The sequence below is a fragment of the Pieris napi genome, chromosome 9 (genome assembly GCF_905475465.1).
Source record: "Pieris napi chromosome 9, ilPieNapi1.2, whole genome shotgun sequence".
NCBI classification, from domain to species: Eukaryota; Metazoa; Arthropoda; class Insecta; order Lepidoptera; family Pieridae; genus Pieris; species Pieris napi.
In genome coordinates, this window is record NC_062242.1 from 12,466,868 (window position 1) to 12,702,808 (window position 235,941).

Genomic DNA, 235,941 nt, shown 5'->3' on the forward strand with positions numbered 1-235,941 from the left:
GCTTAAATACAGGAACTGGTTGGTGTGGCCCTCAGTTCGATTGAGCGGTCTAACTAAGCAGAAGCCTTTAAACAGTAGACTCTCAATGTCGATATTAAATGGCTGATGCCAACAAACCAATCTATAACAATAAGGATAAGTATTTGTATAATATAAATAGTCGAATAGTGAGGATTCATAACAAAAGCTTTTTTTAAATTCGATGAATACTTAAATGATCCCTAATCTTTGCGATTGATTTGCTCCAGTTCAAACAATTTGTATGACTCAAAAGTTTCCTGCCAGTTCTTCTTGCCCGCTCTACGCCCTTCACTTGCGAACTTAACTTCTTTTTTGACGTTCATAAGTGTACTTGTTTACCTATGAATAAAGATATTTTGAGTTGAGTTAGATAAAAATAAATAATATAGGCTTTTATTTCCAAAAATGTTTCAATGTAATAACTCTAACTCAAATTCTTAACTTTAGTTTTCAAGTACAGGAATTAGCCCATAATAAGCCTTCTCCAACCCTTTCCAAAGTTCCCTTTATTGGGCTTGGCGGGTCCATGTGACCCGGGTCCGGGCAGCTGCACCGGGTCATAGGACCACTCCGCTGCGTTCCTCCTCGTTTATTTACAAGCATCTAAGTTATTTATTAGCCTTATTATCAAACACATCGTTCATGATTGGGTATAAAGGTAAGTAAACCTTCAAAAACGTTTTAAGGTGTCTTCCCACTATCCCGTAGCATACCATGACCGTACTAGGACCGTTTCAGACAAAAAACTATTCTTTGTATTGAGAAGTATGAGACTATGCCCACTAGACCGTTCCGTCACCGGCCGACACCGTAGCGTGCCATGCACGGGCCGTCAACTATTCGTCGGAGGGAGTATTTTGCCGGACACGCTACGTGCATGGCACGCGACGTTGCCAGACCACTGCGCGCAGGCGGCTAAACGGTGACTGAGCGGGGAGTATGACCGTTACAAACCCGTTTTAACTAAATGCCTGAATAATGTCCAATATTCTCCTTCCGTTTTGCGTTTTTTAATAGAATTGTGAATCCAGTAGCGTCGAGTGTTTTTTAAGCATTCCTCTTCCTCTTCATCCAAAATGATAGCAATCATTGCCAGTTGTTCAATCGTTAGTTTCTTTATAGCCATAAGTAACTACATATTTCGATATTTACACCACATTAACGCGTCTTCGCAACACTGATATTTGTACGAGAATGAACCGATGCCTTACGAGTGTATTGAAAAGATTTCTGCCGTGTCACATACGGGCATCATACAGATTAAATACGGGTTACATACGGGTTGTAAACGGGTTCAGAACGCTGTCGGCCCGCTTCAGTGGGCGAAATAGAGCGTACCGGATTGCTTTCCGTGCTGGATACGTTCCTAGCACGGTCATGGTATGCTACGGGATAGTAGGCAGACACCTTTAAACATACGGGATTCATAGTTCACACTAAGCTCAACTTATGGTAAGTTTCAGAGTCGAACTAATCATGACTTCCATATCTAAAAAAAATCTAAAAGGAAATAGGTGTTTTCTTCCTCTAACCTGTGGATGTGGAGTCGTGGCTGATGTCCAGCTCTTGCTTGTATGTATACCTATTCAGCACATAGAAATACTTCGATAGTGCGATTCAGGATTACTACTACGATATCCTACTAGTTGCGGCAACAGATTTTATATGACGCTTCAATGGCATTGAATTGAACATACGGGAGTTATACTTAAAGGTATAATGTTATTAGCGATATTAAGTCTCGGGTCTGAATCTTACCCTAAGAAATCTTACAGATGTTTTTCTGTATGGTACAACTCATACACAGTATACGAAATATCCTCTAAATCGAACGCTTGACCTCAAGGTAAAGAAGGGCTATCACGCTAATATTAATACCATTATAAAACTCCAATAGATTTACAAATTAGAAATTTATACCTTCCAATATTCCGCTGGGGTCTTATTACTTGCAAATTAACAACTTAAAGGTTCGCGTTTGATTTTAAATGGATATTATTACCAAATTATGTTAAGTATTATTAAGGGAAGGTTATTAACGATATTAACATTTTATAATTAAGATAGAAAACGTTCTGTATAATTTTTCTCATATATTATACCATACTAGTAATTTTATTTCTATTATTTAAATATTAAAGGATCCAGTGCTTGAGTGGGACACACCACGGTTGATCGTGAATATGTGGTCTTCCCTTGGTATGTATTTTACGAAGGGAAAGGAGCATACTTAACGTGACCAGGCGTCCGGTTTAGAACGGGACTGTCCCATTTTTCAATTACGAGTCCCGGTGTCCCCAAAATGAACTGTGGGACGCAAAATGCTCCTGTTTTCGGAAACCGCGCGAAAATTTATGCAGCAAAATTTAAAAAAAGTGCCATGAGCTTCATTCTTATTTGAAATCGTCACCAGCTGTATTAAAATTTAAAACAAATTTGTTCTTCTGATAAATATAACTAAACATTTTGAGTACCTATATTTTGTGATTCGTAACTTTTTCAAAATAAATAACTTTAAAAAAGAATTTTTTTTCATTGACAACTTATTATTTGACCTAAATTAAACCAATGTCCCGTTTTGAGTCAAAGAATAAATGGTCACTTTAAGCATACTGGATATAGCTTCCGGATACCCAGTCCGATACAATTAGTGTTTATATTTTAGGACGAGAAAATAATATCATTGTAGGTGAGCAAATCGATTAATAATAAGTATTTATAACATTATTAATATCTACGGTAAGCCCAACGCAGGCTCCATTGCCGCCAGAAAAAGATAACTTTTTGCTCATAGACAAAAAGGGAATACTGCTATATCCTAATATCTACAATATATGTACAGATTGTAAAAAAAATAATAGTCATTTATTACAATTATTGAACAATAACATTAATTACATCGCTCATGATACATACATGATAATTCAGAAATAATAATTCCATACACAGGACAAAGACGAAATCTCCGAAAGCCCGTCCAAAGAAAAGCAAACCTTATTTTAATATTTTATCCAGATAAATATTGGCGCAAATGCCAATAGATACAATACGCGGAAAATGAGAGAACAGATAAAAACAAAAAATAAAAGCAAGCATCATAAATAAATAGAGGAAAGAAATAAAGTAATTTGTCGATGCCCGTTCCGATGTGGAACTCGAAGCATTTTAACTAGGATCTTTTTGATAGAATAATATTGTCTTTATGATGTATTCTTTATGATATACAAACATTCTTTATCTGTTTATAATACTGTATTGTAATGTTTTGTGTAGTCGAAGACTTTGTTGTTAAAAGGCTGTGTTTTTCTCATCGCATGTTATCTCTGAAAATAATGTCTAAATTTAGTAATAATAGTTTGTAAAACGTATTTTCTATCATGATTTATTAGGTAGGTATTATAAATATACTATCTACGTAACATTTGTAGTAACATTGCTTTGTATATTTTTGTCGAAATGAACAACGAAAACCAAAACCTCTACAGACATACATAACATTTATTGCTAACGAAACACACACACAGAAACACACAAAATAATAATAATAATAAAAAAAGAAAAATATTAGGAAAAAAGAGGTTGTGGTTGTAACTGGCCCTGGCTCAGCATTATGCTGTGGACCAGACGTGTTACACAGCGCTGGTTATTCTGCCAGAGACCACAACAGTTAGTTTGCAAGTATATATCTTTTATATTTTTAATATATATCTTGCTGACATCGGCGTAAAAATACAAGTAACAATCGTTTGAAAGTTTAACCCAAGTCTGTACTTATCGCAGCCGTCACCGGTAACAAATGATTTCTCAGCAGTATTGTGAAGATATTAATTAATTCCTATCGAAAATATTCCGTATAAACCGAAGGGCTCTTATCAAATGAACACAAAGCTTTAATTTCTGCAAGACGTCAATATTACTTTCAAAATAACAATAGGTAAAACCAACTTAATAAATTTAATTGTTTTTTGTCACTTTTATTTTATTTTTACAATTTTCTTAACATAGTAATAATAAAAATATTAAAAAATTAATAAAAAGAAATGTGTACCTTTAATACTGGCAGCATTTCCTCGCTGTATTGCGATACTTATTCGTTGAGCGAGGAAAGCAGATCTGAGGTCACCGGTACTATCTACCAGGCGCCAACATAAGTATTTATTTAGCGCCTGTGCACTTGAACCCCACGGTCCAAGAGTTTCTACTCCAAAGGCAACCAAATCGAAGTTGGAAGAAAGACTTATATTTAATTACTAGGACCTGCGAAAAAGCAAAACGATTCAATTAAGTATAATCCAGATGTATGTTTGTGCAAATCACTTTGAATGATTGTTATATTTATTTAAATGTCAATCTAAATCAGCTTAAATTAACAATGTTAGTTAATTTGCGGTGAGGCTAATGGCGGAGACAATGCCTAATTTACTGCTAACCGTAATTTTGATCTGCTCCCCTGACATCCTATATTCTAATTAAAATGTAATCTGTGGTTTCTGACATCCACTGTCTATTGAGAGCCATAGGCAAAAAATTGTTTGACATGTAAATTTAATTGCTATATGATATATACTTAGTCTGGCCATGAATACTGTTACAATTAAAAATAAACAAAATATTACATTTGAATTTGGAATTTGTCATTTTTATATGATGAGAATGAGAAAAACCAATGAGTTTTTCTCATTTTGGAGCCAATAAATTGTACAATATTTTGCACAATATATTGGGGCCAAATTATAAAATGGAGTGTGGTGATAAAGAGAACGAATCGCTGTGATTACATTAAACAAAGTAGGTATGGAGTCAAATGTAATTTTTAAAACTCTCCATACGCTTGGTATTAGTAAAATATTTGTGTACCAGGCAGGCCATCCTCTGTTTGTGACAGAAAAAGATCTGGCCGTCCACGTAGTGTTCGTACGAAAAAGCTGGTCAAAGCAGTAAGGGAAATAATTCGAAGAAATCCTGTCCGAAAGCAAAAGATTTTATTTAGGGAGATGAAGATAGCACCTAGAACCATGTGGCGTATTTTAAAAGATGACTTAGGACTTGTAGCCTATAAGAGACGTGCTGGTCATATCTTAACTGATAATTTAAAAATAATAGGGTGGTGAAATCTAAAAAACTAACTGAAGCAGTACGCAAAGGAAAAACACACAGAAATTTTTTGTTAACGGATGAGATTTTTTTTACAATTGAGTAACATTTTAACAAACAAAATACCGTAACCGTAACCGTAACCGTATTTATGCTCAAAGCTCTAAGGAAGCTTCCCAATTAGTCGACAGAGTGCAACGTGGGCACTATCCGACTTCAGTGATGGTTTGTTTGGGGTATTAGCTATGAAGGAGTGACTGAGCCATACGTTTGTGAAAAATGTATCAAAACACCGGCACAAGTGTATCAAGATACCATTCTGGAGAAGATAGTGAAGCCCCTTAATAACACCATGTTCAATAACCAAGAATGGTCCTTCCAGCAAGACTCAGCACCGGGTCATAAAGCTCGATCTACGCAGCGTTTCGTTTTTCTTTGTTTCAGTATTTATGGCAAGACCAGGTATTTTATTATCTGTAGAACAATTTAAGGACACTTCTATAATTATAACTTGTATATATTTATTTTTACATATTTTATTTAACGTTTATGTCATTGTTATACACAAGTACACCAACACTATTTTTGAATAGTTTTTCGTCTTAAAAATGGGTCATTATTTGCCTTTGTATTTACCAATAATAATTATAGAAAGTAAATAAGTCATGTCTTAGTTATTTAATTTGACACAGTGTTAGGAATTTTAACAATAATATGTCGTATAATTTACAACAACAATTTAAACTGTACTTTAAATTACTTGGCGCTACAAAGTATATAATTTTCAAAAAGATTTCTTTCACGAAGTTTCGCGTTTTTTTCAAGTTACCGACGTAGCCAATCTTAATAGCTTTTGTAACAATATTATTTTCTTACATATTCTTAAATATTAAATATAGTTATAAGTTAATTATTATATTTATTGGTTATTTACTAAAATTACTGTGATGTTATGACATATTTGCTGCGTCATTCGCTTATTTTGGCAGAAGTTAGTTTCCGGCAATAGTTCCAACGATTTATAATTAGTCTTCGTATGCGGTAGTAGAAAGACTAAAGATTCGTAGCTAAACATAAGCGACTTGTGTCTAAATGATTGGTTTCTTAATCACAAGAATCTTCCAACCGTCGCTCCATGAAACACATTTTAATTAATAGGGAATAATTAATTTAAAATCCAAAATACTCGAAAGCTGTTCTTCGGTAAGACAAGTATATAATAGAGATCGGCAATAAGTCCCCAAACGTCGAAGTTACGTACAGCTGTCACGCATGTATAATTTGGGCTCATTTGAAAACTTTTGATTTTTCGCCAAAGTTACCGAAACCTCGGAGAATGTGCAAAGAATACTTAAAATCGAAAGTGTGAATCGTACTTACTATAACTACTTACGTCCACGACTGCTTAAAATAAGGATAGAAGTCGCTTTCTTCTTTTCATTATGGCTAGTTATTGTCTAACGCAAGAAGAGTTAACTCTGTAGACCAGTGTTTCTCAACGTTATTTGGGCCATGTCCCACCGTACCCTTTCTAAAATTCTTATGCTTCCCTATGTATCAAACATAAATAAATAAATCAGTTGCGCTACAACTTTCGGTCTGGGCCTCAGATTTCTGGATCTGTTTCATGATCATTTTTCAATCTAATAGGCATGTTTGTACTCAGCCGCCACGCCGTCAAATTTTTGGGTCTAAGACATGTCGGTTTCCTCACGATGTTTTCTTTCACCGTTCGAGCGAATGTTAAATGCGCACATAGAAAGAAAGTCTATTGGTGCACAGCCGGGAATCGAACCTACGACTTCATGGATGAGCGTCGCACGCTGAAGCCACTAGGCCAGCACTGCTCCATGTATCTAACATAGTTTTTAATATTAAAATATATAGTTATTCAACTTAAGTAACTTTTTTAACTTTAAATGATAGGTTTTAGAAAGAAATCACTAGGAAATTGCTAACGAAACACTGAGCAAACTTTCAAGACATATAATGAAAAACTGAAATTCAGTGAGATCCTTGCGCTTGATGCTGGCTGCACATAGATTTTATATTAGGTTGTGTTATATCCAGCTGATTTCGATTGACCCCACGTTGGGAAAACTGACATAAGTGACTAATTATTTTACAGATATTTTTTATTTATCTCATTCACTATGCTTGAATACAATTCGTGTTTTTTTAATGTAATGTTAGTTCACGGATTCATAGAACTATTACGTAATAACATCGCCCATGGGTCAGATAGATTTAATTTGGTGGTGAAAAGAGAAAAATCGCAAGTGCAGTAAATTTATTACCTACCTATTTTGGTTATAGACCAGTGCCGATAATTTTTGAAACCAAATAAAATTACAGTAGGATGAAACCCATTAGAAAAGGAGGGGAATATGATCAAAATGAAAGGAAAAATAAATTACGGTCGATCTGAGGTCGGGAAGGGGTGGGGGGGGGAGTTTTAAGGGTAAAAAACGGTTTATCTCGATTTCCGGCAAAACTAAAAGTCCTATCGAAGAAAGTTAAATGGCAAAGTTTGAGGTAATAAAAAGATCTAGAACTTTTGTATTCACACATTTTTCACATAACCTCAAAATTTATGTGAAAAATTCAAAAAACCAAGTTTTTGGTTTTTTATTTTTATCTTTAACAAAAATATTTTTTTTTTAACGAAATTTGGTGAAAACTTACCTTTCTATGTCCCAAATACACTGTAATTTATTTGATTAAAAATATTTATTTGTTCACCTTATTTTTAATTAATATCGAAAAAACATCCTAATTTTCAATCGAAAATTCTGACGTCAAAATTTCAGCTTTTTTCAAAAAGTTGGTGTGCTTTCAGTTCGTTGAAATCTCTACTTTCCTATGGTAAAAAAATATATATATATTACCATAGTAAATCTTCTCAGAAAACGCAAAAAATCGTATGCAGTAACGCCCAGACCTGTCATCCCCTTCCTTACTTCTCTATGAAATACGAAAATTTTAGCCCATCTAAAGGTTAAATTTTTTTTTTAGGTCACTCAGGTACATATATATAAGTTATCTTAAAATAGTAATAAATAGGCATCTGATTATAATTTAAAAAAGATTCATAGAGAAGTAGGGAAGGGGATGACGGGTCTGGGCGTTACTGCATACGATTTTTTGCGTTTTATGAGAAGATTTACTATGGTAATATATATATATTTTTTTACCATAGGAAAGTAGAGATTTCAACGAACTGAAAGCACACCAACTTTTTGAAAAAAGCTGAAATTTTGACGTCAGAATTTTCGATTGAAAATTAGGATGTTTTTTCGATATTAATTCAAAATAAGGTGAACAAATAAATATTTTTAATCAAATAAATTACAGTGTATTTGGGAGATAGAAAGGTAAGTTTTCACCAAATTTTGTTTAAAAAAAAATATTTTTGTTAAAGATAAAAATAAAAAACCAAAAACTTGGTTTTTTGAATTTTTCACATAAATTTTGAGGTTATGTGAAAAATGTGTGAATACAAAAGTTCTAGATCTTTTTATTACCTCAAACTTTGCCATTTAACTTTCTTCGATAGGACTTTTAGTTTTGCCGGAAATCAAGATAAACCGTTTTTTACCCTTAAAACTCCCCCCCCACCCCTTCCCGACCTCAGATCGACCGTAATTTATTTTTCCTTTCATTTTGATCATATTCCCCTCCTTTTCTAATGGGTTTCATCCTACTGTGATTTTTTTCACTTTTTATTTATTTTAAAGGCTATCTGCACTGGTCTATTAGTTATTTCCTAGCTTTTGAGTGTTACATGTTTCACTTATCTAGATTTAAAAAAAAATTCAAGAGATTAACACATAAACAATAAAATAAAGTTAACTAAAGCTACAAGGTACAATAAAGGTACATCTTAAGTTTTCTAAAATGAAGTGAATTCAGTATTTTCAAAGACTCAAAGACAATCACAGAGCGGGCTGATTGCCTGCCAGTAACGAATTTAAAAATAGAAAAGTAAAAACAAGACAGCCTGATTGTGGCCAGTAAAAAAAACTTTGTGAAGAACGATTTGTTTATGCGAGAAGTTGACAAATGTTACCATTTTAACGAAGAGAATAATCAAGTCAATTGCTTTTTGTGGATTTGTGATTTTGTAAGCGCCTTGTTGGTTTTAAACTTAACTTAATATAAAAAAAGGTAAAACAGTAAGGGTTGATACATAATGTACAGTAAAATTCCGGTATATATTTAGTTACTTATTCTACTTAGGAGTTTAATTTATAATTTTGTAATTACGAAATTGCGGATTTAACAGATACGAGAAATATGCGTACATGAACTAACTTGTTCAGATCTTCTCGAACTCAACATTCAATGTTCCTGCCTCGCCTCTACGCTCGCATAGAACCTTTAACCTTCCGACTCCCAGAACCAACATTGGGTTCCGCGAGCCTCTTCACAAAATGTGTTCTACTTTGGATTCTGCCACGAATATCTACCTTTTTTTCGCTCTCCTCTACTGCTTCATTTAAGAATAACTTAAAACAAGTAAGGCTTGTATCTTTCTTCTTTATTATAGGTACTAATATGTTTGTCCTTCTCCTGATTTATAAATTTTGTGTCGTATTGACTACTTGGACGTTTTATTTTGCTTTGTATCTTTTTATCAGTGAAACTTTTTATGGATATATTCAATGTGTTAATTTTATGTTTTATTTTTTACTTTTTCTCTGTTTTTATCCTAAATAAATAAACCCAGGCTTGAGATTGCTTTCTCGCGTCAACTCAAATCAGCTGGGATGATCCTCAAATCTGAATACCAAAACTTATTATGTCACACTTCAATAACAGCCCGCACAAGGTTGGTGGTTGTAGGGTCTAGGGAAGTCGGTCATTGGCTTAATGCTTATCCTACGCCAAACACTGGCACCCTTTTGGACCCTGAATCACTTCGCAATGCCATCAGCCTCCACTTAGGAGTGCCCATATGTACTCCAATTTTAATTTGTTCCCTTTAGAGACTCTTGGGCCGTGGGGTTCAAGCGCACAGGCGCTAATTAAAGATTTAAGTTAGCGCCTGGTAGATAGTACCGGTGACTAGAGCTGGTGCTTTCCTCGCTAAACGAATAAGTACCGCAATAGAGCGAGGAAATGCTGCCAGTGTTAAATATACACATTTCTTTTTATAATTTTTAAATTATTTTTATTGTTACTATGGTTAAATACTGTATGTTTGTTTTGATTACTAATAAATAAATGTATTTATCACACACATTTCAACTGGAAATATGTTTTGTATTAACCCAACTCAAAGTTCACTGAACCAGCGAAGCTTATGATACAGAATATATATTAAAAACCCAAAGCCTTCTAAAAGATTTAAAACCCTATACGAAATAATTTTTCTCAAAGCTAGTTATTAAAATGTAAATTAGACCGGTTCTAATTTGAATTTTAAAATACATTTACATAAGGGATTTGTCATTTTTTTCGGTTTACGATAAAAAATATTGGGTATATTTCAACACAAATCATTAGAAGCGCATGTTCTAGGTTCAAAATGGTTGGAAATTCAACTATTTTGTTTGAGGTCTAAATTAATTTTATTATCATTTAAACATTGTATCGTTATTATGGGTGGCATTAATATCGTGGGCATGGAACAGACGCTGGTTCAGTTACATTAAAATATTTACTGCAAATAGCAGCCTTTCCGGGTCAGAAACAATTATTGTTTCCGTAGGGAAGTGGACTTTTGCGTATAAGCCACTTAGCCATACTAGGTAGTACAATGGTTGTTTTTTTTATACAGGCATTTTTTTTATTATTTTTTTATGTTACAGGAGGCAGACGTGCAGGAGGCTCACCTGATGTTAAGTGATGCCGCCGCCCATGGACACTCGCACTGCCAGAAGGCTCGCAAGCACGCTGCCGACATTTTAAGAATTGGTACGCTCTTTTTTTGAAGGACCATAAGTCGAATTGGTTCGGAAATACTTCAGAGGGCTGGTTCCACATAGTGGAGGTGCGCGGCAGAAATTGCCTTAAGAATCGCTCAGTTGTGGAACGATGGACGTCAAGGTGATACGGATGGTATTTTGTATTCTGCCTTGACGTCCAATGATGAAACTCAGCTGCAGGTATTAGTCCGAACAACTCCTCTGTACACTCTCCATGGTAAATGCGGTAGAAGATGCAGAGAGATCCCATATCTTTACGCAACGCCAAAACTAGCAAATTAATAATCCTATTGGAAGGCACGCCTATCCAGGAGATACCTGTTTAACCGCCGCTTAAATGAACCCAAATTAAACCGTCTAGGGATGATGGTAAGGCGCATGAAGTTCCACTCCTTTGCTGTTTTTCCAAAAAGCAATCCAAATAGTGCAGTAGGGCTACTGGGGATGTCAACGAAGTGGTATCCAGGTAACACCAGGAGTTATACCTACATTATTAGATATATAGAAGATCTGTCTTTTAATTTTAGATGTTTCATTAATTGTAATTATATTTCGATCGGAAGATTACTGTGTTGCCATTTCGAGGAAACACTCTCAGAACATGTTTGCTATTGCACTAACAAGTTTATCCTGAGTTCGATATTGATTTTGTGGTTAATTAGTTATTTATATACAATAAATAAATGCAACGAGGACGTTATAAAGCACTTTCAACGTGTTGTACTGGGAAAAATGTATAATATGCATATTTATTATGCGTATATATTAAAAGTTCAGTTCTTTCATATCAATTATAGTTTCTATCGTAATAGCTTATGCTATTTACTAGAACTAAACAGCATTTAAAATGTAGAGTATTTAGCACAACCCGTTCGGACTTGCAGTTGAGTTTCATCATCAGACGTCGAAATTCCACCCGTATCACCACGATATCCGTCTTTCCACAACTAAGCGTTGTTTAAGGCAGTTGTAGCCGCGCACCACCACTATGTGGAACCAGCTACCGACTGAGGTATTTTCAAACCAATTCGACTTCAAGAAAAGAGCGTACCAATTCTTATCAGATGAGCTCCTGATAAAAAAAAATAACATCAAGCCATTTTATAGCTTTTACCGAAGTTGAAGTATGCGAAATCCTCCGAATTCTTTAAAAATTACACTGTTCAATTCTCGAACTACGTATTCAGCATAAATCGGATATAAATCGAATCGAGCGATTATATATCACAGAAGTGAGAGGTGAATATGACTTTATTTGTGCAGATATCGGGGGATTACTACAAATATATCGGCTTACGTACACTGGTAAATCGTATCGTTACCACTAGTAATGCAATTCGATTGATAACGTATGACAAATGGTTATATATTAATCTATTCATTCACCAAGGGATATAAGAAAATGTCGCCGGTACAATCATTGTTATTTTTTAAATCCTTTCTGGCAACTTTGATGGATGTTTAAAAAACAGCTATTAAGCTTCTGCTGGCTAACATTTCTACAATAACTAAATTCTGAATTTGGCATAGTTTTCTTGTTCTATAGCAAAACCTGGTCTCTTAGTTTCAAGCTTTGATGTCAGCGATAGTCTTTACAAAGTGTCAATTTGAACCATGTATTATGCCCAGTCTTCTCGTTATATTATTTATAGTTCAAATCTTCAAACAACAAAAGAAACAAAATGGGAGTTATTAAATTATTGAGTACTTAATTAATTAATATTAAAAAATGTGTATTCGTGTACCGTATTACATTACCGCATTACCGTATAATATAATCCGTATTACATTAAATCCATGTTGTCCATGTTAATTAAATAAAATTAGTTCAATCATCAATTAAATAAATTAGTGAATGCCTCTCATTTCTTTCAATTGTCTCTTTTTTTCCTCCCACTTGGCCATTTCAAGTAAGAGTCTTTCATCACAAACACGAGCAATGCATCGGGCCCATTTGCCCTTTAACTTCTTTTAATTTGTTACGTCTGTTATGTTTGTAAGGCTTCGTATTAAAGAAGATTATTTAGATTTACAGTTCCATTCGATCGTAAAATTGTTTCGCAGTAGGGGTAACGTACAAACGCCACTGGCCATAACTCAACGCTTCAAAACTGCCGGATCGCTGTCAAGATGATAAAACTGCGCTATCGGTTCTAAGTGAAACCGTTTGCGCTGCGCCGGATTGTTGACGTATCGCTTTTTGACGCCAACTTAAAGTTTATATGAAATTTCTTTGAGTTTTCTACAACTGCGAACTAATATTGGAACGTGTTCTGCGCTAATCCACTTGTGTGTTAGTACTTTATTATTAAATACAGTTATATTGAGGCGGTATCCATTTATAATTATTAATTAGATTAATTCTTAAGTATGTTCATTATGGAATATACGATACAGGTATCACTTATTCCACGACATTAAATTTGTGTCGGTAGACATCCCTACATATCGGCAAAGAAGATAAAGGGTCTATGTAGGTCGAGAGGAAAAGCCGGCGTAAAGAACTCTCAGTATTCTTTTAAAATATCAAATCATCACACAAAATGACTATGGCAAAGAGATAGAAGAAACCAGAAGGAGAGCGATACGGTCCGCTCTTTATTTGTATTAAATTACAAAACTGATTGGAAACCTTGCAGTCCAGTTTCCGAAAGCGGCACCTGTTCACAAGCATGACGTGTGGCCAGCCATCGTTTTACTTAACCATATTTGAGGGAATTGAATGATCCGTCACACTATGATTGTATCTTTGAGACTCTTGAGCTGTAGAGTTCAAGTACACAGGCGCTAATTAAATATTTAACTTGATGCCTGGAAGATAGTACCGGTGACCTCAACGAATAAGTATCGCATTACAGCGAGGAAATGCCAGCATTAAAGCTACACTGCCATACGAGCCTAACTATTTAAATTTCTTTTAATTTTCTATTTATCAATTTTTTATTATTACTATTACTACGTAAGTTATTGTAAATACTGAATATTTCGTCATAGTCGTAGAATAGTGACGGATCTGACAAATAGTAAACATTACAGGGCAGCCATTTCAAAATAATATAATCATGTTAGTTTTTGTCTATTATTATAATTATATTATATATATTAAAATATATATTTTAATTCATATTCTGTTATTATGAATATTGGCATACACGCAAACAAAAGGGTTTGTTTTGAAACAAATTAAAAATAATAACGTTAAATTACACAGTTTTCTAGTCTTCACATGCTTCTATCAAATCCGTCAGTTTACCGACTGATTAATGTGAAATTTAAAACACATGGATTTTTTTTAATGTAGCCGTAATATTTAGGCAATGTAGTATAAAAAGTAGATTTTGGATTTTTTTCAAATCCGACATTGTTCTATGATCATGACGATTTGCAAAAAATGATGTTATTTTGACGCGACAGGATATTGAGTGTTGACGTGATGGACGTGTGATACATCATCTTTTATTATTTATTTCCTAAATTACATACCCTTCTGATCATCAAGAATAGAAAATAGAATCTCATTAAAAAATATTTAGCACTTTAAAATCGAAATCCTAATTATAAACTAGACTGTTTGATTCGCGTTTTAGTACACCTTATAAATTCAGGCATTAAAAATGTAATAAAATTAACAACCAATCGTATTTTATTGTTCTCGTACTCTGGAGACATTCTCGTTTTGCTATTTCCACTTCGGTTTCACCTTTATTGTTGATGACAAAGAGTTTTCTCCTGAGGATTCTGCGTTTTACTATGAACTTTAGTTACATTGTACAACAATGATTTATAAAGATTGACACGTTAATAAGTATTTGAGAAAAGCAACTCTTGAACGTTATATTATCTAAATTTAATCATCTGATGTTAAGGACTCCAAACTCCAAAAAAGTACATTTTTCGCCATCGTTTCTTGAAGTAGGGCGAATGGAAAAAATATGTGGTAGAGTTGAGTAGTTTATGTATCCATTTTGAAAGATCGTTACACGATTTAAATAACTTCGCTCGATAAAAAATTTCGAACATAGCCAATTTTTGACACTTAGAACACATTTTTTGACGTTGATTTTATGACGAAAATGTATATAGAACATGATTTTGAAATTTACACGATATATTTTATCGCAAGCCAAGTAATCAATTTCAGAAAAAAATTGATTACATTAATTTAATGTTTTACCTAACTAATTGTTATTACGGGCCGGCGTGCCTCAGTGCTCCATCTCTCCACTGCGCCTCGCAGTCCACCCCGAGACACTGACACAGCAATTCGTGTTGGGATAGGGCCTTAAGTGACTTCACCGTCCATGGACACTCTCAGTGCCAGAAGGCTCTTGCGTTGCCGGCCTTGTACGAATGGGTACGCTCTTTTCTTGAAGTACTCTAAGTTGAATTGTTTCGGAAATACTTCAGTGGGTTGTGGTGCGCGGCAACTGCCTTCAAAACGCTCAGTTGTGACGGACGTCGTAGGGGTGGAATTTCGTATTCCGTCTTGACGTTACGTGATGAAACTATAATATAAACACGTCGATCTAAATGAAGCATCCTCGATCTGTCTAACCACTGACTGACTGGACGGCTAAGGTCAAGAAGTTGTTTATTTGAATCTTTATTACCCCCAAAAACAATAGACTATAAAATAAAACTCGTGCAACAGTCCGTAATTGTATGCTATTGACATTAATTTCCATGCAAGATATAGTGATGATAACCTCATCATCACCACATCATTCTAACCTTAGTACGATAATAGCATTTTGTAAATTTAAATTTTCTATATTTGTTTAATAAACCCTTAAGTTTCTTATGAATTTCTTTCTCTGTAACTAGTCTTTAATTATTTCTAGGTAACACGTTTCAAACAAAAATCAGTATTATGATTTGTTAACCGTAATATCATGACAGATGTCTCAGGACGTACTTCCGTCGCTGTGAACGCAAAATCTCCACTAAGATAAAATAAACAAGAAATGTATATAAATTAACACGTAAAGTTTATTTCTCGTTTTCAAAGAGAAAAAGTATTCTTCAAATCAGAATACAAACGATGATCTAGAGATTATGGAAATGACTTTTAAACAGGTTAAAAAACTGTGGCACAAAACCCCCTGGCAGAGCGACGCAAAGTGAGCTTCAGGCTAAAGCTCACTTTGCGTCGCTCTGCCAGGGGGCGTTACAGCACCCAAATTCCAACATGGGTCTTAGATTTCTGCATCTGCTTCTTGATTATAATTTTCTTTGAATGCAAGTATCAAACCATGTTCAATTAATTTAATTATTTTTAGGACGAAAGAGGTTGCATATTTTTTAATGTAAAGATGAGAAGTATGTTTATCCATACAAGTATTAAGAGGCTTTTTACTCCAACTTTTTGTTCCCTTTGGAGTAACGACTCTTCAAGCCGTGGGGTTCAAGTGGTCAGGCGATAATTAAAGATTTAAGTTGACGCCTGATAGAGAGTACCGGTCACCCCAGAGCTGGTGCTTTCCTTGCTCAACGAATAAGTATTATAATAAAGCGAGGAAATGCTGCCAGCAATAAGGGTACACTGCCACTCACCTAACTTTTCTATTTATACATTTTTAATGATTTTTATTATTATTAAAAATACATAGTATTTTTTAAATTATTAACTTCTCAATAACCTGACTTAACGTATATTAATTTTTAAGCCTTTGTTAAGACCATCTAGCAATTTAATTCCGTATTCTTACGTAAAAAGGTGTCTATGTCAGTTCGCTGCGCCGTCTGCCGCTGCGTTTCAGTGAAGCGCCCATTGTACGGACAGACAAATAGCTTTTTATAGTTTTTCCAGAAAAAAATATATTGTGTCAACGTCAAGATTGTTTGTAACAGGTTCATAATTGTTTGCTATTTTGAAAAATGAACTTGACCTTTTAGATTTACAATAGGTATTGTTTTAATGTATAAATATGTCGGAATTATATTTTAAAACGTGGTATTGTGAGTTAAAATGCTTATTCTTTAAGAGTTTAAAATATGAATTCGAAAACGGTTCTGGTATTTCATATCTATGGCTAAAGGTCCCATGGTCATCGCTATTTCTGATCTTACATATTATACAATGATACTGTCTTAGGGTCCTTCAAGAAAAGAGCGTACCTGCCTTTCTTGCGAGCCTTTTGGCAATGTGAGTGTATAGATACCGCCGCCCCTATGGGCAATCAATTAACATCAGGTGACCCTCCTGCCCATTTGCCTCCTATTACATAAAAAAAGTTTAATATGGTTTTCTCTAAAGTCGGTTTACTGAAGAGAGTTTAACGTGACAACGTCATTACAAAACATTGATGAAATGATTGCATACTTTTATGAATAAAATTGAATCATTTTATCGCTGTTTTGTATGGATTCAAAGAAGTGAATCCACGGACATATAGACGAAACGAGAGGAAGAGAGATAGATGCGGCGCAATCGTACAATGAGCGTAATGGGACAATGAGTCATTATTTTCGGTGTGTGCAGCAGGCGTTCATCGAGCTATTAGACGTGGTCACGTCAAAAAACAGACAACTCCTTAGGTGAAATTTTAGGTCATACACAATTCTGCCTGTTGTTCTTGGCCCAATATTGTGAATAATTTTTAATACGAAATGGTACGTGGGTTGGCCGTATGGGTTGGGCGTATGGGCGTATGGGTTGGCCATTGTACAGTATATGCCAACTCAGCCATAAAGTGTGAAAATTAATGTAATTTTTATGTTGGCCGTACATCTAATAATTTGTACCAAGCGAGGCGTCACTTTTAATCTCAATATTGAGATCAGTACAATACGAAACTGCTTCTGGTCGTCCTTCTCGCACTCGGAAATACAGATATTTCTGTCTCAGCTCTTGATGGTACTTATTTGGCAAGGTGACTCAAATTAGATTTTTTTCACATGTCTTTGTTCATGAAGCCTGATATTATTTTGCTTTGAAATACTTGTTCCTATTTATCGAGCTTCATGAAGAACAAAGTAATAATAATAAAGACCGTTTATTTCCAATATTTACAAATGTTTTGTTTTAGACATTTTATTTTCATATTATTCTTATATCCTAACTTCCTTCAGTACCATTGACCGGAACACCTTCACGGGTAAAAGCCTCCTCCAGCTTTTTCCAACTGACTCTGTCTATGGCTTTCTTTCTCCATTAGCTTTCTGCTAGCGTTTCTATTTCTTCTATCCACCTTTTTTTAGGCCGTCCTCTTCTTCTTCTTCCCCTTGGTCCTTTCCATATAGTTGGCTTTAAAGTCCACCTTTTATCTGTGTATCTTGCTATATGCCCCGCCCATTGCCACTTCTGTTTAAAGGCATAATGTAAGGCATCTAAAACTATTGTTTCGTCATTTTTTACATTAATATTAAGAGTAAAATTGTTGTAGGTTTTTATACAGTTTACTAGCTCCAGTTCTCGACGTCTTAGTTAGCGTTAGAGTTTATTTTAAAGTTGTCATTTCAAATACTACCTCATCACCTTATACATGTAGCAAAATTTGTCAAATTCGATTCAAAACTGAGAGAAATGGGTAAAAGTTTGTGGAAACGATTTCATCGTTGCACGAAAATTTACCCATTTATATTTATTATTTATCCAATTTACCCTTTAGTCATTTTGACCAATAAATAAATAATAAAAAAATCATTGGCGCTACAACCTTTTTTAGGTCTGGATCGCAGATTTTTGTTTCATGATCATTTGTCAATCTAATATACAAGTAGGTGATCAGCCTCCTGTGCCCGACACACACTGGTGACTAAGGCAAGCCAGTTTCCTCACGATGTTTTGCTTCACCGTTCACAAGTTAAATACGCACCTAGAAAGAAAAAAAAAGAATTGGTGCTCAGCCGGGCTCAACTTACGACCTAAGGGATGAAAGGAGAGTTGCAGGCTGAAGCCACTAGGCCAATTCTGCTCATTTTGATTAGCATTAGATTGATAATTTTAATATTTATATCTGCGAACAAGTATTACTTACTTTATTGTATAATAAAAACCGCACACTCATTTAAATTAAAGCCTTTTCGCTTATCTGTTAGTTATTTTAATTAGCAGTGATATGGACACTCAATGCCAGAGTTAATCTTAAAAGACCAGCTCGCGTTTGGCGGTCTTTTAAGAATTGGTACACTCTTTTCTTGAAGGACCATAAGTCGAATTGGTTCGGAAATACTTCAGTGGGCAGCTGGTTCCATGGCTAAAACTGCCCAAGCTTACGAGATTATTAAATATTTAAATAAAACTTTAATAATAGAGATAGTTTATATACTTTTTTGATGTATAATTTTTAGCTCGGCTGATCGTCATATTTGATTTCACATTCTCTTTGGCTTTGTAGTTACGCTTGGTTAGACGCACTTCGTAATTGTTCCGATATTTGCCAATTTTATTTTTATTGTTAATACTAATGCCCTCAATATATTATTTTTTGTTTTGTGTGTATTGAAAAGCAGAGATAAGATTCTCATTGTTCCTGTGTTATTTGTTCTCTCCCGTTCCTTCTACGACTAAAAGGTGTATGCATTTTTTCGTCAAATGGAGTTGAATAAAGTATAAATTGAAGTGTGTATTGTGTGTATCTTATACTTTACCTATATGATTGGAGATTCTATAACCAGACTTGCGATTCTGTAACTTACTTTTTGAACTCTCACAGCGGTTTTCGCGCTCAAATCAGTCGTGAAGGAGTCATTTTACGATTTGGAATCCTGATAAACAATAAACTATAAGCTTGACACTTGACAAGCGGAGGGACGCTTGTCAAGACGTAATGTGAAATTGCTTAACAGAATACCATGAGATTCCAAAAATGACGTGAGTGTTGTTAGTGCGTGGTGAACTCACAAATTAACATAATCGCACGGCAGCATTTACAGATTTAACTATCTATCTATGGATTCAAATAAATTTCCGTGTCCAATTCAGTCCTTTGATTTTAGATAATTTTTTAAACTGATAAACTGAAAATTCGAAACAATTTTCGAAAATGAGTTCCTACGTATATACCGCTGTGCAAACAACACAAAACATGAACGACGTGTACGAGCCTAGCTCTACTTGCATAAACATGGTGCATTATTGGTGTCATCGTTCAATCTGGTAACTTTAAGTTGAAGAATAAGTACTCTGTCGGTTTATAATCGACTCGACTGGAATCGATTGTCGACAACATCGTTTTGAAGGCGATAGTGGAAGCGGATCGTACTCAATCTACGGCTGAGCTTGCTGCGGGCCTTGGAGTTAGTGTCAGAATAACATTAAAGCACTTGCGTCTGCACGAAACAAGGGGATTCTAAATCGAATTGTTGCCTGCGATGAAAACTTGATCCTGTAAGATAAGTAAGTGTTCGCCGTAAGGGTGAAAGCAATGAAAATGAACATGGTGACTGTGTGGTGGACCGTTGCCGGATTTGTACATCTTACCGAACGGCCGAATAGTGTCGTCATATCTATTGCCAATATTGCAAACAATGATGGAGATCCCCACAATTCATCAAGCAAGAGTAAACCGCTCTTACCCGTTGCTTCTCCATGAAAACGCCCGAGCTTATACTTCGCCACAAACTGTGTCAAAACTACAAGAGTCATCTCGAAGCTCTCTGTCACCCACCGTACACACTAAACCTGCCAAATAATGACTCTATCGTATGAATGGCCTAAGCATTAGCCAGTCAGTTTATTAAATGTTGTAACAAACGCTACGGTTGAATATCTTTCAGGCCGCTAGTTAAACGGCGCCGTTTAGTTAAAAGGCTAGGCTGTTAATTGAACGGCTAACTAAGCTAGTTGGCTGCGACATACTACATACACGATGGTTATACTTACATATTATAGTACCTACGATGCGAGTGGGCTTCCTTATGTTGTCTAGGGTACGGGGCAGATTATATCCGATAATATTTGCTAATAGCATGTGATTAGTCTCCATAGCTTAATGTAGTAAATGGGTGTAGGACTTGGGTTCGAACCGGCAAAATGATTAGCTATTGCATATATTATAAGTCTGTTTCGTAAATAATATGATTATATAAATAGATGCAGAAATTGTTGAATTTTTTATTATTATATTTCTAAATTATCAATTTTGAAATATAAAAGAACACACATATCGTTATAATATAACTGAGATGATACCAATTATATCTTTTTTAACATATTAAATAAATGTATCTTAATTATAGTTAGATAAGTATCTTACCTTTAAAATATACAAACTCAAATGGGGTTATACTTCTAAGTCTCAAAGCAATTATGGCAAGTAGACAGACTGACAGAATTCCAGGAATCTTAGTTAATACCCACACAGAATTCATGTTATGTCCCCTACAGCCATTTCTCACTAAAATTCACGTTTGATATGTTGTTAAGGATGTGAAAAGGCTCTTTTTGTGATTCTAAGTAAATAAGGTTATATAAGCAAGCGATTTAATTGATTTTAATAGTTTTTGGATAATATAATATCCGTAATCAAAGTAGGTACATATAATAATGTAAAATAAATCATAATTTAACAACAAAAAGTGAATTGTCTGGTTTTTGTATGATTGCTACAACATTATAAATAAACGAATATACAAAACCTCCAAAAACACTTAGCGCTTGGTGCTTCAGTATAAGTTCCCGTACTTAGAAACTAAAGAGTTCAGAGTAAAAATAAAAATATATAATCAATACAAAAAGAAAAAAAACAAAGGCAATTTTTTTATACTATATATATAAAACATCTCTTTTAAATTTATGGAGCCAAGTAGTACCAACTTTGTAAATTACAATCAAGTATTTACAATTTTCTTAACCTACAAAGTAATACTAATTAAAAATTATCATTTTCGGCCAAATAAATATTCATAAAAGAAGACGCAGAAAAGTTGTTTAAAGGTTTACTGTTTTTGTTGCTGTTGTATTTTTCAGAAATTCACAGGGTCACGACTGGAAAGGATTGCCCGGTCCATTAGACTAACTTGAAAAACAGGTCTAATTGAATAATTAACTTAATAGACTTTTGACACGCAATAAAACACATTAATAATTTTGGTAAATTAAAATAACTTATGCGGAAAATAATAAACGGCTCAAATATTCTAGTCATTCCTCCAACTTCGATTTTGTTCTCTTTTGAGTAGAGACTCTTGGGTCGTGGGATTCCAGTGCACAGGCGCTAATTATAGATTTAAATTGGTGCCTGGTAGATGGTACCGGTGACCCCAGAGCTGGTGCTTTCCTCGTTCAACGAATAAGTATCGTAATACAGCGAGGAAATGCTGCCAGCGTTAAAGGTACAATGCCACAGGGACAAACCTTTTTAAACTTGACTTTTTATTATTATTTTTATTAATATGTAGGTAAAGAAAATTGTAAATATTGTTAGTTAGGTATAATTTTAATAAAATGTGTGTTTTAAAAGACAAACACCTTATGGCATTTTAATCTACAATTTTCTTGCTTTCTTCAACTAGCTACACCAAAGAATCGTTTCTAATTACCCAACTACAAAATGGAAGCGCTTTATAAATCAATTATTAGGTGGGCTGTAAAGGTCTTAGGTTAACATAGAAAAAAAAAACTTTTATTTATAGAATCAGATTTGATTATTGAACATTGCCTTCGATAGCGATACAACGATTATATCGGTAATACAATTTTTATAGTACGATTTGTCTTTTGCCTCAAAATATTCTTCACTTTCGGCAATTACCTCTTCATCAGCGCAAAATTTCTGTCCAGCGAGTATTCTCTTGAGATCTGAGAATATGAAAGTGGCTGAAGGCCATTCCTGGAGATTACTGTGGATGCGGAAGCAATTCGTTATATATTAATATAATACTTACCTTAAACTACAAACTAATTTTCAAACATAAAGCGTTCGTTTCAGCCTGTTGACATCCACAGTCTACTAAATTTCTAGTACGACCGCTCAATCCCGCGCTCTTACCTCCGCCCGCCCAGATCTTCTGCCCACCTAGTAAGAGGCCGTCCTACGTTTTGCGCTTATATATGTTAAAGTTCTAATTAAAGTATAAAAGTATACTATTTTTAATAGGATTATATGATGATACAAGTGTATAAATTGTACTTATCACTCGTTATCTATCTATCCTTGATCCAATCCTCTCCAGGACAATACGCTTTGTTATTTAGAGGGATGCTATGTTATCGATATTTTAACTGTTAATAAAATGACAAGTACGAAAATATTTTAATTACGCATTATTTTTGGAGTAGTGTTGGCCTAATGGCTTCAGCGTGCGACTCTCATCCCTGAGGTCGTACGTTCAGTCCCGGTCTGTGCACCAATATTCGCTGTTACGAGTCGATGGCGTGTGTCAGACACAGGAGGCTGATCACCTACTTGCCTACTAGATTCACAAATTATGATTAAACAGATACAGAAATCTGGAACCAGACCTAAAAACTTTGTAGCGCCAATGATTTATTTATTTTATTAATTTTAAAATATGATTTAGCATGCACGCCAGTTCTAGCTTGTACTGTATCACCGATACGTAGGCGTCCCGTAGCAGCAGCGTAGCATCGTAGCAATTTAACCGCTACACAGTATTACGGAGCGAATTTAGTTCTTAATTGCCATTTATGATGCCTGTTTTAGTTATTTAAATGTGATTGCTTTTAGATATCCTATAATTGTATTTAACATACATTTTTATATATTAATAGTTTTAAAAATATTATTGGATCTTTTAATATTATTGAATTTTATTTCCGGGCAAACTATTTTATTTAATCAACTAGTTGCAAGTTATTTTATATAATTGGAACAAGAACTTTATTATTAACGTATTCAACGTTTTGGTGTTGTGTCCGTAGATATTTAAATAGTAAAAAAAAAATAATGTTTTGAACAATATTTCATAGTTTTTAATACTGTTCTATATAATTAAATACTACGGTCACCCTCCACAATTCCACATGTTGCTTTAAAAAATGTTATTTTCTTTTCAAATATTACTCGCCCTTGTTTGATTGTAACCCGAGGTGGGTTTGTTCAGCGTTTTTAATGGCAGAGCGGTAAATTTACATTTTATCTTAAACAAAACGTAAATTGTACGTTATTTCAGGTGAGAATTTGTTTTATCAATGTACAGATTATATAAACCGACTAACTTAATACTAGGCTTTAAATTCAAGAGTCAAAGCAAATATATTAATATTAATTAGTATATTAGTATCGATTAGTATAACGATAAAATTAATTTAGATTTTTAACAAATACTTTATTGTTAAAAGAGATGTCAATTAAGCGTCTAAATTCAAACATTATACACTAAACAAAATTTTCTATTTACTAATCAACAACATTTATTAATAATTAATTACAAAAGGGTGGAGATATTTATTATTCTTTAAAAATCCCTACCCGATTGACCGTAAAAAGTTCGGGAAAATATTGTTAAAATTTCGTCTCGTAAAAACTTGAAAACAATATTTACAAATGTTTGGTAAACAGTTATTTACTTGGTATTTACGCCCATAGCTTGCGAGAAGAGCCTCCGTAATGATGCCGGATGTTTCGCCGTATCCGCTCCTTCCCTCGCCCTTCTCGCAAGTGCGAGCCTGGATTCGCCAAATATCCATAGAACTCCAACATCACCGATGGTCACGAAGCGCGGACTCTAGACAGTCCAAAATGGCACATCCAGCAGTTGACCCGCTAGTGCCAAAGCAACTTCTAAACCTCAGCATAACAAATCTCAAAACAATGATTGGGACAATTACGGGCCTTGTGCAGAGGCTGTTTCACCGCATAGGAAGTCACCGACGTAGTCCTGGAATGCGTGGCTGTGGCTTCACGTACCAGTACCTCAGTACCTCAGTTAGCCAGGACTTTACGTACAACGGACCGAATGTGCGTCTAAGTGCGGAGAATGAATCCGCCAACAATAGTCATTTACGTCACTACAAATATCTACAAAATCTATACAAGATCCCATATAAAATATAACGTTGAGTTGCACATCACTAAATCTAGCACAATGACATCGTAGAAAGAAAAGCTCAACAATAAAGTACGGGGTTAAGTCACCGATGTAGAATACTGTATAACCAATTGTTGTCTTTACATTGTAAAATTCACAAAGATGTATACAAAACAATGCGTTTGTACGTCTTTTGTTTGATCTCTGAAATTTGACAACGTTTTTCACATGAGAAGACTTCACTTCGTGAAACTGGACTTTTGTAAACAGTAATTAAATTTTGGAAGTTGGAGCGGTGCTCTGAATTTCAGGTGCTTTGTGCTAAAAATAGGCTTGAATATGTGTTGCAATGTAGCGTGAACCTAATGTTGGTACTTCTGTGCGAGATCACAGGAAGTCTCAATAAATAAAATATTTAATAAGTTAATGTTAAATTTGATAGCATCTTTTGTGGCGTCTTTTGTACCAAAAGTGCGGTATCATTTGTGGTTTATATATATGCTCCTTTGTTCATACCTATTTTCTAATATCACAATATAGGAACGGCGAATAATCACAAATATAATAAAACTCTATTTGTGAGAGAAATTTGGTTGAGGCAAAACTGATGTAACGTTAGTTGACAAGAGCCCATGTGTTGTGGTTAACTAGATTACAATTATTCCGTGGTGCGTGTTTAATTTTTTTAAGAAAAAGTAGTTAGTGTTACATCTAATCAAACAAAATTCGTATAAGACCTTAAGTATGTGTAAATGTGTGAGTATGTGAATGTTTACGGTAGGAAGGTGAAATTCGTTTTAGTGGTTAGGGCACCATACGGACTGACACGCACACTTCCCGCGTCACTTTTAAATCGTTGCCCCAGCGTGGGGGTCAGTAAATTAATTTCCTAATAATAATAAAAAGAAGGAAGGTTTAATAGGAAGTTGTTTTGCCAAATTGCTTTTCGTCATAAAAGTAAAACTGATCCAACATTATTTTCATACGTAAGACGTCCAAACATGTTAACCATAAGACAACTTATATTTCTTGTAATTTTATTTTATGAAATATCAGCTATCATCAGGCATGCAATATACCTTTTTCTGTGAAAACAATAATATCGCTACATCGCGGAACTAGGAAACATCGAAAATTCTACGCATGGGCGGTTTCAATCTAAATGTAATGCCGACAATATACGAATATAGAAAAGAGAATTTTAATCTTGTCAAACACATATAAAATTTGATCCTTGTGAAATGTATAGAATTGATTTTATTTAAAGTCAAAGAAGAGAAAGATCATCGGAACGGTATCCCAAAATGGACTTTGTATATTTATATATGTGTTTATTTAAGTAGTCTTGTAGTAAATAATAAAGACTGTTATTTATAAAATGGAAAACATGAAATATCCTATTATTAACGAGTTCCACCGTGGCACCATTAATAATAATAATAATAATAAATCCTTTATTTGCCATGATAGTGGTACAAAATAAAATAAAAACAACAACAAGAAAACTCCGCACAATCAGCCATACAATAACAGGCATGCAAATGTCTATATGTCAAAATGTAATAAGTCATTTATGAGTAATTGTTAAACTTATGTTCTAAATACTCGGTCACCGCAGAAACGACTCGAAGGATTAATTATGTGTATGTGACACAGTGCGTTCTTGGTTCCAACGTTATCGTTCTAGAAATTTCGACTAGCAGAACAAGCCCCGTGGACGGTCGGAGACCAAAGTTGATAACAGAGAATTGTAGGCTATTGTGGAAGCGTATCCATCGCAAACTACATTAATACTAATTAATGTTCGGTTTGAAGATCTCTATTATTTGTGTACGTTTTCAATCACGAAGTAATTGTTTCTTGCACGTTTAGTCAAAGCTCCATTGCTTCGTAGTTATAAGCTATATTGCGATGTAACGCTGTAATTGTGAAGAGTGATAGTTTCCTGAAAAATTGGAAGTTTCGATGTTTCACTGGAGATTGCAATCCTTCGATTGGGATTATTCAAACGTGAACCTTTGTGGTTTGGATAGCTTCGATATTCTTTTTGTACACGTATTGTTAAAAGCGTAGCTTATAAATGCGAACTATTTTGTGTAGATAAATCGAAGTGGATTCTTATACGTAGATAATTAAATTATTAATTACGCTTGATGTGCAGTTTGGTGCCTATAGGCGTCGCAATCAGCCTCATTCCAGCGGCTTTTCGACTCAGCTTAATATACCGCAAGGACACATAGGAAGACAGAAGTTATTAGTGAAAAGTTTGTGTTCGCATCGTAAAATTGAGAGTAAATCACTGAGATTTTCATTCTGATATGGTAATTGTAGTATGCTACGTACTACGCAACGCGTTCTTAACAAAAAAAATTGTCCAGACTGAAATCTATTACAAAGAAATATATATATATACGTTATAAAACATATAAACAATAAAATAAATCAGTCGGTTTCCTCACGATGTTTCCCTTCACCGTTCGAGCGAATGTTAAATGCGCGCATAGAAAGAAAGTCCATTGGTGCATAGCCGGGGATCGAACCTACGACCTCAGGGATGAGAATCGTACGCTGTAGCCACTAACACCGCTCTTATAAAACATATGGTAAGTTAAAAATAAAGTGCAAAGTCAAAATCAAAAATCATTTATTCCTATAGGTATCACAATGTACACTTATGAATGTCAAAAATATACATGCTTCTAATATTACATTTACTGCCAGTTCTCAAATCAAAGGCGTAGAACGGAAGAGAAGAACTGGCAATAAACTCTCCGCCACTCTTTTTAATCGCACTAACCACCACAGTAGGATTACGTGTGTCGTCGGTACCAATCTCTTAACATATAAACTATTTTATGTATTTGACCTAATAATTTCTATATAACACTGACAATTTTATGATTTAACTTCGTTTCTTTGGAAATTACTTTCCGTTTCAGCATGAATCCGCTCCACCCCATACCAAGATGCAGTGAGACAATATCGACTGGCATAATGCAGTATACACTATCTTGATTGTATGTAGATCAGAAGACCCAGAAACAGTAAAGTCCCATTTGGCAATTAAAAAAAAAGGGGCACTCGGGGACTGCCACGGTTAAAGCTATTGCATAGAATTTTTATCAACTTATGCAATTATAATTATTTATTTATGCATTATTTTTCTTTGATATTAATTCAATCTACCACTCTACCAGACTCAGAATAACACGCCTATGTATCAGTATCAGTATGCATTCTGTCCCGCTCTAACACACCTGCACTACGTGACCGTTCACGCCAGACCGATGTGAGACGCAGTATGCGTTCTGTCCCGCTCTAGCGCGTATTGGCCGCACCTATATAACGTCATCGTGTGTTAGGTTTTTATTTTCGTTACGGAATTTTTGGATTCGGTCGCCGCGCTCAAAGCCCTAAGCCTAAGCTATGCAATAGCTTAATAAATTATACCTTATGACCTTTAGTTTTGAATAGAATAAACCTCTTGCGTCCCAAAAAAACATTGGATAAATTGTATAAGGAAATGGCGGTTCCTAAGCGGCCGATATTACCCTATCAGTTACTTTAAACAATCTAGATGGCTTATCAGCCGTTAAGGACATCTGTCCCTAATATATCACGCTCGATCGTCTTCCAAATGGATTTAACCGGGCTTTCGATGTAAAACCAGATTTTTGTGATTACGTTTTTACTTAGGGTATGTGATCAATTTACTCTGTAGGTTTTCTGTATTGGTTGGTACAAAGACTGTATCTGTATAAAAAGCCTCATTTGGTAACATAAATAATAGGTTTGTAGCAAAATTTGCGGTATCTTATGACCGAGAATCAATTATTAGTATATTCAGTGTTCTAATTAATGATTAGAACACTGTTCAATAACAAATGTACTCTCTGAAACCTGTATAATAAAACAAAAATAAATCAGTGGCGCTACAACCTTTTTAGGTCTTGGCCTCAGATTTCTGTATCTATATATCAATCGAATTGGCAAGTAGGTGCCTTACACACGCCGTCAACTTTTTGGGTCTAAGGCAAGCTTTTTTTAGTTGATAAAAGGGCCTGGGACAGGCTACTTCTAATTATTTTGAGATATTTGCCTTAAAATAAGTGTTGTTAGGTCATGATCATGTTTTGACGATGAGTAGGGATGTCTATCGATTCAAATTTAATGACGTGGAATAAATGATACCTGTATTTTATGTTCCATAGTAAATATATTTTTTTAAATTTATTTAAGCCGGTTTCCTCACGACGTTTTCCTTCACCGTACGAGTGAATGTTAAATACGCACATACATAAAAAGTCCATTGGGCATGCCAAGCCGGGGATCGCACCTACGACCTACGCTGAAGCCACTACGCCAACACTGCTCCGAAACCTGTATACTATGTAATATTAATAAGTCAACACAATTCTTCTGCGAATAAAGCTTCAATACGTTACAACTGTAAAGCTTACTCAGCAGTACAGATTTCAAAAGACTTCTGAAATCGACGTGGAATTTTTTGGCTTTGACTTCATATCCAATTGACAAGCGAGGCCTACGTAACGAACATACACAGAGCCAAAAATGAAAGTACTGTGTGTTATTCACGGATACGTTAAAATTGTGTCGTTCGTTAGGAATGCGAATATTTCTTATAGTTAGAATAGCAGTAATTTTCATGAAAGAGAACGGTATATCAAAAAAATGAGAGAAAAAAGACGGTGTGAAAGTATAAAGTCATACGTCAGGTAGGACTAATGTCCATTTTATTGGGATATTGGTGTCCGGCGCGTGGCTGCCTCTGGGACGTAGAAATGTGTGGAGCGGTATGTATTATACATTAATACCTGCATACACAATACCATCCGTATCACCTCGATGTCCGTCGTATCACAACTAAGCGTTTCTTAAGGCAGTTATTGCCGCGAACCACCAGTATGCGGAACCTGCCCACTAAGTATTTCCGAACCAATTCTACTTAGTACTTCAAGGAAATAGAGTATCAATTCTTAAAAGGCGGTAACGCACTTGCGAGCTTTCTGGCAATGTGAGTGTCCATGAGCATATTACTTAACATCAGGTGAGCCTCTTGCCCAAATGGGCAGGGCCTACTGTTACATAAAAAAATAATTTAGTTCATATTATGTTTTAATATATAATCTTGTGTTTCTTTTATTTGTTTTCATTGATTAAAGCTTGTCAAAACTCGGCACACTGATTGTAAAAGAACCACAATATACAGTTTAATTTAAGGTAACAAGCACTTATAGGCAAACATGTCATACAGGAAGAGATAAACAAAAATAAAAATAAAAAATATTAAAGAAAGTGAGAGTGAGTATTTTTTTTTTATTATTGCAAGTAGGACTATATAAATCACTTTTACAATGTCTTCCTAAACTAGATGAAGTCGACATTTACTAACTGACTGCCCTGAGAAGAAATGTCGAAACAAACTCGGGGGTCTTAGTCTCTTTTATAGTCCAGATAATACAATAATAAATTAATAAATTGGTGTAAACAAATGCAGAGTATTTACTGGACTGGTCTTTGGAAGAAAGAACCAGATCGATCTGAGCAAGCCTGTGCCAGCAGACGGCTAGCATGCCCCGAATAGCTCATGCAGCTCAACCATTTTTGAGGGAGCTGCACAACCCGGTACACAACAATACCGCCAGTGGCACCATAAAAATATGTGGGGCAACAACTCACTCAGATCGCCAGCCCAAAATAACTATAGACTAAAATGTATCAAATTATAAATCAAGCAAAAGAGTTTATGATATACCTGCATATTTAATATTCACATTAACTTTAAACAATAAACGCGCGTCAAAAACATCTAATTTTAATCAAGGTTTATTAAGATTGGGCTTCCAGAAATTGAAATAATGTTAATACTTAACTTAACTAAAAATAATAACGTCTCCATAGATTTCGTAGGCTCCGTGTGAAGTTAGGTGAACGTAAGTTATTGTCAATAACATAGATCACCTCCCCGGGTCTAACTTAACTATGTCGCACTAGCTTAAACAATACGTATTCTCACTCTTTTACTCTCGTATCAGTTAATATATTTGTCCCTTTTCGCTATATTTTACGTAATTAAGATGTATTCTTAGGTTAGGGCATGTGATTTAGGGTTCTAGTTTCGTTGATTAGGTTTAGGGTAAAAATTACGACAAAAGCGAAATAAATGATAAAAATGCCTATTTGATTAATAATATGAATGAAATTCGATTGATATGTAAAACGATTTGGAACACAAATATAGTATACACAATATTCTAAACCTACATATTAATAATAATTAAAACTTGATAAATGGAAAACTAAAACTAATTTAAAAATTGCGACACTAGTAGTGTACTTACCAGCAGGAGATACGTTGTTGTATGGATTGATATATTATCTAAATACATATTAGGTCCTTACATATAAAATTGGCATTTTGTATGGTATGTGGTATGTATGTAAAGTATGTACCATTGCTATCTATGCACTTTTGCCATCTTATAGGCAGTTCATTGATATGATCCCTTTACTAAAAAAAAACCATTGGAGGCGGTTTCGCCTGCCCCATCAGAGTTAAAATTTTTACTTTGCCAGAAGTTAACCAGATTTCGTCAAAAATGGTAATCAGATTGAGCAAGGTCCGGAAAGTACAGTGGATGTCTTAGACATTCCAGACATTCCATTGAAAGTCCTCTAGTCCTTTGGTAGCAGTCTGTTGTGCAGTGCAGTGCAATAATTTTCGATATAGGCTTAATACTTCCCTTATTGTTATTATAATTAATATTTTTTTACGAATTGCTATACCTAGTGTATACCGCTTTCTTTCACGGTGAGTTACCCAGCTGACACAAATTTGTGAGGATGATTGGGAGAAAAATGCAAAAGATAGAGAGAGATGGATTCAGTTGGATGCCTATACTCTATTAAGAGGGTTTTCAATAAATTTAAGTGTGTATCTTTTGTAAATGTGGATGAACGTTTCAATGAATTAATGAGGCTTAATTATAATTATTATTATCGAGTACAAGTTAATTAATGGTTGTCTTTCTGACATCTTGCATGCTAATTAATGAAATACTGTGATTGTACTGTTCCTTGAAATTCTTTTACCGTCATAAGTATCGCTTTCACGGCAAATAAATACTAATATATTATTATATTATTATTAAAAAAAAGTAAAAAAAAATATTGGAGATGTAAGCATGAGCATGTTGGCCTAGTGAATACAGGGTGTGACTTTCATCCCTGAGTTCGTATGTTCGATACCCGCCTGAGCACCAATGGAATTTCTGTCTATGTACATATGCTCAAACGGTGAAGGAAACCGGCTTGCCTTAGACCCAAAAAGTCGACGGCGTGAGTCATGCACAGGAGGCTGTTTACTTGCCTATTAGATTGACAAATGATCATGAAATATATACAGAAATTTGAATCCCTGACAGAAAACGGTTGTTGCGCCACTGATTTATTTATCTTTATTGTACAATTTACTTGATAACATTTTGCCACAACAAAATATTTTATCTCGGAAACTTAAGATTAAATTAACTATATTTCTTAAAATATCATTACAAATAAACAGTACAGTACAAGTAACTTAGTTACTTGCCTTATATCAGAATAATATAAATCTGAGGGCCAGACCTAAAAGGGTTGTTGCGCCACTTTTTTCTGTTTGTTATATAGTGAAAGCAGTAAAAAATGGCTACATATATCCACATCTTAAATTAACTTTTAAACCACTGTTTTTAAAGATTGGTTTCATCGAAAAGTTGGCAAGAATATATTATTTGCATCTAAGTTTTATACTTTATAATGTAAATTCTAGGAGAGAACAAATTTGCAACAGTTAATATGGTAATTTTGTGAAGTTACTTTGCGCTCGAGAAATAGTATATTTAGCTGCAAGTTTGCTATAATTTATATGTTGACGTGTTCCGAATTTTGTATATTTTTTGAATTGGATCAGTGAAGCTATAATACGTGCTAAGGGCGGGCGGAAATTAATTCTTAGAGTAAACCAATTATTACTGTGCCTTCCTATTAATAATAATAAAAGTCTTTAATTTCAGATACTTCACATTTCAATAGATTTATATCATCTCTTACTTTCTAGATATCTGTCTCTCCTTTTTGGCAAAGTCCTTCTCCAAATCCCGCCATTTCTGTCTGCACTGTGCCACTCTCTACCCTCCTCCTGCTGCCTCAATACGGTCTACCCACCTTCGAAATTGTCTTTCTCTTTTGTAATTGTATTATTGTCGTTGTGCATTGGGTACCAGTTTAATACTTTCTTGCTCCACTTTTCTGTTCATTTTGCCATGTTTTATTGTAAATTCCGCTACGTTAGTTCTTCTTCTTAATGATGTATTCTTCGTTTTATATTTTCTTTTAGTACCTATCATACATCGATATTTGACACATCTGTAACTTTGTATGCGCGCTTTAGTGGGCGCCCAAGTTTGAGATCCATATTTGAGTACAGCTAGTACACAATCCTTAAGTCCTTATTATTATATGCTTTTAAAACTTGATCGCTGTAGACGGGGGTGTCTCCAATTCATAACAAAGATCTGTAGGAAGTAGGACCGTCATGGACGTATCCGAGGTAATCACCTAGTTCAGGGCATTAAAAGCTTTTGTGTTAAAAATTGCATTATATATATAATATATATATTTAAATTTAAAATAAAAATGTATTTGACTAAAGTCTAGTTACTAGACAATCATTAGTTCATTAATTTATATTGTCCTTAATCTAAACCGGGATCCACGGGAACCAATGAGGTTAAGAGGAAGTTGATCTTGTCTTTGATTATAAACTTGGCATAGAGAATTTTATTGAACGTTAACAAAAAAAAGGCGCCAATACCACAAAGAGCGTCCATAACCAAGAATGACCGTGCCTAGGACATTAATAAATCTAGCCAAGTAAAGTCAAGTGCAGATTCTAGTCGTTGAAATAAATGTATTCACTTAATCTTCTTTTGATGTCGCCAGCCATGATATATGATTTAGTCTCAGCTTACAGTGCTCACGCCAACAATAGTAGGATTTTTTAAGAAAATATTGTTGAAAGTCTTTTTAACATATTCTACTAGATTAAATAGTTTCTTTGTCAATTAAAAATTATAAGATATATTTTGCTTCAAACAAAAATATTTTTAATAATCTACGTAACTAGTAAGAGGAGTGTTGACCTAGCGGTTTGAGCTTGGAACTCTCATCCCTGAGGTCGCTTAGCTTTGAGCTTAGCGCTGAGCTTTGAGTCTCAGCTATACATCAATAGCTCTTCGTGAGTATGTAACAGTCGTACAGTAAAAATAAAACACAGTGAGACAACCGGCTTTAGACCCGGAAAATCGACAGGCGCAAAAGACTGACCAACAACATATAAAAAAAACAAATACAGAAATGTAAGACCAAGGGCGCTGCTGTCTTTAAGTAAATTTTTAAGCTTTTTGATACTCGCTAAACGACGAAAGTTCTTGTTCATTCGTTCCAAATACGGCCACGGAGCGTTGTTAACGTTTTCATACTAAAATATTATGTCGTTGCAATACTAATACATAAATAAATTGATTTTATTAAATATTTGCAATAACGTATATGAAAACTTGAAAAGCTTTTTAAGATAAATTTTGTCACGAGATTCTCCATAAACCTAATATTGGATTTAGGTCAGAACTTAAATATTACACAAGTTTACGACGTCCCTACCAAAGGACTGAATCATTCACGAATTCTATCTACAATAAAGAGTACTGTAAAAACATTAGGTAGAGCGCTATTTTAATAAAACCCATTACCTTTGACATCAAATTTTCATGGCTTGCGTTTTACTACCCAATTCTGTGTTTGGATGGCTTGCTCCTTTCTTTATACGCGTATAAATGTGAACGCATCATCGTCTTTAGTTAGACCAAGAGCTAAGCTTGCTCTGTAACTTCTAGCAATAGAGATAGCGACATCATTGTATAGGAAAACAAATTATTCATTATAAGTAAGATGTGCATTAATGTGTAAGATTTGGGAAGGTTTTTAAGTAAAAATTACCTGTGTCAGGGTTCACAGCTCTTTCATAAAAAATTAATACTTAATTTCCTCACATTAAAAACTATTTGAATTTTTTTAAAACTGTTTACAACTTCTTATTAATAACTAGCGGCCCGTCCCGGCTTCGCAAGGGTGGACTTTTGTTTATTAACATTTTGGTATAAACGTACAGTACATACCTAAATAATAATGTATTTAGTAATAGTGTATCGCTTACCTTTGGCTACGGGACTTGATGATTGAAAACTGATATCGATGAAGTTCTCCTAATATGACGGAAGTACGGAGAAACGCCGTCTCTGGTTTGATAAACCTTGCATACCGTCTGTATGTGAATGTAGACGTATAATATAAATAATATTTATATAACAATTGAAAAATTCGAAGCAAAAGATTATAAATTATGATTATAAATTATGCTCTATGGTGTTTTAACCCGAATTTATAACATTGTATGCATAACTCAATGTCTCTAGCTTTCAGCAAATCTATTAACTGCAGTTATGAAAGTCAATTTCACAAACAACAATTCGATAATTTTGTGGAGCTTCATTCATGAATTCATCATTCATCATAAACGAAAAATAAATATGAAGCAAATTTCTATATAATAGTGATTAGTGATAATGGCATCTCCAAACAGAACATCCAGCTCTTAACCTATATCTTTTATACAGTAATTCCGAAGGTATCCGATATCAACGCTGTCCCAAGAGACATCCAGCTCTCTACCTGTGATTCCACCTACATATTTAATCCCGTACACTTTAAGAATAGCGGAAGTATATTGTATATATACTTATATACTTGATAAAAATTGTATGAATAATGTGGTGTAATAAAAGGAATGAGAAAACAATTTATATTCAGATATTTCTTTCATGATAATACCTATTCCTTTGTATTGTGAGGACTCTTCTTCTTCTACTTTTTGTGCCATAACTGGAGGTTGGCCGTCAGTCTAGTGAAGCGAGTCTTCTCCTTTACCACATTCCGCAGTCTCAAAACCATTCAACTCCCTAACGAACTTATATTCTACTCTGAAGCAACCATCAGAAATCGACATGTCTTTGAACTCAAAAAAGGCTGGTTGTGTCCAGGGTCAGAGGACTGAGTACCTACTTTCTATTAGGAAAATTAATTAATGAAACGCAAAATGTGTTCGTCCCATACCCTGGGACTTATAATAATGTATTCAATAAAAAGCAAACGATAAAGTCAAAATGTCGCAGCAAAAGGCTGGAAAATCTCATATAATTCTGAATTCAATAAAGGCTTTAAAGTCATGATTAAAATGGCGGCTGGATTCGCTCACGTCCATTGTGCACACATTATTTTGGGACCCTCAAAAATTACAAGCTTGGGGGTTAATCAATGTTTTATGTTGGAAATCTTTGTTTACATTGGCATTATATGGTCCAAGGTAAAAGCTGCTAGCAATTATTATTGACATTAACTAATATATACTATGAGAACAAAACTTATATTAGAGTTACAGCAATGCTGGATGACGTTTCACAAGTGTTAATTGTCAAACGTTACCAAAAAGTACAAGAATAAAATAAAAAAAATACGGTAATTTAATTCTATATAGAAGATATTTAAGTTATTAATAGTAAATATATAGAACTTCGAAAAAATAACGAACAAGAAGTAGAGAGAAGAATCAACATCACATGGAAAAAGTTCTGGAGCTTCAAAGAAATACTCAAAAGTAAAATGACTATACGAATGAAAACGAAAGTTATGAACACCTGCCTACTGCCCTCATTAACATACGCCTGCCAAACTTGGAAATTTACTAGAAAAGTAAAAAATAAAATTATATCCAGCCAAAGGAGTATGGAGAGGAGCATTCTGAAATTAAGGAAAATCCAAAAGATCCGCCACACTCATATAAGACAGAAAACTCAAGCCATTGACGCCCTCAACTACTCACAAAAGCTCAAATGGCGATGGGCGGGTCACGTAGCGAGGCTAAGCGATAATAGATGGACAAGAGAGACAACACAATGGACAGGCCCACTAGGACAAAGAAAGAGAGGAAGACCAAATGCACGCTGGGTAGACGACATCACAAAAGTGGCAGGCACTCATTGGTTACGAGCGGCAGAGAACAGAGAATACTGGTCTTCTCTGGAGGAGGCCTTTACCTTTCATGGAGAGGGTTCTTGCAAAAAAAAACATTAAATTAAGTATGTTATGAAATTGTAATACTTATAGAAAGCAAGAAATAAAAGGCTTTTTATTTTATTTATTTATTTATATAGAACTTCGAACTTTTTGCCCTTAGCCATCGGGCCTTCGGGCCCGTGTGATGGTCTGAGCTGTCGAGGTCTAAAGGGAGGATTCCCTTTAGGTTGGAGGAACAGTACACCAGCCTTCTTCCACAGTATATTTATTATTTAAATATTTCTAATGTGAGGCTACTATAACTTAAAATAATACATCTTTACTAAAAGTGCCTCACGGTTATATTAAACAGGCATTTTAATTTAAAACTTAATTGCAGTACAGTCTAAAAAAAAGGCTGTCTCTTTTCATTACAGCGTCATCACTATGACTGAAAGAGACAATTTAAAGTAGATTTTCTTTGGTTATTAATTTTTTGCTTGATAAACTTTTACGTCTGTTAAAGAGTTCGCTTCTGCTCATATCTTTTGCCTATCGGATTTCAAACGATGCATTACTTTAATCTCAGCAAAGCTGATAATATGAGACCTGACCTAACGATCCAGTGGAATGGGCAGCTTCCGGGATTATTTGGGTTCGAGTCGATCACTACTGATCTGGTATTCACTCGTTTAGTATTCACTTTTCTATTATTGTAGTATATAATTAACGTTAAAAGTACTGAGCAGTATACATTTAATAATATGATTACGCAATATTCAGGCAGACAACATCCACAATAAGTTTAGACATAGACATAGACATACTCAAACTCAAACTCAAAATATCTTTATTCAAGTGGGTAACCAAGTACACTTTTGAATCGTCAAGTTAAATTAATCGTAAATTTACATTTACTACCAGTTCGCAAGTCCAGGGCGTAGAGCGGGTAAGAAGAACTGGCAAGAAACTTTCCGCCACTCTTTTTAATCGCCCGGTATTGTCATACATATTGTTTGAACTGGAGCAATTCAATCCCAAGGATTAGGATCATTTAAGTAGTCCTCAAATTTATAAAAAGCTTTGTTGATTAGTTTCCGTTTAACGAGGGCTTTGAATTTATTTAGTGATAATACTCTAATTTCGCTTGGGAGTTTGTTGTAAAAACGAATACAATTTCCATATAAGGAGTGGTTTATCTTTTGGAGCCTGGTTGGTCGTACACTCAAATTAGTTCTATTTCGCGTATTATACTGGTGAAACTCACCATTTGTTTTAAAATCGTTTATATTTTTTTGGACATACAACAAGGCTTCAAGAATATATTGACCAGATAGTGTCATAATATTTAATTCCTTAAACTTATTCCGTACCGACTCCCTCGGAGAAACACAACAAATACCCCGAACAGCCCGCTTCTGCAGCACAAATATGGATTGAACCTCTGCAGCAGCACCCCACAGTAGAATACCGTACGACATTACGCTGTGAAAGTAGCTATGGTAAACAATTTTTGCCGTGTCCTTATCAGTAAACTGTCGGATTTTCTTTACTGCATATGCTGCAGAGCTGAGCCTATTCGAAAGAGTATCTATGTGCGGGCCCCATTGGAGTTTACTATCTATTGTTATGCCTAGAAAAACATAGACATAGACATAGACATAGACATAGATATAGACATAGACATAGACATAGACATAGACATAGACATAGACATAGACATAGACATAGACATAGACATAGACATAGACATAGACATAGACATAGACATAGACATAGACATAGACATAGACATAGACATAGACATAGACATAGACATATCAATTATTACAAACAAAAACACACACACATAAACACACAAAATAACAATAATCAATAATAAAGAAGATTTTTTTTATTTTCCCATTCGGTTCGTTTAACATTATTCAGGCAGACTTCATCTACAATAAGTTTAATAGACGGCTTAATATATTGACGCTCACCGTCTACAATTTAAAAAAAAACGCTTAAAGGACTGGCTTCAGAACACACCTTACGCAGAGTTAAATAAGCTACCCAAAGTAAACGATCAAATTTGCTTGACAAACTTGTTTGTCAAACTTCACGTTTTCATCAAACAATAGCTTAGACGATCAAACCAAATATCAAACAAATTTGTTAAATTTCTAGTAGATTCTGGTTTCTCCTTTCGTGACGTGACGTCGCCGTGCCGAGCGCTTACAATTAGTAATTCAGTTGACACATTTTGGCATTAACTCTAGCACTGTGTATCAAGCCAAAAAAAAGAAGACAAAATTAAGAGATAAATTCTCTTGTTCTTGTCCATATAATCTTTTAATTTTTTTTTCCATAACATCGGCATATCACGATAAAGAGATATGAAATGCAACGTAAATTCTTTGTTCGTAATATTGCCACTCATATCGTCACTGAGCGTAGCGTCCTCCATGATGGCAATACAACGAATGAGATCTTGTTTGTCAAACACCGCCGTACACGTTCAAACCTGTTTGTCAAACTCGACATCAATCCACATTTTCATCAAACACGCCAAACACGTAGATTGTTTGACAAACGCCTCAAACACAGCAGTACACTATCAAATAATTTGACAAACACGTAAAATTTGACAAAAAATTTGATCGTTTAGAGGGCACTTAAAGTGCCCTGTAAACGATCAAATTTGCTTGACAAACTTGTTTGTCAAACTTCACGTTTTCATCAAACAATAGCTTAGACGATCAAACCAAATATCTATCAAATTTGTTAAATTTCTAGTAGATTCTCCTTTCGTGACGTGACGTCGCCGTGCCGAGCGCGAGTAATTCAGATGATGCATTTTTGGACTCTAGCACTGTGTATCAAGACAAAAAAAAGAAGACGATGGAGTCGAGAATGGTTGAAATTAAGAGATAAATACGAGAATTTGCTACGGGAAATATTGCGCACTGAACCTAAAGACTACGCAAACTTCCTGCGCATGGACCATAAAACTTTTGAAGATTTACTGACTATACTCCATCCTCGTATTGAAAAAAAGGACACAGTTATGCGGAAATCTATACCAGCTTCTCAAAGGTTATCAATAACTTTGAGGTATCTGGCTAGCGGCGATGATTTCAAAGACTTAAAATTTCAAGCCTGCGTTGCACCTCGAACATTGAGCAACATTATCATTGAAACTTGTGAAGCAATAAATAAAATAAAAGCCTTTTATTTCTTGCTAAAAGATATACAAAATAACATAGGTTTACTAAAAATAAAAAAAAATCACGATAAACAGATATGAAATGCAACATAAATTCTATGTTAGTAATATTGACACTCATATTGTCACTGAGCGTAGCGACCTCCATGATGTCAATACAACGAGTGAGATCTTGTTTCAAACTCGACATCAATCCAGATTTTCATCAAACACGACAAACACGTAGATTGTTTGACAAACGCGTCAAACACAGCAGTACACTATCAAATAATTTGACAAACACGTAAAATTTGACAAACAATTTGATCGTTTACAGGGCACTTAACATGTAGTAGAATCATATACATTCACACACATGCGACACACTCACGCGTGTTACGCGTCACGTATGCTGTAAAAAATTTGAAGAATTTGTTGTAAACAGTAAAAGAAAGGAATTTCAAAATTGTAATTTGTTTTTAACTTTGTTGTGGAAGAGCTGGGAACTTTTATGCAAGTATTTTTGACTTAAAAGGGTTCCCAAATCTTACACATTGTAATGCATATCTACATATAAAAAATATGTTTCCAGTAGAACGTTTTCTTTGAATCGAAGTAATCTCGAATTGTAATTATTGCATAATGTGGCATGAAATATAAAAACTGTCTAAGTTTGCGTGGCAGGGGAGAGGAAGATTTGTGGTTTGATTTCGATCATTTTTTCTTACTATATGATACTAGCTGACCTGGCAAACGTCATTTTGCCATATATATAATTTATAATAAAAAATAGGGGTTGATCGTAGAGGGGTGAAAATTAGCGGTTGTATGTATTTTTGTATGCTGTATCATAAAAAAAACATATTTTTTTTATCTAAAAATTAAAATTGGACTACCCTTAACATTTAGGGGGATGAAAAATAGATATTGTCCGATTCTCAGACATACCCAATATGCACACAAAATTTCATGAGAATCGGTCGAGCCGTTTCGGAGGAGTTTAACCACAAACACCGCGACACGAGAATTTTATATATTAGATTTTACGCTACTTAAAATTGATCAATATTAACGTAGAAATGTGTTTGGTCCGTGATTTTTTACAGTAAAACATTATTGTAATATATCAGGCCTCTTGAAGTAATTCGAGAAATTTTATAAGATGACGTTCTATATGTATAGAATATCTTTATCCAAAATTAATTAAAACGGTAAGAAGTTAGAATTTATTTTATCCGCATACCGACTAGGTTGAATTAGAGGGCGTAAGTCTACAGTTTTGGCCTTAATCCAAACGTATAGTTGAGTCTGCCCGGTCAAATAGTTACACGTGACTTGCTTCTTAAATATAGTTAAATAGTTAACGACTTCAAAAGGAGCTTCTTAAGCACTGCGTTAAATATATTTTAAATGCTTTGATAGAGATATCTCTTCTAATTTTTATTATCATTATTATTTAGACATTGTCTCTGTCAGAGACCAAGATTCTACGCTATACATAGTTATAATTAAAAGTTGTCAATTTAGCTTAGCACATTTAGTGCGCCTGTTACAAAGTAGTAGTATTAGTAGAAGTAGTAGTGGTTATTAATTATAGTTTTTCTCTTGAAACAGAACTTATTCAGGCTAGATAACTATGGGTATATCTAAGGATATTTCTCTAATGAGACAGAAAGGTTAGCTTTATCATATTATAAGTTGTACTGTCATGGGCAGGCTACAATGGAGGCTCTTGATTAAATACTCAAACAGACTTCTTTTTGACCTTGGTTAATAAAAGTTAAAAGTCAAAAATCATTTATTCATACAGGTAACACAATGCACACTTATGAATGAATTATTCTAATTTTACATTAACTGCCAGTTCTCAAATCAAGGGTGTAGAACGGAAGAGAAGAACTGGCAATAAACTCTCCGCCACTCTTTTTAATCGCCAAGTTTTTTGTTTTACACAACGTTTGTAAGGAGCCGCAAGCATTACTAATGAAATACATTAAAAACAAAGATTTGTCCTCTATCAGCAGGAGCACGAATAAAGACTTGGCACCCACCACGAGATCATTTCTATGCGAAATACATTAACAATATAACATATTCAAACTATCCAAATTATATAGGACACAACTATATAAAATCATATCATAAATTAATTTCAGGCCAATTAAAATATCGTTAGCTAGACAATTTATTTCGAAAAATATTTATTGTGTAAAGCGGCGAGTTAACTAACAGTATTATTTAATTAAAGTACAACAAACATAGCAAAGTTTACGAAGTAAACATTTTTATTCTAACCTTAAACTTAAATTTATAACTTACATTGTTATACTTATAAAACACTAACGCACGTAATATTTACCAAACACGTACCTTTACGAAATCTCGGTTTAGTAAAGTAAGACAAGCTTTTAGCAGTTCGTGACTCCGCCATAACAATAAAAGGAATATTCCGGCAACTACGTAACGTAGCACTGGAACTATCTTTCATTAGGCAACGGATATCAATACTAATTTCTTTCAATATTAATATTGTAAGAAAGTCTAGTATTTAATAGCATTGTGTACGGACGAAGGAAAGAAGGTCGGGAAGGTGTTCTCTTCCTAGAGGGAGGTTCATCAAACAGTTACCACTAACAGGCCGGCTCAAAGGTATAACGCTATCGTACAGATAAAAAAATCACACCATCGAAAAATAAGATTACTGGTCCTGTACTAATACTGAAGTCGTGTGTGTGACCACTGTGTAATGTATAGTTTTCGTTGTTTTTATTATTTGTGTTTTTAAAATATTTAAAACGTCATGATAAAATACGCTCAATAGCGTTGTCTACATTACTGCATAATGTTCGTGAAGTGTGGTGTAAGTTATGAAAAGAAATGTTGAGTTAATATAATCGATTTTACAATAAAAATAAATAAACTTAAGTGGAAATGGGTGGGGCATATGGCAATAGGTACAGCAAAGTGGAGCAAGAGAGTAATTTTATATATAAGTTTACGATATATAATTCCCTCGGCTTTACAGAATTTAATATATAGAAGTAGACCTTTGATTATGTATTATGTAGTTTAATAAATTAACAATATATAAAACTATAATTGAATAAGACCTCCTACGTTTTATACCAAAACCGATAGCAACCAATTATAACCAATGCAACTCGATCGTGGAGCAAATTATAATAATTGTTACACTCTCGATGATTTATTGCTGAATATCAATTCGTTGTACCAGAGGTGCGATAAAATTTAATAATGTATTCATGATTATTATCTATTCATAGAAATAATTTAATGGATTTTGAATTAATTTATTACTGAATTATGTTTAATTAGATCATACGTTTTAAACTGCGTAGTAAAATTACTTTTAACTATAGATTTATATCGCATAGTATTAAAATTGAGATGACTATACACATTTTAATGCGATTTGTGTTCTATTAAATATAGGATACTCACACCTAGCTAGCCTTGCTTTAATCCAGAATTTGTATACTACCGATCATTCATCAGGAATTCATAGAATGTTCCAAACAAAATGTTAATTTTCTAGGCAGTCAAGAATTGCAAAAATCTTTTTTTTCTTATAAACGAGAATGTGAAATGCAACAGAAATACTTTTTAAGTATTTTGGGACCGACACCCAGAGCCTCATATATATTAATCAATATATACATTTAATATCTTACCATTGTTCCTGATTTACTTTTTAATTCAGTTACATGTTGGTTTAAAATTATTTTTCCGATTACTGGGAGAGAAGTCCACAAATACATTTGATAAAAACAAGATGGCGTTTATCGCGGTTCCTGAGCGCGGCTGCGTGATGGATTAGCTTTGTAATTAAGAAAATTTCACTTGAAAAAACTGTGCATCTGTCTTCATTAACTTGCTACACCAGATTCGAAGATAATTACTTCACTTTTATATCTGCATTTTTAATTTTTAAAAATTCAGATTACGTTTTCAACTAAAAAATAAGTATTTTAAAGTCAATGTGCCAAGTCCTGAGTGGTATTTCTGTTGTGACTGCTCTGATATTATAGTCATAGATAGTTGTATATACATATAGGAGTTGTAATTATTATTTAATTTAAGGCCCGAAATCAGCTTCTTGGCAGTAATTCAAGGGATTGAGTGACAAACAACGATTAGGGGTTTATGTGATTTATTTTAGTAGAACAAGTTTTTAAACTTTATGGCCTAATATGCTAGCTAGCTTAGCCTTATATATCACAATAGGTTAGTATGTTCACATAGTGATTTTGAGTGTAAAAAATGGTATGTGTACAGATAAAATTCATTGGTGAATTTCAGAGAGTTCGAACATACGACCACGAGAATCGCAGTAAAAACACAGGCTGACTGAATATAAATTTAGTGAGGTATATCACCGGGTCATTCACAATGTTGGGTCATGAGATGTGCCATCAAAATTGTGCGTCGTAAAAGACCGGAACGACCTCGCATGTCAAATTTAGTCTAAGTTGTGTGTTTCCATTTTACTCTATTGTAAACTGCTAATTACGCAATTGTATCAAACAAAAATATCTTAATTATATCTCTATTCGTCACAGCGTAATTACATTTATGAGCCAATACTGGGCTAGTGGCTTCAGCGTGCGACTCTCATCGTTTTTATTCCTATGTGCCCATTTAACATTCGCTCGAACTGTTAAGGAAAACATCATGAGAAAACCAGCATGCCTTAGACCCAAAAAGACGTCTATTAGATTGAAAAATCATCATGAAATAGCTACTAGCTGAGGCCCAAACTTTGTAAACACAGTGTGAGAGAAAGAGGCGAATATATAAACCAACTAGCAAACTCGGCGAACTCAGTTTCGCCACCAGATGGCTTCGTTTTATGTAACATTTCGTTTGGTGATCCCGCTTTTCTATTGAAATTTTTCCTGAAATTTTTGAAAAATTACTATAAACCTCACAGAGCCCGAGACCTTTCCAACGAATGCAAAACCGTGGAAATCGGTTCGTGCGTTCTGGAGTTATAGCGTCAGGAAGGAAAACCCGACTTATTTTTATATAGTAGATTTCCTAGGATATTTTTAGACTTGTCTTCAAAAACTAAATGACAGGGCGTCTATTTTAGGTTGGATTTGGTTCATTTATTGTACAGTGTAAAGACACTTTATATTAGGGGTCAGCCTGAATTCTTTTTCTCGTAGACTATGGGCGGATCGTGAATTTATTTGGCTCTGGGTTATTACGGGGAAGTCCCCCGTAATTGACGCACACGCGAATAACTACACCGACCGAAAACTAGCTACGGGGAATTCCCCGTTCCATTTGATAGACGTCTTATGATTATTTATTTTCCTTATGATTGTTTTTTTGAGTAGCTAATCAAATTCTACGTGAATTGATCTTGAACATGAACATGAACGATCCAGTTGAGATCTGTTTGGGTACCTTTATTGAATCGTCTTATAATCGTATATATTTCATATAAAAAGGCTATTTCTTTACGTTGTATGGAAACGGTGACCTTGAGAGCACGTCCTCCGAAATAAAAAGGGGCGACAACCGAAGTTTTATGACAGCCTTCACACTTACTATACAATACATTTACATTTTTGTTTCACGTGTCCTTGCCAGGTGAAATATCTCCACCAAATTCTTATGTACCAGAACTTAGTTGTAATACGTTACAATTTTCTCATGAAAATATACTATATATTTATAGTATATTTAACTGTTTAATCTATGGGATATATGACATTTACCCAATCCCAGTTAAAACTGTTAATTATAGATGACATCTTATATTGTGTTAATACTTGTATAATGATCACATAAATTGCCAGAATTAACTATGTAACATAAGTAACCTATGAACTAAATTACTATAAATAATTCACATTTTGTATGCTTTTGTATGCTCTTGCGTTATCTAGAATGTTTCGCGCCGTTTTTCACTTTTATCACCCTGCAACATGTACCAAAATAATTAGGTAACCATGCAGTCTCGCCGCTTAAGCACGGGCTTAAAATTAGCTACAACGTTACGTAAATTACCCCAAATAGCAGAAAAGAGCCCCTTTGAATAGCTGAAATCTGTAAAACGTATTCAAAAAGATTTTAATTCAAGAGAATGCATACTTTTCGCACCGACCTCCGTGGTGTTTATGTTAATACGAGTATCTGGCCGGAAAGGGAATTTCAAATTCAGAATTCCATTTTTAAAACATTATTTTTATAACAAGAACACTCGTTCCCGGCTCCTCGATTTGTAATTCGAATCCGACTCGTCGAATTTCAAACGGATTTTATGACATTTTAAATTCGTATTTCGATGAATTTTAAATCATAATTATTCGCGTCCCGCCTGTTTTTAATTACGTAATAATTGTAAATTAATTAGAGTAAAGAAGTGTTAATTGGGTTTGGGAAATGTTTGTTTTGTAACGCAAAAACGATTGCGGGCTAATGGATTTTCAAAATTAATAATAAGTATTTGTTGTCAGTGATCTTTGTGGAGCCTTTTAGGTCTGGGCCTCAGATTTCTATATCTGATTCATGATCATTTGTCAATCTAATAGTAGGTGATCAGCCTCCTGTGCCTGACGCCGTCGACTGTTTGGGTCTAAAGCAATCAGGGATGTTTTCCTTCAACGTTCGAGCAAATGTAAATACAAAAAGGTAGATAGAATGTCCATTGGTGCACAGTCGAGGATCGAACCTACGACCTCAGTGATGAGAGTCGCACGCTGAAGCCTCTTGGCCAACACTGCTCTTGGCTTGCTCTAGGAAGACTTAATGAAACCATAAACCATTGTGTTGTTTTGAAAAAAGGGATAGCAATGGACAAATAGTTTGACCATTTATAAAAGTGAACGAAAACCGAAGATTTATCAACCAATAAACCATTCACTCGCGACTATACATTACTCCTACGTTGATTTTTTGACTCAGTGATTGAGATTTACAGCTTACAAGCGCTTACAGATTTTATAGCTCAATGACCGAATCGGAATGAACGAACGAATGTATGATTTTTACATGTTCATTGAATAATTTATTGCTGTTCGAAATTCAAAATTTGTGGATTACACTTTTCCAGAGTATGATTTTGTTGGAATGGTTTATTTTATTAAACTGTCTCCTAAAATCTCCTACAAGTTATATACATTTTAAAACTGAAACTTTAGACCAGTGTTTTTCAACGTAGGGCCCACATGGGGGCAATTTGATTGCTTGCCATTCGAAATTTGATTAAAATTATTTGTAATTTGAATTGAAATGAAAATTGTCATAAAGATTTTAGAAAGACTATGGTGGTCCTAGACTCTCGACGAATGTTTATTACTACTACATGACATCGTCTCAAATAAAAGAAATTGCAGCTCACTTCTAGAATAATTGCCCTTCCTTGTTCCTGCCTACCAGACTCGTAATCGTGCTTTGTTTCATGTTCCTCACATTAACACTAACTATGCAAAAAACTCAGTTTTGTATCGCACAGCCCGGACATACAACGAGCACAATTTAAGCCTTGACTTGTTTAAGCTGTCGCGGTATATGCTTAAAGTAGTATTAAGAATATCCATAGCGCTAAATCACCTGCATCATGAGCACACCCCACTCTCCCTCACTTTCACACCATCGCACATCACACCCAAATTAGGTATTACTTTAATATTTTTTGTTGATTTCCTTATGTAAATATCTGAACCTTTTTGTATATACAGTCTCTTTATAACACAAACACAAACTCTTTATAACAATTTTCAATGGACCGAGGATTATAGAGAGTTTCCGTTATACGGAGATAAGAGAAAAAAACCAAATTTAACCAATTACAATAATTTCTAATTTTATTACTATCAATAGGTAAATTATTCTAAATACATATATTCTGTTAACTTTGCCTGACGTGTTTTGCTATGCCAATATTTGTTTTATATTTATTTAAGTATTATTTCTGGCCATCTTAACAGTTTCAAAGTTTGTTTACGAATAATGGCACACATGTTAATGCAATGTAAATACAATAACAAAAGCGAGACGGCTGTTTATGACCTCAGGTGTCTTTCTTAGAAATTTCGGCACCTTCACAGTTTAGTTTTGTAAGCTCATTATAGAAATAATTACACTTAAGTATGTTGTTGTCTGAATATGAAAATATTTATTCGTAATAGAGAAGGGATGTTACGTTATAAAAAGAATTAAAGTATGGGTTTTGTGTTAAACCAATAACTCACTTGTACATTATTCGTTATAACGAATACCGTTATAAAGAGTTTTCACTGTATAATGTATTCCACCTTTGGCTATATAGGTTTAGTTTAATTGTTTTTTGTTGTATATAATTTATGTTGGCTATAAGACATCGTTGACACAATGTATATCATATAGTTTGGTAAAGATACATTGATAATCCCTAAAAGCTACATAATAGGGCAATTTTCGTTTAATTTTCATTTGAATTCCTGCTGGACCCCAAGACAAGTGGCAACTCATTAATCTGCCTGGAGATCTTTAAAAACAGCTGAAGCGCGAAATGTTTGTGGAGTCAATGGTTCTGTAGGAATTTATATATATATTGTTTATTGTTTAGTAGTTTAGTAGAATATATGTAAATATAGAACCAAACATTAAAACTATTGATTTTTTTTTCATAGAACAAAAAAAGAAGCAGGCGCCTCATTTGATGTTAAATTATACCGCCGCCCTTGGACACTCTCAATGCCAGAGGGCTCGCGAGTGCGTTGCCGGCCTTTTTAAAAATGATTTTTTTGAAGGACTCTACGTCGCATCGCGGAAGTCATGCCCTCAGGATCCCGGAGATCTGTGTCCCAATATTAAGTAATTGTATTACATCTCGATAACGCTTAATGGAGTCACATCGTGGCTAGCTGAGGTCCTACGTACTATTCCCAGGGAAACAATTATTCACTTTGACCGTACATAATCACCATAAAAAGTATTAATCTAGACTGCCGCAAGTGGTGCTTAACCATGACGATAGTAAAAACTGCGCTTAGTATTAAACAACTTCCTTCAAAAAAAGGGTACCCTCTTTTTCTTAATAGGCCGGCGACGCATTGGCGAACCTTCTAGCAATGTGAGTAGCACTTAAAAACAGTAAAGTGTTGCAGACTAATATAGGTGGTTCTCATGATAAATTATGATTTACAAAACCATCCATTGAACGACATCATTAAAAAAAAATTTAGAAGGCCGCCAATGCACTAGCGATCCATTTGGCAATGTGAGTATCACTTTAAAAAAGGGAATGTTGCAGACAAATACAGATGGTTCTCGTGATAAAGTTTGATGGAAGGATCGCTGAAAAGGGGTGTGTCAACAGTAAATTGGCTGCGTGTTTTGCGTAAATTCGTTAGACAGCTATATTGTAGACTCGTGACTTGGAAGTCCTATGTTCTATTCCTATGAAAGGAAATAATATTCCTTTATTTGCACTATTCTGTCAGTCACTGACGTACAGATTTCTCTTTGGTAATTCAAACTTTATTATATAATATACCAATGGCGCTACAACCTTTTAGGTCTGGACCTCAGATTTCTGTATCGGTCCGTAATCATTTCTAATAGGCAATAAATCCTTCTGTCCCTGACACACACAGTCGACTTTTTGTGCCTAAAGCAAGCCGGTTTCCTCACGATGTTTTTCTTCACGAAGGTCCATTGGGGGAATCAAACCTACGACCACAAAGATGAGTCGCACGTAGAAACCACTTGGCCAACACTGCTCATTATTACATAATATTATATATTTTATTAATTAATGTTTCATTCAAATAAACATTAAGTATACAAATGAAAAAGATTTAATTAATTTCTAGCTTTTAATGGTTTTGGTGAATTTGGTTAAATGTGACGGTGACTGACGATGTCCCTTCTGGTTTTTATCTATTTATTCCAGGAAAATAAGTCGTAAGATTTCTATTTATTGATATATAAATAACCTAACATCGCTTCCTCTTTTATTCTTGTTCCTACTCATTAATGTAATTGAACGTGAAGTACTCTTGTTTGTAGAAAATATTTTATATGTTTCAATAGCTTATTTATTTTATTATTAAAGTTCACCACATCATACATTATGCTATATCTAAAGTAAATGTTACAAGTTATCTGTTCTGTTCTGTATATCTGACAATGCTGGTAAACATAAATATTACAATAAAACACAATTAAAACATTCCACTTCCAATTATAGATTTTACTAGTAATTTATTGCTTGCGGTTAAGGAAAAAAAACACTAGAAAAACAGCGAATAAGCCATCAGATAAGCACTTAACAATGCTTTTTAAAAGTTGATCAGCCCACTACCGAATATATCAAGCTGGATAAGTAGTGTTTATTCTATTATATTATTATACGTCGTATACGTATCTGTTATATATTATTATTAATTCGATTGAGAAGTGCCTGAAATCTTAGGTTGGTTTTTGCAGACTGATTTTGTAAAATTCTGCTGATCCTAAACCTTGGGAATGAATAAGGGATGACAATGTTAATGTGTTGAGGTTACTGGAACGACAATGTTAATTTTCTGTATTTGACCATTTAACAATTTGTATAAGTACGTTACACAGGCTATCTTCGACAGTAACATCATTTTAAATTTTCCTAAGTAGCTTTAATATTAATTTGAATAAATTTATTTATTTATTACACAAATACATACCTTATAGACTATGCCAATACGTATATAATATTAAACACATAATATACACAATATCCCTACTGTGAATTCTCTCTGCGAACATATTATATGTCGATAGTGTCGGAGAGAGCATTCAATAGGCGCAACGTCTTTGATAATCTGTGCAACAGACTAGTTCTGGCCCTTGGTATAACCTAGGCCTTCGCCGTCGCACATATCCCACAGGTACAAATAATCCCCGTTCTTGAAGTACAATGTACAAAAAGTACAGACCAATAATGTTGGGTACTTTAAAGGATAATTATAATATCGTCATACACTCGCTACATGTCTCGTTTATAAATCACTTACAAAGATTGCCTGTTGGACTTTTCTTAGCAAGGAAATGTTAAATAAATAACAAAAGCCTGTATGGCATAACTCTAGGACAAATAGCCGTAGAGTCAATACAAGTCAGCTAGTTAAGGATTGTATTAGAAAATCTCGTGATACCGAAATCAGCTTATATCGCAAAATTGTCTGAACTCAAATAGATGACATTACAGATACATATTTGGCAGAAAAACGACGAGTGACTTTATTGATTTATTTAAACGGTAATTACCTTAACTGTCATTTAAAAAAAAACTGTTTGATTTAGTTCCCTGTTGAGTAGAGACTCTTGAGCCGTGGGGTTCAAGCGCACAGGCAAGATGGATAGATTCCACGCTCAACGAATTAGTATCGCAATACAGCGAGGAAATGCTGCCAGCGTTAATGGTACACTGTCACAGGGACCAACCTTTGTAAACTTGTTTTAAATCTCTATTTATCAATTTTTAAATTACATGTTATTTAAGCACCACAAAAGTATTACCAGTGAAATCAAAAGAGTACAACAAGAATTCGCCGGCATCCTGAGGCGGTAACTATTATCCTAAAAGAAAGACATGTTTAGCAAGTCATATTTTAAATAAATCAAATAATTCTTCGATATCTTAAAAAATTAGATAATACACTTAAAATCGCGTTCTTGATGCTATTTTTTGTGAAAACACGAACTCAACCAAAAATACTACGCGAAATTGTTCCATCCATTTATTACAATGGAAAAAGAGATTCTTATATATTATATAGATTAAGATAGAAAAAGTATCTTTTATTATTTTATATTAATAAAATAATAATTATTCAATATTGGAATTTGTTAATTTATTCACTTTGACATTACGTTTATTTTGCACCTCTATAAATGGCCAAATAGCAGTGTTAGCCTAGTGGCTTCAGCGTGCGACTTTCATTCCTGAGGTCGTAATTTCGATCCCTGGCTGTGCACCAGTGGAATTTCTTTCTATGTTCGCATTTAACATTCGCTCGAACAGTGAAGGAAACATCGAGAAAAAAGCGGCTTTAGACCCTAAAAGTCGACAGCGTGAATCCGGCATAGAAGGCATACATGCTTATTAGATTGATTAATAAATAATCATGAAACAGGTACAGAAATCTGAGGCCCAGACATAAAAAGGTTGTAAAGGTTGTAGCACCACTGTTTATTTATTTATTGTATTTATAAATGGCCAAATACACATTATATAGTTATTCTTACATACAAATATTTAGCCAAATTCTAGACGTTACCAACACAATATCGTCCCGTATATTTCCCATCAATGACGTATACACGGTTAGCAACCCGTAAATTCGTGCGGCGCTGGGCCGAATGAATTGTAACCGGCAATTTACGAGCAGGTACTGCGTCTGTAAACGTGAGCCCCGATCGCGGTCACGCGTTGTACAAAAGAATGGATAATGCTCACAGTAAATGATTTCCAAAACATAAAATACAACCTCCAAACATTAAAAATAAGACAATACTCTTTCAAAGCCGACACCACACCCACTAACATGAATGTGCCGCTGTAGTTTATGACCTTTTCTTTCTTTTATCTTTTATAGGCTCATTTGCCTGGACTTTACAGATATTTGAAACCAATGATGATAATTGTATGTGATAATTGATTTGTCGAGGCTTACGGGCTAATAACTAACTATGAATTGCATATTCTTCTTCTCTTTTTGGACCTTCATTAAATAATATAAAAGAGTAATTAGTATTCCATAGAAATTAATTACATAAAATCAGTTAACGAGATTCCCAAATAATCTGCGAAGTTTAAACAAACGAAATAAATATTTGTGAGGCTTTCACGGAGATAATTTGGTATCGAGCCTCTCTCCCCGAAACAATGCGCAGTTCTTAGATTAACAACCTTGCTCTCAAAAGACATCTGATTAACTGGACCACGAATATGAGATGTGGCATTTCACAACGAACATTTTTATTTAATAGAATTCATTTTGATTGCCCCATTTTCGACACAACTCTAAGCACAATTTGACAGAAATAGACATAAGATTCCTTTAGTAAAAAATTAGACAGGGTAAGTCTCTAAGTGTATTTTTTCTTCAAATTTTTAAAAGCATGAATAAAAATATATCTCTAATATTATTTGTATAAAATTTACATTCAATTTTAAGAAATAACTGTTTGTAACGATTTCACGCCCCGAGGCATTGTCTGTATATTGTGAAGATGGAAACTTGATAAGAAAGAAGGATTTAACCTTTCAAGGAGGAGGTTTTCAATTAGAAACAAATTTTGTATGTATACCGATTACTCGAAAACATCTCGATTGATTTAAAAAGTTGTATATTTCTTAATGATAAGATTTTAGAGTACAGGTTTTTGATTTTTTAAATTTTGTAGCTGTTTCATGATGTTTTGTCAATATAATAGGCAAGTATGTGATCAGCTTTTTGTGCCTGACACACGCCGTCGACTTTTTGGGTCTAAGGATCCTCACGATATTTTCCTTCACCGTTCGAACGAATGTTTAATATGTACGCACATAGAAAGAAAGACGAATCTACGACATCAGGGAAGAGAGTCGCACGCTGTAGCCACTAACCCAACTTTGCTCCAAGTTCTAATACTACATAAATAACGTATATACATATAATTACCACATCAAAATCACCCACATCCACAACGTTCCATATTTTCGGCCCCATTTAAGACAGTCATTTTCAGGCAATGTTCCGTTTCCTTATTCCATTCACATAAGACCCGGTTTTGTTTGAAATATCCCATTGTTTGCTTTTCCTTATGAACCTCAAGACGGTTTACACACTGTGTGAGATATTTTTTTTGTATGCAGGCTCAAAACTGGCTAGATAAAAAATTGCATCCAGAAAGTGATTTGGATTATATTTTTTTATTGCTTATATAAAATGAATGGCAAAATTACATTAAGCCGTAGGCATGACTAAATAGGAGCACGCACTTTCAATGTAAAGTAGAAAAAAACAGAATTGATTCAGAATAAAAACAACTCTATAAACGCAGAGAGAATAGAATATCTTGGACTTTTTAAGTAGTTCATAGACAAATTGCCACTTTCTTTGGTCACGTATGGCACGTTAAAAGGACTCCATAGAGAGACTGGTGGTGCATGGAAGAGCAGAAGGGACTCTTGTGCCTGACAGAGAGCTCTTGCTCTGTCACCTATAACGAGGACTATTCCAATCAAGAACCTGCAAAACCATCTCTTCCACAAGGCAGCTGTCCGTATCAATTGGCAAAGAGTTGTCAAGAGAATAGTTTTTTCAAGGTGTCAACTACGATTGCACCAAACTTGACAGATCAAGAGGGCACTAATTAAGAAGAAGAATTACCCCCGAGATAAAGAATCGAACACTCCAGTACAGTGCGTAAAACCAAGATCAACATTATTTATGTGTCTATTTAATAGAAAGGGGGTGTTTGAATTTTCTACCATTGTCTCTCCTCCTGCGCCTGGCATGACGAATTAATTTGGTTTTTATCTGATTCTACTTTAATTACTGCTCTTTGGGCCTTTTTGCCAATTAAACAGTGTTAATAATGGACTGTATTTGTCATTTATAAAACGCCATTAAAAGTATATTAAAAGCTTTAAAGCTTCTTTCATTAATAGTAAAAATGTTGAACTCCAAGGTCAATCGTAAATATATTCCTATTTTTTAAGGATCGATATTTGTGATTATGTAAAAGATTTAAAGTTGACTAAGTATTCAGTAGTATTGGCCTAGTGGTTTCAGTATGTGACTCTCATCTCTGAGGTCGTAAGTTCGATTACCAATGGTCTTTCGATGTATGTGCGCATTTAGCACTCGTGAAAACATCGTGAGGAGTGGTAATGATCAAGACGTAACAAGCATTGTGCTTTCGACCCAAAAAAGTTGACAGCGTGTATCAGGCACAGAAGGCTGGTCACCTACTTATCTATTAAGAAAAATAAATGTTTGATGTATAACGATTAGCCTATTAAAGTCGACTCGACGACTCTCAAAGCTGGGGTCGTGCGTTCAAACACGGTCTATTCAAATATACACATAATAACACAAGAAACTATCACGTATAAATAAACCCGAAAATACTCGTAGTCGTGTGTTAGGCACCGAACATCTCCTTAACATCTGAACACAAGAGCTTGTACCGTTACTAATTAATTTGTTTGATTTAATTGGTGATCCTTTGTTAAGACTAATAGTATATACCTAATATAATAGGGATCAAGCTACGTGGTAAGCTTTTAATCTTGTCTCCTTTTACTACGATGGGAAATCCATTTACAGACCCCCACGCCGGGACAAGCAGTGCAGTGACGTGAGCAGGGAGGTCAGGGCCTTGAGTGCAATGACCTCCCTACTTAAATGCATCGTTTCGTGTATCGCTTATGAGGTTTTTTCTGTTGATGCGTTGACTGTATATGATCACATAGACCTCGGTATCTATAAGTGTTCTGTGGGATTAATTTATTAGCAGCAATAGAATTTATCATACTTTATCTAATGTGAAGTATTAAAGAGTTAAACAAGGTTGTAAAAGAAAATTCGATGAAACGCTCTGCAGACTTTTAAATAGATATAAATTGATTATATTTATTGGCTACACTTAAATATGTAGATCTGGAATTCTAGTTAAATACGTCAGTAAGTTTAATAAAAATGGTTTTATGATACGAACATACTACATTAGTATGTTTTAAATAACAGGATATGAAATTGTACTGCCGTTTTAATAATTGGATCCTACACAAGGTCTTTTCTTAGTCTTGCTTTTTAATGGATGCGGTTATAGTATCTTAGTATATATTTATAAGTATATAATATAACGCACAACTAGAATTTGAACTTTACCACAACTGAGCGTTTTTTAAGGCAGTTTTTGCCGCGCACCATCACTATGTGGAACCAGCTTCACGCTGAAGTATTTTCGAACCACTTCGACTAAGGGTCCTTCAAGAAAAGAGCGTACCAATTCTTAAAAGCCCGGCAACGCACTCGCGAGATGTTAAGTAACCCAAAGACACTCTGCCACTGAGTGTCTTTGGGTTACTTAACATCTGGTGAGCCTCCTGCCCGTGTTCTATGGATTGTTTCGTCTTTAAATCAAAACTATTTAAATTCGGTTCGAACATAAAGACACACACAAAAGTAGTAGCATCATCCTATAATTTGTGTACATGAATGATGTATTTAAAATAGGCTTTAATTAAACAATTAAGGTAAATAATGACTGGTCAAACTATAAATTATGATTGTAATGGCTAGGACGTGTGCCAAAATATATTTTTATTGTAAAAGAGGTATTACTTATGAGTTTATTGGTTGTGTAGTGTAGTTATTGGATGTCAAGAATGTAAAAAAATGCTTTATTAGGAAGCCTGGACATAAATGTTTCTACTGCTAACCTTTCTTGGTTATCTATAGCTAATAAAACATCATATGTCTTCATTGCATTTATCAGACCTAACGCAAATCTTTAGACATGAGGGAATACCAAAATTCATATCATTGAATGGGTGCGTGATTGAAATACTCTTATTTGGATGAGATTAGTATTGAATATAATTTATTGATAATTGAAAAATTCAACTCTTTGAGGATCACCGGGATTGTCCAGCATCATAGCATATTTTTAGTATTCAGACAGTATCATTGGTTTCAATGTTTCGTAACTAAAGGGCTTAAAATTTCTTTAGCTTTTTATGTTAGCTGCCATGCCATATTGCATGGTAAACAAATCTTACAACTTATATATTTTTATCGCGAGCCCTCTGGCATTCCGAGTGTCCATGGGCGGCGGAGCGGTATCCCTTAACATCAGTCTCAAGCCGCTGTGAAAACCGCTTTGTGAGTTCGAAAAGTGAGTTACAGAATCGCAAGGCTGTTCTGTGAAAAAACAGATGACATATTGGACTGCCAATATTTGATAAAGCCCACGTCACGTTGATGAAAACTACATTAAAATCCGTTGCGTTTTACAGATTCGATGTTATTTTCTACAATATAAAAATAAAACTACTGTAAAAGAATAAAAACAAAAGTATTTGTCAAAGCACATAAACATGTTACCCAGTACTATAAAAAGGCAGTCCGCTAAAAATAAAACTCAACTTCAAAAGGCCGGATATAATATCTGTGGATTTTCTATCCGGGTAGACCTCTACAGCTGATCCGGTTTCATCCGGTTTTCAGAACCGGTTACGTCGGCTTGCTTTGTGGATGAGATTCAATTGAGCTCAGCTTTAAAATAGATTGATTGTGTGGATTATAGTTCCATGTGGCTGGATTGAATCTAAGATGGGAGACCTAGATAGCCTCGTACATTGACATACTAGTTTCTGCTCGTATCTTTGTCTTTTACTAACTGTGAACTGTGAGTGTGTGGGTAATAGTTTGCGAAAAAGATAAAGATGGAAAGACCGTCGATAATTCCTCTATTTAATTTCATGTTGTAGAAGTTTAATCGTTAAATTACGCTTGAAAGAAATGTACGTATGTTGTACCAGATTTGAATTGGTAAAACACGATGCAGTAAATATGTATATGTATGATGCAGATGTGTTAGAAAAGTTTTTGGGTAAGTCGTTCATAGCAATCCTTTTTAATACATTTGGTTTGTCATTTTTGTGGCTGTTGGCTACCTAATTAAAATATAAAATAAATTGTATTAAAATAAATTAGATAGGATTATGTACTCGTTCATTTTTAAAGTAAATATTGCAGCCCAATGAAGTATTTCCGAACCAATTCGATTTAAGGTCCTTCAAGAAGAGAGTGTACCATTTCTTAAAAGGCATCGCACTCGCGAGCCCTCTGGCATCGAGAGTGTCCGGTTTCCTCACCATGTTCACCTTCACCGATCAAGCGAATGTTAAATGCGCATAGAACGTCCATTGGGATGGCCGGAGATCGAGCCTAAGACCTCAGGGATGAGAGTCGCACGCTGGAGCCACTAGACCAACACTGCCAATAAACTGGTAATAATAATATCTTATATATGAATTAATTTTAATTCTATTATATCCATGAATTAAAATATTTTAAACACGTAATAAACAATGTTTTTGAATAATTTCCAAATTAAATGAACAGTAATTAAAGATGTTCTCAAAACATGCTCAAACTAGATATAACTTATTTGAGAGTTATGAGAAATTATAAGTTAAGAACGCTCGAAAGTTTATGGGCACCGTAAATGTGGGAAATTTGGTTTAGTTTCGAGATTTTCGCTATTAAATATTTATACGTTGTTCGATGAAGTTTGTGAGTTTTTACTGTGTTCTTGACAAAAAGGTTTAACACATTCCATAAATTATATTAACATTTATTATTAATTATAAATAAAGGTATTTAGCAAAATTAACGTGGACTTTAAAGACCACAAAAGGAGAGGAAGAAGGAGAAGAGAGTGCGTTAAACAAAAGGTGGATAGAAGGTATAGAAGCCTTAGCAGTAAACGAATGGAGAAAGAAAGCCAAGTACAGAGATATTTGGAAAAAGCTAGCGAGAGGATAGGGGGTTCCGATCAACGGTACTGAAGGAAGCTAGCATATTAGGATAACAAGAAAAATATATAAAAAACCTAAGCTGTATTTTCTACTTTTGTAATAATTATTGGAAATTAAACGGGCTTTTATTATTGTTATGAATTATAAATTGCTGCTTATTATACGTTTCGGTGGCTCTTATAAGAACAAGGAATCCGAAATGTGAATGGATGACTACAGGGTTGAGAGTGGTAGAGAGACACAACATTTATTTGTAATAAAATGTGTAAATAAATGTTAAATTGTAAGTTCAAACCGACTTCCAGTAATACCTTTAATATGAATGTAATTTTAATCAACGTATTACAGAAAAGCCGTGCATTTAACATACTCTAATTTATAAAGCAAATATTCATCAACTAATTTTTAACTACATTTGTTGTTTGGGAAATGAAAAACATTTTCATTTTTGTTACCCACGGATTGTGCTACTAGTATTAAATAAAAAATTTTTTACCTTCAAAATTCACGTATATAAATTTTATAACTGTCTCAAAAGGAACCTTGGTGACAGCAATGAAAAAAAAAAATTATTGAAGCCAAGGCTTAGCTTGATAAACATTACTCTGCAGTTGTTAATGATTCAAAGACTTCATTTCTCATACAAAAATATTGTCGTATTACTTTTCAAGATACTAAATGTCTATAAGAAACTTAGGTTTTACTCATATACAAGGGTCCAGGGATGTTGCGAGCCCCTTATTGGGATGACTGTATCACAATTGATTTTATTGGTACTAGCTTTGGTTATTAGATAGGTACTCATTTCACTTGTAAATTATAAACACACAAACTTATGTATACGTATAATAAAGGCACGTTTTGTGAGCCCATAACTGAAATTCTAGTTCCGCTCTTGATTATACATATAGTATATAAAATATTAAATGATAAAACTTTGTGTGAAATCGGAAATATCCATTCCTTTTGATATACATACTGACCGTCCGAATCAATATTATAAATACAGTGTACATATGCTTCAGTGGTACTGAATAGGCTTTAGACTAGAAAATCTGCTGAGATGTTTTGTTATAAAACTGTGTGTGTGTGAATATAAATAAAGTGTTTAATTTTATAGCAACTATAAAACACATACACAGATTAACAAATGCTGAATAACAATATTAATTGACGTTATTTTTTAATTTGATTTCATCTTTTTCGATCGCACTCTTCATTTCTGAAGGTATTGTTAGTGGCGCCGCACAACTATCACTCTCCCCTGTCTTCGGCATTCCACTCTTCTCTGCACCTGGGTGATGGTAAGACCCGTAATGGGCTTTACTTGAACGATCCAGCGAGAAGGGGATCATCGGTCTGATGCCCTCCACTCTGCCAGTCACGATGATTTTTTCTAGTCTTTCTGGAGCTCTGCGTGTTATATGTCCAAAATAACTCAGGATGCGTTGGTAACAAAGTGTCGAAAAACTATTTTTTACATATAACCGTCTTAGTATGGACACGTTTTGTTTCTTTAGCTGTCCAGGGAATCGTTAGCATCCACATCCAATTTTATTAGTTGCCATGAAATTAAATAATATGCAAAAGTTTCCATTCAATTTATACAGCCAAACTTTTTAGAATATTCAATCGTAATATAAAAGCTATGTTCCAAAATAAGCTTCGATCTTTGATCCACTGACAGTATATAGTACTATGGCAGTCTGATGTATCTCTTTAATATCCCATTTCATAGATTCTGTGAAACCAATTTTAAATCAACTGAAGTTTCATACTTTTATGAAAAAATGAATATTACTTTTAACATTTTTTAAATTAGTTTTATATAAAAAGTCAGGAATTGTTTTTCGATTTATGACAAAAGGCTGATGTATCCGACATATATTTACAAAGGAAAAAACTGAAAAATTTCAGTTTAGTTCGCTCTTTTCTTGAAGGACCCAAAGTCGAATTGGTCGGATATTGGGTGGTGTCGTGTATATATGAGATATTTGATGGTAGCCTGTCTTGACGAATGTCAAACAACACGAGATCCATAGTTAGTAGAGGCTAATACTACGTTTTAAACAGGGAATGCCACACGTAATTTAAAAAGAAACACGAACCCGAACAAATTACGTAGCTAACGGCGCTGAACGGTATATATTTTATTTTAAATTTAATTTATTTCCACTGCAAATGAGTTTTATAGTATTGCTTATTTTACGTTTGTTTTAATATCCATTCTGCAACGATAACAGCTTTTACTGGTTCTGTCCGTGTATACAATAAAATCAGTTAGAATTACTTTTTTTGTAATAGGAGGCAAACGGGCAGGCTTACCTGTTGTTAAGTGATACCGCCCATGGACACTCACATTGCCAGAAGGCTCTTTTCTTGAAGGATCCTAAGTCGAATTTGGTTCGGAAATGCTTCAGTGGGCAGCTGGTTAGCGGGGGTGAACTAGTCTTGGAGATGGCGGAGTACAAGAAATTAGAAACAAGACGGGACGGTATCTACCTAAATGGATATTAGCGACGGTAAAGGCCGGTTGTTGGCGATACCAAGGGTCAGAAACAGTCTGTTGGACAGATCCCTGTTAACAAAGATGTTACGCTTACTAAATGCTGTCTTCGACAATTTATACACCTTTATATGTTCGCAAAGTGAGTTCACAGTAGCGATATTGTGTATATTATGTATTTAATATTATATATTTTATTCTTTTTATTCTATCGAATTAGTTTTGTACTGTGAGGATAGTGTTTGTACTTTTATAACTAAATATATAAATAATAATCATTTCTGATACCCTATTCTAATTCTTTCTATATCCGTGAGCCCTATCTTTCTGCCCTACTCCGCCAATTCCGCCATTTTAGTCTCTCCTGTCCCACCTGCTGTTTTTAAATCTGATCTATCCACCTCCAATTTTCATTGTTATCCTCTTTTACCTTGGGCACCAGTTAAATACTTTGTAATTCAACTTTTCTGTTCTATACTTAAAACTTAACAAATCAAAACCTGGGTTAATTCAAAGAACTGGAGTTCGATTTTTGGCGATGTTTCTTTGCCCACTATCCACTGCTAGTGGACAAAAATTCACTGAACAAAGAATCGCAATTCGCTGGTTCATCTAAGACATATGAATTTTGTTAGTCTCGTTCCTTGTTCTCAAGTAGAAATAAAGATTTATTTTAAATCCTCAGTATTCAGGTTAAATGGTAATAAAATTAAGATAATAGAAGCCAACTCTATCGAATTAAATAAAGGAAGATAGGTGGCTTGCAGGTGAGAACTAATATCTTATCTCAGTCGATTTTAATTACGACCAATTCAAACAATGGCATATGGCTGCCGTGGAGTAGATTCCGCTATAATTTTTACTTATTTAAATTATTGAGAAATGTATAGTAGACATTTATATAATACAAATATATAATTAATATATGAACACCACGTTGTCACTGTTTGCACAAATGTTCTTTCACGTTACAGTAATAAAGTTCTTAAGTTTTAGTTGTAACAAAACTTAACTTCAAACATAACAATATTTGATAACACTTAGTATGTCAATAAGTAATGAAAAAAAAAATGAATGGCGCTACCTTTTTAGGTCTGGGCCTCAGATTTCTGTATCTGTTTCATGATACTTTGTCAATCTAATAGACAAGTAGGTGATCAGCATCCTCTGCCTGACACACGCAGTCGACTTTTTGGGTCTAAGACATGTCTGTGGCTGTTGGCCTCCTGTTACATAAAAAAAGTCGCCTCTTCTTCATCACATTTTTATTATAATATAAGTCTCTATGCCTTTTCGTATCCACAACCACATATCAAAGTATATAACTCTGAAATTCAGTGGCCACCAATAAACGCCAGTTTTATATTGGCCCGCCGCCAACCATCACAGAGATGTCGCTGGAGTCGCATTGTGTGTGCCTAATGAGTTTTCAACAATGAATATACGTTTTGCTAGTCATGAACGATTATGTACTTAAACCAACGAGGGCAGGTACATATTTGTGTCTGTTTCATGTTCCTCTATAGGTCTATTACCTTTTTATATCCGATGTGGACACCTTTCGGGTATGTGGGATTCACCAGAATATCTGCTATTCAGAGACTGGGTGAGCCATCTATAACCACTACGAGTAGGTTCTACAAAGCGGCAAACAGATGCTCCGGGGTGTCGCATTCTATCGGGGCCTCAACGGCATAACTGTTACATAGGTCTATTACCTAAACGTGTATCAGCATGTCCATTTTCACGATGTAGATTTAGGGAAGTTAATGGGACCAATAAGAAAAATTACTGTTGCACAGCTGGGCTTCAAACACACGATCTCTGGGTTGAGAGACAACCACTTAATTACGTCCTTTATGAACCTGTTTAAGTTATGGAGCATGAATAATTTCGGAATGTGTATGAGAAATGTACCAGTTCTTTGCAGCCACTTGGCCACTTATCAACCTCACTAGGGTGTGTACAATTCTGTAAGTGAATTCGACACATGACAGCTCAGCTATTGGTCAAAGACGAAATCTCAATACGCTGGGTGAAGTTCCCAAATGAATTCGATAATCTCGAGACAGTATACTCCTGGTACGAGATTAATCTTCGAGAATTAACTCAATGTAATCGACAATTGTTTGTGATGAAATGTTCTGTAATCCTTTGATAGTTATTTAAAAATAATTCAATTTGATAAAAAAAAATATTTTCTTCTTGTTGAATATTTAATTTACGTAATATACGTAAAGGCCCCGTATCTAATTCAACTATTGTATAAACAATTGAGTTCTTGAGTGAGACGTTAAAAACCTCTATTCAGTTTATAATAATAATAATAATTTATTTACTAAAGCAGAAAATGATAAGTCCATATGGTTATTTTGGTAGTAACAATATTGTCGTAAATATTATATTTTATAAGCTTTAAGGATATATACAATCATTACCCACCAAAGTAGAGGACATTGTAAAGAAAATACGGCAATTGAAATGGCGCTCTACTGGGCATCGGTTGAAATGGAAAAAAATATTACAGAATGGAAACCACGAGATTCAAAAAGGAAAAGACGAAGACAGAGAAAGAGATAGGAAGATGATATAAAGAGAATAGCAGGCATAACTAGGACAAAAAGAGCTAACATTAAAAAAATAATGAAAGCAGCTGGAAGAGGCCTGTGTTTCACAGGACACGCTGTACACCAAAACCATCAGCTCATCTGCACAGCTAAAACAATGCTTATAATATTACTACTATATTGACACTGGGTGTCAGCAATAAAGGCTTAATAATAATATTCAATCATAAAATAAAAAGGCCACATGCAGTCCTTTCCATCCAGCCTTCCCGCTATTAATTAAAGAGTAGGTTTATAGTGCATAAGTATAAATTAATTAATGATTTAAATATAAAAATGTTGGTGTCAGTTAAAATTTTGATGTAAAATATAGGTTGTTCGATCATGTTTGTGCACGTCATGGCACATAATACGGAAAATATGTAGATCACCTGTTCATTAAAAATGCATTGTTGCCGAACAAACATTTTTTCAATGTTTCCGACGAACATTGTCGATTAAAAATGTTTTTTTCGACCCGTGTCGTGCCACAGGCTTGTTTGTTACAGTTGGTGAATAAACAGACGTTACTTGGCAAAAATATAAGAAGATATATACAAAAATATAAGAACAAAAGCTTGTGCGGCCGCAGAGCAGGCGGAAAATAATAAACGACTCAAATATTGGAGACTTTTTTCCAACTTTGATTGGAGTAGAGTTGTTCCCTTCGGAGTAGAGATTTTTGGGCCGTGGGGATCAAGTGATTGTGGGGTTCTAATTAAAGATTTATGTTGGCGCCTGGTAGATAGTACCGGTGACCTCAGACCTGGTGCTTGTCTCGCTCAACGAAAAAGTATCGCAATACAGCGATGAAATGCTGCCCGCGTTATACGTACACTACCACAGGGACCAAACTTTTTAAATTTTTCCTAGTTGTCTATTTATCCATGTTTAATTATTATTACTACTTTGTAAGTTAAGAATATTGAAAGTAGGTAGTTAAAAAATATTATTCAATAGCTATTTGTGGCATAAAGTACTTATAAATAATGGATTTAATAAATAACTACGAAAATGTGTTTTTATTAAAATAACCGATACAAGGAAATTGGCTATGCCGATAATTTATGGATTACAAAAAAGTGTATAATCTGCTCTTAAAACAAGCAAGTATTAAAATAAAATATATATTAAGTTTTTGAAAAGTAATTATGAAAGCGTTTTTTAAGCATAAACTGTTTTTTTTAATCTTTACCAAACAATACACTAGTGAATTTATTTTATTCCCTGATAGTTGTATGTAAATTTGATTTTCATCTCTTGTTATTATGAATAAATTGAAGTTAGCTCGTAACAATGTGTTTAAACAAATAGTTTTTGACAAAGTTATTAAAGATAACCTTTTCTATCAATTGATAAAGAATTTTCAGATTTTTCATTGTCTGTTTCGCAATTGAGGGCCTGCACTATTGCTTTATCAACTTTTCAGTCGAGATTTATGTCACAGTACAGAGAAAAATAGTTTATAAAATCATTTGTACAAAAAATACAATATTTTGCAATTACACTGTCAAAAAAATACTAATCCCAAAAAAAAATCAAATGAAATAAATAAAAAACCTGGGATGTACGAAATACAATTTAAAAGATTTTTTTACATGTAGCAAAGTTTGAAATAAGGTTTTCTCATGACAAATAATTAAATTTTGTAAACATTAGGAAAGCGTTTGACTTCGAGTAAATAGTGTATCAAACACTCCATGATCATAAATTTTGAATGTGGTTCTGCAAAGTAAAGATATTCACTGAAAATCACCAATAAATAAAAATCAAAAACGTATTGCGGTGATCGGGAGGGTAGTTGCGAGTCTAAATTACCCGCCATTTTGTTGTAAAGAAGCGACAAGCCGGATAAAACCAGTCGTAACTGGGTCAGAATGGCTTTGCAGTCTAGGAGTTGTAAACTAAGTTTTAGTTTAAAATGAAATGGAATTAAATTTATTAAAGTATTATAATTACGACACTTTCCTAACGACTTTCAGCCCACTGCCAAACGAGGTATTTTTAAATGTTTATGACCTGTTCACAGCGTTATATTTTAAATGTCTCGGTCTAGTACAAAATCGTGAAATAAAATTTGCAAAAGATTCTAAAAGTATTCCTTTAATTACAAGAACACTGTAACAGATGCAGCCATTTTAAAGCCAAGAACTGTCGTATTTTATTTGCATTTACATGTAATAATATGAAGACACATATAGTAAGATGCACAGATATAAGGTAGACTTTAAGACAAGATATTGAAAGGACCGAGAGGAAGAAGGACAATAGAGCGTCCTAAAGAAGACGTGCGTTAGCAGGAAGCGAATGGAGAAAGAAAGTCATGGAGATATTTGGAAAGATTCAAAATAAACGGGCTTAATTATTATTATAATTATTAATATGATGACTCTATCGAAAGTGAAAGCCTGAAAAATCTCTCACCATCTCTAAGACTGCACTTCGTCGTACCGAAATATAAATCAGCATACTTTTCTCCCCCCACTCTAATATATTCACAATCGAATGCCGATAAATTCGCTTAAATTAACACCCCAAGTGCAGAGAGATTTAATATAGGGATAATCGAATGTATTACGCCGGAATAAAATTAATGGGAACACTATTCTAAGTATTCCCGAATTCCCTTAAAAGTCATGCCATTAATTTTTCATTTTAGAGCTTGGGACTGGATTAAATTTTAGAAACGCATATTTGCTATTCAGAGACAGAGGATACAGGCGCGGCGCCTACTTTGAGGTTAGCACGTTGTGATCTTTCTCCTTCAATGAGATGACTTTTGGTGCAACCTCCCCATGTTTCATATGTATGAACCTTATATAAGCAACAGACACAGAAAGTCTGTCCCAAGGTATGTTACTTCATACCTCTCTTAAAGACGAATACCAGAACTTTTTGAGCTTTTACTCGACCTAAGTTTAAATAATGAATCAAAACAGTTTCGTGGAATGCATAATTTGTAATAAAATCAGAACAAACGCGAACTATCTCGCTCAACTCAAACAAAAGTATGAATAAGTGCATTTTAAATTTAAATTCTATGAAATATGATAAAATATTATTAAAACTGACTAAATGAGACTGATTCACAGTTTAACTTAACAGTTAGTTAAATTGTTGAGATCTTGAACTTTACGCTTTCATTTTAGCTTTAGCAAAATTTTGTTAAATTAACGAAACAATTTTTATACTTTCTCTGGCTGGATTAATCTGTATAATAATTAATTGTTAAAATTAGTGTTAATTAGGAATAAAGATTTGTATCAAAGGCTTATAAATGATAAAAAAGTAGGATATACGATATGTAAACAACAGCCACAGGGCCCAAACTTTTTAAATATATTTTAGAGTTTTGTTTATCTTCTTAACTCATCATCTTTGGATTTAATTTGCTGAAAAATCTTTGCATAATAAGAACACTAAGCAAAAATATATTCAATACATAAAATGTGTGATTGCGGTCTGTTTATCGCGAATATCGGGACAGCTCAGACCCCTGTCGGACCCCTATATTGTTTCATATAAACTACATGCTGAAGTACGGTGCACAAAATATTCTCTGTTCTCAAGGATCTCTTCCAGGCGTCTGTCAAGTGAGGGAAGAACTTCGTAGAAATATTCCGGATCCTGTTCCTTAAATCTCATTAACATTTTAGCTAGTTTCATTTAATTAGCCTCAATTTTAGTGATATATACATATGTATTACATTGCAAGCTGAAACCATTACACTTCATCTGGACATACCGTGACAGTGCTTGTCATACATCAAACGTCACATAGACATATTGTACCTTTATTGACTTGTATTTTGAGAATTGTTTTAGACCGAGACGGACAAACCTGACGCGTAACATCTCAAGGATATCCCTTTTTATTTTCATCTGTTAGTCATCTACTTATAATGATAATTGCCTCTAGTTTACCATTATCACACTGTATTGACTGCAATGTTAACACATTACGTATTAATTGACCAATAACAAGCCCTGTGTGTTATTTTACTTACGTAGTATGGAAAATAACTTTTTTTGCTGATCATATGAAATATGAAAAATATAAACGATTCCTAGGAATGTGAGTAAATCTAGAGACAAATAGGATTTTCCTAAATGTAATGATAAATAATTGGATTTGTCTGAAATATTGGAATACAAATTATAAAAGTACATGCAAATTTATAGCAAGCTTTTGAAGATATTGTTGCACATTTCAGACAACGACTTTTTATCGTATCGGATAGAAACGCAGACATTGTTTTAAACTGGAATAGAAAAGAACTTGGCGAAAAACAAAAGAGTGGATAGCGCCAGTTCTTCTTGTCTGTTCTCTGCCCTTGATTTGTGATTAAATAATATTTTGATTTTCCTTGGTCATCACCATAGCTATAAAAGTCGAAGTCGCCTATAAAAGGCGCTGAATCGAGCAGTGCGCTGTGACTGTGCTTGGAACTAATTTACAACCGTGTTTGATTGATGATGATTATGAACATTAAATAATAACTATTTGAGGAGTTTTTAGTTAGACTAAATATTACGTACGAAACTACCGTTAACCTTAACTCTATGAAGCGCAAATTAGGCCCCAAATGTTCTCACCTCTGGGCGGGAGGTCCACAGTATCAGGCCCATCCCCTTGACCGTATTCGTAGAGTGATTCGCATCGTCGACGTCCAGTCACTTTCCGAGCGGCTTGATTGCTTGGCGTTGCGTAGAGATGTGGGGTCTCTCTGCATCTTCTACCGCAATTACCACGTAGAGTGTTCGGAGGCGAAATTCCACCCGTATCACCTCAGCGTGCGCCGTTCCACAACTGAGCGTTTTTTAGGGCAGTTTTGGCTGCTGAAGTATTTTCGAACTAATTCGACTTAGGGTCCTTCAAGAAAAGAGCATACCAATTCTTAAAAGGCCGGCAACGCGCTTGCTAGCAATCGCAGTGTCTACGGGCGGCGGTATCACATAACATCAGATGAGCCTCCTGTCCGTTTGCTCTCTGTTATAAAAACAATACATAGTCTACATCACATTTTCCACTGACTCTTATGCTACCCGGTTCCAGTGATGTCCAGCTGTGAGTTTCATGTCGTCGGTCATATCTCAAGAAACTGTCGAAAAGATTACACAAAAATAATAAAAATAAATGGAACTTATTTTTTCGACTCATTTAATCTGTGTTTAAAGAAGTCGAAATTTTACCTGAACAACTTTCACAGACATCAATATTTGACGGATGGGATGGGGCAAGGGGCTTACAAGAATTAGCTCTTAGCAAGTTTTTTCCCAAGAGATTGATTGATGTGGATTCAGATTCTTTAAAAGTTCGCGTATAAACATTTAAGAAAGTACATTTATACGGCTTTTTGTAAAGTTTGTGTATTTGAGAACAAATGGCTGAGTTTACTTTGTTGACAGGCAATGTGTATAGTAACTTATTTTTTGGGTATTAATGATGGGAAATGATGAAAAATTACTAGGAAACGTAGGTAACCTTACGGAGATAATATTAAGAAGAATGTGACTTAGAAAAGATATGAATAATTGAAGATTTGAAATAATATTTTTTATATTTATTTGTTTATTTCACACGGATTTGAACAAATTTACCAAAATAAAACAGGCAATATCGCTTATTATTGGCCGTAGATTCTGTATCTGTTTTATGATATTTTATCCGCACATAGACAGTCCATTGCTGCACATCCGTGAATCCTACGCGGGTACTATCCTGCTTTAGGGTTAAGCTTCATACGCTGAATCCACTCGATGTTAGTATACCGAAGGAATAAAATATAATATAAAAAGTGTATCATTCAGTTAATTTTATTCTTCCCTGAATTAATAATTTTTATTTATATTGTTTCCTGTATTTTCTCTTCTTTCTAGTGCCTTCTGAATGGGCAGGCACGTTACATATTTCATAACAAACTATAATCACAACCCATTTAAATTCTTATATACCTATATTGATATACGTATGTTTGAATGCTTATATTATTGATTTACTAGTGCTGACACCACTCTCCATATCCTAAGTCAGTTAAAAAGCAGTCTCTGGTAGAGCGTCCATTAACATATCAATACGAACTCCTTCTTAAGCAGTAACTGAGGGGATAAGAAAGGAGCAGAAGCGATTTTAAGTTATTTAGGTTACATGTATAGGTTAAATATCTTGGATTTATCTCCGAAAGGAAATATCAAATAGATTAAAGAATGTTATAGTTACTTGATATTTGCTTTACAGGTCGGGTTTAATACGTCGTGCTCAACTCGTGTTTTTATGTCATCTCGAAAGAAGTTCTCGACTAGAAGATATTTACGTTTTCTGTTATTTTTTTGCAGGGTTTAAACATTTCCCTTTCTTCATTTTTGTATGAGTCGAGCATATTAGGTTGAGATACGTTGGATAAGTTCTACCATAGCTAGTTGGCTAGCTGGACAAGCCTAGTAACTAAACCACACAAGAAACTGATAATCTTCTGCTTCGGGGTTTGTAGAACATACACCGAACCCGATCCTAATAATGAAAACTCATCACTATGAGAAGTAGCAGAGAACAGGTATTTTTATTTAATTATTTAAACCCGATCTTAATAATGAGTTTTGTTTCAATCCCAAAGTTGCGACATAAGCACTACAGGTATTATGAGAGCAAAATCAAATTTGCATACAAAATAAACTCGGACTCAATATCGCTGTCGCTATTGGAAGTAAGGTCTTCGGTCTTGACTTTTTATTGCACGATGAAGTATTTGAAACAAAGTATTCTATAAATAAAAATGTTAAACACATTATTATAAAAATGCATTACTATGTTTAAGATTTGGGAAACCTTTTAAGGGTACAGGTAAACCCTTGAGGGTCAGGTTACAAAATTAATAGTTAATTCCATAATAAAGTAGTGTTTTTTGTTTTTTTGTATGTATAACTACATGTTTGGTCTCAGGAGCATCACCAACCCTGCGTAAGATGTGTTCAGAAGCCAGTCCTTTAAAAGTTTTTTTTTATTGTGGGCGAGCGAGTAGATATTGTATCAGCGTTTATATTACAGGTTTATGAAACGTTTATAACTTATGGGTTATGCAAACTACTCAAAACAAGAACACCCATGCCATCGCGTCGTAAAGCAAGCTAAGCCACGCTTAAGCTTATAACTTGTAACATAAACACTAACCTATGGATATCTGCATCTGACGTTAGATCCGTATTTAGCATATTTAGGTCTAGACTCAGATTTTGGACTTGAATATTAATTCAACTTGTCTGTTTGTATAAACCCGATTTACAATGTGCTGAATATACATTGATAAAGTTTTGTTTGGTTTAATGATTTTCTATTTGTGAAATTGATTTGTGTTCATGTGGTAACTCATTGCTGAGTTTCGAACCTTTACTGTGCACCAATAGATTGTTCTTATATGCGAAATTCATTATACTCGTGGGAACTATGATGGAATACATCCTGATGAAACCGATACTCAAATAAATCCCAAAATTTAGTAAACTTTTGCAAATTTGTCATGATAACGGGTTATTGTCTCCTTAATAAACATCTTTTTGTCCTAGGCGCGACAGACAGCCCCATGTGCAGAGGCTGTTCCAGCGGAATCGGTGGCCCACGTAGTCCTGGAACGCGAGACTGGCTAAACAACGTGCATTACTAAGAGCAGTGAGGTCACTCCGTGAAGCCTGCGAAGTGCCCAGGAGACTTCTGTGCTTCTGGAAGGAGCTAGGTTGGCTTAGTTAGCCAGGACTTTACGCACAACGGACCGAGTACAAGTCTAAGTACGGAAACTGAGTCCACGAACCATACCATAACATAAGAGACCGATCGCCCTCTTGCCTCAAAATTATCAATAAAACAGTTGAACGAAGTTTTCTTTCTTTCCTGTATAGTATAGGTACTATTCCCTAGATATATAAGTTTTGACCCACAAACGGCGAATACACAAGTTAAATAGGAAACACTCCTATTATACCGAAGTATGTAATTCTATTCTTACGAAAATGCAAATTTGCAAGCTAATAATTCAGCTCCTTAAGATGTACTCGTATGTTAAAATAGGTCAGGCCATTTTACATAATTAAGCAGCACGGCAGCAACGAAATTTTAAAAGAAATTACTTATTAAGGTGTATTTTATGTGTACAGGTAAGGGTCGTAGGGTTTTGAATGACGCGCGGTTTTTTTACAATACATGACTATTTAATGAACCAAAAACATTGCGTTTATTCGCAGGCCCTGCATTCGATTCTCGCCGAAACTGAAATATTTTGTATTCAGAATTAAAGAAATATTTACACTAATTTTTAAGCATAATTGCAACGTTCATAGCACTTACGCCTTGCCATGCAACTGTCATGTACTTAGTATCAAATAATATCTTAAAACGAGATGTGTGAGTAATAAATCAAATAAATCAACACCGATATAAAAGCCAATCGCCTCCTGCATAAAATGCCTAAAAGTTGCGGAATTTGTCATGAGCTGACAAACAATGAATTTCGTTGGACAAACTTGAAGTGGGACATTTTTAACATTTATATTTCGGATTTTAGTTTGAGAGAGTTTTCACTTTTCACAAGAACTACATGGGATACATTCTGATTAATATTTCTTTTACACATATGTTATAAGAAAAATTCTAGAAGTGTCGGTATTAGTAATTTAATTTCGAAATCTGCGTGTGACGATTTGGTGATTCTAGAGGTTCGAAGAACCTTTTGCCTGTGGCTGAAATTGGTTTTACCGTCACCTTTTTGGTGCGTACAATAAATAATTTTACAATCTACCAACATCTAATAAAAATCCAAGTAAAATGTATTTATTTTTTCCTTGCATTGTTAATTACAATGACAAAGTTTTAATTATCGAACTGTTCTGATTGCTAGGTGTCTTAAAGATATTAATTTAATAGTACCTAAACTCTACAGGTAACAAAAGCTATCATATCAGTTGTTCCTAAGTTTGTCTCACATTTATTTTAGCCTAGAATTGTATTTTCTAGAAATTAGCATACATTGTTTTGTTAAGACATTTCAATAAATTATTAAGTTGCCTGCATGATTTCAAATTATTCCCCTTATAATGGTTAATTTTTATTTAGTGGCAATACTAATTTCCATGAAAGCGACCATTTTACCTGCCAAGAAAAGTATGCGGTACTGTAAGTCAGTAAAAGTATCATTAGGGTCGTTTAAAACGTCAGTTTGTTATCTTCAAATTCATAAATGTTTCGATCTATGTCCATAAGAGCGTAGCAGAATCATTGTGACTTGACCCTAGCACTGCGCAGAATCAACTAATATAATGAAACAGGTATCCTATATCGGGAGTGGAATATGAGAATAATGAAAAGATGTTAATAACATATACTTTTTAATTCAATTGCTGATTACACATGAGCATTACGTAATATCAAAGTCACATCTGGAATTATCGAACAATTTACAACCTTAATTTCATACGATGTGAATATAATTTACAATGAGCGTTTGCGAAATTGATTTTATCAACGTATTTAAAGTAGTTTTATCTGTTAAAAACAAGTAGAATACAGTGTTTTGTAACGTGGTTTTGACCAGATAAAACTATCTTATACACTCAGAGTCGTTCATTACGAATTAACGATTATTTAATCCATTTAGTGACAATTTAAATGAGTGCTAACTGTATCTGAGTTTTTTTTACAAATTTAATTATTAATCTGTGATTATAGGTAAATAAACGACTCTGAGTTCACTATAAATAAATTTTAGTAAAAATAGTTATAATAACATTGATAATAATCAATTATGACTAAATTTAATTACAAAATCATTTTAACATAACGAATGTAAAGTTATTTAACAAAATGATTATTAAAGTTACGTATTTATTTCCCTAACATTTTATTTTAGAAATATTGACAATATGTTTTGAACATTCGATTAATTTAGGTTGCCTAGTGAGTTTGGGTCGTTTTATTTTATATTTACAATTGTTAATGAATAAAACAGAGCAACACAACAGTCGTAAAAGTAATATTATAATAATGAAATAGTTTTTATCTTTGGTGACCGTATTCCTCCAATTTCCTGCGATTGTTATGATATATTAATTAAATATAGCTTTAACATAATATACCATAGTTTAGCCACTTTTATAAGAATTTTAGTATACGTGTTTTATCATTATTTAAATTCGTATTTTCATATAAGAAAATATCCTCTTATCTGGTCTGATTACACCGTTTTTATTAAAGTACTTATTCGTCCCATTCTGCAAATTTTTGTTTAATGTGAGGTAGAGGTAATAATAAAAGTGATACGCTATCAAAACTCACTAGGCATCCGCACTTAGCCTACATGACAAGCTCTTGAAACACACATTTACACATACTCAATGTATGCAAATTAATTTAATGGTTTACACCTAAAAGTATCAAAATCGAATAGGACAAAGATTATCTAGGGATTAAATTAAAAACATAGGCACGGGCTTTCAGTATTTTAATTATTTGCAACTAAACATTTATGTATCGCGAAAATTATATTAAGAGAGATGAACCTGTATTTACACTTAATCATTCAACAAATTTCGTTATAAAATTTAAAAAGTCCAACACAATGTTTTGAAGTTTTTGATCTTTTTCGTGATACATGAAATGTTATTAAAATTGAAAAGCCTTATTCTAAAGAAATATTCGTTTTAATTATAGATTTGGCAATACCTTAAGTTATTTTATTCTCAAAATGGCGTAAAATTATAAGGCACGGTTTGAGTACTTGACTAAATTTTATTTTAATTTAATATAGAAGGACGTATGACGACTACGATGACTAAAGGTTAGCAAATACACGAGATAATCAACAAACTTTGGCACATCACATTTAACTATTCAAGCAGAGTTACACTTGATATGTTCACAATCGGACTCAAAGGAAAAAGGAAAGAAAAATAAAACAAAAGAAAATAATTAGCTCATTTTTATTTAAATCCAAAATGTAACATTAAAGATTTTTGTATATTCGTATTCGTCATTGGATGGATTCCAGATTTTCCAATAACATTACGTTTCACATTTTCGTTTTCGAAATTCTTAATCAAAAGAAAATTAAAACGAAACAAATATAGCTTACAACTTAAACATTAATTATAACTTTGGTATCTGTATTAAAACCGATTAATTTTTGTATTAAAAAAGCTAAAAGAAAATACAATATCGTATTATATTTACAAATAAACGCAAGCGGAGTATAAATTAAAAAAATAAAACTTATTATTATTGTCAGTTCGCGATTGAGTATTATTATTATTTACACGAAATTACAGAGAAGATAACTATTGTATAATATAAAATATACAAAGTGGAGATGTACAAATGAACAGTTGGCGAATTACATTTCTCATTTCTAATTGTTCTTAATAACAATAAATGCAATACAACGCTAAAACGCTAGATCATCGAAACAAACTTCAACTCTGGGAGCAATTTAAAATTTCCCCAATAAATTTTGTTAATACAATCAAAATTAGTAACAATTCTACTCTAAAACTTAAAGAGATCCTTCGAGGGAATCGTTTAAATCGACAAGCGATCTTAGAACTTATTAGATCAAAATTAATTACAATATAACAATCGATTTAAAGACGCCAAATAGCAAGAGACGGTATTTCTAGTTAAACAGAACAATTCCTAAATGAAACGAGATCTCTGTCGCACCCGCTTTTGCTATTTTGCGCCGTTAATGCCATTTGGACGTCCTAATACAATAATAATTGTAATGATAAGTCAGTCAAACGTATGAAGGCTACCACAGTATGACCGTTTGACAAGTTTCGACAGTTGTCAACTGTCATTTTGCAAATCAAAGTAATACATACCGACATCCTTGTAATGTCCAGTTTTGATTTCGACCTATCAGACCCCACGTTAATCGCCTTTGTAAACTAGAAATTACCGTAGAGGTCACGATTTGCCAGGTGAAACTCCGTTGACCTATTTATATTTCCAGTTAAGTCGACCCTCGACCCCACATTAGCTGTACAGTAGCCTCCATAACAAAATTACACCGAAAATCAATTCGGGAGTTCCTATCTAAATACCACGGACACAGTTCTGGTATCACAAATGAATTAATGTCTATCTAAAATTGTAACTAGTCTTTATTTACACTTCACATTAAACGTCACTTCACTTTACACGACGTGCGTTTCACTTCGCTTATTATATGATTCGTCGATGGTGACGTTTTGTTTTTTCTCTTTTTTAATCGTCCCGTACTGAGGGACGTCCGAGGTTAAGTTTTGCACGGTTAGGATTTGGTTTGAGTTCTGTGGCGTGCTGGACGAAATGGGGCTGCCGTAGCCGTATTTGTGTCGAGATGGGTCTTTTAGTATTGATTGTGGCTGCTTCACTGACGGCGTCTGGTTCATTTGTATGTGCTGAAACGGAAATATCTGTTAGAATTGGAATCCTGATTTTTTAAACATAATATTGTTTAAACTATCTAACTAGTGTTGGTAATCCTGCAGACAAGGAATGTACGACTGAAGAAAGTATTGTTTCTTGGGAACGAACCTGCCGAACAAACCCGGAAATCAACTGAGCTGTTATTATATGTACATATGTTATATAGTATTAGAGTATAAAAACTCTTCAAACGAGCGCTCCTTCAATTAAAACGTTATCATGCAAAACAAACACTCAATAAAACATAAATAATCAAAGGTAATATTTTAAATCTCTGTATCAAACAGCGAACAATCCCTAAACACCAATATTCTACGGAAAAATTGTGCTCAAACAAAAAAATTAGGACACGAAAAAAGCATTCACTATTTCCACTTGTATTTTACATAATTTAGTCTGTTTTAGCTTTGCGTATGTTTTTATACTTTTTCTACATAATATACTTATGCAAACGAGTGCGGGGAACTAAAACCGGAATAAATATGTGATATAAAGCCTGCGAGTTTTGTATGAGATATTATAGTCTGTATTGTAACAATTCAAAATAAAAATGCGGTGTAACGTCCTGTTACAAACTGAAAATCTCATTGGAATAGTATTGCTATTTCTATAGCATTTTAATAGAAAATTGTGTATACATTATTAATTACAATTGAATACATCTGTAGCTCTTTTCTAACTTTTATATGTTAGATTAGAGAACATTCTACAGCTTATTCAACTTAAGTAGGTTTAAGAATAAGATAATATGACGATTAAACAACTATGTTAATATCACATGTATTTTAATAAAAAAAAACATTAAATAACTTTCTATCGTAGCTTATCATTTAAACAAATCAAACACCACTACAGTATACTCGTAGAGCGAGTTTGCTTATCTTGCCGAGGCCGCGTACAAATTATTGTAAGAAGTCTATTAAGAATCAGGGAGTGCGATTATTTAATAAATTACCGTCAAAAATTAGCGTGTTTAACCAATTTAAAAGGGCATTAAAGATTCTTATCCGAATGTGCCTAGTAGACTAAAATTAGGACGGCTGTCTGATGGCGACGTGTATCTCGTTCGTAATATATTAAGTTTCTCATGTAAAGAAATAAAACTTTTGTAATAAAAAATAAAGTTAAACATTATAATAAAATTCATAAAGACAACCACTACATAGTAACTGTATATAGTACCATTCAAAATATGTTTAAAATAGTTAACGCTCAATATAAACAATAGTTTAAACATTAAACGGAAGTTAATTGTCCATATTCATAAAGCAAATCCCAACAAAGTACCAGGCGTTCAGAACTAATGAAGGGTTCAATAATTCCACGAGCACGTCTCGTGTCATTGAACTGTTAAAACATTGTTAATTCATAACCGACTCGGCAAAATAATTGGATGACCACTTAACTGTAAAACAAATATTTCCTAGTTTTCCGATGCTTTCATTATCTATAATAATAGTGGAATATTATTTTTCATTGACTTCGTAAGTTTACAATAAAGGAATTGTAATAACACAACAATGCAGTAAGGTTGATAGCATTTCCTTTTCTTTCTTTCCTTCGTTTCCTACTTTAATGATTTTATTATTATCTGCGACTCGAACCTAGAATCTTTGGACGCATCGAACAAGCCAACTGAATAGATTACTTTGAGTTATTATATTTAATAATTTCAGTCTAAATATCTTCCGGATTTTCATTCTTTCGGTGAATAAAAACAAATGATCGTATAAGGGAAAAATCTATCTAAAATAATATCATTAAATGATATTTGCTTTCGTCCAAGAACAGTACACTCAAGAATTATTGATACAAGTTTTCCTCGTAGGAAATGGTTTGCCGGAAAACACAATTGCTGTTACAATATTCTTTGAGTGTTATCTAAACTAGTATCTGGTTGGGTTTTCTTTCAAAATCAATTGGTTAATATTAATAGCTATAGCTAATTTTTAACTGACAATAGACATAGTTTAGGAAAAATTCAAATGAAAATATTATTCATGGTTGAATGAATATCCTGGATGGCGTGATTTTTTTTAGTGAAACTTGCTTCCTAAATTTGTAGATCTGTTTTAGATAAAATATATTCAACTCGATCTGACTTAGACGATAAATAGAAGTGTCTCAAATTCAAATTCAAAAATCATTTATTCACGTAGGTCAATGTACACTTGTGATTCGTCATTAAAGAAATAAATATTAATGCTTCTAATTTTACATTTACTGCCAGTTCTCAAATCAAGGGCGTAGAACGGAAGAGAAGAACTGGCAATAAAATCTCCGCCACTCTTTTTAATCGCCATGTTTTTTTTTTTACACAACGTTTGTAAGGAGCTGCAACCATTACACCATGTTCCACATGACATTTTAAGTAATTAATAATAATAACATAAATAAAAACAAAGACTTGTCCCCTATCAGCAGGAGGCGTGGTGAAATAGGAGCACGCACTTACATTCTCGTGGGAACAACACGCAAACACATAGTCGAAATAATTAACATCACCGCATACACGAATTCAAGTACGACCAGTCACCACAAGTAGCACCCGTTCACGAGTATGACGCATGGCCAGCCATCGGCCCCCTCGCCATATTTTAGGGAGAGAGACAACCCGACGCATGGACGCCGCCACCAGCAATGACATTTAAGCGAGCATGACGATCCTTGAAATGTGGACTTGGCTACATAAGAAAATAATAATAATACTGAAATAATTGGATACCACATGGATCACGGTTTGTTCCCACTTTACATTAAAACAGTCGTGGATGTTGACGATCGCCCCAGAGTCTGGAAATGCAGCCGAGAGATTCAGTCGTGTTACCTATAATATATACTGGAGCAACTCATATCCAAGCACTAGGATCGTTTAAATATTCATTTATATTATAATAAGCCTTAGCAAGTAGTTTTATTTTAATGTACGATTTAAATTTATTTATTGACAACGCTTGTATCTCACTAGGGATTTTGTTGAAAAAACGTATACAATTGCCTTGGAAAGAATTACTCGTTTTATGCAGCCTTCTGGTTGGTGCGCTAATTTTGTCTTTATTACGAGTACTCTAATTATGGAAGCTACTATTCTTTTTAAAGATATCTATATTTTTCCGCACATACAAAATATTCTCATAAATGTATTGACTTGCCAGAGTCAAAATATGTAATTCCTTAAATTTGCTTCGGACCGACTCCCGTGGGGACAACCCACAGATCGCTCTTATAGCCCGCTTTTGCACTACAAATATCGATTTAATGTCAGCTGCCCCACAAAATAACACCATATGACATAATACTATGAAAATAGCTGAAATAAACAAGCTTTGCTGTGTTCTCATCCGTAAGATCGCGTATCTTTTTTACTGCGAACGCTGCGGAACTTAGCCTATTCGAAAGACCTTCTATGTGTCGGCCCCACTGGAGTTTACTATCTAAAGTCATTCCCAAGAACACCGCATTATCAACAAAGTCTATTTCCTCGTCTTTAATTATTATTTGAGAATGACTACTTTTTACATTTGTAGTTACAAATTTAACACATTTTGTCTTCTTTTCGTTTAACTTAAGATTATTTGTATTAAACCAGTGAACTACACTGGAGATGGCACTGTTTACGTTATCAAGTGATGGATTTTGTCGTTTCACTTTAAATAAAAGCGAAGTGTTATCAGCAAACAGTACCATCTCGTGAAGCTCCTTTACAAGAAATGGCAGGTCATTTATATAGACGAGGAATAAGAAGGGACCAAGTATGGAGCCTTGCGGTACTCCCATAGTAACTGAGGATCCCTGTGATATAGCTCTCGAAAATTTATAATACATTTTTGGAAAAAAATGCACACACACAAACTCCAATATTTTCCAATTCAATATCACATACATACATGTCAAACTGAATGCCCCTCCTTTTTGAAACCAGTCAAAAAATTACGTATTAGATATGTAGGCAATGATTTCTTTTTTACCTAAACAGACTGACAACGGAACTTACAGTTCTATATTAAGGATAAATGTCATCATGAAAAAACATATATGTATGTAAAAACGATGCAACTCTAGTAGTATTTCTGTTTTAGATTTATATCTAAAAGTATAGGTTCATAATTTATCACTCTTGAGTACGGCTGCGAGGTTCTTAAAAGTAATTAAGTCCGTATAGAGATAAATTAGTAATTTAAAATTACCTGTGTACAATTTCCAGGGTGTAAAACCGTGACGTCAGGTGGTGGTACGGCCATTTTGTCGAACCTCTGCCGTCTTAGTGTACCGCCCGTTGATTGACGGTCTAGGGCTATAAAAAAATGGATTTAAATCAAAATCTATACAGTTTTTTTACTGTGTATTGCTATGGTTGCCGTGATAACAGACTATCTACAGTCCACGTTTTATAATAAGGCTGTTCCAGTTAGACGTGCAGTTTTAAGATTTTTTCAACCCATAATAATTATTGTTTCTTCTTGGAATCGAACCATCCCTACTAATAACCTAATAGCGATCATGATTTTATTATCTACTATATAAAAATAAGTCGGGTTTTCCTTCCTGACGCTATAACTCCAGAACTCACGAACCGATTTCCACGGTTTTGCATTCGTTGGAAAGGTTTCGGGCTCCGTGAGGTTTATAGCAAAGAAAATTCAGGAAAAATTCAACAGAAAAGCGGGATCACCAAACGAAATGTTACATAAAACGAAGCCATCTGGTGGCGAAACGGAGTTCGCCGAGTTTGCTAGTTTTATATAACATAACATCAGTGGCACTACAGTCTTTTTAGGCCTGGGCCTAAAAAGACTGTAGTGCCTATTCTGAATCTGTTACATTTGTCAATCTAATAGGCAAGTGGTTGATCAGCCTCCTGGGCCAGACACACGCCGTCGACTGTTTGGGTCTAAGGCAAGCCGGTTTCCTCACGATGTTTTCCATCACAGTGAGAGTAAATGTAAATACGCACATAGAAAGAAAATACTTAACCTATACAATTATACATATAATTACCACATCAAAACATCTTTAGTCACTACTCACTAGTGAGTATTTCATTCTTATTTGAGTTAACAATTGAAATCAATTAGAGTTGTATGTGTATATAGATATGATATATGTATATCACTCACCATCAATGCAGTTGAGGGGCGGCGTGGCGAGATGCGAGGGCGAAGGGACGCCGCCGTTGGACAGAGGCTTGTGCGCGTACTGCTGCGGCGGAGTCGGCGTACGACCCGACTGCTGCTGTTATGTTAAAGCTTGCACTTAGTTCTTATATATACTTGTGGCTGGGATCGCCCGCAATATATTTTAGATTATATGAGCTGATAGTGGACATTTAATTTTATACTAGTTCCAATTAAAACAATAATTATTAACAATATTATATTGGCAACAATATTATTTGGATATTCTCGTAGATTTTATTAACGTTTTCCCTACAGTATCGTAAAAACGTGTTATTCGTAGACATAGGACATAACATTTATTACTAACAAACACACACACACACACACATAAACACAAAACAATAATAACAATAATCAAAAAGAAAAAAGAGGAATAAGGTAAATTTTAAGTGTGTAATGTGTGTGTGTGTTGTGGTAGAACTAGCCCTGGCTCAGCATTATACTGTGGAGCAGACGTGTTCCACAGCGCTGGTCAATCTGCTAGAGACTAAAACAGTTAGTTTGCGCCTCAGACGAAAAAAAGAATGTAATAATAATATATACATTCATTCCTCTTATGTATATATATATACAAATACAATTACTATAGAAACAAAACGATTGATTTTATGTCTGTGTCAACAAATGACCTATTTTGTGAACTTTAACGTGTCTTAGATATGATTTTATTGGTAAATAAATTAAAAATGTCTAATTATTACGTTAAATATTTACCTGTTGTAAATATTCTCCAATTAAGGGTGGATACGAGAGGTATCTATCGGATGACATGTTGTAGTAGGACCCGTCCAGCGGGGGCATGGGGCTGGGGGCAGGAACGTAGTTCTGTTTGCCTGTGAAACAAATAACTGAATAGAAACTCTATCAAAGTGGACCCAACAGACGTTGTAATGTACACCCGTCATAAAAAAAGCATCTCATTGTAAATCTTAAGCTACTCGAGTTAAATTAGAATCACATGCACAGTAGATTTGAACATATAGATTATAAGTCAAACGAAATAAAACAATTTTCTCTTTTCTTAATAATAATATCTTAAATCAAAATGGCATTCCACGGGTGCTTAGGAACTTTATGAGCTTATATATTATAGTCAAGGTTATACCGTACAGGTAGAAGATCGTAGCACTTTCTTAAAGGCCGGCTACGCATTTGCAAACTTTATTCTAAGCCTTTGCTTCCTTTCATAAAGCACATAATCGGTGTACATAACATAAATGTTACCTGCACTTCTTCCCAAAGTACTATGCCCACTGATGTCCTTATGCCTGTGGGGGTGCGGCAAGGTCCTCGCGTGGTCCCCTTCGTATACCGCGTAGTTGGGAGGAGGGTAGTCCAGGGGAGGAGGGATCAGACCCTGCTCGTCCATTAGGTAGGCTTCCGTCTGAACAAAGTTGTGTATATTTTCATTATAGTTGATACGGGATGCGTGACAAATCTCATCTGTTTTGGTTAAGACCATAGGAATTTATGAAAATTTGGCTGGCCTGGACTTTTTTTTAAAATTCTCTCTATACTCTTTTAACTAAAGTAATCTTTAATCTCTTTCTGTCAGATTGTATCTATGCTGTGATGAAAAGAGACGGGGATGTGAATGTAGGCCTATTATAAATAACCCAAGTATTCGATTTAGGGTCCTAAGAAAAGATGGTACAAATTCTTGAAAGGCCAGCAACGCAATTGCAAACCCTCTGGCAATGTGAGTGTCCATGGGTGACGTTATCACTTTACATCAGATGAGCCTCCTGCCCATTTGCCTCCTATTACTAAAAAAAAGTTTCTCTAGCAGTTTAAAAGAACAAGTCGATGACAATAACTGTATGATGATGAGAATGCTTACCTGATTCAACATATGCCTATTTGGCATAATGGGCACTTCGGGTATAGGAGGGGGCTGACCATCACCATCTTGGGAATACGTCTCTGACTTCTCCGAGACAGAGCTTAGAGTTTCACCCGTCATCGTGTCGTTGTAGGAGGATGGCGCATACATCTCTATGGTGGCCGACTTTGACGATTGACCAGCTTGTTCTGAAACCGAATCGTCTATGAAATGTATTTTAAGGGGAGATAGAGTTAGATTGTTTCTCAGGGGGCTTAATACGTTCATGTATTTAGTAGTTGACTATCTTTTGTTTCAAGGGTTGTTAGATTTTTAAAGGCACGGTGATTGTATAATGTGAGGGAAGTCGTAGATTATTTATTATGTGTAACGCGTTATTTATTGCTGTTTAAATGAGGTAAATAGTTCTAACAGTAGAAGACGTATCTTTTCGTAGATTCTTATTATTAACGAAGGAAAAATGCAAAATACTAACTACTTTAACGTGCTTGTATTGAAAACATTCAAACTAATCATATAACAGTGATTACGAAACTAAATATATCCATATATATATTTAGCTACATTAAGGCCGATTTACATTATCATTAGTGTTTAGGAGAGTGCTTTAGGATAGTACTTTAGTTGAAACATGTAAACGCTACTTGCTTTAGTAAACGCTACGCTTAAGAACTTGCCTTTCAAGTTGTACTAAAGCACTCTCCTAAACACTAAGATAATGTAAATCGGCCATTATATATGGCATATTTAACCCTATTAAAAAAAATAAGCTCAACTTAAAAACTTACCTTTTAATCGCCTGGATCGGCGCTTAAAAATAAAGCAAGCTACCAAAGCAGCATTTATCAAAACCAAAACTACTCCGGTGATCGAAACATAAACTACTACGGATTTCGACACGTCAGCTGTTTCTACAAACTCAGTGGACACTACGTTCAATTCGCCTACTTCGGACGAAGCTAGAAATAACAAAAAAAAAAAAATTAAAAAGTGCGGTCTGGGTAAGAACAAAGCTGTCATGCTATATTTGTGAATATTCATTATTTAATTTTCGAACTATCACAAATATTAGCTTTTGAATGCCGAACAAACAGCGTTTCCAACGATTTTTCGTCATTCATAAGTTGAGTACATATATCTAAGGGTGTGCTACTAGGACAACAAAAACAACATGAAAGTCATCCAGCGCAAACCTCGTATCCTCTTATTGGTCCGTCTGTGCAGACAGAAGCCAACCAGAAGTACATTCAGCAAAATAAGTGCAGTGCCAACGATTGTACCGGTGATAATAAATACACCTGGCACGTGATATGAGTTGTATTCTTCTGAGCTCGATTGTACCGACGACGGAATTATGTCTATAGATAAATTGTCCATCAATTTTTTTTAAATATATGTGTCCAAGTGGTTATATTTGTTAAATCATATGTAGTTGGACATTTATTTGAAATCTATAAGATTCTAAGGCGTGAAACAAATTTTAAAATTTTAAATGCACATGTGGCAGATCTACACCTGTTACTAAATATTAGTGGATATATTAAAGACAACAGAGCAGTGTTGGCCTAGTGGCTTCAGCGTGCAACTCTCATCCCTGAGGTCATAGGTTCGATCCCCGGCTGTGGATCCATTGGACTTTCTTTCTATAACATTTAACATTCGCTCGAACGGTGAAGGAAAACATCGTGAGGAAACCGACATGTCTTAGACCCAAAAAGTCGACGGCGTGTGTCAGGCACTGGAGGCTGATTGAAAAATGATCATGAAACAGATTCAGAAATCAGAGGCCCAGACCTAGAGGTTGAAACGCCACTGATTATTATAATTATTAAAGACAGCAAGAAACATTAGTAAGCTGTGAAAATCTTGAATTTAAATTGTGAGAAGTACTTACTCAAAGTAGTAGCTTTTGTATCATCAGGCCTGTACTTGCTCTGGCCTATTTTATTAATGGACATCACGGAGAAGACGTAATCGGTGTGTCGTTCGAGGTTGTGAATTGTGAATGAAGTCGCGTTACGTGGCAGCACATCTTCGTATCGATATGTTTCGTCGTAGATTTTTCTGTAAAATGTATTTAATTAAGACATTTAACTATGTATAATGGGAGATACCGCTTGGTACAATGGTTTAAGTGATTTCCCGCCAGTTTGTTTTTCGAAGTGGTCTAGACCCACTACCGTATAATTAATTGCGTATTCTTTTCTCCAACTTGTCTGGTCCATGAGGAAGTTGTTTGGACCTCATACTCCCTAGTAACCCGAGAATTTCACACATTCAATACGGTATAATAAATAAATTATTTTTCGTTACAAGTATCAGACCTATTCAGTTGGATTATCTCCTGTTATCCAATTTAGATTTTAGCTAAAAACTTATGATTATATAGTTTGAACAACAACTTTTAATAGCAATTTAAGTGACAAGTTTTAAAAGCTTAAATATTTCTGCAGGGCTCAAGAATTAAGTTAGTATGCCTCAGGAATAATTTAATGTCAGCCTGTATAAATGGCCAACATAACGCCACCCTGTATACAAAATTAGAGACTTTATTACAGTCATTTGTCATCTGGGTAAAGTAGGTAAATTTGTATTTAAATAAATATGTTTTAGAGCCGTTTAGCAAAATTGCTTTTCTTTTGTTTCGTTACGCTAATATTTCAAAGTTGTTCGCCGTTCTAATTACATCTAAAATTCCTAGACTTATTAGATTTAATAGCGAACTTTTAATTGTATATAACGACAGAACCAACATAATCTAATCTAGATCCGTAGGAAAAAATTACTAGACGGAATTAATGTTTTTGCCATTTCAAGAATATTTTATTAAGATCACTTTTTGGAAATCACAGAATAATTTTTAGGGATTTTAGTGTTAAAGTATATAAATATTAAAGTTTTATTACCGGTATCGAACCCTGTACCACGAGTATAGACCGCCATCAAATCCGGGAACCCACTCGAGAGACACCGAGTTGTGTGTCACATTTGTGACAACCACTGATGTTACAGGATCTGCCAAAATACAATTAAGTCATGCTTTAATTTTTGAATAATAATTTACACCTTCCCTTACCATTCATAGAAAAATACTAGAGGGAATCTCTACCAAGTTACAAGTTTTCATGGTTCGATCTATACTAAAATTTATCACAATCTATTGAGCCTTAAACTAAGAGCTAATCTCAGGAATGCCTAAAACTCTTGTGTTGAGTAGTTCATTTACAAAGACAAGCTGTAGGCTATATAACATCACGCTACATAAACACAGCTTGCAGTTTGATGGGCCGTTCGTCAAAGTTTGTACTAGAACTTTCAAGCACATATTATTTTTACTACACACACACACATCCTTTTGTAAGACATGACTATTATTTATTCGTGTATTAATGTTTCAATAAATAATTAATTTCTCAATATTATGTATTCACTTGCCATCAGACAGGATTATCTAATGTACTATATTCAGACTTTGCATATAGGATGAACTAAGTAACAGATATAATAAAAAACAATAATGTAGTTTTAAATTTAGTTTTCAACAGATGTGAATAAACCTGGTTATTAGTTGAAAACAACAAGTAACACATACCCTAAACCCCCAAAATATATTTAGGTTTAGATCCACACAATTGAAATGATTAACTTACCGGGCGCACTGGTGACATCTAGTTTCACAGATGTAGTACTAAATCCTATATCGTTTCTTGCCCCGCATTCGTATGAACCATAATCGGCCGACGACACATCGTTGATTAACAGCACAGATACATATGTGATGGCATCTATTTTGTGGTATTCGGCAAAGTATTTCGTGGATGTGTTGACTGGCAATTTGTTACCGCTCTTTGACCAAGTGAAGTTAGGCGCGGGTGCACATTTGCATCTAAAACAAGTAAAATATTGTAGCCATTTTCAATGGGGTCATATAATCTTTCCGACCCCAACTCATTTTTTACCCAAACAAACCTTTTTTGCCATTGTTAGTATTTATTTTTAAATTTTCCAATGAAACTTTAAAAGCCTTAAAAAATACCTGCTTACCTACATTTGGTAATTTAAAATTGATCTATAGACACATAAAATTTACCATTAAATAATGAAATTGTTTTATATTGAATTATTAATTAAGCTTAAGCTTAAAACAATTTCAGGCGAAGAACATAGGTTGCGTGTAAAGTACATTATTATTGCGAGGTAAGCCTTCTTGCAAATAAATAATTTTTATTCCATACCCAACGAATAACGCAAATGCGAAACCAATTGACTTCCCAGGATTAAAGATGTACTCACTTGCACGTCAAACGCCCGACTTGTCCAACATTAGTCGCTGATTTGATTAAGCTCGGCGACGTATCCATTTCCGGTTTGAACTTGACAACCAACATCACTTCCTGCCTGTCTTCGCCCCCAATACCATTATCAACGACACATGTGAAAGTGCCGACGTCTTCTCGGCTTGATTTGTCAATGGTAAGGAAGCTCGTTTGATTTCGCGGATCAAAGGTTACGCTGCGAGAGGAGAGGTCGTAGTCCGGACGCTCCCAACGAATGTGATCGGATGCGAGGGGGTTGCCTGTTCAAAAAAGTAAATTGTATCACTAATTAATCGAATTTACAGCGCACTTTTTATTGCCAGTTCTTTTTTGATTTGAGAACTGGCAGTAAATGTAAAATTAGAAGCATTTCATATGTATTTCTTTTTTGACATTCATAAGTGTACATTATGTTACGTTATGAATAAATGATTTTGATTGATTTTGTAACGTAAATATTTTGTCGTGTCTGTCCTCTTTAAAAACTCCTAGACACCACAAAGGTGATGATGAAGACTGAAAAGGCGTTTGGGCTAAAGTAGTTATGCTAAAAGTTGAGTGAACAATATAATGTATAATATATTATACAAACTTTTAGATAGAACGGAGCAGCTATAACTGAGTGATATAAAAATAAACTACAATTTAAATAACACTGTTAAAGCTTCAAATCATTTCTAAAACAACATGTGTTTTAAAGACGAATCAATTTATTTATACGACATATTTTAGTGTTAGAAGCGGGTACGCACTATATTATCCTCGTATGAAAATCAACCATATATATATAATGATAAGGAATAAAGTTCAAACCTGTAGCGGTGCAGGCCAACACGGCGTCTTCGTTAGGGCTCGAAATGGCGTCCTGATAAACGGATTTTATCTCGGCGGCGTCTGCAAGGCAATTGTTTGTTATTTACGTTGTTATGTTGTGTTTGTTATGTACGTAGCTGTGATTTAGTACGCTTCAATCACGCCGCTGCAAGGACTAGTTTATAATACAGAGACATATTCGGAACGCTCAGTAGCTACAATATAGGGATCAGTAAAGTAGTTGCTATATTATAGTTTTAAATTTTTTTAATTATAAAAACGTTGTCATGGTCTCAGGTTTCTTTTGTTTTTGATTTCTTAGAACCACGACTATCTGGCTAATTTACCATTTAATAAATTGCTAATTTTGATCTTTAATATATCTTTTTCATACGACTCGTTTCTGAAGACATAATCTTGCGTATTACAGCTTTTTATCGAAACCTACAAATAACTACTAAATTTGAATGAACTAAAAAATACATTCTGTCTGTCCAACATTTTGATATAATTGTAATTGAAAATCAATTATAATCTAAATAAATTCTTTTTCTTCCACAATATGTAGGTATGTATGTCGTCTAAGAAAATGACTTACAGTGAACGGATACAGTGACATTGATGACGGCAGCGCCTTGCGAGTTAACAGCTTCACACGTGTAAACACCAGCGTCGTGACGGGACAGTCGCGTCATGTTTAAAGTACTGCCTTCTGATATAATTCGATCGTCTGAAAAAGAAATATACATAATAACAATCGCCTCTGCAATCATGGCGATCCCTGACGCAGCAATGTCAAGTTTGTTTTAGTAGACGCAGAAGGCTGATCACCACAGTACCTACAAGATAAATGGTTCATGCAAAAATGTCTCCTACAGACTCCATTGAAAGTGGAAAGATAATCACTTATCCGAAATAAAAATGGTTTCGATTTTTTATAGTTCAGTTTTTTTTATAATTAATCAATCGGAATTGAAAACCAATTTTCCCTGGCGATTTTCACTATCTCATAAATACATAAAGAAATCATACATAAAACCTATATAAGCAAAGTTAATAGATTTTTTTCTTAAAGATTGTTTAAAAATCAATTGTATTCTGCTGTCATATTTTGTGAAATAATAACAATAGCATTACCAATACTTTATCACATGATATTTTAAGGATGTCCTTTAATTAAAATTAAAAGACGTATCAAATTATAGCTACATTCATGAAATTAAGCGTAACAAACAAATAATTCATAGCAGAAATTCTCATTTCCATGAAGCCGCATAATACAAGATCAAAACAGCTATATTAGGAATTCCTTGAAACCATATAAATTATTATTGAAAATCAAATTATTCGGAGCGAATATTAAATGTCGTTATGAGTTAACATCTCTTAGATATTCTCTTTGTGAATAACTTTTGCATTCGTCTATTTAAAATGTTTGAGATATTTATGCGCTTCGAATTTCATAATACATCCTTCGCTACTAAGTGATAATGTAGCATTTTAACGGTGAAATAATTTTATTCGTTACAAACATAGTTCAAGAATACAAAACTTTTCTCTTTATAATAGAAGTATATACAGTGGAATCTCTATAACTCGAATGTCAAGGGAAATGCAAAAAAATCGAGTTAACGAGTTTTCGACTTAACATAAAATTGTTGTATTCCTGTAACCTATGAATGTTTGGGCAGACAGACACATTTCTGTGCTCTTTCGTGACTTACTGTGTCTGACACACGTCAAGTCGTTGGCCTAAGACTTGCTAATTTCCCCATGATACATAGTAAACAAAAGAATAATGACCCACGACCTCAGATTTTAGTACTGCATACTTAATTGATTACGTTGGATATACTAAAAAGCTTTCTGAATTATTCCCTGTTTTCCCTTTTATAAAGAATTGCTCACATTCCGCGTTTTCAGCAGTTGTGTTTGATGTTGGTAAAATAATAATTACTTTGATTTAGAAAGCAAATAACATTTATATAATGAAAGGAGCTAAATTGTGTTTACTTTTCACTATAGCCTTAGAAAGTAAAGCCTACACTTACTGGTTGTGCTATACGAGGAATGCGTGATAGGCAGTCCGTCCTTTGTCCATGTGTACGTGATGTGCGAAGGGTTGCCGTGCGCACGAGCTGATACTATGAGCTGTTCGTGTTCTACGCCCACCGCTGTTGTTTGAGTCGTCTCGTCGAAGATTGGTGCATCTATAGATTTACATTTTTATAGTATTATAAAAGCTATTTATAAAAAAAAAATCTGTAATGTATGTAAGTAAGTTACGGTAAAGACGTAATATTAAATATTTTTTGTAATATTTATAAGAATTTTAAGCTTACTTAATTGTTGATCTGGGAATGGTGTCCAATGTTACTATTTACATATAATGTAGATACCTTAAATATATCTCCAACATATTTAATTATTAAATCCAATTAAACATACAAGTTAAAACTACACTATTGACAATACTATTTTTTTTTTATATCTACGTAACTTAATATTGTAAAATACGTACACAGAACTTTCAAAGTAAGTGCGTCATGCACACTCCTCTGTATCGCCTCGTTCATGGCCTGACAGGTGTATACTGCGCCATTGAGGTCCTTGCTTATGTTCAACTTGAGTTCTATCGTCGATACTGTACCGCCGTGAAGGCCTTTCTTCATTTTCATAGGGAGACCTGAGTAAAACATAGTAAGTCATACATGTTGAAGTCATATAATCTTAAATTAAAATCAATAGTTATACACGTTGAACAAATAAATAGCAGTTGACTCTTTAATATCCTTGATCGTCGTTTCATTATTAAAATAATAATCTAATACATATATATACAATTTTCGTGTCACAATGTTCGTTCCCATACTCCTCCGAAACGGTTCGGCAGATTCTTATGAAATTTTTTATGCATATTCAGTAAATCTGTGAATCGGACAACATTTATTTTTCATCCCCCTAAATGTTAAGGGTGGTCCCACTCGTAAATTTTGTTTTTTTTTCGACAAAACTTTTTGTTTTTATTTTATTATGATACAGCATACAAAAATACATACAACCCTTAATTGTCACCCCTCTACGATCAACCACTATTTTTGTTATAGTAGATTATAGTATAATAGAAGATTTTTATTGAACTAAAAAAAAAATTCCTAGAAATAATAACATGACATATTGTCAACAAAATAATCGTTTTGAAACAAAAAATGTGTTTGTTTGTTAAAAAATTGATTAACATTTAGATTATTTTACAATACTTATCATAAGGAATGTTGTATCAATCTTATTACGGTTTAGTTAAGGTTATAACAGTTTAACAAATGGTTATTTAAGACTCACCTTGCACAGGAATACCATCCCGCCACCATGATAGCGTGGCTGGCGGGTTGCTGCTCGCTGCATCGCAGAATAATGTAGATTCGATGCCTGGTCGGAGTTCCTCTGGGTCAGCTCTTACTTTTACTGCCTCGGGTGCGACTGTAGAAAAAGAAACACTAATATAAACTTTCATTGATTAATAAATTAATTGGATGCTTACTCCGGAATGAATACATTAATATTGAAAACTCTGGTTCCTATGAAGTTATCTCAAACTTGCTAAACTCACGCGTTTAATAATTCAAGATTCATTTAGACGTGTGATCCTTTGCGAATAGCTATCATATCTAAATATGAAATCAGGAAACGTCTTTGTTGATATAGTTTCGTGTAAGGTATGGTAATGAAGATAATGATATGTATTTATTATGTATATTTGCTTATTACCAATGGCGCTACAACCTATTTAGGTCTGAGACTCAGATTTCTGTATCTGTTTCATGATCATTTGTCAACCTAATAGACAAGTAGGTGATCAGCCTCCTGTGCTTGACTTTTTTACGGGTCTAAGGCAAGTCGGTTGCCTCACCATGGTTTCCTTCGCCGTTGAAGTGAATATTAAGTGCACACATAGACAGAAAGTCCATTGGTGCACAGCCGGGGGATAGAACCTACGACTTCAAGGATGAGAGTCGCACGCTGAAGCCACTAGTCCAACACTGCTCTATATTTAATGATTTCCATAACGCAAACGAAGGCATGCTTGTAGTAACTAAGGTATTTGATAAACACATTCTAGCCGTTTAACTATTTATTATTTATAAGCATTGCGCAGAAACAATGTACTTTCCATTCCATAATTCTCATACTCTGATGGAACTAAAGTCTGACACGACCCGAGAATCACTATAGAAGGCATAGCGCAAAACGGATTTGCGAGCCAACTTTCAAATTTTTGAAAATTTTGCTAAGAAATTTAAACATGAGATTTGAACGCGAGACCGCGTGCAATCAAAAACTGCAACTGCTAACTTCTGGAATAATACACGGTAATAAAACTATTGTTATGCTAAAATATAGATATAGCACTTCTTAAAAAAAGGGAAACTTCAACGCAAACAAAGAACAATGCCACTATACATTGTTTTGAGGATCGCTTTCAATGGAAGCTCTCAGGCCGCCTAACACCTTGAACATAACTGGAATTTTCGTTGGACTAGCAAACATTTATGTGAATAAAAATACTGGTTTTATAGTTGTATATAAAACAGTAAATCTAAACACAACACAATTATAAGCCCCGATTAAAATTAGAAATAGCTGGATCGAGATATTTTACTGCAACTGAACTATGTTCTAGACGTTCTCATATTGATTAAACTCAGCCCGTAACTTTAAACTTAGGAATTTAATTTACAAGTCTTTGTAATGTAAGTTAAATCGTTAGTTACCGAGTTTGGCGGCTAATTGATTTATTTTTAAACTACTTATTAAACTAAATGTTTAAAACCGCTTTGTATTGTACTGTATTTGTAACTAAAATGAGAGAATTGTATGGATATTTGTCTCCTATCTCTGTGGTGAAATTTGAATAGTATATTATTGTTAGTAGTATTAACATTATAATGGTTAATTGCGAAATGGCTCTAGTTTAGATAGTGTGTAGTTCCGTGACCTCCTAATAGGACAGGCGCAAGAATATTTCCGCGTCTTTTTCGTAGACAATTTTCTTTTAATAAGCCATCCTTGCGTGCCTAACACAGTTCATCGATTTTTATGTGTAAACAACAAATACAAGCGCTGTTATATGTGTGTACATTTAACACATAAATGACACAGGCCGTCGACTTTTTGGGTCTAAGGCAAGTCGGCTGCCTCACGATGTTTTCCTTCGCCGTTTGAGCGAATGCTAAATGCGCACATAGTCAGAAAGTCCATTGGTGCACAGCCGTGGGATCGAATCTACGACCTCATGGTTGAAAGTCAAATGCACAGGCTAAAACTGCTGGAAGTTTAAGGTAGAGAAGGATGATCCATTAATACTTACAGTGCACGTTCAATGTAACAGTTTCGAAGAGCGGTATCTCCGTCGCACTATTGGTAGCTTCACATCGATATTGCGCCTGATTATCAGTCACATTGGTCAGTATTGATATCTCGGATGACACCATCTTGTCTGTCGACTTTGTTACTGAATGGATCTGTGGAGAGAACTTAATTATAATAATAATAGAACCTTATTAACATGTTAACATGTAGTTTTACAAATAATCAGGCGACTCTGGCCGTATAAAAGTATATCATTTTTATTCAACAATCAAAAAAAATTATATACGTATGCTTATGTGTATTTGTGTGTTTAAGTGGTAGTTAATAATATTACTCCAGGCGTTCAATTATATCTACATTGACAAAAGAGCCCATCCATTTGTTTTAATTTAACTTAGGCATAGGTACGAACAATTAATTTTTATAGTTTTTTTACATAATATAATTATTAATTACCAAAGTATTTTGCATTACTTTATGACATTAACTTGCTGAAGTGGATTTTGAAAATAGAATAAAAAGTCATGGATAAAGTTAAAAATGAATATACGTATGCATTTTAAACTTAATTGCAATATTATTTAGCTTTAAACGAGCAATTTATTCCTTTCATGCAACGTGAAACCTTTTCATGTTTCTTAATAACTCCACTAACAAAGTGTATAAATCTACTACTGTCCACTGTGAGTGTTTATGGAAATGATTCATTTACATTAGACATGGAGTGGAAATAATTATATTACTACGCAGAGGAAATAGGCAAGTAGTCGGGAAATTGTAGAGTATAAGGACATAAAAAAGGTTGACGTTTGTGTATAATATATTCATATAACATTGTTTTAACACTCAGAGATATTGAGGTTTGACGGCTAAACCCATCATGGTTCAGTATTAACTTTATAATAACTATAAAGTCTTATAAAGTTTTGTTTCAATGATTGATTGATAATTTATAATAAATAGCTAATATTATAGTCAGTACAATAAGTGATGTAGATGCCTATTTTTGAGAGTCTTACATAAACATTCAGAGTGGAGACTTAGTTAGGGCTCAGTATGATTTCCGTATCTGGCCAGCATTAACGGCTGTTTGTCGCGTAGGTTCCAGTTAAAATTTTTCAACAAAAAAAAACGTCATTAACGTAATAAATATAACTATTAACTTCAATTAAACAAAAAGTATATTTTTAAGTTCAAGATCTTACCTTCTTATCATTCTTAAACCATGTAAGAGTAGCAAGTGGGTTTCCACCAGTGGAGACGCAGGCCAACTTCTGAACCGTACCAGCGGCTAGTGTGGTTCCAGGGATGTAGCCGGTGATCATAGGCGCTGAGGGAGGATCTGAAACAACAAGTCATATGTTTATATAGTCAATGTTAAAAAGACTTAGAAATTTTATTGGTAAGCTCCAATTCATGACGACGCACGTAAAACAAATAACTTTGAAGAGTTTTAACTTCAAACCTTACTGTAATCTAATTTTAAAGTTATTTTTAAAATACTGTATTCTAAACATTTTTCTTAAACGTACATATTTTAATCCAGTACAGTATTTACGCAAATAAAAAAAAATATTTTTATAATTTAAATTTTTTTCACGTCAAAAGTCTATTACTTGACTCATAAACAAAATATTGTAACTAAATAAAGTTCCGCTCTACATAAGTAATCACAGACGAAATCAAAGATTAATAGCAGCAACATTAGCTAAGATCTTTCAAAGCACTCATGTACGATTTCCAAACCCAGTGTCTTACTAGAGCGTAATTAATTGTTAATTAGAGGATTAACCGATAATTACAACTACACAGCGCGGTATAATATCAATTAGTTGTAAGGCTAATTATACACTAGAGACAGTACGAAAACACATTTGTATTTTTTCTACCATCTCGAGTATTTTAAACCTTTTATAGAAATTAGAACTAATTAGTTCTAATGTAGAATTAGAACGATAACACATCCAGTACTTTTAGACATTAAATAATCAAAGCTAATAATATAATAATGAATATTTAATTATTGCATTAAAAACATTCAATCTAGTTAGGAAATCGAGCGATATTAGCGCAGCAGTTGTAGATGCTACAACAGTTCGTAGCATGCCGTAGCCGATCGTAGCATTATTCGTAAATATACAGCGCGCCTGTAGTGGTGTTTTTGTCTATTTAATTATACGTTGATAAAATCTGCAAGAAATACCTTAATTTGATAAGTTTGAATAAAAGGTCGAATTGGGTGCGACCTGAAATCGTAAAATTACATTCCTTGAAACGTCTGATCGGAACACTACGTAAAATACCAGGCGTTTTATTCTTTCACCGAAATCGTAAATTCAATTTAGATCTGTACAATATTTGCGTTTGACGTTTATTGATATATTTCTTGAAATTTGTATTATACTCTATTCATATAGGTAACCAAGTACACATATAAACGTCAACGCAAAGATGTTAAATTGATTCTAAATAACCTAATTTGTTAATAATAAAAATTAAAAACCAAGAAAATATACCTACTTAATACTTAGATTTATTTTTCTTTTAATTCTGCTTGTGTGTAAAAATGTATATCAATTTATCTTTTTTGATTTATGTTACGTTATAATACTAATAAAAAAAGTTAGAAAAAGGATATATACACGGTTGAAAATCACAATCGAGTAGCCCGCAATATAGCAGCACACAACTCCCGCGGAGACTTTTTGTATGTAAGAAGTCGCTTAGGTCCGCCAAGCATCCGCAAATATACAATGTAAATACATAAATACCAATGAGGTAGACATATGACATAGCAAAAGAAAACAATAATAATAGAAATATATTAATAATGCATGGTTTCTAAAACGTTTTTATCTGATATCGTGTATTTATAGTTTTTGCACTATATAGACGTTTTTCCATAACTGAAATTTCATACATTCTATATTTTATAATCTCATAATTCATATTTACAATCGCCATAAACCAATTTCGAACGGTCGAGGTCGAAAAGATACCAAAATTAGCAACCTAAATAAACAACGTTAAAGATTACGTTCGTGTATCCACCAGCTTTAAGCTTATTTTCATTTTAATACAAACTCAAGAGACAAACTTAATAAAATTATAGTGCTATTATCAAATGAAGTAATAATATGCCCTTGTTTTTAACAAACGAAGCTTTGAAATTGTTCTTAAATGTGAGTTTTACGTGTGTTTGTTTGGAAATTGGTTTTAACATCTTAATATTTTCGTTTCGTTATGTTTGTTTAAGATTTGGTGATCGCACTTTAGAAGTCATTTGGGGCTAATTTGTTTTTAGTTATATTTGATGGTTTAATTAACTTGTAACTTTATTGATCTTTAATCAAGTTGCGAAAATCAATCAATAAATGTAGAGTTGAAAGCAAAAGCTTTATATTCATTTAAAAAACTAAACATTCAATTTTTTCAGAGATAAAATAGTAAATAAGCTAAAACAGTGTAAATTTAAGTACAATTAATAGAACATATTTAGAGTAATTACTAATAGTACCGAATCACACAAATAAAAATTAACGTTTCAAATATTTTTTTGAGATAAATATTCCAAATATATTAAATATATAGGTTCCTACTCGGGACTACTGCGTAACGTCGTTTAATTTGTATTCCATATGGTATATCTATTTTTATTTATATGATTTATTTGATTATTGCCATGTTTAGAGAAATACAATTTATTCTAGGACAAAATGGAGCGATCAAATCATAATAATAATTCTACAAATTACTTCTACTTAATAGAGATTAATAAAGCCAGTTGATTTAAACCGAGCAATCATTTTGCAATCTAACTGTAACATGCATTATGTACGGAAACATTTGAATTAATTGTATGAGCGAGCGGCTTTTTGCAATCATAAGTCTATATGCATTGTCAGATAATGTCTTTGAATATGTGGAATATCTTAGTTTTTGTTGGAATAATTTAGAACTGGATTAAAATGTTCTATATATTAGACCGAAAACAGTTTAAGTCGTTTGCAAAGGGAAGTATTGTGTGTCGTTTTGAGCTACAGTCAGCGTCAATCAGCTTTTATACTCGTAGAAACTTTTATATATATATTTCGTTATATGTCTATTTATGATAACCCATTAAAGCCGTCATTTAGTTGTTTAATGTAAAGTATGTCTGTAATCTGTAATTCTGACTTATAATAATGTTAAAACTATAAACTTAACAAAAAAACAGTTTATTAAATTTGACTAAAATGTGGCTTTATGTTAATAAATTACGAACCAATGAAAAGGATTTATTGAAATTTATACATGTGGAAGCAATCACTGCATATATTAGCAACACACGTTGGTACAACATGTCATTTAGTACATAGACAATAGGGTTGCCACTAATTATTTTAAAATGTTTTACATTACATTGTTCGAATAGATTCATTTATATAAATTAGTTTCGTTAATTAGTATCGTATAAGTTAGTTGTTTTAACATTTACATTAAAAGTCATAGACAGTAGGTTCATCTCATTAAATAGTCTCTGGTTTCCGTGACGTATTGATTGAAAGCGAGGCGTTGTATATTAAATAAATTAACGTTTACACCAAGAAGGTTTATTTTAGGTGATATTCAGTATCGACCGCAACAAGCTTATTACAACGGTCGAATACTATATAAATATAGTTTTATTTCCGTCTAACGACGCCATTTGACAACCCTAGAGCATGTAATGTATGCTCATAAATGGTAAGGTCCCGTAAATTAGGGGCAAACATTAGAGCGGTCAGCATGACGGCCGACTGTAAAGACGTGACGGGAATTTATAGAAAATGGCTGATATCGCTAACCCATTTATCGATATTTCCCTTTACTAAACGAATTTCGTGTAATCAGCGCTAATTTGGATGTGCTCAGTTTGCGTACACGGTTTAATTCTTTATTTGAGGATTACATAAGACCCTACCGTATACCGTCACGTATTCATTTGTAACCAAATCTCCGGGGAAAAAAATAATTTTAGGTTTGAAACATGTAGAATTGGCGAAAAACATGTAGAATTGGCTAAACACATGTAGAACTGGCTAAAACTGACTACAAATGCTTTGTTAGTAGAATTTTATCTTTGTGTCTTAAATGATCATCTAAATTGATAAACAATTTAAGTAGGATGAAAATAAAACTATAATTCCTAAATACACCATAAACACGGGTTTTGGAGCTAAGAAAAAAGTTTTTTTAGTGAAGGTTTACCTCAAACATCGTTGCTCGTTGCTAACTGAAAAAGCTGCTACTCTATATCTTACTGAAAGCTTTATTTTTATAAATCACTTTATTGTAAAGATAAAATAAACAAATATTATATGGAAAATGTAATACGCCTCCCATGAAGCCCAAAGCCTAAATCAGTAATAGGTATCAATTATCATATACGCGCGTACAAATTTACTCAGAGAAGCACCATTTACGCGTGTCTTGCGCACCCTTAATATTATTGCATGTGAGACGGATATATTAAGTTGCACACGGCCTGAATTCACAAAAATTGCATTATTTATAATTAGTAATAAAAAGGGTTTTATATTTTATGTTTTCTTGTTTTGTTTATATTATGTTTTTATATTAATACTAGCTGACCCGGAAAAACGTTGTTTTACCCAATGTATATTATTTCTAGGAAACATTTTTTAGTCCAATAAAAATAACTATCTACTATAATAAAAAAAGGGTTGATCGTAGAGTGGTGAAAACGAACGTTGTGACACGAGAATATCATATAAATAGAAATTTTCTATTGTATTAGTATTAAGTTACTGAAAAAGTAGGAAATACAATATTAACCATCAAAGGCATTTGAAAATATCGCTAACAAACTATTTAATGTGAACTTGTAGTGAGTGTGTGTATCTAGAATATGAAATATCAAACGGTGGAAGCAATTAGGAAATAAAGTGATCAAAAAAGCTTAAAAAAATATAATTTGTCGGACAGTGTGGAGTTGCAGCAATTAATTCCACTCACTCATTACATTAATGAGTGGAACGTGCCAGGGCGGCCGAGCCAGCTCAATCGATACTCACTAACCGGACGCCCGGCGTTGTTTAGGAAATTGTGTAAGTATTTTAGGTTGTTATAAAGACTAAACACATATTTTTGAAGTTATACTTCTTTTGGCGCGTTAGGGAAAAATTATAATAGTATTTTTTTACCAAGCGCGCGCACACCGTCACAAAAATCCGACACTCTGCAGTTAGCATAGTCAACATTTTAAAATAAAAAATGTCTTTCTTTAATTATGTAAAAATATTTTTTGTGATATTTAAATAAAATTTATTTAACTAGATAATGCGTTATAATAAAACTTTCAATGTATTAAATACCTTTTTTCTATTGTTAGTGTAATTTTTTCTACAAACATAGAATAAGGCGAAAGATTTAAAAAGATTTTTATCATGTTACGCCAAAGTATAACTTCTAACATGTACATAAGTACACACACGTTTTTTTAAACCAACTAGAATACAGTAAACTGAACGTTTGTGAACACAATTTACAATCAAATGTAAATCTAATATATAAAATTCTCGTGTCACAATGTTAGTTACCATACTCCTCCGAAACGGCTCGACCGATTCTTATGAATTTTTTTATGGATATTCAGTAAGTCTGAGAATCGGACAACATCTGTTTTTCCTCCCCCTAAATGTTAAGGGTGGTCCCACCCCTAAATATTTGTTTTTATTTTTAGACAAAACTTTTTGTATTTATTTTTATATGATACAGCATACCAAAATACATACGACCCTTAATTGTCACCCCTCTACGATCAACCCCTATTTTTTATTATAGTAGACAGTTATTTTTATTAAACTAAAAAAAAGTTTCCTAGAAATAATATACATGGCAAAACGACGTTTGCCCGGTCAGCTAGTAATGTATAAAATTAGTTTCAAGTAACAATAAAACGCGAAAAACAGATAAATCTGTTCATATATACAAGTCATGTATATTCAAGCCTAGTTTTAAAGACACTCCCACCCCTGGGGAATGACTTAAGAGTGATTTAAGTTAATTGCCCTCCTCTTAAATGCTTAGACAGGTGTACTTAGACGGAATCGTTTTATTTTATGCGTTGAGATCTTTGTTTAGTAAATTGGCTTTAAGAATAGTTTGTAACATTTTGGATTATTTTATTAATCCTACTTTATACACTTCAATAAAAAACTTTGTATTAAGGTGTGAAATGTGATGACGGACATGTGATGAAGGAAAATGGAAAATTGTGGCGAGGATGAGAGACAAGTGGAAGAATTTAGAGGTCGGAGGTCGAGTATTAATGTTAAACATAATGACATGGACTTAATGTAATCTAATGTGGTACTCGAATACATGCTATTTTCATTTTTATATTGGTAGTGTATGCATACATGTAGAAGTACGTCGTGTTCGTTTCCAATACTCCTTCGAAACGGCTCGACCGATTCTTATGAAATTTTTTATTCATATTCAATAAGTCTGAGTATCGAATAACATCTATTTTTGATCCCCCTAAATTTTTATTTATACTTTTTAGACAACATTTTTTGTTTTTATTTTTTTATGATACAGCATCCAAAATTACATACAAACCTTAATTTTCACCCCTCTACGATGGACCCCTATTTTTAATTTGTTAATTAAAAACTTATGACTTGAACTCGGAGGTTTATATAGAGAAAAATACACAGAAAAACCTAAAAAGTTTTGATTCCGAAAAACTGAACTCTGGAGTAGCATAGCAAAATGTTCCATGTTGATATGTACTAAAAAGGTAGGCTAAGTAAAATCACATTAAGGAGAAACGAAGTTCGCGGGGGCAGCTAGTAAATGATAAAAAATTAAACACAGCTAAAACAGTACATCAATTCGAAACAGTATTTCCTGTGATTGGCAAGTGAGACTAGACAAATTCTCCATTTTTAAAGTAAATAATAAATAATTTACTAAGATCTTAACCATGTTAAATCGCGAATGCCTGCGAAATACACCCTTTCAGCTACTTAGGATGCAAGTTTCAAACATTATCAACGATGGGAGTCTTTAAGTAGTTGCAAACTTCCGCAAAATTATAAGAAATAGATAAAATGTAGTACAGTTATGTTAAACGCTATCGCGAAGATCAAAGCCTGGTGTAAGCGTTTACAGCATGGCAAACTTGTTATCTCGAAGTCATTAATCATGCCTCTGTTTTGGTACAAGTTACAAGCTTATAAAAGTATGCGATCGCGCCAGCGTGTAATTAAAATTTGTAACTTTTAAAAAGAGAAAAAAGTGATTGCTTTATTTATCAAAACTTGGATTATTAAAATCTTGGATTTCCTTTATAATAAAATGAATCGTGTTTTTTGAAGTTATACTTCTTTAGGCGCGTTATGAAAAATTGATGAGAGTGAAATTTTACAATGCGCGCGCACCGTGACACAAAATTAACAGAATGAAGTTGCCCACGGAAGATGTTACGGCATTGGATGCCGTTACATCTTCCGTGGGCTTCCGTTATGTAAGAGAATAATAATAAATATTTATTTATTTATTAAATTTTTCAAATGTAAACTGAACTTTATTGACTATAATGACTCCTTTTCCAGACTTTGATTATTTAATTGTAATTAATTATTTGCATGCAATCAAAACTATTTTTAATAATGCCTAAGAAGTATAACTTCTTACGCGCGTACATAAGTACACGGACCCTTTTTTTAGCTTATAAACGATATAAGCTTTTATTTAAATTATGTTAAAAAGGCAATTTGTAACAGTTTAAAAAGCTTGAAAACGCCTTATTTAATTATCTTTGATTTCCCCTTAATATTAGAATCGTGGTTAATTTTTCGCTCACATAATATTTAAATTACATTAAAAAAGCACTGCTAATACTGTTTACAATGAATTTTATGGGCAATTGAGAACATAAAATACGGATAGAACAAAACATTTAGACGAGTTTGAGACCATTAATGAACTTTTACGACGCAATTGAAAATTAAAGATCGTATTGTGGAAACAATAACAAATTATAACTGTCGATTAACCGTAATAGCTATTTCAGTGATTAATTTATATCAATTTTATGAAGATTTTTATTTGAAATGTTTAAAAAATAGGATACAAATTATTACTTTAATTTATTTAAATCAATTATTCGTAACAAAATAACAATAAATGTGTTAATTTATTATAAATAAATATCATATTATTATTTGTACTATATCACAGCGATTAAACAAACCACTAAATATTATATCGCTTAAGCTTCTAAACCACACCAAGCCATTAAAGACGAACAAAAACGTATATTCAGATATGAATGAATAGACTTGGAAAACATTTGTAATGTAACACAACTTTTTGCCGTGGCATCTCGCGCAAAAACTTTTATGGTATTATAACAGTATTTGATAAATGCATCTTCTAGGGAAGATACAACATAATGTTTAATAACAATAAGAATCCAGGGGTATTTCTTAATCCTAAAGGAATTCGATTTCTTGATCTGCTTCATTTATCACATTTTAGTCTGACTTTTTTCCTGAGATGACATCTGTTTTTAAGGTGTAGAGGCACGTCGGCTACATTATAAGAACATGTCTTAGTTTTTTTTTTTATAGAACAAGGGGCAAATGGGCAGGAGGCTCATCTGATGTTAAATAATACTACCCATGGACACTCTCAAAGCCAGATAGCTCGCGAGTGCGTTGCCAGCCTTTTAATAATTTGTCAATCTTTCTTGAAGACCTTAAGTAGAATTAGTTCGGAAATACTTCAGCGGTTATCTGGTTCCACATAGTGGAGGTGCGCGGCAAAAACTACCTTGAAAAACGCTCAGTTGTGGAACGACGGACGTCGAGGTGATACGGATGGTATTTTGTATTCTGCCTCGACTCCTGATGATAAAACTCAGCTGGAGGTATTAATCTGACAAAAGATACACAAGTGCACAACCAGGGTCCGAATCCTAGTGCAGATAATCCACCAAATACCACGAGATTACTTCCTGTGTAAGGCTTTATCAATAACTAATATAAAACCAATCCCGATATTAAATCCTAGATACGAACTTCAATTTAGTCTGAAAGTTAACCTGCGTGTTACGGGTGCCAATATCACAACTCCACGATTGACATAAATATAGGAAAACTTAAATCTTATAACTTTTCAGATTTTAAATTGAGTTACTTAAAATTGATTTTTAACAGGTTATTTTATTAATGTATTAACAACATTATTTGTTTTTTCAAGTAAAAGTCTATATATTCATAAAGACCTGTAAAGCCGTTTTGACACATTATTGAGACTCATTAGTTAAACGGAATAATTAAAAAGTTACAAACAATGTTCTAATTAAGAAAGAGTCGATTTGAATATTATGAAAAAAATTAATCAGTGGCACTACAAACTTCTTAGGTCTGGGCCTCAGAATTCTGTTTCTGTTTCATGATCATTTGTCAATGTAATAGGCAAAAGTAGGTGGGTCTGAGGTTTTGGGTCTGAGGCAAGCCGGTTTCCTCACGATGATTTCCTTCACCGTTCGAGCGAATGTTAAATGCGCACATAAAAAAAAATCCATCCGGGGATCGAACCTACTACTTTAGGGATGAAGGTCGCACTTAGAAGCCACGAAGCCAACAAGGCTTTTGATATAAATAAAAGTATTTCGTTAACAATGTTGAATGTCCAATTCCAGTCATGTAAGTTCTTTAAGATAGTTACTACCTTTAAAAATAATTCAAATCCACCAAAAAATGCTAAAGGCTTTCACGCAAAGTATATACCTCAATACGTTGTATTCAAGCGAGGGGCTGCATTTGAAAACTGAATTTTTTCGTGATTGAATGTTTTTTAGAGCAAAAAAGCTTTCAGGAAAAAGGCTTTGACGCTTGAATATGGGTGTAATGTGGAAAAATGATTTTCAAGAGTAATTGATCACATTTATGTGAAGTTAGGTCATATTTCTGTCTGGTATGTGGTGGTACAGAGATATAGAAATATATTCTCTATTAAAATTAGTAATTCAAGAACTCTACTATTTTGTATATATATTGTCTAGATAAAAGTCAGTATTAATCGTAGCTCATAGCAGTTCCAACTCACGTTTCGAATGCCGCGTCTCGTTCCGGTAACTGAAGCCTTTCTTTAAATAAATATATTGAAAAGTCTTAACATTTAAATTAGATTCAGATAATTTCCTTGTTACTTACATTCTGCTGTATTAAAAAGTAAATTAAGAATCTACGCTAATAAAAAATATATAGTGTCGTAAACAATTGTCAAAAACTTATCACTAGTTTAGTATAGTTACTATATTCATGTATTATATAATAGTTAAATATATTGATATGTCAAAAACTCACATAGCACGTTAATAGTGTGAGAAGCGACGGTTATTTCAGTTAACTGTGAATTGACGCCATGGCACACCACTGTCACGGAACGTCGATTCGGCTCCACCACCGCTGTTATGTTTGATGTTGTTATCCAGCCTCCTGAAAAGAACATCGTATTACATTAATAAAACAGATTGGCAGAAAATAAAAGTTTCAGTTAAAGTTATTATTAGTAGTTAAAGAACTTGTGGACCTAATAGAAAGTTTATCTAGAAATTTCAATGCCTTAATCTTTCGTTCACTGATCGAGATTTAAATTTCATAGCCGAGTTTAATCTTTCTATATAAAAATAAAGATGAATAAATAATGTACATACAGTAAACACTCCTATAACACTGCAGATTGGTTTCGCGTTTTAGGTAACGCGTTGTAGGAGTATTCTCGCATAACGCGCTTATATGACCCCGTATAAGGCCTTATGTATAAATGATTCACGTTTCACTTTTCTCATTAAAGGGGATTTAAATCGATAATTAAGAAAAAAACTGTGTTATGAACGAAATATGTGCGTTCAAATAATTATAAATGTCACAGTACAGAAATAAAACGTGTGAAATCCCCGCGTTATTTGAGGGAATACCCGTGTTTTACGAGGGTCTGGAATCACGTAATATAAAAATGCGTTATAAGAGTACCGTGTTATAAGATTCACTGTTTTGCTGAAAATGTGCAACCTAAGAATAAGGTTTAGTTTTAGGGCTTTTTTGTTTAGCCCCAAGTATTTCTTATTTGTTACGTACCCTCAGGCGATATAACAGTCCGGTTGCTGGCCTCTTTGTGATTTTTCCCGAGCACTAGCCATTTAATCTCCGGAGCAGGGTTCGAAGGAGCCGTGGTACATGTGAGTGGTACTGGATCACCCACGCGTGCTTCCGTAGGTCCAGATATAGTCACATGAGCGGGAGCAACTGCAAAAACATACAAATATTAATACATAATAGAGAATTTTGAAAATTATTAAAATAAATAAATAATAGTCATTGTTAATTTAATTCTAATTATGAAATTTTAATGGTAATATATTATTTAAGAAACAACACACAAGTAGTGTACAGGGGAAATAAATCTATAATCCTTCCATACTCGCCTTTACCTTGCCGCCTCTAAGTGCGCATTGCAATTGGAATTTAGGAGCAAAAATCACTAACAAACTATTACATTAGATTATGTTTATTTATTTATTTAATTATAAGTAATCTTACAGCTAACATACATAATATTACAAAACAAACACTTATACAGTACAAAAAGCCAAAACAGATTACATAGATATACAATATTATATAAGAAAAATGAAACAAATAAGCGCATCAATAGAAAAAATATATACAGAGAACTGAAATTTAATATTTAAAACAAAAAACAATACCAAATACAACCTAAACAAAATTCGAGTCTTCCCGCCCCTTCAAATATTTTCTCACATGTTCCTTGGTGAGGTGGAAAATATCAAATTCCTCATAATTAGTGTTATAGTTAGATAAAACCCGAAACATTGGTGAATTATGCAGGTAATTCGAGTTCGTACGAGGCACATGGAACAATTTTGAGTGTCTTGTCGCATATTGAGAAGGAATTTTAAAAGAAATTAACGACAGCAAATAGGGGCTATCGATCCGCCCATTAAGAATACCATGTAAAAAAAGCAGGTCTTGCTGACTTCGCCGACTTTCTAATGAGTCTAAATTAAAATAATTGCAAGAATGCGCATAACTATCGAAGCATTGGTATTTTTTAAAACTAAGGAATTTTACAAACTTTTTTTGTATATTTTCTATTGCTTTTTTATACTTAGTATAATATGGAGACCACATAACACTCGCATACTCCAGCACGCTTCTAACATAAGCAAAATATAAGCTTTTAATGCAATGTATGTTATTAAATGTCTTGCATGACCGCTTGCATGTTCTCCCACAAATTATCTTTTCATATGTAAGCATGTATTGTCTTATAAATGTTTTTCCTTAGGTAAGTCCACTTCAATAGAATATAAAGTCTGATCCTAGAAGCTAGACTTGTAGCTACAAGGATGTGCCTATTTTTCAGACGCCCAACTTGGCAACTTAAACAATTTATCAAGCTTCAAGTTTCGAAATTTAAAACTAGTTTCACTATTAGTTAAGCGATTTTCGCTATAATTTATTCCGTACCACGTTTTATTTGTATCATGCACCAATTTTAAAGATACTCATCTGTTTTCGAAATGTAATTTAACATTAAACAACCCGGTTCTTCCAAGCAACCAGTAACTGATACCAGTCGTATATGTCTCAATAGTAAATATTAGCTATAAACTGAGCTGTTATTAGTAAAGTTTACGACTTGTAGGAATTAAAACTAGTTAATATTGATAAGAATGGACGACTTTTTTTGGTCAATTACAGCAAAAGAAAAAGTATTTAAGAAACTCAAATCTGCCTGCATTTTTATTTACCCTTTATGAGATTTTAATACAAAAACTTCATCACTTAGGCCAAAATATTTTCGTTATGATTCTGACCACTTGACATATTAAGTTAGCGAATCCCCGGAGGGTAATTTCATAAATCGAGTGTGCTAGCGATACCACCAAAGCAATAGAACAAAATTTAATCAAATATATTGAGTCCCATCTAGGATTTCTTTTCTCTATTTTGTAAGGCGAATTTAATACTAACAGTATCTTGCAATGGGAAATATATAAAATATCAGACTTCACCTGACGGTACAAAATAAAAAACTTTTAAACATTTTTCTTTGCGAATCGCGAGCCGAGTTCGTCAAAGAGCAACACAAACAAAACGGGGAATAATTCCTAAGTTAAACAGAAAAAGGACAAAGTGAAGATCCTAAAGGCCCTTTGACTAGTGAGCCGTAGTTGAAAGTATTTTTTAGGATTCAATGTTATTTACTGACGGAGTTGCGTTAATAAACGATAAGATGGCAGAGTGTGGTACAAGGGAAAGGAATATCACCTAAAAATTAATTATACGGATAATGTCGTGAAAGCCAAGATTAAAAACTCTAGTTAATTAATTATAACTTCAGGCTATGCAGGATATAAAAATGAGTGTGAAACATAATTATGAGCGACTACCGTCTGACGAAGGAGGTCAACAAACTTTGTTTTTTTAATTCAAATTCAAAATCATTTATACATATAGGTTACATAAATGTACACGTATAAACGCCGAATAAGAAATACATATTCAAGGTTTCCAATTTTACATTTACGGCCAGTTCTTCAATCGCCAAAATTTTTGTTTTATAAAATGTTTTTAAGAAATTGCAACCATTAACACAATGTTCCACATTACACCTTAAGTAATTAATGGTTAATTAATAATAAAAAACAATGATTTGCAGTAGTTGAAAACCCTATCAGCAGTAGGCATGGTGAAATAGGGGCAAGCTTACATTCTCGTGGAAACAGCACGCAAATACATAGTCGAAAAACTAACATCACCGCATACACGAATTCAAGTCCGACCAGTCACCACAAGTAGCACCCGTTCACGAATATGACGAGCCATCGTTCTTTTAATACTTTTTAAAACATGTAATTCTAAGTAAAGTTACGTCATAGCACTAAACTCTTATTCATAAGTAAAGATGTATGTGTATAACTTGTACCATGGCACATAGAAATCACTTCACATTTGACTACACTTGAGTCTGATAGGGTTATTTTGTCAAAGGATTACGAAATTCTGTAGATAACGCGATGTCGTCTACATATATCACTTTAATTTAAAATAAATATCATTAATAGCACTTAAACGTAATTTACTCCCACGTCTTGAAATAAACCTTTTAATGCTTCCACTCTACTTTTAGTTAACTAATAGTTCAGATCCCACCTAAAAATAATAATAGACAAGTTTGAAAATATAAATAATAAAGTTACTTCTTAACAAGTTTTCTAAATATAACTTTAATAATTAATCGTTTGATCGAAAAATAATTTGATAGTTTTTAAAACCTTCACGTAGTAAAATACTATCTTAGTTTTCCTTTTTAAAATCCTGAATAATTTCGAAAAAAAAAACATACCTACCAAACTGACTAGATTTACCAAAACATATTCATAATTTCATACATATACGCAACCCATTTTAAATATTACATCACATCACATTTTTTAATAAGCAAGTAGGATTTCTACTTGTTCACGATGTTTACCTTTTCCTATAAAATAAATCCATTAAATATTTGAGAGACAAGTATGTCTCGACTCAAGTGTTAATTGCGCACATAAAAGAGCCGGCCTATAACAACTGCCATTTTCTTTGAAATATTAGTCTCTATACTTACATAGTACAGTGAGATCGATTTCAGCCTTCAACGTGTTGCTGATCATAATGTTCTTAGCTTCACACGTATACCGAGCCTTATTGTCCGAAGCGTCAGCCTTAAATGATAGGACGTTCTCCGACATACGACCGCTCGTTCTGAAAATTAAATCAATTCATTAATAATAAAAACTTTATCAATGACAGAAATAGGTTGCAAAAAAATCATCTATCGCTTGTCCCTACACTGGAGTCTCTGTGTTGTGGGTAACTAGATAATAATATTCCGTGGTACATGGTACATGTTTTTTTAGAAAGACAAATTAGTTTTAGTGTTACAACTAATCAAACACAAGTCGAATAAAACATTGAGTATGCATGAATGCGTGTTTGGGTGAATGCATTAGAAAGTGTAGCTGAGATTTGTTATAAGCGTGATGTGTTATAATAAAACATCTACTTAAAAAGAACATTTATTGATTTCCTGTTAGGCTATAAGACCTAAACTTAAATTAATATTTAACTTGACTATTTAAAACATTTCCAAAGCTTGCAGAATCTCTACAACAAACTAGAGGGCTACACGCGATATCGTCGTCTCCCTCTAACTCAATTACATCCAGCTCAGGTGGGCCTCGGCCCATCTAAAGTTAACCAACTTAATAATTTCGAGTGAGCTCCCACAAATACTAACCTAACGATATCAAATATCAAACTATCTCGGATGGTGCGGTTTTGCGGTGTGTACCTTTGTCATAGTAAAAATTTATAGCGTATCCAGAATTGGGGTCAAATATGCGTTATTAATAGCATATTTGCGTTTATTTTTAGCTACTATTATTCTGACTTTAAATTTATTTCGCTAGTCGGAGATAGGTGATACTTTGACAAACTTTTGTATTATGCTATTAAATTATCGGTTAAAAAATAAATAAAAGTCGGTAAATCGTCTGAGAAAGCAACTATTTTTACATTGTCTTTTATTAAGCGAATGCGCATTTTAAATACTTACGAATTTCTAAAAGAAAATCGGTAACTATCTATAAATCACATAAAATCTAGAAGCAGTTTATTATTATATTAAATTGAAAAAATAAAATTTGTAGACATGTTAATTTGGTAAAGTTTTCTTTAAAAAGACGATTTTATAATTAAACTCTTTTACAAAAGTAGTCTTCAGGAATATCAGACAAGGTTACGTTTTACGTCATAATTTTAATCCGAGTTACGTACTTAAACGCCGCGTTTAAGTGGACTTTAATAAAATATCCCGAGCTTAAGCTAGCTTTAATAGTTTAAAATTTTTCATCATTACAACCGACAAACAAAAACTATCGCAAAAAACTTGTAATCCAGGAAAAAGTTAGAACTTTTAAAGCGGTATGAATGTAAAATTGTTTTCAAGAATTTTTACTGCATCTATTCTCTTAAAAACTAACTTTGTCTGCGGTGTTGCTTGCAATTAATGCGAAAACACTTACAAAGGGAGCTTTAATCCTGTATTTAATTTTTAATACTTACATTATGCGTTATTTTAAGGGTCTTTTGAGCTCTCTCTTTTTCACACAGCCTAAATATGATTTATTAAAAACAGACACATGTTTCGCAGACCTATTGCCAGTTTAGTTGGGCTTAAGGTAGTTTTATAAGTAGATTAGGTTGTTAACATTGTGCTGTGATTACTGTATACCGATGTTAGGCAAAAAAAAAATACATACTTTAGTATTTTTAGTAAGATACTGTTTTTTACTTTCTGTGGTTGGCTACCGCGTAGACTACCTCACAGAAATTTCTCTTAAACCCTTAGTGAAGAAGCAGACATATATTACTACTTGCTTTAGTGGTTATGTTTTATGTAAAACATAAAGATCAGCGGACTAATTAGGTAAACAAATTATTGTGCACAAGTGTATGCGCAGAGATAGCAGCCCTTGTTGTTGTATTTTCACAAAGAAATATCAAAATAAGGCGAAAACCGAAAGCACATCTCATGGTTTTTGTAATACCGCCAAATTTCTAGAGTTTTTTTTTAAATCACAATATTTTTAATTCGGTATTTGAACCGCAGACTTACGATCAGCAATTAAACATGGTAGGTAACTAGCAGATTAATGTTACAGGCATCAGGTTAAAATTCGAATGAGACGAGGTCTCACTAATAGGTAAACTAAGCCTAAGACGCTACCAATAATGATCAGCCCAACGTATTGGCAGTTATTAGGTCAATTAATTGCAGTACATGTGTCAGTGCTTAGTGTTGCCAGCCGTAATAGAGTCCTACCGGACGTTGGCAACACTGGAACATGTGTTAATTGTGGTCACACTGTTAGTATATACTAGATATATGAGGGTGATCATTTTCGATTACATTTTGTGGTATATTTATTGGTTAATACTGGGACGTTTAGTACCCCATGTTGCATAGGCCTAGACTTTGGAGCATCGTAGAGAATTAGTTGATATATCGTTTGTGTTTAAGATATTTATGAATCAGGTTGATTGCCCCAACCTATTAACTAATTTAAAATTCGTGTACCCTCTGGATACTCTAGACATCCCATCATCCCATTTGTCTCTCCTTTCAGAAGATACTGTTTGGCTAAAACTCACCGATATCCAGATTGAGCATTCTGATAAAAGAGCTAGGTCTGGATATTAATTGCTCTCCCTCACTTTGAAATCAATTTTCGTTTAGTTTTTATAATTTATGAAACGATGTATTTTGCTCTTCATGTTTGCCTATAAGTGCTTGTCAAATTTCATCTTTTATTTCTCATGTACCAATGTATCAGTGTGCCGAGCGTTGCTAAGCTTTTGTAAATAAATAAATTTAGTATTTCTAGTAATAAAAAAAACGCAAACAAAAAATCATCCATATATTAATAATTATTATTCGGAATAAGATTAGCTTAATCATAGCTAAGATGATAATAGGGAAATGTGCAAATATTCTTCTATCTAGGTCAAAAACCCACCAATTTAAACCCGGGTTTTATTTTAACACACAAGGCATCGCTCGTACATTTTCTGTGGAGACGATGTCAAATGCACTTTGCATAGACTAGTCGTACCGATTCTCAATAGTAACGCATAGTTAAACTATAACCAGTAGTTATATTGGAATGGAACGATGTGTGCGAATATAAAACGTGTGGTTAAATAATAATTGACCTTTTACGGATATCCAAGAAAAAGTTACAGTATGTCATTAGTCATACAATTGCACTACACTTATAAGCTTAGGTCATGCGAAGTTAACAATGCAGAAAAATAGTGCTTTCAACGATACTAAGTGACCATTATTCTAAATTTCCCAGGTTAATTTTTAAAGTGGCATTTAATGCAACGTTTGTTTCCCTTACTTTTCTAGAACGTAGTGTATTAACTAACTTTATTAACATATGATTAATTTGATCAATATATTTATTTTGCCTCATTTGAATACGAAGTCGTCTCAGGTGCGTCGTTTGCACAGACAAAGCCGCAGGCACCAGCTTGTTTTATTCGTTATTTGCACACAATAAATATGATTGGTTTTAAGTGTACTTAATCTAGAATTTAAATAAAACATTTAATTCGCGATCACAGAATAGATAAACACAGATCTCGAGTCACGTGATTAGACAATTATACCTACTATATATTTTACCTATCAAATGAGAGATGACTGGTCCAAGTATAAAATGGTTGTTTGACTAAATTCATACTTGCACGATCACTTTGCTTAAATGTAAGCATAAATGCCTCGTTACATAAGAAAATTTAAGAATATAATACACTATGCCATAGTTAAAAGCGGGCAAAAATAATAGAACAAACATTAATGTCCAGCACACTGTAAACATCTTAGTACGGAAAGAGTTATCACATTTTTAAATAAAAGATGTTTTAAAAGTGTCTTTTTATTTTGCCACTAATAGTCGTAGAGGGTTATAAATATGTACGATGACCATGTTTCTTTCGAGATGAGGATATTATTAATAATATTAAACGAGGCTTTCTTGCCTTAAATCTATTTTAATATTATTACCTACCTCCTTAATATTGTTAGCACAAGTACTTTTTAAATGCAATATATTATTTGGATGAGGACTTTTTGCATTATTATTTTAGGACTCTTGCTGAAAACTAAGGAATAATTTCGCGTTGAGATCGATTAATAGTATTTTTTTAAACAAATATAAGTAATAGTATATATATATACATATTATATATATATAGTTCTTCTTTGACAGTGTATTAAAAACATTATCATTTTAACTAATTTTACAGTAAAGGTTATTGAAGATTTCATTAATTGTAATTAATAAGGTTTTAAGGTAAGTATTAAGGTTTATTTAAAAAAAAATCCCACATTTTCCCAAGCCAAAGCCACCCTACCGAGTGGACGGTTGCAAGAGCTACACGATAGAAGCATTACTGCAAGACTAGAGAATTCATTTAAAAATGTCTCATATAAGACCAAGTTGTTTGAACTATTTCTCTTTATTCGAGCTGTCTCCGTCCAGTTTAATCATTTGAATGGCTATTGTTTTCTACATAGCAAATATCGTGAAACATTCTGTCCTAGACAGTGTGAATGTGTGAATATAAATGTGGCGATGATGTTTGCTATAAACAAACGCAAATTTGCTTAAAGCAAACAAATCTCGCAAACCTTGGCATTGCCCGTGACCTTACTCGAATACGTATAAATATAATAATATATGTATATATTATTTGTGTTATTGGCTAATCATTAAGTTTATAATTGCGTAAAAGCCTCTGTTATACAGCAATTGTTATTTTTTAGATTTATTAACTCTTGATTATATTGTGAAGGCTAAAGTCGTGAGAAAACCGGTTGTATTTTCTCTTTAAAGAGAAATGGTCAAAAATTGGAATCGTGTTTCGCATACCTTCTCAAGCTATTATTATTACAAGTCTACTTCTAAATACATAAAATATCCTCTACAGAGATACCATACGACACCCGCTTCCGCTCGTTTCTCGGTCCTCATCATTATAAATTTCCTCTTAAATTTTCCGGCGCGTTATTTATTACTTAATCTCGACGCCTCGCGAATGTTTTTAAGAGTTAACCGGCGAGATATAATTCCGTGAAGAATTGCCACGTCCTCCCGTTTCATATTAACTTGCTATTGTCTCTTCAATTTCGGGAACATCTGTTCGAATGACTACTACGCTAGGTAATAATTTTAACAGTAAAGCGATGAGATACTATTCCACTATATAGTGGATTTCCACTTATACGTATATATAGTGGAAGTACCTATATAGGTATATGTATAAACTACAGTCTGTTATATAAGGAAACTAGCAAACGTTGTTTTGCCATGTATATTATTTCTAGGAAACATTTTTTTTAGTTCAATAAAAATAAGTATCTACTATAATAAAAAATAGGGGTCAATAAAGAAAAATATAAATATAGAAACATAACTATAAAGTAGAAAATCTTTTGTTATCAGCAATTTCTAACACAACAGTTTCTACTCCACTCTTGTTTATCCACATCTAACAATACATAAATCAAACAAATCGTAAAGTAATCTTAGCCGTGAAATCTATAGGAATACGAAGCGGAAATTAATTGAATGAAATAAAAAGAAGCCATTCAACTAATTGGAGTGAACTTTGAAAAGTTCAAAGCCCGGTCTCAAACCGACTCTTTCGTTCGTTTGACGATTCGCTCAATTTCGTTCGCGTGTAGATTTACAAGGAAAATATTTCTCCCTTTTACTTTATATTGCGTTAAGCCGGTCTAAGGTATAATAGGCGATCCGAGCGACTTTATGTCATAAATAACACTGCAAAAGGCACATAATTGATTTTGATAAATTTATATAATTATCTTATTGCTTCTATGTACGTTCTGTGTATTATGTTGTAAGTCTCATAGTCTTATTATGCGCGGGAAATCAACTGATCATACCAATTTGAAACGATTATTATTTCGCCTGAAAGCAAACACGGATCTTGCCGCAGCAGCAAACATGTATTGTGTAAAAAAATACTTATTTATAATACTTATTCATATTTTTTCGAAATATATGTATCGTGCATAAATAAAGCATAGTAACATAAAACGAAAAGCCAATTAAATATATATATATATAATTAAATTGTTTGGGCCGTCAGACTTCTTTGACAAGTCAATCGAAGTGTGTAAATCCGATCTCGGAGTTGTTCCGTATAATTACAAATTTGTATGTATTTATTTAATTTATAGGACACATTTTGAGCAGTTGTCATTCAAAAAATTGACAAAGTCGCTTTAAAAAGTGTAAGATGTCTGTCAAATCGTCTCTCCCATAACTTGGACTACATATAATCCCAGCGCTTGTGTCTGAAAGTGGATCGTCGCGTATCGTTTTGATATGAATTAAAGATATAGTAACGCAATCTGGCTTACGAAAAGCTTTAGATTATCCAAATAACAAAAATACGTCAGACAAAAACCATAATATTTCCTTTTTGTTACGGGTCTTCATACAGTTTTCATCAACATATATAAAAGCTTATATATGTTGATGTAAACACATAGCACATATTTTTAAATGGTTTAAGAATAATAACAAACATATGCGATTTGGCCTCTGTTTCAATCTGTTATATTGATATTTATAATATGCAGTTTTGTAATCAGCCTCCTTTACCTGACACATGTCGTCGCTTTTTCGACACGTGTCAGTCACCTGGCGATGTTTATCTTCAACGTACCAGCAAATATTATTTACACACATAGATATAAAAGTTAAAAAGTCCATTAATCCACACATCATTGGACTATATATAAACTACTTTTATATATAGTCTACTTAACTCTGTTATATATTATATAACATACAGTATATATATAGGTATATATTGGATGTTAGTCAAAGCTGTTAAGTTAGTGCAATAAAGACATAACTTTTTGAATCCATCAAAAACCATCTTTATAAATTTAAAATCGTAATATAAAATACGTCAAAAGCAAAATCCACCTCGCCACTTTTTACATCGTAAATCGTCGCATAAAAAGCCGTGACATAGTGATTAATGATGTCAGGATTAGGGGGCGCGAGGGTCGTCGGTTCGATTCCGGGGTTAAGCTGACTGAGACCGTAAACGTCTTATACGTGATAAGACGTGTGAACTATTTTCCCTTTCTACGTTTAAATATAGTGTGAGAGATTTTATATTGTATCGTTGAAATTTGTTGAAGGCTTTGAAGGAGTTATAATGCCTTCTACCTGGCATGATGAGGGCAATCATGTGCGGGTATTCCAACGAATTTTGACTTTTTTGATACACTTTCCCACTTAAGACACGTATTTGAATCGTATACAAATTTTACAGTATTCTCTCGGAAATCAACACGATGTAGATGAACAGGCATTAGATTAGAACTCTTTTATTTCCAGTTCATTTTCATTAACTACGGTTCGCGATGGCATTCACTGAGGGACAGCCTGTATAAAGTCCTTAAGGGTTAAGTAATTAAGATTTAATCGTCATACCCTCAAACAAAGCGGAAACGCTTTGAATAAAACTTGTTCAAACGTTGAATGCCTTATGAGCGTGTGTGCTTGTAAACTACGCTGTGGAAATTCTAATAGCGATTATATTTACTATTAAAAAAACTGATGCAAGGTGATGAATGTAACCTGCAACGTTGGAAGGGATTCAGGTGTGTTGCCAGCCTTTAAGGGTGGTAAGATCTTTTCTTGTAGGGGCTCTAAGTCGTATCTGAATATAAAGAACTGCGATAAAAATGTGCCTTAAGGAATTTTCCGAGTAAATACGAAACAATAGCAAATAAATAGATAAAAATGTGTTCATTATAATGTGTGAGATTTGGAAACCCTTTTAAGTAAAAAATACCAGTGTCAGGATTCCCAGCTCTTCCAAAACTAATAATTATGTTCAACAAAATGCATACGCGTAAAAAGACCATGAAAAGTGTTGCTTTGTTATCCACTAGTTTATTTAGCAAAGGAAAAGGAATTATCGGAAATAATGAAAAAAAAAACATCATTATTGTGAAAAATAAATAGATATATTTTTGTGGTTATATACAAAGACACAATGCAATCACCAAATTGCAATACACTACAGAAATTGAAAAATCTTTTGCCGGTAGTTAAAACTATCCCAAATAAACGTTGCTTTGGCTTTGATAAAATTGTCCGCCAGAATACATAACTAGTGCCATATCGATTATCGATATCGACAATGGACCGACGACATTTTTACGAGCTTCCTGTCGAACATTTAACACTATATTTGAATTTTCTTTTAAGGATATGAATTTTAAGATGAAAAGATATCGTTAACTTGGTCTCACACTTAGACATTGACTTACTAAAATCTACAAACTTTCTATATTAATATATAAGTTAAGACTGGGTAGTGACCGTAAAATTAATATTGCTACTAGGTCCTTCAATTTCTTAATAACAAAAAAATAATGAACAGTGAATATATGTTTAAAAAATGGCAAATGCCCAGTAAGGTGTTAAGGTTACGGAGATATAAGCTACATAAGACCCTTACTATCTACTATACAAGACTACTACGCCCTTATCTAAGGCGTGAATTAAACTTAGTACCTTTATACCATGGTTACGATCTTATAACCATACTAGCGGATCCGACAGACGTCCTTTACACACGTCTTAAATACAAAAAAAAATATCTAATAGTACATCAATCTCGACTCCACTTGAACACACAAACATTTTCTTCAAAATCTCCAGCCGTTTACGAGTTTACTTACAAATACATGCACAGAGGATTTATATTTATCTATGCCAGCTGTTTATTTGCTGTATAGATAAATAACTTTGATACCGACTGCAGCGCCATCTGCCGGGCTTATTTGTGAATAAACATCTACGGCGACACCTAAACGCATACAAAAAATTTCATTCAAATCGGTCCAGCCGTTTACGAGGAGTTCAGTGACATACACACGTACAGTAGAATTATATATATGAAAAGAAAGCAATAATATCTCGAATCCGCTATAATCTATAATAAGGCCGCTCATCTTTACAGTGAATTTCCCAAGTTTAGAGAGACACAAAAGTTTCCGTTAGTATCTTATATCACATTTAATAGGGTTGACCCGTGGAAATCGACAACCATAAACATCTTGTTAAAAGGAAAAATCACGAAAACACCATCAATATCCGCGCGAACGAGAAATTTATTATGCAATAAAAGTAATTTATAAAAAACGTAATAAAACCGAGTTATATAGTACGAGATCAGACATCGTTGATTTTAATCAAAATGCAATTTATCAATATTTTTATAGAGTCATGAGAGTAAACATACGTGTACGTATAGAGAACGAGTGAAGTTTTAATAAGCTCACCAAAGTCCAGTGCTTCTTTAAAACAGTCATAATTTTCATTATACATGTTTAATTAATCCACCAGGCTTTTTACTCCTTGGATAAGTTAGTCTGTAGGCTTTATATGTATATTATAAAAATTTAACTAACTTTCTCCATAGTATCATATCATTTAAGCAAATAATAAAAATATAGCTATAGAAAAAAAAGAACGGTCCGATGTCGACGTGCAATTTAATTGCGTGTTGTTCCTACGAGAATGTAAGTGCGTGCTCTTATTTCACCATGCATCCTACTGATTGATGGCAAATCTATGTTATTATTATGTGTAAACAAAAAAACTTGGCTATTAAAAAGAGTGGCGGAGAGTTTATTGCCAGTTCTCTAAGAACTGACAGTAAATGTAAAATTAGAAGCATTTTATATGTATTTCATATTTTGACGTTCATTAGTGTACATTGTGTTACCAATATGAATAAATGATTTGATTGAATTCTTAACTTAATTTAGTTCTCATATTAAAAAATATTTTTGTTCTTTAAACATTACGTTAACATAATATTAATTTGTATTTTCATGCAAATGATTATCGATGTAAAATCTTTTAGAGCTATTACAGTTTTCATATTTAATTAATTTCATTTGTTTTAAGTGCTTTCTTCTTTCTTCGGAATACAATTAAAACAAATCGTAAAAATATAAACGTATATTGAAATATTGGAAGTCAGACTGTGGGATCTTAGACTAATACGAAAAGTAATAAAAGTCGCTCTCCGCCGAATAAATTTTCCTACGGGTCATTCTAATTTCCTCGGTTCGATATCTTTATAATATTCTTTCGTTTTTCACCGACTGACAGATAATGGGAATTATGGATGATCCTTTTCTTACAGAACCAAAAACAATCCATTCATTAAATAGGTTCACAAAAAAAGTCGTCATATTGGTGTCTCTGGATAAGTGGTTACCTAACGTACTTTCCAACTGCAAAGTTCTGTGTTGGATTAACGTCAACAAAAATAAGAATATTAAAATTCAAAATGTACAATTTGAGTAACGCTTCTTCGCGCTTATAATCTTTAATTACCCGGATATAAGTAGGTACATTTAATTCAATTAATTTAAAATTAGTAAAGTATATTAATGATCAGTCATATAGGGTCACTTAAATTAGGAAATTCGAAACATATTAATTCGCATAGTTAATAATTGGGGTCGGAAATGAACGGTTGCCGGGGTATCGAGACTCCAAAACTTTGGCTAAGTAACCTAAAATACGAAATGATGAAGTAATAATGTACTAATTTGTAAGCTAAGTACTTGTTTAATATATTTAGATATAATACAAAGTACAGTATCTCTCAGAAGGTCTCTTAAAGCTGGGACACGCGTTGCGCCATGACCGCTACCACCTCCTTCAATGAATTATAATAAATTCAGGGAAACACACAGCACAGAAGACACGCTTCACGAGACTGAAGGCCCATCCTCCAGTAATGGAGAGGCACCAAAAAAAACACATGGTACAGGTCGTAGTTTTAAGGATATTTATATGACATGATATAAAAATATGATGAGCGGAATAAGAAAACAATAACGTAATATAAAATAATAACGTATATAGTTCGTAAAATAACACCTTTAATTAACGTCCAGTATATTACTATAATTATTACGAGTCGTTCAAGTATTGTAACGACTCGTAATAATTACGAATGGTAAAAGAGAAAAAACGCCACGTCCCACCCGTTTACAGCGCACATGACGGCTGTCATTCAGTGTCACGGTCCCGAATAACGTTATTATTGGTTCGGATTTGCGAAAGTTTTCCCTTTGCGTCGAAGAGCATTATTTATCCCTTTAACCCAATATTGGGATCGGCAATCCCTCTGTCTAGATTTATGCCGAAATCTATTTTCTCTATGATGACATTTATTTGAGCCTTTATCAGCTGACAATACAAACGAGCTGTTTTTCTGCGAAACAGGCATAGCTCCACCCATTCACACATATTCACGACATGGCAACTATTTCTGGAAATTTAGTTTTTGTTAAGTGTAAAAAACTTTATAAATTATTATATTACTAGTTTTTGACCTCTTTTTCGTCCAAGTGGATTTCGAACTATGGCAAGTTTTTTTCGATATAACTAAATATAATTGTGCACCTACTCTCTCCCTTAGGAACACACTTGGCGTTCATACGGATAGACGCGACCGGGAACTAATTGTATTATATGTATCACTATACTTATAATTTTTTTTATAGAATATGGACAAACAAGCCGGACGACCAAAAAGGTCATCGCAGCCTATGACACCTACAAAAGAAATTGTGGACTGTGGAAGACTTCCAGCCATCAAAAGGTGATGCTGATGAAATTTTGAATAGATACGGCTCGTACGGTGTTGAAACGAGGCAGGAGGGATCAACCCATACTCTTCAGAACACTCTCCATAGTACACTTTGTAGAATACGCATAAAGATGTAATGTCACTGCGTAGAGAAAAGAAGCTGGTATTTGGGAGCACCGGCTCAGAGACGTGACCAGTATATGAGGTCGTACTTGAGCCTTAATTCAAAAGAATTCGTCGTCCGTTTAAAACCATAGAGAAGAGAAGAAAAATAGAGAAATGCCATTTACGACTTTGTTCGAATAAATCAACTAGTTACAATGAAAAGTTCAACAACCTGCAATATATCTCCGTAAATCAAATTCTTCCTCCGAATACCAATTCTATCCTTTGTTTTTTATCATAACTTATAACGAAAGCAGGTGAACAATATAATATTATTGTTACCATTCCCCGTCTAGTGTTGTACTATCGCTTATCGATTATCGATTAAACTATTCCGGACGCAATCGACTCGTTATTGTACGCTCGATTTGTTTGAAATTCGACTTGAAAGGGGTTGAAGAAATTGTTTGAGTTCGCTATTTGAATTGCGATCGCTGGTAATGATATGATTTAAGATGGAGGGGTGAATGGCTTGCTTTATTTTTAATTAGGGTCCAGCTTTCCGTATAATGATCGCGTTAATTAGCTAAATGCAAAGTTTTTATACACTCCTAGATTTTTTAAGTGCCTCGTATTGTAAATTGGGTCTATTAATAATTTATTTTAAATTTGAATACAAGCATTACAAAGAATGCCGCTATAATAACACGGTACTCTTATATGGCATTTTCATATTACGCGATTCTAGTCCCACATATAACGCGGGGCTTTCGCGAAGATTTGTACGCACAATATGTGCGTAAGTACAAATCTTCGCGGTCTGTCTTTCATAACATAGTTTTTTCTTAATACTCGATTTTAATCCCCTTTAACTAGAAAAGTTAAACGTGAATCATTTGTACATAACGCGTTGTATAATCAATTGTTTTAATTATTTACGAAGTGTAGTTGGTGCTTATTATTCACAATATATTTGTAGCGGGTATTTTTAACAAATAGTACGTATGAAACAAAAACTATGATATTAATGAATTCAAATTTAATATTTTTAATAAAACATAAGATTTATACATCACTATCCGATATGCATTTATCGCATAAATCAGCTTCCGGTGCCGTTATGCAGATCTTAATACAATTTCATAAGTGATGTCCATAAACAAATTTTTATCGATAGTCATGTCACCCTTATCGATAATTATTGCCTTTTGTAAAAATCCGAAAACAAAATCTTAATAATAATTATATAAGATATTGATGATAAAAATCTATTTAATTATTAATGAATATTATCTTCATAACTGCCGTGTGTACGAATACCATAAACTATTGAATCACACTATGTAGTGTAGTGTAAATATAATAAAATATTACGATTATTGCTGAAGTGGTCGCAAAGAATCTCGCCAAATACACGAAATACACGCGCAAAAAGAAATTCTGCTCGCAGCTTCTATATGGTTTGTAGGTTACCACCGACACGTAAATTTTAAACTTGGAATTTTGTTCCACGAGACAATTTCATACCTGAGACGTTCTTGTCGCTAGATATAATAATAATGGGTTTTGTTATGATGACCAATTGTTGTGAATCTTTGTAATCACTATTAAAGTAACGCTACTGATTAACAAATATTTTAAGCAATAACATAATAATAAAACAATTATATTAAATTATCTAAAGACAGTTTAGTCCTAAATAATTATTCTCATTTCATTTGCCAAAACGAAATTGAAATAAGCAAAATTTTTCAATTAAGCAAACGTCAAGAAAATATAAACATAATTGTGCCCAATTATCATAAGCCTAGCGTTGATTTAGAAATTTAATATAAAATACTGCTTCTAGTGATATTTTATTAAAACATATTAATTAATAGACGGTTAATGACCGGTGTAACTTTCATTAATTAAGGTCGTTAGAGACTAATAATAGTTAATTAAACTATATTAGTTTTAATATGTGATACCTTTCTCACTCCAAATTAAATTTTGCTGAATTTTCATGATAATTTAAGGTGGTATTCAGAGTTGTCGAGTAAGAATGAGATGATTACTTACATTAAATAAGTCTATTATCGGAAACTTAAGAAACATATTAGCCTTAACAAAAAAAAACAATTATTGACAGCCACTGAAGTATGATAAGTTAAATTAAAAGTGTATAAAGTTAAGTTTTTGTTTAACTTCTTAAATCAGTCGTTAACTAATCATGCGTCATATTCCGTAACTTAATTAACTGTTCTTAAGTATTCTTATATATTGATAGTTCGTTTTAATTCAAAAAATATAATACACCAGATTTTTATATAGTATCCCATAATTTAAGTCTTTATCCTTTAGATCTTAACAAATACCAGCAATGAAAATAATATTTTACTTGAAAGATAGATATGAGTAAATTTGGTAGAATTTAAATATGTAATAACTTTCAGAAGTCAACAAGGACATCGACAACCACAGCACATCATTATTCCTACTACATAAATCATGGAGACATACGCCCTATCTGTTCTCAGCTTAATACGATCCCCGAAACGTCTGGGAGGGGTTAGGGGGTTAAGAGGGGTACAACGGGGGTTTTTATTCGTTATAAGCAAAAACGGAGAAGTTTTGATGGGGTATTCCGCCGCGATAGATCTGTTTTTGACTTTTAATTTGAGTTTTTGTAATTGCGGTTCGATTCGTATTTTAATTGACGCTGCATCGGTTTATCTTTTTACGTTAGTTTTGCTGGAGATATTCGAATATGAAAATGTATATAACATTTATTTCAATGGGTGTAATTGGTAAGATAGCACTAAAAGTGTGGTCAGACCAAAATGAAGGTAGGTAGGTAGGTTGAGGACTTGATATAAAGAGCGAAAAATACTGGAAGAGATAGGGACATGTGGAAAGTTTTGGAGGCTTTACTTTAAGAGGGGCCCATATCCACAGGTGACTTACTACTACTACTAACATTTACCTATAACTAAATACTAACAACATTTGAAATGGCAATAAAAAGGCTTTTTTATTATATAATTCACGTACATACTCCCACTTTTACGCAACACAGCCAAATTATGTATTACTTAGTTAAATGTATTGAATAATTTTTATTGTTTTTTCACTTTTTAAATGTTTGAACCTTTTTGTAAGAATTGTTATTACATCTTTGGCTATATTTTCTGTGTAATTGATTGTCATTATATATATAATTTATGTTAGCTGTAGGATTACGAAATATATAATTGGTATATACCAATTAACGTATGCCTAATTAAAAGTAATATTATAACAATTTATTTTTTGGTATATCTATAGTTCTGAGTATATTTTTTAATTTCGTTTATGTCGAATATATAAATAAGCTAGTAAATTAATTCACCAATTGCATCTCCTCTACTATCATTTTAAGTATTAACAGTTGCGTCAAACGCTTATGTTTCGTAAAAATATCCTATAATTTTAGGGTTTTCCTTTCTGATGTTTAGAAATATTTATCTATATATAAAGTAACTAGTACATTATACATATCATTAAAACATTAAACCTACCTGTAAGCCATTCTGATTTGTTCGCCATTTTTATACCAGATGAGCTGAGCTGGTGGGTTACCGCCTCGACTTCTGCAGACCAGCTCTAGGCTTTGTCCACGTCTCACGGTCTCGCCTTCCGCGTAGCCTTCTATGTAGGGGGCGCCAGGAGGATCTGGAAAAATCATAGGTTTATTTATTTAATCATACTTATTGACAGATAATAACAATTTACATACTATGAAAAATATATAGTTCAACGGGCGGTTTTATCGCTATACAGCCAGCACTTACAAGCAACACTAAAGCACTTATTTGTTACTATCTTCATGAAGTTTACTCGACATTGCCTTTAACTTTTAATGAGTTAGTAAAAATCTCCAATGTTTAATTTTAGAGTTTATGACAAACACCCGTCTTTGATGGAACGCTGAACACTTACTTTAAGGGCAAGAAGGATCAGAAGGGCTAATTAAGTGAGGGCCAGCGATGAATCCAAAAGAAACAAAATGTATTTAAATTGCTTTAATTCATTACTAATTAATACAATAATTGAGACTTAACTAAATATCGGCCAATCGGTCCAATGTGAGGTATACGATAAAAAGCTGCTGGTCTCTGTTGTCCATTTCCTTATATAACGGTGATGCGTCAGAGGGGTACAGGTATTGGTTATGCGGGGCAAAGGGAGTGCAATGAAAATGTAACAGGCTTGTAAATAATTATGTTATTAAATAAAGTGTATAGCTTTTGCTTTTAAGCCAATATTATAGTGATTCACATTAATTCAATGTGTTTACTATTTTTAAAGCGGGTTTAACGCTCAAAGTTAAAGAATCCAAAAATCCCTCAAGATTTAACATATTATCTCTAAATACAATTCGAAGGGAAAGAATGGAAAAATATCAAAAACTCATTAGAATGAAGCCTCAGAGGTTAAACAAATCTTTCCTTTGAGCATCAAAGGGACATTGTAAATACTGGAAACGGCTAAGCGTGAACTGAAAAAACGAAAGGATTTTTGTCGGTTTTGTAGAGGACAACTTGCAATTTCGAGAAACTTGGAAAATGTACTGGGCATTGAAATAAATGTCCTTCTATACTTGTATTATTACTATTACTTTTAATTGTTCAGTTGGGTATTTAAAACAAATTTAAAGAAAAAATATTTATTTCCTATAATAGATCTGAATTACTACACTACACCTACTTTAAATATTAGGGTAGAAAATGTTTATAGATTATTATAAACCTTAAACTTTTATTTATGTATTCATTAACTATTTGTTGCATACAGAAATAAAATACAATTGACATAATTAAATGAAAAGGAGGGCAACTACTATGAGAAAAAAAATTAAATTAGATAAGGTAAGCAAGAAGTGCAAAAAACATAAGATATACTCGTAGTTATTAAGACAAAACTAATTGAACAAAACAAAGCAATTAAAACATAGAAACAGTGATGATGACAACATTTAAACAAAAGGGCTCATGAAAAATAAAAAGTGCATCTGAATCACGATAATTTTAGATCAGTTAGTACGAAAGTGAGGGATACGGTATGGACAGGAAAAGTTTGTACAGTAGAGATTTAGTTAATATTTTTTAATTTTTGTCTAGTATTGATTTTGTTCATATTATATATTGAAGAAATCTAACTTCTTGATACAACAGGAACAAGACGCCTAAAAAGAACTAAACCTAGTGTAGTGAATATAAGTGCAAGTGCGGTATCTCGGACACACAAACATAGTGACATTATAGGACACTAGATTAGATGCAAATTAGCTAGATTGTAATTCATGTAAAGTCTCACTCTCTTCTGCGAACTTTATTGAAGGAAAAAAATGTTTACGCTTTGATTATATGTCCCCTCTAAAACACTTTTTAGGCATATATATTTCTACTTAGTCTATCTTTCTTTGTACCATATAGTAAAGGCGAAGAACCGGCCGTACTGGAAAATTTGAGGGAGACGCCTATGTCCAGCAGTGGACGTTAACAGGCTCGACGCTAACGAATAAACTATTGTATAATGTGTCCGTTTTGTTTCCATATACATTCGCGACATGTATAATGTATATGTCCAGGTCTCATAAGCATCAGACATTTTCTTCGTATAATTTTAAGAATATTTATTTCTCATACATAGGTCTATACAATTATTATACCGAGTTATTAACATATTGTTTTTGTATATTCAGTCAAAGTAAGCAGAGACAAGCTAGAGTAGGTACTAAGTCTTAAGACCTGCGCTTTTTCAACAAATACCTAAGCACTTTCTTAAACAAGTAGAAGTTATTAATACCCGTTCTCGGCGCTCCTCTGATCTCATTTCTCACTGAACCCTTAACTGGAGGGTTTAATTTTTCAAATTGCGTATTTAATTTAAAAGGTCGACTCATTTTTCTCAAAGAAAAACCTTATTTACAGCGATGTCACAACACTTTTCCACGCGAATGTACAAGACGATGGCCATTTAGATGTTAATAGATTCTAAATAGACTGTTTAAGAATATTAAAATAGTTTTCTTTAGGGCTAGAGATTATTAAAAACTCGAACAGCTTCTGCTATCTTTAAGATATATATTCTGAGGGTCTCAAACATGTCTTTGTAGATTAGTCGATAATGCAAAAGAACAACGAAAAGTTGCGTAAAGGCCACGTGTAGCGGCATGACCGCTACCAGCTTCTTCAATTAATTATAATGGGAAACATCCTGGGTAAACGGTGTGTTGGTAGAAGGAAAAAATAATGGCTTCGCAACGTTAGGGAGTGGACGGGTATTGTGAAAAGATCGTAAGAGTTGCTGCATCAAGCACAGGACCAGACACGCTTCCAGAACCTCCAGTAATGGAGAGGCCATCCATAAGAAGAAGAAGCACGTAGTTTAAATTGTTTTAGGTAACATTCCCGGCATTCTTCTCACAAAATGGCGATCTCGCCTTAAAATTTATCTATTAAACAAACGTAGAAATATGCTCCATAGCCCGATTAGAAAGTTTAAAGTCTCCCAAAACTACTAAGGCAAAATTCATAATAAAATGTGTGTGTCACGGGTTTAAAAAAAATCTCTTTATATCACACCGGAACAAAGGACTGTTTAAAACTTTAGAATATACACGGAATAATTTTACAGAATTCTAAGGCGAGTCTTGGTGTTTATGTTTGTAATTAAGCCCTCAGTGCGCGACTGATGTCACACCGTCGTGTAATACTGCCTTCCTCAAATGCAGATTGCATTATTTCACCTTCTTCTTGTCACCGTCTTGGCATCTGTGAGTAACACTATTTAATAAACCCAAAGCCATAAGATAATGAACTTAAATGAGGAAAAGTTCTTAAATGAGGTACAAATTTAAATTAGTTCAATGTTTTTTCTCATATTTACGCAATGAAAAATGAAAGACATTAAAATTAAAGCTTCTATGTTTATAAAGAATAAAAATTAACTATGTCTGACTTAATAACTAGTTCAATTAAGTTAAAACATAAATGTACTTATAAATCAGTTTTAGATAATCAGATATATTGTACATTTATCTAAAAAATCTGTTTCAAAAAATAAACACTTTCTAATAAATAACCGCCACAGTATTCTCTTCTCCCGTCTTTTTCGTGTCAATTGTATTAACGCTGTGATGAAAAGAGACAGACGAGTAAATACTGACTAACAGTCCTATTACAGCATTCTACTAAAGCACTGATCTGTGTCGTACCCCTAAAGCAGTAACTGCATTGTTTACACTACAGTGTAATTGAGTGACTCGAATTAGCAAGCTGTTCGAGCTTGTTGTTACGTACGAGTATTATGTAGAATAGATTATACAATTTTCTTCTCTTATTTTAATTAAATTTCCTAGTATTAGAAATCTTTGAATAGCCTACTATATTCACAGTAAACCAAACAACCTCTTCAACAAGGGTGCAAAAGTGAGGGCATCAGCTGGCTTGTATCTTTTTTTTGGAATAGTGACTATCTTGGGTAAATACATCTATATCTACGCTACAAATGCTCCAAGGAAATTGTGGTAGTACAAGTAAAGTTGTCTATTCTTCCAGCTGTTTATTGTCCAAGTTAAATCTTTTTAATATTGTTCCCTTTTTACTCTCCTCTCAAAAGGATTCGTTGGTCAATAATTGAAAAGAATATATTCTTGCGTAGGCGAATTGTAAAGCTATGGAAATAGAAATGTATTCAAACCTGCGTGTATTGTGTATTATTAAAAGCAATATATAATATATTGAGATAAAAAGAAATCAGTGGCGCTACCTTTTTTACGTCTGAGCCTCAGATTTCTGTATCATTCATGATAATTTGTCGATCTAATAAGCAAGTAGGTGATCAACTTCCTGTGCTTGACACACGCCGTCGACTTTTTGGGTCTAAGGCAAGCCGGCTTCCTCAATATGTTTTCCTTCACCGTTGGAAGCATGCGCACATAGAAAGAAAGTCCATTGGTCCACAGCCGGGGATCGAACCTACGGCCTCAGGGATGAGAGTCGCACGCCGAAGCGGCCAACAATGCTCTTTTATATAGATCTTCTTTATAAGCAAAGAAATAAAACAACGACCGTATACTCTATGTAATATTTATACATATCATGCGAAAGTATATGACATAGTGAGACAGGACCTAGTTTTGTGTGAGTAAAATTGTGACATAAAACCACCCTCGCGGCATTCAAAGTTAATACGACACTTCATTGTGTTACATTTTTGCTTTATTTTTTCATTCCACGTTTATCAATGAGATAGTGTTTGAGGGATTTAAATTCTATCGATAAATAACATACATATATAAGAGATAGCTATGATTACGTGTTTGTAGAACGAACACAATGTCAATTTAACATAATAATTTCAATAGTACACTACTTTATCTTTGGTAATAAATTAAGAGAACACAAAATATTGAAAACTCGTTATATCGTTTCTCGTTCGGCTTTTTTCTATCGACAACAGCACATCCCTACGTAACCCGAGCATAGGGGAAAGAAAACAGCAACGTAATTATACAGGCTGATGGAATTTAGCACCCTCCGTGATACACGCTGTATATCTCCGTATAATGGCCTATTAACCGCGGCGACACTAAAAATAACTACATGCTATGCAAACGGTGCAATTTTACACTCAATCTATTAAAAGGGACAACGGATACGCGGGTCACTTTCAGTACCGCACTTCCTATTACAATTTAAATCAAATAATAATAAACAGCACAAATATAAGTCTTTCCTCCAACTTTGATTTTGTTCTCTTTGGAGTAGAGACTCTTGGGTCGTGGGATTCAAGTGCACAGGCGCTAATTAAAGAATTAAGTTGGCGCCTGGTAGTTTGTATCGGTGCTTTCCTCGCTACACAGCTAGGAAGTGCTGCCAGCGTTAAAGATACACTGCCACAGGGACCAAACTTTTTAAATTTGCTTTAATTTCCTATTAATGAATTACAATATAGGTTGAGAATATGGTAAATACTGTATATTATGTGTGTTCAAATAATAATAACACATAATATCTAACACATTTTAAAATATTATCTAAAATCTGAAACAGGTGATGAAGTCCCATAAAACCTCTGTAGATTAAATTCTTAGCTTGCCTTATATAAAATCAAAATTAAATGTAAAACTTAGGTCCGACGTGCACATATAAATATTTATAACAGGGAATATAGAACATTTCGGGCTGTCGACGCCTGTCCAAACAAATTTGGAATTGCAAAGTATATTTTGCGAGTCCCCCCACTCTCCACTCGCCTATGAATTATTAATTATCCCCCACTGTACTTTGTTTTGTACCTGAAATAGTTTCGAAGATTTTAAATATAAATTCAGTAAATTACTTTTAAACATTCTTGACTTGCATTCTTAACACCATGCGCCTATTTTATTTTATTCTAGGAATGATTTGATAACTATACGTGACGACCATCGTCACATACAGTTATCAAATCTACCTTTACGAAGGTGCAACTAGAGTAATTTAAAAAAACTTTTGATTTTGACTTTCAAAAGTGCCATTTTTATACTTTAGTTATTTTTGTAGCTTTACATGCACATATGAATTTTAAGTAGTATAGACTACTGTACGTTGACATCTAAAAGGCCTTTTTCTAATGTCTTATTTTCTTCTTCTTATTTAGACTTAATTTGTAATTTACAGAACCGGAGGCAAACGGGCAGGAAGCTCAACTGATATTAAGTGATGCCCATGGAGACAGAGCGTGTCCATGCCTGTGGGCTCGATAACGCGTTGTCGAACTTTTAAGTCAAATTGGTTGGGAAATACTTCAGTGGATATCAACTTAAAAAAACGCTCATTTGTGGAACGGCGGATGTCGAGGTGATACGGGTGGAATTTCGTATTCTGCCTCGACGTCCGATGATAAAACTCAGCTGCAGGTATTAATTCGAACAACTCCTCTGAACACTCTCCATGGTAATCCTCTCTAGTAGACAAGTACAGATTCCAAAAAAAAAAAAATATTTAAAATATTAAAAGTATTATTAAAAACACATATTGAACAAACAATCCCTTTACTAATTACCAACATGGCAAGTGGGTCGTAATAAACGAGTTGAACAAACGAATCAAGTGACATCGAGCTATGAATTATTGATGCGCCATTAAACGATCGATTCCGTCTGCATAATTGGTATTCTGATCACCTCGGCACATTGAGCCGCGGGTTTGAGGCAAGAAAAATTAATTGGAATAATGGAAATTGTGGATTATATTTCCCTAAAGAGAGCAGAAACACATACACGATACCAAGTTTTTTCTTTTATACATGTGTCTTTAGCATAACTTAAGACTAATAAGTTATTAAAGTCTAACTTAATTTACTAATAAGGATATTAACATAAGAAAGTGTCCGATAACACTACTTACAGTCTCTATAAAAGGGATTATTTATGGGAAGGCATATTCACTTGATTGTGGAGACTATATTCGTGGGTCCAGCAGTCTTTTTTATTATTGTGAACGATACCAAATCAAATCAAAATCATTTATTCAATTAGGTAACTCAATGGTCACTTATGAATGTCAAAAAGAAATACATATAAAATGCTTTAATTTTACATTTACTGCCAATTCTCTGTGACAGTAATAAGCCAGTCTTGATCCAAAAAAATTTTTTTTTGTTTTTATAATAGCAAATAAGGTCAAATTAGGCTGCACGTAGTATTTTTTTCGGTGTGTAACACTTGCTCGTACAGTAAAAGAAAACATCATGAGGAAACAAGCATGCGTTAGACCCAAAATTTCACGAAGTGTGTCAGGCACAGCAGGCTGATCACCTACCCGCCCATTAGATGAATTCAATTATCACGAAACGAAACAGAAATCTGAAGTCATGTCTCAGGAATTTTTACTGTTCTTTTAAATTATAATAACTAAACTTTTGCATAATATCGAACATGGCTACGAGGATGGAACAATATGCAAAGAACGGCAGAAAGCTTATCTAAGTGATGAACACTCAAAATTCGGCTATTCCGTCGCCGGCTCTTTATAAAACAATAATAAAATCAACAAGGTTATTAATCTCGAAATATCTTAGAATCTCCAACCACTAGAACAATCGTTAAATTTTATTTGTAAGAAAAATATGAGTTGGACACGGGAAAGTGTCACTTGGGACATAAGAAATGGCGAGTTATGAATGGAGGCACTTATTAGGGATTAGCCGTGGATTCACTCATCGTGCCTTTATGAGACAATTACTTGGCGGCAACAAATTGCCTTGACGTGTCTGCGTTTTATCTTAGTTAATCTATGGTTGTTTTTGTATGGGATTGCGTGGCTTATTGAATTTTAACATTTTGACCTCTTCTTTTGTTGTAATATTCGGGCTGTATATTTTTAGTTGTTACTTCGAACTATCCAGTAGTAGTGAGATTTTTAAACTAAGCTTTCCCCAATAGGGAAATAACTCGTTTATTGAATACGCAATTACATCATTGGTACTCAAGATTTATAATTTCGCAAAGAAAAGAAATACTAAAAATAATGTAAAATAACATCTCCCGCATCGTTATTTGTAACGAAATTAGGTCGCCCCACGCTGCGTGCCCCAAACATATTTATAAAAGCTAGGATATATTTAGGTATTTACGTGTAATTTCGACTGGAACTAATGAAGCAAATCTAATTAGACTATTTGGTAAGATGTTAGGATTTTTTTTCGGCAGACGTGATATTATGAAGGACCGAAAATATTTAGATACACATTTATTTTAGTTTAGAAACTTAGTTCCTTTGCAAAGATGGAACGGAGTATGTTGAACATACAGAGGCCAATCCACAAAAACGAAACGAAAAGGACAAAACTATGCGATGTGTTAACAAAAATTAAAAAAAAAAACTTAAATGGACTTGGACTGGGCATAAAAAATTAAAAAAAATGGACGAAAGACGTTATAGAATGGTAACTCAGAGGTGGGAGACGGAAAAGAGGCCGACAAATAAAGAGATGGGAAGATAATCTGCCGGAAGGACGGAGAACATGGTGCTGATAACTAGTGTAAAAAAAATCAAATAGATAATATATAAAATAAATAGATAATAATTATAGAATATAGTTAAAATGTTTGTTATAGCTTAGGTTAAAAATATGTTAATGTTTGTATTTGGTGAGTGAATAGTCTTTTATTATTATTATTCTTTTGTTTCGGTTCAGCAGTATCTAGTCAAATCGCGAAGGAGGAGGAATATGTTTTTAAAAACTAATTTTAATTTAATAATGAACAACGAAAAGGCTTTCAGGCCACTTACAAAGCACGCTGAGTTGTATAGTACTCCTCATAGGCGAGTCTCGATGCAATGCCTCCTGTCTCGCCTCACATGTGAAGTCTGCGTAGTCGTCTTCTGAAGTAGCTTTGAAGTGGACCCTGGAACAAATAGACATAATATCAAGAATATTTTATTTATATGATTGCTGGACATATAGAGTTCAGTGGGTATAATATTACAGTGTATCAAGCGGTGACATACCCGATAGTTTGACATGAATATGGTAGAATTTGCCTACGTTGCGTTAATATTAACTTCTAACATAAAATAACTTAGAAACTTAAATAAGTACGAAGGATGTCGGAAACACACGATGGGAGGTCTAGGAAAGCTTATAAACCTAAACATTGCCTCTACGTTTCGATCAGGTAATATTTCGAGTTGATATTTTCAACATTTTTAAAAATAAATTCCACTCCCGAGATTCGTTGAGATTAAACCCGCTGTCGTGCGACTGACGTGAGGAATTATGGCAAGTGTAAACCGAATTTTAAATCCAAACTAGTTTTTAGTTTATGTCAGTCTCAAATGGGACATCGTATTGATCTCATATTGCACTAGCACCGAGTTCATACGTTCTGTAATCTTTGTATGAAATAATCTTCTTAACGTTTACAGAAGGTATATAGCATTTATGTTAGGGTATAATTCCTTAGTTATTACTCAGGCTAAGAATTCCCATATCCATACGTTATACGATCGCTTAATTGTTGTTAACATATAATTATTTCTATAACCTATACATTAATAACCTATCTATATCTTAGGTATGAGTAGTGATGACCTAGTGGCTTCAGCGTGCGACTCTCATCCCTGAGGTCGTAGGTTCGAACCCCGGCTGTGCACCAATCGTACATTACGGTGTTGGAAAACATCATCGACTTGCTTTAGACGGCGTGTGTCAGGCACAGGAGGCTGATCATACACTTGTCTATTAGATTGAAAAATGATCATGAAACAGATTCAGAAATCTGAGACCTAAAGAGTTTGTAGCGCCACTGATTTATTTTTATTTTTTTACATCTTAGATAAATGATAAAAGACAACAAAATATGATGTCTACATTATAATTTCATCGTGTTATCATCATCCATACTACGATGAAATTGTTGTTTTAATTTCATATTAAATCAAATTTAATATATCTCATGTTTAAGTCAATTATAAACTTAAATATAGCGATTTAAATGCAAAATGATATATTCATAAAACAGAGGATGCAGTGGATATGATGACAGTTTTGCTTACTTCGCCCGCACGAGCCGGAATAATGACATGTATCGTTTCGACGACAAGTGTCAAGTGTCAAATGTCAACGTCAGCGCGAATGTAAGATCTTTAACAGTTGCCTATCTAGAGATTTGTGTGGATCAAGACATACTTTATAAGTATTTACATTTTATTATTTGAAAAAGTTGCAATTTTTAAAGTATTACAAATTAAAATGATTGAAATATTTAACACATAACCCTAGATTCTTCAGTCAGAAGGTAAAAAATCTGTTTAAATCCGTTTTGTTTTTTACAACTTAAGAAAACCATAGACTGAAACATACTCTCTATCTAACAACAATATAAGTAAGTCAACTAAATAGTGTTATATTAAAATGCAAATATATAAAGACTATTTCACACTACTGAGTGATGTTTACCTAGTACATAGCTATCACTTGACGTGAGTAAATAAACCTGAGTTTTCGCCATCAATTCACAACTTCGTCTAACTTTGGAGCCATACATCTATTCGAGGAATAAAAAAACATGGATACGACCAACTATACACGGTTATTTCAACTCCATTCCATTTTACTATTTACGTGTTTCTTTGCAATTCCTTAGCGGCTTGTATTTAATGAGATTTTTCTGAATAACTTGCCAATAATATACGGCTCAAAATCATTAATGAATAAAATTGTCTTAAATCTTGATTTTAATAAAAATACAATTTAATAAAGACGTATTTTTTACCTTTATCAATATAATTGCAGAGAAAGTCATTGCAGGATCGCATTGATTATAAAAAAATATGTAAGTATATGTGAACGCAGCCATTCGGTGTTAAACGTCAGTGGAGGAAGTAAACATTAACTAAGCCGGCTGTCAGCGTATTTTTCGAAAAATACATTTTAACTAAGTGGTGAAAGGTAATAATTCAATTTATTATAAGTATTGTTCATCATCATCATCAATGGTCCGTCAATTCGTGAACGTGTTTATTAGATTATTTTATTAATACACCCCACACTCTACAATTTTTATCATCAAGAGAAATAAGAAATTAATCAATACTAACATTCCTATGTATCTTGCATGTTTGATTCTTGACTCTAACAGCAAGTACAAGTAAAGGTTAAACTGTTCCCATTACTTGTAACTCATCCAGCGTTTTAACTCTTTAAATTTCCCGACGCGCCTCAAACCGAGACATTTCACAAAAAGTAATTTATGTTCGGTCGCTTGTTGTTAGATGAAATGACATAAGGAAATAATATGAGTTACAAACTTTACTCGTGTTTAAATTTTAACAGCGCAATTACTCGGATGACTCTTTGTTTGGGACGTATTATGTAAAACGTTGCTAGTTTTTAAGCGAAGTTTAATTATGATGTTGTAGGGTAGTTTTTGTATTTGTGAGTTATTTGGCTGAGATAATAGGATTACGGCTAGGGTTTGAATTCGGAGTCAATATCATCTTCTTTGATTTGGGAGAGATGGATGACTTATTACCTACTTACACGCCTGCTGCTTCAATGCGATGCAATGTACAAACATTATGACTTGACAATGATGAAGCCTTTGAGACTTTTTTATTAAATTTGTAAAAAATATTTTTTTTAAATACTCGTAATTTTATTTATAGCTGAAGTCATAGGAATAGTTTTACACAAGAGTATAACGTGAGTGTTAGCAATGGCAAGTTGTACAAACTACCGTCAATGCAATAATAAATTAATAATACAATTATAATTATTTAATAAAAATGTATATCAGGCAATACCGAACTAATTTAGTATATGACAATTTGTGTCGGATTGTGACAAGGGTCCGAATGACTGGCACAGATTGGGGAATAAAATAAATTATACCCCAGATTGTTACTACACACTAATATAGTATATTTGCCTTAGTGGATATTGGGGTAGGTTAGGGTTTATAGTTAATTTTGCCGGCTACTTTGATTATGTAAAAGGTTAGGCGAAAAATTTCACTAAGCCTTTTGTTATGAGATTGACATTGCACCAATTTTATTTATATTGTAACAGTAGTTTCAAGACATTAAGAAAATTTAGTTTCTTTTATATTTTTAAGGAGCTTTCGACAATATCCCTAATGCCTTGAGACAAGCTGAAGATAGAGTGACTTGGAGGCAGCATGTCGCCGTATCGTTAGAGTTTTTCAAGACAGGCACAAACCTTCAGCAATGGAAACTAAGAAGAAGAGAAGAGTGTAGCATAATAGGTAGAAATTTGACTATATGATTTCTTTATAATATTGTCTTTTATACAAAATTATATTATGTACATTTTAATGTTAAATATATTTTGTAACCTCTTAAGAAATTACATATTGTGATTACATAGAAACAATATAAATCATCATAAAAAATACTGACCTAGATATTGTAGTATATCTAATAGATTTGGGGTTTCCACTTGGGCTGTCCACTTCTCTTATTTCTTCACTGCCAACTGAAAAAGACAATCACATTAATGCTAAGTTTTGCAGCTTTTGTTTATACATTTATTTGGCATATACAAATATGATGGTTATAAATTGACTACTAATATAACTAAACAGTTTAACCAACAAAAAATAAGTTAGGGAAATGTTTTCATATGCATTTGATGCACTCCTGATTCATTTAGGTAACACAATGTAGACTTATGATTGTCAATAAAGAAATACGAGATATATTTAATGCTTTCAATTTGACATTTACTACCAGTTATCAAAACCATGGTTTTTAAATGTAATATTTTATGATAATTGAATTAATTTGAATGTTAAAAACAAATAATTTTTTGTTACTTCGCCACCACGGGTTGACGACACGGATTTCCTTAAAATCTAATAATTTATTTAAGGACTCATATAATCGCTAAGATGATAAGCGCGGCAACGTCCTTACACCTTTACCGATAAAAGCCTTCCAATTTTATAAATATTTTATTCCGCAAAAAGATTTCTAAGATTATGTACAAAAACATTTGAAGCATTTTTTATAGGTAGAGAGGTTTTTTAAATAAACTAGTAAAGCGTTTATTATCGGTTAGGGGAAAAAATCTTAGGTATAGTTTATTTTGCATAGATATAGCATAGGCAGCATTGGTGGAATGTTTCCTAGTCATTTAATTCTGTAAATAAGTTATAACATTCAAGAATTAGGGCGGAGAATAGCATGAAAATGTTAAATACTTTCTCTATGCAAATGCTCTATAAAATATGAATTTCGTATGCAAAACTGGATTCTGTGTTTTGTACAAGAGTTGTGGACTAAGTTGGAACTATTGTTTGCAAGTTTTACGTAAAAATTAGCTTCGTATATTAACGGTGCCGTTTTGATATAACTGCTTTGATAAACTTTATCATAGAGTTTTCACTTGTTTATGATAAGTAAGGAGTATTTTATCAACTACATATTATCTTTATATTTTAAAAGCTATGTATATATGTAAATATGTTAAGTGGAAAGGGGAAGTACTTTTTACAAACAAACTTATTTTTTATATATTTTTTTTTTTTTTCGTAATACCCTTGACCTTGACAAAGTTGCCAATACGACTAACATAGTTTAACAATCTTAGCGTACTCTGAAAGATATACGAAGTGAATTGCTCTTTTTATCCCATCATAAAAATGGTTTCTAAATAAAATATTTTATGGGACCCCGAACCGAAGGACCCTCAAAATCAACTAGGCGCACATAAGCCCACTCTAAACGATTTCAACTATAATAATGATAAAAACTTTGGAAAATCGTTTTATTTCTATAGAAATTTTATGACGAATTTATATAGAGATTGTGGATTTATAAAAAAACACCAACGCATTTGAACCTTCGAGTTACAAGAGGTTTTATTAACATGATTATAATAAGTATTATTGTATAAATTTGTAAGGTAAAACATATGTTTAAACAACTTTATTTCTCATTACAAAAAATGTATTTTTATTTACATGAGAAACTTAATATAATATAAATATACGAACGAGATACGCGTCGCCATCAGCTATCCCAATTTTAGTCTATTAAGCTCATTCTAATATGTATGTTTGATCCCCTTTTGAATTGATTAAACAGGCTAATCTTACGAATTTTAGAGGGTAATTGATTGAAGAAACATATATTTCAAACAGATTTATATATTTGGCCTAGTGGCTTGGACATTCGACTATTCACCCTGACATCGTACGTTCGAATCAATGCTGTGCACCAATTGATTTCTATGTGCGTATTTAACACTTGCCCATACGGTGAAGGAAAACATTGTATGCCTCAGACATAAAATCGATGTTATGAAAAAAAAATCTAGAATCAGATGCAGAAATCTGACACCAAAGCGCCAGTGTTTTTTTTTCATGTAGATCCAGTTTTTAGTAATTAAATTTCCAAAAAAATCTGTAAAGTAAAAGGGACGAAAGCCGGGTCTCTGCAAAGTAGGTCTATTATACTATTACAGCGATTACCAAGGGCTACATAACAGTAAACGCTGTGTTATCTTCCTCAGCGGGCCAGTAACTGCTAAATTGCCGAAATTAACTTCAGCGCGACCCACGGGAACAACTAGTATACTAAAGCATGAATGTGTTATAACTTTCCTAGCTTTCCACCCTTCTACACAATTTTGTCTTTTATAATTTAAACGAATAAAACGGCTATGAGATGGGCTCGAATTATTTTCATAGTAAGTATGGATGGATGTTTGTTACTCTTTCATGTAAAAACTACTGAATGTATTTTAATGAAACTTTACAATAATATATAGCTTATACATCAGACGCTACAATATACGCTACAATTTATAAAGCTATTGTGTGAATTTTCCAAAATATCAAGTAAGTAGGAAAAAATCTACCATCTGCGAGCTATTCTATTCTATTTTTGTGTCCCTTTTACAATCAAACCGCTAAAGAAATGGCAATGACGTCAAAAAATGGACTCATGTTATTTCCAGATTATAAATTGATACACAAAGTATTGCATAGGTATTTACATTTTTAACCTGCTGCTAAAAAGGCCCCGGATTCACTTCTCGGGGCAAAAACAATTTGTTAAGTTGGTAAAATTTAAGTACCTATTTTATATTAAAAAAATACTTTTTTTTTATAAACAATCATTTATCACAGTAACGTCTTTTCAGAATAATGTTAATTTTTTATATATCTTTACATGTATTGGTACTTTTTGAACATAAATCTTGAAATACAGAAGTTAAGTAGGAATCGGAATCGCATTCCAATTGGAAAGTTCTCAGAACTTATCAAATGCTTTTCACGTCGAAAACAGATCGCGAGATTTTATATTTCATATTAATTTTTAAGTTTGAACACAGAAATAAATAAAATTATTAACTCCCAACACCGGCATCCTATAAAAGACATATATATTTCAAACTCAAATCCTTTGTTCGAGATTCTATTGAACTAGTACTATATAACATTTGAGCTGTTTGAAGCTTAAGAATAAGGCTTAAAGGGACGGACAAATATGTATTAAACCGATAGTTAATTGAATCTGTATCATGACTACATAGTGTAATAAAAAGCTTTCAAAAAGCGCCGTATCAGCGAAATCCAATCGGAAAACTTTGCGATAATAATGCCTCAAGGGGCTGTCGATAAAATGACATAATGTATAAAAGGGTAATGTCGATAAATCTTCTCGTCAGATCATGCTTTGCTGGATTTCATATACGTCGATATTCGTTAAATGCATCACTAGTTTTAGTGATGTATAGAACTGGATAGGGCTTTGTTCGTCTAAATTCTGATTAAGAAGAAACCAATACATGAATTACAAAAGTCACGATTGAGCAGGATAGGATATGGTTAAGAAGTGATTATGTAGAAGACTTTTAAAAGAGGTTAAACAGGAAGCCAATCGTATGGAGTCGGAGAGTGGTGGAATACACTCGCCAACTTTCTGGCAGATATGCTAAACGACTTGCCTAAAAAGGACGGAATTTCCAAGATGCATTTATTAGAGGAGCGTAACATATATTTATTTATTTATTAATACTTCGTTGCAATATTATTATAGTATTTCTTTACTGACAAGTCATAAGTGTACCCATAAAAATGTGTTACCCATATGATTAAATGATTTTTGAATTTTTTTTAAATTTTTGAATAACATAATAAAATTGACAAAATTAAATGGAAAGGAGGGCAACTGGCGGTTTTATCGATTTCGAGGGACCTCTTTCAGGCAACCACCGTTGAAAAAAATAAATAAATTAGATAAGGTAAGCAAGAAGTGCAAAATGCATAATACATATAGTTTATTACACAAAACTAAAACAGGAACAAAAAAACTAAAAAAGGACACATGAGATGTGCCTTACGTCTGAGTCCAATAAGTAGCCACCCAAGCCTGCCTGCGATTATTCGAATTAAAAAAAAAACTCTGATTGTCATTAGCGCTAAAATTTTCATTTGTGAAATTTGAATTTCAGCGAAATATATATAGCCAAATTAATTTTATTTTGAATTTGAGAAAGGAGGTTTAATATATCTTTCATTCTATATCTGTGGCAAATTTTAATAAAATTGAATGACATTGACATGACTTCTCAAATGCGGATGGGTTTGCCCTTATCCAATAATGATTCTCTTCCCTTCTTGCTGGCAATATTTGAGATTTCTTTTACGATATTGTTCTTTGTATTAAGTCGCTGAGAGGGCAATTTTCTTTGTTTCAGTGACCTTTGTTTAAAAATATTGAGTCAAGGGAAACTCACATTTTCTCTTTTTGTGACTCTCGATTTGTTTTTTTTTTACTGGACCTAGTAATACAACTTACATTTAATTTAATCAGATTAAAGACCAGAAGGTCATACGTTTCTAGCCAGGCTGTGCTCAAAGGGATATATTTATCTGCTGCACTGAAGTATTTCCGGACTAATTTGACAGGATTCTTTAAGAAAAAAGTGTATACATTTTTAAAGGTTGGCAACGCACTCGCGAGCCATTGAGATTGCCCATGGGCGACGGTATTACTTAACATCAGGTAAGCCTCCAGCCTGTTTGCCCCCTGTCCTATAAAAAATAATAATTTATATGCACGATGAAAGAATTACAATTTGAGGAAACCGGCAAGTCTAAACTAGTTAGCTTTTGCGCTTGACCCCGTGGGTATTAAATCCGTTGCCACTCGTACACGTCATCACTTTTCGTGAATATAATTTCAGTGTCATCAGAAAAGTGCTATGTATAGCGGCATTTGTGACGCCCCGGTCACGGTCACAAAACTCACGAGACAAAGAAATCATTCAGAGTATTGTCCCATTTTCTGTGAAGATTCTTCGCTCTAAATTTCTCGAGTTTTAATCTATCAGAGGTTCCACATTTTGCTATCTTAGTATAGGCATGTCATACAATGAGTCGTGAACAATTGTTTTACATAACTATGCGAAAACAGAAGTAAAACTTCTCTTAAAGGTTGTAATTAGATACACATACACACACTACAAAGCTCTCCAATAGGATTTTTGTAGTATGTTTTAGATTTCGTAAATACCGTATTTTTATGCTAAACAATGGAAAATGACAAATTGTGAGACAATACTAATTAGGACAGCAAGAATTTTATCAATAATTGGCCCCCATCACTAATTGGTTCTGTCATTCATTAAGCAAGTTTTCAATTTCAATTTGCAAACAGCTGAAGCGGAGTATCGATATCGATACAACACTATTCGATATTGTCCATTAATTTGTTTGTTGATCTGAAGGTATTTGCAAAATTGTTACCAAAATGAACCAACTCATTGTCGCTTTGAAGTATCATTTCAAAAGGCTGCTTCAATTTACGTATGTATACTTCAGTTATTTTTTCTACGATTATTTGGGCTTAATATAAAATTTAACTTGGACTTCGGACTTTTAGTATAACACGGCAGAAAACAAATGTCTTTATAACATAAAGAGTCAATTAGTAAATCAATGTTTTCAACATTTACTAATAAATGAACATGAGTAATATATATATATAAGTTACAAGTAAATCTGTCGATTCCTAAAACTAAAAACGTTATCAAAATGACAATCAGTACAATAGATCGCGCCAATTGCGACAACAATGACGTAACGAACAATAGTTGTTGATTTGACTCGCGGATATTGTCAAATCAACAACTGTATTGTTCTTTGATTCTGCCGCGCGCAAAACAAATGATTTGTTTCAACAAATAGAATTATATATACTTTTATATACTATAACAACTATACTAATACACTGTACGAGGGAGGATCGCAGTTCTCTGGCGCTTTAAAGTGTGTTTACTATGTTACTACAATAAAATTTACTCAATAATTCTAGATACTTTCTGCGTACTTTAAATTTTAATTTTTAACGAAAAAAAAAAATACATCGAAAAGGTTGATTTTAAACAATGTGAATAGGTTAGGAATTAGACGTATGAAACAAGATACAACCATAATTACTAATTAAAGCAATAGCGCAAAAGCGCATAAAAGTCTATAGAATTTCAAAATAGTATTTTAAAATATCAATCGTACTTGAAGAACTAATAAATGAAAAATAAAATTGAAAGCTATCTGGTAGCAAGCGCTTTCCGCGCAGTTAAATCAGATTACTATAGAAAATATCAAGTTTTATTATATGGAATTAAAATATGGTCTTATTTCATGCCGTAGACCTCCATTTTGTTTTAGACTTTAGCTTAGTCCTTATAATTAGTTGCCTCTTGGCATAAAACATTTGTGTTTTACTATTGAATTACTGAAGAGTTTCAACTAAAAATGTTAATCTTTATTTATATAATTTTACTGTACGTATGTATGTCACTGAACTTCTCTTAAACGGCTGGACCGATTTGAATGAATTTTTTGTATGCGTTTGGGTGGCGCCCTGGATGGTTTAGATTCACAAATCAGCCCGGCAATAGGCGTTGCAGTCGGTAATTTCATACTTAGTTTAATATCCTTATCGCTAGAAATAGCATGCAGGACAACGTCTTTATTTAATTTCAAGTACAGCACGTGTCGTAAAAGTATCTACACATATATTATTACTTTAGTTAGAAGCAAAACTATGGAATAAAATAAAACATTGTATTTGACATTCCCATACATTTGTTATCTACTATGCCTCCCATAGTATGACAGCGACGTATTAAATAGGTCATAAATATATTAAAAAAACTTACCTCTATCTCCTGTCATCTCCTGGTTCCCCCGAAACCAGACAACCTTTGCGGCAGGCTTGGCGTTCTTCGCCTGACATTCTAGGACCACATCCTCCCCTTCTTTCACCTCCAGCTTCGAGTTGTGGGGATGATTCACGACTTCCACTGCGTTTGGTGGCGCTGGGGACAATGAAAAATATTTATAAATTTTTATCATCAAACACGACTTCAGCAAGTATCATTACCATAGTTTGTTTTTTATACACAAGTAGGTGTATTAAAAAAAAATATATATAAAGGGCATTAATTTGATATGAAAATATTCCATTCAAATATCACTTTATATTAAAAACATTATTAATGGGACAGCTTTTTAATTTACCGTTCAGAATAATTTGAGCAATTCAACGAATTTTAATGAATTATTATGAATTTAGAATGAATATTAATTGCGTCTTTATTAAAATACTAGCGACCACTCTGGTTTCACGTTCCCTGTTGGGATTTTAATCACATCCTATTTACAGAGTAACGACAAACTATTGATTACTATACTATGTTCTCTATGTTAAATGCGCACATAGAAAGAAAGTAGATTGGTACCAGCCGGGGATTGAACCTACGACCTCACGGATGAGATTCGCACGCTGAAGCCACTAGGCGAACACTGCTCTTTATTTACTTATAATTTAGAATATCAAAATATTTTTTGGGGCAACAGATATTCGATATTAGTGGCGACATTAGCCACTGGGCCACGGAGGCGGTTAGTCAATGAATAATATAACACAAAACCGCATTTATAACAATTTCAGGTAACATAACACCTGATTTCATAACAAATATGGCGCCCTGACCAATCTGACCACAATAGTTTTTCACTCGAGAATCGTGGGAAACATATCAACTCCATTAAAGGCTTGAGTAACTTTTTATTTGTTGGGATTATCCTTTTTAGTTTTGCTAGAAGTTAGTATAAGTGTGTCCCAAAGATTAAATCAGCAGCGGATGTTAAGTAGTCAAAAAATATGCTGGAAACTAAATGTCCAAGGAACTATAGATCTAGCAATTACTTGACATTTCCAAATTCGAGATACATTACGCATAACAATATTCCAAAAATGTATATTCTTAAGCTGAAAAGTGTCTTTTTATCAGTTTTTATAATATAAAAACTATTTTTCTTTTGGATACTCCAGATTCGAGGACACTTCGACACATTCGACCAATCCGTGAAACTACCGCAAAATATCGCGTTATAGAAGTATTCTAATGTAACCGGTTTTTTAAACAATTTAAAAACTAGGAACACGAATTAAATAAATTTATTTAGTTTAATTATATAGCAACACAATTGAAACAAAACTAATTATAGACTTGACAAATCTTTATAAATTTCACACCACAGAAATACCGCGCTATATGAGGGACGGAAATTGCGTTATAGGGGTTTTCTGTACATACATACACAAACCTACAATTAATTCCAAGACTCCTAATATAGGAAGAGTCACATAGTTGTTTAAAAACAATGACTTAAAAAATACATACATTACAAGTTATTGAGATCGGCAAAGTTCATTGACCGGAAGGTATGTTATCAAAGTCAAACAAGCCGGGTTCTTTGTATAATCTGTTTGTTCGGTTGAAGATACTGACGGGAAATTATAAATTGTGGCATGCGTTTAAGACGAGAGCTCGTCAATTAATACCACACACGAAAATATACTTTTAACAAAGAAGAATGGACAATTTAAAATCTGTTCTCAATATAATGTCTATTCAATTTACCCTAATCCCACTTTTTCAGGTTTTTACTTGAGGACTGATCAATTCAATAATGCACGCTATGAACCATGAGTCATAAAAATGTCATATTAATTATCATAAGAGTTTATTTATTTATTTATTACAAAGCTTATGGGTCAAAATACTCCCTCGCTACAAAGGCATGTTGCCTTTAAAAATCAGCCCAATATGCAAAAAACATGGAGCCTAACTTCCGATATCTATTTAAATTTACTAAAAGTAATTATTCAATGTCAGAGAGCAAAGATACAGAAGGCTTTGTTTTGAAACAAAATGAAAATAATAACATCAAATTACACAATTTTCTAGAAAAATCACATTTTTCTATCAAATCCGACTCAGTCGGATCATCCGGTCAGTTTACCGACTGATTAATTTGAAATTTAGTCTATCCAAATATGACATAAAGTGGATTTTTTTTTTCAAATCCGACATTATTCTACGTTCATGACGATTTGGTCCATTATCCGTTAGAAACAAAACCCAAATGATGTCTAAAGAAACCTAACGCCGTATCCATTTCGTTAAGCCTCAGCAAAACTACGAGTTTTATCTTTAAACGTTTTAATAAGTAAAATAAATAAATGTTACTTTGTGTAAAGACAAGCAAAAACACGAGCGAAATCCATTTAACAATAAAGTAACGACCGAGAAAGGATAATACACAATAATGCAGTGTTTTAAAAATTAAAATGTAAAATATAAGTAGAGCATAATTTTCATCCATTCATCATTCATAGGGAAGACTCGCTTCGTGTTTCGTTTAACCAAAATCTCTTAATAATTTGTGTGAACAACACAGATTTATTACGTGCTCTTGCGCTGGCGCAAGTTTTGAGAGCGAGCGAACCTCAACTTAGATTTTTATTTCACTTTTGTCTTAGATATTTAACTATGTAGTTTTGGCATTAATAAATAAATAAAAAAAATCGTTTATTAAATATTATTTTACTAAAAAAAACTAACCCTATTGTTTAGTGCTTAATAATATGATTTTTTTTTGTTAAAAATATATGCGAGGCACGGAAAGATTTTTCTTGGTATTGCTTCTTACTCTCGGATTTTTTTTCCAAAAAAATTTAGTCAATAATAATAAGCGTAATTTTACTGAAAAAATAACTACCTCTATTAATATTTCTTCTATTTTTATTAAGCACTAATAATATAAAAGCTTGGTATTTACTTGTTAAAAAAAATATTGACAGCGAAGCACAGAAGGAGTTTTCTTTGTCATAGACGTACTGTTTCTTACACTGTGGGAGTAAGTAATTATTGCGCACAAAGACACATGTACAGCCAGTTTCAAGAGTCCCGTATCTAATAAAAAAGAAAGAGCCTTTAAGCTAAAATCGCTAAAGCCCACATCTCGAGACCGAGTAACAGGATATTGCTGTCTAGCGACCAACGGTTCCGCTCTCCTGCCCCCATACAAAGGTGGGAAACTCCGCTTTGTTGTGGCCAGTGGTTGACAACGCTCGGTGGCTCGTTACTTTTCTATTTTTATTCATTATCTTTGTTTTGTTAAGATTTTTACCTCATTAATTTGAAATGTTGGTTCACTATTATAGTTTACTTTTATGAAACTGTCTCCTAGATAACGTGTTCTCCTTTTAAGAGCTTTAAGTTAAAAAAAAATTCGCAACAAGAGGATTTGTCGTGTTTTTCTGTTTAAGGTTGTAATTTCGTCTGCTTTCACGATTTGTTTTACATAATTCTTTTATATAGACAAAACTAAAGAAACTAGTTCTAAATCTCTACTTAGCTAAAAGTGCCGTTTAATTTAGCGATTTCTTGGTTTATCAATTTCCTTATATTGATTTTATCTTCATGTATTTATTAGGTACATTAGTTTCGCGATAATGATATAAAATTAGTAATTTTGAGAGATAACCTTCGAGGTCCGTCATCAGAGAGCTCAGTGGTACAAGCATACCAAATGTTAGATCAAATATATGTTTGAAAATAAAGTTACTACCCATTATGCGTATAATCTGCCGAATAAATTACAGCTAAGAACCATTTCGACCGCAGCTTTTTAACTAAAAACAGATTTATATGTGTGTATTTCTTTAAGAATAACGTCGGTGGTAAAAAAGGCAAAAAATTAAAATAAAAATTCTAAACTTTCAAATGACAACTAGTCTACGAAAAATTCAATGTTTTTTTTTGTTACTCATCTTCTATCGCCCGCTATATCTGCATCAGTTAGGTATATTAAGATAGAGTTTTTAATATTAGATATACTTCGAGAATGTGACATACATACATATTGTCACTTCAAAAGACGGTTGCACCCGAGAATCCAAGACATGCGGGTAGAAATTCTTTTGATCTACACAATAACCGTGCAAGTTTCAAACTCAAACTTAGGGTTGTCACCTTTCATAACATAATTGGTAGAAAACAGAACCCTGACACCGAGTTCGAACTTTTCCATACATTTAGCTTCACTCAATAGAATTATTAGTTTAACTTGTTGACAGCCCTGCATGACGTAGTTTGAAACTTGGCGAACAATGTGTCCGGGCATATCGACCGTGTTAATCTTTACCAGGCCTCTATATAACTTAGATGTTTATGTATGATATATGATGGGGCAAAGGGTATGGGACATTGCGGTTGTTTGTTTCATTCGTCATTTTCAATACAAAATACAGCTGCGCGACGAATTTGTTTGAACGCATCGGAACGGCCTTCCAATACAAGGAAAAATATATTTTAGTAAATATATCCCATATAAGAAAAAATCAACACTTTAGTGGTAATATAAATAACTTTTTTTAATACCTCTTCACAGTCTCTATTTAAGGGAAGACATTGTTTTTGAGTTAAATTTTTTTACTTACCACTTTTTAGCACTTAAGACCGACGTACACTAACACTAACTTACTAATTTAGATTTTGTTCTATTAAATCTTCTCACTAGGCCCGTGGTGTCAAAATAATTTTGAAGATTTATGAACCTTTTTAACGGATACGAACGGGAATACATAACCTTATTTACACAAATTGTCGTTTAAAATGCTTTAGTGTTGGCCTAGTGGCTTTATGCGACCCTCATCCCTGAGGTCGAGGGTTCGACTCCCGGCTGTGCACCACTTTCTTTCCATATCATTTAACATTAGCTCGAACGGTGAAGGAAAATATCGTGATAACTCTGGCTTGCCTCAGAGTCATAAAGGCGCAGGAGACTGATCACCTACTTGCCCATAAAATCGACAAATGATACAGAAATCTGACACTGACCACACCTAAAAAGGTTGTAGCGTCACTGATTTATTATAATTAAAATTCTTTACACCAGGCATGGTCCTGCACGTTAATTTTAGTTTAACTTAATTCAATTACAGACACCAAAATTAACCTATATTTCATTTATTATTGAATTATTGATAAAATATTTTTCAAAATAAATTCACACGTATTTCATACACCGCTTTAAGATCTAGTATAAACTACATTTTATATAAAATAGTGAATGAAAATAAATGAGTCGTTGAATGCGCACGTCTTTACATGACTTCCAAAACCCTTACAAGTCCTTTAACAGGTTATTACGTTACTTTTCACGCGTTCACCCCACTTTTAGAGATCCTTGCGACAAATCGGTAAAATTCAATATAATCTATTAGAACTACATTAAATAAATCCATATTGACTATTTAATCTATTATCTAATGTTTAATGCTTTCTGAATATTTACTCCAGAACCGCCGCAAACAGTTTTGGTGACAGAGGCTCCTCATCGAATACCTATAATCCCTCTTAGTTTATCCATTTTTACTCTAGTGTTTCAATTTTTATAAATATTCCTGATTATATATATATTTGAGTTATATATTTATTTGAGTGGAAAAGTGCAGATAGGAACGGCGGGATTTTCAGGAGGCTTAATTAAAAAAGCGCACACAGATATTTAAAAAGAATGAGATGACAGAAATATAAATGTGTTTAAGTGTAAAAGTATCGGGAAAGGCTAAAAGATTAATGCAAGATACATTATTTACGATAACACAGTTACTTTTATCCAATTTTACGTAAACCTCAAAATCACGCAAGTATAAAACGCTGAACTATCTATAAAAATATTTCGGTCTACGGAACCAATACTTGACATCGACACACTTGTCCACATCCCGACGTCAAGTATTGGCTCAGTCGAGCGTTCAATCCGGTGAAAAGAATTTCCTTACCGACGGAAATTGCTTGAAAAATGAAAAACCCGAATGGCTCTTGAAATTTTGGACACGAAATTGTCGCCACCACTTGTTTATTTACCACTCGAAATGAATTACGAATAACGAAATGTTAGTCGCAAATTATGCAACAATTCCCTTAAGTCCGCCATTATAGTTCAACGTTGAAATTCAAGAGCTTAAAAAGCAGCTAAATTATTTAATTGTCGGAAACATATAATAAATTATAGTTAGAATTTTAAAATTTCATTTTTGTTAGGCGTTAAGTTTGCAATAATTTTGACAAGATACCTTCATAATTAGGCATCTAAAATAATGTTTTTTTTAAACGTATATATGTAAGTTACATGGAATTTTATAATTTCATCTTTATGTAAATATGAGTTGTTAATTTTTATTAATTAAAAAAAAATTACGTGACGGTAGAATACAAATTGGTAACAATATTATAATAATTGGTTTACAATATTATAGTAACAAAGAGCTGCCTGTCTATTAATAAATAAAAACACATAAATTCAATCAATTTAGATAGATAGATAATTAAAGTTAGATAAAACACACTTTTTAAACAAATAAAGACAGCACTCCTTTCTTTTTGAGTTTCTCCTATTCTTTCCATTACACTATGCAGTATAATAGCAAAAATAGGCAAAGTTTTCGCAAAAGAAATGAAATAGGCCTTTCACCTTAAAAAAGTGTTCTTGCTCCGCACGTACGAAACTTCTCAATCTAAAAACACTAGAAGTTCAAACAAATAAAAACTTTGTAAGAAGTACAGTGGCACGTTTTAATTAGGCGTTATCTCCCTTCGACAGCCCCCGGGGGTATGGGGAGTTGTAAAAGTCAATAATTACCTTTGCTCACGGTCAAATTCGATGTGCTCTTAGGTTGAGGGCTTTGTGAGAGCGGAAGAGAGCGCTTGCCGCTCATTGTCACACCGATCCTTATCTACGCTTTTTAAAATTAATCACTAAACAGTATCGTGTTAATTAATAAATGAAGATGTATATATTACATTTATTTATTTAATTTTATTCTAGAGTTCAGTCATTTGATAACTTTCTTTATTTATATCTAATATATAAAATTTCTCGCGTCACAATGTTCGTTCCCATACTACTCCGAAACCGCTCTACCGATTCTTATGAAATTTTGTATGCATATTCAGTAAGATTGAGAATCGGCTACTATCGGTGTTTCAAACCCCCTAAGTGGTAAGGGGTGTCCACTCCAAACATTTTTTTTATTATTTGGATATTTTATTTTATTGTGTGGCATAAAAAAATACATGCAACCCTAAATTTTCATCTCTCTACGATCAAATCCTATTTTTATTATAGTATTTTATTTTTTATATAGTTATTTTTATTGAACTAAAAAAATGTTTCCTAGAAATAATATACCTGGCAAAACGACGTTTGCCGGGTCAGCTAGTAGCGATATAAAACAGAAATTAATATATGTAATTGATTAGGGTTCCTTGTTATAAATTGTCTGTCTTGTTACCGCTACACGCCACGCTCCGCTTATCACTACAAGCAGTTCTTAAGCACTATTTCTAATTGCATTTCAGCACCATTCTATCGAATTAGAACACCCTTTGTTAACATTTCTAAGACAAAGTGTTGTGATATTTCATTCCACTTTCTTTGTACTGAAATCAGTGTGAACGTTTCATCAATGCTAACATCAATTATTAATTTAACGAAATGAAGCTGGAATTGAATCTTTATTTATCCAATTGTAAGAGGTTATAAGGGTTATGTAAAATATATAATTCATATATAAATTAGGTCTTCTGTCGGGAATTAATTTCAAAAAAGAATTTCACGAGAATATAGACTCCTCCGTATTAGAAAATTAGGTTACAAAGAAGTTTGGTATTGAGTATGATTGTTCAATCAAGTATACATACGGCATATAAAGATATTAGTGATATCCATGACGTGTATGATACACTGATAATGAAATAATCTGCTTACGCATGTTTCGCTGTAACTAATATTGGTTGATTCTCAACTTATCTTGGCTTGAGTTTGCTTTCTAGCGTCAACTTTCAAAGATGCTGGGATGATCCTCTTTTTAAATCTGAATTCTAAAAGTTATTAGGTCACGCTTCAATTACAGACCGCACAACACGGTTGGTGGGTTCAAGTGCACAGGAGCTAATTAAAACATTTAAGTTGACGCCTGGTAGATAGTACCGGTGACCCCAGAGCTGGTCGCTCAACGGGTAAGTATCGCAATACAGTGAGGAAATGCTGCCAGTGTTAAAAGTATTTATTTTTTTTAAGAATTTTTAAATAATTTATTATTACTATGTAGGTTAAAAAAATTGTAAATACTGTATATTTGTGTGTTGGAAATAGTTTGATTCAAATGAGTAAACGCGTAATATTCATGAGTTAGTGCAATGTGAATTAATTTAAGCCATCTAAAATATTCGATTTAGCCGCTATGCGTTAAATGTATTGTCTTTCAGATATCGCTGGCGGAAGCTGAATTTTATAAAAGAATCGGACTAGACTAATAAAATCGGATTCTCTTAAATCAAAATGCACATATTTAAGCTAGTTAACGGTAATAAAACGTATGACATTAAATAACGAGCGATTTAACGGCGTTGGAAAAACGAATAGCATTCTTTGAGTTATGCGATAGTAAAAAATTAATTTATTAGATATTTTATGGTGGCTGTGTGCAGTAAATTATTTTAGTAAATTTGATTAACATCTAATTGAAGTTATGATTAGCAGATTATGTTTATTTCAGTGAGATAATTTAATACACTATCACCCTATTTGTGTTATTATGAAAATCATTCTTCATTATGAAGATCATTTTGTTATTGTGATCCAATTACTTTGCGATCCAAACATTCTTGAATAGTATTTCCGGAATTCGAATTTAAAAGTTTCTTACTTCATTTATAAATACTTAACAAAAATGTTCACACACTCCAACACTTCTAAAGAGCGTATATTTTCTTGCTTCTTTGAAAAAACTTTTATCGAGAAGCCAGTTATTTAAGGAATGGACGAAGTTACCGAGTCGCTAACTAGCTTTCGCCGGCGGCGTTGCTCAACAACTTTACAGCAAGTTGTTTGTGCATTGTCGTTGGTTTGTTGTACAATAGTTTCATTTCCTGTATTAACTTGGAGCATGACCACTGTACTCTTGTTATCAGTTTGGAAGTAATGTTAGACTTAACGTCTTATGGTAGCTTAGTACAGACTTGTGAAAATTAGGCGCTTTTGTAAATATCAAGTTTGGCAATTAACGAGCTAAGAGTCGCCAGTAAAATAACGAATCACTTATGGTCAATGACTCTTAAGTATTTACACAACTTAGGGTCCTTCCAGAAAAGAGCGTACTGATTATTAAACGGCCGTGAGTGAGCACATCAACAGGAACTACATCTACTTATACTTATATACCTAAATAACGGTGCAACTCGGCTACGAAATACAGAGCTAAATAGTCGTGCCTTTCTAAATCCAATATCAGGCACATTATCACCAACTTGACTCATACGGAAGCAGAGAAAAAAAGCAAACGAGGCCACGAAGACACAGACAATTTACTTGGATGTGAATTGAGAGCTTATTCGCCGAGACATAACCGTATCGCTAAATGTCCGAGTACTGCCAACTGCCAGATTGGACAACGTACCAAATAAAATCTTTTATTTCTATTCGAATATTGTACTAGATATTTTTATAATTATGTGACTTTATTGCTTAGATTTTAAAATGTTTTCAGAGCGGCTCCCGGATAATTTGGTGTGCGACCTCTTAACTATGACATGGTAATGTAAAAGTGCAATAAAAGTTCTATTTAGAAAAAAAACACAATATTTAAATCAATATTAGATGGTTTGTGTACGCTACAAAAACTCAAAAAGTTTTGCACCGATCGAGCTGAAATTTTAACATGATATATAATTCGCATCAAGGATTGTTTTTATCTATTTTTTCAACTAGTATTGAAAAATTTAACTTATATGAACTGTATTCTTTGTTTTGTTTCTCATTTCTCAACCATTCAATCACAATGTGCCACATCGAAGCGTGGCAGGGTACAGCTAGTACTTAATAATTGTTCGTTTTGAATTAAAAATAGCAAGATATTATTTTGTTTGTAGAAGATTTATTGTGAGACTAACAAATAATTAAGGAATTGTTATAGTTTCAAGTTTAAATCATTCAGTTGCCATTGTTGATTAAATGAACGTAAAAAAAACACAGGATACACGCCCAATAATAATCATATCCAACAAATTGTAAAATGCATATTCCTTACCATATAAACGGAGAATTGGCTGAATGTTTTCAACTCTTTTTAGGCTATAAACAATCAGAGGCCAAAAAGTAATGGCTAAAATCGTTAGTGCATTTGTTTTTCCTGTGAGCGGGGCCCTCATAATGCGTTCGGAAGATCAGATTCATGCCAAGTAGGAACATCCCGAAACATTGCACTTTTGGCAAACGACAGTGTATTGTTTAATTTTTACTCTTATATCTTCAGATTTGGCTTGGGCATCGTATCGATTTTGTGATCTGACTGTTATAATGTACGGATTATCTTGCTGTTTTATTGCGGGCAAATGTTTTATAGAGCTATAAACGTTACGTTAATTTTATTTAACAATCAAATATACAGTATTTACAATTTTCTTAACCTACATAGTAATAATAAAAAGAAAATTAAAACAAATTTAAAAAGTTTAGTCCCTGTGACAGTGTACCTTTAACGCTGGCACCATTTCCTCGCTGTATTGCGATACTTATTAGTTGAGCGAGGAAAGCACCAACTCTGGAGTCACCGGTACTATCTACAAGGCGCCAACTTAAATCGTTAATTAGCGCCTGTGCACATGTAAAATTCATGTTTATTTGTATAATAATGTTTATACGTAATTTTAAAATAATCATATATACTTTTTCCTATTATCTTTAATACTTATGATTATTATAATTTAATTTGTATTATGTAGCTGGAGCAACTGAGTAGATAGAACTCAAATCATTTTTTTTATTAGTAAATTGATAACAGTTAACGCCGTGGAGAGTTCATTTGCGTAAATATATGCACCGTGACAAGTGAGTGCGATCAATCCTTAAGTAATATATGAAATGGTGGATTAGATAAAACCCAAAGCTACTAGGCCTCTGATAACGCTATATCAACATTTAGCATCGATTTCTATTTATCTCACAACCGGCCTGTCCCTAGAGCGTCGTACACACTAACTCAATCACCAATGAAAAAGAACAACAATCTGTAAAAATACTGGAAGAGGCTTTATCTTGGACATGTGAAGTAAATAGACTCGCGTTTATCACAAATAGGAATATCAAATTTATCACACACAGAGACACACCGCTTATATGATTGTAATAGTGTGGCTAACTGTGTAATTTAGCAAATATGTGTATGTGATATAAAATCAGTAGTGCTACAACCTTTTTAGGCCTGCGATTTCTGTATCTGTTTCATGATCATTTGTTAATTTAATGGGCAAGTAGGTGATCAGCCTCCTGTGCCTTACGCACGCCGTCGAATGTTTGTGTCTAAGACAAGACGGTTTCCTTTCGATGTTTTCCTTCGCCGTTGCCGGCTTTTAAAAGTCATACATATCATCTTGCCCAAATCATACTCTTTTGTGGTGTGTTGAAATAAAATAATTAGCATATCTAGAAATCTAAGGTCGATGTATACAGCCAATGTTATTGATCGCGGAGGCTGACGAGAACGCAGATAGAATCGTGATGAAAGCCTTCTTTACGGGCTTCGGATACGTTACAAATCACGTGTGTTTGTCTGTTTGTTTTTTGTTTACTCGCTTTTGCTTTCAGACTCTCTTGCAAGTAAAGCCTCTAAAGGGTTTATGCAGTATTCTCGATTGCAAGGTAATTGGAAGCAAGAAAGATTTTTCTTGTTTTATTTGTAAAAATCACAATATATAGTGGATACTTAGATTTGTCTAAATTCTTGATAATTTGGAAAGTAAACTCTTGAGAGTGTCACGTAGCTTGCAAGGCAACACCTAGTAAAAAGCAGACACATTTCTGGATTTATCATTTTTTAAGAACAAGTAGGTGGTCAACCTTCGGCACCCGACACTCTTCATCGATATGTGTGTCGTAATCATGTGTTTCTATAGGTACGTTTTTATTCATAGTAAGTGTTAATAGAAAAAAAATCCTAAATTCAACTTGTTACCCGTAACGATGACAAAGAATAAATTAACGAAAAACAATCGGAGAATGTTAAAAACGATAGCCACAGTTAAGCTTAAAGCTTAAACCTTGAACCGCAGAAATGCAGTAGAATGCGTTCGTTACAAATTTGGAGGGACGCCAGATAAGCGAAAACCTATGCGGATTACTTCTGAGGGGAGGGGAAGACAATTGATAATGCCTGTTAAATCTACGATCCTAATAAATGCAAGATACTTTTATATAACTATGTTTTTTAAAATCTCATGTCTGTACTATGCTTTATTGGTATAGCCGTGATAAGGTAAGAAAGTGATCAATCGTCAAGTATTTATGACTACTTTAACCTCCGCGTTCTATATAAAAAATCCTATTTGTTATTGCTGAGTCGATATTTAAGGAAATACATCAATTTTCTAGTAGTCATAACGAATAATATTTATAATACGTAACCCAAACAAAGCTAAAATACTGTATATACGATATTTTTAATTTATGAAATAGTTTACTGAGTAGATTCGAATCCGAATAGTAAAAGCGTAATATTTCGATTGCTACTCTGGCATATAATTCAATTCGTCAGTAATATTATTGTAATTATTTATTAATTAATATATTTTGTGTACTGCTGTTGACATTATCTACGCAAATATGGTCGCTTACTTTCATCTAAGTACATGTATAAATCCAATTTAATAATACTTATACTTACTTAATAAATAAATATAACAAAAAAAAAACAACTAAACTTAATATATAATAACTAAAATATATTATTAAAAGGAGTCCCATTAGGCAAGGTTTCGAAGATACTGGCAGCGTTCCCCCTTTGAATAGCTAACTAACTCTTTGTCCGAAGTAGCTGCCAGCTCTTCGGTTTCCTGTGATGTGGACTAACCTAACAACAATAATGTATAACTTGTATAAAAATAACATTTAAAAACTTGTAAGATTTTTATTAAAACGTAAATTTAAGTTTACGAAAATTATATATTTTTAAGACATGAAGTAGCACCTGAAATCAATCCGAGTATTGCTTTAACACAGTTGAGTGAATATTATCTATGTATGACGGGTTACAATATTTAAATAAACCATTCTGATATAGCCTGTACAGTGTTTATGTTGCGAACACATGGCAACAATTGATGTGCACATTTATCAAGCCTCTATCGATCTGGGTTAATGTCGCTTATATCATTTTGTTTGGAATACGCGGACGACTATATTATACACAAAGTGTCACTTTGGAATTAGATATTTAAGAGATGTTTATAGAAAAAAATCACATGTATATATTATCAGTATAGTTTGACAACTAGATATTAGTCGAGCTAATTTTAGTTTTCGTTGTAACTTAAAGAGTTGAAGAGTTCTATAGAAAAGCCCAAAACAACTATAGCCTGCGAAACTGGTATTATTTAAAAACGTACACCTTAATTAAAACGGGAGAAATAAATACAAAACATTCAATAGCTTGATGGATTACTTTTATAAGAAAGTCAATATTAAAGGAGTTTAGATTACAAACAAGTAAACATTACAAATGAAAACCTTTTAGAATCGTATGTTCATTGTTTAAATTTAAATCTTAAACAATTCAAAAGACTACGGAAGTTGTCAATAGAGACTCAAACAATACCGAAAAGTTCCCATCTCAAGTATTCCTTATTGCCTTTTAATTAACAATTGTTTTCCGAACATACTTGAGAATTTAATTTTAAGAATCAATTATAGGCATCAAAGGTTCAACTGATACGAGAATATTAAGTTGTAATGAATGTTACATACATTGCAAAGTTTAATACGACTCGTGAGAACTGCTTGGATGAGGAATTTTTAATTAAAATGGGCAATCGCTTTCATTTTATCGTCTTGTATGTAACTTTTTAAATCAAGCCTTATATGTGATGTGAAATATATTTTTATTTCTCGTTGACGTAGCTTTTGCCGAGGAAAAACTAAATATATGCAAACATATTTAAACGATAACAAACAAGACAAATAACCTTAACATATCGTTGAAATATAAATCAATGAAAGTAATAATTCTACGCACGATAAGCTGTCTACGGCGTAGCGCTACATTATTCTCCGTAGCGCATATTTCATCGTAACCACCTACGCTGTAGCGATATTTGCACATTGACACAAAAGATGTTTCAATATAAATTGCAGAACAATAAAAGCAGGAAGGCCTCGATAATTAAAAAGCGGGGACATTAAGCAATTAAAAAATAAAAGGGAGACGGAATAAAGGCACACGCCGAGCAATTAGCGAGAGCGTGCCAAATGTCGCGTCGAGCGGGACGGATGACGGGGTGTGGTAAGAGCGCGAGCGGGACAGAGCATTCTTCATATAAATAAATTAGTGAAATAAGCGATATTCCGTCTAAAAATCAACATTGATCGTGTAATTTGTATACAACTTACACGAATAGAGGTAAGTAGTATTGAATTTATGATTATTTGCACAAACCAAATATATAACATAAAAATAGACTTATTACGGATTATACAACAACCAAATTAAAGAATATAAAAGTAATACTTAATAACCTTAAAAAATATAATATAATAACTAAAATATATTATTAAAAAAGTCCCTTTAGGCAAGGTACCGAAGATACTGGTAGCCCTTTGAATGGCTAGACTAAGGTAGCTGCCAGCTCTTCGGTCTTCTGTGATGTCGACTAACCTATTTGCTATTTCCTCAAAAAGCCTTATAGAGCTAGGACCCCACGGACCAAGGGTCGCGACACCGAATGGGACAAAATCATATTCGGAGCCTAAACCCCTGTAATAATAATAATATAATATATATACACAAAACCAAACCAAAACACAGAAGCTATATAAATGAAACGCTTCCTTCACTAACTTACACCGCACAATAGAAAAGGGTGCGATGACCCACCAAACACACTTATTCACTTGACCTAAGCTTTATTACCGCACAATATGGTCCATTATCGTGCTATTCAGGGTTGTTTAGCATTTTTTGTTATACGTCACTCCAATTAACATTAGGCAGGAATAGGTTCAAATGGCCGTTTAAGGCAACACTGATTTGATTTGACTTTTATGGTGGAGAAATGATTGACCGGACTTTTCCTATTTTAGGGATGAAATAACTTCAACGGGTGGTCGTTTAGTTCAATGGACTTGTTTAGTTTGCACCTGACATTCTAATAGGGTGATTTATTGGTTTTTAACGATAATATAAAATATGGTAAAGTCGCGTTGGGTAGGTGTTGTCGTACCTAAACCAAATCCAGGACATACAAGTTAAAAGTACTCATAACCGACGACAATGCATGGTGAATGTCATGATGGAAGTGGATGAAGCGATAGAGGTATGTCAGGACCTGCCTACACCTTCGGAAAAAAGGCGTGGATATATACGTGTAGTGTGAGCAGTGTTGGCGTAGTGGCTTCAGTGTGCGACTCTCATACCTGAGGTCGTAGGTTCGATCCCCAGCTGCACCAATAAACTTTATTTCTATGTGTGCATTTAACATTTGCTCGAACGGTGAAGGCAAACATCGTGAGGAAACCGACATGTCTTAGACCCAAAAAGTCGACGGCGTGTGTCAGGCACTGGAGGCTGATCACAAACAAATACAGAAATCTGAGGCCCAAAACCTAAAGAGGTTGTAGCGCCACTGATTTTTTTATATACGTATAGTGAATCTTATATTTATATATTGTATCATAAAAACAACAAGTTCCTACTTCTATAACATGAACAAATGGGCCTACAATATGACTGTTACAACTTTCATATGTATGTGTCAAATACCGCATCTTGTTCGTGTTTCAACTGGTACCTTGGGATACAACCACCATACTGTTTAATAACAAGAAGGGTTGCTAATCCCATAAAGTAAGCCAACAAGGCGTGTGAAAGTGAAGATAACGCAAGTAATCCTCAACAAGCAAAGCAAATATATCATACTAATATTAATTTTCTACATTTCAGACTTAAACAAACCTGTTAGATATATTAAAGTACCTACTTATGGACATTTGGTACTTTTAGCAGAAAACGTTTTTATCAATACGTCTTAGATTTAGAAGAATATTACTAACCGTATCCAAGGTAGTGTTAATAATACCTATTATAAAACAATAAAATTACCAAATTGTGCATGACGATAGACGATCATTAATTTTCATTGGGTTGGAGCTAAAAGCTATTTAAACTTGCCCATCTAGGTTTACACATACTGCGGTGTATGTAGTGTACCCGTCTGTTGCCCTCTCACCCGTGATAGCCCAGTACATACAACAAAACAGTTCGATGTTCAGATAAATTAAACGTAGGATATATTAACGTTGATTTTAAGTAGACGGTATTCTTTTTTCAAAACAAAAGAACATTTCTAATTAAACAAACGAACTGTTTATAATTAATCACTAATAGCACTGTCAACTATCATTTACAAAACGCCACATTACCAGGAGAGAACCGGATAATCTCGACAAACTGGTACTGATAGGGAGGAGTGATGGCAGGAGAAGTCGGGGTCGATCGCCTACCTGTTGGTTCTGACCAAAGGAGACAATTATGAGTTACAACATCACTAATGACCTAAGGCTTTTCCAGGCAGCCTACAAAGAAGAAGAATAGCACTCAGAATATTTGTAAACTTATCATTACTTCATTAATAGAATCAGCTCACTGCCTACGGTAGGCAAAGAGACAATAACCCAATCTAAATTTATACATGTATTAAGTATTCTCTTAAGCGATTCGTATCAAGGGGAATCCAACATTCGAACTTGAATTTTGATCAGGAGTTAATTGAATCCGTTAATTAGGCCCTGCTTGAGGCGTAAATAAGTAATTCCGTGCGCCCCGCGAGATTACTGCGAGCCGCTAACACAATTTTGAAAATGTATCTCTTATAACATATTCCTTAATTCAAAACTTAATTAATTAAGGGTTTATGGGTATTTTGGTAGTTTAACTGTGATGAACGTGAATTTAATTTAAAAATACCTTACATTTGCTGTATGTATTCATATTACAAATAATACTCTTTTTGATGTTGAAACTTGTTCCAGAATGGATATGCGTATCAAAAATTAAATAATGTTGTATATTGTCTTATAAGTTTTAATTACCATATGCGATTAAGTCACTATAAAACTCAGAAAAAAACATTATTAATTGAAATGTCAAAAGCCAAAACTATAATTAGCTAAAACAGCAGCTACGTAAATTTCTCAAAAAAAATAACTGTTGAGTTTCTCAAAAATGTAAGCAACAATTAATTTACACCACAAACATTACAAAATTTTACAAAAGCATAAACAAAATTTTAATTATACGAAAACAATGTATTTTCGAAAAACAACAGAGCGCCGAAAAACAAGGCATCTTATAAAATCTTTTTTAATTACACTAGGGGAAAAGGATGGCTCCCTCGGGCTAATAAAGTTTAATTTCACGTGGAACTGATTTTCAATGTGTTTATAAAGGCGAAACACGAGCACAATTTCAAATATAGGTGTCTTAAATGTTATGACGTAGGTGTTCTTGTGGCATCACCTGTATACTTGCCTCCTTGTTTAGAAATGGAAACCAACTTTACAATACCTGTCATACCTTGCTTTCAAATAACTATTCTAATAATTAATAACACGCTTTGTACAATTTTGAAAATTTTATGTAATCTCCGTCTTCAATGTTCAACTTCACGAGTAAGAGTTAATTGCACATAGTTTTCTATGTGGTGCATTGGTGCATTGGGATTTGAATTGGCGACCTCAGGGATTGAGCCTACTTAGCTAACACTTCCCTTCTTGATTATTATCATATAAGCACTATTTGACCAGCACTTATGTCGGACCAGACATGAATTGCAAGTGTACAATACCTACGTGTCTCATACACATTCGCGGAATCTCGACCAACATATGTTTTTCGTAGAGATAATTTATAGTGATCGACTGTGGCTGTTGTGAGTAAGGCTAAATGAGAACAGCGCAAAGAAAACAGACCCCTTATGACAGTAACAGCGAACAGACAACGTATCTTCATATTATTTCTGAAATACAGCGAATTCCTTTTAAGAAAGTGGATATTGTAACGAGCGGAGCGATCTCTTATTTAAATATTAGCACAGAATTGTGTTTAGGGTTGTAATATACTCTAAGTTTTTTTATTCTGTCTAATGTAAGTTAGACGAGTATAATATTTAAGTGTAGTCGAGCTGTCACTCCAATTACAGTACGAGATCTATATAAAAATCTGTTGGACTAATTTAATTGACAAATCTGAATCAGTAAAATTATATATTCAAAGGCTACAAAGTATGTGCCTTTCTTAGAACACTTTTTTGTTTGAACAAAAATAATGTTTTTAATTATAAAAAATACTAATGAGTTAGAGGCATAATCGTTTAGCTTAAAGCTTTCGAAAGTGGGTTAAGTCGTTTCGTAGCCTCTCGAGTGATGTTGACATTTTATGTACAATATTTTAATATTACATAGTGTATATCAACGCTTTTGGTTCTTACAATGGATTTTGAATTTTCCTTTTCATTTATTAAATCTTTATTTCTGTTACAAGTTTTTTTTACAGTTACACAGCACAAAGAGAGAAGAAGTAGAAGCTTGAGCTTTATAAAGCATTTAATATGATATTTTGTTTAAAAAATATGATTAAAATTGAAAAGCGAAAATGATTTGACATCTGAAAATAATTTCAATTTATAATTAAATTTATAATGTGTACTTTTAGTTACTCGTAATTAGGTTACACTCAAATTACTTTTCATAATTATTAAGACTAATGAAAAACTGATTGAATAAAAACCTGTTATCTTAAAAATGAAATAAGTAATGTAACTGCGTACGTAGAAAAAGCAACAAAGTTCGCTTCCCCTTCAACAATAGGCATACCAAATTCCCTTAACAAAACATAATAATATGTCATATTTACAACCGCGATCCTCCCCACTAATGTCCGTTATCATACAATATGTTTTTATTTTACTTAACATATATACGGGAAAACCCACGAAATTGCTTAGCCATATTTATTTATTTGAGAGAACGATTTATTCTGTCACATTAGTGAGAGGAAAAGATTGGATTTTATATACCATTGGAGAAATTATTTAGTAAAAGTTGGACATAACAGAAAATATTTTTAAGGCTAAACTTCCAAAAAGGCTTTTATTTTTCTAAAAATTTAATTATATCTTGGTTTAATCAAAGTCAAAGTTAAATTCCCAGTTATGAAAACAAATACTTCTCTTGTCGTAATTTATATTTATAAATTCTTATTTTGAGTTGTCTTTGTGTTTAAGTGATTATTTAACTACAAATTTATTTTAGGTTTTGTTTCTTTCGTAAATATTATCATTGCTTTAAATTTTAAGATTTTTCTTAAACACTTTTAAAAATTGCCATTGTAGCAGCTCTGCAGGTTTAGTTAAATAGATAACTTCTTTTTGCCCTACTCCTAATCTTTAGTTAAATATCAAGACTAGTTGTTAGATATTAAAATTATGAATGTACTCTGATTATGACCTGCATATCAGTACCTGTAAAGAAAACTTTTTAAATCTACATAGCACCACGTGATAAAGCATTCGCTAACCTAACCTTGAAAATTAATTAGCCAAGCAAATAGTTACAAATAAATAGAAAATGTACATTTAGTTTTCACTAAAATGTTACAATTTGTTAAATTTATTCAAAACATAAACCCGTGATACTGTTGAAGGCTTGTATTAAGTTAATAAATTAGAAAATTTTCAAAGAGACACCCTCGAATGATAAATAAACGACTTATTTCGTTATTGCTACTTCATTTTATATATTTTGAAATATTAACCAATTTGGAGCGAGCTTAAAATTAAGCTTTTCAAAAGACTTTTTTATATAAAGCTTTGCAGGGCTTTCTTTAAGGTTTATTCATTTTCAAATAGATTTAAGGCCATTGTCATAATGTAAGTGACTTTGTCTTCATTACTAAATCTAAAAATGTACATTCTATGTATGTATTTAAAATTTTGTACACAGACAACTATTATATGAGTTCCAAAGTTTCGCTGTGGTAGTTTTATTATTGTTAATAAATTTAATACGACGTAAGACAGTTATACGTTGTATCAAATTTTATTGAAAAGTTAATATTTTTGGCTAAAAATACGATATATGGAAAAGTTTTGCGGAGGCCTACGCCGTAGAAGCAATCTGAAAAAGCTATAAATGATAATCTCATTTGCAAATAAATACAAATTATATAAAACAGGAAAAACTTTACATAATACACGTAATTTAACTGTTATAACACAATTAATTATATTTCCCACAAAAAGTAGTTGGAATAAATAATTTATTTTGTAAAAATGCCAATACACAACCGTGTGAAGACGGAGCGTATTTCTATGGTTGACTCTTTTTAGCAATTGATTGGAAGGGATGCGGGTTGATCAAACGATAAAGCCTTATTTCCTTTGATCAGCTCAATTAAATTTGTTAACGTGTTGAGAAATGTGGCGAATATGAAAAAAGGAATTTAATGGAACTCAGGTCCTCCGGGTGGGTAAACCACAAAGCTGAGTTAAGAAAATATATTAAGGATACCGATACAGAAATCTCAATCAACGGATAAGGCTTTTAGAGGCACTGTTTTTATAAGTACCTTAGGCCTGTATTACGATAGGAAAGCCACAATCATCTCCACTTGAGCACTGTCAAATACGACTAACTACGTTGTAATCATTGTTACAGATAAGATAATGTTATAAATTCATTTCTATTACTCCCGTAAAACTAAACAACAAAAGTCACTTATCTTAATTATTTAAACGATGTTACGAGCACTAGTTTAATATTGGATCTCTTGTTATTCCATCACTATTTAAATTGCAAACTGAATAAACTTTAACATAAAAACGTAGCTACATCTTCTACGGTATTTCTTACTTCACGTTGTTTTTATTTAGATCGCGTCTGCTTTCCATTTAAATGCCCTCAGGACATAATTGTACTTCTAACAACTTATACAAGTAACTAAGAAAAATCTTTTATATTATCAATAGTGTATAATTTCAAAAACACAATTACAAACGCATATGAAATATTTAAAAAAAGTCCATAATCCTTTTTATAGTTTCATATTATAAGCAGGTATTATGATTATTATAATAATAGCCCTAACTTATCCAATAAAAGTAAATGCAATCTATTATCTCATGTATATAATAATACATATAAACTATCTAACCTAATTCGTTGGATACAAATTCATTGATTGACTTGAAGAAACTAATACACAAAGCAATGGACGGGGTGGAACACAAGTAATTTAATAATGATAATCAAAATTGAATAACAAAATGTTAATTGTATTAAGAAAAAATTAACGCAAGAAAAATTAATGATGAATGTAATAGAGACACCTTGTCAAAATATTAGCCGGGCCAACTTTACGCACGTTTTGATTTATGGGAAAACCCTTAGGGTTACTTGAGATAAAATTAGGAACATCATAAGACAGGGGTGAAGCTTGTTTATTAGACAAGATTTTGTTCGAAGTTTTTACAACTGTAGCAATTTTTAATCAGACCTCTCCTGTGATTTCAAGTTTTTGTGAAAATAATCATTTTTTAAGAAAGTTGCTCTTACAGAAGAAAATTTAAATTCTGTACATTTAACAAAGACATTTTTCTAAAATGTTAAATTGCCATTAGGCTAGTGGTTACGTGTGCGATTTGCTTTCGCTCGTGCGTTCATACCCTGTGAATTAACATTTGCATTGAAGGAAAATTTCACACGCTTATTATAAAGAAACATTATAATGTAAGAAATATGTATGATTACGTAGCGTGTCTTTCTGTTAATGTTCAAGAGGTTTTTAATCGCTAAGTCCAAGTGTATATATGTATTAAGCATATTTGAAAAGAAGCAATTTACTAAGTACTCCCTAACCAGTTGGTCATCAGATAGAAAATTTCTACAAGATATGGATCAGACCATAATGGACAAAGTTGTATACTTTGCTTCAACTTTATCGCTCCCAGTAATAACTCTCGGTCGTAATTTTATGAGAATATACTATTTGGATGACTTTATGGTTTTTTTAACTGGAAAGTTATCGCCATGAATCATTGAGATTCGTGATCTTTCGGCCTGGTATTAGATAAAGGATGAATCTGGAAATCTTTTTATAAGTTAAATACTTACTAAGGATACTCGTAATAGTGACACGGGCCTACCGATGTAGCGTTGAACATTTGAATGTTTTGTAATAACACGCAAAATGTACACTGGCATATACATATATTGTATCAATTGTGAACCCCTTAGAATTCCAAAAGCGTTACGGAATATCGGAAAATGGTAAAGGCTTTACAACGCAAATAACATTCATCTCTGTAGGAATGACTTAGAAAGATATAGATAAATGTTATTTATTTAAGCAATAATTATTTTATTTTATTTTTGTTACCAACATAACTCCAGCCTTTCAAAAATTGTGGTCAATTGTGGTGGAATTGAAATATCATATTAACGTCACATTAGCACAAATCATAAAGCACGACTTCACTGGATTTTACAAAGTTCTAGTGGTAAGTAGGTAACCAAACTTTTAAGCCTAACTGGAATTATTAAAACTAGAAGAGTGGACGAATTTTTATAATTAAACTGGACCACCGGTTGGTAGTTTAATTATAAAAATCTCACTGTCCTAACCTGTCCGACATTTATTTTATTTTTTTATTTTGGAAATTAAGTAATTTATCTTGTTTTGTTTCATATAAAGTAGTAAAGGTTTTAAGTTTTTAAGTTAAATAAAAAATACGTATATTTCTTTATATTATAAATAACGGATACACAATTGCCAAGGATACTTCACTACACTATAAAAACCAAAGTTGTTTTTGTACGGATTTACCAGGCTAGTGCTGTGGCGTCAATATTTGTGTTTATGCACAGTTGAGGCATAGAGGAAATCCCCAAAGCGAAGTTGAATGTTCAGCTGAACAGCTTACGAATCTGATATTTGGGCATCGAAAACTACTTAGCAATAACGGATATACGAGAGTCATTCTAAACACCAAATATGTTACAAAAACACTCAAATGCCCAACATTTGTTTGGAGAATCCTTGGTTAATGTTTTAAGATAATAGTTAATCAATTTATTTAGACGATAACAATAATAATATAAGAAATAATGAATAAAGATTCAGACAGAATTTATCATCTTTCAAATCTTAAACTTTAGTGACAACCCATCTGTTTGACCAACTTTGGCAAAAGCCTCCTTCATTTCTGTCCAATCTGCTCTGTTCTGAGCTTTCCTTCCTTCCTTCCTCCTTTGAGTTAATAATAGTTGTAACATGTAACTTAAATTTTTTTTTTCTTATTTATATTTAATCACAATTGAATTTCATAGTTTAATAAATTATCACAACAATGCAAAAAAATATCTATAGGAAGTAAGAAAATCGATTTTTATATTTGTTATAAAACAAATAATTCTGCAAAGTTAATTTAACGTTTAGCCAAGACTCAGAGCCTAGTAGTCAGTATCGGTCAGTTTTAACCCGAGAATTCTAAATTCGAACTGATTCTAAGTATTGTTCCAACTACTCCCGCAAGGGTACACAGTAGGATATCTGGTACATTACTTAAGTTAGTAAAGCGTTGATTATGTATGAAGAGATCAGATCACCTAAATTCACGTATACCGTATGTAAACCAAGTAATTTCTAGTCAATATCGAATCTACATCAAAAAACCGTCTCATGAAAAACTAATTTCCGAAATGAATCACAAGGAATAATTCAATCTGAAACGTGACGGTACACACAATATCGTATTTACATATGATAAACTAAATTTCCCATATTTCTTTATATGTATTCCCTAGTCTGATAATAATTCTGAAAATTTCCAATTAAAATTATAATTTCATAATGATAATGCTTTCAATGTTCATCAGGGCGAAAATTAAGATCACCGAATGCATTACAGCTGAAATTGAAATGGGTGGGACCATGCTAGGTGCACAGGTAACAGATGGACCGCCGAAGCCACGCACTGGAGGGGACCTCCAGGAAAAAGAAACGTAGACAGACCACAAAAGCGATGGGCTGACGACATAGTTAAGGTTTCTGAGGAGAAATGGAAGAAGGAAGCTAAGAATAGATCCATACTGCAGAACACACAGAAACGGAAATAACAATAACTAACGTAGATTACATTGAAAAGCTAATACCCATTTAATATGTATTTTTTATAGTATGGAATTAAAATAAAAATGGCTTTATTATACATAACCAGATACTCATATGTAATACCACAAGAGCTTCAAAATTATCGGGTATTTCCCGATAGGTTCGTTGCAAACAATTAATATAGTTGTCATGACGACGACAGTCGTCATGACGACTAAATTTGTTTGCAACGAACCTTGAGGGAAATACCAGATAATTTTGAAGCTCGAGTGGTATTCGGGGGATTATTTTTCCGACCCAAATGTCGGCCAATAGAATTGCACCATGAGACGAAATGTACAGTTAACAAATAAGAATTTCATAATGAATAAAACAACTACTTAATACTTTTCTTGAAGCAACGACCAGAGAAAATTTTCACAAAAAATTTTCAGTATAATACCATGTAGGTTGTACCACGTGACGTCGAATGGTGCAATTCTATTGGCCGATATTTGGGTCGGAAAAATAATCATATATATATACAATGACGACTATTTAAGTCTCGACTTGTTCAACTATGAAAAAAAACCGCCTCGGTCCATCAACAAATAAATAGGCATTTCAAAATCGGTGTTAATCAATGACGTAAAATATGCTTTAATTCGAATTGCGCTACATATTCACAAAGAGACAATTCTAATGCAAAACACGAGGCCGCAGCTCGTTACGAGACAACCACACCATGTGTTAGTCACGGGTTAAATCAGTACGTTTTCTTTGCCCCTAATATATTCTGCGATCGCTCCTCATAAATCAACCTCTCAATGAGTGGGACATCTATCTTTGGCGTGGACCGTTTACGTTGAAGGGTTAAGTTTAATGTTATCTGTGGAAATTCACATTTCGAATGCACCGTTCGGGATTATAATCTTAGCTTAGCTCGGCACTATTCTACAAATTTATTCAATAATTGTGAAAGTAAAAAAATACTACACACAAAGATACACGTGTAATGGTAGAAGACGGATTTAATACATGCACTATTGTCATTCTTTTCAATGCTTAAAAACAGTATTCAATAAAAACAAAAACTCCAGTTAATCAGGTTTTAATTATTCACGTAAATATTGGAGGTTATGTACATATCCACAGAAAGCGGGAGATAGACGCCGGCGAAAGCTACACAATATGTCAGGGTGTCTGATTTTAAATCGTGAATTGTGTGCCAGGAAACATCCATAAATTTAAGAGATTGAATTTTGATGCGCCCAAAATTACTCAAGGGAATAGATTCGCGCAACAGGCAAGCTTCTCACGTCACTGAGTTGGCAACACGAATGTTTATAGCACCGTGAGCTACATTAGATGAAGACAATTTATACAACATGCAGCTTTTGCTTTTGTATATTTCTATTACGTAATTTTACTGTCGTAGTTCTATAGTGTATGGTGTACTAATTACACTTATAGGCATCCTCACGCCATAAGTAGGGAGGTGAGGATGTCTGAGGCGACATGATACGTTATATTAGTACGTCCGTCGAATGACAAATGAACTAGATTTGCATAAATTTGTAAACTTTTTAGCACATCAGGCAATTTTTGTAAGTCCCCGTATTGTGTATTGGATTATTCAAAATCCGGTGCCAGAATGCTTGCTATCGAATAGAACTCTATAACGAAAAATGAAGAAAAATATTGCTTAGTGGTGGTTTTACGTGAGGTAGTTTACGGAAACCGGAGCCATTTTCATGCGATGATTCACGCACACATGTGAATACATATCACTCAATTAAAATGTATAAAAAATTGATTTATTGTATATTTGGTATTCTTTTGCTGCATATTCGTAACTACTAAGTTCTTGTTCTATTATTATACCTCGGAAGAGTCTGATCACCCACACTATAAGGTTTAATTAATAAAGTTTGTATTAATGTATTTAAAAAAAGAGCCTACAAAAAAATTCTCCAGACAAATACTTAAATTTTTTGAGAAAAATATTGTCTTCGAAAGGTGAATCAGGGGCATATTTGATGGGATAACAAATTGAAATTCTAAACGAGGATCCAATATTAAAGTAGGTAAAATACCTGGCCGAATAACTCCGAGGACGAGAGGGGAATTCGGAAGGTGGAAGGAGGCGGTCTTTATTTGACAAGTAACGTTTCGACAAGAATTTTCTATAAGGGCGAGTAAACAGTATCGTTTAATATAAACGGATATTGTCTATTAGGGGAAAGACAATAATAATATTATGCCAAAACAATCGCCGGATTGATACAACCATTTCGGGAAGTTTGGATTGAGTTTATCGAACAATATCTTAGATATTTTTGTAATATTGAATATATTATAAAGAGCCTATATATTATATATTGATATCTATAAGAGAAAAGATTCACCGTCGGTAGCAAGGCGATCCGTATAATGTTCATCCAAAGGAGCAAATTCGCTTATATTTTTATAATATATTTTTTTATTTTTCGATTCGTATAAGTAAGAACCATCCAATAAGAGGCCAAACTTATGTTTCTTAATTTAAACAGAAATCAGACGTTAAATTGTGACGCTGAGTTGTACAATTATTTTAAATACGTAGATATTAAATCTACCAGTAGAGGTAATGAAGGACTCAGTACGGTCGTATATGCATGGAGTTCAGTGGGATGTTTGGCGTTGATTGATACTGTCCTGTTATCCACGGTCATGAAGGGCTGTAAAAGGGTTTTGTAATCATGAAGAGTTAAATGCGGCTGGTCAGCGTTATCTTATACTGTCCTTCTTTTGCTGTGACCTGCGCCAACATACCACATAATTTTAATATTAAATTTCAATTTTGAGTTTTTGTACCAGGTGATTCCAATTGACATTAGCCACATGGATATTGTAAGATTGATTTTTGTTCGTTGGAGGTCATAGTGTTCTTTATTACAATGTTGAGTATAATATGTTCTACACTGAATATCAATTCTATGATTTTGTATTACCAAAGAGTTTATATTATTACTTTTTATAGGAACGCCAAATTTCTATAGAATAGGACGAATACCAATAATCTAATCATTGGCCGCGCTCGTTCTGCGATGCTGCTACGATACATACCTACTGAGATTGTATATTGGGAACCTAATACATATAAGAGCGTGGATCTTTTGAAATAACCTTTTTAAATAGTCGCATTTTAAAACTCTCATTATATACAGCAGTTTCATAAACTATCATTTACTGCAAAATTTCATTTACCTACAAAGCAACCAAACAGATCACTAGGGAACGTCATGAATAATTTTTCTAGCAATCAGATATTATTAATAAAACCCTACTTAAGTAACTTAATTGATCTCGGTAGCGCTTGAAAGCTTCTTAGCTATTTTTATCAGGAAAAGCGTAATCGATGCAAGCAAAAGCTCTAATAAGTATGAAGGAAAAATAGGAGCTTTTCAAGAATTACAATAATGTAAGATTTATATTAATTGGTAGGGACTGAAAGCTTTGTAGACAATTTAATTGGTATAAGAAAAGAAATATTTTTATTGAAGCTCCGTTCCGATTAGATGCGAAGAAACAGGCTTCTTACTATTGTTCTGTAATTCCGACTTATAATAACAGAGTAGTGCTTTTATATTGAATACTTTTATATTAAAAAACAATTAATGTCCAATTTCTAGAGTTTAATCAGATATATATATAAAGCAAGTCCCGTCCCCAACTTTTATATTCCAGTAGAAAAAGTCTTTTGTGCCCGACACACATGCAAGTGTTAACCGACTACATAAAAAGAAAATAGGCTAACCTTACCACTAGGCTGCTCAGTTATATCAGTAAGCTTAAATATCTCTATACAATTAAAAATTCTCGTGTCACAATGTTCGTTCCCATAATCCTCGGCTCGACCGATTCTTATGAAATGTTTAATGCCTAAGTCTGAGAATCGGCTACTATCAAATCCCAAGTGATAAGGGGTGTCCACCCCAAAAAAATGTTTTTATTCTTTACAACTTTTGTTTGTTTTTATTTTTTTATGATACAGCATACAAAAATACATACAATCCCTAATTTTCCCCTCTCTACGATCAACCCCTATTTTTTATTATTGTAGATAGTTATTTTTATGGAACTAAAAAAATGTTTCCTAGAAATAATATACTAATACATGTCATAACAAACGTTTGCCGGGTCAGCTAGTATTTATATATAAATTGTCCACAAATGCCGTCGTGTGTTTTACCACAAAACAATATATTGTTATGGTCTTATAAATTATTAATGTAAGATTAAATTTTCCACATTAATCGTATCGCATTAATAACATTCGTATGGCAATTTGAAAATTCGTTTCACAATGCGGCCGCCATTAATAAAACGGTTCTTCCCATATCTGTTGTATGTCATATTTCACCCTACATTGTAATTTTGTAAGCCTTTTTCCGGGTTTCCCTATAATCATTTGTTTTTGTCTTTCCGAATACAGAATAGATAGCATAACCATTCATAATTATATTTTGTAAGAACATTATAATTATTAAATTAAAATTTCACTCAAATACGTAATTAATTATGACAAGTGAAATACAAACTCAATTTTTAAAACATAATTTTTCCTAATTATTGGAAAAAAATCACAAATTTAATCAAATTAATCTCGGCAAGCAGACATGGCCGCTCAGGGCTGGTCATTAGAGTATGTGTACGAAACATCCGGGTAAACGAATCTCTTCGAGAATATGATAAAGATTTCAGGATAAACATTTTCTTTACAACGCTGAGACCTTGTAAGAGCAAAGGGGACTTCATTAATGTTCCTACAGGCATAATTAAATAAAGATATTATTTTATATGATTTATAAAATTATAAACAGTATTATTTTATAATTTTAAACTTTGATAGCTCGGAGAATAGTGTGAAAACACTGTGTAGACCGATACCGTGACACGTTGTTAAAATCCGGAGTTCGATTACCGGCGAAACAAACAAAACCCTTAACCCCATACTCCATTGACAGATTGAATAATTTTAATAATATGTACTTATTTCTGTATTATGTTGCTATATTGCAAAACATAAAGCTATCGTATACTTATAGCGCAAGTATTTAAAACAAAATAAAATTTATTTTATTAATTACAATTTAATTACGTTATATACTCGCGTAGATCGAATAAACAATGGTCATATTTTTGAAAATCACATGCGAAAATATGTTTACCCTTTTACATACCTCCTATTATTACAAATTCTTTTATTATTCAAGGGTCAGGTCCTCTACCTGTCTTTACAATCGTAGCTCGGCTTTAATACTAAATTCGGAGGTCATCGAATTTAATATTAGGTTTTGAATGCACAAAGATATCTTTTGATTATCCCTAAACTTACTAGCTATCGAGAAGTTGAAAAATATTACTTTCTAAATCACATACGCCAAAAATTCCAAAATCGAACTTGCAGGTACCTTTACTGTCTCGATATTCGACTTATTTTTGCATCCAGCAAATTAATAAATACATACTTACCAAAGTGGTATTAAAAGCGCTAGGAGTGGGCTTATTCTTCGTTCAAAAATGAGTCGTTAATTACTCAGCGATGTTGTGTGGTCAGGTGGTCCCCTCACAGGTACTAATCACTCCCAACACGATTACTTGAGTAAACTGTCCAGAGATCCAACTTGATAATTATTTATTTAACAAAGATTCAGGGGTTGTGTCAAGTGCTTGGAATTGAGTTGTTTATAGACTGTATTTAATTGTACTAGCCTTGTTTATACTGTTAATTAATGGTATGGTTTTATCTGTATTAAAAATCTACGTTGTAAGAAACTATCGATTATTGTCTTTGGTTTACACGTGCTCTTTTTAATTTTCAAGTAGACAAATTACCGTCGTAGGTTAACTTAACACTGCACTATTTTATTCGAATTGATTAATTAAAAAAAGTTTTAATTAGTGAAGTTGACAGGAAGAGACCCAACTCGCGTATTTAATTAATATCTTTTGTTTTTTTTATAGAACAGGGGGCAAACGGGTAGGAGGCTCACCTGATAGTAAGTAATACCGCCGTCCATGGACACTCAGTACCAGAGGGCTCGGGGGTGCGTTGCCGGTCTTTTAAGTATTGGAACGCTCTTTTCTTGAAATATTTTTGTTTCATGATAATATTTTGTTTTTGATATTTAAATGTAAAAGTAAACTATTGACAAGACAGTTTATACGCTCTTAGCTAGAAAATCACATCCTAATCGCGGAGTTGTAATCCTCAGATTACCTAAAGTAAGACGAAAAACCATCAGAGTGGGAATAATTCAAGCTTTTCCAAGAGATGTGTAAATCTAATGTTAGGGCTAGTTGATCTGGTTCTTAGGGTAGGAAATTAAACACTCCAATGATGACTTGATTTACTATATTTCACACACTGACCCTACGTAAAATGTATAAACTCCAACTTGAACAAAGGAATTGCCTGTGCGCATGTGCTACAAGCTGTTTTATCCTTTAGTCCCCACTCTGACTCGACCTTCCCACTTCGGGCAGTTATTCGAGTCAATTCGTAACAATTCGTAAATAACCGAACGAGTCAAATGAGTAATTATTGCACATGCGCACTTGTAGCAAAAGAATATGTTTCATAAATTATTTAGAATATTATTAAATAAATAATAAAAGCTAACAGTCGGCCTTTCCTGACAATGTTTGCGTCTCGCAAAAAAAGAAAAACAAAAACAATGCTTTGTAAATTACAACTCAAAACAGAAACAAAATTAATTCTATGTATCTTTTAACTTTCATTCTTGAATTACATCTCTTTAGTTAAATTGAACCTAAATTTAATTTATGTTTATTTATAATGGAATAAAAGATACAGGTATCACCTATTTCACGTCATTAAATATGTATCGGTAGAAATCCCTATTCATCGGCAAAGAAGACATGGGGTGTAGGCCGAGAGAAAAAGCCGGCGTAAAAAACTCTCGGTACTCTTTTAAAATATCAAGTCATCAATAATTAACAATAGTCTTATCATATATCTACTGTGACCTCTTCATATTCACAATAGTCTACTGTGACCTCTTTACATTCACAATAGTCTTACATAATATCTAAAATCTACTGTGACCTCTTCACATTCACAATAGTCTTATTACTTATATATCCAATCTACTGTGACCTATTTACATTCACAATAGTCGGACACATCCAAATCTACTGTGACCTCTTTACATTCACAATAGTCTTACATACATACATAACTAAATCTTTTGAGATCTTTTTATGTTCACAATATAGTTTACATGACTAAATCTTTTGAGATCTCTTTATATTTACAATATATTTTACATTAAAGTTCACATCACTAAATGCATTGTGGTCTCTTTAAATTCACCATAAAGTTTACATAACTGAATCTGTTTTGTGATCTCTTTTTATTCACAATAAAGTTTACATAAATAAATCTGTTTTATCTATTTACATTTAAAATAAAGTTTACGTAACTAAATGTATTGTGATCTCATTAAATTCACAATAAAGTTTACATAAGTAAATCAGTTTTATCTCTTTACATTTAAAATAAAGTATACATAACTAAATGCATTGTGATCTCATTAAATTCACAATAAAGTTTACATAAGTAAATCTGTTTTATCTCTTTACATTTAAAATAAAGTTTACGTAACTAAATGTATTGTGATCTTTTTATGCATTGTGATCTTTAAAATTCACAATAAAGTTAACATAACTAAATGCATTGTGATCTCATTAAATTCACAATAAAGTTTACATAAGTAAATCTGTTTTATCTATTTACATTTAAAATAAAGTTTACGTAACTAAATGTATTGTGATCTCATTAAATTCACAATAAAGTTTACATAAGTAAATCAGTTTTATCTCTTTACATTTAAAATAAAGTATACATAACTAAATGCATTGTGATCTCATTAAATTCACAATAAAGTTTACATAAGTAAATCTGTTTTATCTCTTTACATTTAAAATAAAGTTTACGTAACTAAATGTATTGTGATCTTTTTATGCATTGTGATCTTTAAAATTCACAATAAAGTTAACATAACTAAATCTGTTTTATATCTTTATATTTAAAATAAAGTTAACATAACTAAATGCATTGTGATCTCTTAATATTCACAATAAAGTTTATATGACTAAATCTATTGTGATCTCTTTATATTTACAATAAAGTTTACATTACTATATATATTGTGATCTCTTAATATTCACAATAAAGTTTATATAACTATATCTATTGTGATCTCTTAATATTCACAATAAAGTTTATATAACTATATCTATTGTGATATTTTTATTTTCAAAATAAAGTTTACATAACTAAATGCATTGTGATATTAGATTTAGTTATGTAAACTACCCATATTCACAATAAAGTTTATATAACTATATCTATTGTGATCTCTTAATATTCACAATATAGTTTACATAACTAAATCCTTTGAGATATCTTTATATTCACAATAAAGTCCTACATAACTGAAACTACCGTGATCTTTTAAGATCACAATAAAGTTTTACCAAACTAAGTCCATTATGATCTCTTTATATTCACAATAGTGAATTTATCATGTGAAATTGATATTCGTATATGTTTTAATTGTACTTTATAATTTATATATTTTTTTGTAAAACTTATGTTTACATCAATTGTCACACATTTAAGATGTAAGATTTTGTAAAATAATTAGTAGATTCAGTACTGTGTGTGATGTCGTAAGCTTATTAACTAAATAAATAAATAAATATTCTAGTCTATGTCAATTATACGAATAAATAGTGCGTAAGTACAAGGTACACATGTCAAAAGTGAAACTTCTTTGTAGATTAATTATTGAGTAATTAAGCTGACCAAATCCCATAATTTAATTTTCCCAGTCTTTCTATATTATTAAATGATACCAAGGCTAATTAAAAACCAGAGCTAAAATTAGTTAAATTAGTTCAATAATATAAGAAATTACTATCATAATTGCTAACTAATGTCCACATTTTGTAAAATAGCCAACTGGGTCTTAGCAAAAGGTCCAAACCAACAAAAAAAAAATGGTAATTTTTTCCCATAATAAAATAATAATGATATTGATATGTATTAAAAACACCATCGGTGTTCAAGTCTCAATCGCTCTCTCCCTCTTTTCTTTGACAAAAACGCTGCAGATTTTCGTGCAGACTTCAGAAAAAATACTTATCGAAAGCACAACAAATACTTGAACTATTACTACTACAACCCTACTTCTTTAGAGTATTATTTTTCATCAACATATTTCAACGCACTCAAAACTTACTTATTATATTAAGCCATCACTTTTATTAGGATACTATCACTTCTGGAGATGAATTAAATGTGAAATTACTTTATCAAATAATTTGACATTACTTTGTCAAATACAACCTCATTGGTAACCGATCAAGATGATACAATAATTTTCTTACATTATTAAATTTCATTACAACATTTAATCAATTCTGTTTTAAGATATTTTATCATCAGACATAATGAAAGTATTTCATATCCATTATTAAGACCAATAACAAAAATAAAATAAAAAAAAAAACTAACCAAGTATTGATTGGTTTGTAGGGAATACATAATATGTTAAAAGGTCATATGTAATTTTGAATTTCTAAGCACATAGCCACAGTACACAAAAAGAACAACAGCCTTAGCAAGCAAGTTAAATTGTCGACATGACGTGACATCGAAGTTTCAGATTTGTTAATGAAATTGAGACTTATGTCTGTTTGATGCTGTATCGAAAAGCAAGCCTTTGTAATATACCCAAAGTGAATTACCGCAAAAGAAATGTCATGAAAGACTAGGCTCTGCAGTATGTTAACATTCAGCAGAGTCTTACTCATTTGAAGTAAATCAAACTTCTTTATCAGCAATGCCAACTTTGAATGCTCCCATTTAACATGGTGCATGTAAAATTGACTACGGGAGGATTACAAATTCCTCCTTAAAACCTAAACTTGCGAATGCTTGCTTCTTATATATTTTAAATCTCTAAGCAGCAAAAAAAATATAATAATATTAATACCTCATAATATACAGTCTTACTGTGTCGTTGTCCTATAGAGTCATCTTACCAGGTCATCTTTTTCATCTTTGCTACCCTTGCTCTCACTTAAAACCAGAAATACCATCAGCTTTCTAATAGTACCCTGATGCGAGGCCCTGTGTAATACAACACCCATGACTGAAATATTATCCAATTTATTATTATCGATTCGCGGTAGAGGGCTCATTTGTTGTTCTCATGTTAAGATCTAGAAAAATCAAAGCAAAATCAATTCTATTTTAACGGGCAAAATGCACAGCCTAGGACAGTGCACAAATTACCAGTCCTTCAGTTCTGGTTTTTTATTTTTCCGTTCCCAGTTTGATACTCTGTAAGGCCGTATTACGGGTAATATAATTGTCGCTTAGCTTTATCTTAATTCCTGTACAAGTTTTAAAACCAATCCCTAAAACGACTTCGTAACTCAGGACTAAAACCCTGGATTCTTATTGGGTCTAGTCATACTGGAAACAATCGTTACACAAAAGAAAAACATTGTACATTATTACTCCAGCCATCTTAATCTATAAGGATTGGCGTCGATTCTAAGTAACAAAGACACTCTATAAAATCAAATAATTTTTTTATTAATACATATATTTAAGATAGTTTAGAATATTATTCAACGTAGTAATAAAAAAAAAATATTGTTTGTATTGATTATATATATAAAACATTTAAGCTTTAATTACCAATAAAATATACTTCAAACAATACGTTTCAATTGAATTTTCGTATAACAAAGTCATAATATGATATTAAACTAACCTTCTACGATAAATGGCGAAAATTATTGTAAAATTTATTACTTTTGTAAATACCTTAATATTAAACTAACTGAACTTCTAAAAATGAATAATTATTTTAAAGTATAAATTATATATGTAAAAACCTTATTATAATAACAGTCACTAAATAATTTCTAAAAATGGTATAAAATATATATATAAAAAAAAAAAATTGAAATAATTAGTTCTGTAAAAATATTATAATATTAAACAGACTTGAAACTTCTAAAAATAATAAATTAATTAAATGTAACTTATTATAATATTCAACTTGCCAAATAATTTCAAAAATGGTAAAACATTTATAATAAAGTAGTCAGTAAAAATAAAAATTTATTAAAATATTCAACTCACCAAAGAACCTCTAAAAAAAATGGTAAAATTATTATTATAAAAAATAAATTAGTTCTGTAAGAAACTTATTATAGTATTAAATCGGCTTGGAACTTCTAAAAATAATAAATTAATTAAATGTATCTTATTATAATATTCAAGTTGCCTAATAATTAAAAAAAAATGGTAAAACATTTATAATAAAGTAGTCTGTAAAAATAAAACTTTATTAAAATATTCAACTCACCAAATAACCTCTAAAAAAAAAAAAAAAATTGTTAAAATATGAGACAAAATTAAACTAATTACTTGTGTAATCTGTCGTAAATCTTAATATATAAATTACGTGTCACGTTGTTTGTCCACTATCGACTCCTGACTACCGAACCGATATCAAATATTTTGCACACCGTGTGCAGTTTGATCTAACTTAAAAGATAGGATAGCTTACATTTCAATTTATATTATTTTATTGCAAAATATTTGTTTATTATTGAACAGTCACAATTCTAACAGATGGCGCTGTGTTGAAAGTACCAACGTTTCACATAAGCTACAATTCAACGGCATAACAACCAATAAAGCATGGTGGTCCCCATGACTAGTGTTCTCCTACCGTCTCCCTTGAATAGTTTACTACTATGTAATATAAGAAAAACCTTAGCCACAGCAACGCGCTTGGCCGGTCTGCTAGTATCTTATAATAATGATTCAATTTATTTCAACTAAACCGACGGTAAGTATTATAAAAATATGTAATGTAACAGCTTTAAAATAAATAACGTTATATGTTTTACAGGACAGGTTCGGTGGCCGTCGATGCATAACTCATAGCAAAATCCCGAGTACATACCTCGCCATAATGTCTCCCTACCAGAACGTTTCTTAAGCACGCACTAAACACTCACTATAAAATTCTAATTAGTGGACGTAACTACATATTATCAATTATAATTATCAAAAACTATATATACATCTAACGTAACTCGAGTAAATCTCAACAAAGACTAATAAAAACATATGAGGATCGGCCGAGTAAAAATATTTGGGATCACCCTCATCAAATATTATAAAATTATGTATTTCGAACACTCGTATAGGATTCATTTTCTTCCATTTATGTTAGGTAGGTATGAAGGACTTCAGCTGGGAAGTTTTGATTTTCATCGATATACGATATACGACAAGACAGGGCCGACGGGTTATAGTTGGTAAAAAATTTAGATAACCTAAAACAGCACAGTCCCACACTTCCTACGCAATAGCACAGTTTTCCGTTAGTAAAAATACAAAACTTCATAATCGTAAGCTAGGTTTCATAACAAATGTAACTAATTTACCTTCAAAGGTGTAATAAAAATAATAAAAAAAAAAGAGTACCTACATCTTTAGGTTACAAAATGTAGAAAGGAAAAAAAAATCGCATACCTCGTGGGCGTTAATCCTTTACACCAAGGATATGATATACCATATCAGTTTACCTCGATGGCATCCCGCTCTTCTGATTTGTTAGGGCTAGTTGATCTGGTTCTTAGGGTAGGAAATTAAACACTCCAATGATGACTTGATTTACTATATTTCACACACTGACCCTACGTAAAATGTATAAACTCCAACTTGAACAAAGGAATTGCCTGTGCGCATGTGCTACAAGCTGTTTTATCCTTTAGTCCCCACTCTGACTCGACCTTCCCACTTCGGGCAGTTATTCGAGTCAATTCGTAACAATTCGTAAATAACCGAACGAGTCAAATGAGTAATTATTGCACATGCGCACTTGTAGCAAAAGAATATGTTTCATAAATTATTTAGAATATTATTAAATAAATAATAAAAGCTAACACTAATAAAATCGGGAGCCGACGGTTTATGAGGCTATTATCATTCGAAATGGATTTTTTGTCGTGAAATATACAGGATTTTAAGTTGAAATATAAGCAGCTTGCGGTTCAGAAAACTGATTTCCATTAACTCTGCATCCGGTTAACCGTGCAAGATTGTTTAAGTTTTTATTGAATGATCGTGTTGGGTACATGATTAATCGAACAACAATTTACTCTACAAATAAAGACACTTCTAAAATAACATATGTTACATATATATTAATATTTTTTTTTAATTTATTGACTGGGATATAGAATCACTAACATAATTAGCCTGCGATGATCGAAATTCAAATGAAATAAATATTCAAAATATATTAAATACTAGCTGAATCGGCAAGCGTTTGTTTTGTCGTGTATTTTATTTCTAGAAAGCATTTTTTTAGTTTAATAAAAATAACTCTCTACAATAACAAAAAAATAGGGGGGTTGATCGTAGAGGGGTGAAAATTAGGGGTTGTATTTATTGTTGTATGTTATATCATAAAAAAATTAAACAATTTTCTTTCTAAAAAATAAAAATTTGTGGTGGACACCCCTTATCACTTAGGGGTTTGAAAGATAGATAGCAGCCGATTCTCAGACTTACTGAAAATGAGTATTAAATTTCATAAGAATCGATCGAGCCGTTACGGAGTTGTATGGGAACGAACTGTTGTATGTGACACGAGATTTTTTTATATATTAGATATATGTGAATAAAAAACACATATCGAGCAAATCCCCAACTACCTTTACTCAAAAGTTAAAGCCGAAAATAATTGGAAGATAAGGCAATCTATCTAATTCAAGTTTGGAAGATAAATTCAACTTCCCGAGTTCAATAGTTAATTCGGTTCTTGAAGTTTCGATGCCACTGTCAGGAGCAAGCGTACCAATTAAAGGATTCTTTCGACTTCCCAATTTATACGCAGCTACGGAATTTCAGATGGAATTTTTGGGCCTTACCGTACTTATTTAGAACTGTGAGACTTACCTGAAAAGAAACAAAGAACATTATTATAATTACAGTCAATAAAAAATATTCTAAACTAGCGGCAGAGGTGGTAATTTTTTTTTTTGGCATAAACGTAAAATAAATGCGGACATAATAATGTATTTAGCTAAAGTGTATCGCTGGCTACGGGATTGGATGATTGAAAACAAAATTATATCAACGGGTAATTTTTAAAAACATTTCACTGAGGTTTAGAATATATATCCTTAATTTTTTTTTGCAATTAAAATAGCCTATATTAATCAGTGATAATGTAGAATTCAAATGTTGAAAGAATTTTTAAAATCGGTCAAGTACTTTTTGAGCCAATTCGTAACAAATATACTTACATACAAATCTTTCCTCTTTATAATATTAGTATAGATTTAAATTGACTACCAGATCTCCATTAAGGGTGTGCAACGAGAAGAGGCGGAGTATTGTCTACCCCGTGCACTTGCATTACTCCAATTAGATCGTAGCAATATACCTTGAATTTATGGAAGCAATGTACGTCAATACATCAATATAGTAAGTAATATGGGCTTAGAGACGCCACGTCAATTTGGCGCTGGGACTAATTAATATAATGGCAGTCTCTTGGCAGTCGGTGTCAGGTTGTGGCCTCGTATAGACATCACGTGGGGGTAACGAGCTTCATTATCTACTAGAGCTATGATAACAGTGTATATAAAGCTGCGTATTGTATGTAAGTTTTGATATGTTCTGACTGTTAACGTAGTTACGCAAAGGCTGTATGGAGAAACCAGTTTAAGAGACTAGAAGCCAAGCCCCGGCTGCCAGAAAGCCGGTATTTTTTTAAGACAATTTATTTAAAGCTTTTTAAATTGCAAACGATTTGTTTCTAGAACGAGGTTGCACTTCAAGCAGTGTCACTACTAGAAGATAAGAAGCTCAACTGAATTTCGTGGAGGATTTATGATTGTAATAAGTTTCCAACATACACATGTACAACATACAGCGGGCGAAAGAGCTGGCAAGAAACTCCGCTTCTCTTTTAAATCGCCAGGTTAAGGATCTCAATGTAATTGTAACTGCAGCCAATCCATCATGCTACACTTGGCTTATGGAGACAAAATACTAATAAAGCAACAAACGCGTAGCATCAGGTAAGTATAGGATGTATAAATTACGGGTTACATAAACAAAAGTAGTTTTATTTATATCGACAAGTAACATTCGTATCGCAAAATCTTTAATTGCTAGAACAAAAGCGATAAAACTCTACGAAATTTGACGTACATTTTATACCTCCGCTTTACGGGCGCGAGATAAATTTAACGGTGTGCCAACCCTTTGAGGTTGTATAAATTTGTACAGTCAAAATACAGACCCAATGTTATTTATATATAGTTTTATGGAAATCATATTTCACTTTAATATCGCACTTCAAAAGTGAATATGTGGATTACATGATTAAATTCAAAAGTTTATTTAAGAGAAAGGTTATTTAAGGCTTCTTACGGTTTGATATTTTTTTTTAATGTGACAGGGGGGCAAACTAACAGGAGGCTTACCTGATGTTAAGTGATAAGCCCTTAGACACTCACCTTGCCAGTAGGCTTGCAAGTGCGTTGCCGGCCTTTTAAGAACTGGTACGCTTGAAGGACCTTAAGTCGTATTGATTCGGAAATACTATAGTGGGCTGGTTCCACATAGTAGTGGTGCGCGGCAAGACTGCCTTAAAAGACGCTCAGTTGTGGAACAACGGACATCGAGGTGATACGGATGGTATTTTGTATTCTGCCTTGATGTCCGGTGATGATTTTACGATCTTCATCATAAACTTGTAAGCTGTTTTTCCATATTTTAAGCATTGTCGAGGGAGCAAAACGTCACGCATTTAAAGCTATGTTGATAATTAATGGGGTTACGAACGAACACATTTTTGAAATAAAATTATTATTTAAGAAAGTGAGGATTCTATTAGCGAAGGGCAAGGACCCTTATTGAATCGTATCTGCGGTAGGCCGCAATAAATCACAACAGATTGAAAGTTCCTAAACAAAAAAAAATGGAAAATCAATATTCATTATGCGTGCTCAGCCGAAAGGGCCCGGGAAAACTTTTCACAAACAAACAGACGAGTAAGAGATTGATGACTTCACCAAACGCTATACACACGGGTGAGAAGGTTCAATTACATATATATACAGATTCTTCAGAAAATTATAAATAATTATTGCATTATAACTACATCTAATATAGACAGTTGGGGCACTTATTAAACCCAATAAAAAGGCCGCGCGAGCGCTTATGCTTTACTATTACCTAAGTAAATTGCAAGCGATGTCTAGAAATTAAATTAATTTGTTTATTTGTTATTTATTAAATAGTTTTAGACGTTTTATTATTTACAATGACGGAAAGTGTAGCTATTATTCACGAAAACGTGAGTTGTTCCTTGTAATAGTTTTCCTGTATACGATTCCAGTTGTAAAAACTTATATGTCCAGTAATCTTGAAAACCGTATGTCAGTAAGGTAGTTTATATGAAAAAGTTTGAAAAGAAAATATATCTATCAATCAGTGAAGTCGGCCCAACAACTTTACAGTTTTGTTAAGATTTTAGATGAGTCAGCAGTCGGTGGCCATTTCCGTAACAGAGAGCCGACGTTTCTATTATATATCTTTATGGAGTAAATAAATTTGTGGATACCCAATGTATAAATAGATTGATAGTTTACACCTTTTAAGACACCACTTAAATTTTTTTATCTTTTAATTTAAATGTAATAATTACTTAATAGAAAATAAAATAGGTAAGCGATGAAATTTAATAAATATGCATTTTTAATAAGAGTAAAAAGTCAAGGTGGACTTCAACAAACCGAGAAATAAAAAAATATTATAAATCAACGTTTCATTTTTCACGCTTGTTGTAAAGCACTTGAAATTTCTAGCGAAAGAATAAAATGAACGTATGCGTTTTGAACCGATACTATTTCTATTTCATTCTACATCCTACATGTAATAAAATCTACTGGTATTTCCTTTTTGAGCAAAAATTTCCCAACACGTCATAAGATTCCAAGGAAATAGGCTACTCTATCACTGAAATGACATTTAAGACGTCAACCGTGTGACCGTGCACCGTGCTGGTCCCGAATCAGATATTCAGTTACATAATACATAATAGCCACAAACGGAATACATATTTAATGACAGTAAACAGATATTTTGAACAAAAAGACAAAATACAGGTAAATTAAAATAGATAATAATTAGATAAAATATAAAACCACACTATTTTTCACGCGATCGTTCAATCGAAGCGTGACATTATAAAGCCTTTTTAAATAATTTACTACACAAAATAAAAACAATTCTGTAACTATTAAAATTATCGAGTCAAAAAAACAAGCTTATATATGTTATGTTAGAGGTGGCAGTTACCTCGGGCAAAGATTTAGTCTAGCTATTCAAAGGGGGAACGCTGCCAGTAACTCCGGAACCTTGCCTAAAGGGACTCCTTTTAATAATATATTTTATGGTTAGTTATTATTTTTATTGTTCTTTATATAAATAACAGTTGGAGTTTAAAATTACTAATTAGTCTTAAGCTAAATCGTAACGATGTATTTTTGGAGAGACAATTAATAAAAAATATGTTATATCATATATGATAACAAAGCAATTTAAACCTAAATTATCTGCAATACAATATGCGAGGCAAAATTCATCTCATAATAATACAAAACGTTGAAAATGAGAAAATATTAATCTGCGGAAATCCGCCGAAATTGGAATATGGATTAAACCGGAAACGTCTTACGTGATTCTTTTTAATTTGTTTAGACAGCTTAAAACAGTGCCTTCTTATTCGTAATTAATTTATGTAAATAATATAATTCACCACTGTGATAACAAGAGATGGGGAGAGAGAAGGTTAAATTTGAAGTAAACTTTTATAACCCTAGGTGTTTCTTTTTTCTTTGACTGAAAGAGATTCCACAACAAAAGAATTTGCCAGAAAACTATAGTCAATGCACCAGCGCTCTCAATTGTATAGATACTTTAACATTTTAAATAAAGTTCTATACTAATTAACGAAGCTAAAGTAATCGAACAAATCCACTAACGGTACGGGATTTCGTTAATCCGATAAAAAATCCAAAATCCGATCCAAATTGAATCAGCTATAATTGTCAGGTTTCTCTTGTTTCGGTCGATGTATTTGATTATTGGTTTAGTTTTAAATGGAATATATTCATTATTTCTTGATCTATGATATATTTAAGAGTACTGCGTGCTTTCGGTTATACAGCATCTGAGTTTCATCATCGGAGGTCGAGCCAGAATACGAAATTCCATCCGTATCACCTCGACGTCCGTCGTTCCACAAGTGACCGTTTTTTAACGCACTTTTTGCCACGCACCACCACTGTGTGGAACCTGCTGAACACTGAATTATTTCCAAAACAATTCAACTTAGGGTCCTTCAAGAAAAGAGCGTATCAATTCTTAACAGGTCGAAAACGCATTCTAGAGCCCTCTGGCACTGTGAGTGTCCATGGGCGGCGTTATTACTTAACATCAGGTGAGCCTCCTGCCCGTTTGCCCGTCACGACATTGTTTCTATAAAATATGTTACCACTTGTATAACCTTAATCGGTAAACTGATACGGTTATTGAAAACACATAAAAGCGAAAGTTGTGTTAAAATAACCCATTTTAGTGTATTCATAATGCTTAATGGCCGTCGGTTTTACGCCTTATTAATGACACAAACTTGATAAACAAACGGGAGATAAAAGAACATTAATTAATATGCATGAACGGCAAAGTACTTTAAAGCGTTCTGTTTCATCATCTTAATGCTAAAATGACAAAAATCTAAAAGTTACCGAAATGTCTAACTTTTGAACGACTCGAGAAAAATTTCTTAAGTCGAAAAGATTGTAAAGAAAAGATAAGTTTGCGGCTAATTCTTGCGGTTTGTTTAGCGCTGGCCGAAAACGGGCTAATTTTGCGACACCAGTGAAAGTTACATTATTGTTGTGTGCAATGATTTTCAACATATAATCTATGACATAGATAGTCTGTCATATAGCTATCTAAAAGTAGAATAACCACTGATGTTTTAACAGTTAGCTTAGTGGTTAAGTAGTTATTTTCAGTCCTATTGTGCGTTTGTCCAATCACGTGTTGAAGAAAAACTTGGAGGAAATGGCATACTTTAAACTGCTGTATCCACAAACTGAGTTTAAAGGCTGCTTTAATATTCAAAAATTATAAAGATCAGTAGCGCGATTAAACTATAATTTACGTAAAAAATATTTAACATAAATTAAGTCAGTTGTTTTAATAACCCTTTACCCATTTTACCTATACTAGAAGAAAACAAGGAATGTTACTGAACATTCGCACTAGGTAGTTTTAATATTTGATGCAAGCGATCCGTGAATTTCACTCTCCGAGATACGCTTACTTTTTCATTATTCCTCTTTAAGGCTTGTATACCAGGATAAAAGCGATATGCGCTACCGGGGGTGCGCTACCAGCCAAGAAAAAGTACTTTATCAAGAACCATTTTTCTCTCTCTTTCTTTTCCCTTGACGACGCTTTGCTCTTTTATATTTAAATTAAGATGTTTGAATAGATTTTAATATAATAACTAATGAGACGAAGTCTTTGCATAACGGGAAAAACAACGTTATTTTCAATTCTAGAAATGAATGCAGCCTTGTGGGTGGGGCTTATGAATAATTTTCAATTGGCTTGCAGGCACTGATGATACCTCAATTATTACTTTCCCGGGTAAATCAAAGTCATCGCTATGTTTGTATAATAAGTTTTCAGTTGAAACGGATTTTCAGTATTAGTAGTCTACCGTTTTATGTAAGTAGAATATAGCTACGCTTTCATAGTGGGACGTACACGTCGTCCCAAGGGTGACAAGGCCCGTCATCTTTGGGATTAGATTACACGACTTGTATGAAACAAAATGCTGCGCATTTTGTGAAAAAGCTAACGTAAGAAATCTGCGCTTAAAATAAAAGCAATATATAAAAAGAGCCTTGTAGAATAGAAAATATATTTTATTAATTTTCTATAAATTGTTCTACAAATTTCTGTATTGTACTACATATATATTTCTGTTTTGAAATTCGGATAACATGAACGTAGAAGCACCTAAAAGTCGTTTATAATTAAAATAGAGAATTATTCTTAATTAACTCTATTTGAGCGTTTGTTAACATAATCTAAAGAGAATTAATTAATTTTAGATATATTCGAGGGCTTTTAAAGCTTCTGAGTATAATAAGATATAATCATAAATATTTTTTACTGAAACTTTAAAACATTTATTGTTTAAGTTAAAAACTATATTTATATAACTTTTTTAAGAATTCTTCATTTCATCGTTCATCGAACCAAAGATTTTTTGTTCTGCTACAACCCTAAGTGAAAGTGTCAGAGTGAACATGTATATATATCAAATTGAACAGCGCAAACAGACGGACAGGTATCTCAAACGTCAGCTGAGATAAAAACGTTTGTTTAGGATACAATAGCGTATTGTGTCTATGTGAGAAACAAACAAAAAAGAAAATTAGTTTTTAATTTTTTAAAGAATTGACGTTTTGACACTTCAGGGCACAGCTTAGTAAAATAGTTTTACAGTTAATAGAAGTATTTATAAAAAATATTATTAAATAAAAAAAATTATCATAAGTTTATATGGAAATTTTATATAAATCTGATGTTGCGTTTTTCTTAATAGGTACATGCTGAAAGCACACCAGCTGCCAAAAAGTATTCGGAACTGTATGATGATCCAGAGTCAATTAAAAGCTCCGGACTCCCGCGAAGCTACCTCGTATATCAACACATAAAAAAATTTACAAACGAAATGTCTAAATTATCATTCAATTAATGTTCTATATTTATGATAATATATGAGATTACTATCAATGCTCGTGCGATATGGATAGTTGGGTGGGCAAGCGAGCGTATAATGCGGGGGCGATCGTGAAAAGTAACGCCTTCTAACAATGAATTACTGTTTACGTGCGCAATACTGTGACGATAACCATACAAATTAATTTAGACTAATGCAAGGGAGATATTGAAATCGAAATAACATTAATTTATAATAGTGTGGGGACTTGCAATTGAACAATTTGTAACTTTATTTTGTTTCAGAAATTTTTTTTCAAAGGTTTAACTTTTAATGACTACATCATAATTTCTGACGATTAAATAAAAACAAATTACATTTTGAACAAATTGTCTTCTCTGCACGTTTTATTATTATTAGTAAACTTATGAACTTCATAGGACAGTCAGCATTTTATTTTATAAAAAAACAAAATACGATCTCTTTTTTTTGTCAGTGCAACACACATTTCTGTCCATTTAAAAAAAATAATTTTAACTTTTATCGCTAAAGATAATGGAAAGCGGCCATTGGAAAATAAGCGGAAAATAATAGACGGCTCAAAAATAAGTCTTTTCTCAAACTTTGATTTTGTTCCCTTGGGAAAAGAGACTCTTGGGCCGTGGTTCAAGTGCACAGGCGCTTATTAAAGATTTAAACTGGCGCCTAGTAGATAGTACCGGTGACCCCAGAGCTGGTGCTTTCCACGCTCAACGAAAAAGTATCGCAATACAGCGAAGAAATGCTCCAACATTAAAGGTACACCTGTCACTGGGAATTATATAAATTTTCGTTTTAACTTTCTATTTAACCATTTCTATAATAATAATTATTAGTATGTAGAATAAGAAAACGAAGACAGGTAAGTACTGTATATTTTAATGTTTTAGCTGATTCGAATCCAATACTCTCAATAAGGTATTTTCGCCACTTCTTAATTAGATAATTTACTTTTTTTATATAATACGAAATTGTTAATTGATCTATTATCAAATTGCAAGAAATTGATCAAGAATCTAGTAACCAGAAACTATGAATGTTTTGGCGAAAATCACACCCAGAAACTTATACGCCGTAGACTTTATCCATAAGCCACTGAAGCATTACACTTCATTAAAAACTTAGGTTCATTATTGTTTTGAAGCAATAACTAAACTAATGAATAAATTGTGTACCACTTTCTCTTATGAACAGTGAGGTTAGCAAATAAACAATTTGAAATTAATTCTGCTTATTGAGGACAAATCTCCAGGGACGAAGTTATTTACAAACTAGAAAAGCTAAATTAGGTACCAATGTTGTATGTTAGGTAGTTATTATTGTGAGGAGTATTTAAATTTGCAACTTTGTATCTATGCAGAAAAAAAATAAGGTAAATTTGTCGAATCACGGCTTTATCATAAAATAGTTCCAAATTTTTTTCTTTACCATTTGATGTAGTACCCCAAGTAATATTAAGGAGGCGCATGGCTTTGGACCCCTTAAAAATTTGAAAAAAAAAAACTGATGTACCTTCTTTTATTCATTTCTCAAATCACGATGTTTTAAATTAATTAAAACAACGATTTTTAATGATTTTTAAGATTTAAAACATTATTGAATGGTACACCATAGCTGAGTGATGACAACATGTAGAAAAACAGCTGGAGCCGGGATTCAACAAATTTACATCTCCGAAGTTAATAAAGTATCTGCGAAAAGCCGTAGGCAGTAGTCACTATACCATAAATTGATAATGATTCAATCGACTCATTACGACCACTAATAACGCAGTTAGCAATAACATAATTACTCGGTTCGTTACGCTAAACGCCATTACACGTAAAACCATTCACGACACGCCAATTAATAGGTTTTTGAACTGTTTTATCGCCCAACACATGAGATCGAAATAATATTTCTGAATTTACTTTTTATTCATCTTAAAATGTACCCGAATTTTGGCGGTGAATTCAACCGTCTGGCTCATGTATTAGTGGAGCATGGGCCACGTTGACTAGAGTTGAATACTTAAAAGGGGTAAACCTTTTAAGTATTCAACTCTAGTCTACCTTTCATCTTGATCTGCATCTGTTTTCTTGGTATTTCTTAATAGACGCAGTGAGACGCCTTTTTTGCTCAGCAAGACATAGTTGAAACACACATCATAATTGAGATCTCCTAGCAGGCTAACACGTGCAGTGTCTGATAGTAAAAATGCTTTCATTATCATACGATCCAATATCATGTTGACTGTGTTAGTAATGATTCCAGCTTAAGAAACAAAAGTGGCGACTGTAATGTGATTAACGCATCCAGAACAGCATTGGAGACTTCACCGAATCTGATGCAATCATTTAAGCATTCGCATTAACACCGCGGTAAAAAAGAGAAAAAAGAGTTTGACAAAGCAGAAAAATCGGCGCAGGGCTGTTAAGCGAATTTATATTCCATTGACAGTTTAAATTAACTAGTCTTTTTGTTATTTAAATTTTGTAATAGAGTTCAAAAATCTTAGTCTTTTCGTGTAACACACCTCATACTATTTGACGCATATTGTTTCCTTATGGTGAATTTTACGATTCACTTAATTTTATTGTACATGATCGCTGGATTTATAAATGTTGGTACGTGCGCATAACAACAACATAACATTTTAATTAACTAGAACACGAGATTTGTAACGAATTAACACTATGAGCTGTGAAATCAATTGTGCAACACTTTATTGCCATAGATCGTGTTTAGTTCATGTGGATCTCGTTATTAATAAACTACATTGCACAATACGAAATTTAATATAGTCATTGTTTAATATACCAAAATCAAAATCATTTATTCATATAGGTAACACAACGTAGAGTTATGAACGTCAAAAAATAAATATATATTAAATGCTTCTAATTTTACATTTACTGCCAGTTCTCAAATCAAGGGCGTAAAACGGAAGAGATGAACTGGCAATAAACTGTCCGTCACTCTTTTTATTCGCTAAGTTTTGAGTCATAGAAGTTCTTGCCAGTTCTTCTTGCTCGCCTTTGATTTGCGAACTGGTAGTAAATGTAAATTTACAATTAATTTAACTTCTTTTTTGACGTTCATAAAAGTACTTGTTTACCTACATGACAAAGTTATTTTGATGAAGTCAAAATAACTTTGTCATATCAAAATTATTTTGAGTATTGCTGTAATAAAATGTGTGACACTATATTTTTGTTTTCAGGGATTCATAAGCATTGAATAAATCACAGCCAGACCTAAGCACACGTAAGTTTAGTGTAGTATAAAATATACTTTTAAATAATACGAGATGAAACCGCAGAGCCTCAAAGAAGTGCACAGGAGGACCGTATTTTATAAATTTTTTGCCCCGAGCTATAGTCCCGATCAAAGACTACACTTGACATTTATAACTAACGAGAAATATCAACAGTCGCGAATAAATATTTACACCAGTCAAAGGTACTATTGGAAATGTGTATGTAACGGTAAAAGGATGTTTTTTAGATTTATTAAAAACTTACGACATTTTGGAACGAAGGACGTTTTACAGGCCGACATGGCCAGAACGACAACTTATCACGTACGAAAATACATGGCTATTGATAAACTATGAAATCAGTGGTTTTATGAGGATTATATGATCCTGAGAACTGAACAGCTGAATGAATATTCAAAAAATAGTAAATATTTTAACCCAAATTTTAAGTGAAGTGTTCCTTAGCAAAAAAAAATGTAGCTTCAAGTTAATAAGTTTTGATATTTAAATCATAAATGAAATATTTTAAATATATATAAACAACCCAAACATTGTTAAAGAAAACATTTCCAAGGCATTTAATTAACTCGATTCCAGAAAATTCAGGTTGAATTAACGTCTGCACTACGCATCACTTCTATTTTACCAAAAACTAAACCTAGCTATCTGGATAGAGACAATATACGGAGATTACCAAAGAAAGAACGAGATAGGTCCTCGAATAGACAAGCGGGAGCGGGATAGCTATAGGAATTTCCACGGGTGCGAACGAGGCAGACAGACCAATTTCTGAGATTAAACCTACGCGTCGCTTGGCAGCTAAACTCTTTGTACTGCCGGATAGAAAAGGGTTTACATTTTTAATCTTTAGAAAATTTCGAATATTTTTCTGGAACTGAAGTATTTCATTTATTTAATGTTATTCTGAACAAGCCATATTTTTAGAGATTTTACTTTTCTCTGCTCCAAAGTGACGGATGTGATGGTAATTTCTATGACTTTTGTCTTATACCGAATTCGTAAATAGCCGAATCCTATATTCCTTGCTAAACGTGACGATTTTTAGATTCGATTTAAAAATACGTAGAAATGCCAATGGCTCAATCTGACGTTCTTGGCTTATAAGATCAGTTGCTTGCATAAAGTCAGCCGGTAGGTTCAGGGTTCCATGAACGGCAAAAAGAAATTCACAAATAGATATCTAACTGTGAAAATGAATAAAACTGACAAGAAAGAATCCTTAATAGGACTATTGGCTGTAAAAAATGAAGAAACTGTTAGAACACTTTAGAGTACAAAAAGGTTGTTAAGCAATATTTGTCACTTGTCTTTTCCAACAAGGCGACATTAGGCTTTCATCTGAAAGTCACAAATTTCAATGGCGTAATAAAAGCCAGAGAGAGCACAGTACACACGCAAAGAAAAAACGCTCTGAAACAAAGGAAAATAACAACAATTCATTTTACAACAACAATACTATAGAAACGTTTCTAGCTTAAGACTTAAATAATTAAAGAAAAACTTATTCAGCTCTGAATGTGTTTAAACTGTCACATCAGTATAATCCAGTGGCGCTAAAACAGAACAAGATCCTAAGAGTAAAAGTACCATGGTACATAACCAACCACGAAGTTCACGAACACCTTGAAATGAGAACAATCTGGAGCCTGGGAGCTAAATACAAAGAGCGGTTAATCTATCACCCCAACGGTCAAACTCACTCACCATAGAACAGTATGTGATACTACTAAAACGTCACCATATTCTAGAGCTAGAAGACCGGAAGTAGATGAGTAGATGCTTCAAATGCATCGCTCATAGCCTTAGGGCTGATTGCAAATACGTGTAGAAGGAAAAAAAAGTGGCGGTAAAACTCTTTAAGAGATCAGATTGTATCTGTTTCTTTGGTATTTCTTTAGTTAAGTCAAGGGGGTGATCTAAGACAGCTTTCTCGATGTTTTTATTCACCGTACAAGGTAATTGGGCACGCACTACCTCAGAGGCTGCTCATTGCAATATTCAACTGTTGATATTACTCTGTGGAAAGGTGAAGGCCACGCAGTAATTATCTGCTTCAAGTCGCAATTACAGGCTTCACAGTGAAATTAAACGTTGAAAAAAAAACCAGTGAAATTATGTTATAACGTTTTGTTCTGATGAAAGTGATAAACGAAAATTATGATTCTAATAACTAGGATTTTGTTACAAATTTAAACATTTGAAAAGATAAACCGCATATTCGCAATTATACTCAATTACGGTTTCAACTAATATATTTTAACTCTTTACTTCAGGCGACTCTCATCCCTGAGGTCGTGGGTTCGATCCCCGGCTGTGCTTCAATGGACTCAAAAGGTGAAAGAAAATATCGTGAGGAAACCGGCTTGTCTTAGAACCAAAAAATCAACACATGAGGCTGATCACCTACTTACCTGATCATGAAATAGATACAGAAATCTGAGGCCCAGATCTAAAAATGTTGTAGCACCACTGAAATATTTTTTTATTTTAATATATTTTACTAATGGGAAGGTTTAAGATGAATTCCTTTGGGAAACACCAGAATAATATAGTTATTGTAAGGATTACACGAATTGTCTAAATATATTTAATTTGTTAAGCTAAGAACAAAACCGACTTTTAACATACAGTATTAACAATATTCTTAACCAAAATGTTATTTTTATATTTAACTTACTCTTCTAGGGATCAGGAGTTCCGAGACCGCAAATGCCTTTTCGAATTCTGATTCTGACCCTGATACTGCTTATTATGGGTGTGTCAGTAGCACATAAAAAATATCTATATGGAGGTATAAATGTAACAAAAAATCGGCAATAATTACGGCCTTTATATATTTTTCTTCAAAGAAATCTTTGGCACATACAAGATGTGGAAACCTTATAAGTTTCTCTTCCCTTTTCAATTTCCTTCGCGAGTGTCCTCTACAGGCTTCAAAATACACATCTCACGATACACGTTTTGCTACCTGATATTTTCACAATTTAACGTACTCTATGAAAAGCTACCTTTTTAAAGAAAACTTGTTATTTGAACAAGACCACTGTAGATCGGAAATTTAAGATAAAAATGTTATACAATACATAAAAACTTTCCCATTAAATGCCATTAATTTTATCAAATGTGAGGTGTTTGCTTATAAAAATAATAATAATATTCGGAATAAATCTAAAGGTATTTAACCGACTTCAAAAAAGAAGCTTATCTGTTTGACCTGTATGTGTGTTGTATCTATTGTTCCTGGGCTGGGCTGGGCTCAAAATTATTATTAAAATTGTGTTGTGTGAAACGATTTTTCGGAATCTTATTCAAATTGCGACGAACCATTTCAATTTGTTGGTATATTCCAACTTAGGGAACAGACGGGGTAGGAATATATATAATTATTGAAACACTTTTATTCACTCATAAATTTAATTGTAAATGAAAAAAAAATTACAAAACGAAACTTTATTTAATTTACGAGCTACTGAGGCGGTTACTCAGTAGCTCAGTTGGTTAACGATAAGTTAATTCTATGAAAACCCGGAGGGTCTATTGACAAATATTATCTTGGTTCGGAAGAGATTTCGCTTTAAGCAATAAAATATGACATAACTCTAACTTAGGACCCAGTCAGTCAAGGTACTTCAAAGTCGCATTCTTACATTCTCCAAGGACTATAATCAGAGCAGAAAGAATTTTGATCCATTGGAATCTCTACACTTCGATCAATTTTAGATTTGACGCGGTGAAAAATTCCATTATACTCGCATTTGTGAAATGCCATACATTCTAGGTTTCTTTTTGAAAATAACCAATATGAAACATGTATAAAAATATATATCGTATATAAAATTAGCGGCGCTAGAACCTCTAGGTCTTGGCCCTAGATTTATGTATTATCGTGATCAGCCTTCTGTGCCTGACACACCAACTAAAGCATGCCGATTTTTTCACGATCTTTTCCTTCGGCGAATGAGCGAGTGTTAAATGCTCACATAATTAATAAAGCGATGTATACATCTTGGGGCTATTTAATGGGGCATGGGGCAGGCATTAATCCTTCACCTATTTAATTAAATATAACTTAAATTAAGATTATGATGACCTCCACACATCCATTACAGTAGCGCACTATTATGAAACTTTAACAAAACTTCCTATAAATTGGCATTAGCGTAGCGCCGCTTTCTACGTAAATTCTGTCACGTAATTATATTCGCATGAAAGGGGACTTCCCCGTATTACCTAATACAATAATTCATTTTACACCGGCGCGGGCAGCACTCAATGAATTAATATCACTTTAGGCGACTTTAGCGAACCATTCTGTCAAAGAGTTTATGTAACAAGTATAATATTGGGGATAAATTATTGTCAAATAATCACGACGATAAAGTGTACGCTATTTTGTATGGTATCGGATTTTCTACTAACAGACTAGTAAAGATATAAAAACGATTGAGAGCGCGATACTATCGATTAATATAACGACAATAATTATTACTACTTATTTATAATTCTTCTATGTAACCACTTTTTGATAACAAATATTGCAGAAATTTCTTTTTGTTACCTAATCTGCGTCAATTAAAAAGTTTTTCTCATCAAAGCATACCATCTCACCTCCCACGCACACAATGCCATTGTCTCATATTCACATAGCCGTTAGACCTAATTGTAACAATATACCGTCATACTCGGTATTTACATTGGCTTATTTACCTTTTAAGACAATGTTCTCTAGTGCCTTCTATAATAGACTTATAGGCTAACGCTAAGCTGAATACAAAGCACCCGTGATTTTCTATTAAAGTAGAACATTCTAAGTTATTTCACTAATAATTTCTAGATGAAAATTTACCTTTGATACTACAGTGTATAGCAGAAAATTGAAATTTATGAAGAACAAATTCTCAACTACACATTTATAATAGCACTTCAGTGCTTTATGTCGCAAATGTACGAGCTTTTTAAATGTAAAAAGCAAATTCAAACGTCAAATACCGAAGTCATATTTTGGTATATATTAAAATATTTGTAATCGTGCCATATTTATTGCACGCGAGTGTAGTTAAGGCGCCAGCACACGCGATATCAACTATAAATTGTAAACACAATATCTTTTTGAATGTATGTTATTTATACGCGAATGTATCATCAATTTTCTAACAAAGGCTGCTATATCGGGCTCAGTATTTCCCATTTATTTCACAATGGAGATAACTATACCACAGTGTACAAAACTAACAGTTCAAACACTTACTCAAATTGTTTACGTTCGTCTTCAAGGAAATTTTAGTTTACGTGCAACCAATCCTATCTTAACTAGAATGTAGTATTACATTATCGCTAAAATTGCGGGACGAATTTTACTAGATTTTTCAACTTATTAGTTTGTTTGTTTGACGCAGCGATCATGCTGTGTTCTTGTTTCAATTGTCTTTAGGGACACGATAATAAATAACAAATATTACTATTTGGATAAAAAATAAACATTTTCAATTAAATTTTTATACGTGCCATCTTTTAGCATAATTAAAATATTTTCACATTTTTATTCGCGTAGAAATTTGAACAGAATTTAGGCTTATAACAATAACGCGGAACGCCAGATTACACCGATTTATTAAATACTAAAGGCAAATAGGAGTACGCACATTAGAATTTTTACACGAGAAATTCCACGAAAACGTACAATATTTCGGGTGTTTATTGTCTCGCATAAAGGTAATTTCGAGTGTTAAAAGAATATGATGCCGCATTTGCAATATGCTATCGGCTAGAAAGTCAAGAATTCAGTAGATAGCCTAATTACTATACAATAAAGTATCTATAGAGCTAAGTAAATTGTTATTTTACTACACTTTATAAATCGCCAACTTCATTAACGTTCTTTATAGAACAGAGGGCGCTACGGCACTAAAAGAGAAACCTATTTAGAAAACTAACAAGTATGTTATTGTATTATAAGGTATGGTGTAAAGAAATTAAAGTTCACCTAATTATTAATACATATACATTGTACATGTTTTAACTGTTTACCACGCACGATAATGGCCACCCCAGGCAGACCTTTTTTGTCACCAATCTTTAGTTTAGGTAAACACGTTTTAATAGACCTCTGTTTCTCATATCTATTGTTAACTAATACTTTTGAGCTGTTAAAAACTTTAACTATTGTATGAAGGATATTTACAAATATTTCACAAAATTCGAGTCAAATGTAACATACAGAGGTACCCTTTGCTCGACACGTGGCAAGTCAAAACAGCCTGTGTGTAAAACAAGGGTGACATGAGAATCATGTAAATAACTTCACTTGACAAATGATTTTTACCACTAAAAGTTGACATGTCTATGATTTTAGCAACTAATTACCTAAAAGTGTAGTAAATCCTTCTCATTTGTTTTGTAGGACTTGGGCGGTTTATTAATGCGAAAAAGGACATAATAAATATTCGTTCTCCCGCTAAAATACATAATAATTTAAGGTAAATTGGGATAAAATTGTTTTTTCTCTCCGCTTGGCCGAGCGTAAACGTTTGATGAATGAGTCCTATTTAATGATAAAGTATATTTTAATTTTAATTGATGTATTGTCCGCTCCATCATTTATTAGGAGTCTAATTTAATATGTTATTTAAATTAATTTTATATTTATACATAACTTTAAGGTACCAATGTATAAAAGGGTCAAAAGTATTGCTACTTCGGACGTACAAACTACTGGACTGATTTAAGTGAATTTAAATTTATAAATGATTCATTAAAATAAAATTCTCGAGTCACAATGTTCGTTCCCATACACCTCCGAAACGGCTCACGGCACAATGAAATTTTTTATGCATATTCAGTGAGTCTGAATAATTGGCTACTATCAATTTTTCAAACATCTAAATGTAAAGGGTAACCCCTAAATTTTTTATTTTTTAGATAAAAGTTACTGTTTTTAAATTTTTTATGATACAGCATACAAAAATACATTCAACCCTTAATTTTCACCCCTCTACGATCAACTGAATATTTTTATTTGTTAATTAAAATCTTATGACATGAACTCTGATGTTTATATAGAGAAAAATTCACAGAAAAACCTAAAAAGTTTTCATTCCAGAAAACCGAACAGTCCCTGGGGTAGCATAGCAAAATGTTCCATGTTGGTATGTACTAAAAAGGTAGGCTAAGTAAAATCACATTAAGGAGAAATGAAGTTCGCGGGGGCAGCTAGTGATATAATATATTTATGTTTCTTTGATGTGGCTCCTGATCATATGTATTGTAATCCCGATATTTTTCAATTCAGCAGTCTGCGTAAAAATCATTCTGTAGCAGCTTAAAACTTCCGTAGTGCTTTCAGTATTACACTTTTAAATGTCTGTTTTTATAAAATATGCAAAAACATAATGTTAAAATTCAAGGCGGTACGTTTTACATTAAGCTGTCGTCCTGAGATTTCCCACAGGTCTACACTTTAGACTGTCTAGCTTTAGGTAGCCTGAACTCTTTTAATAAAACAACTTTCCAAGTAAGATTTTCCATACAACTTCCGCTGTTTTTCGCTGTTCAATCAGTAACTTTATTTTATAGACTTGCTAGCTGTTTTTTCCCTGTAGGCTAAGGCTAGCTGCTTTAATTTCTTTTGATTCTCAAGAGCTCCAGACATTCTCTCTAAAGAGTCCAGGCAACCGACTATTTAGTCATACTTCACGCCCATTTCCCGAAGGGGTAGGCAGAGAACAAGGATCTTTGTTCTCTGCTACGGTTCTGACATACCGCTGTCGCTAAAACCACTCGCATGTCATTCACCACGCATTCTCGTCAGTTATGGGTACTTTTTACTGGATTTGGGCCCAACCAACTTCACCACTCATCCACCGATAAACTATCCCAAAATGAATATTGTATCGTCAACAATTTGTGTTACTACTAAAAAACAGATATTATCACTCCTCGAAAATACATATCAACCTATTATTTTTGTCTACATCTCGCCCAAATATCGGGACATTAAATGCAAAAGCGTGTCTGTAAATGAAAGCGGTTCCCTTGAGTTTATCTTGAGTGACGTATCTTTTGAGCATTAATCTTACCAAATATGTAGTTGCTAAGAAAACGGTACCGTTTGTTTGAGGGAAATTACGCTTAATAAACTTTATTTGTACTGTACCGAACCTTATCTTCTTGTTAAAGACCGCATAAAGGTAGTCTGGCAATTAAATAAAACCATCCCGGTTACTTTAAAGAAACCAAAATCTTTGGTAATATTTGTCTAAAGATAAAGTATATTTAAATAGAAGATAGTGCTATTGTAAATACTTATGTAATTTTTTATTAGTTCTTGGTAAGTATCAGTCATCATTATTTTTAGTGCAATCCACGCAAGCCACAAATATAGTATAGGTAAGTGTAGTCTAATATATCAAGTTCATAATAAAGAAATATTTTGCTAGAGTCGTCACTCGGTACTTCAACTTTTCGATTCCAATAGTCTCAAAAGTATAGTCACTAATAAGATAGAGAATGTATATATAATAACTTGCTAAGCGCTATATATATATCTTTAGTGGAAAAGGAATAAAATGAGCTTCAAAGTTATATACTTCTTTATTTCCTTACCCTTTTTATAAAAAGCATCCCCAGACGCGAATAAACAAACAAATCAACAAAACAGCCAGCTAATAATCACACATCGCAGTAAATATCTCGTAAATGGGACCAACGTGTCTCCGCCTATAATAAGAGACGTAAAATATACTGCAATACGAATAATTTTTACTCGTAAGCGAATAGTACCCTTTCTATAAAATATATTAAGTATTTATAACAAACAAAATTTTTACTTAACGATTATTTTTTATTATTACGTTGGGAATCGAAGAATGATCTTTTATAAACAAAAATGATGTGGAATCATTTATATGATATAAGAAAAAAGCTGGTGCTTTCCTCGCTCAACGAATAAGTATCGCAATATAGCGAGGAAATGCTGCCAGCATTAAAGGTACACCACTGTCACAGGGATTTTTTTACGTTTGTTTTAATTTTCTATTTATCAAATTTTTAATGATTACTACTACTATGTAGGTTAAGAATATTGTAAACACTGTATATTTGTATGTAAAAAATATTCATTGAATTCGATATTTTATTGAAAGTTTAACTTTCGAGCAAAACATATCAAAACCCATTTAGCACTTTATTAGCGTATTATATCCTCGCAAATAAACTCGTATACGTGGAGGAATACATTCCAGTAGCAGAAACATATAATTACTATGTATAATTAAAGTGTCCTTTGACGCTTCTCAAACTATTTCAATTCCCAAACTAACATAATATAACTTATAATCCTAAACTCAATTTGAAATGCGCTGAATAGTTTCATGTGAAACTGTTCCAGTCGTTTCTTTTGATTCGCCTGAGAAAGGTTTTCATGGAAACGAAACGAGGAAAGCGCAATTCAATTTGTGACAATATTTAATATGATCATATTATATGAGAAATTTAAATTATGTATGTTAAGGTGAAATTGTGTTGATTAAGTATTTTTTGGTGAAAAGCTTAAAGCTTCTATTTTTACCAAGTTTTTGTATGTAGATATATTGAGGTTTTTAGATATCCTCGGAGGAAATGCTAAAAATGAGCTCGCTTTGATAACTACAGAATCAATGGAAATTAAAAATATCAACTAAGAAAAAGGAAGTTAATTACATAATTTGGTAGTGAATTTATCTATGTTACTACGATAATATAGAAATGTAACGTTGTAATATTTTTTTAAATATGTCGTATTTTATGAGTTCATTAAATTTACTTTCCAATATGGATTTCCGGTTTAATGCTTGGTAGAAAAACAAAAGTACAAACGATTATATGAATGACATAATCAAATATAAAACTTAAATTGGTAAAACAATATTGTCTAATAACCCCCGTGACGAAATTGCTTTAGCGTAGGCGTTATGTCAATAGAGACTGTCATTTATAAATGTAAAGTCCTTTTATGTCAAAACTTTCAAAGTAAATTACTTTCGAGCTAAATTAGTACTAATAACGCCATATATGGCATAATTTTAGTTCCACCGACTACATAACTGTATGTGGTATATTAAAAATGGATGTGACAATTTTGTCACTGAGGTGATAAAAATTAAATTGATTATGTACATATTTGGTCATGACGTATTTCAAATAATAACTAAAAATTTTGAATATTTCTATATGTTCTTATGACTCAATTAAAACTTCGTCTGTATCTATCTAATTATACTGAAACAGCGTTAATATTTTTAGGAAGGGGAAAATCGGCTCACGGTATCCATAGTATAGCTACCCAAGTGTAAATCGACTCTCGTGATGCCAGTGAACAAAAAAGTAACATGACCAAACTAAAATCTTAAATTAAAAATAGCACTCGCTAACCAAATAATCTTTAACTATAGTAAATTAATCAATAAATGATTGTACAGATTAATTACCAAATTTAAAACCTACTTTCAAAGGTTAATAATGTACAGTTAAACTAATCCCTGCCACATAATTCGCTTAAGCAATTAACATTCATCCCAAGTTATTGAAGCACTAAATATATCTAAATGCGTAGATTTAAGTCGTTAAGTCTCAAAACTTTGTACAATCGTTTAATACGCTCCACGACATATTCGAAACTTCACAAACTTATAATAACCAATTGTAGTTTCCAGTAACATGTATATCTTAAGTTGTTAAAACTTTGGGCCAATAAAAGAACGGCGAAACACAGTCATTTATATAGATAGAGGGTTACAAATCCTAAATAGAAACTAAATCAGTATAATTGTCATCACGATGTACATGCAACGAAGTATTCTTTCGTGTGGTAAAGAAAATATTAATAATTACATTTAAACGGTGCACAATGATTTATAAATAAATGGTTGAATCTGTCTGTTCATTAAAAATAGGTACGATTTATAAAATTGTCTACGTGTCTATCTAGTGTGGTAACTAAGTATACTCGTCTAAGCATACGTTCGGTTTCCATAATAAAATGAATTAAAGTAATATCCAACAATCTAAAAAATACCACTGTGTAACATATCATTAACGTCGGTATAAATACTGAACATTGTTCAATGCAGATTTTGTTTTACTGTAAGTAATAATAAAAAAAAACAAAACATGTTATTGCTATTTGGACTGACGCTAGACCCGACAATATACATACTTATAGATGAAAATATACTGATAGGCAACCTGCATTTTTGCTAAAAACACGATATGGTTTGTTTTTAAATATATACGCAAACGGGCAGGAGGCTCACACGATGTTAAGTAATACCGCCGCCCATAGAGGGCTAGCCGTGAGTGCCGGCCTTTTAAGAATTGGTACACTCTGTTCTTGAAGGACTCGCAAGTCGAATTGGTTCGGAAATTCATCAGTGGGCAGTTGGTTCAGTTGTGAAACGACGGACGTCAAGGTTACATGGTCAGAGTCTGTCTTACATATATGATACATTATTTAGTTTTCTCATTACGTAACAAGTATCTTAGTCCTGCGCACGCTATAAACGAAAATAAATAGCGAACACCCCACCCCGTTCTATAAATATTTTAAAAGGGTTAGATAAGTTGGGTAGGTTTGCAAATTTTATACACGAGATTGCGTGTGAGCGAGACACTGGGAGGGAGAGGGAAGATGGGATGTTTGAATTCATTGTTATTGGGTAATCTAGTGTTAAGGCGTGGTAGCGTTAGCAACTTGCTTTTGTAATTTATACCGAAAATTTAGCTGATTGTATATAGAAAATAACGTTAACTTAATTGTACGTAATTAAAATAATTAACCAGTTACATTGGTAAGAATTGTGGAATATATTTGCCAAAAAAGTCCAAACACATCTGTTACGCTTATTATTATTAATTATTACATTTAAAGCATTTCTGATATCTACACAAAAATAGTTATTAATTTGCCTATAAATATTCATGTAAAACTTAATATAATTTTAAAGTATTTTTTTGTAAACGCTACCTGTTACCTGGTTCTGCTATCTCGGCTATTTGAGAAAAAGTAAAGCTTAACATAAAGGTGAAATATATCAGCAAAACAACTCTAACAAAGAAAAAACTTTTACAGCAAAAGAAAAATGGCGGCCTCTGTTATGAATAGTACCTAATTTCATAACGTTCACTTACACTGGTGTTTTCTTTTTAGGACGTTTCTTAAGAATATTTTAGCCTACATCGGGAATAGGAAAGTTTTATTTATTTAAAAACATTTCTTTGTGTGAATGAACATAATCTTCGTGGAATTTAAGTTAAGTTTAAAGTTTAATAGAGCAGTGTTGGCCTAGAGGCTTCAGCGTGTGTCTCTTATCCCTAAGGTCTTAGGTTCGAATCCCTGGCTTTATTTCTATGTACGCATTTAACATTTGCTCGAACGGTGAAGGAAAACATCGTAAGGAAACCGTCTTGCCTTAGAGCCTAAAAGTCGACGGCGTGAGTCAGGCACAGGCTGCAGGCTGATCACCTACTTGCCTATTACAAAAATGATCACGAAACAGATTCAGAAATCTGAGGCCAAGACTTAAAGAGGTTGTAGCGCCACTGATTTTTTATTTTTTATTAGAGTTTAATAAATCAATGTTGCATTATTATTGCACAATTGATAACATTATGGATATTTTTATTTTGTTTAAACTAACCTTTTATATTTAATCTACTTTGAATTATAATTTATAATATACGAAAAACCTTTATTGCAAAGGGGGAGCGTAAATGCGTGAAATTCAGAGATTAAAAAACACAGATGCGGTATTATTGTTTATCTATACAGCCATAGTAATCGTTTTGCAAACCATCCAACATAATATGAATTGCGTAACATCCAGACATGTTGTATCTCGCTTTAGCACACGGGACCCATTTCACTTTGTCATACTTAAAAGGCACTGTTTTGAAAATAATGTTTATTGTTTAGCCTATTTAAAAAATAGTGTATATTTTATGTTTTGGAGAACTGAATGTAAGAACAGTAAGGCATTGTTTACAAATTTACAGACTACTAGCTGACTCGGCAAACTTTGTTTTGCCATGTATATTATTTCTAGGAAATTTTTTTTTTTGTTTTACAATAACAAAAAAGTAGGGGTTGATCATGAGAGGGGTGAAAATTAAGGGTTGTATTTATATTTGTATGCTGTATCATAAAATAATAAAAAATAAAAAATTGTCTAGAAAAAAATATAGTTGAAAAAAAATTGGGGTGGACACTCCTTATCACTTAAGGGTTTGAAAGAGAGATAGAGATAGTAGCCGATTTTCAGACTTACTGAATATGCATAAAAAAAAAATAAGAATCGGTCAAGCCGTTTCGGAGGAGTATGGGAACAAACATTGTGACACGAGAATTTTATATATTAGATTACAAAGACATGTTGCTAAACTGAAAAATTTATTTTTAATGGGACTGGAAAAGTACCATCTATAGTTAGTAAAAATATATGCATCCTATAAAGTTTAAAAAAGGAGAATATTTCGTCCGTGCTAATACATCTTTGTATAAGAAATAATTGGAAAACTTGACAAAAACTAGGAAGTTTATAACAGGAGCAATGTTTTCAGTGTACAAACTTCCCCTGACTCTAAAGAGGGTACCAGTTAGGAACTAACCCAACATTATAAGTGCCCCATTTCTGTATTCCTATATTTTACGTAAGACCGATAATTGAACTTTCAAGAGTTACATGGTTAGAAAACTATATTTTGGCCCGTAATTATTTATTTTCTTCGCCCTTGATTTGAGAACTGGCAGTAAATGTAAAATTTGAAGCATTCCATATATATATACGTATATATTATTTTGACGTTTATAAGTGTACATTGTGTTACCTATATGAATAAATGATTTTGACTTTTTGACTTTGACTTACTTGACTATAATTTAACCTCTGCGTGTTTCGCCGTTAATAAGAAACGTTGGATATGTTCCGCTAGAACTCAAACGGACTTTACTTCAGTGAATATAATATTTAGTTTCTATGCAGGATAGACTCGATAGACGAAGATACAAATTCACAAATTTTCAGTATTTTTTTCACAGGACTAGTATTTCAAGAGACGTATTCACGCACCAAACAACACATTTAAGCAATTTTTGGTAAACAAAATCGCAAGATCAGCCAGTGATTTATATTTTGTATACAAAAGACAAAGTACAGAACAATATAAGGGTCCAAGAAATATATCGGAGGCTTATTGCTTATTGGATACGGAACCAGCGAATTTGAATAAAAGGCTCTCGTAAAGTAGTCCTGCTCCTATTATTGCGTTCCTTAGGGATGTATATTTATCGATATTTTTATATCGATTGGTATTAATATGATGATAAAATATGTTTTGAGTGGCAAATGTTTTAGTTTCTTAAAAACTTATCTGAAATATTTTTTTCGTTATTTGGGGACTAAATAACTCTGGAATATTAATTCAAATATTGATAAGCATAATACAACAACCGTAGGTAGTGCTTCTCACGTAAACACTGGTGTTACTATTTACACATCACAACACTTTAATGTAAAACAACTAAAATTTACAGACGTTGCCAAATGACTTGTGTAACACTTCAATCAAGTAACGTGTATTTTTATCGACCCTCCACATCCCTAAGCAAACCTATCACGTTTGCGGTCATAAACTGGTATATCTGACCCTCGATTGATCGCGGGTTAAGCCTTATATAACCTCTTTTCTAACAAGATTTTTCGTTTATTTTCGCTGACCTTTCAACACTTGAAAACTATTACGATTTATTTCTTGAATATTGAATTTTTGGGACGATTTGAACACAAAGAGAAGTCTTATAAACTTTTCTACTTCGTTGGACCTTTTGATCAATGAATACGACAAATGATTATATATAACAGGCTCCAATTGCAGCTTATCGTAGTAAATATTTAGGTGTGATGTATCGAGTAACATTTATTTACAAGCTTATATTAATTTAATACATATTATATATTACGTAAAAGCTAAGGCGCCTATCATTTAATAATTTATAGAAATTTGAGACACCTTTAAAAATTATAATTATATAATATACCGTATTATATAATTACCCTTTTGTAATTATATAATATACCGTAGATAGGAAGGCATTCATCCTAATACACATATTTCCACTATTATTATAAAACTGGAGAGATTTTTAGTTTTAACGCACTAATCGTCTAATCTACTGGAACTACTGTTGAGATACTATTCATACCATAATGGGTTTAGTAACATGTAACAAATCACTCACTTATCTCAAAGCAACAGAAGACTAAGTAATCTTTATTGCACGTAAACTTAATGACTTATAAACGCTGAACATTGTGTTGTAGAAATTTCGTAGGGCATTTACACACGGTATATCGAGAAAAATTATAAATTAAACAAATGAATCTTTATCATTATTCACTAATAAGCAATCCACCAAATCAGGAAGAAATTGATAATAATTACCAACCAACGTGTTATCAGCAATGATGATGGTAAATACAAATGATTTTTTCTTTTCATGTGCGCAATTAACACTTGTTTGTGCAAAGAAAATCTTTATACGAAGTGCCTATAAAAAAGGTGCAGAAATCTGATGTTACCCACGAAGGGCTCTGTATCTCTCGTTATTTTTTTAAATTATAATATGTCACATAATGACATTTAGTTAGTTTTTTTATGTAATAGGAGGAAAACGGGCACCTCCTACCTGATGTTAAGTGATACCGCCACCCATGGAAACTCACATTGTCAGAAGGCTTGCAAGCTCGCTCGCAGTGCGTTGCCGGCCTTTAATAACGGCGAAGATTAAATATTATCGTAAAAATACAGAAATATTGAATCCATCCTACGTACATAAAGCTTTTTGCTCATAGTAATAAGTGCTTAAGAGAATCCAAGTTATCCATTACCACATCCTCTTTGAAAGAACCATGAAAACTAAATTAATTCTGCAAAGTCTGGAAAGTGCACGTTTGTCTCAGCAAGAATTCAATAAACACTGAGACAGTGTAATTGTGTATATTAATAGCGTCTGTCCGTTTGCGGAAGCTGTTTGCATTCTGTAATTGAATTTAAGCCAGGATCCACTAAGTGTATTTGTAAAAACCAAGAAAACATTTTAACGTATACAATTTAATATTCATATTCATTTAGCATTTTTAGTCGAAAATAATAACGAAAGATGAATATACATTTACATATATGTGTTACTGCGTATAACTGACACAATATAAAAGTAGCCCTTATTCAATTCAATTTTGTTATTGTTCAATTATATTTGTTAAGATAAACTGTACTTAAATGATGTTTTATCATTTTCCCAAGTTTCTGGTAGCCGATACTCTTTTTCTGTTTAACTCTCTACAGAGTAAAAAGTTTTTATATAACTGGTGTAATAAGTGAAAAATACTCAGTTGTATGCACGGTCGGACACAAGAGAACCGGACGGCGAATGTAAAAATCCATTACGTTTTTGTCATACTTAGCACTTAGTCTTGACTTTTAATCTTGGGTTTAGACTACCGTAGCGTTCATAAACTGTTATATATATGGCCCTATTTAAAATTTAACTTTCATCACATAAATAATATAATTATCTATAAAATAGAAACCTCATGAACTCGCGGCCTTTTTTCTGATAAACATTTAAAAATTTACTACCAGCCAGTTGTAACTATATTTTTTACGTATATCCGAGTAATAATACTCAAAGAAAGCCCGTTAAACTTAATGTTACGATCGCGGTTAATTTTCCTTGTTTTCCTTTAATATTCTTAATTCCTTTCTTTTGGAAAACGTTCTTAATTAAGAACAAAGAGAGTTTGCATTAAAAATGAATTAGTGTTTTCTTTTCTTTAAGGTGAAGGTTGAACTCTATTTCTGGATTGTTCTTTTAAGGACAGATTAGCAAAGTCAATTAAACCTAACGAGGGAGAATTACGTTTTACCATCCTAAAAAAAATATAATATATTTAAAGGTTCTTGAAATTTCTACAAGAACAGATTACAGTTAAAAATGTTAGTTTGATATCTGATAAAGGTACTTACATAGAACGGTGATGGAGGCGTTCGCCCTGATGACCTTGTGCATCTGAGCTGGTCCAACTTGGCACTGGTATTCCGCGTCGTCTTCTAAGGTAACATTGACAATACGCAGGTTGTAGACACCGTGTCTCCTGTCACCAAACATCGTATAGCGAGGGTATCCAGGTATCACTGAAGAGTAACCTGGAAAATTGAATGTAATATTTATTTGATATTAATATATCAAATAAATATTACAATTAAGATAATTCTTAGTAGCAAAATGTACATCGTCAATTGAATTTTTTAATGAAAGACACGCTAGATGAACTAATGGTATTAACAAATTTGAAGCAAACAGTCGTAAAAACATTTGATTTTGTATATTACGCTCAAGGCGGGTAATCAATCTAATGGTACAATGGTACGGGTTCTAAATCTAATGGTACGGGTAAAACCATTGGGGAGAGCTTTTATACGTCAGTTACACAACAATATAATCGTTCATATGAGAAGGACACTTAAGTGTCAAAAAGCTACTAAACGTTTCTTACATTTGAGCTAACACAGGAACTTTGCGAGATTAGTTCAAAAGTTAAATAAAATCCATCATTTCGGCAAAGTTTTGACTTAAATCTACGTCCATAGCAGTGAATTAACACGACTCCATCACAAGTTCAATAAAAAAGAGTTAAAAACTTTTAGTTGGAAACTATTTGAACTTTTCACTTGGAGCATAAATTAAGTTTTTTTAAACCGGAGTCGGCGACTCGACCCACTGGCTCGCAATCCGGGAACTTTAAGTGTAAACGCAGCCCGAATTCCATGATTTTGCAACTTAAATTTATTATTTAGTTGTGCCAAATACAGTGTTTGAATACAAAATCAAAATTTTATAACAATTTTAGTAAAAAATATATTTTTAAATTCTAGAATTTTAACTAGGTTGTGACGTTTTAATGATATCCCGATACAGCCTACCGGGTCACGGGTGACTCATCCGTAAATATTTGCAGAAAAAAGGGTTACTTTCAATGAAAAATGTATTTACTGGTTGAGAAATAGAAACTTAAATATAATGTACACGCCTCGGCAATGCGTATTACATCCTTAGAGTTCTTCATTACCGAAGGTTGGATAACTTCGACCATTTCCTAAGTCTACAGTGTGTCTAGGAAGTCAGTCGATCGGGGTCTCGTGCGCAGTTTACTTTGAATAAGTATTACAAATGTTAAAGACAAATTTAATCCTAAGTTAGTCCCTAATAACTATTGCGTAATAATAGAGCAAGGAATACTTTTTTATTTAATTATATTGGCTTGTTAAAGGGCATGTGGCATGTGTCCTGTAACGAACAAGGCTCCTGCTGTTAGATCATTACAAACCAGTGGTTTTCAAATGTAATTTTGATTAATATTGTGTATGTACTATGTGCAATAAATAAAAAAACGTGTTTGTACTTATTTACAATAGAAAAACTAAAATGTTGATTTTAGCTCACTTCAGGGTGTCGGTTTTTTGAGACGGTGTGCGCGCGCATCGTAAAAATTCACTCTCATCATTTTCCCTAACGCGCCAAAAGAAGTATAACTTGAAAAATGTTTTATAAAGGAGCTTTTTATAGTTTAGCTATTGCAGGATATCTTCCGTATTACTTCAATTAGGTATATATATAATAACTAGTGGAAGCAAAAGGGGATTTTTATTTTCTACAATAAAAAAAATATTATTCAAAAATTTAATCACTGTGATGGAGACATCTGAGTTCCCTAATTATAACGGTTCAATTAGACTGATGATTTTTTAACTAATGGATAAATTATTTTTTTTATTTTTATTTTAAGTATTTATTATATTTTTTTCTAAAACACTTTACAACTATGTATTTCAATTGAATATCTTATGCAATAGAATCGCAATTATACGGTTGGTTTCTGAGCAATTATTTAAAAAAAAAACTTCATTACCGTTTTACACCGTTAATATAATATTAATTGAAAGTTTCTTATGATTGTTTAAATATGGACTCCAAAGAAATAACTTTTATGAATGAACTTACTCCGACTATGCGACCCAGAATGTGCCTTAACCTTATGAATTACAAAAAAATATTATCATCAAGACTTAATTTTAGTTTTATCACAACTACGCCACCAGCTTTAAAAATATGTAGTCTTATCGCGTAGCATAGACTTTCCAAAATAAGCTATCGTAAAAGAACAGTTGACTTACTCGACGAAGAGATAGAGACGTGTAATAACTTTAATTCAGTAAATAATAATTCAGTAGTAAATGTAGTAAATTCATATTTTTTTATTAACTGTGTAAATCTATGAAAATGTTCTTCTTAGAACAGATATCGTTCCAGTCTTAACACCCTTATAAAACCCGGAAAAAAATTGAAAACCAATCCACTAATTGGTGCTGAAAGGAAATGAGGCTCCTCAATTTAATCGGATTATACTCAATTACCTTGATTAAAAGCTCTGCTAACGATTTGAGATTAAGAATTATATAATAAATTAAGTACTAAAGAAATTCGTGAAGTAATCTTCGACATCTGTTTGCTTTTTGTGCCTTTTTTAGTAATTAAATTAGTGTTACAAACTTAAAAAGATATCTTGATCTAACATGATCTTGTAGGTAAGTAGTAGTTAATAAAATACGTTTTAATCCGATAATCTTGACTTCTATATAAATCCTGATAAAGAGGAGCAGCAATTAATTTTGTATTTACGTGATAAGAAAGATTTGTAGATATGGCAATGAAGAAAAATTAAGGAATATCGATAACGCAGGGTCAATAGCCTGTAACGATATTATGTCTGTATTGATCGGGTATGTCAATACTCAATAGTCGAGATATTCGCTACATTCAAATCAATTCGCTTTGAGTAGAGCAGGTCACCTGTGACGTTTATATAAACGTCTAATTGGTGGGTGGTTCAAGTAATTGACTGAATCTGAACATCTCAATTGCGTATCATCACCAACATACGCAATACGCATGTCATAGCCATAAAAGATTAATGAATGTGAGATTCTAAAGAAAGCCAGATTATACAAAAATATTAAACCTAAAATTTAATTATTAAATCTGTACATGTAAACTACTTGAGCTTCAGTCGTGTCTACAGTTCAAAAAATATATCCATGAGTAGGTACGTCAGCTATCTAAAGAAACAGACACGCTAAATTGTTATCTTCATATCTTTATTGAAATCTATCAAGAACTGACCATTATCCTTTGAAATGAAACAATAGATAGTGTATCACACTAGACTTCGCTTTGAGACACGTTTTCAATGCGGGCGAAAGATATGCGTTAGTTGGAGCTTATCGTTACTTAGTAACATGTACCATACAATAGTCTCAATCTCTGTGCAATAGTTCTCTGGTTTATTTTTTCCAAATGAACTATGTGAATTCCAGATGTTAAGATAACTAAAGAAATTATTCTCGTCAGCTGTTTCGGGTAAAACTTGTATTTTTGTAAAAACTGCGAGTGTCAGCTAAAAACCCATTTGATCTATTACATAACATAATACATAAAGATAACATTATGTGATGGTTGGCAAGCCGCCATCTTGGACCCAAGAGGCTGTATTAACAATGGATCTCTGGCAACGCGTTGGAAATACACTGATTTTAAACAATAAAAATACAATTTGTGACTCTAGTTTATTGCTGTATGGATTGTTATCGCCAAATATCTAATGAATTGTATTTTTTATAAGTTTTTTATTAATGTCGTCGATTATTAGGTATTTCTGTAACCCTTTTCACAAAATTTTCATAAACAATGTATGACATCCAATATATATAATATTGACAATATTAACTGACTGACAATGCTAGTGTCAGATTTAAATTCTTATTATTTAAACGATTAATGTAGACATAAAATATAATTATGAATGATAATTAACTAAGGAAGCGAGAAAGCTGTACCTTTCCAATCAAAATAAACACGTATTAAAACAAACGCGTGTCTTACAAGTTATATATAGGCGTTAGACATATAATAAACAATATAAATGGAGATACTCACCAAGTGCAAATCCATCCTTGGCCCACTGCACTTGGCCAGCAAGGTTTGCCACTGCACACTCTAGAACTGCTTCAGCGCCTTCGAGAACGCGCAGACTTCGTGGGGACACGCGGAAATACTGTTGTTGGAAGCATTCCACTGACAGCACTGAAAAATAAGTAATAATTGTTGTATCACATATTCATTATTTATAATACACATTGTTTTAACAACCCTTGGACACAACGAGGTTCCTGATCGTTGTGAACCGATTTGATAGGAGTTTAAAATGTTTGGCACTGTTTTTTTTATAGTGGACATATTACAGGGTCCATCAGGGTGTATGTTAAATATTATATTACTTTATTGCCATAATATTATTGTAGTTCAGCACAGAACACTACAGACCTACACAGTTCTTAATCGCTATCAAATTTTATTATAAGATTTAAATTCTTATTATAATAAAAACTTCACTTTATTACAATATTACTTTCAAATATTTATTCAACTAAGTTCTGTATTCTTTAAAAACTAAATCGGCCTTCGATTGGCGCATTGTTGGTATAATCTTCTTGGCCAACTATCAAGGTTTTCCGATCGCTGATACAGCTTTTCTCTTAAAACATATTTTCCACGCCAACCTAACAAGACCAAGAGGTTAGTTGTTATTTCGAAGGGCCATCACAAGGCTTTATTGTACTAAGTTAATAATATAAGAACTTAATGTAAAATTATAACAAATATGAGATCTCAATATTTATATATAAAATAAAATATTTAAGCAAATGAAAACCGACCACCATGGCAAATAAAAACGAAATACTTCATTTGTTTTCAAACACTGTTTTAACTACGCATCTGTCACTATTCATCGACACTTAAATACAATATGGCACAAGTAGGTACTTATGTTTTAATATAATAAACTTATTGTAGTTTTAGTTTTTGACAAAATACCTTAGAGGTTAACCACACACTTTGAACTAAAAATTATAAAGTGCGATAAAAACACTGTTAAAGGACTGTGGGATTTCTATTTAGGACACAAAATCATTAACATATCACAAAATCCTGAGGTATAAGGTATAAAAACTTAGAACAAAAGAAACAAGCACCTCAAGCATCACCTTTGAATTATTTCCTTTTTCTAAATTACCGGGCTTTGAATAAAAACACGAGACACATACAACCTGTTCCTTGGTCAATCTAGGTTTTTCATCCCATTACAATCTTACGTAACTGTATTGCTATGTTGCTCCCGTCTTTGACTTTTTGTAACAGGAGAATGCTAGGAGTAATTGCAATTAAAGAAACGTTTTATTTTATAAGGAATTAAAGTCATATACATATTTAGAAGACTATATATTTCAACATATGGATATTTCAACTATTTGATACTGAACTCTTGCAACGACATCGAATCTATAGTAGTTTAGTAGATTGATTATTCTAGTTTGGTAATTTTTCAGTGTTTTTTGTAATGTTACTATTGTGAATTTACCCTTAATATTTCTTTTTTTAGGGTTTTTCATTATTAGGGTGGCCTGGGAGAGATCACTAAAAATGTATGTTATGTTATTTGTTTTTCTTTAAATGTAGCGAAGTTTAAATAAAAATATAGTACATACAGACCTAAACTTCTTAATGTATACACTTCTTATCTATATATACATTGTAAATAATAAATTGTTATTTTAGACAACAGTGGTAGCGTAGTAATTAAACTCGCAAATCTCAACCCTGAGAACGTGCGTTCGAAGCATGTGAACAAAAATTTATTTTCTATGTGTTTCAATAATCATCGTAGACCTTTAAGAGTTCGGGAATACTATACTTCGGATGTATATTAATAATTTTAGTATCCGAATCACGCAATTCGTCCATCAAAGCTGAACCTTGAAAAGTGCTGAGCAAAAAACGTTGCTTCTCAGCCTCCCTCGGCTAATATGATAGCTGAGTGGAGACAAGTGTACTTATAAGGCGCGACAGACTCTACAGAGGTGAACGCTCCTTGCGCGGTGGGGTAAGGCAACGGCTTTCCAAATTCAATTTAAATCGTAAAATTGGATTCTAAATTCAAAAAACTCCAACAATTCAAAGTGCCAGACAATGTCCTGACGTAGACCTCTCTAAGCTAGACTAAAAATCTTCAATGCAATAGAGCAACTTGCAAATAGAAGCAATCGTTTTTGGTCTATCGACAGATTTTTTTAGTACGAAACATATTGAGTTCTTTAATAGTGTTAGGGTAAAACCACCTATGGTGCTCCACAGTGTTAGACACGGTATTGTATTCCGCTGTCGCCCATAACACAGAGCACAATAAGGCTAGTTTACAGTGGCAACCTTAAGCGGCGCACACACTCAACTCAAATTAACCGTGCGTTTGTTATTTCAATTGTCACTCAGACATACTTTTGTGTTGCGTCGTGATCTACGTTGCTTTTGTAAAATAATTATTGCTCGCGTGTTTTTTGTACTTTACACGCAAATTTGCGGTTTTACTACTATTGTGTTGAAATTTATATTTTTACCCAAATTAAAACGTAACGAACTTTTTTACGCGTGTTTGATGTCCAGTAATCCTGTTATGACTTATGTCTCATTTGCCAGACTCCTTTCTACATATATTTTATTAATAAAACGTAAGAAAATAAAGTTCGAGTTCTTCCTCCCATCTTTTGCGTTGTCGACGAACTCAACTAACAGCAGGCTACAATTGGAGAAGAGTCACAAAGGATAGAGAACAGTGGAAAGGGTTAGAGGAGGCCTTTGCCAAGAGGCACACCGAACTCCGATATAATATACTGAAGTAAAAATATATTAAAACTCACAGACCACAGAGTTTCGGAAGATAATCTTATTATTATTATTATAAAAAAAGAAAGAAAAAACTTTATTATACACTTAAAGGATATTTTTTTAAATAAAGTGCACTGTATCGGGGGTAGGTAGGTACACTAGGATTCCCTGTGTCGTGGGTAGCCAGTCTCTTCCTTTTGATGTGTTAACTGTACTTGACTTGACTTAATATATTCTGTATCAGCATAGGACAGGTTGAAAAGATGTTGTTTAAGATTTTTAGTGAATTTTGAAACGTTAGTAAAAATTTTGTTTGTAGTTAAAGATGAAATGGCCTCGGTAGGAAAAAAGGCGTTGGGCGAAAAAAAATCGTTTTTGGGTTGCTTATACGAAGGTTTGCGTTGCGTATGATGTGGTGTAGTCAGTGTTTATTTCAAAAACAATTTGCACGTAGATGACATCTTTGTCTGATATCGAAACATCGAGCCTTAAGCCAACCAAGGCGTTTTTAATATAAGACTTTTTATCAAAGCTATAAATAAAATATAAGAATCTATATAAAACTTTACGATCACAATTCCACAACAGAACGTGTTAAGAAATCTTAGTTAACGACTAAGAAATAACTATAAACCAGACCTTGTAAACCAGATTTAATAACTACGTGATTGAGTTATCCTCGAAGGACAATTATCAAGCTTTACACAAATAATTATATATATTTGATATATTATTTTGCTGTTAGCTTAGGAACACAATTATGTATAACTAAGGAAGGGAATTCAGCGAAATTAATTGTGTTAATTCGCAATGCGCGGTGGCGATGAGAACTTGTAGAAACTGATCGTCGTTGGTAACACAGAACGCAAAAAGATAACGGGCCGTTCACCATCCAGATGGACCGAACAAGTGTAAGACTCATTGTCCTCAACTATACACTGTTACAAGAGGAGCGCTGGACGGAAACCGGTGGAAACAGATTGTCCGCTCCAGATGTTTCCTTGGTGACGCTTTTACTTGAGCTACCGACTGAAGAGAGAGAATTGTTGTTTTTTTTTTAATATGCTGAATTATCTTTTAACAACATATCTTTTTAAATATATTGTTAAAAGATGTATCGGCATATTCGAAAGAGTTTAGTTGAGCTGTAGATTTGATCAACATGAAAAGGGGTGTATTTTACATCGTAAAATTCTCAATTTTGACATATATATATAATATATATATACATACATCTCAATCGTATTTAACTGACCAGTAAACTGAACTTAAACCAAAAACAGAATAATCTAAATCTAATAAAAGAATAATCAGAAGCTATAAATTAAGCTTTAACTAAACATTAAATTCGTAGCTGGGTGGCACTTTAACGAATGTATGCCTCGCGGTTTTACCCGTGTTAATTCTAACTACCCAACTCAAAAAAATATTTAAACTCATAGTTAATATAAGTAACATTAATACACACATATGTATATATAGTAAAACAGTTGTTTCTTATACGATCATATCAATGACGAGTATAGACACGGTAAACAATATCATTAATAGGACTAGTCGATAAAAATTCGGCAAAGTTATGATTTCGCTGACGTGGGAGATTTATGAGCAAAATATAGGGGAACTTTCTTGGAATCGAGTGCGCGTTTCCATTCGACAGGAAGTAGATGACAGTATTTTAATTTAAACCAAAATGTCTCTGTATAAAATATTGGAATCCAGCGGATGTATAGCGAAGATTTTTCATATTTTATAGAGGACAAGTATACCTATATTTACAACTTTAAGGATTTTATAATTGTAGGGCAAATCAACCAACAACTTATTTAAAACAAACAAAGTAAATAAAACTTATTTAACGCACGAATAATTTAAATGTTTGGTTTATAGACTCATAAACCAAAGCCAATATAACAATACTGCGTTCTTGTTTTGTGTATTACGGATTCTCGGACAGAGTGTCAAAACATTATAAAACACTAAGAACACCTTATTTTTGCTATTCCATACTAGTTGTAGAAAATAATTCAACTTAATATTACTTATTATTAGCTATAATTATTGTATAGGCGATATTCATATTAAGTCGCACTCTCTATTGTGAACTTTTCTGGAAGAAAAATACATTAAACTAAATCAATTAAAATGTTCTTAGAATGGTCTTAAAAATAATCCAATGGGGAACTATTTATAAAAAAATAAGTTACTTGCACCGTATTATATTATATTGCACTAAAGTATTCGTCCGTCTCTTTTCATCGCAGCATAAACTCAATTTGAGAGAAAGAGACAATGGTACATTGAATCAAAGAAAGCTAAAATAACAAACATGACATATTATGACACAGGGTTCATATAAACGTTGCATTGAAATTGATAAACTAAAATATAAGTTTCATACGTGTATTGCACATATGACGCTTCCTAACAATCATAAAACGGCAATATAAAAACCGTAACATATTGGAAACAAAATCTCGGGTCAAATATTCAGTATTTAGTCGCGTTTGCAAATAAGTCAATTACTTTGACATTTTGATTGCGGAACAGCGAAGCGTGTGTCGGCCGCATCGCGAGTTCCGTGCACAAAGTTTTGTAACTCAACTTTAATGCAAAAATATTTATATTTTTTTAGTTATGAAGATATCTTTTTATAGCTTTGGTTAAATCATATCATAGGCTGGCATAAATATCCCATAAACAGAAAATAAACATTTGTCTCGTCATATGAGAAAGTACATCTGCGCATATATGTACACATAACACTAGAAAAATTTTTGCTGAAAAATGTAATACATAGTTCATTACATGTATTATCACAAATTTTAATAGGTAAATAAAAAAAAACATTGATTTGAAAAATTATCACAAATTGATAAAACTCAAACAAATTGTTTTCTAATGTATTTTTAAACATAAATTATCTCTAAAGAACCCCAAAACAATTCTAAAAGAAAAAAGTTCAAACTTTTGGGACGAAAATTTTGTCACTTCACTGCTCTATCAAAATAATGGTATTTTATTGAAACATTATTACAGTAGGGACATATTTTTATTTTATCAAATCTATACGTTCGCGCATCTAACGCAGTTTGCGTTAACAATAAAATTTTCATTATTATTTTTTTTACATTCTTTAACATACATAGTTAAAGGTAAATAAAGTAAGCAGTGGTGCAATGTGACTGATTTTTTTTAAATTAGTATGATATTGCTGAGTACTGAATAGTTTACTATACTATATATATGGATAATTCGTGAAGTAAGAATAAGAATAAAAGTGGAAGAGTAGCCAACACATATAACATAAAGCCAGAAAAATATTCACATTTTAACCAAACCAAAACTAAGCAAACGCAATAACGGAAGAAAAACAACAATAATCAATTATTTTAAGAACAAAGTCAACCCCATAACAATGCTAGGCTCGAGTGGCTTTTAATTAATATTAAATAGTACCAAATGTTAACTGCAGGGGTTCAAGGAAGGGTGACTTCAATGACTTATTATTTTTTAAGTCCTAGTTATTGTTTCAAATGTAAATATTTGTGTTAAGTACTTATTATTGAACTGTGTTTTACAATTAAATTGGTATGAGAATTGTATGTAGAGCTAATTTTAATTTACGTTCACAAAGTTGCCCGAATCTCATTTGAATAAATAAAATAAACCAGAGGCGCTACAACCTTTTTAGGTCTGGGCCTCAGATTTCTGTATCTATTTCATGATCAAAGTAGGCGATAAGCCTCCTATACCTAACACATGCCGTCGACTTTTTATGTCTAAGGCAAGCCGGTTTTCTCACGACGTTTTCCTTCACAAAAAGTATATTATGGTGCACAGCCGGAGATCGAACCTACGACCTCAGGGATGAGAGTCGCAGTGGGCTAAAGCCACTGTGCCAACACTTCTCTTTAAATCTCATTTGAAACAGAAAATAAATTCACTTCAAATAATTATTCTCGATTAAATCAGTAATTCAGCAAATTCGATTGGGTTATACCTAAGTTCAAGGCAGCCATGCCCTCCGGATATCCTTTCAAAAACCGGTGAAGCACTTGCAAGACATCGGTGACGATTTTGAGAAGGCAAGTTTTTGCTAACATTTTCGTTAAATAGGTTCCGTTCAAACTCGTGATTCATTATTACGTGTTTAAATTTTAATTATGCCCAAATGTAGGTACTTATAAATAGTTCACGAAATACTTAACATGTATAAGAAAATATTGACAATATTCAACATGATTTTCTCTATGTAATAACAAAAAAACCATAACTAACCTTAAAATATAATAACTAAAATATTTTATTTAAAGGAGTCCCTTTAGGCAAGGTTCCGAAGATACTTTTTAAATAGCTTTTTACCACATTATAAGTTACTATAGAGTAGGTATAATGTTTTTTAGTTAGTTTTTGTGAAATATAACATAATCCGGTAGTAATATAAATGTTATCAACAAACAAACAAATATATCTAAAAACGGAAAGAAAATGAAACTTACCACTTAATAAAGCGACTAAAATCCTTAATTTGGCACACATCTTGATGTTCGTAAAAATCACAGCACATAATTTCACTACAGCACACGAAAATCACCTCCACATTGTCACTATGTCACAATCTGAACGACGCACTGCGGCACATTGACAGCTATCAAAACTGTCATCGATATCTATGCGCTTCCCCCATTTTGGCTGATCGTGATCTGTAAAACAAGAGAGAGCCGTTGTTATTAATGAATACAGATACAGATAAGTTATAATAAAATACATACACATGAAAAAAGAGGGTAGTTTTTGGAATTGTTTCTAACATTGTGCCTTACTACTGTAAATACTGAGAATTTCGAGCCTGAGGTCGTGTGTACTGACTTTTGTGTATTGTAATGTATTGATTTTTCTTTCTATGTATTCCAATAACAATCGTTTGAACGGAAAACATCGTGAAAAACCCCACATTTCCAAAAAACTACGTTTTCCATTTTGAATTACGTACTTGTTACAAAATTATCAACAAAATAGAGAAATATAGAGACCTATAATAGTGGTTATAGTGCCACTTGGTGTATGTTATCCTTAGTTGTCAATACCTATTGTATTTATCAATTCGTGGAAGCATAAAAAACCTATCTCGCTATTTGCCAACTTTATTACATGGAACGGCGCACCATTAGGCATTAAAACGCAAACTTATTGAAAAGATATCACATCACGAATGAGCAGAACTGTCTACACAATTCCTATTATAATAAAATGTCTTTCAAATTTCAAGCTTATACAATTTTATGGCGAATCGTAAAAAAATATTTATTTAGACTTTACGACTTTGGACTGAAAAATTACACTTAAATGCATCTTCCAAAAACATTAAAGTCTTTTGTCGTTAAATCAATGTGTCGTTAATTTTTTATAGAGACGAGATGGACATAATTCTGACATTTTATACTTATTTTGAGTAATTTCACCTCACGAGGGACCGTTCAAATTTGAACGAGTGTCTTAACACATTTCAGCCGAAAGTTGTGTAATAAAACATTTTATACGTTTTTCACCTACAATAAACATTAAAAACATTAAAACGTGATAAGAGTACGAATAAGCGATCTGGTGATTATTAATAAAACGTGGTGTTAATGTAGACAGACCTTAAACCAAAAATTAATGGACTGATTGCAGAAATGGATGGTCACAATGTGGTCGTATTTATAATATAACTTAGAAAGTATAAAATCTAGCAAAAGTGACGTCACACAGCCCACATCGCTCATTAGATATTTGTTTAGAAGTTTGTGGTTGCACAAGCTGTGCCCACGCGCATCTCCAAATGTTTGGTACAAGATGCACTGAAAATACCTAATGACAAATATAATATAACCCTAAATTCTGTGCTCTTGCAATTTTTTTTTATTTTCTAGACTCAATAATCAAAAATATATCGTCAAAGTTCATATGATCCGAGGAAAAGTAACATTCCTATATAACTAGGCTGGTCTGAAAGAAACCACTTATTAGGGATAAGTGTGCCCGTTGCACTTTGTTTTTTTTCAATATTTTGTAAATAGTGTAAGAATGAAGTGTTAATAAATAAATAGTAACCCTTTGGATTACAATCCCAATTTTTATAAGAAAAAGTAACATACCTATATCCTTATAACTAGGCTGGTCTGAAAGAAACCACTTATTTGGGATAAGTGTGCCCGTTGCACTGTGATTTTTTTTATATTTTGTAAATAGTTGAGGAATGAAGTGTTAATAAATAAATAGTAACCCTTTTGATTACAATCCAAATGTTTATATCGAGTTTTAATTTAACACACAACTTAAAACCAGTTTGCTAAATCAGGATATTCAAGAACTACATCGAAGTATCATCATTATCGAATTCATCATTTTCTTAGTATTCCAATTCCAGTCACTCATCGGTATCTACAGAGTTGCCTTGCAGATAATTCTAAGACTCCCAATTATTAAATTTGTTTTATGATTTCTGCTATGCAACGCCACGCTGGCGCTTACTTCTTGGTCATTTAAATGTAGGTGTACAAATCTCGGTGAGAGGCAATTATTGTGTCTCCTCGGATGTCTGTGTGTCTGTTTGTTATGGTAATACATGTTTTGTTGATTAAACTTGTTAGCCACGGCTTGTTGGCTTTTAGGTTTATAGCAACTGTTTGTCCATGGGTTTTCCACGGAACATATGTTTAATTACGCAAGCTTTTTTAGGAGACAACATGTTTGACGCGACATGAGACACATATTCCTACATCTTGAAACAAGTGTCAAACCTTGTTCTAGACTTTATGAACAAAATAATAGCTAATTAAAGAAAAACTATTTCACAAAAATGTAATATACAAGTATATCAAACTCTGAACTTGCTAAAATATCTGATTTTATGCCTTAATATACAAAATTTCGTTGAAATAATGTCTAAAATCCATAATTAAACAATATTAAATACATCCTTTGACATGACATACTGAACTAAAATGGCTTAAACCGCAAACCACCGTTTTAACTATGGTAAAACAAAGTTCTACGTGACCATATTTATGTTATTATTCTCTAGAAATATATATGGTCTTTTTAATTCAATTTATGGTTTAGATCCCTAAATGAGAGACTAATAAGTCAAACTATAATATCATCATAGGAAGATTAAATATAAAAAAATGCTTTATGGCTCAATTGGTTAGATTTATGTTTGGTTAGAATCTCACAGATTCGAATTTTCTTCTAAGCAATGGTTTGAAAGCTTTTCTATGAAATGGTGAAATCTCTGCGAGTCCATAAAAGAGTAATGAGCCTTAATATTATGGTTCTACTCTTATATATATCTTATAGGCTTACTACCTCTTCTAGGCAAAGTATACGAAAAAATGATAATCGCTCGGCTAAAGTGGCATCTAGTCCCGAAAACCTCGAAAATCCAATACGGATTCATGCCCCAGCGGAGCACTGAAGACGCCCTATATGATGCAGTCACACATATACGCGCAAAGCTGAAACAAAAGAAGATACTAACAATCGTATCACTCGATATAGAGGGCGCATTTGACAGCGCTTGGTGGCCGCAAATTAGCTGCCGACTGGCAGAAGAACAATGCCCATTAAAACTAAGGAAAGTAATGGATAGTTACTTACACGAAAGACAAATAAAATTAACCTACGCTGGACAAACGGTTGAAAAAGTAACTAACAAAGGCTGCGTTCAGGGTTCAATAGGGGGACCAACAATGTGGAATCTAATATTGGACCCGCTCCTACAGGACTTGCGAAATGGTGGTGAGTACGTCCAGGCTTTTGCGGATGACATCGTTTTGATAGCGGAAGGAGAGACCGGTAGTGAGATCCAGCAGAACCTCAACCTAACATTGAACCGGATACATAGATGGGGTATCCTAAACAAACTGAAGTTTGCGCCACACAAGACCAAAGCCATGGTGGTGACGCGCAAACTGAAGTATGATACCCCACGGCTAAATATGAATAATATACCGATACAGATGGATAACCACATTCGAATTCTCGGAGTTGATGTGGATGCTAGACTCACGTTTAACAGACATGTGGAGAGGGTATGCCGGAAGGCCATCCAGATATATAAGCAGCTGGCCAAAGCCGCGAAGATCGAATGGGGACTAAACCAGCAAGTTATCGCGACCGCGTACACTGCCGTTATTGAACCAATCGTAATGTATGCGGCCACGGTGTGGGCTCCCGCGACAAATAAAATCTGTGTACGCAGAAAACTAAATCATCTTCAAAGGGGCTTTGCCCAAAAAGTAGCAAAAACTTATAGGACGACATCATTACACGCAGCAACCCTACTGGCCGGGATACTTCCACTAGACCTCCGTATTCAAGAAGCCGCTGCCTTATACGAGATAAGAAGGGGGGTCAGCACGGAAATACTGGAGGGCGAAGAATTAGAGAGGAGAGTGAAATACGTAGATCTCCCACACCCGGCGAAACAAACAAAACTGGACTACAAGATGCTCACCAATCCGGAAGAAATCGAAGGACACGGCGGCACGCAAATCTATACGGACGGCAGCAAAACAAGTATAGGAGTGGGTGCCGCTTGGACGGAATGGAAAGATGGAATGGAAATAAATAGCAAGATGATTAAGATGGCGCCCCACTGCACAGTTTTTCAAGCTGAATTGACGGCACTACGAAACGTGACTAGCCACATAAATAAAAATAAGCGTGACGCTAAAATATACAGTGATTCTAGGTCAGCATTAGATGCTATTGTGAGTGGACGATCTCTCGATCCCCAGGTAGCCGAGATCCGCCGGAGCCTGGACGAGTGCCGCAAAAGAGGAACTCATATAAGCCTCTTCTGGGTAAAGGCGCACGTTGGTACGCCAGGGAACGAGAGGGCGGACACGTTAGCAAAAGAAGCGGCGGAAAGACTAAGGTCAAAACCTGAATACGCCGCATACCCCCTGTCATATGTAAAACATCAGATAAGGCAAAAGACTCTAGATGTATGGAATGAACGCTACCTGGGGGGTGAAACAGCTGGAACTACAAAATTATTTATCGCAAATGTTAGAACTGCGTACAAATTAATAAAAGAGAAGCGTTTCACACCCCAGATGGCGCAAATTCTTACAGGGCACGGAGCCTTTGCACATTACCTTCATAGGTTTAAAATTAGGACAAGCCCAGCATGTGACTGCGGCGATGAAGAACAAACAGTAGAACATGTGCTCATACATTGCCCTATTTTCGCATCGTCCAGGCACGACCTGGAGCAACAAATGCAGATGACTGTAGACCGTAACGGCCTACAGGACATGTTAATAAAGCACAGATCGTGCCTGGAACGGTTCTGCGAAAAAATTGTGGAATATATAAAGGCGGCAAACAAAACCCCAAGAACGGGTCTCGCGAGGAATTGCGTCCCGGCTCGCCCATGAATATTGTTAACAAAAATATTACAGATGTAGCCGGGGCGTCTTTCGCGAGACGTGTGATGTGCAAAGGTCCACAATGGCAGGGGAGTAGAAAAGTGATATATTATAAAAAAAAAAAAAAAATATTATGGTTCCAATCATTCGCCGACGAATATGTCAAACAAAATTAATCCGAAAATATATTCAATTATATTTAATTATATTTTGGACTACTGCGATAATTTGATGTACTACAGACACAAGATTCATTTATGTATAATTTATAATCATTAAAAATGAATAAATAGAAAACTTAAATAATTTTAAAATGTTTGGTGCCTGTGTGTGTACCAACAACGTGTGTGTAAAAAAACGTAGATTTCCCTTCGATATATAATTATAGTGATAAGATATTCGTTGAATATAAAAACGTATTTATTTGTTTGTACGTCAATTGTACTAATCAGTACGTGTGTGTCCAGCATGTGTGTATCGTTCACACGATCGCCATATGTCTCGCAAAACGTTTTATTGCTTGTTTGTATTGCTTTTTATTGTTCTTTTATGGCGCCCAATTTCTAGGGTTTTGAAGGGTTAATCGGGCTTTAAAGTTTGTGAGCAGGTAGAAATTATTCACCAATTTCAACCGCAGCGTAACTTAGAGCGTTCGAATCCCGGCTGTGCACGATTGGATTGCTTTAAAACCGCGACAACTTTGACGGAAAATGCGAGGAATAAGAACTTGTAAAAATTGTAAAAGAGAAAGAAAGTATAAAATATTACTAATATGTAGTTATGAACCCTTTGGATATCGACAGTTGATCTTGACATTTAAAATGCGCACAAGACCGAATCAATTGTGCAACGTTTCATTTATGTAAATTTTATATTCCTTATCCATGCGATCATTTTCATACTGCACTCACGTAATTTTATAATTCCTGAACAAATGTACATTATTATGAGTATGGATTAAATAGAGTAATATAAATATAGACAAAGCAACATGTGGCCTGACCGTCGCCACGCGGGAGACGCCACCGCGACTATTTATTTTTAAACTTTTTTCCATATTCGCATGTGGCTAAAAGGCGTAATTTTGCTTTGGTGTGGTAATTTAGCATTGTCACTTAATGATCACCAAATGAGACGATGTTAATTAATAAACGACGGTTGGATTAATCTTATCTTTCGTAGCATATTAAATATTTTCGCAAATAGCCTGATGAATAAGAAACACAATTTAAATATCTTTCGAGAAATTAAGAACTTCGTTCCGAACAAGTCGTGTGAACATCACTTTCATTACGTAAAAATGGTGATAAAAAAATAAATCTAATCACTTTAAAAACAGGTTTATTTCAATATATTAGCAATCGTGGGAACGAAATAAAATGATATCAACCGGTCCGAAGCCTTACAGGACGCGCATCCGCTGACGGCCGGTTTTGAAGGCTCCTTCGAACAGGTTGGCCAGTGTCATTATGATACTAAGTTTATATCAATGGTGTAAAGCCATACGTTTTGAAGAGGCTGTGATTACTATCCATACGGACAGAAGACTTACAAGTAGAATAATGAAAGTGTATTGAATGCAATCAGTAATATAAAAGTTTATATTTTTTAAGGAATACGAGATTCCTTATTTAAAATATAAACTTTTATATTTTTATAAATAAATATTGAGAAATTGTAATATAGTTGCAGAAAATCGTAATTAATGTTTTAGGTGGGCTGATAAGTTCGTAGGCTAACAATTTTTTTTTTTAGAATTTGATTATTCAATATAGCCTTCGAGAGCGATACAACGATTTTGGCAATTTTTCGATACCATTTTTTAAAGTACGTTTTATTTTATTATTTGAAAAGTTTTAATCTTTTTTTCGAAATTCGATTTTTTACTTACTGGCCTATCACAAGAGCCTTATTATTTCATACATAAATAAAATACGTAAATGGCAAAGTTGGATTAAATCATCTTAATTATAATATTCAATGTAAAGTGGCTCTTAGAGCTCGGCTACCGCCAGAAAATATTAAACGACAAGTAACGCTTAAGTAACCTAATAACGCGGTAACCCCGACCGCGTTATAGGAAATCGCGTTAAAGGAGTATTCTCGTAAAAAAGTTTTTTTTACATTTCTAACATATTAAAAAGTAGGTAAAACGAATTTAGTAAAGTTATGTAGTTTAATTTTATAACACAATTGAAACAGGTGCAAAAGTACGTTAATCTAATTATGAACTTGACAAATCATTACAAATTTCACATAACCGAAATATAACTTAAGAAATCTCCGCGTTATATGGGGATTACTGTACTACACTTAAAAATACTGTTCAAATGAACACGTTGCAGCGGATGTAAATAAATCATTAATATTATTGATGGGAATAAAACATAGATTATCCATAATGAACATTCTCATTAGAGAAGATTATGTTAGTTGATTTACTTATTTAGAACAAAGTTAATGTAATACATTATTCATAAATGCAATATGGTAAGTGTATAATCGTCAAAAAATGTTTGACGAGGCCTTTAATCGTTTGAATTTAAATTATTTTCGCTTGCTACTTAAGCAAATTAATAGAAATATCATTTTAAATGTCACTGAACTTTGCGATCACGAGGACACTGGATTACAAAAGAGGATATTTATTTCCAACATACAAATATGTATACAGTATTTACAATATTCTTAACCCACATAGTAAACATAATAATTACTTTACAAAAGTAACTTTACGCCCGGTTCGAATATCTAATGTGTCGTTTTTTGTATTCGTAAGTGTTTTTAAGGATTGATTGCTGATTTTATACCTAAATGTACTACCTACTAGAAATAATTACTATTTAGATACTGAAAGGCAATTTTTTTACATACATATAATTTATTATGAATGAAGTATGGTTGTTTAGTCAAGAGGCGCTTTATATTTGCCGCGCACCCTCGACGTTCCTACCGTCAATCTTTATAAATTACAGGGTCCCACGGCTGGACATTTATTATACATATATATATGTAGCATTCGAATGACGAAATAATATTAAAAATCACTAGTTATTCCAGTACACAATTTAACTAGCAATATTATGAATATATATTTGTATACATTTTCAAGCGAATCGAGAACTCGACAGAGTTTAGTTTTTGAATCTAAACGAGTAATTGAATCGCTTCTATACTGATTTTAGCGTAATCAGTGTTATGCCACATGGCTGCATTTCGGGGCGTAAACGATAACGGCCAGGCGTAGTTTTTGGACCTAATGTAAATTGATCTTTGACATGGTTTATGCATTACCTAATTCGTATAACAACAAATCAAAACTTGTTCAACGCTTTAGACTTGCTATATTAGTAACTTTTTATATGCAAAGTAAGTTACATTCATTCCAATAATTTATTTTTATTAATCGTATTTTCAATAATAAAATTATCCAGGTGAAGGTATTATTATCTAGTTATATCGTATTACTAATAACTGTCCAGATATAGTAGTTGAGTGAAAAAATAATTAAATAAAGAAATAAATTACCAATAAAAATAAACACTGTAATACTTTTCTAAGTAGATAGTTGTTGTAATACACGAACATGTTTATTCTCTTGTTTTCTTCAACTTTCGAAGTATTCGATAAGGCAATCCTAAGACACAGTACAAGAAATGTGTCTCGTCATAAGACAGATGCCTATGATGTGATGATCGACAAGTTTATGGTTTATCAACATAGGTATAATTATAACTATGAAAGCTACAGAAGCAATTAAGAGTGAAAATACCGAAACCAGTATTAAAATTAATGATAATGTAATAATTGCTTCCGTATCAAATGAAAACTTGGACATCAATAGTAAACGTTATTAATTGATGATATTTATTGCGAAAGCACCGGATATTACGACTATTTAGACGATTTATTTATTATTAACTTGATTTTGATTCGAAATCTAAACAAAATAATCTACACCTAAAAAATATTAACAATATAATTTACATCTATTTTTTACCGTGATCAAACCCAGGCTTTACCTAACAGCTATACTACGAATATGTTCAAAGTTGTGACCTAACATTATGTCTAAGAAGTAAGTTTTACAAAAGTTCACTATTACTATTTAATACAAATTTGTTACTTTTTATCTTTACTAAAATTACCACCATAAAAAAATTATCATTTATTATTAATAATTATTATTGTAATTATCTAAGTTTGAATTTTTCATTTCTGCACGTTATAAAACTATTTGTGATAAATCAAGATAGGAGCAAAAATGCTCCTATCTTGATTTCCTATCCTTTGGAATACTCCGTGGGGAACAAGTGCACAGGCGATAATCAAAGTTTTAATTTGGCACCTGATAGACAGTTCTGGTGACCCACGAGCTGGAGCTCTCGCTCGTATAAGCGTCGCAATACAGCGAAGAAATGCTGCTTAAAGCTTAAAATGAGGTTATATTATATTGTCATAAATAAACATTATAAACTTATTGGCTATATGCCTTCATAAATATACGTTGTAAAATTAGTTTTTTAATAATAAAACTTTTCCTTTAAACCAATTTACATAAGTGATTGAATTTCAATGACAGATTCCACTGTTAAACTACACGAGCTTGCATATTTCTAGATGAAGGTTAATAACTATTACCCGTTTCTTCAAATTAAACTAAAAGTAATTATAACTTTAAATGTTATTTAAAGTTTAATAGCATTGAGCTAACTAATTTAGACCAAAGGATTTTATAAATGCGAGGCACCTTTGTTTTGTGTAAAATTAATAAAACCTGTCAACATTACTACGTACCTTTGTAGGTATTTAATCCTTTACTTTGCGAACATCACACTTAGTTTTAACACAATTTTTTAATGCAATTAGCCTTCGAAAATTGTACTAACTACTTGAAACTTTGAAGTTTCAGTTTGAGAAAGGAGAAAAATAACGTTAGAAACCGCTGGCATAATTGTAATTGCATAAAACGTAGGTGATTTTTTTAATGTAACCTCAAAATCGTGAAATATTTCAAAAAAGGAATCTATGACCTAACGTGAAAACCCCTAATCAAAACAAAAAACAAGATCAATTTTAAAATTCGAACTCAGCGTCTGGCTTCGCTTAAATGAAGAAAAAATTAAATCGATAGTCGAAAATCATTTCTTCAAAGACGTTCACGTTCATCATATTCATGAGGGAACATAAATTCAAACAATATTGCTTTCGATATCGACTTACACAGACTTCAAAGTTGTTAGATTTTTGAATAAAATTATTTGTGGCTTTCTGCTCATTTATACTATATATTTCGATACTAAAAACACCAAATACAAACAGAATCCAGTTGGACCTTCCTAATACAGACTAATTCTAGTTAGAAATTAATTATTTTGCTGTATATAGTCGAATATATACCAACCGTAATATAAACTCCAACTTGTCACTTAGTTTCACACAAGTTCAAAACACTATCACTAAACACCATCCAAACTGGTTATTCATTCATAAAATCACAACACAACGCGGCAGCCACAGGTGGGGTCGACAGAACGGACACAAACGCGCGCGACGCAGGCCCGACGCGAAATGACAAGGGATGGCGGGAAACGGGGGGCGGGGGGGATAAGCCCGGGGAACCTGCGTAGCTGTGTTGCGTACTGCGTAATGCAAATCGTTTTAAAATTCTGTTAATTTGATAGAACTGGCTGACTTTTTCGAACTAGAATCTTTTTTGATGCTCTTAGAAGTTTTATTTTAAGGTATTTTCGTATTTTGTAACATAAATGTAATTAATGTGTATAAATGAGGTTAGATGGGATAAAGTGCAAGCTGCAATGTAGTACATATGTACCACAGCGTTCTGTATTTAGTTTCAATGCAGAATATGAATTAATAAATTATGATTCTGCGAAGAGACATCAATATTCAATAGAGCAAGGAACTATAATATTTTTGATATAATAATTGAATATACAAATTGCGAAAAAAAAAAGGATTTATGCGGGTGAGGTAAATAATAATTTTATATTGAGCTTTTTACACAAGCTGAAAGTAGTGGAGAGACGCTAGCAATTATACGGATCTTTATCTCTCAGTGCTAAATTAGTATTGAATGTTGGTTAATATTGATAATTGTAATGATTTTAAAATAATAAGTAGACAAAACAGTGGTGCAACATATTTGCGCGCGGCTTGACTTAGCGTAATAAAAGACATTTTATGCATAGTGTACGTCATCAAAACTATTGAAATATGTCAGAAACTAACGTCAAATATCAATAGGAATGTTTATCTTCAACTACTGATAAATTATGACTACAAAATTAGGTAGCATCTTGCCCTGTATTTTTTCCCACATAACCAGTTTTTTTTAAACCAGATTCTGGCAACACCGGTAATCAACTCTTTGGCCATGACATAGAATCGTTATTCGAACTTTTTGAATTTCGAACGCGTCGCTTCGACAGAGGTCGGTCTTGTTTTGGTTAGTTTTTTTTCCTTTTTAGAATGTTCGAAGCACAGGTGTTTTCTGTCCCATCCTTTTTATTTGTGGCTTCTTTCGATGAGTAGTAGATTGAGATTACGTGTATTACAAACGTTTCTTTTCAAGAATTTAGAGATTTCATATTTACAAAATCGTTCATAAGAAATTAAAAAGAGTCATATGAGTTTAAGAAAACTCTGTTGACGTCAACTAACTCTTTGAGTTGTCTCAAACTTTACTTTTGAAATGATAAATCAAAACAAACAAGAATATTATTAGCTAAAATGGACATTAGACAATATTGACTTGAAGTGATTGTTTAGTTTTTTTTTCTTTCTATTCAATTAGTATTATTTGACTAATAATTGCGTAATATACAATTATTTTAGAATCGCAAAAACATCTATTCAATGAAATTCTGTAACGTCACTGTCATAGTACAATATAACAACTAAGACATACAATTTAATATCGCAAGACCTCGCATTGTATATGTCTGTAGTGTCATAGGATTCACTTCCATATATGAGGAATTCAGACAACATGCAAAATATTGAATTTAATTGATCTAATGGTAATTAATGTTGGCCTAGTGAGGTCGTAGGTTCGATCCCCAGCTGTGTAACAATGGACTTTCTTTCTTTTTAAAATCGCTCGAACGGTGAAGGAAAACATCGTGAGGGAACCGGCTTGCCTCAGACCCAAAAACAACGACGTGTGTCAAGCATAAGAGGCTGATCACTTGCCTATTAGATTGAGAAATGACCATGAAACAGATACAAACATCTGAGACCTAAAAAGCTTGTATTGATTTATTTATCTATATTTAGACGAGGATTGTACTGTCCAAATACCTTATTTATCTTTAATAAAGGTACGTAACATTAGAATGCAGTGGTATTTAAAGGTCTGGGAACGAAGGACACGGCATTTAATGTTTTTAACTAGGCTTAGAACATGGTAGCCATTCACTCATAAATCACCTTCGTTTGGTATACCGTTTACTGTATGGTTTATTGTGAAATGACTAATTATTTGTTTACTATGATGTATCGGAATTGTAGTCAAGTAGGTAAGTGCGTCGACCGAACACATGGTGGTCTATGGGGCCTGAACAAAATTAATAAAAGGCACTCACAGTTCAATTCACGCTGGTATGAGTCGACTAGCAAGAAATAAAGGCTTAGTTTTTTCTATATTATGGCAGCACCAAAAGAAGTCGCGAGCTGTAAGCTCGGTATCCTGATCATCAAAGGCAAAACAAAGGAAGTATTTGATTTACCAGAACAACTAGGATCAAAGACGGAATCGCAGCCGGCGATGGAGTCAAAGACGGAAAGGCTGCCATTTCAAACTAAACTAACGCTAAGGTCTTCGAATTCCTAAAGGCAGCAGGTATTAAAACAGCCTTCATAAAAATCGTAGCAGCAACAGCGTTCATCTTGAAGAAATGTGATATGGTAGTGAATGGGTAACCAGGCCTCTCGCTACTGGTTTATTCCTTAAACACTTCATGCCAAGTAGGAATGATGCTTTGAGGATTTTAGGTGCGTTGGCGGCCTTTGAGGGAGAATTATTCTCGTTAAAACAATTTGTCAATTCTGTTTCATTCCTTCACATTAGAATTAACTTCTTGAATTTTAATTTAGTATTGTATGATTCTTTTCGCTACGAAAGTGGTACATACAGATTGATTAATTATAAAAAAAACACACAATCAGCCATATAAAAATAGCCATGTAAATGTCAAATTAACTGTCGTACCTAATGTCATAATTATAAGAACAGTTAAGTTATTTATCGTTGTCAAAAGTTATGGTCTAAATATTCTCCCACACTATAATGTCACCTTGTCTTTAAAAATTTAATCACCTTTCCCTTGAAAGCATTACACGGCATCCGATCTATAACTTCTGGGGAGGTAATTAATTAATTTGATAGCCATATACGTACACTAAAAAGCTAATTGGAAACGTAATTGTGACAGTTACAGAGTGTGACCGCTAAGAGTGAGTAATAGAACATTTAAAGCCGTATTTTTCATCAGTTCACTCCATTCAAAGTAAATTGAGGTGCAAATAAAAAAGTATAAATAACACACAACACAGGTACATCCTGCACTCATACAGACGTATAATGACGAGTTCATTTTACGCGCCAACGGAAATTATCGTAAAAAACCTGCCAAGTGCGAGTTTACTTCTTGTTTATCGTTAAGTAATCACAAATAAACTACATAAGTAATATTTTATATAAAACAATACTTTAGTTTAAGACTTTAAATACTTATGAAAAAAGGGACTGAAAACCCTTTCAAATGCAATGAGTTTAATAACATTATATTTGTTTTGATTTAATTACATTTATCTTTAATATTTTTTATTGTAACGGGACAAACGGGCATGAGGCTCGTCTGTTGTTAAGAGATAACTAGAAGGCTCGCAAGTGCGCTGCCGGCCTTTTAGAAATTGGTACGCTCTTTTCTTGGAGGACCCTAAGTCGAATCGGTTCAGCAATACTTTAGTGGGCAACTCGGAGCTAGTGGTGGTGCGCGGCAAAAACTGCCTTAAATAACGCTCAGTTATGGAACAACGGACGTCGAGGTGCTACGTGGGCTTTTGTATTTTGCCTGGACGCCCGATGATGAAACTTTTTTTTAAATATAAACAGTTTGTTTAAGTAATATTAAATGAAACTTCATCAACGTTCCATAAACCAAAGATTTATTATGATTCACTTATAAAAACTACCTAGTATCTTACACATTTTTTAAGTATAATTTAAATTCCCAATTCGGTCCCATTTATCCGCGGAACCCCAAACCCGAAGACATTCATGAATCGTCCAATTCGTGTGCGAGCGCAGGTGCGGACGACACCTGTCTCTTTCCCTCGCTCTCTCTCCCACACCGGATTTCAAAACCGACCCTTTGGTGCCTTCACGTCATTTTACTAATCATTTATATCTAGTACTACAGAGTTGCGTCATACAATGTCGACAAAGGACCATATGTTCTTTTTATATGTTCTCTTTTTCGAATTCTTCGGGATTATAACGGATTAAACTTATCCAGAGCTGGATATATTCGGTAGTGATCTGATGAATTTTAAAGAAAGCATTGTTAAGTGCCTATCTCGTACCGTACGCAGTTTTGTTGGTAACTTTTCCTGTAACAATTATTATGTTCAACATTGTCATATATTTTAGAAATGATTGGTTGTAACATTTACTTTAAATATATGAGTCTGTATGATGTGGTAAAGTTGAATAAATAAATAAATATGTTTAATTTTGTAGTATTATTATTTATAATAGACAAGTCAAGACATATTATGTTTCTTTGATATATTTTTTCTTTTATAGACAGATAGGTATACATGTCGTCGAGTAGCTGTTGACGGATGCCTGGAT

General features: G+C 33.1%; 1 protein-coding gene and 1 long non-coding RNA gene across 4 annotated transcripts; both read right to left on the reverse strand.

Annotated features, from left to right (window-relative positions):
• Window positions 1-74,931: 74,931 nt before the first annotated feature.
• Window positions 74,932-231,622, reverse strand: LOC125052265 (nephrin). 3 transcript variants are annotated; one of them, XM_047652992.1, is made up of 29 exons: window positions 231,466-231,622; window positions 221,142-221,345; window positions 213,856-214,002; window positions 209,829-210,008; window positions 144,145-144,303; window positions 137,367-137,442; window positions 133,737-133,852; window positions 124,971-125,124; window positions 109,649-109,785; window positions 106,093-106,260; window positions 105,319-105,450; window positions 95,158-95,294; window positions 93,951-94,104; window positions 91,925-92,062; window positions 91,104-91,268; window positions 90,634-90,792; window positions 89,181-89,312; window positions 88,583-88,663; window positions 87,747-88,029; window positions 87,104-87,339; window positions 86,360-86,468; window positions 85,348-85,517; window positions 84,242-84,412; window positions 83,451-83,641; window positions 82,835-82,994; window positions 82,325-82,443; window positions 81,551-81,662; window positions 80,621-80,727; window positions 74,932-76,405 (listed from the first exon to the last, which is right to left on the reverse strand). In XM_047652992.1, exons 2-29 carry the CDS (start codon window positions 221,179-221,181, stop codon window positions 76,160-76,162), a joined length of 4,179 nt encoding a protein of 1,392 aa, XP_047508948.1. In that variant the 5' UTR covers window positions 221,182-221,345; window positions 231,466-231,622; the 3' UTR covers window positions 74,932-76,159. The 3 variants fall into 3 exon arrangements, with proteins under 3 accessions (XP_047508948.1, XP_047508947.1, XP_047508949.1); XM_047652991.1 differs by having other exon boundaries at window positions 81,551-81,665; XM_047652993.1 differs by lacking the exon at window positions 84,242-84,412 and adding an exon at window positions 84,647-84,811 and having other exon boundaries at window positions 81,551-81,665.
• Window positions 174,923-176,008, reverse strand: LOC125052266. Its single transcript, XR_007117429.1, has 2 exons — window positions 175,750-176,008; window positions 174,923-175,704 (listed from the first exon to the last, which is right to left on the reverse strand). It is a non-coding gene; the product is annotated as an uncharacterized LOC125052266 (long non-coding RNA).
• Window positions 231,623-235,941: the final 4,319 nt, after the last annotated feature.

Excerpts from the sequence above, each read along its gene's own strand:
- LOC125052265 (XM_047652991.1), bottom strand. The coding sequence starts at position 221,181 with ATGTGTGCCAAATTAAGGATTTTAGTCGCTTTATTAAGTG. Across the intron at positions 133,853-137,366 it reads AGATATACTACAATATCTAG|GGTCCACTTCAAAGCTACTT; the intron begins GTCAGTATTTTT and ends TATTTGTTCCAG. Across the intron at positions 95,295-105,318 it reads TCACACTATTAACGTGCTAT|ATCCTCCCTCAGCGCCTATG; the intron begins GTGAGTTTTTGA and ends TTGTTGTTTCAG.